We start from the raw sequence: 240,414 nt of genomic DNA on the forward strand, positions 1-240,414 counted from the left end.
CTGTTTTTCAGGGCAAGCCTTTTTCGACCCCTGACTCCCGCCTGTCCCCTTTTTGCTCCTGTTTGTCTCCCGCTACCACCCATTTTGATCCCGACCACGCTTGCTCTCCCATCCCGACTTACGACTAGTTGTCCGCGCCTGACACCGCCATCGCTTGCTACGGAAGATCCACTTCCGTATTCGGATCACAATCCGAGTACGAGAGCGCCTTGTTTCCCGCGCCCAGCGAACACCGGATCGTGGGCGCAACCCTTCCTCTCTCTTTCTCTAAAACTTGTGGTAAACGTCACGCAAGTGGGTCCTGTTTCTGTACTGGTCCTCAAAGGTTTACTACTAATTTAGGGAGCAGGCACCATCTTTTTTTTTATTTTGAGTACCCTTGATATCAACCAGAATAATAGTATACAATTTGCAGCTTTTCAACACCATATACTTGATTAAATTGACCTTAGAGAACAGTTTCACAATTATTAGGTGAAACAGGAATTCTAGCCACCACCTATTTGTTCAAGCCCCTGATATTGATTATAATAATCATTCAGAATTTGCAGTGTTTTATAGATCGTGATAAAGAAGATATACTGTAGGACCTCGCTACTTTGTGGTTCGACGTTCGCGGCTTCAGAGCTTCGCGGTCTGTAATGGTTAAAAAAAAAAAAAAATTCTGTTTAATTTATTTATTTATTTATTTATTTTTTGAAGGGGCGTCGCTACTTTGCAGATTTTCACTTTTTGCGGGAATCCCCTTCGGCCGACGACCCTAGCACGGCGCGCCGTTCTCGTTTTTCGGCGCGCGGTTTCGGTGCGGCTTCCGCTTCACCGCCTCCCTAACCCCACAGGTCCCCCCTACCCTTTTCCCCCGCGGCCGCCCGTCCGTCGGCCGGAGCCATCCAGGGCCTTGTAGCGCCATGTAGAGCCATCGCGGCCCGGGCGGGAGACGCCGGGCGCCGGTGTTGTGCCCAAATCTGACTCCTGTACAAAATCCTCCCCCCCTCGCGTGAACGCGCATTCTGCTGCGCTTCCGACAGGCCGGCCTCCGCGCCGAGCGCCCGACCCGCTCGGCTTGTCGCAGTGTCATGCGTATCGCGCCCGAAAGTATCCGCGCCGCGGGTTAGGGGCTCGCTCGCGAAAGCGACCGAACGGCACCCGCGGTGCGGCGCAAGTATAAACCCTGTTGTGAATTTGTCTCCGATCGTCCCAGGTGTATAAAATCGCCCAGCTGTACGACTCTTAGCGGTGGATCACTCGGCTCGTGCGTTGATGAAGAACGCAGCTAGCTGCGAGAACTAATGTGGTTTGCAGCTGCGATTGGCTGGCAACCAGTTCAGGGTGTCCCCTGCCCACTGCCCGGAGATGGCTGGGATGGGCCCCAGCCCCCCCGCGACCTTAATAAGGATAAGCGGTGCAGATAATGAGATGAGATGATATATTTTCTTTTTTTCTTTTTTTTTTTGAAGGGTCGTCGCTACTTCGCAGATTTTCACTTTTTGCGGGTGGTTTTGTTCCCCATTAACCGGGTCTAAAAAATAATAATTAAAAAAAATATATATATTTTTTTAAGGTGCGCTGCCGCTACTTCGCAGATTTTCACTTATAGCGGGTGGTTTTGGTCCCCATTAACCGCGATAACCGGGGTCTTACTGTAATGACGAGCAAAAGCAATAAAATATGTGAAGAAACTGTTTAATAATTATTTTGGGCCAGCAGGTACTCTAGCACCATCATTTTTTGATTTCAACCATAATAATGATTCACAATGTGCAGGGTTTTCGACACCTTAAAGGGACAGCGTGTATTATTTTTTGCCTCAGGTACAAAAAACTTTTATTCGGTAATAAAAAGAAATCATTGAATCTAATACGGGGCAAAAATACATTAACGATCATACCAATGTTATTTTTTATGTTAAAAAAAATCATCGGTTGAGAATTTTGTACGTCTTTTACATAGTGAAATCCCTTCCTAATAGTCCCTGCTATGTTTGTCCGTCATCTTGCTGCTACACTGTACTCTGTGGCACTGGTTTTCATTCGCATTAGACAATAAAGTGCCATCTAGTTGTCAAATATTACACACTGGGGCTTTATAATGTCTTTAACAGATCTCAGTAAAACTTTTGATAATTATTTTCGCAAGTGGAGACTCCAGCGTCACCTGCTGTCTATATGTGCACACACACACTATTATTTATAGTTGCACTGTTTTTTGGACAGATTTCCCTTTATTCAAGTTTTTTAGAGTAGGATGAAGAATGTACAATAAAAAGTTGGAAAAATATGCTTTGGTAAAAAAAAATAATGACATGAAGTTATAATAAAACATATTTTGTGTAATTAACATGGTATAACATACGATACACTTTACAGAATTCACACTGAATACCGAAGGTAATACGATACTATATTATGTTCACCAATGTATATAGATTCAATCTTAAAATATAAATGAATTTTGGATAAGCAACAGTGATTTTTGTACTCCATTTTTGAAATGCCAAAAAAACACAGTACAGATTTCCCACAAAACACACATTACTGTATATGCAAACAAAACATACAAATTACATTTGACATCAATACAATAAACATCGAAAGTCACATTCTGGTGCGTATACGATCAAAAGTCTATAAACATTCAATATACAACAAAATTCTGGTTAATACTATGTTTATATATTAAAGGGCTTGAGCAAATCTTTTTATTTCTTGCATTATTAATAATGTGTTTTTTAGCTTTAACTGCGAAAACAAAACAAAAAGTGAATGCAGAAAGGCCAAAACAAAAACAACTGCTTCGTGCAAACATATTTTTTTATATTTAAATATTAGGTTGTTTAATTTTTTATAATAAAAGAAAAATAAAAGGTCCTAAAAACTTCTTATTTACATGTAAAGAGAACGGACTGATTATAACTCCAACAGTAATGACTTGACAATCTTTTTTTCTGACAAACACCGTACACACAAATACATTTTACAGTTATGAGATTCTTCTTATAATTATTTAATTTTCTACAAATGGAACAAATTTATGTGACATGACTTTACTCCCTAGTCTTGAAAATAAATAAAAAAATCAGTAGACCCCCGGGTTAGGATATTAATGCTTTCCAAACATTATACTCACAAAAATGAAATGATGTTACTTGTGTGTGAATAAATAACATTTTAAATCTAAAAGCAGGATGACATTTCATTTAATTTTGGTTGGACATGACTTGAGCTGGTATTGCGGAGTTAGTGGGTGGATGCAGAGGGGGGGGGTCAGATTAAATTAGAAAAGGAAATGTAACACTGCATACACCTAACACTGCAAAGTTTGGGTACATAAATTAGCACCACGGCGGCTGGGTGGAAAGTGCGCAGATTCAGGGTTCAAGTCCAGCTACCGCAGCCTCCCCGTGTGGAGTTTGCATGTTCTCCCTGTTTTTGCTTGTGTGGGTTTCCTTCCTGTCAGGATAATTGGCCGCTGCAAATTGTCTCAAGGTGTGAATGAGCGAGTGAGTTGTCTGTCTCTGTGTGCCCTGTGATTGGCTGGAAACCAGTTCAAGGCCCACTGCCAGATGATGGCTGAAATGGGCTCCAGCACCCCCGCGACCCTACTGAGGATAAGCGGCGCAGATAATTGATGGGTACATAAAATAATATGTTGTATATTTTTCTCTATTTCCTTTTTCCTTTGTTTCTTTCTTTTCTTTTTTCTGGCTTTTTTCTAAATTTTTCCTTCTTTTTTTCTCTTCCTTTTGTTTCTTTTTTTCTCAGCTTTTCACGACTTTTTAATTTTGGTATTTTTTTTGTTTTGTTCTATTCCCCCCTTCTTTTAAGTCATTTTGTGCATAATTTTACATAATATTTGGTCATGTTGGGATGAAAGAAGCAAAAACAACCTGAAGAGCTGTTTAGGACCCAAAAAAGCCGGTTCTTTAAGTGAGCCGAAGAAGCCGGTTCTCGACATACTCTACTAACTTTACTCAACTTCGTTTGACTTCAAAATACCGCATTTAGGACACAACGTCAGGGGAACCCGTGTATTTTTACCTTTATGCACTGTAACTTTGACTTAAGTTGCTTCTTAATGAGTAATTTTGAGCCCTCATTTTTGTGCGCTGGCTCGATTTTCTTGTGCGCTGAGAATGTGCGAGCAGTGCGCAATTGCGCACGCGCGCAGCTTAGAGGGAACACTGCTTGTGATTAAGGGCTATACCAATAAACATGGCATGGCTGAAAAAACATTGTAAAGTGAAAACATCATAACCCAGGGACACCATAACCTGTATACTCAACATAACCATTCATGAAAATTGCTCCGTGTGAGTATTCGTCACAACGCCATTTTGATTTTTGACGCTTCCCGCGCAGCTAGCAACGGTGGCTTGGCGGGACGTAGCGTAGCTCCTCTTCCTGGACGACAAGGACCACTTCCTACCTGCGGCGTCCCCGTCGGCGTTAGGGTCATAAATCACAACTTGCGTGTCCATCCTGGACAACGTATACATGCTGCTGCTCTGCCGGGTCGGGTGCTGGCGGGTAGAATGCAGCTCCAAAACGTCGTAGCTCGACAACTTTATAAACGGGCACCAGCGGAACGCTCGCTTGAAACCGGCACGGAACCTGGAGAGAAGAATTAGCATCAGGAATGCAAAGAGATGCTAATGCCAATGGCGGCGGTGATTTATGCTAATGTATTCCACGGTCAATGACTCTGGTGAGGTTTCCAAGAGGCTTAAATTGTTTAGTGTGTCCCCTAAAAAGGTTTGCGCTAGTCTATTGATTTTTTATGCAAAGACTTGGCTGGCTTTTTCGCTGTCAGCAAACTTAAATGAAGACAAATTTGAGTAGGGAGGTTAGCTTAGCGCTACGGTTGTCAATCAATGTGGGGGTGGAAACGGGATCGGGTTAGGGTATTTATTTACGTATTTATTTGAAAAATGTGTAGTGTATTTACAGACACCTCAAAACCAAAAATAATTGCCAGAAATTTGCTGGTAGCGCACTTTATAAAATGGAAAAAGTGGTAAATAAAATTGGAAATGCATAATTACAATGAAATGCTACTTCATATGGTGACCATTTAGTTTTGGCGCCCTATAGTCCGGTGCGCCTTGTATATGAAAACATATTACACAAAAAACCATTTTTGAAAGTGTGCCCCCGAGTTAAAATGAGTTTGACACCCCTGGTTTAGACCATAACAATTATTAAGGGTTAAAAACACATGTATCTCAGAGTGCCGTTCAAGGACCTTGGAATTCCTCTCCCGAAAAAACAAGCTGGCATGCTGTGATACGTATGTAAATAACTTATGACACAAATGACAGTTTGTATAAAAGGCAAAGGATAAATTATTGGCTTTGGCGGCGGTCTTGGCTCAGCTGAGTGCCCTTCGACTTTCCGGGTCGATGCCTGCTGGCATTCCCTGCGTACATAACACACTCGGCCCTCCGCGCGTTCTATTACTTATTGAAATGCACGATTAAGGAATCTTCAAAACATGTCATGTGATATTTGAGTAAAGCAAGTATGTTAGGTCATGCAATTTAATACAGGAGACACCCGGTATACGGCAGCTAGCATAAAGTTTTCATGTTACAATGTCGAATGTTTTTTTGCCCCTCATTGTGACATTTTCACTACTATACAAGATCAACTTTCTCATGCCCAAAAACTTAAAAATGTGCAGTGTTTGTTACTTCTCTAAGATGCCTGTCTGCTATTGGTCAATGTCATTTCAAATGCTTGTCTGCAATTGGTTTGTGTCACAGCATCATGAAGATGCTGATAAGCTTTTGGCTGAACTCCCTCCCACAAAGTCCTCTTAGTTCAGTTCAGGATTTTGTGTCATAAAATATAGACTAGAATATATCAGTCATTGCCAGGTTGCTGCAGTTTCCTTTAATCCTCGAGGAACGATGACAAGCGAATGCAATTTGGTCTATCACCATAGCAACCACCAATGCGCGCTCATTCATCTTCTCCACAATAAACCTTGAGTAACGTTACGCGAGTGGGTTCTGCTTACTGTTTCCTGTCCTGGTCTTGACAATTCTGCGGTATATAAGGCACGCTGGATTAAAAGGCACAATTTCATATTTCTGGCCAATTAGGGTTTCTTTTTTTCATAGATCAGGAAAATACGGTAATTAATTTTGACGGCTGTACTAGTTGATAATGATCGACAGCTGTACTAGACATTTCCCCGATGATTTTCTTTTAAGAAATGGATGTGCATAAGTTGCCTTTTTTAGCCTGCAGCTTAAAATTTGGTGCGGCTGGTACTAAAACCAAGTTGAATTTCTAAATTTGCGTACATTTGAAACAGGTGCGCCCCGTCGTCCAGAATTTATGTTATACAGTGGAACCTCGGTTCTCGAGCATAATCCGTTCCAGAACCCTGTTCAAAAACCGATTTGTTCGATCACCGAAATCATTTTTCCCATTTAAAATAATGTAAATCGTTTTAATCCGTTCCAACACGCTGAATGTTTACCTTGAATGTTTAACGTAAACATAAAGCTAACCCAGGCTAATCGTACGTTCGCGTTATCGTAATCTTCCGTACGAAAGATTACGCTAACATGAACGCGTAAAAATAAGAAAATCAGGTCGTTTACAAGTCATTTAGCACCCGGGTCTCCACAACAAGTGGTGAGCGGTTCATTGGAAAGGGGGCTCCGTTCCAACACCCTGAATGTTGGGCTCCGTTCCAACACCCTGAATGTTTACTTTGAATGTTTAACGTAAACATAAAGCTAACCCAGGCTAATCGTACGTTCGCGCTATCGTAATCTTCCGTACGAAAGATTACGCTAACATGAACGTGTAAAAATTTAAAAAAAGATAAAGAAAAGAATTATGAATAGGATTTCTTACCTTTGTGGTGGTCAGCAGAAGGCGCAGGCAAGATCAGACACTCGCACACCTCCTTCATATTTTGCTATTATTTTTTTCTTAAATGCAATAGTTGTACGCACTACTTTTCTTTTTTCAACTGTAGCAACTTTGCTTATGACTTTCTTCAAATTCATAATTAGGGACTAAAACACTTCCTACACCTATATTAAAAGCGAAAACAAAACGAAGCACTTACGCACGCGATGACAGTCGGTCACGAAAAGAGCGATCTACACTCCGATTTTTTGACCGAACAGAGAAGCAAGAATTACTCTAAATTTTTGGTCGGACTCCGATTCGTTCGAACTGAGAGGCGTTCGAAAACCGAGGTTCCACTGTATGCTATTCTGTTTTTTTAACGTTTGTATTTGCGACACTGATGATTCCCAATAGATTCATGTCATATCCTATGGAGATCATTCGATATGAATTGGTTCTGACCTGCTGTTGAGGCAGCAGTAGATGATGGGATTGTACATGGTGGAGCTCATGGCCAGCCACAGCACGGTCAGATAAACTTGCTGTATGGATTTCCACTTCATGAGTCGCTTGTTGAGGCCCGTCGTGATGAAGTAAATGTGATACGGCAGCCAGCAGAGAGCGAAGGTCACCAGGACGATGATCATCATCTTCACCACCTGATGTTCGATCAGAAGGATTTATATAGGGTCGGAAAACTTCAATGCATTAATAAAAATGTTTTCCCTGTTTTATTTTAAAAAAGATATATCTAAATACACATGAAAATTAGAAGTTAAAGAAAAAAATCAATGTGGAGGAGCAAAACTGCCCTCTTAAAAAAAATAAAAATAATGATATATGGCAGCATGGCGGCGCAGTGGTTAGCGTATGTGCGGCACAGTTCATGTCATGGGAACCTCCTGCGTGGGTTCAAATCCAGCTCCAGACTTCCTGTGCGGGGTTTGTATGTTCTCTCCGTGCTTGCGTGGGTTTCCTCCGGGCACTCCGGTTTCCTCCCACATTCCAAAAACATGCATTTCACTTGAATTGGCCGGTCCAAATTGTCCCTAGGTGTGAATGGGCGAGTGAGTTGTCTGTCCCCGTGTGCCCGGCGATTGGCTGGCAACCAGTTCAGGGTGTCCCCTGCCCACTGCCTGGTGATGGCTGAGATGGGCTCCAGCCCCCCCGTGACCCTAATGAGGATAAGCGGTACGGCTAATGAGATGAGATGAGATGGCCGGTCCAAATTGTCCCTAGGTGTAAATGAGTGAGTTGTCTGTCCCCGTGTGCCCTGCGATTGGCTGACAACCAGTTCAGGGTGTCCCCTGCCCACTGCCGGATGATTGCTGGGATGGGCTCCAGTACCCCCGCGACCCTACTGAGGATAAGCGGTGCAGCTAATGAGATGAGAGATGAGATATAAACAATATATATATACACACAGGGTTGGGTAGGGTTACTTTAACTTGATTACTTTCAATTACTTTTGGATTACTCCAATACTAAATATGCTAATAAAAGACAAAAGAAACTAAATATTATTAAAATGACTAAATTTTGTGCAGGCATGGGGAGTAACGGAATACATGGAACGGCAAAAATTATGTTGGCAAGCTGTTTGGATTGATTTTCATTTTGTTTCTGTCGCATTTTTTGTCCGTTTTGCCGGAGATCAAAGAGATCAAAGCCAGGAGAGAAAGCTTACCATGTGTTGTGAGTCATCATTTGATTCATATTTAGTTTCTTTTGTCTTTCATTTGCATATTTGGTATTGGAGTCATCCAAAAGTAATTGAAAGTAATCCAGTTAAAGTAACCCTACCCAACCCTGTATATACATATATGTATAGACATACATACATACATCCGTACATACACACATATAAACATCCATACAAACATACAAGACCAGAGCTGCCTGAAAAAAGAAATATGGAAGATTAAATTTACAACATCATACAAATAAATGTTTTCCTTCATTTGCATCGGCTTCGCTACAGTTTAACTGTACGGGTCAGGTGTATTGACATTTCGTTCTGTGTGCATTGTTACAAAGAATGACAATACAAGAAAATTATTATTATTATTATTATTATTCAGAAAAATAGGTAAAATAAATACAAACTATGATTAAAAAACATGAAAAAACATATAAACATGGAAATAAAATGATAATACAAGAAAAGTGTCATGATTACCAATTGGGGGTATCTGATTGGTTCCCTGTGCCTTTTTAAACCCAGTCCTGTCACTCTTCGGTTGTCTGTCCGTCTGCGAACCTCTGTTAATATGAGGCAAGCCTTTTTGACCCTGACTCCCGCCTGTCCCGTTTTTGCTCCCGTTTTTCCACCTGTCCGTTCCTGACCTCCACGTCTGTCTCCGGCTTCGACCTGTTTTTTCAACCAGACTACGTCTGCTATCCTGTTCTGGCTTACGACCCGTTTCTGACCCCGACCATGTTTTTGCTCTCCTGTCCCGGCTATCGATCTGTTTATACGTCCACTTTCGTATTCGGATCACAATCTGATTGCGAAAGCGACTTGCTTCCCGCGTCCAGCGATCACCAGATGGTGGGCGCAGCCTTTCCTCTTTCTTTCAACAAAACTTGTGGTAAACGTTACGCAATTGGGTCCTGATTCCGTTCTGGTCGTGACAAAAAGTAAAAAAATATATATACTTTGATCAAAGATCAAATCTGACAAAATAAACATAATAATATAAAAGAAGCAAAAATAAAGATTGAAAAAAAAGTGGAAAACATGTATAAGATGATATAAATACTAATCTTTCCATTTGTATTATTATTCAGATAAGATATATTAATACACATAAAAAATACAGGTAAATACAAAAAACCTTCGTTGTTTAGAGGACCAAATTTGCCCAATACAAAATGGACAAATAAGTAAACATGGAAAAATGAAATTTTGACATTATTCCTATTTTGTTTTGAGTCATAAAAATCATTTTATTCTCACAAATACAAAATCCACAAAACCACAAAAATAAATCTGAAAAATTAAATCTTTATAATGATATCACGGTTCCCGGATCCCTGAGGCTTCGGTGCACCACATGTATCAGTGTGTCTTGGGCAAGTACAGCCTGTTGCCGCCCATCTCTCTCCATGCCGTTTTTTGGGTAGGGGTTATCACCCCCACATGAAACAAAACTGGTTTCCATGGTTACCAGGAGCAGAAGACGCCTCCTGATCTGACTCAAATACAGCACCTTCATCCTCTGGTCGCTGTTGTTTATCGGTTAAAAGCGACAAACCGGATCTTACTCTCTAATAAACATGAAATTTTGATATATGAAAAATAAAATATTTCCTTTTTTGATATTCAGAAAAATATATATAAATATAAATTGTAATTCTAGACCAGGGGTGTCAAACTCATTTTAACTCAGGGGCCACACGATGGAACAATTATTCTCTCGGGGGCCGCACTAGTCGATTAAGGAGAAAGAAAAAAAGAGAGAAAGAAATAAGAGAAAGAGAGGGAGAAAAAAGAGAGTGTTGGACAAGGAAAGAGAGAAAGGGATAAAGAGAGATAGGGAGAACATGAGAAACAAAAAACATAAAAAGAAATAGTGAGAGATGGGGAAATAAAGAGAGAGAAAGAAAGAAATCCAGAGAGAAATAGAAAGAGAGAAAGAGAGAAGGAAATAAATGAGGAGAGAAAGACAGAAGGGTAGAAAGAGAGAAGGATAGAGAGAGAAAGAGACAGCGAAAGAGTGAGAAAAGGAAAAAAAACGAAGAGAGAGCAAAAGAAGGTAAAAAAACACACAGAGAGAAAGAGACAAAGAGGAACAAAGAAAGAGAAAAAGCAACAGAGAGAGTGAGAGAGATAGAGTGAAGAGGGGAGGAGGAAAGAGAGAAAGAGAGGGGGGTGAGAGAAAGAGAGAGAAAGTACAGTGTCTTTGTGAGAGGCACCTGGCTTTGGCAACATCAAGTGCACATATTTCAACCTGCAGCTCGTTTTTCTCTTGCGCTTCCCTCCAAAGACCACAACTGCCACCTACCCCCCAAATGTGGGGGTGTTTAGCATCACTCCATGTTCACGTGTTAACAAGTTTTCCCTCCCCAGCGTTCAATCTCGCCTTTTGACACTCTGTCGTCAACAATTCTCCTCTCCGGGTCACAAATTTTGGTTGCCTGGCAACAAACTCTTGGTAAATAAGCTAGCTAACGGACAAAAAACAGATGCCGGTGAGTAGCCCCTGAAATGTAAACTCACTTGGATGATATTTTCATTTACTGCAAAAACTCTTAGCTACTGTCCTGTAAAATGTCTACTTGGATTTATGTTCGTTACCTGGAAAAACAATATTTACACAATTTACAAAATGTATGTTTTGATAAGTGAAAAAGGGAAAAACAGGGCGCAGAAATAGATTTTAGGAAAAAAAATTTGGTTGGATATATTGTATTAATCCATTCATCCTTTCTTACTTTCTAAAGCTAATCCTCAGTTGGGTCGCAGCGCTACTTAATTTATTTAAATGGAAAAGAAATCCTTTTTTTTTTTTTAAAAAGAGTTGAAAATACGGCAAAAACTATTTATTTTAAGTATTTTATTTTATTACATTTGTGAATTTTACTTATTTATATTTTAGAGGGAATTTTCAAACCAACAAGAATAACTGACCATGCATATCGAATAATTTTGCTCATTTTAAGATTTTTTTTATATCATTTTATATATTATTAGAAAAAGTGGGAATAATGCAGCACAAACATATAATTTAGCACTTTTTAAAATTATTTTGGTATATTATACATATTTTTATTATTGGGGTATTTTTATCTTAGTACAAATAAAACTCTTAGAAACAAAACATATAATAAATGTCTTCCTCATATCTTTCTTACTCCATCATTTATTTTATTTTCCCTAACTTATTTTAATTATTTTATTTTATTTTTTGTAGTAAATCTAAAATAAGAAATACTGGCTTGTTTTTAAGATGGAATATAATATTTACTTTTCCTCTTTTATTTTGATAAAAACATATTTTTTTATCTTAGTTAAACATTTGAATCACTTAAATATTATCTGCCACAATTCAAAACATTCCCTTTTTCGATACCATTTTTATCTCAGTTGCCAAGGCGCCCAATTGGCCCTGCCCGTGTGGCGCCAGCTGCGGCTCATTTCATTGACAGATTGGCTTTCCGTCTATTTAAGCTCAGGTCTCTCATTTTTCCTTTGTCAGTCGGTCAACAAACCTTTTCCCCGCAAGACGTTGGTTTTGACCCGGTCCTGTCTCCTGTTGGTATTTCCTGTAAGGTATTGTTCCCGTTTATTTTGTCCTGTTTAACATCGGTCTCCAGTTTCGTTCCCGTCTAGTTTGTCCTATTTAATTTCGATATCCTGTTTCATCATCTATGCTGTCTGTCCCGTCCTGTCCGGTATCGTCCCCATCCATCAGATATCTACTCGGGCAATTGGTATCGATCTCGTTGGCCTCTAGCTTCCTATCATTTCACGCCAGACTGCTGCCTACCGTGCATGACTCCCCATTTCCCGTAAAACAAAGCTTGTGTGAATAACGTCATGCGTTTGGGTCCTGATCATTTTTCTGATTCGTGACAATTTTTGGTTTACAAGAAAATACTACAATAAAATATAGCAAAATAAGAAAATGTTAAGGAGCTACATTTTATTTATTTTTGTTGTCAGAGTTATTTTATTTTAATAAAAATATTTATTAAAGTGATAAAAATGAGCTGTCATATTAAAAAAAAGCTATTTTAAAATGTACAAGAAAACTTAAATTTTAAATACAAGAAAATGACCTTAAAATGAAAAAAAAATATTGATTTAAAGATCTAAATGTAAAAGTGTTTTATTTCATCTCATCTCATCTCATCAACTGTACCGCTTATTCTTATTAGGGTCGCGGGGGGGCTGGAGCCCATCCCAGCCATCTCCGGGCAGTGGGCAGGGGACACCCTGAACTGCTTGCCAGCCAATCGCAGAGTGGTTTTTTAATTATTTGTTATTATCATTATATTAAATAGATAGATCATTTCAAACCTATACCTATTTTTTAATAAGTCCTTAATATGTTTGGCCCCGGCAACATCATTTGTTTTTTAAAATTTATAACAAACGGATAGCTCCATTTTCAACGTTTTCCCTTCCCGGACTCACCTGATTCAAATGATCCGGGTGGTAATCAGGCTTTAGCTGATGAGACGATCGCAGAACACTCATGACACACTTGAGTCTCTTTTTTTTCCCCCGCTTTCAGTTTTTATAAATATTAAAGATATTTTGAAAATCAGGATGTGAGCACTCATCTTAACAAGTTACATGAATAATCTGTGGAAGTTGGAAAATGCATGACACTTCAGTATTTTAGATCCTGATGGCAATCATATTTTCACTCCGTCTGAGAACCTCAGTTAACACTAGGCAAGCTTTTTTCGACCCTGACTCCCACCTGTCCCGTTTTTTGCTCCCGTCTGTCCCCCGGCTTCGACCCGTTTTTGATCCTGACCACGTTTACTCTCCCGTCCCGGCTTTTGACATCTTTCGTCCCCAACCACGTTTTCTCTCCTATTCTCGGTTACGACTCGCTTTCCGACCCCAACCACGTTTTTTGCACTCCTGTCCCGGCTACTGACCCATTTTTCTGTCCACGACACCACCATCGCTCGCCACGGAGGATCCTCTTCCGCGTTCGGAGTTGTAGAGCGACCTGCTTCACCAATCACCGAATTGTGGGCGCAACCCTTTCTCTTTCTTCCAGCAAGTGGGTCCTGTCTCCGTTCTGGTCCTGACACAAAGTAATAGAATATATCTTTTTTAAAGTCATGCTTGGAATGAATTCAATTTTCTGTATTTTTTAATTCTGCAATTTTTTAACAAAAGTAACTATTGAAATTAATTGAAAAATAAAATAATATATTTTCCAATGTATATGGTATGATCTATAATTATTTAAAAATGGGAAAACAAGATAATTTTTGTTTACAAATAACTGCTTCGTAGGAGCAATATTATCAACAATTTATTGGCAGATTTAAATTCAAATGTTTATTAAAATAAGTCAAAAAAATTATGCAATATTAATACATTATATTAAAAGGGTTTTCTTTTTTTTTACTAAAAATAACTCTTAGAATGTGTTGTTAAATAAGATGATTAAAAATGTTTGTTACACTGAGTGAAAATTAGCTGCAATACATATAATTTTCTTAACTTAAAATAAATATTGAAATCCATTTATTAAAAAGAGGATATTTAAAAGTAATGCTTAGTGATTTAAAGCAAACCTATCTGTAATTCATTAATATTTTCGTAAATAATTATAATGATTGTGTCAGGACCAGAACGGAGACAGGACCCACTTGCTTCTCTCAGGATTGGAAGAAAGGAAAGGGTTGCACCCGCGATCCGTTGGTCGCTGGGCGCGGGAAGCAGGTCGCTCTGAACGCAGAATTGGGACTTCCGTGGCGAGCGATGGCGGTGTCGAAAACGGAAAAACGGGTCAGTAGCCGGGACGGGAGAGCAAAAACGTGGTCGGGGTCGGAAACGAGTCGTAAGCCAGGAGAGGAGAGTAAACGTGGTCAGGATCAAAAACGGGTCGAAGTTGGGGAACAGACGGGAGCAAAAACAGGTGGGAGTCAGGGTCGAAAAAGGCTTTCCTCGTGTAAACTGAGGTTCGCAGATGGACTGACAGCAGGGGACACATCTGAGTGGATTTAAATAGGGACAGAGAGCCAATCAGAGTCCGAGGCAGTTGGCGCCAAAGGAGCAGGCACAGGTGATTCACCTCGGTAATCATAACAGATTGAAATATATCATAAAAAAGACAATATTAAAAATTAAAATGTGCGGTCCCTTCTCAAGGTTTCTTCATTTTCCTCATGTTGAGGTGTTTGAGTTTTTCCTTGCCCTCATGTAGGTTTTAGATCAGGGGATGGTGGAATAATAGTCTGTGGTTTGCAATAATTTGTGATATGTGCAGCCCAATGAGACTCCTTGTGATTAGGGGCCAAACAAATAAACATGACTTGACGGAGGTTTTTGAGTTTTCCCTTGCCCTCATGTAGGTTTTAGATCAGGGGATGGTTGAATAATAGTCTGTAGTTTGCAATAATTTGTGGTCTGTGCAGCCCATTGAGACTCCTTGTGATTAAGGGCCAAACAAATAAACATGACTTGACGGAGGTTTTTGAGTTTTCCCTTGCCCTCATGTAGGTTTTAGATCAGGGGATGGTGGAATAATAGTCTGTAGTTTGCAATAGTCTGTGGTCTGTGCAGCCATTTGAGACTCCTTGTGATTAAGGGCGTCACAAATAAACATGACTTGAGGTTTTTGAGTTTTTCCTTGCCCTCATGTAGGTTTTAGATCAGGGGATGGTGGAATAATAGTCTGTAGTTTGCAATAGTCTGTGCAGCTCTTTGAGACTCTTTGTGATTAAGGGTGTCACAAATAAACATGACTTGACTTATTTTCCAGATGACACCAAAACAGTATGTTGCAAAAAGCTATTTTATGAATCCGGTGAGATCTAATCTTCCTACCTGCGGCTATCGCATCCATAAAGCGTTCCCGACATGGAGTCCTTCGCTTGACATGATGATTACGGAAACAAAGGTCAGTCGGAGGGACGTAGCCAAGCAAAAATTCTTTCTCTCGCCAGGGTGGTCTATCAAAACAGAGTCACACTCGTCCGTCTCATCATCTTGACGATAGACAGAAGCTCCGACTCGAGTTCCCTATTTCGGATTCCTGCCCAGGGCGTCCATCTTTCAAATGTCAACACGGGGCGTGGCGCTAATTACTTTTTAAATCTCACAGCTCCGAGCTGACCTTTCCCCTTTGAGAGACGTCCTCAGATATATTTCTTTCATCATCAAGGCCGTGTTTATTTTGCGAGGAGAATCAATGAAGAAGAAACTTTAAGGGTCATTCGATGCTCCAGGAGATTGTGACCGTTTTCTTAAAATAAAACAGGGCAGCGTTTGCAAAGTGAAGCAATCACTTGAGAATAGCGAGCAGGGAAGAGGTAGCGAGGATGCTTTGGACCTGAGGTCAATTCCTGACTATAAATGGATGCAATTGCTACGAAATGGTAACAACACCACAGAATGTCACCGTTCGGCGGGCAGGGTTGGGTAGGGTTACTTGAACTGGATTACTTTCAATGACTTTTGGATTACTCCAATACCAAATATGCTAGTAAAAGACAAAATAAACTAAAAATGAATAAAATGACTCAATTTTGTGCAGGCTTGGGGAGTAACGGAATACACGGAACGGAAAAAATGATGTTGGCAAGCTGTTTGGATTTATTTTCATTTTGTTTCTGTCGCATTTTATGTTCGTTTTGCCGGAGATCAAAGTCAGGAGAGAAAGCTTACCACGTGTTGTGAGTCATCTGTCAGGTCCAGCATGGTTGCCGTTGGCACCGGCTGTAGCATATTTTCTAATTTGCGTGCGTGCTTCTTAAGGGCGGGTTTTGGGGATTGCCGGTTGCAGGTTCATTGCATTACTTTGCATTATTCTGTTCTGTTTGACTTGAGGAAACCTGTACTTGCCCGTTCTGAGTAAAAGCCTTTTTTGTGAGTATTCCTAGTCTGAGTTCCTGTTTGCCTGTAAGCCTGTTTTTGTTTTTGTCCCTGAGTGTTGGACGACTTTTATTTCCTTGATAAAAGTAACTGATCGTTAACGCGAATGAGTTCACCCTTCCTGCCTCCTGCCTCCGATCTGGTCCGGTCTCGTGACATTATCATTTTATTCATATTTAGTTTCTTTTGTCTTTTATTAGCATATTTGGTATTGGAGTAATCCAAAAGTAATTGAAAGTAATCCAGTTAAATAACCCTACCCAACCCTGTTGGCGGGTTTCAAAAATATAGATATAAAAAAGATTTAATTAAAGGATTTATCCACAGAAAATGGTATCCGATAGAGTACAGAACAACGTAGTTTACAAGGATCACCTTAATTCAAAGATTACTCTAACATTGGCTCGACGACACATCCCTACTGTCAAGAACCGTAACTGGAGGAGAACCCAAATGCGTGACGAAGCTTGTAATTTACCGGAAATGGGGCAGTCATCATACCTGTCGTGCTCCAGAGCTCCATGCCCTTACAAACTGTCATATTTTCCCTTACAAAATACAAAATAATCCTACACCATATTTTTATTATTTATGTAGTTTAACATGTGATATGAAATGATCTGCATTTATATAGCGCTTTTCAAGTCAATGACTTCCCAAAGCGCTTTACAGTGTTTTTCACATTTCCCAATAGCGGCCTTGTATTGCAGCCATGTAAGACGCTAACCTGCTTATTGGGGGTATTAGGGGTTCAGTGTCTTACCCAAGGACACTTCGACATGTAACACGGACAAGCCGGGATTCGAACTGGGATCCCTTGATCCCAAGACGAGCGCTCTACCTCCTGAGCTTCGACACCACGTACTCCCGCTCTGGAAGATCCACTTCCGCATTTGGAACACGTTTCGATTCTGTGAGCCGCTTGCCTCCCACGTCCAGCGAGCACCGGATCGCGGGCACCGCCTTTCCTCTTTATCTCAATAAACTTGTGAGAAACGTTACGCGATTGGGTCTACCCTTCGTGCTGAGTCAAATGAAAATGCAAAGGCTAGCTATGATGCTGATCTACTCTGACCCTGACTCCCGTCAGTCCCGCTTGTTGCACCCGTTTTTCCACCCGTCCATTCCTGATTTCCCCGTTTGTCTCTGGCTGCGACCTGTTTTTTTGACTCGACCACGTTTTGCTCTCCCTTCCCGGCTTACGACCTGTTTTCGGTCCTGACCGCGTTTTACTCTCCTGTCACGGTTATCGACCTGTTTTTTCCATCTTCGACACTACGATCTCCCGCTTCGGAAGATCCACTTCCGTATTCGGATCACAATCTGAGTGCAAGAGCGACTTGCTTCCCGCGTCCAGCGAGCACTGGATAGCGTAGCTGCCCTTCCTCTTTATCTCAATAAACTTGTGGTTAACGTTACGCATCTGGGTCCTGATTCCGTTCTGGTCGTGACCAGTGTTCCCTCTAATCTGCCCGCGTGCGCAATTGCGCACTGCTCGCACATTCTCAGTGCACAAGAAAATCTAGCCAGCGCACAAAAATCAGGGCTCAAAATGACTAAGAAGCGACTTAAGTCAAAGTTACTGTGCATGAAGGTTAAAATACACGGGTTCCCCCGACGTTGTGTCCTAAATGCGGTATTTTGAAGTCAAGTCGAAGCAGAACGAAGTTGAGTAAAGTTTAGTAGAGTTTGTCGAGAACTGGCTTCTTCGGCTCGGCTCACTAAAAGGAACCGGCTCTTTCGGGTCCTAAACGGCTCTTCAGGTTTTTTTTTTTGCTTCTTTAATCCCAACATGACCAAATATTATGTAAAACTGTGTACAAAAGGACTTAAAAGAAGGGGGAAATAGAACAAAAAAGAAAAAAAATACCAAAATGAAAAAGTAGTGAAAAACTGAGAAAAAAAGAAACAAAAGGAAGAGAAAAAAGAAAGAAAAATTTAGAAAAAAAAACTGAAAAAAAGAAAAGAAAGAAATGTAGGAAAAAAGCAAATAGAGAACAAAAACAAAAAAAGTAACAGCTCAGAAAAAATAAACACAATGAGACTTTTTTTAAAGGAATTTTAAAAAAAGTCGAAAAAAACACAGAAAAAGAAGAAAAAGTTTTTGTTGCATTCAAATAATTTCCAATTATATCAAGTGAATCTTGTTGCCAACATTGTACTTCCACTAAAAAAAATTGATTAAGCACAGTTCTGTATCTTGCAACCGACTCAATAAGCCCCCCAAAATGTTAATATCATGCGACAAAATATATCAGGAAATAAAAAGAAATGGATATCTTGTAAAAGAATTGTAAAAACAAATGATGTTTGTAGGCCGTACAACCTTTGCAATAGTACATGAGTCAATTCATTCAAAAGAGAAAAAATCATTTTGCATTGCTGGAAACTCAGCAAAATGTCACTTGATGTCAAGTTTTGGACATGTTTGATCATGAATTATTTTGCCACACTTGGGATTATGGTTGCTCACTGTTGTTTCAAGCGTTGCTCACCGACTTTGTGTGAACGCTCAGACCCGTAAGGAAAATGACAGGGAACATTGGTGGTGACAAACGCGAAAACACAAAATGTGAAAGAAAAACGTTGTAGTCTATTGAAACATGAACTGAACAAAACATGAAAGGCAAAGAAGACTTAACTAACTCTTATTCCTACTGGCCTCTCTTTTCCTACAACAGGCTTTGAAAATGGCTAAGTTCATTGTGAATTCCGTTTAATGGATGAGGGTTTCGGTTTGTTTCTGAGCATAATGAAGCAACATCAATCTCCAGACGGAGAAAGGCCGCGGAACGTTTGGGTCAATTACGCGCAAACTCCAGATTCTTTTTTTTTTCCGACTTCGAAAAACTCATTAGCGTTCCGCTTTCATTAGTTTGATTTAATAAAGCCACGCCAGGAGGTCGTAACGCGATTTCCGCTCGGCTGCTTCGGATTTCCGCGGAATGAAAAGTTGCGACCGCGTAGCGTTAAACGAAAATAAAATTGAAAAAAATCAATGTCGGTTTTGTCTCTATAAAGCAGGGGTGTCAAAATCATTTTAACTCGGGGGGGGCACAATAGAACAAACATTCTGTCGGGGGCCGGACTAGTAGATAAAAGAGAAAGAAAAAGACATTAAGAAATAAAAGAAAGAGGGAGGGAAAAGAAGAGAGTGCGGGACAAAGAAAGAAAAATAGAGAGAAGGAGAGAGCGTGAGACACAAAAGATAAAAAGTCGTGAGAGAGGGGGAAAGAAAGGGAGAAGAAGAAAGACAGAAGGAGAGAAAAGAGAAAAGAAAGCACGGAGGGTATGAAGAGAGAAAGAGAAAAGAGAGAAAAGGAAAAAAGGAAGTTAGAGCAAAAGAGGTTAAAAGACACAGAGAGAGAAAGAGACAAAGAGCAACAAAGGAAGATAAAAAGAGAGACTCAGAGAGTGAAAGAGACAGAGACAGAGAGTGGGAGAAAAGGTGGTGGAAAAGAGAGAGAGAGAGAGAGAAGGAGAGAGGGCGGGACGAAGAAAGAAAAAGAGAGAGGTAGAGAGTGTGAGAAACAAACGAGATAAAAAGTTGTGAGAGAGGGGGAAAATAAATTGAGAGGAAGAAGGAAATCCAAAGAGAAATAGAAAGACAGAAGGAGAGAAAAGAGAAAAGAAAGCGTGGAGGGTATGAAGAGAGAAAGAGAAAAGAGAGAAAAGGTAAAAAGGAAGTTAGAGCAAAAGAGGTTAAAAGACACAGTGAGAGAAAGAGACAAAGAGCAACAAACGAAGAGAAAAAGAGAGACAAAGTGAGTGAAAGAGACAGAGACAGAGAGTGGGAGAAAAGGTGGTGGAAAAGAGAGAGAGAGAGAGAGAGAGAGAGACAAAGAGAGAGAGAGAGAGAGAAGGAGAGAGGGCAGGACAAAGAAAGAAAAAGAGAGAGAAGGAGAGAACGTAAGAAACAGAAGATAAAAAGTCGTGAGAGAGGGGGAAAAGAAAGGGGGAGGAAGAAAGAAATCCAAAGAGAAATAGAAAGACAGAAAGAGAGAAAAGAGAAAAGAAAGCGCGGAGGGTATGAAGAGAGAAAGAGAAAAGAGAGAAAAGGAAAAAAGGAAGTTAGAGCAAAAGAGGTTAAAAGACACAGTGAGAGAAAGAGACAAAGAGCAACAAAGGAAGAGAAAAAGAGAGACACAGAGAGTAAAAAAGACAGAGACAGAGAGTGGGAGAAAAGGGGTGGAAGAGAGAGAGAGAAATAGATACAAGTACAGTGTCTTTGTTCGAGGCACCTGGCTTTGGCAACATCAAGTTGACATATTTCAACCTGCAGCTTGTTTTTCTCTTGCGCTTCTCTGAGTGTTGTCTCGCCGGACGGATTCAATCCCTTAGCAGGCCTGATCTGGCCCGCGGGCCGCCTGTTTGACACCTGTGCTTTAAAGCCTGAAATTGTTCCCGATAAATTGGACTTATCGTCTGTTCGGGACGAGTGAGAAAAAAAAAACGATTTTGTGATCATAACAAATGCACGCTCTGTGAAATGAGATTTCCCGGCCCGTACCCGATACACGTGATTGTAATTGAATGGAATTCCGAAAGTACATGATTGCATTTCTCAATGTTTTCTTTTTATTAATTTAAATTGTAGTAAAGTAAAAAAAAACTAGAAATTGTCACGATTACTGATTAGTAACACTTGTGCCTGCTCATTTGGCGCCAGCCGCTGCGGGCTACCTGATTGGTTCCCTGTCCTTTTTTAGGCCCGGTCCTTTCACTCTCCGCTTGTCAGTCCGTCAACAGGCGAGTGAAAGGACTGAGCTTAAGTCGAACGGGGAACCAGGAATCAGGAAGCCAAACGAGCAGGCCCAGGTGAAACTAATCAGTCATCATGACAGACTCGCAGCATCTCCCGTTAACAGCTTCCAGTTGCTTCACCTTTTCACAGCGGTCGTTTCCAGTTAGCTTTTTGAAGTAAACATCGTCTGGTGGTGCTTCTTAATGTTATATTCTTAGAAAACAGCCACAGTGTCTTTGCCAAATAGACAAACGCAGTTGTTTCGTATTTCACAGAAAAAAAATTCTAATTCCCACTTGTGTCGGAACCAGAACAGGAGGAGGACCCAGATGCGTAACGTTTTCACACAAGCTTTATTTTACGGGGCAGTCTTGCACGTTTACCCAAACGCCAGTGATTCGGCGATCGCTGGGCGGAAGAAGTAAGACAGAAGTCCGAACAGGAAGCCAGAGGCAGACGGGATCGATACCAGATACACGAGCAGATACCGGACAGACAGGATCGATACCAGATACTGTAGACTGGAGTCAGATATCAGACAGGACGAGATAGACGGGTTCGATACCGGATACTGGAGACTGGTGCAAGATATCGGACAGGATGAGACAGGCGGGATCGATACCGGATACTGGAGATTGTAGCAAGATATCAGACAGGACGAGACAGACGGGATCAATACTAGACACTGGAGACTGGAGTCAAATATAGGACAGGACGAGACAGACGGGATCGATACTGGAGACTGGCACCAGATATCGGACAGGACTAGACAGGCGGGATCGATACTGGATACTGGAGATTGTAGCAAGATATGAGATAGACGGGATCGATACCAGACACTGGAGACTGGAGTCAGATATCAGACAGGACGAGACAGACGGGATCGATACTGGAGACTGGCGCAAGATATCGGGCAGGACTAGACAGGTGGGATCGATACTGGATACTAGAGATTGTAGTAAGATATAAGATAGATGGGATCGATACCAGACACTGGAGACTGGAGTCAGATATCAAACAGGACGAGACAGACGGGATCGATACCCGATACTGGAGACTGGAGTCAGATATCAGACAGGACGAGACAGACGGGATCGATACTGGAGACTGGCGCAAGATATCTGACAGGATGAGACAGGCGGGATCGATACTGGATACTGGAGATTGTAGCAAGATATGAGATAGACGGGATCGATACCAGACACTGGAGACTGGAGTCGGATATCAAACAGGATGAAATAGACGGGATCGATACCCGATACCGGAGACTGGAGTCAGATATCAGACAGGACAAGACAGACGGGAACAATACCAGACACTAGAGACTGGAGTCAGATATCAAACAGGACGAGATAGACGGGACCGATACCGGACAGGATACACGAGCAGTATACCGGACAGAGTCAAAACACACGTCTTGCGGGTGCAGAGGTTCGTTGAACGGACTGACAAGGGGTGAGTGAGAACACTGAGTTTAAATAGGAGGGAAGCCAATCAGGCAACGAGCCGCAGCTGGCACCAAACGGGTGGGGCCAAGTGAGGGCAACCGTGACAACTTGTCCTGGAAGCAGCAACCCTCACAATCAACTTACCTTTTTTTATTTACAGTGGCCATGGATATTAAGATTCTCACAGAATGCCAAGGGCAAGGTGACCAAAGGTTGTTTTTTTTTTATTTTATTCTGCATTCCGATCACTAGAAGGCCAAATATTATTAATCTGGTGACAGGGGCCATAACTGGCCCCAGTGCCAGACTTTGAACATGCCTGGTCTAAGAGAATGGCTTCTAACCTTTGTCGTTGTTTATCTAATTCCTCAACGGAAATATCGATTTTGCGGTAAGGGGACGAGAAATTCCTATGAGATGTAATTAGCAGCCAGGGGCCACAATAACCTCAATTAGCATAACTGGCTTTCAAGTCTCTTGATTGACAACCCCCGATCATTAAAGCGACCGCTAATTGTCTTACACCTGCCATTTTCCAAATGAACTTTTTTTTTCTCTTTTTCTTCTTTTTAATTATCGTGTGGATGCATTGATTGAGTAATCTGGTTTCTTGTCTTAAAGCGGGAGTCCACGTTCCACTCTGGAATGAGCTTCGCTTTCACAAAAGTCATTTTGAAGTCTTTCTAAATTATATGTGTCAAACGGGCGGCCCACGGGCCGGATCAGGCCCGCTAAGGGATTGAATCCGGCTCGCGAGACAACACTCAGAGAAGCGCAAGAGAAAAACAAGCTGCAGGTTGAAATAGGTCAACTTGATGTTGCCAAAGGCAGGTGTCCTCACAAAGACACTGTACTTGTATTTATTTCTCTCTGTCTGTCTCTGTCTCTCTCTCTCTCTCTCTTTTCCACTCCTTTTCTCCCACTTTGTCTCTGTCTCTTTCACTCTCTGTGTCTCTTTTTCTCTTCCTTTGTTGCCCTTTGTCTCTTTTTCTCTCTGTGTCTTTTAACCTCTTTTGCTCTAACTTCCTTTTTTCCTTTTCTCTCTTTTCTCTTTCTCTCTTCATACCCTTCCCGCTTTCTTTTTTCTTTTCTCTCCTTCTGTCTTTCTATTTCTCTTTAGATTTCTTTCTTCCTCCCCCTTTCTTTTCCCCTCTCTCACGACTTTTTATCTTTTGTTTCTCACGCTCTCTCCTTCTCTCTCTTTTTCTTTCTTTGTCCCGCCCTCTCTCCTTCTCTCTCTCTCTCTCTCTCTCTCTCTCTCTCTCTCTCTCTCTCTCTTTTCCAACACCTTTTCTTCCACTCTCTGTCTCTGTCTCTTTCACTCTCTGTGTCTCTTTTTCTCTTCCTTTGTTGCCCTTTGTCTCTTTTTCTCTCTGTGTCTTTTAACCTCTTTTGCTCTAACTTCCTTTTCTCTCTTTTCTCTTTCTCTCTTCATACCCTTCACGCTTTCTTTACTCTTTTCTCTCCTTCTGTCTTTCTATTTATCTTTGGATTTCTTTCTTCCTCTCAATTTCTTTTCCCCCTCTCTCACGACTTTTTATCTTTTGTTTCTCACGCTCTCTCCTTCTCTCTCTTTTTCTTTCTTTGTCCCGCCCCTCTCCTTCTCTCTCTCTCTCTCTCTCTCTCTCTTTCTCTCTCTCTCTCTCTCTCTCTCTTTTCCAACACCTTTTCTTCCACTCTCTGTCTCTGTCTCTTTCACTCTCTGTGTCTCTTTTTCTCTTCCTTTGTTGCCCTTTGTCTCTTTTTCTCTCTGTGTCTTTTAACCTCTTTTGCTCTAACTTCCTTTTCTCTCTTTTCTCTTTCTCTCTTCATACCCTTCACGCTTTCTTTACTCTTTTCTCTCCTTCTGTCTTTCTATTTATCTTTGGATTTCTTTCTTCCTCTCAATTTCTTTTCCCCCTCTCTCACGACTTTTTATCTTTTGTTTCTCACGCTCTCTCCTTCTCTCTCTTTTTCTTTCTTTGTCCCGCCCCTCTCCTTCTCTCTCTCTCTCTCTCTCTCTCTCTCTCTCTCTCTTTCTCTCTCTCTCTCTCTCTCTCTCTTTTCCAACACCTTTTCTTCCACTCTCTGTCTCTGTCTCTTTCACTCTCTGTGTCTCTTTTTCTCTTCCTTTGTTGCCCTTTGTCTCTTTTTCTCTCTGTGTCTTTTAACCTCTTTTGCTCTAACTTCCTTTTCTCTCTTTTCTCTTTCTCTCTTCATACCCTTCACGCTTTCTTTTCTCTTTTCTCTCCTTCTGTCTTTCTATTTCTCTTTGGATTTCTTTCTTCCTCTCAATTTCTTTTCCCCCTCTCTCACGACTTTTTAACTTTTGTTTCTCACGCTCTCTCCCTCTCTCTCTTTTTCTTTCTTCGTCCCGCCCTCTCTCTTTTTCCCTCCCTCTTTCTCTTATTTCTTTATCTCTCCTTTTCTTTCTCTTTAATTTACTAGTCCGGCCCCCGACAGAATGTTTGTTGTATCGTCTGGCCCCCGAGTTAAAATGAGTTTGACACCCCTGTTCTAAATGTGAATTATTTAAATAGTTAGTTATTTGAATATAAATGAAGCATTTAATCCTCTCTTATGTATCTCTTGGTTATTTGTGCTTTTATTACACCAGCGTTGTCATGAACCAGAACAGGATCAGGACCCAAACGCGTGACCTTTCTCTCACAAGCCTTTCATTTTACGGGAAATGGGGAGTCATGCGCGTTAGGCAGCGGTCTGGCGTGAAATGATAGGAAGCCAGAGGCCGGCGAGATTGATACAAATTGCCTGAGTAGATATCGGACAGATGGGGTCGATAAGTATCTATCTATCTATCTATCTATCGATACCGGACAGGACGGGACAGACAGAATTGAAAATGAAACAGGGTATCAAAATAAACAGGACAAACAAGACGGGAACGAAAACTGGAGAGAATAATAAACAGGACAAAAATAGACGGGACCGAAACTGGAAACCGATATTAAACAGGACAAAAATAAACGGGAACTATCCCGGATAGGAAATGCCAACAGGAAACAGGACAGAGTCAAAATCCACGTCTTGCGGGGCAGAGGTTCGTTGACGGACAGACAATCAGAGAATGAGAACACTGAACTTAAATAGAAGGAAAGCCAATCTGTCAACGAGCCGCAGCGGGCGCCACACGGGCGGGGCCAATTGGGCGCCATGGCAACAGTGACAGGGTTCCTACAGCTTGAAGCAAAAACCATGGAATTTTGTAGCGCATTGTCATGATTACTGATTCGGGGCACCTGCGGCTGCCCGGTTGGCGCCAACAGCTACGAGACCTGATTGGCTGTTGGTCTCTTTTTAAACTCCCGTCTTCCAAAAGAACCCGTCAGACCGTCTGCGAACCTATGCTCACAGCTAGGCAAGCTTTTGTACTCTCCGACATTGTCCTGCCCTGTTTTCCTGCCTGATACCTGTTGCCGACCTTTTTCTGGACCAGTTTCTGTTTTGCACCCCCGTACAGACCATCGACCTGTTTTGCCCTGTTTCCTGCCTGATACGTTGCCGACCTTTTTCTGGACCCGTTTCTGCTTTTGCTCCTCAGTCCTGACCATCGACCTGTTTTTGCCCTGTTTCCTGCCTGATACCTTTTGCCGACCTCTGTTCTGGACCGTTTCTGTTTTGCTCCCCTGTCCCGAACTGTTTTCTCGCTGTCAACGACTACCCTCGCTCGACATGGAACTGCCACTTCTGCGTTCCTGCTATCTGCTACCCGTGACCGACGATCATCGGCTCGTGGATGCAACACTGCTCTCTTTCTTAATAAAAACTGACTTTTGTACACTCCGACATTATCCTGCCCTGTTTTCCTGCCTGATACCTGTTGCCGACCTTTTTCTGGACCCGTTTCTGTTTTGCTCCCCCGTACAGACCATCGACCTGTTTTTGCCCTGTTTCCTGCCTGATACCTGTTGCCGACCTCTTTTCTGGACCTGTTTCTGTTTTCCTCCCCCGTCCCGACCTGTTTTCTCGCTGTCTACGACTACCCTCGCTCGACACAGAAGTGCCACTTTTGCGTTCCTGCTATCTGCTACTCTTGACCGACGGTCATCGGATTGCTCTCTTTCTTAATAAAAACTGATTAAAACGAACGCTATTGGGTCCTGTCTCCGTTCCTGGCTTGTGACACGCGTAGCCCAGTGTAGCATTCAAAACGTTTTAAAGTGTTTACTGGTGCATAATAATGAGTTAGTCAATTAATTGACTTAGTAATTAATCAGATAACTACATTTGCCTCTGTCGCCGCCCTATTGTGGAGCACAACCTGGAAAACGATTTATCACTGTACCAATGTTGATTTTAGCTGTGAAAAGTGATGGGTCCCAGGGACTCGCATGCTCAAAAATCTATGGGTCCCAACAGAGATCTATGGCTCCCCAAAATTTAGTGCGCTCCATGTCGTATTTTCCCTTACAAAATACAAAAAAATCTTCTTTTTTTTTAAAACATTATTAATTATGTAGTTTAACATGTTATATTGTACATGTATTTCCTTATATCATATATATTGTTAATGAAGATTTTGTTGTGAGACACTGAGTTGCTCGACATGAACGACGTTTATTATGATAAAGGTTCAAAAATGAAGTCGCTTGGACGTTCACTGTAGAAGGGAAAAAATACATGCAAATAGAATTAAGTAAAATAATCTCCTCTCATCTCATCTCATCTCATTAGCTGCACCGCTTATCCTCAGTAGGGTCGCGGGGGTGCTGGAGCCCATCCCAGCAATCATCGGGCAGTGGGCAGAGGACACCCTGAACCGGTTGCCAGCCAATCGCAGGGCACACAGGGACAGACAACTCGCTCGCTCATTCACAAGCACGGGGAGAACATACAAACTCCGCACAGGAAGTCCGATAGCTGGATTTGAACCCACACAGGAGGTTCCCAAGACCTTAGAACTGTGCCGCACACGCTCTAACCACTGCGCCGCCGTGCTGCCCTAAGTAGAATAATACATTTTCTTATTCAAATTATTAATTCGTTTTCTGTAATATACTGATTAGGGATCACCACAAACCTGTCTTTTTTTCATTTTCTCCTTTCATACTTCCTTTTTTTCTTAACTTCTTTATACAACATCATCATTCGTAATATGATGCATCAAAACAAGTGAGCCGTTAGAGAGCCGGCTCTCTTGAATGAGTTGAGCCGAAAAAGCCGGTTCTCTAAAAAGAGACGGACTTTCACTACACAACTCGAACTGGAGATCGGCATGCGGACGAAAACTCGAACCGCGAGACCAAAACAACAATGGCGGATCTGCCTGACGAAAAGTTTGGAGTGCGGTAAATCTTTGTTAAAAAATGATAATGACAATTTTGTGTCAAAAAAGGTGATTTGAGACTAAAATAATGCGTCTAGGACGCAGGGACGCCGGCAAACCAGAACACTGCTGTACACGTATCCCATAATCCCCTGGTAAAAGAGATTTGGTTGGATTAATCACATCGACCGCAAATCATTCCAGGAACAAAACAGCAAAGATTTATATTATTATTTTCCACTGAAGAGAGTGCGACAGTTCAGCCGCAACGGTGAAGAAATAATACGAAAGATTTCAGCTCAGGTCACCGAGAAGTCAGGTGTGCATTAGCTAGTAGCTCACCTGCTATCGTTACGTGGCCCGAGGTCAGCTCTCTCACTGGTTTCAGTAAGTGAATGTGACTGCCAACCGCAGGGCAGAAGAAATAAATCCCTCGCCAGATTGAGATTCACAACAAAGTAGCTCGCATGCAGAAAAATGTGTGAGTACCCCTGATAGATACAGTGTTGATTTTACCTGTGAAAAGTGACTTGCATGCTCAAAAATCTATGGGTCCCAACCAATGTTCCCTGTCATTTTCCACGGGTCGGAGCGTTCACACAGAGTCGGTGAGCAGCGCTTGAAACAACAGTGAGCAACAGCAATCCCAAGTGTGGCAAGATAATTCATTATCAAACATGTCCAAAACTTGACATCAAGTTACATTTTGCTGAGTTTCCGGCAATGCAAAATGATTTTTCTCTTTTGAATGAATTGACTCGTGTACTATTGCAAAGGTTGTCTTTCACAAGATATCCATTTCTTTTTATTTTCTGAAATATTTTGTCGCATGATATTAACATTTTGGGGGGGTTATTGAGTCGGTTGCAAGAAACAGAACTGTACTTAATCACATTTTTAGTGGAAGTACAATGTTGGCAACAAGATTCACTTGATATCATTGGAAATCATTTGAATGCAACACAAACGTTTTCTTTTTTTTTCCGTGTTTTTTTTTCTTTTTTTTTTAATTGCTTTAAAAAAAATCTCATTGTGTTTATTTTTCCGAGCTGTTACTTTTTTCTTTTTGTTCTCGATTTACTTTTTTCCTACACTTCTTTCATTACTTTTTTTCTGGCTTTTTTCTAAATTTTTTCTTCTTTTTTCTCTTCCTTTTGTTTCTTTTTTCCTCAGCTTTTCACTACTTTTTCATTTTGGTATTTTTTTTCTTTTTTGTTGTATTCCCCCCTTCCTTTAAGTCATGTTGTGCATAATTTTACATATTATTTGGTCATGTTGGGATTAAAGAAGCAAAAACAACCCGAAGAGCCGTTTAGGACCCGAAAGAGCCGGTTCCTTTTAGTGAGCCGAGCTGAAGAAGCCGGTTCCCCCACAAACTCTACTAACTTTCCTCAACTTCGTTCTCCTTCGACTCGACTTCCAAATACCGCATTTAGAACACAACGTCAGGGAACCGGTGTATTTATACCTTCATGCACTGTAACTTTGACTTAAGTCGCTTCTTAATTAGTAATTTTGAGCCCTGATTTTTGTGCGCTGGCTAGATTTTCTTGTGCACAGAGAATGTGCGAGCAGTGCGCAATTGCGCACGCGCGCAGCTTAGAGGGAACACTGATTCCTGGTATGGACTCTTAAAAATACTTTTGTTGGTTTCATCTTTTATGCTGATAAAGTGCGAGAACCCCTGCTTGGGTATTGAAAACCTTTATTTTGTCAGTAGCTCGCATGCTGAAACGGTGTCAGGACCCCTGATCTTAGGTCTTTGTGACAGTATTTGCGTGTGTTATAAATAAACTCACCTTTCTTTTAGCCCGCAGTTGCCCATGGTAGTTGTCGGAGGAGTCCCCAGGGATCTCGCCACCCCACAGAGTGACCCCCACAATCGAGTAGGTGATGCCCATTACCACCAAAGGTAGGACGTACACCAGCACCGTCACAATGATGTGGTACCTTCAGGGACATTCAAGATAATGATGTATTACCGTAAATTCCGGATTATAAGCCGCCAGTTTTTTCCCAAACTTTCAACCCTGCGGCTTATTCAGTGATGCGGCCAATTTATGTCATTTTTCTAACGGCCGCCAGCGGCGCTCGAGTACAAAAGGTAAGATTTAGACCGGTGGAATATATGCGCCGAGGAAGACTGCAACTTCTTGGCTTGTGCATCAATTAAATGGGACAGCGTCTATATGACAAAGTTTCTTTCCAACACTGAGGAAGACGACTTTGATGGCTTCAGTTATAAGGAGGAAGATGAGGACGATTTACCGTGATTTTTACAAGTACAGTATGTTTTTTTAACAGACCCGTTTACTGTGTTGCGAGCGTGTTGCTAGCGTGTTGCTACCATTAACTGCCCTGTCACAGGCACCGTTTGGGATGAAAGTTAAATTATTACTATTAAAGCTTTGAAAACTCTCTCGGTGTACCGTCTTTCTTTGTAAATATCCATGTGTAATATGTATTTGCAACTGTATATTTTTGTAATGTATTTATTTCAGACACTTATTCTGATATGTTTTGCACGGGCGAACGAAAAAGAAGGGGCGGAACAAACGCGGGGTGACGGGAAGTGGGGTAAAGGTGAGACCTGTTTGTGGACGTGGCGGACGATAGTGGATATATATTTTTCCCACCATTACCTTTGGAAATATACACTTTTTCCCTTGGATTACTTTCAACGGGACCCTGACTCTGCAGGTCTGCATCAAACCTTAAGTACCGGCATCATTTTCCGTTCATTTTGCCGACTGTGATTTTGGACTGAAGGACATTTAGTTTCAATCGCGGGACTCAAAGTCAGGTTTGGGTGAATTTTGTGTTTGTGTTACATTTTTTAATGTGGGCGCATGCGGCTTATATACAGGTGCGGCTTGTGTAAGTACAAAATCGGTTTTCCTCTTAAAATGTGGTGGGTGCGGCTTATAATCAGGTGCGCTCTACAGTCCGGAATTTACGGTAGTTTGTTTTTGGTGTCATTTAAAACATGGACAAAGATTCTTTGGCAAAATGGCTTTGACATTTTTCTATTGCACAGATATTATTGTCAGTAGCTCACATACTGAAAATGTGTCAGCAACTCCTGATAGAGTCTCAAAAATGCTAATTTGCCGTCGCGGTTACCAATTGCCCTCACTTGGGCCCGCCAGTTTGGCGCCAGCTTCTGCTCGTTGCCTGATTGGCTTCCCTCCTATTTCAACTTAGTGCTCTCATTCACTCCTTGTCAGTCCGTCAACGAATCTCTGCACTTGCAAGACTTTTATTTTGACTGTCTGGTATCCAGCTCGTGTATCCAGTATCCGGTATCAATCCCGCCTGTCTGGTCCTGTCCAGTATCTTGCTCCAGTCTCCAGCATCCGGTATCGATGCCGTTGGTCTCGTCCTGTCCGGTATCTTGCTCCAGTATCCAGTATCTGGTATCTATTCTGTCCGTCCTGCCCTGTCCGGTATCTTGCTCGTGTATCCAGTATCGATCTCGTCTGTCCCGTCCTGTCCGGTATCTTGCTCCAGTATCCGGTATCGATCCCGTTTGTCCCGTCCTGTCCGGTATCTTGCTCCAGTATATGGTATCGATTCTGTCCGTCCTGCCCTGTCCGATATCTTGCTCGTGTATCCAGTATCCAGTATCGATCTCGTCTGTCCCGTCCTGTCCGGTATCTTGCTCCAGTCTCCAGTATCTGGTATTGATCCATTCTGTCTCGTCCTGTCCGGTTTTTCGCTCCAGTATCCGGTATCGATCCCGTCTGTCCCGTCCTGTCCGGTATCTTGCTCCAGTATCTGGTATCGATTCTGTCCGTCCTGCCCCGTCTGGTATCTTGCTCGTGTATCCAGTATCTGGTATCAATCCCGCCTGTCTTGTCCTGCCCGGTATCTTGCTCGAGTCTCCAGTATCCGGTATCGATCACTTCTGTCTCGTCCTGTCCGGTATCTTGCTCCAGTATTCGGTATCAATCCCATCTGTCTCGTCCTGTCCGGTATCTTGCTTCTGTATCCAGTTTCCAGTATCGATCCCGTTTGTCTTGTCTTGTCCGGTATCCTGCTCGTGTAACCAGTATCCGGTATTGATCCCGTCTGTCCCGTCCTCTCCGGTATCTTGCTCGTGTATCCGGTATCCAGTATCCATCCCATTTGCCCACCCTGTCTGGTACCTGCTCATGTGCCCTGTATCTGGTATCGATCCCGTCTGTCCTGTCCGGTTTCAATCTCTCCTGCCCAGCGATCGCCGAATCGCCGGCGTTTCCGTTCCCGCGCCCCGTTCCCGTAAAATAAAGCTTGTGTGAAAGCGTTACGCGTCTGGGTGCACCGTTTGTTCGGGTTCTGACAATTTTCTATGTCATTCGTGATATTCGGTCTTGAAAGTCCCAATTTTCTAAATGGCTAACATGCTGACAAGGTGATATAGTGCTTTAAAAATCTAGTTTTGTAAGTAGCTCTCCTGCTGAAAAAGCGTACACACTCTTGATATAGGGTCTCGAAACAGAAGTCTTACATAACAGGGTCATCTTCCATGCGGGGCCAGGCCACGTAGCAGAGAGTCCTTCGAGGCATAACTCGAATTGTTGAGAAGTAGCAGAGGGGAAAGGCCAGAACCACCGCCAGACTCCAGATGCAGGCGATGACCCCGGTAGTGGCTTTGGCTGAGAGGCGGGGCTTCAGAGGGTGGATGATGGCCATGTACCTGACAGTAAAAAAAACAGTCAAATCTTAATATTCCCAGTCAAACTGATTATTATCGACCATCCAGGATTGCAGAAATCGTAAAGGTTTCAGTATACCTCGGCAGGGTTGGGTAGGGTTACTTTAACTGGATTACTTTCAATTACTTTTGGATTACTCCAATACCAAATATGCTAATAAAAGTCAAAAGAAACTAAATATGAATAAAATGATGACTCACAACACATGGTAAGCTTTCTCTCCTGGCTTTGATCTCTTTGATCTCCGGCAAAACGAACATAAAATGCGACAGAAACAAAATGAAAATCAATCCAAACAGCTTGCCAACATCATTTTTGCCGTTCCATGTGTTCCGTTACTCCCCAAGCCTGCACAAAATTTCTTCCCCCATTCAGCATCCACCTGCTACTTCACTTGACCAGTCATGTCACACCAAATGTAAATACAATTTAATTTTCCTTTACATGTATACTTATTGGGCAGCACGGCGGCGCAGTGGTTAGCGCATGTGCGGCACAGTTCATGTCATGGGAACCTGCGTAGGTTCAAATCCAGCTCCAGACTTCCTGTGCGGAGTTTGTATGTTCTCCCCGTGCTTGCGTGGGTTTCCTCCGGGCACTCCGGTTCCTCCCACATTCCAAAAACATGCATTTCAGGTGAATTGGCCGGTTCAAATTGTCCCTAGGTGTGAATGAGCGAGCGAGTTCTCTGTCCCTGTGTGCCCTGCGACTGGCTCGCAACCAGTTCAGGGCGTCCCCTGCCCACTGCCCGGAGATGGCTGGGATGGGCTCCAGCCCCCCCGCGACCGTAATGAGGATAAGCGGTACGGCTAATGAGAGAGAGAGAGCTTGCCAACATCATTTTTGCCGTTCCATGTGTTCCGTTACTCCCCAAGCCTGCACAAAATGTCTTCCCCCATTCAGCCTCCACCTGCTACTTCACTTGACCAGTCATGTCACACCAAATATAAATACAATTTAATTTTTCCTTTACATGGATATTTGTAATATTATTCAAACAGATACAACTATATTACACGCAAGCAGTACTACCTATACACTATTTTGTTGTTTTTTAATGTTTTTTATATGTGATACTGGGGGTTTGAACTAATTAGCATAGGTTTTTATCCCCTGCTATACAGCAATTTCACTTTGCGATCCCCACCTCAGATTAATGTCCCATCCCGGGGGCCTACTGTAATTCTGCGATCCTGAGATAAGTTTTGAGGCGTTGGTTGATAGCTTTTCGGCATAAAAGATAATGGATTTCAAACAACTCTCTGGAATTCTATCCCAGCCTCATTTCACAATAGGCGATCGCACGAGCGGACATGGGATTCCTCGGCAAATACTCCCCGATGAGGTCATCTCAGATAGCATAGCTTGGCCGTGGCTCTTCACAACATTAACCGTTTTCGTCTGTCTGCTGGTTTTTCCCTCAGGTAAAAATACGGAAAAGTACGTGCTTGGCACCGGGACGTCACCAGATGGAGAGGATTTGATAGAGGCTTATTTTATTAGACGTGGCGGGAAAACAGGAATAGGGACGAGAGGGAGAAATAAATGTGTGAATATGAGAGCATTTCGATGACAAAACATTGGTCAGAGATTCAGGTTGTTTTTTTTCCATTTCTGTTTACCATTTTAAGAAAAGTAATCCTTGGCTGAATCGTTTTAAAGAGACAGTGTGTTAATTCACCATTAGAGTTCGTCGTACCTTAGAAAGGACCACACTGTCAGGTTCTGCACGGTTGCCATGGCGCCCAGCCGGCACCGCCCCTTGACACCGGCTGACTCGCATTATCTGATTACTCCTGTGGGTACTTAAACGTGCCCTTTTGAACTGCGCTTTGCCAGATCGTTGTTGAAAACTTGTTGATACCTGTTTATACTTGTTGTGCTTGTTGGACTTTGTTGCACTTTGGTGTGACATTCTGAGAGATTCCTGCAAGTTCTGATTAATTCTGGAAACGCATACCGTATTTTCCGCACTATAGGGCGCACCGGATTATAGGGCGCTACAATGGGAACGTCGACAAAACAGTCAAATGATTCAGTCCAACTGATTCCCCCCTTAACATTCCCAAAGCTCGCAAAGAAGCAAATACGTGTCGTAGACACGTGCGGATGCGGTGTCCGTACGATGTCACTCAAATGCATCATTTCAAATATCATTCGAAAGGTTAAAGTCTTGGGATTCAAGAAATGCCAACCATTCCTTAGTTTATATTTTCTTTTTTTCGCTCGCAACTTTACTGTGCATATGACAATAAACACTTGGAATTGAGTTGAATTCACTCAACTCATCACAGCAACATCAAGATCGTTCTGAAACAAGATACCGGGAAAATATAAAGCCGCATAGCTCACCTAAGTTCTCACGTTCAATAATGATACGCAGTCATGGTCTTAAGTAGTAAATCCAGGAGAGTAAATTATTTGCAAATACAGACTAATAAAACATGTTTCTTTATGGTGTACTTTAGCAAGCTTGCTAAGCTTGCTACGCCATTGCTAAACTCGGCCAATTGCAGGTTTTGTTTTGGCCATCTAGCCAATCCGAGGCTCCGAATAACTTCAGCCAATAGCGATCGACTTAACGGATGATTGACACATCTTTTTCGGCCAATTGCAGGGTTTGTTTTGGCCCTCTAGCCATTCCGAGGCTCTGAATAACTTCAGCCAATAGCGATCGATTCAACGGATGATTGATACATCTTTTTCGGCCAATTGCAGGGTTTGTTTTGGCGCTCTAGCCAATCCGAGGCTCCGAATAACTTCAGCCAATGAAACACCGGTATATAAATCCCAGCATACACCGCGGACTACTCCACGTTCGGGGTAAAATCGAGTTGGCGGCTGTTGCGTAAGTTGCAAGACCTTGCGAATTTAATATTGAGCCATATATAAGGCGCACTGTATTATAAGGCGCATGGTCAGCTTTTGAAAAAAAATAAGACTTTTAGGTGCGCCTTATAGTGCGGAAAATACGGTAGTTTGTAGTTTTGCCTGTGTTTGACCCGTTTTGTTTTTTGGTCTGGTCCGTTTGTGTTTTGGACAACTTTTCTTTCTCAATTAAAGTGTGAGGGACGCAAATGAGTACTTCCTGCTTCCCGACCCGTTTCGTGACACCACACTACGGAAAACGAAAGGATAACGTGTCACGGTGTCTATCTTTTTAAGCTCAGTGCGCTCTCTCTTACTTTGTCAGTCCGTCAACGAACTTCGGCCCTGGTTTTGACTCCGTCCTGTCCCTGTTGGTATTTCCTGTACGGTATTGTTCCCGTTTATTTTGTCCTGTTTGATATCGGTTTTGAGTTTAGTTTTCGTCTAATTTTGTCCTGTTTATTATTTGCTCCAGTTTTTGTTCTTGCTAGTTTGTCCTGTTTATTTTCGATGTCCTGTCCTGTCCGGTATCGACCACATCTGTCCGATATCCGATAAAGTCAGCAAAGGTAACTTGAATTACAGGCTCTAGAAGATGGGTGACACGAAATTCCATAGCAGGAGCAGATAAACAATAACAATCAAAGCTAGCAGTGAGCCATAGACTGCAGCCAAGTAGCTAACGTGAGTGGTTAGAGAAGGAAACAGTGGAAAAATCACAGGACTCAACGACCATCACTTGCAGAGGCTCAACTGTGTGCGGTAAGGGGCTGTGAAGTGGTAATAGCACACTTTTTTGTCTATGATTTGAATCAATAGTGGGTTTTTTTGATAAATGAAGTATTTCTACACCACTAGGGGTCGCTAATTCTCATAAATTTGGAAATCCATTCTTGTCATAAAATGCTAATATAAATATAGGACCAAATAAGAAGAAAAAGAACCACATGCAATGTTTTTTTTTCATTTAATCTCCCTTTTAGGTAGCATCTTTTTTGTTGGTTGCCGTGGCGACCCCCAAAAAAAACCCTCAAAGTAGAAGAAAGGACGAACTGATGAGCGATCAGGAACTGCGACCTTGCGCCATTTCAAAAGCGACGTCCAAAAATAATCCTAACCCGAGGTCACGTCCACGCTCCGATGTCCTTTCTCTCGACTTTATTGACGGAATCGGAAAGACGCGTGAACAAATGCGCAAGAGAAAAAAGCCCGCTGGGAAAAAAAAATCGTTCCAGGATTACGATTCCGGATTTTGTATCGGAACAGTCGTGTTGGGAATACAGAAGCCGGATTTTTATGGGAATCGTTCACACTTAAACAATAGATCAAACTAAATAACATTAGAAAATGCTGTTCAGTTTAAGTAGGCCAGAACAGCACTCCCCCTGACCAAAGTATCTTCCTGCACCCACAAATATGGGATTGGGGATAATGGTTCGCAGCCGCATGGGTGCAGTTTACTATTGCAGGGATTATACAGTAACCGGAAAAAATGGAGCTGCCGGACCCGACAACAGTGCGCTTAGCCGGTCCCTGCTCCCAGCAATATGCGATCGGGGATAATGGATCGCAGAATACTTTTCAACTCGCAATACACTGAGGCCGCAAGGTACAAAGTAGTAAAAGGTTACAATATTTTTGTACTACATTTGCTCTGGGTCCCAGAGTGTCCCTAGAAGTAATGCTAAAGGGAGAAACAAAACCCTGATAACTATGGAAACAAAGTTTGCAAATTTCAACAAGGATGAAGAAGGCACACAAATGGCTATCCTAGATAAAATGCCTTCTCCCTGCATCCAGCAGATACTCTATTTGACCAGCTCAATGTGGGATTCAGATCAGGATGTTGCCGATATTGGGATTACATGCGGAAATCCGAGTACGCTTTTATGTGTACTGCGAACAATCCGATTAAGGAAATTGGGTTAGTCATATTGAGTCTGGAATACTTTTTTTTAAGCTAAAACAATAATTAATTAAATATTGATGATATTCGGGTTTTATTTTCATGTACTGAAATCAGAAAATGTTTTTATTTGTACTATTAAGAACGTTGGGTAAGTCATTTCAATATTCAAATTAAATAATATAAAAAATAAGTTAAGATTAAGATCAAAATATTGCTAATATTGGGGTTGTGCAATATTGAGGAAATCCATATATACTGCTATTTAGATTTTAAATAATCTGATTAGGAAAATTGGGTTATAGTCATTTCATATTCAGTCATTCATGATAAAGCAATATTCATAGTAAAAAACAAAAAAAAATCAAAAGAATATTACTAACATTTGTAAACACATAGAATTCTGAATTCTTTTTTTGTATAATCTAAGAAAATTGGGTTAGTCACATCATATTCAAATTAATTTGTTCACACTAAATAAATTTTATTTTCTCAGGTGTTCAGATACTTATTTGCAGCTATGTCACACAAACAAATCGGTAAAAAAATTATGGATTGTGATTTCTGGATTTTTCTTTTTAGTTTATCTCTCTCACAGTGAACATGAAAATATCAGGCCCCTCCATGATTTCTAAGTGGGAGAAATAGCCCAAGAGCAGGGTGTTTAAATACTTATTTTCTTCTCTCTCTCTCTCTCTCTATATATATCTATCTATCTATCTATATATATATATATATATATATATATATATATATATATATACATATATATATATATATATGCACTATATGGGGAAGCTTTGATTTTAATGACACTGTGTTATTTTAAATTGTAATAATGAGGCAGCTTTTGGTATGAGATGTCAAGGACCAGAATGGAGACAGGACCCACTTGCGTGCGTTTCTCTTAGTTTTATTGGGAAGAAGGGAAAAGATAGTACACACGATCTATGTGTACTATCTGGTTGCGGGGAGCAGGTTGCTCAGACGCAAAAGTGGTATTTCCATGGCGAGCGATGACGGTGTCGAGAGCGGGAAAAAACATATCAGTAGCCGGGACGGAGGAGCAAAATCGTAGTCGAGATCAGAAAAGGGGTCGGAGCCGGGAAACAGACGGGAATCAGAACAGGAGAGAGTCAGGGTCGAAAATCTTGCCTAGCGTAAAATAAGGTTGGCAGACGGACTGACAACCGGTAATATAAAGGCGGGGGTTTAAAAAGTAACATGGAGCCAATCAGCGTCCGAGGCAGTTGGTGCCAAAGGAACGGGCACAGGTGCCTCACATCAGTAATGGTGAAGGATTTTATACATTTGACCATAAAGGATTTGATACGATCGAATACAAATTACATTTAATGCAAAAGATATTCACTGGCTGGGCTGTGGTGCCATGTCAGGGCACCCTAGTAGAAAATGTTGTTTACAGGAACAGCGGGAACGTAACGCTGATAAGATCAGACGCAGAAAGGCCCTGATGACGTAGAAACGCTCGGTGTTGTTTTGAGTATTCAAGACATCGCGACGCCCAGGGGGGGGGGGCTTCCTTGGCACGCCCATGGGAGGAGTCGGCAGGCCATTATGCGGGGAGAAGATGGTGAATAGGAGAAAGCTAAAGGACTTGAGAAAAAGGCTTCCCAACACCAGCATCGCTAATTCGTCCGTTTGCGATGGAGAACACTTAGTTAAATTTATAATGAAATTAAATCTGCAAAATTATTGCAAACCACAGACTATTATGACACCATCCCCTGATCTAAAAACGACATGAAGGCAAGGAAAAACTCAAAAACCTCAGGATGAGTCAAGTCAAGTCATGTTCATGTGTGACGCCCTTAACCGCAAGGAGTATCAAAGGGCTGCGCAGACTTCAGACTATTATGACACCATCTCCTGATCTAAAACCCACATGAGGGCAAGGAAAAACTCAAAAACCTCAGTCAAGTCAAGTCCTGTCTATTTGTTTGGCCCTTAATCACAAGGAGTCTCAAAGGGCTGTAGAGACCACAGATTATTGTAAACCACAGACTATTATGACACCATCCCCTGATCTAAAACCTACATGAGGGCAAGGAAAAACTCAAAAACCTCAACATGAGGAAAATGAAGAAACCTCGAGGTAATCCCCCTTCCAGGATGACCAGTAACAAGATTTTTTTTTTCTTTCCTGTTCATTTTTCTATCAAGAAACAAGTGCGCATAAATTGTTGGGTGAATGTAGGTTGTGTTTGGTTAATGGAGTCAGATAACTCATTCAAACAATTTGGTAAACGCTACATTTTGATATTAATTAATTGTGTGGAGTGTGGAGTATGTTGTAAAGCACTTTGGGAGGTTTTTGGTGTCTTAAAAAGCGCTATATAAATGCAGTCTATTTCCTATTCACTCTGCGTAATGACAATAAAGGCGTTCTATACTATCCTAATCTACTCTATCCATTAGCAGCCAAACACATATCAACAATCCTCGTCGACAATTTCTCCTTTAATTATCTTCTAAATGATGTTTTTAGAAGCAGGAGTAAAAGTTGAAAGCCGGCTCTGACATAAAATCCGACACCAACCGCGATGCCAATGTGCTAATTAGTCATCCGCTGTGCCGCCTAGCCCCGAATTAATCACGGAAACCGAGTGAGGAGCCCATCCCTTGTTTTCATGCAATCAGTCGGTGCCATCGAGAAATTAGCTATGCAAAAATGGGGAAAATAATCGTGACGGCTGGGAAAGTCACATTTGAATTGGAAATATTGGAAATAAGAGTCGTTTGCTTTCTTTGGTAGCATAACCATTTGCGATTTTGTCCTGTTTTCTTGTTGATATATCGTTTGCTCACCATTATTTCATATGAGTTCTGACGGGAGGTTGTTGATATCCGGAGACTCCCGGAGAGTTTCTCTCAGTTTTATAGATAGATAGATAGATAGATAGATGGATGGATGGATGGATGGATGGATGGATGGATGGATGGATGGATGGATGGATGGATGGATGGATGGATGGATAGATGGATAGATAGATAGATAGATAGATAGATAGATAGATAGAGAGAGAGAGAGAGAGAGAGAGAGAGAGAGAGAGAGAGAGAGAGAGAGAGAGAGAGAGAGAGAGAGAGAGAGAGAGAGATAGATAGATGTCTAGAGAGATAGATAGATAGATGTCTAGAGAGATAGATAGATAGATAGATCGATAGATGGATAGATACTTTATTCATCCCCATAGGGAAATTCACACTTCCAGCAGTATCATTTGTTGTTTATTAACAGATTAACAGGATGGCCTCAGGGTGCTGTGTTGTAGTTTAGCAACAGCGGAGTGGATGACGTCACACGCTAGGCCAAAAGTTCGACGTCCCTGCAGCAGATGGAAATCTTTGTGCCCAGGGTAACACCACCTCGTGTTCACGTAGATAGCGAGTCCACTTCTTCTCCGTTTCCCGCAGGCTTTTGTGTCTTTGTCCTAACAGCGCTGAAGCCGGGTAGCTCCACGTTAGCGTCCGGGATGCTAGACATGAGCCACGTTTCCGTAAAACACAGCAAACTGCACTCCCTGTACGCTTTGATGTTTTTCACCAGCACAGCCAGTTCGTCGGTCTTATTTGGTAGAGAGTTCACATTTCCCATGATTATGGATGGTACTGAAGACTTATAACGCCGCTAGCCGCTTAGCTAGCCCCGGCTCTCCATCCACGATAGGGCCCCCTCATCACACCGGCACGAGAATTCTTCAGGGCAAGGAGTTGATTCCTCGAATTAACACGTTTTTGTGCATGAAAACCCATAACGATAGGATAGAAAGTAATCAAAAGTGTAGTTGTCAAATGGGATGAAAAAAAAAAGATAGGGGCAGACACTTAAAACAATAAATCAAAAAAAGAGCGAAATAACACGGAGCTGCTGGAAAGGCTTCCGTGGCGCCTATGATGTCATGTTTTTTCGGGAAGAAGAGAAAGGATTGCACACACGGTGATCGCTGGTCGCGGGAGCAGGTCGCTCCAAACGAGCGATGGCGGTGTCAGGAGGTGAAAAAAACAGGTCAGTAGCCAGGACAGGAGAGCAAAAACGTGGCCAGGATCGGAAACGAGTCGAAAGCCAGGAGAGGAGAGTAGACGTGGTCAGGATCATAAAACGGGTCGAAGCCGGGGAACAGATGGGAGCAAAAACAGGTGGGAGTTAGGGTCGAAAAAGGCTTGCCTGGAGTAAACTGAGGTTCGCAGACGGACTGACAACAGGTGACAGAAAGGAGTGGGTTTGAATAAGGACAAGGAGCCAGTTGGCGCCAAAGGAGCGGGCACACGTGTATCACATCGGTAATCATGACAATTTGACCTGCCAGCTGGCACTGTATTGTATAATGCAACCGAAAACCAGTGCCAAGCGCAAAGTGTAGCAGCAAGATGCCAGACAAATATGGCGGCGACTTGTAGGTCCCTTGAATATACAGATGCTGCCCTACTTCCGAACAGATAGGTTCCGGACGATCGTTCGTAGGTTAAATTTGTTGGTAAGTTGCTTCATGCTATCCTTTGTATGTTTAAGGTTTATATAAGTATGTTTAAAGCTTGTATAAGTAACCTGTATTGTTAAAAAATAAACATTCCATTATGTAATATGCTCTATAAAGATAAATAAAGTTAAGTTTAACTTACTTTTGGAAGATGCGCGAAGTTAGGCGACTTCCCCCTCTGTGGTAAAAAGTGGCCGAAAAAAGCCTTCCAACCATTTTCTCAACCGCATCAAGCTTTCTTATTCCCTTTCATTTCAAAAGAAACGGCTCGCCTCCTCTTTTCACTGTACACCAACGATATTAAATGGATGTACGAGATATTAAACAATAAAAATGTCAGTATGGAATGTTTACACACGAACTAGGAATAGGAAGCCCGGATTTCTTCTTTGGGGTGGATGCTGGTTGAGCTCTCACAGCGCCACACGCCGGTAGTGGCGGAAAGAAGTACTACAGTACTGTCCTTTACTCGAAAAAAGGTGCACAAAATACAAACTCTAACTTACAGCAATGTCTGGATGTTTTTCGACATCTTAAAATTTTTTTTCGTATCTACCCTTCTTTGTAAGTAAAATGGTCGTAAGTAGGGGAGCGTCTTTGTATAAAAATTAACATTGGTACAATAGCTCATGTATCTCATCTCATTAGCTGCACCGCTTATCCTCAGAAGGGTCGCGGGGGTGCTGGAGCCCATCCCAGCAATCATCGGGCAGTGGGCAGGGGACACCCTGAACTGGTTGCCAGCCAATCGCAGGGCTAGCTCATGTATGTTTGCTCCTATTCAAACCAATGTTTTTTTTAACTGGATGCAGATTTTTTCTACCACTGGGAGGCACTCAATATTACACACTGTGCCTTTAAGTATCTGTATCAATCTGGGGGGCTATCAAATACTGCTTGGGCAACCCCACCCCGTCTGCTAACATTTGTGATAAAATTGGCAGGACCAGAACGGAAACAGGACCCAATTGCGTTACGTTTCTCCGAGCGTGGTCGGGATCAAAAGCGAGTCGTAAGAGTCGGGAGAGTAGACGTAGTCAGGGAACAAAAAGAGATCGTAATCCAGGACGGGAAAATTGACGTGGTCAGGGGCAAAACAGGTCGTAGCCAGAGACAGACGGGAGCAAAAACGGGACAGGTGGGAGTCAGGGTCGAAAAAGGCTTGACTAGTATTCACTGAGGTTCGCAGACGGACTGACAACAGGGGACTGACAGGACTGGGATCAAATAGTGACAGGGAGCCAATCAGAACCCGCGGTGGTTGGCGCCAAATAAGCAGGCACAGCTGAGTCACATCAGTGACAAAAATCTGAATTTCAAACATTCAGACCTCCGAAAAAGGGCAGCTTTGATGCTTCTTTCAAGCCCAGAATTCCTTCTTATGATTTCCATCAATGGAGAGATAAAGCAAGGAACGAAAATTCCTGCTGATTTCCCTTTTTCCCTGGGTTTTTTTTCTGGACAAGCTTTAGAGTTTGAAGAGTTAATTTGCTGCTGTGATCATCCCGATAGTTGGCTCATTTTCATTGCGGCAATGAAATTCCCGCGCTGTTGATTGTTTTCGCAGAGGATTGTGACTTGGATGCTAAAACTTACGAGATTGTGTACATTCGGGAAATTAGTGTCAATATTTGTACTTGTATCATTGCTAGTGACAGAATTGGATGCATTCAACTGGCCATTTTCAATCAGGATTAGGATGAATTTAAATAAATGTCCACTAATCTACAGCTGCTCTGAGGGATGTTGGCAAATAAAGGTATCAAATATATAATTACCGTATTTTCCGCACTACAAGGCGCACCGGGTTATAGGGTGCACCCCCCAAAAAATTTTTGGGGTCCTATATTTTCCATACATAAGGCGCACCGGATTATTAGGCGCTACAATGGGAACATCAACAAAACAGTCAGATGGTTCAGTCCAACTTATTACCCCCTTAACATTCCCAAAGCTTGCAAAGAAGCAAATACGTGTCTCAGACATGTACGGAAACAGTGTCTGTACGATGTCACCGATCACTCAAATGCATCGTTTAAATATCATTTCTTAGTTTCCATTTTATTTTTTGCTGGCAACTGTGTGGACAGCAAAATAAGAATTTTATTGTGCAGGGAAACGGGTTATTTACTGTGCATATGACAATAAACACTTTGAATTGAATTGAGTTTAAAAATAGACTCATCACAGAAACGTCAAGATCGTTCTAAAACAAGATACCGGGAAAATAGAAAGCCGCATAGCTCACCTAAGTTCTCTTGTAGCCATCACGTTCAATAATGATACGTAACCATGGTCTTCTTACAACCGTGAGTGTAGTCAATCCAGGAGAGTCAAATATTTACAAATACAGAATAGTAAAAAATGTTTTCTCTATGCCGTAGTGTTAGGGTTAGGCTCAGTAGCCTAGATGGTAAGGCGCCCGCTTTGAGACTGGGAGGTCGCTGGTTTGCGCCTCGGCCGAGTCATACCTAAGACTTATAACATTGGTAAAATGGCAGCGCCCTCTGTTGGCTGCGGCTGCATCGGCTCGCTACAACGGGTCAGGTGTATCGACATTTCGTTCTGTGTACATTGTTACAAAGAATGACAATACAAAGGAAATTAAATTAATTATTAGTGCAACCCAACGTGTGATTCACATTCATCTTTTTCGGCCAATTGCAGGCTTTGTTTCGCCCCTTTAGCCTATGCGAGCCTGTAAATGATAAAAAGGATCCGCCCCCTTTACCTCCAGATAACTTTAGCCAATAGTCAGTTATTCAAATGATGATTGACACATTGGTTAGGAAATAAAACGCCGGTATATAAATCCCAGCATACACCGCGGACGACTTCGCCTTCGGGGGAAAATCTAGTCGGCGGCTGCTTGCCTTAGTTGCAAGACTTTGCGACTTAATATTGATCCATATATAAGGCGCACTGTATTATAAGGCGCATGGTCAGCTTTTGAAAAAAATAAAGGCTTTTAGGTGCGCCATATAGTGCGGAAAATACGGTAGTTGTCATGATTGGCGCCACCCGCCATGGGTTCTGATTGGCTCCCTGTCACTATTTGAACTCAGTCCTGTCAATTCCCTGTTGTCAGTCCATCTGCGAACCTCAGTGAATACTAGGCAAGCCTTTTTCGACCCTGACTCCCACCGGTCCCGTTTTTGCTCCCGTTTGTCTCCAGCTACGACCTGTTTTGCTTCTGACCACGTCTGTTCTCCCGTCCCAGCTTACGATCTCTTTTTCCCCACAACTACGTCTACTCTCCCGTTCTGGCTTACGACTATTTCCGACCCCGACCACGCCTTGCTCTCCCAGTCCCGGCTACGACCCGTTTTTCTGTCCCTCACACCGCCATCGCTCGCGACGGAAGATCCACTTCCGTGTTTGGATCACAATCCGAGTACTAGAGCAACTTGCTTCCCGCGTCCAGCGAACACCGGATCGTGGGCACAGCCCTTTCTCTTTCCTTCAATAAAACTTGTGGTACGCTACGCAATTGGGTCCTGTTTCCGCTCCAATCCTGACAGTATTTGATTATTAATTTAATTGCATTACAGCAGTACAGGGATACTTATTTCTTGCAAGAGCATCATCGGACAAAAACAATGGCAATGAAAAGAAGATTGACTTGAGTCATGGCATTTACTATAGGATTAGATATTCTTATTTTGATTGAAATCATTTCATATTTTTTGCTGAAGGGACAGCGAAAAATACTCTTATTTTATGGTACGCCGACAACTTCTATCGTCTTCTTCTATGCCTAATATTAGCGTTGTCTTATTGGTGAGAACTAGCAAAAACATTTTCACTCTACACTCCAAAACGTCCAGTTAAAAAAAAAAGAATATGCTGTACCAATACTTAAGCCAAGTCCTGTTTAGTCTCAAAGGGCTGCACAGACCACAGATTATTCCAAATCACAGACTATTATGACACCATCCCCTGATCTAAAACCCACATGAGGGCAAGGAAAAACTCAAAAACCTCAGTCAAGACAAGTCCTGTCTATTTGTGACGCCCTTAATCATAAGGAGTCTCAAAGGGCTGCACAGACCACAGATTATTCCAAACCACAGACTATTATGACAGCATCCCCTGATCTAAAACTTACATGAGGGCCAGGAAAAACTCAAAAACCTCAACATGAGGAAAATGAAGAAACCTTGAGGTAATCCCCCTTCCAGGATGACCAGTAACAAGATTTTTTTTTTTTAAAGCAGTTTTCACACGATTACGAATTAAAATCTTGTCTTATGATATGCCCCAAAAAACATCGTCTTCTTCTACACTGATGTTTTTTCTCCCCAAAAACTAGCATCGTGTTTTTTCTAAGCCAAAATATCGGGTACCAATACAAGGTATCTGTATCGGTACTCGATACAGGGCTCACTAATAGCCATTTAGCAACCAGGAGCCCGAAATGATGAATTTATAGTAAATTATTCTGATGTTACGAAAAAAATATCACATAACCCTATTTACATTCTTTCAAATATATCATTTTTTTTTTTTTTGCTGAAGGGATTTTATTCAAAAGTATTTGATATATTTAAGCTAAGAATAGAATAGAATAGAATATACCTTTATTGTCATTGTTACAAAATGGGTTGAACATATTGTGACAACGAAATTGGACGTGGCACTCCAGTTTCACATTTACCAGTGAGGATAAAAGAAAACAAAGAAGATAAAGGAACGAAGAAGATAAGGTTATAATTTACACAATATTTACACAAGAAATGTGGTCAAGCGAGACTGCCCGTGAATATCTATTTTTTTGTGGTGGGTAGATCATTTTAGCTGAAAAGGTGTGAGCGCCCCTGTCGTAATCAGGATTGAGTAGGGTTACTTTAACTGGATTACTTTCAATTATTTTTGGATGACTCCAATACCAAATATGCTAATAAAAGACAAAAGAAACTAAATATGAATAAAATGATGACTCACAACACGTGGTAAGCTTTCTCTCCTGGCTTTGATCTCTTTGATCTCCGGCAAAACTAACATAAAATGCAGGGTTGGGTAGGGTTACTTTGACTGGATTACTTTCAATGACTTTTGGATTACTCCAATACCAAATATGCTAATGAAAAACAAAATAAACTAAATATGAATAAAATAATGACTCGCAACACGTGGTAAACTTTCTCTCCTGGCTTTGATCTCTTTGATCTCCGGCAAAACTAACATAAAATGCAGTGTTGGGTAGGGTTACTTTAACTGGATTACTTTCAATGACTTTTGGATTACTCCAATACCAAATATGCTAATAAAAGACAAAAGAAACTAAATATGAATAAAATGATGACTCACAACACTTGGTAAGCTTTATCTCCTGGCTTTGATCTCCGGCAAAACTACCATAAAATGCAGGGTTGGGTAGGGTTACTTTGACTGGATTACTTTCAATGACTTTTGGATTACTCCAATACCAAATATGCTAATGAAAAACAAAATAAACTAAATATGAATAAAGTAATGACTCGCAACACGTGGTAAACTTTCTCTCCTGGCTTTGATCTCTTTGATCTCCGGCAAAACTAACATAAAATGCAGTGTTGGGTAGGGTTACTTTAACTGGATTACTTTCAATGACTTTTGGATTACTCCAATACCAAATATGCTAATAAAAGACAAAAGAAACTAAATATGAATAAAATGATGACTCACAACACGTGGTAAGCTTTATCTCCTGGCTTTGATCTCCGGCAAAACTACCATAAAATGCAGGGTTGGGTAGGGTTACTTTAACTGGATTACTTTCAATTACTTTTGGAGTACTCCAATACCAAATATTCTAATAAAAGACACAGGAAACTAAATATGAATAAAATGATGACTCATAACACGTGGTAAGCTTTCTCTACTGGCTTTGATCTCTTCGATCTCCGGCAAAACGAACATCAAATGCGACAGAAACAAAACGAAAATCAATCCAAACAGCTTGCCAACATCATTTTTGCCGTTCCATGTATTCCGTTACTCCCCAAGCCTGCACAAAATGGAGTCATTTTATTCATATTTAGTTTCTTTTGTCTTTTATTAGCATATTTGGTATTGGAGTCATCCAAAAGTAATTGAAAGTAATCCAGTTAAAGGAACCCTACCCAACCCTGACCGTAATGCATACATTTCCAATCGTATCCACTGTATTCTGTGAGCTATACGGCGCACTTTCACATTTCTGGCCGAATTGTGTTTTTTATGCGCACCTTACATTCAGGAAATTACGGTAATTTGATCCCACCTGTCGACGGCGATAGCAGTCATGGAATAAATGCTGGCAAAGACGGACGTGACCGGGAAGAAGTTGTGGAATTTGCAATAAGCCTCCCCGAAGTACCATTCTCCGTGTGCGGCGTATACAAAGTTGATGAGCGTGTTGAAAGCCGCCATCGACGCGTCAGAAAAAGCCAAATTCAGCAAAAAGTAATTGGTCACCGTCCTCATGCGCTTATGCGCCAAAATGATCCAAATGACGATCAGGTTCCCGAAAACGGCCACCGCCAGGACGCAACTGTACGCCACGGACCACAAGGCGACGCGCCACGGCGGTTGCACGAATTGGTTGGTGTAGTTCGAAGTCAGGTTCGATGCCATGGTTTTGCCAAAAATCGGATAATGGATCTAGAAAAACGGGACGTGCGTCAAAGTGTGGGGATTTTACGCACCGCCGTGCGTAAAACGGCATCCGTTCCCGAGCGGCATCCTCCTCCAAACGTCCGTGCGCGTAAATGCGCGAGGGAGGAAAAACGCGGATGCAGCAGCGGATGCGCGCACTCGCTATTGGGCGTGCACTTGTGGGTGCACGCACGCGCAGAGTGGGGGCACGGAAAGCGGGGGGAGATGGATGGACACTTGTGGCCGCTGTTTGAAACTTCATGAATAACAAATACGATCTACGCCTGCTCGCTCGGTTTCAATTATTTTGGGTTCTGGACCACCTCATCTCGGTCGGGGGCGGGGCATTTATGAAGACCCTGCCTTACGACGGGTTTTTTTTCAGGGAGGGGGGTAGGATAGCAAAATGCATTCAATGTTCCCTGTCATTTTCCTTACGGGTCTGAGCGTTCACACAAAGTCGGTGAGCAACACTTGAAACAACAGTGAGCAACCGCAATCCCAAGTGTGGCAACTAAATCATTATCAAACATGTCCAAAACTGGACATCGAGTTATATTTTGCTGAGTTGCTGGCAATGCAAAAAAAAAATTCACTTTTGAATGAATTGACTCATGTATTATTGCAAAGGTTGCAAAGGAGCTGAGTAAACGAACGCACTTGGGTCCCGTCTCCGTTCCTGGTCCGTGAGAGAGATAAACGGGGGACTGCAGTAAATGAATTGGTTTGCTGGTTTTTCATTTTAAAATGAAATGTCCATTATTGCTTTTAAACGTTTTTTTTTTCACCAAAAGCTGGGGGACAAAATAGAAAAACATATAAACAATCCGGCAGCACGGCGGCACAGTGGTTAGCGCGTGTGCAGCACAGTTCTAAGGTCTTGGGAACCTCCTGTGTGGGTTCAAATCCAGCTACCTTCCTGTGCGGAGTTTGTATGTTCTCCGCATGCTTGTGTGGGATTCCTCCGGGCATGCATTGGCCGGTCATCTGTCCCTGTGTGCCCTGCGATTGGCTGGCAACCAGTTCAGGGTGTCCCCTGCCCACTGCCCGATGATTGCTGGGATGGGCTCCAGCACCCCCGTGACCCTACTGAGGATAAGAGGTGCAGCTAATGAGATATAAACAATCCTGATTAATTTGAATTATTTGTGATGATCTTGATTCAGGCGGCACGGCGGTAGGATGGTTACCCCGCAGCCTCACGATAAAGAGCTTTGAGTCCAGCAACTGCAGCTACCCTATGTGGAGTTTGCATGCTCTCCCCGTGCCTGCATGGGTTTCCTCCTGGAACTCTGGTTTCCTCCCACGTTCCGAAGACATCCATGTCAGGTTAATTGGCCGGTCCGAATTGTCCTTAGGTGAGAATGAGCGAATGAGTTGTCTGTCCCTGTGTGCCCTGCGATTGGCTGGCAACCAGTCCAGGGTGTCCCCTGCCCACTGCCCGATGATTGCTGGGATGGGCTCCAGCCCCCCCGCGACCCTACTGAGGATAAGCGGTGCAGCTAATGAGATCTAAACAATCCTGATCAATTTGAATTATTTGTAATGATCTCTATTCAGGCGGCACGACAGAGGGGGTGGTGAGCCTGCAGCCTCACAATACAGAGGTCCAGGGTTTGAGTCCAGCAACTGCAGCCACCCTATGTGGAGTTTGCATGCTCTCCCCCGTGCCTGCATGGGTTTCTTCTTGGTACTCTGGTTTTCCTCCCACGTTCCAAAGACATCCATGTCAGGTTAATTGGCCGGTCCGAATTGTCCCTAGGTGAGAATGAGCGAGTGAGTTGTCTGTGTCTGTGTGTCTGGCAACCAGTTCAGGGTGTCCCCTGTCCCCTGCCAGGAGATAGCTGTGATGGGCTCCAAGCACCCCCATGACCCTACTGAGGATTAGCGGCACAGATAATGGATAGAGGGATCTTGATTCAATCATAGCAGACAAAGACAAACATAAAAAATACCACAGCGTTCACATCTGTATTTTCGGTATAAAATCTCTTTCACAGGAAAGTGTGAAAATGCTTTTCCAGATGCCTGTAATAACTGGTGAGTCACAATCTTTCGTGTTGAAAGGAGAAAAAGTAGCAGAACTCTGTTAATGTTGGCAGTCCTTTTTTATTATACTGCACCGGAGGTCCGGGGGGGAATATAACAAAAAGGGAAAAAAAAGCCAGGCGGCATTGGCGTCATCACTTTGAGTCAACATCATCAACGGGAGCAGTTAAGAAGACTAAAATATAGCTTGATTATATTTAATTCTCTGGACGTCATTACCTGTCTTCAGCACTGAAAACCATCTGCTCTTCGAAGTGCATTAGGTTTTAAGATAAGAAGTCAGTTTCATTGGGAGTCTGTGATCTAGAACTGACTGGTCGTCATGTGGCGTCCCACAGGGTTCTATTTCGGGGCTCCTCGGGTTCATCTATTTATTGATTCATTTATTCATTTACAGGGTTGGGTAGGGTTACTTTAACTGGATTACTTTCAATTACTTTTGGATGACTCCAATACCAAATATGATGATAAAAGACAAAAGAAACTAAATATGAATAAAATGATGACTCACAACACGTGGTAAGCTTTCTCTCCTGGCTTTGATCTCTTTGATTTCCGGGAAAACTAACATCAAATGCGACAGGAACTAAATGAAAATAAATCCAGCTTGCCAACATCATTTTTGCCGTTCCATGTATTCCGTTACTCCCCAAGCCTGCACCAAATTTTGTAATTTTATTCATATTTAGTTTTTTTTTGTCTTTTATTAGCATATTTGGTATTGTAGTAATCCAAAAGTAATTGAAAGTAATCAAGTTAAAGTAACCCTACCAACCCTGTTCATTTATTTGCAATGGTTAAAAAATATATTTTGAAATGTATTGTGATAGCATTGATAAATAACATTTAAACTCATTCAGTGATTTATTAATTCATGTATTCATTCATTTATGCATGCATTCATGCATTCATTTGAAATGTTAAAAAAATAATTTACTGTAATAGCAAAGCTACACTTAAACTCATTGATGTATCCATTTATTCATTTACTCATCTATTCATTCATTCATTTGAAATGTTAAAAAAAATAATTTATTGTAATAGCAAAGCTTAACAACACTTAAACTCATTAATGTATCCATGTATTTATTTACTCATCTATTCATTCATTCATGTATTCATTCATTCATTTAAAATGTTAATTTTTTTTATTGTAATGGAAAGGCTAAACAACACTTAAACCCATTAATGTGTCAATTTATTCATTTACTCATTTATTCATTCATTCATTCATTCATTTATTAATTTGAAATGTAAAAAATATATTTATTGTAATGGCAAGGCTAAACAACACTTAAACTCATTAATGTGTCCATTCATTCATTAACTCATTCATTCATTCATTTATTAATTCGACATGTAAAAAATATATTTATTGTAATGGCAAGGCTAAACAACACTTAAACCCATTAATGTGTCCATTTATTCATTCATTCATTCATCCATCCATTCATTCATCCATTCATTCATTCATTTATTCATTCGAAATGTAAAAAATATATTTATTGTAATGGCAAGGCTAAACAACACTTAAACCCATTAATGTATCCATTTATTAATTTACTCATCTATTCATTCATTCATGTATTCATTCATTCAATTGGAATGTTATTTTTTTTATTGTAATGAAAAGTCTCAACAACACTTAAACCCATTAATGTGTCCATTTATTCATTCATTCATTCATTTATTAATTCGAAATGTAAAAAATATATTTATTGTAATGGCAAGGCTAAACAACACTTAAACCTATTAATGTGTCAATTTATTCATTCATTCATTCATCCATCCATCCATCCATTCATTCATTCATCCATTCATTCATTCATTTATTAATTCGAAATATAAAAAATATATTTATTGTAACGGCAAGGCTAAAGAACACTTAAACTCATTAATGTATCCATTCAAATAGTTCATTTTTGCAATAGCGCGGCTAAATAACATTTAAACTCATCCATGTATTCCTTTATTCAATTATTCATTCGTTCATTTCATTCATTTCCAATGTTTTTTGTCAAAGTTATATTCAAATATGGAGTTCAGGAGGAAATTTATTCGAATAGCAATATTTCTGTTCTGCCCGTCAACAACTCCAGTTTTTGCTCCCGACGCTTACGTCTTACTTTCGTGGAAAGAAACTCGATTTTCTCTTTCCACTTCAAGGAAATAAAAGAACTAAAGGTGAGGAATGATTTTGCGCACTACAGAGTCATCTCCGTGAGAGAGAGAGAAAAAAAAACAATATCACTTCATCCATCTCTTGCTACTCTTCACCCCCCCAAAAAAACAACCCTTGTTTGAAAAAAACAAAGCACTAGCAAGGGATTGAAAAGGATAAGATTGGACAGCAAATCAAAGTTCAGATGAAACATTAAAATTCATCCACTTATCCTCAGTAGGGTCGCGGGGGCGCTGGAGCCCATCCCAGCCATTTTGGACAGTGGGCAGGGGACACCAGCCCGTTAAAACATTGAAATTGGCACGGTTGCCATGGCGCCCAATTGGCCCCGCCCGTGTGGCGCCAGCTGCGGCTCATTAACAGATTGGCTTTCTGTCTTTTTAAGCTCACTGTGCTCACTCTTCCTTCGTCAGTCCATCAACGAATCTCTGCCCCACGTGGGTTCTGACTCGTCCCTGTTTTCCTGTTGGTATTTCCAGTCCAGTATTGTTCCCGTTTATTTCTGTCCTGTTTAATATCGATTTACAGTTTCGTTCCTGTCTATTTTTGACCTGTTTATTATTCTCTCCAGTTTTTGTTCCCGTCTTGTTTGTCCTGTTTATTTTTGACATCCTGTTTTGGTATCAATCCTGTCCGTCCCGTCCTGTCCAGTATCGACCCCATCTGTCCGATAACTGCTCCGGCAATTGGTATCGATCTCGTCGGTCTGGCTTCCTATCATTTCACGCTAGACTCCTGCCTAACCTGCATGACTCACCATTTTCCGTAAAATAAGAGCTTTTGTGAGAAACATCACGCATTTGGGTCCTGATCCTGTTTTTGACGCGACAAACAATCTTTTCTCCATGGCCATTAGTTTATTACCTTTGTAACATAGTGGGCTGCAGTTAACCATTTCCCATGCTGATAGACTATAGCATCTATTGAAGCTCAGTGCTCTCACTCTTCCTCGGTCAGTCCGTCAACGAACCTCTGCCCCGCAAGACGTGGGTTCTGACTCGGTCCTGTTTCCTGTTGGTATCCAGTCCGGTATTGTTACCGTTTATTTTGTCCTGTGTAATATCGGTTTCCAGCTTCGTTCCCGTATAGTTTGTCATGTTTAATTTCGATATCCTGTTTTTGTTCCTGTTTATTTTGTCCTCTTTAAATTCGGTTTCCAGTTGCGTTCTGTCTAGTTTATCCTGTTTCATTATCAATCCTGTCGGCCCCGTCCTGTCCGGTATCGACCCCATCTGTCTGATATCTGCTCGGGCAATTGGAATCGATCTCGTCGGTCTCTGGCTTCCTGTCTTTCCACGCCAGATCACTGCCTAAGGTACATGACTCACCATTTCCCGTAAAATAAAAGCTTCTGTGAGAAAGGTCACGCATTTGGGTCCTGATCCTGTTTTTGACGCGACAAACAATCTTTTCTCCATGGTCATTAGTTTATTACCTTTGTAACATAGTGGGCTGCAGTTAACCATTTCCCATGCTGATAGGCTATAGCGTCTATTGAAGCTCAGTGCTCTCACTCTTCCTCGTTCAGTCCGTCAACGAACCTCTGCCCCGCAAGACGTGGGTTCTGACTCGGGTTTCCTGTTGGTATTTCCAGTCCGGTATTGTTCCCGTTTATTTTTGTCCTGTTTAAAATTGGTTTCTAGTTTCATTCCCGTCTAGTTTGTCCTGTTTAATTTCGATATCCTGTTTTGATATCAATCCTGTCTATCCCGTTGTTTAATATCGGTTTCCAGTTTCGTTCCCGTCTAGTTTTCCCTGTTTAATTTCGCTATCCTGTTTCATTATCAATCCTGTCTGTCCCGTCCTGTCCAGTATCGACCCCATCCGTCCGATATCTGCTCGGGCAATTGGTATCAATCTCGTCGGCCTCTGGCTTCCTGTCATTCCACGCCAGACTTCTGCCTATCGTCCATGACTCCCCATTTCCGTAGAATAAAAGGCTTGTGTAAGAAACGTCACGCGTTTGGGTCCTGATCCTGTTCCGGTTCTTGACATTTAGTGTCTTATTCTCTGCCTTAAAGAAACACAGTCTTCTTTTATGCCAAAAACTAGCATCTTATATTTTTAAAAAGTTGATTTGACTGCGTCAAAAACTACTTTCTCCAAAACTAGAGACTTCTACTCTCTAAACTTGCGTTTTTTTTTTTTGTCTATGTCAAAAACCAGCTTTTCCGTCAAAAACTAGCGTTAGCTTCTTCGATATTGTTGGGAATTAATATCGAAACGTACCGTTTACCTACTCTTACCCAACAATTTATGCGCGCTCGTTTCATAATGGAAAAGATGAATTTATGCATTCATTCATGCATTCATTCTCTCATTCATTTGAAATGTTAAAACAAATAATTTACTGTAATAGCAAAGCTACACTTAAACTCAATGATGTATCCATTTATTCATTTACTCATCTATTCATTCATTCATGTATTCATTCATTCATTTAAAATGTTAAAAAATTAATTTACTGTAATAGCAAGGCTAAACAACACTGAAACCCATTAATGTATCCATTTATTCATTTACTCATCTATTCATTCATTCATGTATTCAGTCATTTGAAATGTTAATTTTTTTATTGTAATGGAAAGGCTCAACAACACTTAAACCCATTAATGTGTCAATTTATTCATTTACTCATTTATTCATTCATTCATTCATTTATTAATTTGAAATGTAAAAAATATATTTATTGTAATGGCAAGGCTAAACAACACTTAAACTCATTAATGTGTCCATTTATTCATTTACTCATTCATTCATTCATTCATTCATTTATTAATTCGAAATGTAAAAAATATATTTATTGTAATGGCAAAGCTTAACAACACTTAAACTCATAAATGTATCCATTAATTCATTTACTCATCTATTCATTCATTCATGTATTCATTCATTCATTTGAAATGTTAAAAAAATAATTTATTGTAATAGCAAGGCTAAACAACAATTAAACCCATTAATGTATCCATTTATTCATTTACTCATCTATTTTCATTCATTTATTCATTTATTCATTCATTCATTTGAAATGTTAAAAAATTATTTATTGTAACAGCCAGGTTAAACAACACGTAAACCCATTAATGTATCCATTTATTCATTTACTCATCTATTTTCATTCATTTATTCATTTTTTTCATTCATTCATTTGAAATGTTAATTTTTTTTATTGTAATGAAAGGGCTCAACAACACTTAAACCCATTAATGTATCCATTTATTAATTTACTCATTTATTCATTCATTCATTCATTTATGAATTCAAAATGTAAAAAATATATTTATTGTAATGGCAAGGCTAAACAAACCTTAAACCCAATAATGTATTTATTTACTCATCTATTCATTTATTCATTTTTTCATTCATTCATTTGAAATGTTAAAAAAATAATGTATTCTAATAGCAAGGCTAAACAACGCTTAAAACCATTAATGTATCCATTTAGTCATTTACTCATCTATTCATTCATTCATGTATTCAAAAAGAAATCTGATATTTTCACACAGATTTAATTTCATTATTAATTTAACTAAGTGTACTCCATCGAAAATGGCCGAATTAGTGTTGTTGGAGTCTCTGTGAAGCCTTTTTCTGAAGTCCTTTAGCTCTCTCCTTATTGGCCCACGTCTCCCCGCAAGATGGTGTGCCGGCTCCTCCCATGCGCGTGCCAAGGAAGCCCAACGTGGGCTCCACCGCCTCGCCGCGATGTCTTGTAAAAACTAGCTCCTTTTTCAAAATAAAGGTAGTGTCTTTTGCATGGAAAATTAGCTTCTTCTATGCTAGCTTCCGTGCCAAAAATACGGAATCGGGGCTAACAGCGATGTCTTGTTTTTTTTTGTCGTCTTTTAGTTTAGACATTTTCGTGGTTTTCTTCCTGCCAGGCCAGGGCACAGATTGGATGTCATGATTTTCATTTTCTTATCACCTAGGAAACTCAAAGCGCTAATTAGCAAACTTCCCCATCTGTTTCCCACTCTCAAGCATTGTTATTTTTGAGTTTGGCTAATGAGTTTATCAAGTTGTTTAACCTCGACGGCGTTTTAACAACGCTTTGTTTTTAATGTCGGACTTATTGAGTCAAGTTGTGTTTATTTGTTTTACCCTTTATCTCAAGAAGTCTCAGATAGCAGTACAGACTACAGATCACAGTCAACTTTCCTTTTTTATTGGTCAAGTAACACACACTGGGGCAGCACGGCGGTTGAGTGGTTAGCGCGTCTGCGGAACAGTTCTGAGGTCATTTTTCTGTGTGGAGTTTGCATGTTCTCCCCGTGCCTGCGTGGGTTTCCTCCCACATTTTAAAAACATGCATGTCAGGTTCATTGGACGGTCCAAATTGTCCCTAGGTGTGAATAAGCAAGTGAATGGTTGTCTGTCTCTGTGGCTGGCAACCAGTCACATTCTCCATAGAATATATGGCCGAATTAGCGTCACTCGAGTCTCCATTAAGCTTCCTCTCTCGATCGTCTGCTTCCTCTTCGGCCCACGTTTTTTCCGCATGCTGGTGTGCCGGCTCCTCCCATGGGCGTGCCAATGAAAGACCCCCACGTGGGGTCCACCCCCTCGCCTCGATGTCTGGAGAAACTCAAAACAACACCGAGCGTTTATCAAAACAATGCCTTACGTCCTTCGTCAGAGTCCTGTTATCAAAATTCCCCAGGCAAAACATTCCGAATTTGGAACAGCGTGACCTGAAGCCCACTCAGTGAAAATCTTCATTGCACTCGACAAATGTAACTTGTATTTAATTGTATAAAATCCTTTATAGTGAACAGAAAAAGTATTTGATCTGTGCAGCCACCACCATCTCCCTGGTCTTGGTGGTGTTCAGGTGCAGCTGAGGTGCAGGTGCAGGTAAAGCTGAGATGGGCTCCAGCACTCCCGCGACCCTACTGTGGATAAGCGGTGCATTATAATGGATGGATAGATAATACACACTGTCTCTTTAAATATATTTCAAAATGCGTTTTTATATTTATTGAATATACACCTTCTCTCTGATACATATACATACATATGTATCTCATGACCTCAGAAGTCATGCAGGTTAGGCAGCGGGATGCCGTGGAAAGACAGGAAGCCAGAGACCGACGAGATCGATTCCAATTGCCCGAGTTGATATCGGACAGATGGGGTCGATACTGGACAGACAGGAATGATAATGAAACAGGATATCGAAAATAAACAGGACAAACAAGACGGGAACAAAAACTGTAGAGAATAATAAACAGGACAAAAATAGACAGGAACGAAACTGGAAATCGTTATTAAACAGGACAACAATAAACGGGAACAATACCGGACTGGAAATACCAACAGGAAAACAGGACCGAGTCAGAACCCACGTCTAGCGGGGCAGAGGTTCGGTGACTGACTGACAAAGTAAGAGAGAGCGCACTGAGCTTAAAAAGACGGAAAACCAATCTGTTAATAAGCCGCAGCTGGCGCCACACGGGCAGGGCCAATTAGGCGCCATGGCAACCGTGACACTAAAGAGGAAAATCATGCTAGTTTTATGTCACAGAATAAGAATGTACTTATCGACTGAGAAAGAAAACCATTGTTTTTAGAGTATAAGATGCTAGTTTTTGGCACTTCTACTGAAAGAAAAAGCTGAGTTTTGACATAGAAGAAGACAATGCAAAGAATAGGACGCAGACAATGCTAGCTTTTACTGTAGAAAAGGAGCTAGTTTTCACTAAAGAAAACAGCATTAGCTTTGAGGGTAGAAGAAGCTAGTTTTTGGCGTACTCGATGATTACGCTACTTTTATGTCAGAGAAGAATAATGTTGTCAGGAGACCGGACCAGATCGGAGGCAGGAGGCAGGAAGGATGAACTAATTCGCGTTAACGATCAGTACTTTTATTTAGCAAAATAAAAGTTGTCCAACACTCAGGGACAAAACAAAACAAAAACAGGCTTACAGGCAAACAGGAACGAAGACTAGGGATACTCACAAAACAGGCTTTTACTCAAAACGTGCAAACACAGGTTTCCTCCGAATCAAACAAAACAGGACAGAGCAAAACAGAACAGAAAATGCAATGAACCAGCAACCGGTAAAACCCACAACCCGCCCTTAAAAAGCACACACGCAGATTAGATGATCTACTACAGCCGGTGCCCAGGGGGTGGGGCCAGCCGGTCGCCACGGCGACCATGCTGAACATGACAAATGTATAGACAACAAAGTTAGCTTTAAGAGGAGAAAATGCTAGCTTATGGCATTGAAAAAGACAGTGCTTGTTTTAGCTGAAGTAGAAAAAGCTAGTTGTTTTTTTTTTACAGAAGAACACGACGTGCTAATTTTTGGCCTAGACCATGCTAGCCTTCGCTGTAGAAAATAAGCTAGTTTTCAGAAGATAGCATTCGATTTTGGATTCAAAAATGCTAGATTTATGCATAGAACAAGTCAGTTAGTTTTAGCCGAAGAAGAAAAAGCTAGTTTTAGACATAGAAGAAGACTGCACTTCTTTAGGCCAAAGAACAATATGCCAATTTTCAACGCTAACTATGCTAACTTTCAATCTAGAAGAGAAGCTAATTTTCACCATAAAAACTGCGTTAGTTTTAACGATAGAAGGAGTTAGTTTTTGCCATAGAAGGCAAAGGAAGGCATAGAAGGATTCGAACACGGAAGTGGATCTTTCGTAGCGAGCGAAAGCGCTGTCGGGGACGGAAAAACTGGTCGGTAGCCGGGACCGGAAGAGCAAAGCGTGGTCGGAAACGTAGTCGGGATCAAAAATGGGTCAAAAGCCGGGATAGGAAAACAGACGTGGTCAGGATAAAAACAGGTCGTAGCTGGAGAGAAACGGGAGCAAAAACGGGACAGGCGGGAGTCAGGGTCGAAAAAGGCTTGCCTCTAGTTTTATTCCGAAGAGGAAGAATGTTCTTTTCGACACAGAATAAAACATTTTAGAATTGAAGATTCTAGTTTTTAGCATAGAAAAAGACACGTAGGAAAACATTTTTTACCTAGAAGAAGACAGGAGGGACAAGAACAAGATGTTAATTTTTGGCGCAGGCAATGCTGGCTTTCGGTGTAGTCATAAAGGTTGTTTTTACCGAAGAAAATGTCAATTTTTTTTGCGTAGAAGCTCCTTTTTGCCATAGAAGAAGATGACGCTTGTTCTATGTCGGAGAAGAAGAATGTACTTGAAAAGGACAACGATGTTAGTTTTTAGTGATGAAGAAGACAGATAAGAAAGAGCTATCTTTTAACATACCCGAAAAAATGGTGTGTATTTAGGGGCGAGAAGATGGAAGAAACTGAAAAGGAAAAAGGGGAAAAGATACAAGGAAAAAAGGAAAATGAAAAGAAAGGAAAATGAAAGCAGATAAAAGAAAGAAAATAAGGGAAAAAGAAAAAAAGAACAAAAAGAAGATAAAAAAATAAATAAATGGGAAAAAGGGAAAAATGGGTATAAAAACACAGGGGAAAAAAGGAAAAACTACAAAAGAGTAGAAAAGAATCAAAAAGGAAAACAAGAAACAAAAATTGTAAAACAAAAGAAAAAAGAACGAAAGCGAAGGAAAAAATGGAAAAGGAAAATAGGGAAAAGATAAAAGGAAAAAAGTGTCATGATTACTGATGTGATGCACCTGTGTCTGCTCCTTTGGTGCCAACTGCCTCGGACTCTGACTGGCTCCCTGTCCCTATTCAAACCCACTCCTTTCTGTCACCTGTTGTCAGTCCGTCTGCGAACCTCAGTGTACTCTAGGCAAGCTTTTTCGACCCTGACTCCCACCTGCTTTTGCTCCTGTTATTTCCCGGCTTCGACCCGTTTTTTGATCTTGGCCGCGTCTACTCTCCTCTCCTAGCTTTCTACTTGTTTCTGATCCCGACCACGTTCTTGCTCTCCTGCCTCGGCTACTGACCCGTTTTTTCCCGTTCCCGACACCGCCATTGCTCGCCACGTAAATCCCACTTCTGCGTTCAGAGCGACCTGTTTTCTAATAAAACACACAAGTGGGTCCTGTCTCTGTTCTGGTCCTGACAAAACGGACAAAAAAAAGTAAAGGGGAAAAACAAAGTAACAAAATGAAAAAAGAAAAGAGAGAAAAAGAAGAAAGAAGGAAATGAAAGCAAATAAAAGAAGGAAATTAAGGGAAAAAAAAACAAAAAAGAATACAAATAAATGGGATAGGTACAAGAAGACAGAAAAAAAGAAAAAACTATAAGAGAATAGAAAAGGGCCAAAAAGGAAAACAAGAAACAAAAATTGTAACAAAGAAAAAAGAACAAAAGCAAAGGAAAAAAAGGAAAAGGGAAAAGATATAAGGAAAAGGGGCCAAAATAAAAATAAAGGGAAAATGAAAAAGGAAAAGAGAAAAAGAAGAAGGAAAAGAAGGAAAACAAATAAAAGAAGGAAATTAATGGAAAAAGAAAAAAGAAACAAAAAAAGAATAAAAATAAATGGGATAAAGGGAAAAATAGGTACAAACAGACAGAAAAAAAGAAAAAAAACTATGAAAGAATAGAGAAGGATCAAAAAGAAAAACAACAACCAAAAAATGATAACAAAAACAAAAGAACAAAAGAAAAACAATGGAAAAAGAAAAAAATGAAAAAGTAAACGAAGAGAAAAACAAATAAAAAGATAGAGTGAAAAGGAAAAAAGCAAGTTTTGAAGGATAACATAATTTTGGCAAAGATTTTCGTTTTAAGCGTAGAAGAAGACAACGAAAAACTGATAAAATTGAGAAAACATCTGCTCACAACGATAACGCTTCGATTTCCCCTCGGCCTCGGCGACCGCCATTTGTTATCCAGTAATTATCGTTTCGCCATCGAAATGTCAGAACATCTCAGCGTGAAATGTCAGCTGCCGCGCGGTCATTGTCTCTTCTTCCCAGAATCCTCTGGGGCTTCTGTCAGCAAACGGGCGGGGGGCCGGCCATCCACCGCGGACGCAGCTGATTGGCCGACCCCGAAGCGACGGCTCTTAATTATTTCCCAATTAGTTAAGTTGGAGGTCATTAAGATGCGAAGATGATGTTCCTGTTAGCGTTTTGTTTTCCTTCTCTCGTCCTCTTCGTAATTGAAATGCTCGGCTCGAACCGAATATTCAATTAAAGTCATTATTTCGCATGCTAACCCTGCGCCCGCGCTCTATGCTAATCGACTAGCGCTTTACCGTATTGAGATTTTGTGCGGTGGAGGATTTGTAGAGATCATCAAATTCTCTCGGAATGGATTTAGCGCATTGCCACTTGGGCTAATAGCATCGTTTTGGTGGCTAGCTTCATAGCTGCTAGCACCACTTTGAAGTGTTTATGCTATTAAAGAAGACAACACTATTGTGATAGTGTATAACTTCGTAACGGCACACTAGTTTTTGTCGAAAAAGAGAATAGTACTTTTTGACATGGAAGAAAACAATGTAGTTTTTAGAGTAGAAGATGCTAGTTGCCACTAGCTACATTATTGAATAGCGTTGCTTTAGTGATAAGCTTCACTATAGCCGCTAGCACCACATTTTTTTGACATTGAAGAATATAACACTAGTTTTGGTCAAAGAAGAGGAAGGTACTTTTTGACATATAGGAAAACTACATCGATTTTAGAGCAGAAAGTGCTCTAAAGTTGCCTCTAGCTACATTAATGAATAGCATCGCTTCGGTGATTAGCTTCGCCATAGCCGATAGCACCACTTTAAAATTGTTTTTGCTATTGATGAAGATAAGACCAATTTGTTGAATCGTCTCATACGTGTTCAAAGAAGAAACAGGAATCAAATGACGTAAGAGGGAGTTATTTTTTATTGATACACAATTTCAACAAGTAAACTCCCTCTTACGTCATTTGATTCCTGCATCTTCTTTGAACACGTATGAGACGATTCGACAAATTGGTCTTATCTTCATCAAACTGGCGCCCAACGTGGTTTTAGTGCAGGGAGTTCTTTTTTATTGATACACAATTTCAACAAGAGACTCAGCGAATCTCAGATATGCGTGGGTTTTTATAGTTTTCAACACAGCACGTGTACCCGGTTTGGCCCCGTCCCTTTTCACGCTACACCCTTTCACGCGTACATGCCCAGAGTTCCGTCCTTATTTGGAAGTATTTTTAAGTTTATGCCAGTTTATGTCACCTTGCCCTTTGCCGTTATCTCTTGTCCTCCCTTAAGGAGGATTGTTTATACTAATTCGTCCGCCGAGACCTTCCCGAGATGTAAGCAACATTTCTCCCAACTGGTAAGCAAGTCTTTCTAAATTTACATTTACATGTATGCAAATCTATTCTACAAATGCAAGTTTATTTTCTACAACACTATCCAAAAGACAACGCTAGCTTTTAAAGTAGAAAATGCTAGTTTTTTTTTAATTGTAAGGATTGTTTCATTTACATATATTCTCGCTAACGCAGCTGCTAGCCAAATTTGTGAATATCATTGCTTTGGTGCCTAACTTTGTCATAGCACACTAGTTAGGATAGTATTTTTTTGATATAGAAGAAAACAATGTAGTTTTAGTTGGTCAAACTATGGGTCACAGTCCTCATGCAGCCCATCAGGCATTTTCATCCAGTCCACCAACAAGCAAATTCTAAAAAAAGTAGTTTTATTTTTTTATTTTTTTAAGTACTACCAATGAAAATGTGTAGATTTGGTAACATACTTGTCCCCAACATTTAAATAGTTTTTATTCTCATTAATTGCATTTTTTTCATGTATGCTTTATTCATCAAGCTTTTGAATTTAATGAAGAAAATAAGTTAGCCGTTGTACTTTAAAAAGGGACATCAATTATTACTTTGCTTTAATGCTAAGCGTTTGTTTTGCTGAGGTTCAGATTTGAGACTATTGCTATCTACAAAAATAAAAAATCTTTTTTTTTTCCTCCTCTGAGCCCTTTCAACGTTTTTAACCCCCACAGAAGATGTTTGTTTATAATGAATAACTGCGTTTTAGTGCAGTTTACTGTTTCGTGGACGGAACAGCAAAAATACAGCTGCCTCCACTCGCAATATGAGATAGTAGATTGCGGGCAAAACAGTGCAGTTTATTTCAGGCGGGCTATAATGGCCCGATTCAGCAACATGGACCCAAAAAAAAGCACTCTCCTTGTCCCCACTGAGCATTAGTGGACTAGGGGTAATGGATCTCAGCCAATACTGCGCTTGTCATAATCGGCGGGCCAAAGTGGAATGCCTCCCGACAGAAGTGCCTTCTGTTCATCCCTGCTTGCAACAATATGAATTTGGGGACAATGGATCGTAGCCGTACAAGTGCAGTTCATTGTAGGCAGAAGTAACGCTCTGCTGGTGCGCTCCACTGGTGCCCACTCGCCATCGTGGGTAATAGATTACAGCTGTCAGTTTACTTTTTGGTGGACAGAACAGCAAAGAACATCTGCCCCGACTCGCACCATGTGATCGGAGATAGTAGATTCCTGGCAAAACAGTGCAGTTTATTTCAGGCGGGCTATAATGGCCCCCTTCAGCAACACAGACTCAAAAAAGCTCTCTCCTTGTCCCCACTGAGCATGAGTGGACTAGGGATAATGGATCTCAGCCAATACTATGCTTTTCATTTTAGGCTGGTCAGAGTGGAATGCCTCCTGGCAGAAGTGCCCTCTGTTCGTCCCTGCTCGCAACAATATGAATTTGGGGACAATGGATCGTAGCCGTACAAGTGCAGTTCATTTTAGGCAGAAGTAACGCTCTGCTGGTGCGCTCCACTGGTGCCCACTCGCCATCGTGGGTAATAGATTACAGCTGTCAGTTTACTTTTTGGTGGACAGAACAGCAAAGAACATCTGCCCCGACTCGCACCATGTGATCGGAGATAGTAGATTCCTGGCAAAACAGTGCAGTTTATTTCAGGCGGGCTATAATGGCCCCCTTCAGCAACACAGACTCAAAAAAGCTCTCTCCTTGTCCCCACTGAGCATGAGTGGACTAGGGATAATGGATCTCAGCCAATACTATGCTTTTCATTTTAGGCTGGTCAGAGTGGAATGCCTCCTGGCAGAAGTGCCCTCTGTTCGTCCCTGCTCGCAACAATATGAATTTGGGGACAATGGATCGTAGCCGTACAAGTGCAGTTCATTTTAGGCAGAAGTAACGCTCTGCTGGTGCGCTCCACTGGTGCCCACTCGCCATCGTGGGTAATAGATTACAGCTGTCAGTTTACTTTTTGGTGGACAGAACAGCAAAGAACATCTGCCCCGACTCGCACCATGTGATCGGAGATAGTAGATTCCTGGCAAAACAGTGCAGTTTATTTCAGGCGGGCTATAATGGCCCCCTTCAGCAACACAGACTCAAAAAAGCACTCTCCTTGTCCCCACTGAGCATGAGTGGACTAGGGATAATGGATCTCTGCCAATACTGCGCTTTTCATTTTTGGTGGGCCAGAGTGGAATGCCTCCCGACAGAAGTTCCCTCTGTTGGTCCCTGATTGCAACAATATGAATTTGGGAATAATGGATCGTAGCTGTACAAGTGCAGTTCATTTTAGGCAGAAGTAACGCTCTGCTGGTGCGCTCCACTGGTGCCCACTCGCCATCGTGGGTAATAGATAACAGCTGTCAGTTTACTTTTTGATGGACAGAGCAGCAAAGAACATCTGCCCCGACTCGCAATCTGTGTCAGGACCAGAACGGAAACAGGACCCAATTGCGTAACGTTTACCACAAGTTATTGAAAGAAAGAGGAAGGGCTGCGCCCACGATCCGGTGTTCGTTGGACGCGGGAAGCAAGTCGCTCTCGGATTCGGACTGGGATCCTAACACGGAAGTGGATCTTCCATAGCGAGCGATGGCGGTGTCAGGGACGGAAAAACGGGTCGGTAGCCGGGACTGGGAGAGCAAGGCGTGGTCGGGGTCGGAAAGGGGTCGTAAGCCGGGATGGGAGAACAGACGTGGTTAGGAGCAACACAAGTCGTAGCCGGAGACAGACGGGAGCAAAAACGGGACAGGTAGGAGTCAAGGTCGAAAAAGGCTTGCCTAGTATACACTGAGGTTCGGTTGGTGAGTCACATCAGTAATCATGACAATGTGTGATGGGAGATAACGGATCGCGGCATATTTTTCAAACTGCGCTAGGGATTACAGAGACTCACTTCCTTTATAAAAATAAATGAAAGCTCGTTTTCAGCACCGGAACACCTTTCAGGAAATACCTTATTTGCCTCATAACTGTTCGCCGTTTGAAATATGAAAACCACTTTTTCCGACCGCAGTAGTTGTTAGAGTCCTCACACTAATGCGAGACTTATATTCGAGTCACGTCCTTCCAGTTGTCAAGAACTTAATTGTGAGTGCGAGAAAGTGCAAAGGATTTCCTGGTAGAGCAGAAACATCGGATTGATGGAGTGCATTAGGTTGGCCCAAGAAAGTTTTTTCCTTGATTTCCCAAAAGACAATTCTGGGGTGCACTGACTTTAAGGAAACAAATCTGTCTTATAAAAGCGACCCCTAGTGGTGGAAAAATATTTTGTTCATTTAAAGGTGGAGAGTGACGGATGGAAACTTAAGGCTGCAATGACTATAAGCCAGAAGATCAAATTCGGACTGGGATCGGAACACGGAAGTGGATCTTCCGTAGCGAGCAGGGAAAACTGGTCGGTAGCCGGGACTGGAGAGTAAAAACGTGGTCGGGGTCGGAAACGAGTCGTAAGCCAGAACGGGAGAGTAGACGTGGTCGGGATCTAAAACGGGTCGTAAGTCGGGACGGGAGAGCAGACGTGGTCGAGATCAAAACGTGTCGTAGACGGAGACAAACGGGAGCAAAAACAAACAGGCGGAAGTCAGGGTCGGAAAAAAAAGACTTTCCTTGAAAAGCAGAGGTTTGCAGACGGACTGACGAAAGGGGATTGACAGGATATGGTTTAAAAAGTGGGGAAGCGAATCTGTCAACAAGCTGCAGCCGGCGCCACACGGGCGGGGCCAATTGGGCGCCATGGCAACCGTGACATTTCTTTGACGGAGTCGAATAAACTATTCTTTTTACTTCTTTTTGGAGGTTTGTTCTGCCCTGAACAGACCTGATAAAAGTAGGATTAAAGCAGATAGGCGTAATAGAAAATAAAGCATAAGGGCTCTTTGAACTAAGTTGGGAATTGCTAACACATACTTAAAAGAAAAAATATTTCACTCTTGACTTTTTAAGAACAGCTTAAAGTACACACCCCACCTTTGTCAAGAACCGGAACAGGATCAGGACCCAAATGTGTGACGTTTCTCACACAAGCTTTTATTTTACGGAAAATGTGGAGTCATGCACGATACCAATTGCCCGAGCAGATATCGGACAGATGGGGTCGATACTGGACAGGATGGGACAGACAGGATTGATATTGAAACAGGATATCGAAATTAAACAGGACAAACTAGACGGGAACAAAAACTGGAGAGAATAATAAAGAGGACAAAAATAGACGGGAACGAAACTGGAAACCGATATTAAACAGGACAAAATAAACGGGACAGACAGGATTGATATCAAAACAGGATATCGAAAATAAACAGGACAAACTAGAAGGGAGCAAAACTGGAAACCGATATTATACAACGGGATAGACAGGATTGATATCAAAACAGGATATCAAAATTAAACAGGACAAACTAGACGGGAATGAATCTGGAAACCGATATTAAACAGGACAAAATAAACGGGAACAATACCAGACAGGAAATACCAACAGGTAACAGGGCCGAGTCAGAACCCACGGCAGAGGTTCGTTGACGGACTGACAAAAGAAAATGAAAGCACTGAGCTTAAATAGACTGAAAGCCAATCCGTCAACGAGCCGCAGCTGGTGCCACATGGGCGGGCCAATTGGGAGCCATGGCAACTGTGACAACCTTTAAATAAAACACCATTGATTGAAAGGCAAAAACACGCCTGGTCATGTGATTTAGGCATTTAAGACTTTTTTCTCATTGTTTTCTTCTTTAGCCACTCATGTTATTCACTTGGCTGTAGGCTATAGTTTGCTGCAAGCTGCTGTTTTTATTGGTGGCTGCTCCTGCTTCGTCCTTCAGTGTCAGTAGTTATCCATAGGTGTTCACGCAACCAATTGTCACTAAGCTCGGTGATTCAGGACTCTGACTTTTTTCTCAATGTTTCCTTCTTTAGCCACTCATGTTATCCACCTGGCTGCGGGCTATAGCTCACCGCAAGCCACTATTGTTATTGTTGGCTTCTCCTGCTTCGTCCGTTGGTGTCAATAGATTTCCATAGCTGTTAATGCAACCAAACGTCACTGAGCTCCTTGATTCAGGCATCTTTGACTTTTTTCTCATTGTTTCCTTCTTTAGCCTCTCATGTTATCCACCTGGCTGCAGGCTATGGCTCTCCGCAAGCCACTATTGTTATTGTTGGCTGCTCCTGCTTCGTTCTTCAGTGTCACTAGCTTTCCATAGTTGTTCATGCAACACGTCACTGAGCTCCGTGATTCAGGCATATTTGACTTTTTTCTCATTGTTTCCTTCTTTAGCCACTCATGTCATCCACCTGGCTGTAGGATATGGCTCGCCGCAAGCAACTATTGTTATTGTTGGCTGCTTTCCATAACTGTTTGTGCAACCCAACATCACTGAGTTCCGTGATTCAGACATCTTTGACTTTTTTTCCGCTGTTTCCTTCTTTAGCTATCCATCCACCTGGCTGCCGGCTATGGTTCAGCCTGCTATTGTTCTTTTTAGTTGCTCCTTCTTTGTTCTTCAGTGTCACACACTTTTCACAGCTGCTCATGCAATACGACATCGCTGAGTTTCATGATTCAGGTTTCTTGGACATTTTCTTCCACTGTTTCCTTCTCTAACTACTGAGCTTATCCACTTGGCTGCAAGATTTGGTTCGTCACAATTCACTTTTGTCATTGTTAGCTGCTCTTGCTTCGTTTTTGAGTTCTACACACTTTCCATAGCTGCTCATGCAACCCAACACCATTGAGGTCCACAATTCAGGTATCTTTGCCTTTTTTTCTCACTGTTTTAATCTCTAGCTTCTTATATTATCCAATTTGCTGCAGAATATGATTCAGCCTGCTACTGTTATTATTAGCTGCTCCTGTTTTGTTCTTCAGTGTCACTTGCTTTCAACAGCTGGTCACACAAGCGAGTTTGCTGAGTTCAGTGATTCAGGAATCTTTGACTTTTTACACTGTTTCCCTCTCCAGCCACTTGGCTACAAGCTATGGACAATATATTGGTGGTTGTGGAGAAAACTGTATTCAAATGATAGAAGGCGTGCAATATTTCAGTTGATTTGTGATGAATCCAAAATGTATGACATCCCACCATTATCTGGACCGATTATCCTCAGTAGGGTTGCGGGGGTGCTGGAGCCATCCTTGCCATCTTCGGGCAGTGGGCAGGGGACACCCTAAACTGGTTGCCAGCTAGTCGCAGGGCACACAGAGACAAACCTGTAAGAAACCAACACAGGCACGGGGGAGGACATGCAAACTCCGCCCAGGGAGGCCGGTAGCTGCACTCAAACCCTGGACCTCGCGCTAACCACTCATCCACCGTGCCACCCTTGTTTTAATTGCATTAGACAAAATAATTACCGCCATATTCTCATTTTCTAAGACTCTTATACACAGTATTTACATTTAGGTAATTCAACAAATTACCAATTTAAAAATGGATTATTATGATGTTTTGCTGGTGCCAAACGTAATCCAGCAGTAAGAAACATGAAGAACCAACAAAAAAGACTTTATTTACAAAAACATCCGCATCTGCACCAATCACAAATTTTCTTGATTATCCCCCTTTAAAGTCGTTTTCCACTCCTTGACAAAAGCGCATCTATGACGCCACTCTAGTAATTGCAAAAATCCGAGACCGACGGAGAAAAAACTCCAGCTGCTATAATTGAACGTGAAATGCGAAGGGGGTGGAAAATCGTTTATGAAAATATATCTTGGAACGGTTATTTTAAACATGTTCCGTTGCCATGACAATGAGCCAGGGCCGGGAAAAAAAACGGAATATAAAAGAAACCGTTGACATAAACCATCGATAATACTGTCTCTTTATTTTTCCATGTTCTCTGCCGGCCCCTGCTCGCAGCAATAGTCGACTGGGGATAATGGATTGTTGTTGCACGGGTGCTGTCCATTTTTGGCAGAAAAAAAACGAAAAAGATCCCACTATGATGGACAGAAGTTTGCTGTCTTGGCCCCCGATCCCAGCAATAGTCGACTGGGGATAATGAATCGTGACCGCATGGGTGCTGTCCATTTTTGGCAGAGAAAATGGAAAGAAAATACTAGCCACGCATGACACAAATTTGCTCTTTCAGCCCCCGCTCCCAACAATAGTCAAGTTGGGATAATAGATGAATCACTGCTGTTCTAGTGCAGTTTACTGTTTGGTGGACAGAACAGCAAAAAACAGCTGCCCTGACTCGCAATATGTGATCGGAGATAGTGGATTGCGGTCATAACAGTGCAGTTTATTTCAGGCAGGCTACAATGGCATGCTTCAGCAACACGGACCCAAAAAAAGCACTCAGCATTAGCAGACTGGATAATGGATCGCAGCCACAACGGTGCATTTAATTTCATTGCCCTCTGCTGGTCCCCACGGGGAGCCATATGAAATTGGGAGCAATCAATTGCAGTTCATTTTAGCAGATGTAAAGCTTTGCTGGTGCCCTCTATTAGTGCCCACTGGCCGCAATATGCCATTGGGAATAATGGATCACTGCTGTACTAGTGCAGTTTACCTTTTGGTGGATAGAACAGCAAAAAAACGCCGCCAGACCTGACAAAAATGCGGTCTCCTGGCCCTCATCCGTGAAACGTGAATGATGGGGGATAATGGATCGCTGCATATTTTTCAACCCGCGATACACTAAGTACAAAGTGCGAAATAGCAAGAGGATGACAGCATTTATTCATGAGACTCAATTCCTTTGTACAAAAAAGAAATGACAAAAAATGTTTTTTCATATTTCGCGTGCCAAAAAAAAAGCATAATTTATATTCTAAGCTAAAGACAAACCTCATACAACAACTCCATTGCGTATTGTAGTATCTGGAGAACCAATCTGTCTGTCCGTCCGTCCGTCCATCCATCTATCTCCCATTCCCCCTTTCTCTCTTTTTCTTTATCTATCTACCTACTGTATCTACATGTCCGTCTGTCTCTTTCTGAATTTCTTTTTTATTCTCTTTCTCTATCCATCTATCTATCTATCTATCTATCTATGTATTTATCTATCCATCTATCTGTCTCTCTGTCTGTCCTTCCGTCCATCCATCTCTCTCTTTCTGTCTTTCTTTACCTATCTACCTACTGTACCTATCTATCTATCTATCTATCTATATATATGTCCGTCCATCTGTCTGTCTCTCTCTTTCTTTACCTATCTACCTGCTCTCCCTACTGTACCTATCTATCTATCTGTCTGTCGGTCTGTCTCTCAGTCTGTCCATCCATCTCTCTCTTTCTGTATTTCTTTACCTATCTACCTACTGTACCTGTCTTTCTATCTCCTGTATATATCTGTCCGTCCGTCCATCCTTCTCTCTCTCTCTCTCTCTCTCTCTCTCTCTCTCTCTATCTCTCTCTCTCTATCCATCCATCCATCCATCTATCTATCTATCTTTAGCAAATCCGCTCAACAGAACAAATGCAGTAGGTAATTCACTGCAAAGGCAGTTGAAAGTAGTTTGCACGGAAGCGCCTATTAATCTTGTTTGCATTTAAGCAATTATCCAACCGACCTTTTTCTAAACGGCTTACGCAAAATCGAGCGTTCGCTATTATAGACCAAAATAACGACGTATCCCATAATAATCAAAATAATGCCGTGTCCCAGTAGTGCCTTTTTAAAATGATGTAGGTTTCTTAGTAACGATCATTAGAGTACAGAATTTTTGTGGACTGTGAAAAACAAGATAAAGATTATCTTATATACTGTACACTGGGTTTTGAGATTCTCCCGTCCAAAATACCTGGGCCCATTCATTTCCATGGGTAGTCATGGAAACGAGGGCTTTTCCAGAGTGTAGTCATAGTAAGCAGGGACTGTCCAGGGTGGCTTGAGGGGGCCCGACCCACATTACCATTAGCCAGCCCAAACATTAGCGCAAGCTAGCTGTAAACACTGTTGGTGATTAGTTGGGCTGGCACAGCCAGCCCAAGTATTTGCGCAAGCAAGTTATGCTAATGGTTTCTGGTTAATGAGTTATGCTAATGGGTACATACTAAAATGTTATGCTAACAGTTAAATGCAAATTTCTTCCTGTTATTTTTTTTTTATATTGGCTATATTATAACGACTTCATATTTACAAATTATCCTAATGGGTACATGTTGATGAGTTATGCTAACAGGTACATGCTAACAAGTGATGCTAACGGCTAAATGCTAACTTCTTTATGTGAAAAAATGTTGGTAATGCCAATATTTTAACGACTTCATAATTACAAATTATGCTAATTGCCTCATGTTGATGAGTTATGCTAATGGGTACATGCTAAAAAGTGATGCTAACAGCTAAAAGCTAACTTCTAAATGCTAAAAAAATTTGGTAATGGCAATATTTTAATGACTTCATATTTACAAACTATGCTTATGGGTACATGTTGATGAGTTATGCTAATGGATACATGCCCCCCACAGAACCAAGTAAAAAATGACAGAAACATCTCTCTGAGCTAAAAACTTTATGCCAACTCATAATGCTAACAACCGGGGTTATATATACATACCGGGATCATCTTCCAGATCAATCACAATTCTTGCAATTGCCGCGGGAATTGTCTAGTGTTTACTTAAAATCCCGCTGAATAAAACTTTAACTCGCTTCTTCTTTGAGGTTTTTTAGAGTACCATGACGAATTATACATCAAAAATTCCAGCTCGACTGGGAGTATCCAGCTATGTTCTTGGTTACCGATATCCGTCACCACAACGACAATTTCCCATTCATTTTTAACGAGACCATCTCAAATTAACTTTCCAGTACCGGGGGGGTGTGGGGGGGCGGAGTCCCCCCACAGAACCAAGTAAAAATTTACATATACAGCTTTCCCAGTTAATAACTTTATGTTTTATTACCGTATCATCTTCCAGATCAATCACAACTCTTACAATTGCCGCGGGAATTGTCTAGTTACTATTGGTTTTATTCCAAGCTGTTGGGCAATTTCACTCTGTGATCCGCTCTTAACGGATTAATAAGGTAACCTAGGGGTCTACTGTATTGTGTTTTAGGAAGAGTGAAAGATAATCAAGTCTAATCTCAGCTAGGTAACTATTGAATTCCTAACATGTTTGCGTTGTCCCTTAATCGCAAGCTCCACCGTTTCTTTCTAAAGTACTTGAAAAAGTTGTGACACAGCAGCTGAATGATTTCATATCCGAGAACAATCTTTTCGAATCGATGCAATCAGGATTCAGGGCTGACCACTCTACTGAGACAGCCCTGATTAAGGTAACCAATGATCTTCTACTGGCAATGGACTCTGGCGCTTCATCACTCTTGCTGCTGCTGGACCTTAGTGCTGCCTTTGACACTGTGGACCATAATATCTTACGAGAACGGTTGGAAAAATGGATTGGTCTCTTATGGTTCAGATCCTACCTCTCAGATAGGACGCACTGTGTTAAATATGGTGAAATGACATCTGAGCCCTTTAGTGTTAACAGTGGTGTTCCGCAGGGCTCAGTACTTGGCCCCCTTCTTTTCAGCATTTACATTTTTCCATGAGAAGAGATTATTCGCAAGTATAATATCAGTTTCCATTGCTACGCGAATGACACTTCTGATAGAGGAATCTGCCACACTAAACTGTGGAAATTTGAGATACAACATTGGATGTCACTCAACTTCTTGCGCCTTAACTCTGAAAATACCTTATTGGTCCATCTAAATGCCGCGACTTGTTCTCAAAAACTGCTCTGAACATTGACAATTTTAATATCACCCAGAGTGACTCAGTCAAAAATGTAGTTGGCATTTTTGACCCTGATCTGTCCTTTCAAACACACGTTAAGAATATTACTAGAACAGCTTTTTTTCCATCTTGGCAACATTGCTAAAATTTGTGCTATGCTGTCTCCGTTGGATGCTATAATTCATGCGTTTGCTACCTCCCGTCTCGATGACTGTAATGCGGTCACCCGAAGTCCAAAATCAAGAGCCTTCAGCCGGTACAAAATGCTGCAGCCAGGCTTTTAACTAAGACAAGAAAATTGATCACATGACTCAGATTTTAGCTAACCTACATTGGCTCCCTGTTAGCTTAAGATGTGATTTTAAGGTTCTGTTGGTACTATACAAAATCATGCATGGACTTGCTCCCTCATAGCTTTCAGATATAATTTCGCCCAAAGTTCCGGGCCGGAGCCTTCGCTCTGAAAACGCTAGTCTACTCGTGATCACAAGAGCCAAGAAGAAATCCGCAGGGTTGAGAGCTTTCTCCATTCAGACCCCTGTGCTGTGGAATGCTGAGATTCGATCTACAACCTCAGTGGAAATGTTTAAATATAAGTTTAAAACACTTCTATTCTATAGCATATGAATAACCTAGATTTTATTTTGACAATAACTGTGTATTTTTTGCCCTCATGTAGGATTTAGATGAGGGGATGGCCCTTTGAGACTCTTTGTGATTAAGGGCCTCACAAATAAACATGACTTGACTTGACTCCAGTACGGTTTCGAGAATAATAACTCCATCGATTGTTATATAATATGTAATAATAGTCTTATAGTCAATAACATGTTTGTTCGGGTATTCGTGTTTCTTTATGTAAGCCATGTAATTACTTTCTATTTGTAGACCTCATACGTGGTTGCCATGGTAATGTCAAAGTCCAGATATTTTTGAAGTTTCTAGTCGGGGTTATTTTTTGTCTTTTTCCTCCGCGTCTCTTGCTTCAGCCTCCACCTCGCCTCTCTTCGCTTCTTCCATTTTGTTTCGATCTGTTTCGTCCACTTCAAATTCACCTTCTACTTTTAGTCCTGCCACTCGAACGTCGTCCTTCTTCAGGTCCTCCTCATCGTCTTCTACCTCCTCCCCAGTCAGCCTCTCCAAGTCATTGATACGCTGCCACAAGGACTCATCCGATTTCTCGTATTTCCCGAGAATCTTCTTGAGTTTGGCCTGCATCAGGTCCAGGCTGCCGTACAACTTGTCCACTTTCTCCTCCAACTCCTTGACCTCCGGTTTGATGTTGGCCGGGTCCAGGTCGATCAGGCCGTCTTTGAGCAGGATCTGCCGGCCCTTGTCCTCCAGCATGCCCTTGGCATCCGGGTACTCCACCAGCGATTCCATGAGGTCATCTTTGGACAGGCAGAAGAGGTCGGAGTAGCCGATGCTTCGGATGTTAGCGGTCCTCCTGTTTCCTGCTTTGCTCCCTTTGATGTTGAGGATGCTGATCTCGCCGAAATAACTCCCGCTTCCCAGGACCACGAACTGGGTCACGCCGTCGTCGGCGACCACGGCCAGTTTTCCGTCTTTGATGATGTACATCTCTCGGCCGATGTCGCCTTTTTTACAGATGTAGTCCCCGGGGCTGAAGACCTGAGGCCGGAGCTTGAGGACCAGTTCGATCAGCAGGCCCGCCTCGCAGTCGGCGAAAATACGGACTTTTTTCAAGGTCTCCATGTGGACTTGGATGGCGATCTCGGCTTTCAGTTTATCTGGGAGGTATCTCAGGACCTCGCGCTCGTCCTGCGCGCGACCGTTGTTCCACAGGTAGTCGAACCATTTGATGACGCGCAGTTCCAGCTCCTTGCTTACCTTCCTGACCTATATTTCAAAAAAATTTATCAGTTATGTGACAATCGAATGTTGTTAAAGTAGAGCAGGGGTGGAGAACCCGTTCCTCAAGAGCTGCATGCCCTGCATGTTTTTGGAGTTTCTCTGCTCATTACAGGTGAGTCCAATCACCTGGGTCATCAGCTATGTTAGACTGTGTTCTGGTGTGTTCGGGTTTGTTAGAAGTTTCGACGCTTGCATCTCAGGTCGGGCTGAATTTTTTAGGCCGATCTTACCTCTACTCTTTATACATAGTAACACCAAACTGATTACAATGCTTTACGTTATCGGATTGCCGTCAATATTCCCTTTTCCAATCAAACTATTGCCTGCCTGTTGAAGGATTTTATACATTTGACTATAAAGGATTTTATACGCTTGAATACAAGTTACATTTATTGAGTTTAATGCAAGATTTTCACAGAGTGGGCTTTAGTTCAATAACAGGACCGGCTGTTCGAAATGCATAATATTTTGTCTAGGGAATTTTGATAACAGGACTCTGACGGACGACGGCAGGCGTTGTTTTGAGAACAAGGTGCTGTGTGTGTGTGAGAACAATGGGCGCAAAAAAAATCCTTGGCAAGCCCATGGGAGGAGCCGAGACGCCATCTTGCGGGGAGACGTGGGCCAAGAAGAAAAAGCTAAAGGACTTCAGGAGAGGGCTTCCCAGAAACTCCAACGACGCTAATTCGGTCGTTTTCGATGGAGTACACTTAGACCAAGAGGAAGGCTGCGATTGCAGTAGATAGATGGTGTTATGAGTGCACTGCAGGAAAGAGGTCTAAATATAATGGAAGCTAGAGCTCTTGTTGGTGATAGAAAGGAGTGAAGATGTGTTGAGAAAGGATAGTGGGATTGTGGACGCGTTTTTAAGGATGGGCTGGGCACCCGTATGATGCGGCAGGGGTAAACCAGTGAAAGCTCTCGGGCCCTGCTTTTGAACAAAAGGGTGTGTTGTGTCACCCTGACCCGAGTGACATGGCCGCTTTCTGGTGTCCCGTTTCATCTGGAGGGACGAAAGCATGACCAACTTAGGTGCCGAGGTGCCTAAGTTGTTTGGGTGTTTGGGCAATTGGGTTGGCCATGATCCAAAAATTTTTGTGTGTGTTTTTTTTGCTATTTTTTTCCCTTTTATTTTCTTTGTTATTGTATGTGTTTGTCTTGCTGTCGGTCACCCCTCTTGAGGGATATGACCAAAGTAGATAGATAGATGTCTAGATAGATAGATGTCTAGATAGATGTCTAGATAGATAGATAGATGTCTAGATAGATGTCTAGATGTCTAGATAGATGTCTAGATAGATGTCTAGATAGATGTCTAGGTAGATAGATGTCTAGATGTCTAGATAGATGTCTAGATAGATGTCTAGATAGATGTCTAGATAGATAGATGTCTAGATGTCTAGATAGATGTCTAGATAGATGTCTAGATAGATGTCTAGATAGATAGATGTCTAGATAGATAGATAGATGTCTAGATAGATGTCTAGATAGATGTCTAGATAGATAGATGTCTAGATAGATAGATAGATGTCTAGATAGATAGATGTCTAGATAGATGTCTAGATAGTGTCTAGATAGATGTCTAGATAGATAGATGTCTAGATAGATAGATAGATGTCTAGATAGATAGATGTCTAGATAGATGTCTAGATAGATGTCTAGATGTCTAGATAGATAGATGTCTAGATAGATAGATGTCTAGATTGATGTCTAGATAGATGTCTAAATAGATAGATAGATGTCTAGATTGATGTCTAGATAGATGTCTAGATAGATAGATAGATGTCTAGATAGATAGATGTCTAGATAGATAGATAGATTTCTAGATAGATAGATAGATGTCTAGATAGATAGATGTCTAGATAGATAGATGTCTAGATAGATAGATGTCTAGATAGATAGATAGATAGATGTCTAGATAGATAGATGTCTAGATAGATGTCTAGATAGATAGATAGATAGATAGATAGATAGATAGATAGATAGATAGATAGATAGATAGATAGATAGATAGATAGATAGATAGATAGATAGATAGATAGATAGATAGATAGATAGATAGATAGATAGATAGATAGATAGATAGATAGATTTCCAACACTGTAAACCTACCCAGTCCATCCTGCTACAAATGTTCTTACCTGCATATATTGCTTGATGTTGTCGATCCGAGCCTGAAATTGCGCCTGGGCTGCGTTCATGTTGGAGATCATTGTTGCGATGTTGCCCACAATCGTGGCGAAAATAAGAACACCGACTAAAAAGTCCACCACGTGAAAGATAAACTCAGAATCCAGAGCCGGCGGTGGTGTTTCTCCAATCGTGGTCAGGGTTAACGTAGACCAGTAGAGGCTAAAGGCGTATTTGCGCATGGGCTGGCCGAAAGCCGGCTCCTCCGGATCGTCGAGCGCCGGGTAAACCCACTCGTCCGAGCCAAAACCGATCGACTTTGAGAAGGAGAAGTAGAAGCAAGCGTTCCAGTGGATAATGATAAGAATGTACATGATTAAGTTGGCAATACGGAAGATGTTGGGGTAGTTGGTTTTGGTTTCCGTCTTGGTGAAGAACTCCAGCATGCGGCCGATCCTGAGGAGTTTATTGACTCGGATCTCGGGGTAGTCCAGACCCAGAAAGAGGTACAGGAAGTCCGTCGGCAGCATGGAGACCACGTCCAGCCGAAACTGGAAGCTTTGGACGTAGCGATCGCGAAGTAGCTTCTCGTCTTTGACCATCAGACCTTGTTCGAGGTAACCTGCAAAATCAGAATATACACATATACATGAATAAATAAATCTATACAGTAATCCCTCGGTTTTCGCGGTTAATGGGAACCAAGACCAACTGCGAAAACTGAAAATCAGCGAAGTAGCGGCGCCCCTGAGTACAGTACAGTCTATACAGTATACCCTCCCTGTATACATTACACCATATAGAATACGGGTAGATCAAAGCGGCGCCATGCCTTTCCAGCAGCTCCCCTGTTATCTCTCACTTTTTGTGATTTTTTTTGTTTTATTGTCTGCTTCTATCTTCGGTGTTTTTCTTCCCGTTTTGACAACTACACTATGGATTACTTCTATCCTATGGACATGGGTTTTAGCGCACAAAAATGCGTTTATTCAAGGAATCAACTCCTTGCCCTGAAAAATTCTTGTGCCGGCGTGATGAAGGGGCCTATCGTGGAGGAAGAACTGGAGCTAGCTAAGCGGCTAGCGGTGTTATAAGTCTTCGGTACCATCCGCAATCATGGTAAATGCGAACTCACTACCAAATGAGATCAACGAGTGCTGGTGGAAAACATTGAAGCGCACAGGGAGCGCAGTTGCTGTGTTTTGCGGAAACGTGGCTCACGTTTAGCATTCTGAAAGCTAACGTGTAGCCACCCGGAACTACCCGGAGAAATCCGGCTTCAGCGTCGCTATACAGAGACACGAAAGCCTACGGGAATCAGAGAGGAGACGGACTCGCTAACACGAGGTGGTGTATCCCTGGACACAAAAGAAAAGATTTCCATCTGCCGCAGGGATGTCGAACTTTTGGACTGGCGTGTGACGTCATCCACTCCGCTACAAGCACCCCTAGGGCATCATGTTCATCTGTTAATAAACAACGGGGTAGACTGCTGGAAGTGTGAATTTCCCTACGGGGATGAATTAAGTATCTATCTATCTATCTATCTATCTATCTATCTATCTATCTATCTCTATCTAGAGAGAGAGTGAAATTCATGTTATAACAAAAAAAAAACCTGTAAAATATGTATGTACACGGAATAGGACTGCGGCGAAACCACTACGAAGCATTCAGTATGATTGTATTAACCGCTGTTCGCAGTTCATTTCGCTTGTTAACACTACCGGTTACATATTGAAAATAAAAACAGTGAAAATGTGATATTTGATGAGTGTTTGTGAAGCCTTTTGGGAAACAACAGTTAAAAAAACGGTCCGTGTTCATTTTAATGAAAGTGTAAGAGCTACCTTCTGACAATAACAACATACTTTAGCTAGCGGCATCGAACGGCTTTTACAACAAATACACGAAACCACACACATTAGACGTGTTTAGGTAGTACAAACAACCGCTCGCTTTTGGTATAAAAAAGTCAAACTTGAGATATATACCGTATTTTCCGCACTATAAGGCGCACATAAAATCTGATTTTTTTTTTAAAAAGCTGACTATGCGCCTTATAATCCGGTGCGCCTTATATGTGGATCAATATTGAATTACAAGGTCTCGCAACTTACGGTAAGCAGCCACCGACTCCATTTTTCGCGTAGAAGAAGAAGTGCGCTGTGCATACTGGGAAATATTAAACAACGATTCTCTTTTATTTGTGCGTTTGTATAAAGACCCTGTAATGGCTCCTATTAAGAGACACGCTTACAACGCAGAGTTTAAACTCAAGGCGATCTGTCACGCAGTAGAACCCGGGAATAGAGCAGCAGCGAGAGAGTTCAACATTAATGAATCGAACACGAGAGTGGCTCGAGCCAGCAGAATTAAGAGTCCCCCTAGGAACTCGCTAACTGAACAATGGTTCCATGGGTGAATTATGTAAAACCCACTACAACGTTTTACATTTATTATGTTATTGCTTTACTGTTATTGTTTTGCACTTGTTGTTTTTGCACATTACGAGTGTCACTATATTGCGATTGCACTAACATTTAATTTACCATAACAGTATCCGACGTTTTTTTGCGTGTTGACTAAATGGAGGAAAAGTAAAATGTTATGCCTTGCTGCTGTTCAAAGATGTTAAAGATGTGTCACCTCAGAGAAAATAATAAAACGGCTGTTTATTCATTTTGGGAGTATATGGAGTTGTGGAAAGCTTGTTTGTTATCTATTAATAAAGTTTGACTGACCTATCTGACTGTTTTGTTGACATTCCCTTTAGCGCGGCACCAACTAACGGTTGCATAACGTAACTACATCCTCTACTGTAGCCAAGTCAAGTCACATTTATTTATGACGCCCTTAATCACAAAAATGTCTCAAAGGACTGCACAGGATTACAATTACAAAATTGCACAATTACCTGATCTTAAACCAGCATGCACTTATAGCGCCTTATAATGGGGTGCGCCTTATGTATGGAAAAAGTTTAAAAATATATCATTCATTGAAGGTGCGCCTTATAACACCATGCGCCTTATAGTGCAGAAAATACGGTACTTACGTCGCGTCGCCGAGTTCCCTTCTTGATAAACTTAGCGCCACATAAGAAGGGGGTGAGGTGGGAGGAGTTGAAGGGGGGCGGGTGAGCGAAGCGGCAATGACTAAGCATTGTGTCAGGGCCTCCCCGTCCCCTTCACAATAAGAGTGTCCACACCGTGTCCTCAGTTGACATAAGCTCGCGCTCAATGGCGTCAAGTCAATAAATGCTTTTATTTAGAAGGTAAGGTATATTTTTTAGACCCGCAAAGCTCTGAACCCGCAAAAGTGGAACCGCGAACTAACGAAGTTCCACTGTATATATAATCAAATATTTAATTCCAGCTACCGCAGCCTCCCCGTGTGGAGTTTGCATGTTCTCCCTGTGCCTGTGTGGGATTCTTCCAGGCATTCCGGTTTCATCCCACATTCCGAAAATGAGTGTCAGGTTGATTGGCCGGTGCAGTGAAACGAGTGTATTTTATGCCTCCATGTGCCCTGCAAATGGCAACCAGTTTAGGGTGTCCCCTGCCCACTGCCCGAAAATGGCTGAGATGGAATCCAGCTGCATTAGTGAGGATAAGCGGCATGGATATATATTGTAACTACTACTCATGTGTGATTGACGTGTATAGGGTTTTTGTGTGACGTGACAAGCTGGTTAAGTTGAGTTGCGGGTGGATGCAGAAAGGGAGGTGGGGGGAAAGAGACTGCAAATTAAAAATGACAATCAATTTGAAGACTCCCACTTTCAACTCAAGGATTATCCTTCCTTTGTTTCTTGAATTCCCTCCTTAATTTTTATAATAGTCCTAACCGTTGACTGGGTATGGTGATACAACTTAGCAAGGATGGTGATCTGTTTGCCCACTTCATATTACTCAAAGAATTGCAAGCTTCACATCCATGGTTATGTTTTTTGTCATGATTGCTGATTCTGGGCACCTGTGGCTGCTCCATCGGTGCCAACTGCCACGGGACGTGATTGGCTGTTGGACTCTTTTTAAACTCCCGTCATTCGAAAAGAACTTGTCAGACCGTCTGCGAACCTATGCTCTCAGCGAGGCAAGCTTTTGTACTCTCCGACACTTTACTGCCCCGTTTCCTGCCACCAATAGCAACCAGGCATCTTAGAGACATAACTCATCACAGGCACTAACACCCTAAAATTTGAATTATGTAAGTTTTAGGGCAGCCGAAATAATTTGTTGTTGATGCTGTATAGTGGGAGAAAGGCCTCAAGTCGGGTCCGAAAACTGTCACAGTTGCCATGGCGCCCAATTGGCCCCGCCCGTGGGCGCCAGCTGAAGCTTGTTGACGGATTGGCTCCCTGTCAGTATTTAAACTCTGTCCTGACACTCCCCTTTTGTCGGTCCGTCTGCGAATCTCCGTTTTTACACGGCAAGCCCTTTTTCGCCTGTCCTGTGTTTTTGCTCTTGTTTTTCTCCCGCTACGATCTGTTTTGATCTCGACCACGTCTGCTCTCCCGTCCCGAATGACAACCTGTTTTGATCTCGACCATGTCTGTTCTCCTGCCCCGAATAACGATCCATTTTTGATTTCTCCTCTCCTGGTTTTCGTCTTTTTTTATTAAGTTTGTTTTGTTTTTTACCCGTTCTGGTCCTGACGAGCATATCAGTCAGATAGATGAGGTCAGAGCCGTAGTCCAGGAAAACCCAATAAATCAGGTAGTTGTGCTGCAACTCCTCAAAGCACGCCCTGTTTACACAACAACAGAAAATAGATTTAGAATTGTCTTTATTGTCAATGTAGATTACAAGATTAGGTGTGGCATCCAGACTGGGCAGAGAACAGCTGATGATTTTCTGGGCTGAGATGATGACTCTCTGTAAGGTTATCCTGTCTTAGACCCAACATACCACACATTGAAGTGTGTGTGTGTGTGATACTTTTAAAATAATAAATATTCAAAAAACTCATTTATGAACACACATGAAACTAAATTTGCACCCTTTGTGGAACAACATCACTGGGAGGATTAAAATAGGGTCCCCGAAGAGTTTCATAACACAAATATTGCAAGCTAAAGTATTTCTAAGGACTATTCAATGTCACGGTGGCCATGGCGCCCTATTGGCCCCGCCCGTGTGGCGCCAGCTGCGGCTCGTTGACAGATTGGCTTCCCTTCTATTTAAGCTCAGAGCTCTCGCTCTCCATTTATCAGTCCATCAACGAACCTCTACCCCGCAAGACGTGGGTTTTGACTCTACCTGCATTTCCTGTCCGGTATCGTTCCGGTCTATTTTTATCCTGTTTATTAATCACTCCAGTTTTCGTTCCCGTCTAGTTTGTCCTGTTTAATTTCGATATCCTGTTTCGATATTAATCCTGTCTGTCCCGATCTATCCGGTATCGACCCCATCTGTCCAATATCCGTTCTGGCAATTGGTTTCAATCTTGTCGGCCTCTGGCTTCCTGTCATTCCACGCCAGACTGCTGCCTAACGTGCATGACTCCCCATTTCCCGTAAAATAAAAGGCTTGTGTGAGAAACGTCATGCATTTGGGTTCTCAACCAGTTCCGGTTCATTAGAATTCAATTTCTTACCATCAATTAGCACAAAAAAGTTTATTTAAAATAGTACAAAACTGTAAACCTGAAATGTGAAACACTGAAAACCAAAAATAAAGCACATGAAAAATAAAGAATGAAAATGATTAAACAGTGATTTTGAAGTTACTATTAAAATATACAATATAAAATCATTAATAACTGCCAGGCGTATAATAAAAAGCTCGTTTTAGGTGTTCATTAAATTCAAACAACAAAAAAAGCATTTATGGGGGTAATAAAATCTTGTCATACAACAAAGTGATAAAGAAAGAAGTAAAACTGTTGAGAGGTTTGAAAATCAAACCACACAAGCAAGTTAATTATACTCTGAGTAAAAAGAGGTGGTCAAATTTAAAATGAAAAGTTTATTGCTTGCACAATCTCGCTCTCTTTCTATTTTTAAGGACATTTTTTTTCGATATACTCGCTTTTAGTGGACAGGAGAGTGACAAGAAAACAGGAGGAGAATTGAATGTCAGAACCAGAACGGAAACAGGACAATTGCGTGACGTTTACCACAAGTTTTATTGAAAGAAAGAGGAAGGATCCGGTGTTTGCTGGACGCAGGAAGCAAGTTGCTCTCAGATTCGGACTGGGATCCAAACACTGAAGTGGATCGTCCGTAGCGAGCGATGGCGGTGTCAGGGACGGAAAAACTGGTCGGTAGCCGGGACTGGGAGAGCTAGGCGTGGTCGGGGTCGGAAACGAGTCGTAAGCCAGATCGGGAGAGTAGACATAGTCGGGGACAAAAAGAGGTCGTAAGCCGGGACGGGAGAACAGATGCGGTCAGGAGCAAAACGGGTCGTAGCCGGAGACAGACGGGAGCAAAAACGGTACAGGTGGGAGTCAGGGTTGAAAATGGCTTGCCTAGTAAACACTGAGGTTCGCAGACGGACTGACAACACGGGACAGGCAGGACTGGGTTCAAATAGTGACAGGAAGCCAATCAGAACCCGTGGCGGTTGGCAGGCACAGCTGAGTCACATCAATAATTATGACAATGAATTGATTATGATAGTACGGTAGTCGGCGCAGTCTTTTGCAACAAACGGGTCACACTCACTCATTCGCCTAGGTAAAATAAGAATAATAGAATATCAAACTCTTGCCTGTTTATGAATTAAAACTGCCGATCTATATATGTTATCTATGAAGTATTTGCATGTTAACATTAGCCTAAGTTTGGCTAGCAGCTAACAAAAATATGGAAGAGGAAGGACACATGAACATTTGAGTCATTGTCTTTGTGATCAAAGTTTTTAGGAGCTCCTATTTTAGCGGTGTTCTCCATGTTTTCTTCCTTCTAGGACACCAACTCCGCCCCCAGTGGAAGCCAGCTTCCAACAGCTCGCCTCACCTTAGATATGAAGTATTTGCATGTTAACATTAGCCTAAGTTTGGCTAGTGGCTTACAAAAAAATAGAAGAGGAAGGAACACATGAACATTTGAGTAATTGTCTTTGTGGTAAATGTTTTTAGAGCTCCTATTTTAGCAGTGTTCTCCATGTTTTCTTCCTTCTAGGACACCAACTCCGCCCCCAGTGGAAGCCAGCTTCCAACAGCTCGCCTCACCTTAGATATGAAGTATTTGCATGTTAACATTAGCCTAAGTTTGGCTAGCAGCTAACAAAAATATGGAAGAGGAAGGACACATGAACATTTGAGTCATTGTCTTTGTGGTAGAGCTCATATTTTAGCGGTGTTCTCCATGTTTTCTTCCTTCTAGGACACCAACTCCGCCCCCGGTGGAAGCCAGCTTCAAACGACTCGCCTCACCTTAGATCTGAAATCATTCTTTCAAGTTTCTTTTGGGGTTTTATTATTCTTTCGACTAAAACCAAATGTGGTTTTGGTCATTTTCTGCAAGAAAAACTCCAGTAGCGCTATTTTAGCGTTTCCTAGTGCTAATCATGCTCCCAAAAATACTAGGAAAGCTCACCTGGCAATAATCATGGTCCAGTTGTACATCACCGGCAATGTCACGATGAACAGCCAGTTGTAATAGAGATTTCCAGCAGGGTTAATGACAAATAACTCTTTGGGCCTGTCGGAAAAAAAGAACAGAACGTCTAAATAATTCAAATCCCATTTAATCCCCATTCGATTCCCATTATACGACGTCTGATGCACATACTTATCGACGTCCTTCTTCGTTTCCTTTTCACCGGTTCCTTTTTCTTGATTGTCCTTTCTGCGCATAGAAAACACGTTTACACAGCAATCCGTTTTCTTTATTTCGAAATGTAATGACTTCCCCACCCAACTCCTTTCAGAACTAGGTAAAAACCTCAGATTGGCTCTTTCCGACTCCTCCAGAACAGTCCTTACCCGTCGTTGTTGTTACTGTTGTTCCTGTTGAGTCGACGGTCGAGCGGTTGAAGCGCAATCCTGCAGAAAATGATGTTTGTGAAAGGTCACTAAGAGCCCTTATAGGAATAAAAAAAGCCTACTTAACCCTCATAACTCACATTTTGAGATTCGGGTCTGATGCACCCGGTGGTTCCGACTCCTGAGTTATGTTGAAGTAGCCGAAGTAGTCATGGCAGCCCTTCTATAGAGGCGCAGTCATATAATACATCAAAAGAGAATTTGCGAGGGTGGATAAATATGAAATTCATGAAGCCTTCCGGCAGTTCTATTCAGTTAGGGGCCTAGGACCAACCAGTGAACTGAATTGTCAGGACCAGAACGGAGACCGGACCCACTTGGGTGCGTTTCTCTTATTGGGAAGAAGGGAAAGGATAGTACACAAGATCCGTAGCAGGTTGCTCGGACGCGGAAGCAGTATTTTGGTGGCGAGCGATGACGGGGAAAAAACAGATCAGTAGCCGGGACGGGGGAGCAAAATCGTAGTCGAGATCAGAAAAGGGTCGTAGCCGGGAAACAGACGGGAATCAGAACAGGAGAGAATCAGGGTCGAAAAGCTTGCCTAGCATCAGCTGAGGTTCGCAGACGGACTGACAACCGGTGACAGGAAGACGGGGGTATAAAAAGACAGGTAGCCAATCAGCGTCCGAGGCAGTTGGCGCGAAAGGAGGTGGTTCAGGTGCCTTGCATCAGACTGGGAGGTTCGGGTTCGCGCCCCGGCCGAGTCATTCCTAAGACTTAAAAAGTGGTCGGCGGCGCCCTCTATTGGCTGCGGCTGCATCGGCTCGCTACAACGGGTCAGGTGCAATCGACATTTCGTTCTGTGTACATTGTTACACAGAATGACAATACAAGGAAATTATTATTATTATTATTATTATTATCATGACATGAATTGCATTCAAAGAGATACGGAGTGCATTTTAGTTTACTGGATTTCTGAAATTTCTACAGTTTTTGACACTGAGCGCAACAGATGTAGGTCCAGTATACATTCATGACATGAATACGTTTGAAGGTGGAATTGTTGTGCTGTGGGGGATAGATCTTAGGTAAAAACTCGAAATTTGTACTGACCATGAAAATGATCATGACAATGTACACTACTGTACCTGTCACGACCAGAACAGAATCAGGACCCAAATGTGTAGCGTTTACCACAAGTTTTATTGAAAGAAAGAGGACGAGCTGCGCCCACGGTGCTAGCCTGACGCGGGAAGCAAGTCGCTCTCGCAATCGGATTATGATCCGAATACGGAAATGGATCTTCCGTAGCGGGTGATGACGGCGACAGGGACGGAAAAACAGGTCGATAGCAAGAACGGAGAGCAAAAACGTGGTCGGGGTCAGAAACGGGTCATAAGCCGGGACGGGAGAGCAGACGTGGTCGGGATCAAAAAACAGGTCGTAGCCGGAGACAAACGGGGATATCAGGAACAGACAGGTGGAAAAACGGGTGCAAAAACGGGACAGGCGGGAGTCAGGGTCAAAAAGGCTTGCCTTGTATCAACAGAGGTTCGCAGACGGACTGACAACAGGAGAGTGACAGGGCAGGGTTTAAATAGGGACAGGGAGCCAATCAGCGACAAATGAGCGTGCGCAGGTGATTCCAATCGGTAATCATGACAGTACCTTCCAAAATTTTGGGTCGCTTAGAAATGTCCATTTTTTGACGAAAGCAATGTTTTTTTACCCCCCAAAAATCTTTTTTTTTCTAATTTTCTCAATGTCTCATCTATATTTTTAATTTACAGTATGCTGCAACTCATTCCAATAATAAAAAAGGGTGACTTTTTTATATAAAACACTTTTGAATGTAGCTATTTAGCAAGCTATCTATCTAGTCGACTTTTTACATTCTTTTCCATGCTGTCTAGCTAACATTTGATCTTTTTTGCTTATTATCAAGCTAAATTTTGGCCCCCTTTCTAGCTAGCTATCAAATCTTTTTTTAGCTTGCTATCTGGCGATCTAGTTATCTTTTGACTCTTTTATCTATCGATCTAGCTCCCTTTTAGTTTTTTACCTGTTTACCTTTCTGTCAAGAACCAGAACAGGAGGAGAACCCAAATGCGTGACGTTTCTCACAAAAGCTTTTATTTTACGGGAAATGGGGCAGTCATGCATGTTAACCCAAATGCCAGTGATTCGGCGATCTTTGGGAGGCAGACGTAAGGCAGCAGCCTGGAATGACAGGAAGCCAGAAGCCGACGAGATTGATACCAATTGCACGAGCAGATATCGGACAGCTCGTGTCGATACCGGACAGGAAGGGACAGAGAGGATAGATAATGAAACAGGATATTGAAAATAAACAGGACAAACTAGAGGGGAACGAAAACTGGAGAGAATAATTAACAAGACAAAAATAGAAGGGAACGAAACTGGAAACCGATATTAAACACGACGGGAACAATACCGGACAGGAAATGCCAACAGGAAACAGGAACGAGTCAAAACCCACGACTTGAGGGGCAGAGGTTCGTTGACAGACTTACAAAGGAAAAATGAGAGCACTGAGCTCAAATAGAAGGAAATCCAATCCGTCAATGAGCCGCAGCTGGCGCCACACGGGCGGGGCCAATTGGGCGCCATGGCAACTGTGACAATTTTAACACATCAAAAGCTCTGATTTACAGTCAATGGATAATTCTTTTCACATTTTCTTAGTTTAAGTTTTTTTCCTTGTGCTATTTTAATGTAATTCATAAGAGAACTCTGGTTACACCTTTTATTCGAATGGTTTCTATAAATAGGTCAAACATTGTAAAAACGTGAGAAGTACATACCGTAAATTCCGGACTATAGAGCGCACCTGATTATAAGCCGCACCCACCACATTTTAAGAGGATAACCGCATTTGTACTTACACAAGCCGCACCTGCATACAAGCCGCATGCACCCACATTGAAACATGTAACACAATCACGAAATTAACCCAAACCCAACTTTGGGTCCCGCAATTGTAACTGAATATGAAGTACACAGTCCAAAAACAACAGCTGACAAATTGAATGTAAAATGATACCGGTACTTGAGATATGACGCAGACCTGCAGAGTCCGGGTCTCGTTGAAAATAATCCAAGGAAAAAAAAAGGATATTTCCAAAGATAAGGGTGGGAAAAATAAAAAATAATAAAAATAAATTTACTCCACTTCCCATCAGCCCCCGTTGTATTCGCCCCTTCTTTTTGAATCGCCCGCGGAAAACATATCAGAATAAGTCTCTAAAATAAATACATTACAAAAATATACAGTTGCAAATACATATTATACATGGTTACACATATTTACAAAGAAAGACGGTACACCGAGAGAGTTTTCAAAGCTTTAATAATAATATTATAACTTTCATCCCAAACCGTGTCTGTGAAGGGTAGCAAAATGCTACTAGCAACACGCTCGCAACACAAAGAAACGGGTCTGTTAATAAAAAATACGGTACTTGTAAAAATCATGGTAAACCGTGCTCATGTTCCCCCTTATAACTGACGACATTAAAGTCATCTTCCCCAGGATGGGAAAGAGACTTTGTCATATAGATGTCGTCCTACGCTCCTTTATTCCAAAACACGCTTGCAGCACACTCGCATATATTCCACCGGTCTAAATCTTACCTTCCGTACTCGAGCGCCACTGCCGGTTGTTAGAAAAAATACATAAATTGGCCGCATCACTGGATAAGCCGCAGGGTTGAACATTTGGGAAAAAAGTAGCGGCTTATAGTCCGGAATTTACGGTACTTGGAATACTGCGACCAGGCCAAAGGTTTCTTTGATTTCTTTTCTTAATATGAGAATTGTAATGAATCAAAACAAAAGCTCCACTTTCCTATCGACTTTAAATGCAACGACCGAAAAGAGCAAAAATATATTTTAACATTCAGTGCTTTTCCTACCTTAGCCTCCAGCTAACAAATCCCTTTCCTCCCCTGCAAAAAAGTGCAGCTGAACGCCATCCTCAGCGTATAATCGGACAGAAATACCAACGTGCCAAACTGACACCTAAAAAGCATCTGGGACTAAATTAATAGTGTCACACAGATTTACCGAGCCTAGAAAGGGATTAGGAGGGATTAGAAGCGTCTGAGAAGGGAGAGCCAAGTCCAGCGTGTAGCCCCCCCACGCAGAGATTGATACTTTCTCGAAGTGGACAAGCTGAGGACTAAAAGGTATTACCTGATAAAGTGTATACTTTTCGGCAGTTTTTGGGGTGGGTGGTCGAGAGGTGCAATATCAGAAGATTCAGGCTCACCACCCGCATACTAGCACACTCTGTCAGCACTCCAGGACATATCCAGTTCTGATCCGATTAGACGTTGCTTGAGGAGGTTTCACATTAAGGGAGACCTTCTTCTTTAAGCAAGGAACTCAGATGGAATTGGATTTGAACCTTTGACAGTGATGAGCATAGCAGTCTGTTTTTTTTTTTTGTCACGAACATGAGTGGTGAATAAGTTCTCATCTCATCTCATTAGCTGCACCGCTTATCCTCAGTAGGGTCGCAGGGGTGCTGGAGCCCGTCCCAGCAATCATCGGGTAGTGGGCAGGGGACACCCTGAACTGGTTGCCGGCCAATCGCAGGGCACACAGGGACAGTCAACTCACTCGCTCATTCACACCTAGGGACAATTTAGACCGGCCAATCCACCTGAAATGCATGTCTTTGGAAAGTGGGAGGGAAACCCACGCAAGCACGGGGAGAACATACAAACTCCACACAGGAAGTCCGGTAGCTGGATTTGAACCCACACAGAAGGTTCCCAAGACCTTAGAACTGTGCCGCACACGCGCTAACCACTGCGCCGCCGTGCTGCCCCGGTGAATAAATTATCTCATCTCATCAGCTTATCCTCAGTAGGGTCGCGGGGGTGCTGGAGCCCATCCCAGCAATCATCGGGCAGTGGGCAGGGGACACCCTGGACTGGTTGCCAGCCAATCGCAGGGCACACGGGGACAGACAACTCACTCGCTCAGTCACACCTAGGGACAATTTGGACCGGCCAATTCACCTGAAATGCATGTCTTTGGAATGTGGGAGGAAACCAGATTGCCCGGAGGAAACCCACGCAAGCACGGGGAGTCCGGTAGCTGGATTTGAACCCACACAGAAGGTTCCCAAGACCTTAGAACTGTGCCGCACACGCGCTAACCACTGCACCGCCGTGCTGCCCCGGTGAATAAATTATTTTAACAATTTTTTGACCAGTTGAATTGAAGAGTTTATTCTTTTTGGAGCACCACGTATGTTTTTAGATCCTTATGTCAGGAAAACGGATGAAAAACCTTCTTTAGTTATTCTGAAGGGTGGCTACACTATAATGACAGTATATGTTTGAAAATTACCACCTGATAAAAAGAAATGAAAGAAAATGTGCACGCTAACTGTGGAAGCAGTGAAGCCTTCATTTTTCTAGGCTTGTGAAAACTCGGAAATCTACAAATTTGTCACGGTTGCCATGGCGCCCAATTGGCCCTGCCCGTGTGGGGCCAGCTGCGGCTCGTTGACAGATTCCCTTCTATTTAAGCTCAGTGCTCTCACTCACCTTTTGTCAGTCCATCAACGACCGCAAGTCGTGGGTTCTGACTCCGTTTGTATATCCTGTACGGTATCGATTCCGTCTGTTTCGTCCTGTTTTGATTTTGGTCTCCAGTCTCCAGTGTCTGGTATCGTACCTGTCTTTCTCGTCCTGTCCTGATATCTGTCTCCAGTCACCTATATCTGTTATCAATCCTTTCAATCCCGTTCTGTCTGTTATTGACATCAGCTGTCCGGTATCGGCTCTTGTAACTGGGATCAATCTCGTTGGTCTCTTGCTTTCTGTTGTTCCACGCCAGACTTCTGTCTTTCTTCTTTCGCCCAGCGATCACCGAATCACTGGCGTTTTGTGTTAACTATCATGACTTCCCCATTTCCCATAACTAAAAGCTTGTGTGAGAAACGTCACGCATTTGGGTTCTCCTCCTTCCGGTTCTTGACACAAATTAACACTTTGTTGAGACACTCCAGATCCATTTTGTCTCTCTGAGCTTTAAAACCAATCCAAGATCTCCTCCATTTCAGGGTATTATCCAAAATGTGTCCTTTTATTCCTCCATGCATGGCTCATTGCCAAAATATTATGTTGCCTGATGACTCCCCTCCTATTTAAACTCAGTGCTCTCATTCACTCGTTGTCGGTCCGTCAATGAACCTCTGCACTTGCAAGACGTGTATTTTGACTCTGTACGGTATCCTGCTTGTGTAAACCAGTATCCTGTATCGACCCCGTCTTTCCCGTCCTGTCCGATATCTTACTCCAGTTTCCAGTATCCGATATCGATACTGTCTGTCCCATCCTGCCCGGTATCTTGCTCCAGTATCCGGTATTGATCCCGTCTGTCCCGTCCTGTCCAGTATTTTGCTCTAGTATCCGGTATCGATTCCGTCTGTCCTGTCTGGTTCCGATCACATCTGCCACTGGCTTCCTGTTTTCCTGCGCCTGACTTCCCTGTTTCACTTCTTCTGCCCAGTGATCGCTGAATCAATGGCGTTTGTGTTCACGTGCATGACTTCCCCTTTTCTGTAAAATAAAGTTTGTGTGAAAATGTTATGCGTCTGGGTCCTCCATCTGTTCAGGTTCTGACAGTTCCTGCTTGTGTAATCAGTATCCAGTATCCGCCCCGTCTGTCCCGTCCTGTCCGGTATCTTGCTCCAGTATCCGGTATTGATCCCGTCTGTCCAGTCCTGTCCGGTATTTTGCTCCAGTATCCGGTATCGATCCCATCTGTCCTGTCTGGTTCCAATCACGTCTGACTCTGTACGGTATCCTGCTTGTGTAAACCAGTATCCTGTATCGACCCCGTCTTTCCCGTCCTGTCCGATATCTTACTCCAGTTTCCAGTATCCGATATCGATACTGTCTGTCCCATCCTGCCCGGTATCTTGCTCCAGTATCCGGTATTGATCCCGTCTGTCCCGTCCTGTCCAGTATTTTGCTCTAGTATCCGGTATCGATTCCGTCTGTCCTGTCTGGTTCCGATCACATCTGCCACTGGCTTCCTGTTTTCCTGCGCCTGACTTCCCTGTTTCACTTCTTCTGCCCAGTGATCGCCGAATGACTGGCGTTTGTGTTCACGCGCATGACTTCCCCTTTTCCGTATAATGAAGCTTGTGTGAAAATGTTATGAGTCTGGGTCCTCCATCTGTTCGGGTTCTGACAGTTCCTGCTTGTGTAACCAGTATCCAGTATCGGCCCCGTCTGTCCCGTCCTGTCCGGTATCTTGCTCCAGTATCCAGTATCTGGTATCGATTCCGTCTTTCCCGTCCTGTCCAGTATCTTGCTCCAGTATCCGGTATTGATCCCGTCTGTCCCGTCCTGTCCAGTATTTTGCTCCAGTATCCGGTATCGATTCCGTCTGTCCTGTCTGGTTCTGATCACGTCTGCCTCTGGCTTCCTGTTTTCCTGCGCCTTACCCTGTCTCACTTCTTCCGCCCAGCGATCGTCGAATCACTGGCGTTTGTGTTCACGCGCATGACTTCCCCTTTTCCGTAAAATGAAGCTTGTGTGAAAATGTTATGAGTCTGGGTCCTCCATCTGTTCGGGTTCTGACAGTTCCTGCTTGTGTAACCAGTATCCAGTATCGGCCCCGTCTGTCCCGTCCTGTCCGGTATCTTGCTCCAGTATCTGGTATCGATTCCGTCTTTCCCGTCCTGTCCAGTATCTTGCTCCAGTATCCGGTATTGATCCCATCTGTCCCGTCCTGTCCAGTATTTTGCTCCAGTATCCGGTATCGATTCCGTCTGTCCTGTCTGGTTCTGATCACGTCTGCCTCTGGCTTCCTGTTTTCCTGCGCCTTACCCTGTCTCACTTCTTCCGCCCAGCGATCGTCGAATCACTGGCGTTTGTGTTCACGCGCATGACTTCCCCTTTTCCGTAAAATGAAGCTTGTGTGAAAATGTTATGAGTCTGGGTCCTCCATCTGTTCGGGTTCTGACAGTTCCTGCTTGTGTAACCAGTATCCAGTATCGGCCCCGTCTGTCCCGTCCTGTCCGGTATCTTGCTCCAGTATCTGGTATCGATTCCGTCTTTCCCGTCCTGTCCAGTATCTTGCTCCAGTATCCGGTATTGATCCCATCTGTCCCGTCCTGTCCAGTATTTTGCTCCAGTATCTGGTATCGATTCCGTCTGTCCTGTCTGGTTCTGATCACGTCTGCCTCTGGCTTCCTGTTTTCCCGCACCTTTCCCTGTCTCACTTCTTCCGCCCAACGATCGCTGAATCAATGGCGTTTGTGTTCACGTACATGACTTCCCCTTTTCCGTAAAATGAAGCTTGTGTGAAAACGTTACGCGTCTGGGTCCTCTGTTCGGGTTCTGACAAGGAGATGATTATCTCCAACAAAGTTTAATTATATGCTCCAAATTAATAACAATTACCATGCATCATGTGATCTTTTGACCAAAAACGCTATAGAGACTGCACTTTCTGGTATCTGACCTTTATTTAAAAGCACCAAACAAGAAAAACCTGGACTTTTCAAGACAGGTAAGATTTTTTTTCTTTGTTTTACGATTCCTTGACGTCATCACCAGCCCGAAAAAGCACGTTCTTTCAATTCTCTTCCAGGCGGGTGGCCATCACACCACCGCTGGTGCATCTTCTTCTTTTCGGGCGGCATCAGGTGGCGCATCTACAGGTAGGGCATCCACCGCGAGGGCATCAACCCCCGCCGGCTCAGCGCGAACGACTTTGGCCATTTCCGCCGCCTCTTCGGCTTCCTCTGCTTCTTCCATCTCTTCTGAGTTCTGCACGGCAACCGGAGAGGCGGCTCTGGATGCGGGTTTGGCCTCCTGAAAATTTTACAACAGGCGTCAAGTTTTTGCAGCTACTTTTTCCGGACTTACACAGTGTTCTCGTTTGCCCGCGTCCCTGCGTCCTAGACGCATTATCTTTGCTGGGGACGCATAGTGTCAAATCAACGTGTGTCCCCGGGACCAGTGTTCCCTCTAAGCTGCGCGCGTGCGCAATTGCGCACTGCTCTCAGCTTCTCAGCGCACAAGAAAATCTAGCCAGCGCACAAAAATGAGGGCTCAAAATGACTAATTAAGAAGCGGCTTAAGTCAAAGTTACAGTGCATGAAGGACAAAATACAGGGGTTTCCCTGACGTTGTGTCCTAAATGCGGTATTTTGAAGTCGAGTCAAAGGAGAACGAAGTTGAGTAAAGTTAGTAAAGTTTGTCAGGGAACCGGCTTCTTCGGCTCGGCTCACTAAAAGGAACCGGCTCCTTCGGGTCCTAAACGGCTCTTCGGGTTGTTTTTGCTTCTTCCATCCCAACATGACCAAATATTATGTAAAATTATGCACAAAATGACTTAAAGGAAGGGGGGAATAGAACAAAAAAGAAAAAAATACCAAAATGAAAAAGTTGTGAAAAGCTGAGAAAAAAGAAACAAAAGGAAGAGAAAAAAGAAGGAAAAATTTAGAAAAAAGACAGAAATAAAGAAAAGAAAGAAACGTAGGAAAAAAGCAAATAGAGAACAAAAAGAAAAAAGTAACAGCTCAGAAAAAATAAACACAATGAGACTTTTTTTAAAGGAATGAAAAAAAAAGAAGAAAAAGTTTGTGTTTCATTCAAATAATTTCCAATGATATCAAGTGAATCTTGTTGCCAACATTGTACTTCCACTAAAAAATGTGATTAAGTACAGTTCTGTATCTTACAACCGACTAAATAAGCCCCCAAAAATGTTAGTATTATGCGACAAAAGATACCAGGGAAAAAAAAGAAATGGAAATCTTGTGAAAGAATTGTTGTAAAAACAAGTGATGTTTGTAGGCCGTACAACCTTTGCAATAGTACATGAGTCAATTCATTCAAAAGAGAAAAATAATTTTGCATTGCTGGAAACTCAGCAAAATGTTTTGGACATGTTTGATAATTAATCATCTTGCCACACTTGGGATTATGGTTGCTCACTGTCATTTCAAGCGCTGCTCACCGACTTTGTGTGAATGCTCAGACCCGTAAGGAAAATTAGAGGGAACATTGCCCGGGACGCAACTTTTTTAACACGAAATTGTCATTATCATTTTTCAACAAAGATTTACCACACTCCAAACTTTTCGTCAGGCAGATCCGCCATTGTTGTTTTGGTCTCGCGGTTCGAGTTTTCGTCTGCACGCCGATCTCGAGTTCGAGTTGTGTAGTGAAAGTCCGTCTCTTTTTAGAGAATCGGCTTTTTCGGCTCAACTCATTAAAGAGCCGACTCTCCAACAGCTCACTTGCTTTGATGCAATATATTACGAATGATGATGTTGTATAAAGAAGTTAAGAAAAAAAGGAAGTATAAAAGGAGAAAATGAATAAAAGCAGGTTTGTGGTGATCCCTTTTAATCAGTATATTACCAACAATAATTTAATGCAGAAAATGAATTCATAATTTGAATAAGAAAATGTATTATTCTACTTAATTATAATTGCATGTATTTTTTCCTTCTACAGTGAACGTCCAAGCGACTTCATTTTTGAACTCTTTTATAATAAACCTCATTCATGTCGAGCAACTTTGTATCTCACAACAAAATGTTAATCAACAATATATATGATATAAGGAAACACATGTGCAATATAACATGTTAAACTACATAAATAAACATGTTTGAAAAAATATATTTTTTTTTTTGTATTTTGTAAGGGAAAATACGACAGTTTGTAAGGGCATGGAGCGCACTAAATTTTGGGGAGCCATTAATCTCTGTTGGGATCCATAGATTTTTGAGCATGCGAGTCCCCGGGACCCATCACTTTTCACAGGTAAAATCAACACTGCTTACAAGATTCACCTGAAATACGAATATGGCCAGAATTTTTGCAGAATACGGTGGATAATTTTAGAAATGCAAACAAATTATAGGTATGCGTGCCCTGCGGGTGGCTGGCTACCAGTTCAGGGTGTCCCCTGCCCACTGGCTGAGGGCAGCTGAGATGGGCTCCAGCACCCCCGTGACCCTACTGAGGATAAGCGGTGCGGATAATGGATGGATGGATATAGGTATGTGCACCCATACAATGTTTTACAGAAGGGATCTCCAACATTTTCCAACCTGAGAGCTACTTTTTGTTACTAATGAGTGCAAAGGGCACCTTTTTAATATGAATTTCTAGAATAGCAACTTAGCTAGATGGCTTGCTAAATAGCTTAGAATTAGCAAGACAGTTAGCTCGAAAAGTGTCCCGGTTGCCATGGCGCCCAATTGTGCCCCGCCCAAGTGGTGCCAGCTGCAGCTCGTTGACAGAGTAGCTTCCCTCTTATTTAAGCTCTGTGCTCTCACTATCCCTTTGTCAGTCCGTCAACGAACCTCTGCACCCGCAAGACGTTGGTTTAGACTCTGTCCGGTTTCCTGCTTGTGTTTCCTGTCCGATATTGTTCCCATTTATTTTGTCCTGTTTAATTTCAATATCCAGTTTTGATATCAATCCTGTCTGTCCTGTCCTGTCCGGTATCGACCCCATCTGTCCGATATCTGCTCGTGCAATTGGTATCAATCTTGTCGGCTTCTGGCTTCCTGTCATTCCAGACTGCTGCCTTACGTCTTCCTCCCAAAGATCGCTGAATCAATGGCGTTTGGGTTAACGTGCATGACTGCCCCATTACCCGTAAAATAGAAGCTTGTGTGAGAAACGTCACGCATTTGGGTTCTCCTCCTGTTCCGGTAAACAGTAAACGGGTAAAAAACTAAAAGGGAGCTAGATCAATAGATAAAAGAGTCAAAAGATGACTAGATCACTAGATAGCGAGCTAAAAAAAAAGATTAGATAGCTGGCTAGAAAGGAGGCCAAAATTTAGCTTGATAATAAGCAAAAAAGATAAAATGTTAGCTAGACAGCATGGAAAAGAATGTAAAAAGCTAGATAGATAGCTTGCTAAATAGCTAGAAATGCAGGAAGATAGCTAGCTACAAAGCTAGCCAGATAGTTGACAATTTTTGTACATTTTTTGCTCATTCGCTTTATAAAACCCAAAAATTAGTTTGTTGTGTTTCCTATGAAATAAATAAATCAAAATATTAATAAATATATCTTTTTAATAGGTGAATAGATTCTCATTGTATTCTTTTATTTAATTGGTAGATACGAGAGTGGTATGCGAATAACGATGACGTCACGTATACCGGGATTCTTCCATTTACGCATGCGCCGACACGACAGCGCTAAGTGACGTTAATTAACTTAGCAGAACTTGCTTTTTGAGGGATTGTGAAGGATTAACATTCTCTTAAATGAATAAATAGTACGAATTTGAGAGTATGCAAATTGAGAACTCGTCACTTAACGTCTCCTTCCGCGCATGCGCCAAGACGATAAAGTCAATGGTGGCTCGTTTAACAACGCGGGAGCGAGTTAAAAAAAATTCACAGTGAGTATCGTTAATTACCTAAACTGCTTTTCTTTTTAAAAATTTGATGGAATTAACTTCCTCACAAATTAAGATCAAAATATATACAGTATACAAGTGAAGGAATAAAGGCTTGTAGAAGGTAATTTGACTTTTTAAGTAGCCGCCATATTGGATTACAAGCAGTGCTATTAATAACCAACCGGGTGACTTTAGGGATATTCGGAATAAATATGGTGAACTTTGGGGCTGTTTGTGTGATAAAAATTTGCCAACTGTGTTCACAAAATAATGAGATAAAACAACCCTTTTCTATCAAAACAGTGAGAACATTGTCTTTCACACATTTCTCAATGCACTTAGAAGAAAGGGTCGGTCTGTAATATTTCCCCACTAGATGTCACTGTACGGTGTTGTACAACCTCCAAGAGGGCCCAAGGAAGAAAACTACAGAGACTCAAAGTGACCAAACTGCACTTTATTTTCTTCTCATTATTTTGCCCAGCCTGAAAAAAAGAGAAAACAAAAGAAGAAAAAAGGGGAAAATAATAGAAAGGGAAAAGGGAATCAAGAGAGAAACCAAAAGACCAAAGAAACAAAAAAGGAGAAAGGGGGGAGGAAAGGAAAAAAAATGCATAAATAAGGGAAAAAAGTGACTAAACGGTACTATTTTTTTTCTCATTTCGCACGTTTTTAACTTTTTTTTCAGCTCCCTTAAGATGCGACTCAAATTATCTAAAATATATGGACATTTCTCAACCTAGAACTATTGGAAGACCTGCACATTTATATTATAGTTCCTGTATGTTTTTTTACCACTAGGAGGTGTTAATCATACTCATTGTCCTTTTAAACTTTTATATTATGGCGGGGGCCTCAAACTATCATCTCGCGGGCTGCGATTGGCCCGCAGGCTGCAAGTTTTAGAACTAGAAATTATGGTGTATTGGTTTTCACTGTACCCAACTTCTCCTTGCACTTCATTTTTTTGTAATTCATTGAATAATGAAAAAATCCTATTATATTTTTAGCCCACTTTTAGCTACACTTTTAGAAATCTGTTCTTAATGGTGCCTGAAAAATACTAGCTTCTCAGTATGGCCCTTGACCTGTAACCTAATTTTGCATTTGGCCCTTCAAGCAGTTTTACTATGAGACCCTAGGTTTAAACGAATTGCTAAATTGCAAGCTAGCACATCACCTCCTCCTCTTCTTCCTCCTCTGACGGACCTCCAACCGGCAGAGCAACAGCAATAGAAGGAGCGGTAGTGGCTACCGAAGCTGCTACAGCTTCCACCTGCTTCAAAAAAAAAGACATATTTTTTTAAGAAACTTGGATTTTGGAAAAAGGCTTAGGTAATTGTCGAAAAAACTCACCTCGGGTGCTGCTGCAGCCGGCTCAGCCTGTACAAAAATTTGGATTGAGGGTTAGAGTTGCAGTAGAAAAGGATATATTTTCTTTTTATCTGTACAGTGTTTCTCATAGAATTTAGTGAAACCCTGGTGACTGGACAGTCTAGGGGGGTCCGGGGTCATACCCCAACAGAAGAAAGTTTTGTAGATTTCCAATTCACACCATGGCTTTGGATTAACTTCACATTTATATATACCGTATTTAAAGAATGTATTATTTTATTAATAACGCAGGTTCATGGCGGGACTAGTTTCAGCCCTACTTACGATGTAAGTTGAATTTGTTCGTATGTTGCTTCAGTGCTATTATTTGTATCTTTGAGGCTTATATAAGTTTGTTTAAGGCTTGTATAAGTAACCTGTATTGTTTTGTACTAAAAAGATAAACATCTCAGAAAATAATATGCTCTATAAAGATAAATTAAGTTGAGTTTAACTTACTTTTGGAAGATGGGCTTCAAGAGGTCCTCCTCTGTGGTAAAAAGTGGCCGGAAAAAAAGCGTTGCGGCCATTTTCTCAACCGCATCAAGCTTTCTTATTCCACTTTCATTTCAAAAGAAACTGCTCGCCTCTTCTTTACACCAACCATATTGAATAGTGCAGTCAAATTTTAGATTTCTTCATCAGAAAACCTCATTGGTGATTCTGTTTTAGTTAGCATAGATACATAACTAAAAATCATAACTAAGAAGCTAGTTATTTTTGAATTACTGTTCCTTTTCTGAACATTAATCGCTTGCAAGTACGCCTCACAAATAATAAAAAAACAAAAATGGTTTAAAAATAAACCATACCTTAATCGCACTTGGGATGTCGTCAAATTATTATCACACAAATAAGGAGATAATGCTAGTGTTTGGCTAGAAAGTAAAGACTTGTTTATGTTGCAAAACTACTGATACTAATTCTCCTTTTTTTTTTCTCCATTGTCAATAATATTGAAAGCAAACCGGTTACAATTACATGTCAAGATAGCTTAGTGTTTTGAGTTGCGTAGTCTTTAACAAATATTAATATCTGGTTAACATTCCATTTCCGTACTATAAATCACTCCCAATTGCCGTCTCACAAAAAGGAAAGTATATCATACTTAAATCGCATTGGATTATAGGTCGCATTTTTCTCATATGTAGAAGAAGACAATACTATTTTTCGGCAAGTAATAAGAAGCTAGCTTTTAGTTTATTTCTACAGAAACTGATTTTAGATATTTTTTGGTTACATTGTCAATTTTATCTTTCTTTCGAGAGTAAACACAACTGCAAACCATTGCCAATAACATGTCAAGATAGCTTAGCGGTTAGCATTACCTAGAAGCTCTGTCTTTTACATTATTTAATATCTGGTTACCTTTTCATCTCGGGACCATAAGTCCATCTTGATTTGAGCAGCACAAATTTAAAAAAAAAACTGAATGTGGTAGAAAATGAAGCATACCTAAATCGCCCTGGAGTATTAGTCGCATCTATATCACATGCAAAAGAAGACGATGCTATTTTTATGTAAATAGGCTAGTTTTTAGTGAAGATCTACTGCTACGAATTTTAGAATTTACTGTTTAATGTTCAATAATATGACTTGAAAGTACACAAAATTGCAAACAGTTGACAATTACATAGTGATTAGAATTACATAGCTCTGCCTTTCTCATTATTTATTATCTGGTTACCATTCAATTTCTGTACTATAAGGCACTCCCTGCAACTAACTATTATTTCCCTAATTATTGAATCAGTCGATTATATTTTGATTAATAGATGAATCGGATTTCCTAAAACCATTTTTAATTTTTGGACAGATAGGAAAAATAGTGCATGAAACATAATATTATTTAATACTAAACAATAAAAGAAAAATCCAAGTGTTTGTCAATTTACTTGACAAAAAAGAAAAATACATATGTATATATGCTGTACACATGCAAATATTTAACATACGGTACTCTTATCATACAAAATAAATATTATAAGTATATTTCATCTTATGTGTACCACCATTTTTCTATACACAAAAAAATATATATTTTAAGTATAACGTCAACCCTCTTTTCAAAATGTTGTCAACAAATTATTTTTTTTGTTTAAATCTTTGAATATGATAAACAATATGAAAATTAAATGATGTGCTTGAGAATCTGCCCCATTGTGTAGAGTAAAACATGTCATTATTATAATTTTTTAGTTTACTTTATTTATTTTGTTTACTTATTCTCTGATGCAATGTTCAATAAAAAATTAGAAAAACAAATTAGATTTTTATTTAAAAAAAGTCTTGACGCCTTCTGCATCACTAAAGTGGTACTACAACTCCCAGTGTCACTATGGAAACGTGTACCCTCATATTTGTATTGATTTAATGTACTTAGTGGCATATAAATCACGTTATAAAGCAGGCCGATGATCTGATTAGTTGCCAACGCTTTTAATAATCAATATTAATCACTGTCATTGATTCATTGTTGCAGCCCTACTCCCTATTAGCGTCACACAAATTAAAATAAAGCAGATTTTGGTAGAAAATATTGCCTACTTAAATCGCTCTGGAGTATAAGTCGCATTTATACCATACCACGAAGAACTACATGTCAAGATAGCTTCACAATGAGCATTGTATTTTTTATTTTTTTTCTCGTACCTGAGAACTGAGTGAATTCAAATTTGTTTGGATCACTCTATGTATAAATTTACGTCTTACTTGAGCAGCTTCCACAACCGCCCCTGCTCCTCCACTCTGATCCGCCGGAAGGAAAGGGTTTGCCACCATCCCCTGCAAAAGCGAAATCCCTTTTAACGATATATTTCAAATTGGAATGATCGGGAGGCTTTCGAACCTGCTGCTGGTACAGCCTGTACATTTCCATCCACCTCAGGGCCTCGTTGGCATGCGCCGCGATCTGCACGACAAAAAGCAAATGTCTCCAGACTCTCAAGCGAAACAGACAATTACCGACCCCCGTCTCAGACATCCATCTCCCGAGATCATCCACTTGCCTCTTTGTCCTTAACCTGCAAGGTTGGGAGATAATGAATGCTTTTAGGCTTATAAATGGATAGAGAAGACGTTTACAGGCAGGCGATAACCTTTTTAAAACTGGGTTTTGTAATGTCATATCATGTGAAAAGCAAATTTGCTAATGTTTGGGTTTTTAAAAACCTGAGTTAGGTAAGCTCTTGCGATAGTCTGTGTTGGCGTCCTTTTCTATAACTGGGACACTTTTTCCAGGAACCTTTCAGTTCTTAATTTCAGAAAAAAGAGTCTTTCATACATAACTATTTACCCATTCACAGGGCCGTACAGGAGCTAGAAATCCTCGAAAAAGCTTAATTTTAATGTTGTTTTTTCAAGAATTGAAATTACTTGAATTTTGTTCTCGTAAATGCCTTAAATTATTGCCACGTTTTTCAATAAGCCTGGTTATACAGTGGAACCTTGGTTCTCGACCATAATCCGTTCCAGAACCCTGTTCGAAAACCGATGTGTTCGATCACCAAAATAATTTTTCCCATTAAAAATAATGTAAATCGTTTTAATCCGTTCCAACACCCTGAATATTTACTTTGAATGTTTAACGTAAACATAAAGCTAACCCAGGCTAATCGTACGTCCGCGTTTTCGTAATCTTCCGTACGAAAGATTACGCTAACATGAACGTGTAAAAATAAAAAAATCAGGTCGTTTACAAGTCATTTAACACCCGGGTCTCCACAACAAGTGGTGAGCGGTTCATTGGAAAGGGGGCTCCGTTCCAACAACCTGAATGTTTAACATAAACTTAAATCTAACCCAGGCTAATCGTACGTTCGCGTTATCGTAATCTTATGAATAGGATTTCTTACCTTTGTGGTGGTCAGCAGAAGGCGCTCGCACACCTCCTTCATATTTGGCTATTATTTATTTCTTAAATGCAATAGTTGTACGCACTACTTTTCTTTTTTCACCTGTAGCAACTTTGCTGCTTGCACTGACTTTCTTCTGAGGCATAATTAGGGGATAAAACACCCGTAAGCCCCTCAGCATCGCACCCTAGCGTACGCACTCACGCATTACCGGCGTTGGAACTCCGATTTTTTGACCGAACAGCGAAGCAAGAATTTTTCAAAATTTTTGGTTGTACACTGATTTGTTCGAACTGAGAGGCGTTCGAAAACCGAGGTTCCACTGTATGTCTCCCACACTGCTTCCTCGTGGCTTCATTTCTTCTTCCCTCGTGATTACCGGCAGCTGGTATTAGTTTGTATGGCATTGTCCTATGAAGCGTCATCGCCCCCTACGGGTTGCGCACAAGACGGCTGGTGCATGCTACACCTAAACAGGGCGCTATGAAATGTGTATTAGTGCAAGGATTACGTATCGTTTGACATAAATGGCGCCCACAGTGCTTCCTAGTGGACTCTTTTTGCCATTGCATTTCTACCCTTGTGATCAACGGCAGCTGATTAAGTTTGTACGGCATTGTCCTATGATCACCATCACCCCCTAAGGGTCGCTACACCTGAACATGGCACTATGATATGTGTGATAGTGTAAGGTTTACGTAGCAATTATGAACATGCATAAAAATGGAGGCAGCGTTTCCCAGTGGTAAATTGTAATGGGAAGAACTTCCTGCATCTGAAAATGTAATCTACAGATTACTCATTTTTAATCCAACACTAATATTGGGAGGGATTTGCCTCAAAAATATTTACACACGTGAATATATTCGCAATTTACTCGTTATCTCAAACTCATGTCTTGATGAATGCACACGCAAGATTAAAAATCACAAATGAAATCACAGATATGTTTTAACTGGAAATATATCTTCATGTCCCCCTTCGTTGAACCGAGTTATTATTTTGCCATGTACTGTACGTGGACACATTTTGTTTCTTTACACAAAAGGAATCTTATATTTTATGTCCCGGAAAACATTAATTTCTTGTAATTTTCATGCATTTTTACGTATACGTCACTATACGAGCACTTCTGAAACATAAGAATTTTTGTAACAAAAATCTTGCTCGCTATAAGAACAAAAATCCAGTTCGCGAGCAGTCCCAGAGGCTACCACTAATGACTGCTCACCAGTGTTCCCTCTAAGCTGCGCGCGTGCGCAATTGCGCACTGCTCGCACATTCTCACACGCACAAGAAAATCTAGCCATCGCACAAAAATGAGGGCTCAAAATTACTTAAGAAGCGACTTAAGTCAAAGTTACAGTGCATGAAGGTCAAAATACACGGGTTCCCCTGACGTTGTGTCCTAAATGCGGTATTTCAAAGTCGAGTCGAAGGAGAACGAAGTTGAGTAAAGTTAGTAGAGTATGTCGAGAACCGGCTTCTTCGGGTCCTAAACGGCTCTTCAGGTTGTTTTTGCTTCTTTAATCCCAACATAAACAAATATTAAGTGAAATTATGCACAAATTGACTTAAAGGAAGGGGGGGATAGAACAAAAAGGAAAAAAAAAAAAATGAAAAAGTAGTGAAAAGCTGAGAAAAAAAGAAACAAAAGGAAGAGGAAAAAAAAGAAGGAAAAATTTAGAAAAAAGCCAGAAAAAAAAGAAATAGAGACATTTTGAAAAGAGGGTTGACGGTATACTTAAGATATATATTTTTTTGTGTATAGAAAAATGGTGGTACACATAAAATGAAATATACTTATAATATTTATTTTGTATGACAAGAGTATGTTAAATATTTGCATGTGTACAGCATATATACATATGTATTTTTCTTTTTTGTCAAGTAAATTGACAAACACTTGGATTTTTCTTTTATTGTTTAGTATTAAAGAATATTATGTTTCATGCACTATTTTTCCTATCTGTCCAAAAATTAAATAGAGAACACAAAAAAAAAAGTAACAGCTCAGAAAAAATAAACACAATGAGATCTTTTTTACAACCTTTGCAATAGTACATGAGTAAATTCATTCAAAAGAGAAAAATAATTTTGCATTGCCAAAAACTCAGCAAAATGTAACTTGATGTCAAGTTTTGGAGATGTTTGATAATGAATTATCTTGCCACACTTGGGATTGCCGTTGCTCACTGTTGTTTCTAGCGTTGCTCACCGACTTTGTGTGAACGCTCAGACCCGTAAGGAAAATTACAGGGAACTTTGCCGCTCGCCACTCGTTACTCCATCAGCCTATCCTGTTCTACTGGCAAAAAAAGTGCTGTACACATTTTTTGTGTGTACGTTCATTTAAAAGTTCCAGTAACTTTAATTTTAAGTGTATAGTAAGTGCTTAGTAAGTATCATCAACAGTTTCTGCTTCTCATACCTGTCAACATTAGCTGATTGCTCTCTTCATTAACTATTACAATCACCATTCTGTATAATAAACTTTACAGACACAACCTGGCACCTGTCACTGGTACAAAAACGTCAGCGTTTTGGTACCAGTGACAGAGACAGCACGGATTGGAGACACAAATGGGCAAGACAAGATTGGTCTTTTTCGATTTTCTTTCCCCGTATAAAAACGTATACGATGTGAAATGATCATAAAACATAAAATACAGGGAACATTCATAACTTGACAGGTATCTCCTTGACTCCTGCTTACAAGTCCCCCTCCCTTCAAAGCATGTGCACCGATTTGTTACGGCGCTCATAATACACACGCATTTTATTTCGTTAATATCTTTTTCTATGTTTAATTACTAAGGTGTTTTAAGTGATCAGGAAGTTGTATTTTATGGCTATTTAGAGTTCACTTAGATGCTCTTGGGAAGAAGGGAGCAGACCAATTTGTTTTTAATTATTTCCTATCGGGATAATGTGCCCGTTGCACGAGCATTTCAAGTAACGAGTATGATCCTGGAACGAATTAAGCTCATTTGAAGAATTACCGCTGTATTTACATATGATATATATAAATGACATATTTAAGTAATTTTTCTTGGATATTGAGATTTTTTTCTCAACTAAAATAAGAATGTATCCTTAAAAATGAACAATATTTACATATTGTATTGTATTTATTTTTAAAAATGTTATTTTGTGTAGTTTAGGAAAAAAATGCCCCATCAGCAGAACGTTTTGCCTATTTTATGTGTAACTGTACTTGTTTTTAAGGAAATAAAGAAGATTTACATGTGAAATGGTATAAAAAAACGGTTGTACTCATTGTAGGAATTTGATTTTAAACAAAATTTAAAAAAAAATCTTAAAATGAGTAAGATGAGTGTCTGAAATAAAGTCTGCCCGGGTGGCCGACAACTTTTTCAAGGGAATTTTTTTTTTGGTTTTTTTTCCAAATCAAACATTTGCTTTAGTCTGATTTCGAAATCTTCGTTCGGATTGGAAATTTCGGTTCGTTAGGCAATTTGCATACTCGGCAGCCAATCAGGACCCTGCATCGAATAAGCTTGTGCTTCCAGACTTTTCCGAGCCTTATAAGGTCGCGCATTTGCATATCATTTTCCAAAGTAGACGCACAGAGAACACAAGAAAAATGGAGAAGTGGTTAGGAATCAAGCCAAAACCTCAGCCCCAGAAGAAAGATTCAAAAGAAGCTGACAAAATTTGTGACGCTACAAAACGTAAATGTACATTAAAAGCATCGTGGAAAGAGGAGTTCACATGGCTTGTAGCAAACATTGCATGAATGAAGATGAGTAAATACAGGTACATACTGAAGGCGGATGGAAAACAGCGATGTCATATACATGCAATGATGAATGTTTTAAGTAGATTTATAATAAACCTAATATTAAAGAGTTGTTCTGTTATATATTCTGATGATCAATCCTTAATACCTTGCAAAAATGTTTTTTTTTTTTTTTTACGATGAGTTGTCTTAGTGTGTTTTAAGTTGTGAAAAATGGGGCAGGCAACTCTTCAGAGTTGTCTGCCCTGGTGTCCGCTAACTTTTTCTCATGAGTTTCAGACACTGGTAAGATTCTAACGAAAAATAATATTTGCATTTGGAAAATTTCTTATTTTGAGCAGATTTCTTTCTTATTTTAATATATTTTGTCTTGTGTTGTTAAAAATAAGTAAGTAAATCATCCTTTAAAAAAGGAGAAAATAATATTGTCATACGTGATATTTTTTTTGCACATTTTTTTTGCAACATCCACTGCAGCCTGGTCCCGTCTCAACTCCATTATCGCCCGATTGTAAACGTCTTCTTCGAAATAATAATCACCTTTGAAATTCGACTTACAGGTGCAGACGAGCAAGCCACGAGTAGGCACAGCATGGCGACGGCTCGCTCCATTTGTTCTGCGAATAAGAACAATAATCCTGTTGTTTTAGTCGAAGTCACCTTTTAAATCTCACCTTGTACCCGATGTGCAGAATGGGAAGACGATGCGTCCCTGGAGGGGTGGAAAGTACCCGATTCCTCGCACGGAGCGTTTATATACCGTACCTGCACGTGTCGTGATAACCAATGGAATCCCGTCAAGAAGAATGTCTTTGAAGATGTCAATATGCTTCAAATGTGAGTATGAAAAAACACAGGAATGGGGAGATTGGGGGGGTGGATTTTCTTATCCTCTGTATATTTTTGACAATATAATCACAGATGCACAAAACGAAATCATTTAGGGAAAATATTTTGCTGGATTTTGTGTAACATGATGTTGTCAGAGAGCCAGTCTTGACTTGAGGGTATGAAGCCCGTGCCTTTTGAAATTGAGAAGGTGTCGGTCGGGGACGAAACGGCTTTACGAGCTCTTCGAAGTGAACGACGGGAGTCGGCTCTTGGTCGATGTGGAGCCGGCTCCCTTTGAGACGCTATTTCTCCCTTGTGATTGGTCCCCAATCAATTCTGATGAGTTAAAAGTTCAATGTAGAGTGGAGAAATAAATGGCGTTGTAATTTAGTAGAATATCCATCCATCCATAATCTGCACCGCTTATCCTCAGTAGGGTCTCGGGGGTGCTGGAGCTCATCCCAGCCGTCCTCCGGCAGGGGACACCCTGAACTGTTTGCCAGCCAGTCGCAGGGCACACAGGGACAGACAACTCGCTCGCTCATTCACACCTAGGGTCAATTTGGACCGGCCAATTCACCAATATGCATATTTTTGGAATGTGGGAGGAAACCAGAGTGCCTGGAGGAAAGCCATGCAAGCACGGGGAGAACATGCAAACTCCACACAGGGCGTTCGATCTAATGACCTCAGAACTGCGGAAAAGAGAAAATAACATACATACAAGTATAAAAATATTGCTGAAAGTAGTAACTCATACGGAAAGTAATGAAAAGCACTAAAAAGAGTATGAAAAAGTACCTTGCGGTTTTAAAACATACATAAATGTAAAAAAACAAAAATTGTATTTTAGTACTAAAACGTGTTTTATAAGATACATTCAAGTATAAAAACATTACTGAAAGTATTAAGGATTAGTGAAAAGCAGTAAAAAAATAAGATGAATAAGATTTCTTTTTTTTTCCTTTTCGCTTTTTCCTTTTTTTTTTTTTTTGTCTTTGTTACTTTTTTCATATCTTTTTATGTGGTTTTCTTGCTTTTTTTTTCTTCTTTCATTTCAAGTTTTTTTCTTATTTTATTCTCTTCTGTCTCTCTGTTTCTCTTCTTTTTCTATTTTCTTTATTATTTTTAATTTGTTTTTTTTCCTTGCTCTTAACCTTTTGGGTTATTTTTTTTAATTTTTCTCCTTTTTCTTTTTCCTAGCTTTTTACTTCTTTTTTTCTCTTTACTTTTATATATGAAATATTTCAAATAATCGTCTAAAGGTACGAAACAAGATCTATTTTATTTTTCTTCTCTTGTTGCTTTTTTATAGCTCTTTAGTTGTTCCAGCTTTTTTCATTTTCTCTTTTTTTCTCTTTTATAATTTTTTTTAATTCTTTGGTTCCTTGTTTTATTCCTTGCTTTTTTTCTTCTAATTTCTTGTTTTTTTCCTTCTTTTTCTATCTTATTCCTGTTTTCCTCTTATTTTTTTCCTACTTTGTTTCTTTTTTTCCAAGCTTTTTATTTTTTTTAACCCTCCTTTTCATCTTTTCTCTTTTCCACTTTTCCTTTTTTTGTATTTTTTTCCTCTAACTTTTTACTTACATTTTTTTTTCCTTTTTCTTTTCTTTCTTCATTTTGTTTGTTCTTTTTCCCCTTTCTGTCGTTTTCTTTCTAAATTGTTATCTTTTTTATGCCATTTCATGCATCATGTTATATAATAATTAGTAATATATGTACTAAAGCAACAAAAACAATCTCAAGCGCTCTTTGGGAGCCAAAAGAGCCGGCCCTACCCCGTGAGCCCCGGCCGAAAGAGTCATTTCAGGAAAAAGAGCCGGAATTCCCATCACTGATGCGGAAAGATCCTGTCTTGACTTGCATCGGGGGCCGGGCCCCGGCGTTGAAATGGCCCTATGGCCTTTTTCGGGATCTCGCATTCCACGCCGTCAACGCGTGTCCTTATAATGAACGGTAGCGATGGCTGCCCAAGCCGCCTCACCTCCAAAGTATTCTGTTCTTCGGTCGCTGATTGTGCTTGTGGTGAGGAAACATGGCTTCTGTTTGAAGGACTGTGAAACTTTGGAACTGGAACACAATTACTTTTCTCGGTAACGAGTACTGTTACGCGTTTTCTAAATATATTCTAAACTATTTAATAAATCCCGATATTATTATTTTTTTCTAATTATTATTTATTTATTTATTATTTTTTTGGGTGTGTTTGTGACTTATAGGCTCCAAAATGGCTGAATTTATTTTCATGAAAATGTACACAGTTGTACCTCAGACCTCCGCGAGTGTCTTTAGCCAAGTTTGGTGTCAAGTCCCCCCCAATAAATACCAACAAAATCGATTAAAAAATCCGGTTTTGTGTGGTCAGCCTTTCATGGATCGATTCTCATTCAACTCCATGAATTAATTACTTGAAAATAATTACCAATACTTGTCCATCAAGCCCATAAACTGGAATTTATTTATCTGAATTTCTAACATAACTTATGTTATTACTATGTTGTTACTCTGTTGTTACACTTTTTTTAAAATGGTGTTAAATAGACCCAGTCAATCAATGAAAAAAATCTTTGTACTAGAAAATCACAATGACGCAGTGAGCTATTTTCAGAACAGGCCCGCGGGCACCACGTTAGTGCCCGTGCATTAGCGGTTTCCTGGCGCTGTCTCAACACATCACTGCCCCGACAACCTCACCCAAGTACAATGCCCAGCAAAGACGAGCCCGACAGCGCTGGGCCATTAAGCTTGTATAAAATAAGAAAAATACAAAAAATATTTTTCTAAATACTATAAAAATAATAGCTCCACTTACAAAGGAAGAAGGGGCTTAGCTCGAGTGAGAAAATAAAACCAGTCACCAATTTCACGGAGCGAATCAAGCGGGCTCATCCGGGAGGCGAAAATAAAAATCTCACCTTTAGCTTCTCTCTGCTCAGAATTTCTGAGGAAAGAAGGGGGAGTTGGGGGGTGCTGTTGCTTTAAGGCAAGGGTGTCAAACTCATTTTAACTTGGGGGGCCACACGATAGAACAAACATTCTGTTGGGGGCCGGACTAGGAGATTAAAGAGAAAGAAAAAGAGAGATAAAGAAATAAGAGAAAGAGGGAGGGAAAAGGAGAGAGGGCGGGACAAAAAAAGAAAAAGAGAGAGAGAGGGAGAGAGCGTGAGAAACAAAAGATAAAAAGTCGTGAGAGAGGGGGAAAAGAAAGGGAGAGGAAGAAAGAAATCCAAAGAGAAATAGAAAGACAGAAGGAGAGAAAAGAGAACAGAAAGTGCGAAGGGTAGGAAGAGAGAAAGAGAAAAGAGAGAAAAGGAAAAAAGTAAGTTAGAGCAAAAGAAGTTAAAAAGACACAGAGAAAGAGACAAAGGAAGATAAAAAGAGACACAGAGAGTGAAAGAGACAGAGTGGGAGAAAAGGGGTGGAAGAGAGGGAGAGAGAGATAAACAAAAGATAAAAAGCTGTGAGAGAGGGGGAAAAGAAAGGGAGAGGAAGAAAGAAATCCAAAGAGAAATAGAAAGACAGAAGGAGAGAAGAGAACAGAAAGCGCGAAGGGTAGGAAGAGAGAAAGAGAAAAGAGAGAAAAGGAAAAAATGAAGTAAGAGCAAAAGTTAAGTTAAAAAGACACAGAGAGCGAAAGAGACAGAGAGTGGGAGAAAAGTGGTGGATGAGAGAGAAAGAGAGAGAGAAATAAATACAAGTACAGTGTCTTTGTGAGAGGCACCAGGCTTTGGCAACAAGTTGACATATTTCAACCTGCAGCTCGTTTTTCTCTGGCGCTTCTCTGAGGGTTGTCTCGCGGGCCGGATTCAATCCCTTAGCGGGCCTGATCTGGTCCGCGGGCCGCCTGTTTGACTCTTGTGCTTTAAGGGGAAGGAAATCCGAAAAAACACCAAATGAGACAATATATCAGATGATTGACGGTCTCATTTTAGAACACAAAGTTACTATTGACTGCCAGAGCGTGAGAGCAATCTGGTGAGATCGACGAAGATTGATGACATGCTGTTTTTTTTTTGTTTTTTTTTGTTTTGTTTTTTTTTTTTCAATTCCAGGTGTCTCATTTTTAAGAAACATTTTTATAAAGCTACTTTCTTTTGTTTTTTGATGCATTCTAACACTTTTTATGAAAGCAACATTTTTTTTTTTATTTATGTTTTTTTTTTAAAGATTTTTATTTCATAAAAACAAAACAGTAATCCCTCGTTTTTCACTGAGTTTGGTTCCAAAAACGTCTCGCAAGAGTCAAAACCCACAAAGAAGAAAACCTTTTTTTGTTCATTCGATTATTTATTGTCCAAGAACATAACCAATTTACTGGCTCTTGTTTAAACCCCCAGTGTGTAATGTTTGACCTCTGGATGGCGCTGTATTGTCTAATGCGAATGAAAACCAGTGCCATGGAGCTCAGCGAAGCAGCAAGATGCCTGACAAACGGTAGGGATTCCACTATGTGTAAGAAATACATTTCTTGACCTATGATTTTTTTTTTATGAAAAGTTAATTGGTATCATAGGTATTTTTGCCTAGTATTTACCTCAATGTTTTTTTTTTTTTGGTTTTGTTTTTACAGAATATTTTTTTTTATACCACTAGAATAAAAATAAAAGAACAGTACTGTCAAATTTTGATTCAAAAACAAGTCTTGCCGTTTTATTGCAAAACTATGGATTAATTAAGGGCACGATCCGCTTCACTTTACATGAGACTTTGCCGCCATCAAGTGGACGTTATGGAGAACTGCATTTACCTTGTGGTTCAGTCCTACAGAAACCAAATATTTTTCTATTATCAAACATTTTTGAAAAAGCATCAGGGAGCTAAAGACCAGCATGAGGCTCCAGAGCAAGTTTAGCGGGTGGATAAGACCATCGAAAGCATCTTCCTTTGTTTATCCAATCAGATTGCAGAACATATTGCTCTATAAAAATTGACAGTAGCTGAACCGAGGTAGGTAAACCAGGATGCAGGAAGGGATTAGTGTAAAATAAATAGATAATATAATCAGAAGGAACTATAACAAAGGCATCCATTTTTTAAAACCAAGAAATGCATCTTTTAATGGCTAAACATATCAGTGGGGTGTGGAATCTGTAAACCTCGGCCTACAAAATGAAAAATACTGAGTAAAACAAGTTGTATCCGACATGATGATTGTAAGGGCCTAAAGACCCAAATTATTCCAAAAAAGAAACATTTCTTACTCCTGTTGGCAGAAAATGTAGCAAGTTTTTATTTTATTTTTATTTTTTTCATTCATAAAATTAAAAAAATCTTTCACAAAAACTATATTTCTGCTGTCATGTGAAAAAATACACATCTTCTTTTAATTGTGTTTGTTTTAATTTAGGGAATATTAACAATTTATGACATGATATATAAAAAAGAAGGAATTTATATATTTTTTCTAAAAGGAGATAGTTCTTTTTTACACGAGAGAAACGAATTGGTGAATAGTTTTAGATTTTGATTAGGAAATAAATGCTTAAAATTTGCATAATGATCCACCAAAAATGAGTGTTTCTTATTTTAGATATACTGTAATTGATCTAATCTCACAAAATTCAATCAAGTTTGAAGATTAAGCACATTTTTCTGTATCAAAATAAATATGAACTGCACTGTTTGGCCGCAATCCATTATCCCTGGTGGACTGTTGCTGCAAGCCTTTAGGTTACAGTGCCCATTAACTGCAATAAACTGTAGTCCTACAGTTGTTGTGTTTCTTAAATGATTTAGCCTGTCAAAATCTTTTTTCATTTGTTTCAGTGTATGTGTCTTTACAGGGTTTAAGCGGGTGCTTAAAATCCTTAAACATGCTTCAATTTCAATGTGTTTTCAAGGATTAGAAAGTTTGGGTAAAGTGCTTTTAAATGCTTGAAATTGTTGCCGTGTTTCTTAAAAAGTCTGCCTGAAAATGACGCTGACACTGTTCTTTAGTGGCTTCACTTCGCCATTGCATTTCTTCGTGGACATCGATAGCTGGCATTAGTTTGTATGGCATTGTCCTATGGAGTGTCCCCATCCCCTTTGGTACACGCCAAAGAGCAGGAGTACATGCTACACCTAAACAGTGCACTATGAAATGTGTATTTAGTGCAAGGATTACGTATCAATTATCAATATTATTATATTATGGGCCGTGCGAAAAATATAGGTAGCATTCCCCAGTAGTTGATTGTAATCAGAAGACCTTCCTGCAACTGAAAATGTAAGCTACATTTTTACCCAACACCTACATGGAGAGGGATGTGTCTCAAAAATATTTACACACATATTGTTCAAATTTACAAATGTATTTGCGATTTACTCAATATCCAAAAATCATTGACAGTATGTCATGAGAATTGCACACGCAATATTAAAAATCACCTATGTAAATCGCAGACATATTTGTGAGTCCGCAAAATAAATGATTCACAACGGACTGCTTCTCTTAATGCAGAGGCGTCAAACTCATTTTAGCTGGGAGCCACGAGCTAGAAAACAAAATTCGACAGAGAGAGAGGGAAAGGGAGAGGGAAAAAGAGAGAGAGAGAAATGAGGGAAAGAGAGAAATGAGGGAAAGAGAGAGAGAGAGAGAGAGAGAAATGAGGGAGAGAGAAGGTGCAACAAGAGAAATGAGGGAAAGAGAGAGAAATGAGGGAAAGAGAGAGAGAGCGCAACAAGAGAAATGAGGGAAAGAGCAATGAGAGAAAAGAGATAGAGAGAGAAAACATTTAAGTAAAGAGAAAGGGAGAAAAAAGAAGGATGAGAAAGAATCAGAGAGCAAATGTGAGAGAGTAAAAAGGAAGCTAGAGAAGGGGAGAAAAAGAAGAGGGGAGGAGAAAGAGATACATGGAGAAAGTAAGAGAGAGAAAAAGAAATAAACAAAAAGAAAGAAGGCAAGTGGGACAATGGAAGAGAGATAAAGAGAGAAAAATAATTAGAAAAAGTGAGTGTGAGAAAGTGAAGAAAAAGCAAGAGGGTGAGAGAGAGCAAAATAAATACAGTAGCTAAATAAAGAGATGAGAGTGAAAAAAAGAAGAGGAATAAAACTACAGTTGCTTTGCGAGTGGCACCTGGCTTTGGCGACATCGAGTGGACAAATTTAACCCTGCAGCTCATTTTTTTTTCTCGCGCTTCTATCTGTGTTGCCCGGCGGGCCGGATGAAACCCCTTGGCGGGCCTGATCCGGCCCTCAGACCGCGTGTTAAACACTGTATTTTCACAGTACCGGGGAAGTTGGAAAACTGTCTTTAGAAGTCTTTAAAAAAGTTAGAATTTGGCCATAAAGATGTTATAGGAACCCTGTTTTTAATTGTATAGATTTCGCCTATCACAGGGTCTTTATGGAACGTAATCCCGGCAATCAAAGAGGGCCCCATGTACATAAAGAAGCCGTGATCCCGGTTTGAACCCCACCACCATTCTACTGTCATTATTAAACAAGCGAGAACAGCAAGCGTCATTGAAGCGAATCGACGGAGTGGAGATTTGCTCCCTCCGGAATCGATGTCCGCTTTCGAGGGACGTCCCCGCGCCTCACTCCCGAGTCGATTTCGATACCATTCGGTCCGACCGGCTAAATTGACCTTTCTGTCTTCGTCAGCTCCCAACCACGGGCTGGAAATCCGGTTAGTACAACCTTTTCATTGCATCGAACGCAGTTGGGATTTAACGGCAAACTACGCCAATATCAAAGTCAAATTACAAAATAACAGCGTGATTCGGATGGATTTTATTACTACCACAATTGGATTCTGTGTCTGTGAGTCAGTAAGTGTCTTTAGAATACAGTGGTACCTCTACCTACAAATGTTTCAGGTTACAAAGAATATCGCCTCTAATTACAAAGTCAAAAAATACAGTACATGTTGCCATTTCCCACAACCTAAACAAACCAGTGTTCCGCTTTGCCCGCATCCCTGCGTCCTAGACGCATCATTTTTGCTGGGGGCGCATTGTGTCAAATCAATGGGACGCAACGTTTTTGACACCAAATTGTCATTGTTACCCGATTACCTTTTTTTTTTTTTTAACAAAGATTTACCGCACTCCAAACTTTTCGTCAGGCAGATCCGCAATTGTTGTTTTGGTCTCGCACCGATCTCGGCAAACGAGATCTCGTTGCTTCGAGATGACGTCATTGTTTTGGTGGTTGTCGAGTGAAAGAGAAGTATGCCTCCGTAAAAACAGTTTGTATTAGGTGTGTTAAGTGGTAACAATGGCAATAATTCCGGCACGAAAAACCAGCGGAGAAATTCTTCAGAAGACCGCGAAGGCAAGGAAAACACGTGTTTTGAAGCGAACGATTCGACGTAATCATGACAGTTTAGTTGAGGATTAATTTTGCAATAATATATTCAGTTTACTTATATACGCATACATAATATTTTTCTTCAATCATTTTTAAAGATATTCTCAATACAGATCATTAGCGGAGTCTATAGAAAAAATATAAAAACATTAAATTAATTACTTGAAAAGATGATCATTCTTGTTGTTTTTCTCTGCACTTTTGTAACTGGATGTTTTTTTTAGTTCTCTTAAAATAGATCTTTGACATCAGGAGCACTCAACACCTAAAAAGTTTGACGTTTTTCACATGATTGATCACAAAATAAACAAATTGACATAACAAAACATGAAAGATAACTTCTGACATGATTTTCATTGGGTGACAGGAGCTCCAGCACCTCCTACTTTCCATTTGTGCACATCAGACACCTTTTCAGGAAAACCCTTTATCACAACAAGCATCTAAGTCTGCCGCCTAAAGCGCATTTCCCCGAAATTTTTTCCGACATGCTCTGTCTTGAGCCGGCGCTTGACAAATGGCGTCTCTTCTCACTTTAATTTATGGGCTGGATTGTTCTCCCGTCACTCGACGCTGTCAAACTTATAAGAAGATAAATGTAGTACACAATGTACTGAGTCAATAGAAATCCAACGCATTTGGGTCTCGATTGGGAGAGACCCAAATGCAGTATCGATGCAGGAAAAAACATAATAATACTGTTGGGAGATCATTTAAATGTTATCTTTCTTACTTCATTATACTTTCAATGTTTCTTTGTAATACTTAGAGTGCCATGAAAACGTATTTGTAGCTTTCCTGAATGTTTTGCATATTTATCACTCACAAGGGTTTGATATCATCAAACCAGTTTTAATATCACACAGTGACAACTCAAGGAAATGCAAATTGAAGTTTTAAAATGTTAATTTCATTGATTAAGGCACAAAAAAACATCTAGGCCAGGGGTGTCAAACTCATTTTAACTCGGGGGCCACACAATAGAACAAACATTCTGTCGGGGGCCGGACTAGTAGATTAAAGAGAAAGAAAAAGAGAGTGTAGAAATAAGAGAAAGAGGGAGGGAAAAGGAGAGAGGGCGGGACAAAGAAAGAGAGAGGGAGAGAGCGTGAGAAACAAAAGAGAAGTCGAGAGAGGGGAAAAGAAAGGGAGTGGAAGAAAGAAATCCAAAGAGAAATAAAAAGACAGAAGGAGAGAAAAGAGAAAAGAAAGCGCGAAGGGTATGAAGAGAGCTAGAGTAAAGAGAGAAAAGGAAAAAAGGAAGTTAGAGCAAAAGAAGTTAAAAAGACACAGAGAGAGAAACAAAGAGCAACAAAGGAAGAGAAAAAGAGAGACACAGAGAGTAAAAGAGACAGAGCGTGGGAGAAAAGGGGTGGAAAAGAGGGAGAGAGGGATAGAGAAAGAACTAAAAGTACAGTGTTTTTGTTCGAGGCACCTTTCTTTGGCAACATCAAGTTGACATATTTCAACCTGCAGCTTGTTTCTCTCTTGCGCTTCTCTGAGTGTTGTCTCGCGGGCCGGATTCAATCCCTTAGCGGGCCTAAACTGGCCCGCGGGCTGCCTGTTTGACACCTGTGATCTAGGCCTATCTGGCCCTATGTGAAAAAGTAATTGCCCCCCCGCCTTATTAAATCACAGAGTAATTAAAAGAAAGAAAGCTGAGTTGATTGACACCGCCTGTCTTGAATTGAAAAAAACACTCAAATTGAATGTGTTGGACAAAGTCAAGTAGGCTACAAAATCCCCCAAAACACATTGACATGCCAAGATCCAAGAAATTCCCAAATACATTTTTTTTAAATGTGATTGAAATCTGTCATCCCGGAAAGGGTCACAAAGCCATTTCCAAGGCTCTAGAGCTCCAGCGAACCACTATCAGAGCCATTATCCACAAATGGAGAAAACTGGGAACCGTGGCAAACTTCCCAGGAGTCGTCAACCAATTACGATTACTACAAGTGTGCGACGACGGCTCTTCCAGGGCGTTAAAATAAAAAAAAAAACCTCGAAAATGGTCCAAGGAACTGCAGGCCTTGTTGGCCTCAGTTAATGTCAGTGTTCGTGATTCCCCTTTAAGAGAGACACTGGCCAAAAATGGCATCAGTGGGAGAGTTCCCAGCCGAAAACCACTAATGTTTTCTCACATTTACTAAAAAGCATTTTGATTATCCCCAAGACTTTTGAAAAAGACATTATATGGACTGATGATTAATAAAATGGAACCTTTTGGAAGGTGTGCAGCCCGTTAGATGTGGCGTAAAAATGGCACAGCATTTGACAAAAAGAACATGAGGCCAACTGTAAAGCCTGGTAGTGGCAATGCGATGGTCTTCCCTGTGTGCAAACATCTAATAAATAAGACACAATACAAATAACAAATAACAGCAAGGTAAAAAGAAAAAAAGATAAAGTATGTCTTTAGGGAATATAAAATTGTATAAGGTTTAGAATTTTTAAATTTGCAAAGTACAGCCGGAATCTAAATAAGCAGTTTTGCATTGATTTGGCCTGACAGCCTGATGAAAAGAGGCTGTCCTTGAGCCTGCTTGTTCTAGCTCTGAGACTCTGCCGTCTTTTCCATGACAGCAGTTTTAAGAGGAATTTTCAATTCTAAGCATACGTATCAAAATATTATTTTTTTTTACGATCTTCAATAATTAGTGTTATAACAAAAATTATGCAATTTGAAATAATTTTTTAACAGTATTCTCTTACTTTGTGATTTATTTTGATTATTTTAGTAAAAAAATATACAAATGCAGACAATTTTACTCATTCTAAACATTTTTAATCCCTGATTTAACTATTGATTTCCATAATAATTTTTAGCACAATCAATTGCAAATAAATCGCAATTAATTTTGTTCATTCCAAGCATTTTTTTAGACTCATTTGCAATTTGTTTTAAATATTTACACTCTAATTTTATGGTTGATTTCATTTAATACATTTCAAAATGATCTGCCATTAAAACCTGGGAAGCTGAATATTTTACACTTTACTCCATTCTTCTAACTGCAGGGTGGGTATATTAAACAATAAAAAGTCTATTTTATATTCCATCCCATTTCCCAAAGGATCTTCAAGGCAAAGTGATCATTTTTTTAATGCCGTCACTTTATTATAACGTTTGTCTTCACATACGCATGAACTATTATAATGCATTCTTCAGGACGGATAGCAGGTTGAATCAAACATTTCATAAAAGGATTTTGAAATTTGTTAAATAATAAAATATTTTTGAGATACTTACAATGAGCAATATAATTTGCAATTTTTATACCAACATTTATTAATGAAATAAATTGTAAAAAAAATTAAAGACAATGCTTTTGAATAAGCAAATGTATCTGAAATTTTGCCCAATTTTATATAAAATATGTTGTACCAGACAATTTTGCTCGTTTTATTGATTACTATTATGGAAAATAATCTTGCTCTTTTAAGGAAGAGAGTTGTCTTATAATACGATTTATTTTTAAATGTTTTTTTTGCCCGAGTCTTTAAATAAGCAAAGCAGTTGCTTTATTTAAACAATTTTCTTTCCGTCCCACCTGTCCCGTTTTTGCTCTCGTCTGTCTCCGGCTACGTCTCGTTTTGATCCTGACCACGTCTGCCTTCCCGTCCCGACTTACGACCCGTTTTTGATTCCGACCACGTCTGCTCTCCCGTCCCGGCTTACGGCCCGTTTCTGACTCCGACCAGGTTTTTTTTCTGCTGTCCCGGCTATCGACCTGTTCTTCCGTCCTTGACACCGCCATCGCTCGCTACGGAAGATCCACTTCCGTGTTCGGATCACAATCCGAGTACGAGAGCGATTGTTTGCGATGAGATTAGATAGGGCACTCCAAGATAAACATGTAATAAAGACTTGAAACGGGAAAATCTTAATTTATATTCTCAAGTCCTAAATTCAAAGCACAAGTATAAACAAGTCTTTCCCAATTTCAACCAAGTATTTGGTTGTGTCTTGGTGGGTCAGGCTAGGGTTGAAAAAGATATGTTAAAAATAAAGTTTCCATTTCCACGTGTCCTGAATAATGTGCTTACCTCCGGAGGCTCCTCACTTTCGGACTGGCGTCTTTGGCGATGATGACACCTTGCGCGAGTGTTAAATCATTAAAAGTCAAAGAAAAACGAATAAAAAGAAGTCAGGGATTGTTCTCGCGGGGACAGATGACGGGATCCATGAGAAATGTCTTCCTGGTCTTAAAACTTTTACGATAGAGATAAGTTCAAAAAGAAACTCTGTGAGCTTCTGTCGCTTGGATTTTACGTTGAAAGCCTGAGGTTGCCTTTAAAATGATTAGATAGGTGTGATGTCATTTCCCGAAGCTTCATATCGACACTATTATGGCTCGGTCTATGCTTCTGAGGGAAATTTTCATTGAGCTCCACAAAAGGTCTTGAATTAAATTCAATGAGAGATGAATAGGGGCGGCACAGTGGTTAGCGCGTGTGCGGCACAGTTCTGAGGTCATGGGTTCAAATCCAGCTACCAACCTTCCTGTGAGGAGTTTGCATGTTCTCCCCGTGCTTGCGTGGGTTTCCTCCGGGCACTCCGGTTTCCTCCCGCATTCCAAAGACATGCATGTCAGATTATCTGGACGGTCAAAAATTGTCCCTAGGTGTGAATGAGCGTGCGAATTGTCTGTCCCTGTGTGCCCTGCGACTGGCTGGCTACCAGTTATGGGTGTCCACTGCCCGGAGATGGCTGGGATGGGCTCCGGCACCCCCGCGACCCTACTGAGGATAAGCGGTGCAGATAATGGATGGATGGAGAGATGAATAATCTAGTGCAGAGGTCTCCATACAACTTCGCCTAGAAATAGATTATCATTTTTCAGATATGACGGACTTTTACTGCAAATGTAAAGCAAGGTATTTATACTTTATTGTTTTTCTTTCGAAAAGACCTTCATGAGTTTTAGATATGTCACCTTACTCTTATTTCTTGGCGCATCTGTAGAGTATCCAATGTTTGGTCAGAATTCCATTTCGCAATGTCAAACATGATGAAACAATCGCAAAACATGTGAAGTGAATGCTGTGTTTCAAGTCAATCACATAGATATGTTATCTGACTGAAACTGGTCGAATGTTGAGTTTAGGGAGGGGGATGTTATCTTACATTTGCGCATCAAAGGGTGCTGTGACAACTCCACCACAGGGGGTCCACCCCTCCCAGGAGACCAGAACCCAGAGCTGTTAGAATATTTGATTTACCATCCATATTCTAATGCTATAAAAGAAGCAATGTTTTCTTTCGGCTGTCTTATAATGCTAAGAATTGGCAAAATCATCTGCAGATTATTACTAAAAATATTTGAAATTGTAATGATGAGCAAAATTATTTTCTATTTGCATTTTTCAAAACTAAATATTGAAACAAATCATAAAAAGAAGGCTCAGAATGAGCAGAATCACTTTCAATGAATTGGCATGTTGTACACTAAAAATAATACACTAAATTCATGAACATAGTGTTCTCTACTACTGCCACTTTGAATATACACATGTTTGTGTTTTTTACCTTTTTATCCTTTTACACATTTTTAACTTTTGATTTGTCCTGCTTTGCACTGTGGGGGGAAGCCCTTCAATTATATTTTTTGTATAATGACAATAAAGGCCACTTATTCATTCGTTTAAAAAAATAAAATATATTTTTTAATTTATCTGCAATTCTTTCTACCAAAAATGTAGATTAAAAGATTTTTCGATCATTTGGTATCTTGTACCAGACATTTTTGTTTTGTAGTTTAGGTATTATTTTTCTTGATTTATTATTACGATGGCAGATCATTTTGGTCGATCTAAAAAGGAGTTTTCTCACGATAATATTTATGTTGAAAATTATTTTGAGTCAAATAAGAAAAAGAGTTTTGAAATAAACTGAATTCCTCCCCTGTGGGATAATTATGTGTATTCAGCAGCAACTCTGCTATAACCTGAGCTGGGTTGTAATTACGCCTGAGAAGTAGTGCCTGACTTTGGAGCGTCAACAACTCAAAAAATCTCAAGGATTACCTCAAAAGTAGGGTTGGGCGGTCCTGAGAATGTTTATCGATCCAAATGTTGGGTAGTATCCATCAATACCGATCCGATCCCGATACTTTTTGCTTGGAAATGTCACGATCATTAAAAGATTGAACCGTTGCCCCCATGAGTTACCGTATTTTCCGCACTATAGGGCGCACCGGGTTATAGGGCGCACCCCCAAAAAATAGTTTTTGGTCCTATATCTTCCATAGATAAGGCGCACCGGATTATAAGGCGCTACAATGGGAACGTCGACAAAACAGTCAGATAGTTCAGTCAAACTGATTACCCCCTTAACATTCCCAAAGCTTGCAAAGAAGCAAATACGTGTCCTAGACATGTGCGGATGCGGTGTCCGTACGATGTCACTCAAATGCATCGTTTCAAATATCATTCGGAAGGTTAAAGTCTTGGGATTCAAGAAATGCCAACCATTCCTTAGTTTCTATTTTCTTTTTCGCTCGCAACTTTACTGTGGATATGACAATAAACACTTGGAATTGAGTTTAATTCACTCAACTCATCACAGCAACATCAAGATCGTTCTAAAACAAGATACCGGGAAAATATAAAGCCGCATAGCTCACCTAAGTTCTCACGTTCAATAATGATACGCAATCATGGTCTTCTTACAACCGTGAGTGTAGTAAATCCAGGAGAGTAAAATGTTTACAAATACAGACTAATGAAACATGTTTCTTTATGGCGTACTTTAGCAAGCTTGCTATTCAGTCATCTTTTTCCGCCAATTGCAGGGTTTGTTTTGGCCCTCTAGCCAATCCGAGGCTCCGAATAACTTCAGCCCATAGCGATCGATTTGTCTGATGACTGACACATCTTTTTCGGCCAATTGAAATGAAATGAAATGATCTGCATTTATATAGCGCTTTTCAAGTCAATGACTTCCCAAAGCGCTTTACATTGTGCTTCACATTTCCCAATAGCGGCCGTGGTCTGTGCAGCCATGTAAGGCGCTAACCTGCTTATTGGGGGTAATTGGGGGTTCAATGTCTTACCCAAGGACACTTCGACATGTAACACGGACAAGCCGGGATTCGAACTGGGATCCCTTAATCCTAAGACGATCGCTCTACCTCCTTTGCTACAGCCGCCCCCAATTGCAGGGTTTGTTTCGGCCCTCTAGCCTATCCGAGGCTCCGAATAACTTTAGCCAATAGCGATCGATTCAAATGATGATTGACACATTGGTTAGCCAATGAAACGCCGGTATATAAATCCCAGCATACACCGCGGACTTCTCCACGTTCGGGGGAAAATCGAGTCGGCGGCTGTTGCGTAAGTTGCGAGACTTTGCGATTTAATATTGAGCCATATATAAGGCGCACTGTATTATAAGGCGCATGGTCAGCTTTTGAAAAAAATTAAGACTTTTAGGTGCGCCTTATAGTGCGGAAAATACGGTAGTTTGAATTTCTCAAAACACAACACAAATGGTTGGGAGATACAGAGAATTTTGGTATTGATCCAAAGTAGGGTAGTATCAATCAATACCGATTCTATACTTTTTGCTTGGAAATGTTGAGATAGTTTTAAATTTCTCAAAACACAGCACAAATGTTTCTATTTTCATTAAATAACTACATTGAAAATTGTTAAAGTGATTAAGGGCTATACAAATAAACATGACTTGACTAGACTTAAAAGTAGAAAAGAAACATTTCTGTTTAAACTTTTTGGGGAAAAAAATCCAGGTTGCAAATCGTGAAAGCAGAATTGTAACAAAATTACACATACTGTATAACAACTTAAGTACCTCCGATTGCACAATATTTTCAGTAATGTAAATAAAGTATCAATTCTCTCTGTCTCATTGGCTCTGTTACCAAAGTGACAACAGATTTACAGGTTTTAGTTCAGGAACAGTATCATGTTTACATTTTTTATTGCAGCTTGTTGCTCCATTTTTTTCATGTGTTCATGTCAATTTGTGGTGTTGCCACAGTAGCAGACCATTTTACCACACTAATTTAACCAGGCATGGTCTTTTTCAGGAGTTGAAAAAAACTCCACATTGTGCATCCGAGTTAAAGTCGGGCCTAAAAAAACCAGCCTGACCCGGGCCCACGGTATTGAGGCCCAAATCAGTACGAGCCCAACCAATTAACTCGATTTGAGAAATTGAGCTTATCCTAACCTTTATTAAAAATGCTATACATTTTGGGGGTGCTTGGTTTGAATTTGCGTGTCCTGATTACGCCTATGGGTTCACTGTAGATTGAAAGATAACACCATGAGGATTGCACCATTCAACTACTCCCCCTACCACCCCCCAGGGAACGTAGGAGTGCATCGGCGACACAAAACCACGTCTATCATCCGATCAAAAATACATGTTGATTAACCAATAAACCAATTAACCCAAATAGCGAGTGAAAGGACAAAAAAACAGCAAGCAAAAACACCAGCGTGTTTGCTCTATTATATAACGCAGTTCTAGTTAGCCAAACACTACATCAATCCAATAGCAAACTATGAATGATTGGAGAAGAGAAACGCAGTGTCTTGCGATTACGCAATCGCACTACGTCACATATCAATTCGATTTCGGTTCATCATGCAGCCCACTTAATGACAAATTATTCTAACAAACAATTGATTAAAGAGAATAGTTTATTCTTTTCAAAACTCGTCTGGCCTTTTTGGAGCACCACATACGTTTTTAGATCATTATGTCAGGAAAACGGATAAAGACCTTGTTTAGTTATTCTGAAGGGTGGCTACAGACACTTTAGGTGAATTCTTTTTACAGTTTTGATCATTCAATATACTTTGATCAAGACACACAGACATACACACTTGGATTTATGGACTTTTCTTTGACTAATCATCTACTGAAGAAGCTTCACAAGAACACAAAACACTAATAAGAAAATAAAACAAAGACAACTAGAAGTTGAGAACTTAAAACTGGAACCATTTGGATAGACAGGGGCTCTATTACGTAATTCGATTTTTGAGTTCCCCATTTTACGTCACACTAATACCTAGCAACACCGAGATCTTCTGCGAAGTTCTGCGTTGATGAAAATGAAGGCCCAGTCCTTAGGTCCTTGGCTGTAGAGCGATGAGGAATCTTGGTAGGCTTGAGACCTGGTTGGGAGGAGAACCACTGGATGCAGAGTGTTGGAAGGATAGGTTGACTGCTGGTGGCTAGAGGCTTTTCTGAGGTTGCTGGCCTTGTCCCACCAGGGTGTCCGCTAGCTTGATCAAGCCTGGCTTCTGACTTGGCCAGGACCGGCCAGGGACTTGGTCCAGTTCCTCCAGTGAGGACATGCCATCCTTCCTTCTGGCCGGGAGAAATCAGACTGCCCCCTGTGAGGTGAGACGTGTACCAGCTCTGGGTTCCGATCTCCTGGTAGGGGCGTACCCCTGTGGTAGAGTTGTCACGGCAACCCTTGATCCGCAAATGCAAGCTAACGCCCCCCTTCCCCAACCTCACACTCCACCAGTATCAGTCAGAGAGCATATCTATGTGAACGGTATTCACTTCACATGTTTTGACATTGTTTGATCATTTTCGGACATTGCGAAACGGAGTTCTGACCAAACGTTGGATGCTCTACAGTGTTTACCAGAAAAGAAACTTGTGTTTGTGTGTCTTAAAGCCCAAAAGGAGCACAACAACATCCCGATCGGCGATAGATTGTGTTTTTTGCCGGCGGTAATGATGAAAAAAAAAAAAAATCCCACTATGCTACCTCTTATTTTTATTTTTTTTCTTCTTCATGAATCAAAAGCTTTTATCAGGTTGGGATGACATGAATGTGAATCAGCTGTTTTTTTCAGTTCATTATTTTCGGAAATGTCATCAGTGAACAACAAGATGGCGGCGCCCTGATGGCTGCGGCCGCATCGACTTGCAACGGTTTTTTTACGCGTCGGCCATAAGATCCAGTCTTCGACTCAGTTTTGATGGCGCACAAAGTCGGCTCGAACTGCAGATTAAGTTACGATCGCAGTTTTTTTGCTGGATATGCGATCATCCAGACATCAAGCGCTTGATGTGTATTAGCCACGGACTGCTATGTCGACAAGACCCAGCAGCCTACAAGGCAGCGAAGCAGAGTGGCAAGACGGCGGCGTTACCGCCGAACGAGGACATCAAGCGCTCGGTGCTACGACCACTCGACATCAAGCGCTCGGTGCTACGACCACTCGGGAGTGTTTATTAGCCACGGACTGCTATGTCAACAAGACCTACAAGACCAGCGGCCTACAAAGCAGCGAAGCAGAGTGGCAAGACAGCGGCGCGACGAAGAAGCGGGCCGGGCTAACAGCTAGGCTAAAGGCTAACCCCTCGACAAAGCGGGCCGGGCTAACAGCTAGGCTAAAGGCTAACCCCTCTAACATTCGCTCTCTGGACAATAAACTGGACCATTTAACAACTGGAAGAGGCATCGAACCGCGAGATGACGAACTGCTGCGCTAAAATTCTGACGAAGACATGGTTAATCTTATCTATCCCGGCTGACGTTCAAAGAAACTGTGCGGGTCAGATGTATCGACATTTCGTTCTGTATACACGTGTACACGAATGACAATAAAGTAAATCTGAATCTGAATCTGAATCTGAATCTTTTGTGGGCATGGAAATTGTTCTTTTATTTCTCCTTGGCTTTAAAAGTCAAAGCAACTCAAAACCTGCAAGATCACTGTGACATTTGTGCGTTGTTTATTCAGAGAAATTGACTTTGGAATTGTTCATCTGAGAAGTGTTGATTCTTTGGAGCGCTTTCTTACAAATTGATTATGAAACAAACTATAGTGATCGATTATTGACTCACTTTTTTATTTGCCTTAAAACAAAAAACAAGGTTAAGTAAAATTTTAACTCATACTAATTTCAAGAAGTATTTTACCTATTTTAGTTGAAAAAAAAACAACTATAACTATAGTATTTTAAAGGACATTGAATAAATTCTAATAATGATACAATCATGACAATAGCAACAAAATATAAAAATGGTAATATTGTATTAATAATGGTCAAGTACCTTTCTACATACTAATTCTAAGGAGTATTTTCCTTATTTTAGCTGGGAAAAAATTAAAAATAAAGAACAAATGTAAAATATACTATGTTAAACGCAATTAGATATAAAATGCGGCAATAATAAAACACAAAAAGGTAATATTGAAATATTGTGTGTTAAATATTTTTTTCCATTATAAACATTTTTGTCAAGGTTGCCATGGCGCCGAATTGGCCCCGCCCGTGTAGCGCCAGCTGCAGCTTGTTGACAGATTGGTTCCCAGTATTTCAGTATTTTAACTCTGTCCTGTCAGTCTCCTTTTGTCTGTCCGTCTGGGAATCTCTGGTTTTACTCAGCAAGCCCTTTTTTCGCCTGTCCCATTTTTTGCTCCTATTTCTCTCCTGCTACGATCTGTTTTGATCTCGACCACGTCTGCTCTCCCATCCCGAATTGCGACATGTTTTTTGATCTCGACCACGTCTGTTCTCCCGTCACCAATAACGATCCGTTTTTGATCTCGACCACGTCTACTCTCCTCTCCTGGCTTTCCACTTGTTTCGGTTCCCAACACCGCCATCGCTCGCCACGGAAGTCCCACTTCCGCGTTCAGAGCGACCTGCTCCTCGCGACCAGCGATCACCGGATCGTGTGTGCAATCCTTTCCCTTCTTCCCAATAAAACTTGTGAGAAACGATACGCGAATGGGTCCGGTCTCCGTTCTGGTCCCGACACATTTTATTAGTTATTTTCCTCATTTTAGTTTAAAAAAGATAAAAATGTATAACAAATATGAAAATATTCTATTTTAACGGCAATAATAACGATAAAATAAGTAATACTTATCGAATTGAAACTGTAATATTATAATCCTAATAAATGTCTGTCAAAGATTTGTTTGTTTTATGGCATATTTTCCTCATTTTAAAATGTAGAAAAAAAATTAAAATATAGTATTTTAAAGGCAATTAAATAGGAAAAAAAGATTTTAAAAAATCCTGATGATAGTAATACAATTAAAAAGTTAATATTACTATAGTATTTATCCATTAAATTATTTTGAAGGCTTTCTCACACCAGTTATAAAACTAACCAATGAAACTGATCCTGGCTTGTTTGTTATCACAAGAAGTCTCAAAGGGCTCTACAGACCACACTCAACAAGTGATTTTTTTTTTTAAATCAAACAATAAAAAGTAATGAAAATAATAAGAAGTTGAATATAAAAATATGAATAATAGAATGAATTATTTCTTTATTCAAATTAAGGGTTAAAAAACAAATGAACCCAAGTTGTGGATGGGACTTAATTGGGTTATTTTTACCCCAACATTAACTTTTCAGATTGTTGCTGACGCACACAACAAAAACAGGATACAAGATCACATGTCGTTTGTTCTATTTAGCTTTTATTGACAAACACAACCTCTATGTTAACGAAAGTAACAATTTCCCGATATAAAATCACGTCAAGGATCTATTCAGCGGTAATTACAGTCATTACGGTGCAACACATCCTCCACTAAAAACAAGTTTCGACTGTTACAGAGCTATAAAAAAATGTAAAGCTTGTTTTTTTGTTCTAAAAAAGCAGCAACAAAACTGATGGGAGTCATAAACATCCAAACTGATCAAAACATTCCTAGTTCAAATTATACCGCACTAAACACGCCACCAGAGGGTGCTAGAACTGCACAGCTTGGCTGCTTCTAATTACTGCAGAAGATTATAATATTGTGGTACTTTTTTAATCGACTGCCGACATCAAAGGACTATGACACTTTAGTAGGAGGTAGAGCGCTCGTCTTGGGATCAAGAGAATGCAGGTTCGATTCCCGGCTCCTCCGTGTTATGTCAAAGTGTCCTTGGGCAAGACACTGAATCCCTAATTCCCCCAATAAGCAGGTAGGCGCCTTGTATGGCTGACTCCCTATTGGTGTGTGAGTGTGTGTGTGAATGGGTAAGTGTGAAGCACATTGTAAAGCGCTTTGGGAGGTCTTCATTGACATGAAAAGCGCTATATAAACGAAGACCATTTAACATTTAAAAATTGGGTCAAGACAAACCTAGCGAATATTTTGCTGTGCATGAATTTGCATTCATTTTTACTCCCTTTATTCCAATACTGAAATGGTGATATACCTTTAAATTTATTTTTTTTCTTTAGAAATTCTAAAAGATTTGCCTCTAAATGTGTGTCCGTATACAGAAGCTTGGTGTGAAAAGCTACTGAAAGTCGTCTCAGAAGAGAAGGTTGACGTCGATGTCATCTGTAAGGACATAAAATGTTTGCGATTAATTGCTTGAATTTGTTCAAAGAAGAAACGCAAAGTAGATCATAGACAATCCGAACACAAAATTATGATTTACCCAATCACTCCAAGTCTACTTCAACAAAAAAATACAGTTTTGACGTCTTTATCCGTCAATGGCAAAAAGCGTTTTAAAAAAATATCAACATTTGTTATGGCAGCCCGGCTGCGCAGTGGTTAGCGCGTGTGAGGCACAGTTCTAAGGTCTTGGGAACCTCCTGTGTGGGTTCAAATCCAGCTACCGGACTTCCTGTGCGGAGTTTGTATGTTTTCCCCGTGCTTGCGTGGGTTTCCTTCGGGCAGTCCGGTTTCCTCCCACATTCCAAAGACATGCATTTCAGGTGGATTGCCGGTCCAAATTGTCCCTAGGTGTGAACGAGCGAGCGAGTTGTCTGTCCCTGTGTGCCCTGCGATTGGCTGGCAACCATTTCAGGGTGTCCCCTGCCCACTTCCCGATGATTGCTGGGATGAGCTCCAGCACCCCCGCGTCCCTACCGAGGATAAGCGGTGAAATTGATTGCGGTCTTACGGTTCTGGATCCCGAAACAGGAAGTCCACTCGGTGAGAGACACTTGCTTGTCCTTGTCGGCATCGCACTCTTGGAAAAAACGGGAGGTGCAGTGCTCCATGGGGACCAGGGGGACCCGAAGAGGGGCCAGTTCCGAGTGGGACAGGAGTCTGCCCCGGGACGATAAAATTAAAAATATAATCGGAAAGAAATAGAATTCTTTTTGCAATCTTTTAAAATCCTTAATAACCTACATTGGTACAAAACGAATTTAGTCTACTAAATAAATATTACATAAATAATTATGGTAATACCAATAAAAAACTAAAAAAAAAAAAAAAACAATAAAAATATTAAATTAAAAAATGTATCGATATATTGTTTAAAACAACTAAAAAATGTTTTAAAATAAAGTAGAAATAAAACTATTAATCAAGTTTCATTAATAAGATGTTAAAAATGAATCTAAAATTAGGAAATTCAAAAATAAATGTAATTATTAAGAATAAAATAAAACTATAAATATATTACGATAATCTGAATAGGATTCTATGCAATAGACATGTTATTCCAACGATGCTACACTCAAAATTAGTCATGAATATAGCAGTGTTATGTTTTTGAAAAAAAACATGGGTAAAATGGTCTGCTACTGTGGCAACGCCACAAATTGATATGAACACACGAAAAAAGGGAGCAACAAGCTGCATACATAATGGACTGTAAACATATTTTTTATGTATCGTTTTCCATTTCCTAAACTTTGGAGGTGTAAGGGAAATTATAGTTTGATTATAGTTTGTATGTGCCTTTGTATTCTTTTATCCTCAAAAGTGCCTTAACAACGCCAAACATTATATCCAGGTACTGTTTGTATTCTTGCAACAAATGTATCCTCTTGGGGCCCGCTAACTATGAATCAAGATGGCCTTCGCTTTGGTGCTGGGAAGTGCGGGGGAAGAGCTTTCCTCCCTACATTCCTTTCTTTTGACAGTGACGCATTTTACCTTTTGTGTCACAACGTTTCACCCTTCTTACTGCTCATTTATTATGTTCACACGCCATCTAGCGACAGGCATTATTCACTTCATTTATTTTTTCATGTATTTTCTGTCCAAACCACAGGTATCAAACTCACGGCCCGCGGGCCACATCCGGCCCGGCGTACAATTATATCCGGCCCGCGAAGTCCTTTTATATACATTTACTATAATGCCCCGGGTCCATGAAACCCTGAACACTTTCAAATTATACTCGAATACCAAAAACCACAATGGCCGAGAAAATTATGTTAACTGACATTGGCGGTAAACCCTTGTGTCTTATTTGTGGAGATTTTGTGGCCGTAATTAAGGAATTTTATGTAAAACAGCACTACAAGACAAAACTTCAGAGTAAGCTGAAAAAACTTGAATCCAGAGAAAATATACAGAAAGTTGAAGAGTTAAAGGAGAATATGAAGATGTTTTTCACTAAAGCAAATTCCCAAAGTGAAAAGCACAAATGTTATTTATATTTTCCGTTTTTTCATATTTTTTATAGTTTTGACAGGAGGTATTTTTATGGAGAGCAACGATTTTTAATTCATTTAATGTTTAAGTTTGTTTATTCTGGAATAATATTCCCGACTGTTTTAAATTCATATTTATTTATCTATTTAAAAAAAAAAGTAAAGTGTATTCAATAACTATCCTGTTCGGCCCGTGGCCAAAGGTGTGGTTTGAGTTCTGGTCCTCTTTATTATTGAGTTTGACACCCATGGTCTAAACCAATCAGATTATTTTCTTGCATACATGTGACCTCCCTTAAGCCAATCAGATGTGTTGTTCTATGCCTGTGCTTTCCGATAAATGAGTCTTTAGCCATAGGAGGAGCGGGACTCCTTCCTGAGGGGATCTTGGAAGCAGATCTTGGAAGGGATATCAAAAACCTTCATCTCCAACTCAGAGTGTGTTCTTTTCTTCCTAATACAATCTCAAGTTTTAACCTTGACAGGACGGTGCTACGATTTTTTAAATTTAAAGTTTTCAACTGGACCAAAACGTGTTCAAAACATTTTTAAAATAAACATCTGTTTAAAATTGCCTCTAATTCATGCAGTGTTTGTTTTTTGTTTTTTATCAATTGTCTTTTTATTTGTTGACTTGTTCTTAAATTATTCATTACATCCACTACACAGCATCTCCAAACGGAAGAGCAGCTTCAGCGACAGACTGCTGTCACAGTCTTGTTCCATGGACAGACAGAGGAGATAATTTCTTCCTCATGCAATGAGGCTCTTTAACTCCACCCGGGGGAGTAAAAGCCCACATTAAACCCCACCCCCACATTTGCCTATTACCCTATTTTTATTACAGTTTGTATTTTCCGTAGCACTATTTAAATACTCTATAGCAAAGTTATATTGAGTATTTTTGTATTCTATATTTTTATTCTATTATTTTATTTTTCAACACAAGGATACCGCTGGAAGTGTGAATTTCCCTTCGGGGACGAATAAAGTATCTATCTAAATTTGATTTCAAAGGCATTTAAAAAAGTCTTAAGTCTTGAATTCAACTTGCCTTAAGCTGTGAACGGGATCTGGCTCACTCCACCCCGTGATCTGGGTTTAATTCCTGTTGCATTCAAAGTTATGCAATTGTATAGAATGATCAGTAATATCTTCTGACTGATCAATCTATGAGAAATTATAGTACTTTTGTTTTGTGCAACTCTAGCCTTTAGAGTAGTTTTAACTCTGTGCGCCTTATAGTCCGGTGCGCCTTCTGTATGAAAAATATGTCACAAAATACTATTGCAGCTAATAGTGCGGAAAATACGAAGTTAGGTTTTTCCCCGGTTGGAGTTTTCAGTAAAACTGACCTGTCAGTTGGATGCTGGTCTAGTTGAGCAAACTGCCAGTGCACCGGGTAAATGTACATGTTGTAGTTCTTCTCAAAATCAAGAGCCAGAAGGTCAGACGAGTGATTCCCGGCGTGAAGACGTCTCTCGCTCTCAAAGATTTTCTTGACCTGGCAACGACAAAAAATTTGGAGGGTGATGGATATGAAATCTCGAACTTTTTGCGAAATTAGAACGCACTCGGAAACGCTGCTTGGCCGTGAGGTAGCCGTGCGATACGGAATCGTGCTCGTAGAGCTGCAGAAGCACGTTTTTCAGCCAATCCCTCATTCGGAGTGGGAACTGCACCAGCTCGCTGTCCACACACGGAGGGAGCACTAGATAAGACAAGGACGAGGGTTATTTATGGCCCGATACTTCCAAATTTTCTCTGTCATTCAAATTTATTATAAATAATGAATAAATGAATAAGATTAGGGCAGCACGGCGGCGCAGTGGTTAGCGCGTGTGCGGCACAGTTCTGAGGTCATGAGTTTGAACTTCCTGTGTGGAGTTTGCATGTTCTCCCCGTGCTTGGGTGGGTTTTCTCCGGGCACTCTGGTTTCCTCCCACATTCCAAAAACATGCATTTTAGGTTAATTGGCTGGTTCAAATTGTCCCTAAGTGTGAATGAACGAACAAATTGTCTGTTCCTGTGTGCCCTGTGACTGGCAACCAGTTCAGGGTGTCCCCTGCCCACTGCCCAGAGATAGCTGGGATGGGCTCCAGCACCCCTGCGACCCTACTGAGGATAAGCGGTGCAGATAATGGATGGATGGATGAATGAGATTATGGCAAGGCTCAGACTAACCATGTGAGGAAATGAAATGATCTGCATTTATATAGAGCTTTCAAGTCAATGACTTCCCAAAGCGCTTTACTGTGTGCTTCACATTTCCCAACAGCGGCCTTGCAGCCATGTAAGGCGCTAACCTGCTTATTGGGGGTATTGGGGGTTCAGTGTCTTACCCAAGGACACTTCGACATGTAACACGGAGGAGCCGGGACTCGAACTGGGATCCCTTGATCCCAAGACGAGCGCTCTACCTCCTGAGCTACAGCGCTTGTGGCTGATTCTGAGGAAACATTGAGAAGGTTGGTAACGGAGTTTGGAAGAATATGTGATAGGCGTAAGTTATGTGTCAATGTTGGGAAGGGTAAGGTGATGAAAGGGACCTGAGGGAAGCTCATCCTCACTTAAAGCAGGGTTTGTACAGGTGCTTGAAATCCTTAAAAATGCTTGAATTTTAATTTTGTTTTTCAAGGATATACTATATAAGTGCTTGGATTTGAGGTGGATTGTCAAGTCAAGTTTATTTGTATAACCCTTAATCACTAGGACTCTTCAATGGCTGCACAGACCACAGATTATTGCAAACTGTAGGCTATTATTACTCAATCCCCTGATCTAAAACCTTCATGAAGGCAAGGAAAACCTCAAAAACCTCAACATGAGGAAAATGAAGGATTTTCAACATGAAATATAGGTTGTTCATAAGCTATGGAATATAAGTGTGTTTTAAGCCTAGATTTAAACTGAGAGGAAAGGATAACAAGGAAGTTATATGCCATCCCAATGACATGATAGGCATCCGTGAGGAGGTTATAATGTGAAAGGACTTCTTTTCGTCTTTTTTTTTTCTTCTTTTGGTTCTCTCTTCCCAAGCTTTTTGTAAATGCTTGAATTTGTTGCCATGTTTCTCAACACGATAATTATAGCGCCCATAGTGATCGGTTTTTGGGTATCAGTCTTGAGGAGCAGGATTTTATCGGATACAGATGGGAAAAAAATTGTTTGGGGAACCCTCATTTTTTTTACGTGGTCTCACATTTGCAAGGACCGGTGTAGTCTAAATGAAGTCTGTGTCCACGTTTGGTGCCTTCCAGGTTGCATTTGGTGGCAAAGAGTTGACACGAAGTGTCATACGTCTTGTTGTCTGTCCCACAAACCTGCAAAAAAAGGAAACGATCATATGGAAAGGTTGTCTTGTTTGGCAGATAATCCCTATAAATAAATAAAAAATATATTTTGAAGAGAAGGGGTACAAAAATATGATCAAGTGTTTAAATCTTGCTCCATTCTTAAAACAATTTGATTATTTAGTATTTTTCTTACAAAATAATTCTTCGAATCAAATTATTTATTTTAGGAATTGCTTGAATTATTGTTATGATTATGTGTAATTTCAGCATTATTTTAATTGTCCTAGTTAAAATTATATAAAATATTTTGATTCCTTTTGAGAATCATTTGAATTTGTATTGTAAAATTAATAGTTGTTGCCTTTTTCTTATTTGTAATAGATTTTTATTTGTATATTTAATGTATCATATTTTCCAAAAATATTTCAATTAGCATTGTAATAATGATATTTATTTTGAATTGTTTTTATTTTTTTTTCCAGTAGTGATTTTCACATTTTAGTTGTTTTTGAAAAAGGTTTATTCGTATTTTAATGATTATAATATTGGTAATATGCAATTTTTTTCTTAATTCGCGCCATTAGATTAATATTAACACTTAGTTGATTTTTTCCCCTAAAACATTTTAATTGGTATTGTAATATTTTATATTATTACTCTTATAATTCAATTTAATTTCTGAATTTTTATTAAAAAAATATAAGATAATTACTGTTATAATAATTATATATACCCGCGACCCTACTGAGAAGTGGTGCAGATAATCGATGAGCAATAATATATGATTTCATAATTATTCATTCATATTTTTACAAAAGAAATCCTGTATATAGAAATATATATATATATATATATATATATTTTTTTTTTTAATGCATTTATTTATTTTTCATTCAACATTTTTTATTTGTTTTTTTTTTTTAAATATTTGTAAAATGTTAATGAAATAATTGTTGTTAATGTCTTTATCACACAACAAAGAGATTATTATATCATATTTCCCTAACATAAGAGAAATACTTAAAATATACCAATTTTAAAAAAATACTATTTTTATGTAATTATAACAAAAATATAGTAGTATAAATTACGTTACTTCACATTATAAATTACTAAATTCCTGAGAAACAATAATTAAAATGCAGAAAATCATTATCAATAATAGAAATTTCATTGTTTGTATTCATTATTGACAATACTTTTTCATTTAATTTCTTGACAAAAGCTCATTTTAGTCATAATTTTAGAAAAATATGTTATTAATATTTTAATAATCACATGTTTGTATGATAATTGAATAACATTTTCTATGAAGATCATTTTGCTCATGTTAGTTATTGTTCATTTTAGATAAAAATATTTTAAATTGTTTAATAATTCATTTTTATTTAATTAAAACAATTCTTCGTAAAGCAATTTTAGTTATTATTTTTTACTGCAAATAAAATATGTGGAAATGATAAATAATAAAATAATAAAAAATATTTAACATTTACAGAAAAACATAAAAACATAATTCCAGAAAAACAAGTATTTTCCAATCAAATTATTATATACTTACATGATCCAATTCATTCAAGCTGGCAGGACATTGAGAAGGTTCTTGGCACACGCAATTTGGTTTATTCTCACTATCAAGTTTGCACATTTTTCCTCGCTTGCAGCGGAAGGTATCGCAGGGATCTAAAACCAGGAAAAATACAGATTCAGAGTTTGTACAGGTGCTTGAAAACCTTAAAAATGCTTGAATTTTAATGTTGTGATTTCAAGGTCAGGAAAATACTTTTGGGTGAATTGCTTGAAAATGCTTGAAATTGTTGCCAATACCATGGTTTTTGGCAGTCTGACTCTATAGACTGCTCTTGTGTATTGTCATTATGGAGTTGTTATGTGAAGCGTCACCGCTTCCTACTGGTCACACCCGAGAGCACAGCTCTATTTAAAAAAAAATGGCTTTATTTGTCTCGGCTCACTGAGAAGAGCTGGCTCCTTCGACTGCCAAATGGTTCCTCAGATTTATTGTTTTTTAATGATATTTATTCAATAATAATAAAACATTATGCACTGGTTTTGCAGGAGATCCCTGCAGGCGATCCGTGCAAAACACAAGCTTATAAATAAAACTATTCACAAATGTCCCCAAAAAAGTGTAAAACACAAAACTATTTTAGCTTTATACACACTGAACAGATTAAAAGTCGACCAACTCCAAATAATCCCTAAAAATACAAAACAATCGTAACTATTTACTATTCTATTTTAACCAATTTATACACAGATCCCCTGAAGTACAGAAAAAAAATATACATTAGAATAAGTAAATCAAAAAACAAGAGATCAGCAGTCTCTAAGATTTCAAAAGATTGAATGCACTCTGCTTCGGAGAAATCAATATCATTTACATAAGTCGAATTTTGGCTCATTTTCTGCTTTCATACATACAGTACTTTCTTTCTTTCTTTTTCTTCCGCAAACACTCCGCATTGCTCAGTAACAATGTTCCGTTATAGGTAATGTAGTTCTTATGTTATCAAGCCACTAACAACACACAGGAAAGGGATTGGATAATCACTTTATATTGTTTTACTGTTGACTTTGGTTGTGAACAAAATATTTGAAGTGCAGTTATCTAATTCTACTTGACCAGTTTTTTAGATTTTGAGAGTTTGATTTATTTATTTTACACTGCATTGTTAAATGCATAGCATATGCCTACCTGAGAAGTTGTCTGACTAGAGAGTTTGATTTATTCTATAGAGTGAAACTCACTTTATATAGTGTTACAGTTGACTTTTGTTGTAAAGAAAATACAGTAGGCTATGTCTACTTGACCAGTTGTCTCAGGTTGTGAGTTTGATTAAATTTGTTAAACTCACTATTTATTGTTTACTGCTGATTGTAATTGCATTGAATTGTTTACTGTTTATTTTTGTTGCGCTTCAAGTGTAGGACAAATCTGTTCCTGGTGAGGTACTATAAATATGACAAGGTTCTATAACACAACGACCAGTCTGTTCTTCTCTATCCAACTGACTCAAAGTTTCAAATTCTTTGACCTACATCAGCCTACTTTTAAAGTAACAGAAATAAATAATTTCTCCGGTAACTAGTTACTTTGACTATAGAGTAATTTAGTACAGTGGGCTATGTCTACTTGACCAACTTAATTATCAACCAACACCTATAAAGCCTTTTTCCATGTTTGTAAACAGGTGTGACACATTGAAGCTGCTTGTGCATTGTTCAAGCAGAATGGCAGAATTCATGTCAGTTTATAGCAGCTCGTTGACACAAAAAGATCATAGATCATGTACGGGAACAGTTCAACATCGCACTTATGTGCTAGCTAGCAGTAGCGACTTTATTTTAGTCATCAAAGTCAACAACAACAAAAAACAAAACGTTTTTTGTTTGCTGCAGGATTTCTTCCTTTGAAGCTACTAGAAATTAAAAATTAGGCTTGAAAGTGCTTGAATTTGGAAACCATGTCACACCCAATGTTCTGACTCATGTACGATTGCCTACAAACGTCGTTTGTTCTTACAATTCTTTCACAAGATATCCATTTCTTTTTATTTCCTGATATATTTTGTCGCATAATATTAACATTTTTGGGGGCTTATTTAGTCGGTTGCACGATACACAACTGTATTTAATCACATTTTTGAGTGGAAGTACAATGTTGGCAACAAGATTCACTTGATAGAATTGGAAATGATTTGAATGCAACACAAACTTTTTCTTCTTTTTTCTGTGTTTTTTTTTCGACTTTTTTTTAAAAATTCCTTTTAAAAAAATCTCATTGTGTTTATTTTTTCCGAGCTGTTACTTTTTTCTTTTTGTTCTCTATTTACTTTTTTCCCACATTTCTTTCTTTTCTTTTTTTCTGGCTTTTTTCTAAATTTTTCCTTATTTTTTTCTCTTCCTTTTGTTTCCTTTTTTTCAGCTTTTCACTACTTTTTCATTTTGGTATTTTTTTCTTTTTCGTTCTATTCCCCCCCTTCCTTTAAGTCATTTTGTGCATAATTTTACTTAATATTTGGTCATGTTGGGATTAAAGAAACAAAAACAACCTGAAGAGCCGTTTAGGACCCGAAAGAGGTTCCTTTTAGTGAGCCGAGCCGAAGAAGCCGGTTCTCGACATACTCTACTAACTTTACTCAACTTCGTTCGACTTCAAAATACCGCATTTAGGACACAACGTCAGGGGAACCCGTGTATTTTTGACTTCATGCACTGTAACTTTGACTTAAGTCGCTTCTTAATAAGTAATTTTGAGCCTTCATTTTTGTGCGCTGGTGAGATTTTCTTGTGCGCCGAGAATGCGCAAGCAGTGCGCAATTGCGCACGCGCACAGCTTAGAGGGAACACTGGTCACACCCCGCAGATTCTAAATGCACCGAGAGCTGCAAGCACAACACGGCATCCTCCACCACATTCCATCTGGCTGGCCCGATGATTCCATTCAACCTAATTCTCTCCTTGAGCTTTGTTTGCCTTGGAAGAATAGCTTTGCTCAGGCTGATTATTTCTTTTCTTTTTTTTCTCAGCAGATTGGCAGACAGTTTGGATAGCGACTCAATGTGTAGAATGCTGATGGATTAGACACCAACCAGGAGGCGCTTCAGGGGGAGGAGAGGACCTGGCGCTCGGGTACAGATCCACCTTGGCTCTTATTTGCACTGGGTTCACTCCTACGAGAGGGCCCTGGATAAAGGAAATAGAATCCATATTTATCAGAATAGCACTTTTCAGACGAATTCCAACTCAAAGTTCCGCATAAAGACATTGGATGTACGATAAGAAATTAAAACGCACCCTCCCAAAACCTTTCCCCCACCCAACAACCCAAAAGGGAACATGCACAGACATACACAGCGGTTCAAACGAAATAAATAATAAATTAATATATGAATAAGAAGGCTCAGACTAACCATGTGAGGAAAGGGATCTGAAGGAAGCTCATCCACACTGAAAACAGGGTTCGGACAGGTGCTTGAAATCCTTGAAAATGCTTGAATTTTAATTTTCTCCATAGAGTAAGTGCTTGAATTTTGGGTTGAGTGCTTGTAAATGCTTGAAATTGTTGTCATGTTTCTCAACAAGTCTGCTTGGAATTGATGCCAACACTGCTCACTGGTGGCTTCACTTTGCCATTGCATTTCTTTTTCTCTTGTAACTAACGGCAGCTGGCATTAGTTTGTGTGGCCTTGTCCTATGAAGTGTCATCGTCCCCTACGGGGTTGCGCACAATAGAACAGGCGCATGCAACACCTAAACGGGGAACTATGAAATACAGACGCTCACCTATTTACGACCATTTGACTTGCGAAAAACGGTAGATACGAACATTTTTTCCGGGGTGTTGAAAAATATCCGGACATTGCTGTAAGTTTTTGTAGTTTTTTTGTATTTTGGGAGTTTTTTGTAGTTTTTTTGTAGATTTTGTAATATATGCAACTTTTTCCGAGTACAGGACATCACTGTAGTGCCTCGTTCCACTGTTACTGTGAGAGATCACCCACCATCCATCCCGAAGAAGAAATTCGGCTTCCACCACTGTCTATACTAAGAACTTTGACATTTTTATTGTTTAATATCTCGTGCATCCATTCGATATGGTTGGTGTAAAGTGTAAAAAAGAGGCAAGCCATTTCTTTTAAAACGAAAGTGGAATAAGAAAGCTTGATGCGGTTGAGAAAATGGTTGGATCGCTTTTTTTCGGCCACTTTTTACCACGAAGGAGGAAGTCGCCTTACTCTTGAAGCGCATCTTCCAAAAGTAAGTTAAACTTAACTTTATCTTTATAGAGCGTATTATTTTATTAAATGTTTATTTTCTTAGTACAAAACAATACAGGTTACGCCTTAAACATACTTATATTAACCTTAAACATATGAATTATAGCACTGAAGCAACTTGCGAACAAATTTAACTTACAAATGATCGTCCGGAATCTCGTTCGTAAGTAGGGCAGCGTCTGTATGTATTCGTGCAAGAATGACGAATCGATTATCAATATTTATGATGGGACATGCAAAAAATTGTAATGGAAAGAACTTCCTGCAACTGAAAATGTAAGCTGCATATCAGTCATTTTTACCCAATATGGGGAGAGATTTGTCCAAAAAGTAAATATATTCGTGATTTAGTCAAGATCTAAAATACATATGTCTAGATAAAAGCACACAAATGATTAAAAATCGATATATAAATCGAAAATATATTTGTGGCTTTGCAAAATGCATGATTCACACGGGATCGATTTTTTTTTTTTAAAGGTACTTGAGAAATTGGAAAGTCCTTAAAAAAGCTTGAATTTGTCCACGAATGTACAAAACCTAGCAATGATCAATACCACTGTTTCACTAGCACATTATTTATATATCTAAATCCCAATATTGTTTCTAATATCCAACTGTGAATAGCCACTAAAGGGGAACGAAGACAGATACTTAAAATAAACTTGATAAATAAGCATCAATATTGATAGCTAGCAATACTCATTTTCACCTGATCCTTGTCCGAATGTGTTAAAACCTTAATTGTGATGTTTTATTTCAGGAGGGGTGCATGTAATAACTCTGTCCTCCTCTTGAGGGCGGCAGCACACATTGATTACCATAATGTAGAACAGGAGGAGCATTTATTTTCTTATTTGGGGTTACATTGGATTCAAAAAATGGAAGAGTGTCTGGGCCTAAAAGAAAAAAAAAAGAATTGGATTTTTATTTTTTTAGATTTTTAGATTTTTTTCGATTTTAGATTGTATTGAATCATTTTGTCTTTTTAATCATTGACAACAACCTAGTGAACATTTTTCACAAGATTAGGCATAGCACTCCAGGGTCAACGCGTAAAAAGGAAACAAGATAAAAGGATAAATAGGCAAAAAATATTTAGACCGTACTGCTCGGACATTGGGGTAAGTTGTCATAATTGTGCATCAAATAGTTCATTATAACAAAAGTGCAATGAAAAATCACCTTTAGCAGCAACAGAATCTCCCAAAGTTTTATACACACACATATATATATTTGCCCTTTTTCTTAATTTTTGACATTTTAGCTGTGTAAATCTGCGAAAATTGAGGGTTTAATATAGTATAATGACATCTATCTATCTAGACATCTATCTATCTAGACATCTATCTACCTATCTAGACATCTATCTATCTTTCTAGACACCTATATCTCTCTATCTAGACATCTATATCTATCTAGACATCCATCTTTGTAGACATCTATCTATCTAGACATTTATACATCTATGCATTTATACATCTATCAATCTAGACATTTATACATCTATCTATCTAGACATATATCTATCTAGTATTCTATCCAGACATCTATCTAGACATCTATCTCTCTATCTAGACATCTATCTCTCTATCTAGACATCTATCTCTCTAGGCATTTACCTATCTAGGCATCTATTCAACTATCTCGGCATCTATCTAGACATCCATCTATCTAACTAGACATCTATCTAGACATCTATCTATCTATCTATCTACCCTGGTCGAGAGGGGTGAATGACAGCAAGACAAACACAAAAATGAAGAAAATAAAAGGGGAAAAGTAGCTAAAAACACACGCAAAAATATTTGGGGGACCATGGCCAACCCAAATGTCCAAACACCCTAACAAGTTAAGCCCCTCGGCACCCAAGTTGGTCATGCTTTCGTCCCTCCAGATGAAATGGTACACAAGAAAGCGGCCATGTCACTCGGGTCAGGGTGACACAACACACTCTCGTGTTCAACAGCAGGGCCTGACAGCTTTCACTGGTTTACCCCTGCCGCAGCATACAGGTGCCCTGCCCATCCCTTAGAACGCGTCCAAACATCCCACTTTGCTTTTACAACACCTCTCCACTCATTCCTATCACCAACAAATATCTGTTGGTGATAATGAAATAAGAATAAAAAATACATATAGCAAAATAATCATGAGAATGAAATATTTTGTTCCCATATTTTGTTCTAACTTTGGATGTAATAATTTTGCCTGGTTTATTTGTTCTCAGTTTAAAAAAATATTTTTGTATTAGAATTGTAATAACTATTCTTATTTTTCAATATTTTTCCAGTAGATGTTGCCCTTTCAAAGTATTATTTTTATTCTAGAAAAAATATTTAATTGGTATTGTAATGATTGAATATTACACATACTTTAGTTATTTTTTTTCTATTAAAAGAAATGTGTTCAGGGTATTGACCTTTTTTAAATATATATATATATATATATATATATATATATATATATAAGGGTTTGGGTTATGGTTACATACAATTTCACAATTACTGTATTTTCCGCACTATAAGGCGCACCTAAAAGCCTTTATTTTTTTCAAAAGCTGACCATGCGCCTTATAATACAGTGCGCCTTATATATGGATCAATATTAAGTCGCAAAGTCTTGCAACTAAGGCAAGCAGCCGCCGACTAGATTTTCCCTCGAAGGCGAAGTCCACGGTGTATGCTGGGATTTATATACCGGCGTTTCATTTCCTAACCAATGTGTCAATCATCATTTGAATCAGTCACTATTGGCTAAAGTTATTCGGAGGTAAAGGGGGCGGATCCTTTTTATCATATACAGGCTCGCATAGGCTAAAGGGGCGAAACAAAGCCTGCAATTGGCCGAAAAAGATGAATGTGAATCACACGTTGGGTTGCACTACGGCATAGAGAAAACATTTTTGACTATTCTGTATTTGTAAATATTTGACTCTCGTGGATTTACTACACTCACGGTTGTAAGAAAACCATGGTTACGTATCATTATTGAACGTGATGGCTGCAAGAGAACTTAGGTATGCTATGCGGCTTTCTATTTTCCCGGTATCTTGTTTTAGAACGATCTTGATGTTTCTGTGATGAGTCTATTTTTAAACTCAATTCAATTCAAAGTGTTTATTGTCATATGCACAGTAAAGAACCCCATTTCCCTGCACAATAAAATTCTTACTTTGCTGCCCACACAGTTGCCAGCAAAAAATAAAATGGAAACTAGGTAATGATATTTAGAACGATGCATTTGAGTGATTGGTGACATCGTACAGACACTGTTTCCGTACATGTCTGAGACACGTATTTGCTTCTTTGCAAGCTTTGGGAATGTTAAGGGGGGAATAAGTTTGACTGAACTATCTGACTGTTTTGTCGACGTTCCCATTCTAGCGCCTTATAATCCGGTGCGCCTTATGTATGGAAAATATAGGACCAAAAACTATTTTTGGGGGTGCGCCCTATAACCCGGTGCGCCTTATAGTCGTGAAAATACAGTATATGTTAGTTCAAGGTTAGCGTTTAAACAGAATAAAGACCAGTGGTGAATATTAAGGAATAGAGTTAATGGCTAGTGTTAGATTTACATAAAACTCCAATATAGTATTAGAGTTTAGGACGGTTGCGGATTCAGGTTAAGGGTTAGTGTTTGAATTAAATAAACTTCCACATTTATATGTCAATATAGGGTTAGGGGATTAGGGTTAAGGTTTAATGAGGGAGCTACATAAATTTCCACAATTATACGTCAGTCCAGGGTTGGCATCTGGGTCTAAGATTAGAGTTAAGGGTTAGTGTTAGATTTACATGAAATTTCACAATTAGTCGTTAATCTTGTGTAAGGGGGGATTAAGGATTACAGTTAGTATTGCATAACATTTCTTCATAAATAAATGCCAATCTAGGGTTAAAGATTAGGGTTAAGGGATTTTGTTAGATTTAAATAAAATTCCACAATTATACATTAGATCAATCTAGAGTTTAGGGGGTTAGGATTAGGGTCAAGGGTTAGTGTTAGAGCTACATAGAATTCCACTTTTCTTTTTCATTCTAGTGTTAATGTTAGAGGGTTAGGATTAGAATTAAGGGTTATTGTTACAGATCCATAAAATCCAACAATAATATGTCAATCTATGGGGTAGGCAAGCGGATTACCGATACTTTAATTAATAGCGTACAAATGTACGATGTTAAATTAAAACGTTTAAAATAAAAATGTTAGTCATTGACACAAAAATGAACATTGGTTTCAGTGACCAAGGTTTTCGGACTGCGCCCTTTTGAACCCGGCCAGGAAATATTTTCCAAACCAAAATGATAATGTTCCATACCCATTGTCCCGCTCTCCTCCTCTTGGCCTTGTTGTTGTTGTGTCCTCCTCCCAACTCCTGAGGCTCCTCTTGGCTCCGTCCTTGTTCCTCTTGTTTTTCCTCCCTTTGTGGTGAGTGTTTTCTTGTTCTCTGGTTCTTCTTAGGTCTCCTTGCGGGTCTGTCCTCAACAGGACTTTCGATCTGGTCAGCTGGCACAACTTCTGAGGATTTTGCCTCCCCGTCTTGGATCTGTTCATGTTGTGCCGCATCTTCATGTTCTTCCTTTCGAAGATCCGATGGTGAAACGTGTTCTTCTGTTTGCACGTCCGCACTATCGCCAATATAGTCCAGGATCTTGGACTCTGTGCTGCCTTCAGGTTCCTCTGTGAAAGGAAGCTTTTCTTCTTCCTCTTCATCTCCTTTGGCCAACTTGTCAGTCTGGTTTTTCACTCGTTCTTCTTGGATCTGGTCTGTCAATCCAAACTCTTCGTCTACACTTTCATTGACTTCTTGGTCCATCTTGAGGAGTTGGTCTTCACTCAGCATGACAGGCTTGATTTCGGTTTCGGTCGTCTCAAATATTTCTTGCTCGATAGCGCCGTTATCTTCCGAGCTAGCTTCACTTTCTTCTTGCTCATAGTTGCTGGCTTCGACCGGCACTAAAGTTGGGACGACTGGTGCCTTTTTGGACTCAACGTTTACTAAGTCCTTTTTTTGAGAGGGGAAAAACAACAACATTTGCAGTTTTTAATCATGTTTTGATCTATATTAATTTGCTCTTGAACAACACTGACTTTACCTAAACGTTCCGTCTGTCTCTAACCCACTATATCTCTGTCCATCTCTTTGTCTCTCTCTACCTCTTCATCTGTATCTATCTCTTTCTTCATCTCTAATTATCTCTTTAACTATCTACCTCTTGATCTATTTCCATCTTTTAATCTATAATGATTTTTCTTGATTTCTCTCAATCTCTTGTGCTATCTCTCGATCTATTTCTATCGCAGTCTATTTCTCTAACAATCTCCATAATATTTCCATCTCTTGAAGTATCTCTCTAGCCCTACTTATCTCTAGTGATCTATTTATTCATTTTTCTCTATCGATTTCTCTTTATCTATCTATCTATCTCTTAATCCCTCTACTTTTCTATCTCTATTTATTTGCATACTTATCTCAATCTATTAACCTACATTTATATCCCTACCTATCTATCTCTATTTCTAACTATCTTCTAACTTTATTGATATTTCTTGATTTCTATCTTGACTTTTCTCTCTTGTTCTATCTATATCGTGATCTAATTATCGGTTTCTTTTTATCTCACTCTATTTAGCACGCTTTAACCATCTCTTGAGCTGTTTATTGATCTAGATGTTGTATCCTAACTAAAATCTCTCTCGATCACTGTCTCCTGATCTATCTCTATCGCTCTCTCTTGATCTATCTATCTCTTGATCTATCCATCTTTCTGTCTCAATATCTCTATATTGTATCTCTATCCGGCTCTATTAATCTTTCTATGTTCATCTTAATCTGTATATCTGCATCTCTTTCTATTTATCTACCTGTCCCTCTATATCTAAATATCTATTGATCGAACTATTTGGATTTGTCAATCTATATCTCTTGATTTCTATTTTAAACTACAAAAGTATATTGTTCTATTTATTTCTCAGTCTGTCTATCTCTATCTCTTTCTGTCTCAATCTATTTCTGTATCTCTTGAACTTTCTATCTCTGGAACTCGCAATCTACCTCTCTCTTCATCTATCCTTTCTATCTATCTTTCTATATCCATTTTTCTATATCTCTATCTTTATTTCTCTGTCTGTCTTTATATGTATCTCTAGGTCTCTATGTCTCTCTATCTTTCAATCCATATTTATTTCTTGAAATTCAAAATGTTTAAATTGATTTATTTTAACAGATATTCCAACAGCCACCATTAAACTGTCCGGTACAGTAGAACGATTAATAGCTAGCTGGTTGTTAATTTTTGTATCAGGTTGTTTTAAAATTACCTTTAAGAAAGTGCCTTTTGTTTTTGCAAGATTGTAATTTTATTTCTTGTTTTTTATTGAAAAGGTAAAAAAAAATGTATATTCCCAATTTAAATATATATAAAATCTAAACAGAACATCTTTCTGATTGGCTTTACCTTTTCTTTGGCCTTGTATATCGGTTTATGTTTTCCATGGCGGTTATTTTCCACCTGTATGGAATCAAAAATGGAAATTAGTGTGAGAGAATGCCCCTAAAAATCTAGATTTGTTTTACTCACAGATGAGGGGAACACTGTAGCCAGTAGGCAGACAAAAACTATGCAGCTCCTCATGCCTGGAAATAAAACAATGGACCAAAAAATACACCCAAAAAAAAGGATTTTAAAGAAAAACTCAATGATGCAATTCAAAAGTGGCGCAAATATTTTGACTTGTGTCTCAACTTCACCTCAAACAAATTTTAAAGCTTAAGTCAACACAAAGCGACTACTAGACTGGAAAAAAAGCAGACGAAATCTACAGCGACATTGTGTTGTTGCTGCAAAGCGGAAGCAAAGCAGACTTTGGCAAATCTGTTCCTGGGAAATCTAGTACTTTTCTCTGGTCTGGGTAAACCAGGGGTGGGCTAACTACGGGCCTATTATAAATTAATATAACATGATAATAATATAGTTATCATATCATAGCACTACCAGTCTCCCAACTGCATCCTACCCTTTAAAATAAAATAGAAAATACCATTATAGGTATTTAAATTGGAAAACATATACATTGAATGAATAATGTATTCTTTACATCAATTAATATAATCTTGGATGTCAATTGTATCCACGTTGTTATTTATATATATATAATTTCTAAAACTATATACATAACGATATTAAAATTAACCAGTCTTGGCAAAATGATGATCAACCATGCCCCGAAACATTGAAAAAATGGAAATAATCATTGGGAAAAAAACAAAAAAATAATAGAAAAGTCCATCATTTAATGTAACTAATTTGTAAAAATATCAAATCGTGTCAGTTGAGGAGAAACTATTCAAATTGCCTGGATGATGTATTTTTTCAAACAATTATTTTAACGACACATTTCAAATTATTATGACCACATTAATATTTTTGATTCATTTAAAACCTATGTTAAAATGAATTGGTTTTAATTTTGAGTTTGATTTTGGCAAAATGGGTTTAATGGTGTGTGTGTGTGTATATATAAATATATATATATATATATATATATATATAATATAATATATATATATATATATTACCAGTGTCTGAAACTCATGAGAAAAAGTGAGCGGACACCAGGACAGACAACTCTGAAAAGTTGCCTGCCCCATTTTTCACAACTTGAAACACAATAAGACGACTAATCGCAAAAAAAAGGATTTTTGCAAAGTATTAAGGATTGATAATTAGAATATATAACAGAACAACACTTGGAAACAAAATAAGTTTATTATAAATCTACTTATAACATTCATTGCTTGTATATGACCGCTGTTTGTATGTACCTGTACTTACTTATCTTCATTCATGCAATGTTGTGTCATCTGTTACAAGCCACATGAACTCCTTTTCCCACGATGCTTTTAATGTAAGTTTACGTTTTGTAGCGTCATCAATTTTGTTAGCTTCTTTTGAATCTTTCTTCTGGGGCTGAGGTTTTGGCTTGATTCCTAACCACTTCTCCATTTTTTGTGTTCTCTGTGCGTCTACTTTGGAAAATAATAGGCAAATACACGACCTTATAACGCTCGGAAAAGTCCGGATGCACAAAGTTATTCGACGCAGTCTTCTGATTGGCTGCCGATTATGCAATTTGCCAAACAAACCGAAATTCCAAAATTTCCAAACCGAACGAACATTTCAAAATCGGAATAAAGCAAATGTTTGATTTGAAGAAAAAAAAAAAAACTTTAGGCGTTTTTTGGGGGGGGTTGTTTCTTTTCAGACGTTATTTCAGACACTGATATTACTGCATACATATAGACATAAATAATGAAAAACATATTTTACGGACTATAATGGGCCCTGGATTGTTCAGTGCAAATTTGAGATTTTTAAGTGTGCCTTACAGTAAAAACGCTAACATAATTATAGAATAAAAATTGCCAAAAATACTTTTTTATTTGTTCTAAAACGTACAAGTAAAAAAAACATTTCAGAGTAAAACAAAATATAATACAAAAAAAAGTTCCTCGAGAGATTCTAGAAGCAATGCGGGGCCCTACTTGACCCACGGGCCACACTTTGCTGACACCGGATCTGGATCACCGCTGTAATTGAGTTTTCTCTGTTTTTTTTTTTTCTTTCTTTAATTTTGTGTTGGTTTTTTTTGCATAATTTGACAGAACATGAGCCTGGTAATAAACACACTTTTCGTCAAGTCGCAATTACAGTCAGTCGTCTGTCTTTCCCGTTGATTTATGACCCGCCTCAAAACGCCGTCAATAATACACCGGAGGGGTACTCCACGATATAACTAGCGCACACTTGACTCCGCATCAAGACACTTTATACATCAACACGCATATTTGTACGACTCGTCTAGACGTCTGATTTATATAACGACGGCGTTTTGACGATGCCTCGAAATCGTCAAAAGTCAACGTGTCGGACTGCAAAACTGCATTCGAGAATAATCAAAGCGAGAATGAAATATTGACGTTATTACCTGAGGTGAGTGGCCGGGTGAAGAATAGGAATCTTGCACAAGGCATGTGGCACCGCTCGCTCTAAAAGGATGGCCTTTTGTATTCTAGATGGGGATTAGACTCTACAAACATGACACGCATTTGTGGGCACACACACACACCAGTACTTTAACAACAAAAGGGTTTGGGTTAGAAAAAACTAATAGTAATAACATTGTAATAACATGGTACCGTATTTTCCGCACTATAAGGCGCACCGGGTAACAGGGCGCACCCCCAAAAAATAGTTTTTGGTCCTATATTTTCCATACATAAGGCGCACCGGATTATAAGGCGCTACAATGGGAACGGCGACAAAACAGTCCGTTTTTTGTTTTTTTTCCCGCAAGGAAAAAGTTTATTTGTCATTCTCCTTTGGTACAACAGGATTTCGGCACTTTTAAGTTCAGTACGACCGAATTTATTACCCCCTTAACATTCCGAAAGCTTGCAAAGAAGCAAATACGTGTCTCAGACATGTACGGAAACAGTGTCTGTACCATGTCACCAATCACTCAAATGCATCATTCCAAATCTCCTTCGGAAAGTTAAAGTCTTGAGATTCAAGAAATGCCAACCATTTCTTAGTTTCTATTTTAATTTTCGCTGGTAACTGTGTGGACAGCAAAGTAAGAATTTTATTGTGCAGGGAAACATGGTTCTTTACTGTGCATATGACAATAAACACTTTGAATTGAATTGAGTTTCAAAATAGACTCATCACAGAAACATCAAGATCGTTCTAAAACAAGATACCGGGAAAATATAAATCCGCATAGCTCACCTAAGTTCTCTTGCAGCCATCACGTTCAATAATGATACGTAACCGTGGTCTTCTTACAACCGTGAGTGGAGTCAATCCAGGAGAGTCAAATATTTACAAATACAGAATAGTAAAAAATGTTTTCTCTATGCCGTAGTGCAACCCAACATGTGATTCACATTCATCTTTTTCGGCCAATTGCAGGCTTTGTTTCGCCCCTTTAGCCTATGCGAGCCTGTAAATGATAAAAAGGATCCGCCCCCTTTACCTCCGAATAACTTTAGCCAATAGTGACTGATTCAAATGATGATTGACACATTGGTTAGGAAATGAAACGCCGGTATATAAATCCCAGCATACACCGCGGACGACTTCGCCTTCGGGGGAAAATCTAGTCGGCGGCTGCTTGCCTTAGTTGCAAGACTTTGCGGCTTAATATTGATCCATATATAAGGCGTACTGTATTATTAGGCGCATGGTCAGCTTTTGAAAAAAATAAAGGCTTTTAGGTGCGCCTTATAATGCGGAAAATACGGTAATAACACAATAAGTTATGAATTCAGAAATGCTCATCAAACGGGTAGCTTTTGTGCTATTTAGTAAATGTTTGGAAGCAATGTTCCCTCTAAGCTTCCACACTGATCAGTCTGTGAGTATCTCTTGGAATAATGGTGAGCAACATCGATCCCAAGTGCATGAATGAATGGTCTGCATTCATATAGCGCTTTTCAAGTCAATGAAGACCTCCCAAAGTGCTTTACAATGTGCTTCACACTTTTCCCTTTTACACACTAACAGATAGCAGTGTCGGCCATGCAAGGCAACTACCTGCTATCAGGGGAATTAGGGATTCAGCATCTTGCCCTAGGACACTTCGACATATAACACAGAGGAGCCGGGAATCGAACCTGTGACCTCTAGACCCCAAGACGAGCGCTTTACCTCCATGTCCCAAAACCTGAACTCACAATCAAGTTACATTCTGCTTGGTTTTCCGGCAACACTAGTCTTTTTCATGAATTGGCTAATGTAATATTGGAAAGGTCGCACGGCCCACTCACATCAGTTGTTTTTCCAACTATTACCCGTGTTTGAAATAACATCTGCCCGGACGCCCAGGGCGTGTATCTTTTACGTCAGGCGTACAACTTACAAAACGTCTCCGCCCGGGTGGCCGACAACTTTTTCAAGGAAAAAAAAAGTTTGCTTTATTCCGATTTCCAAATCTTCGTTCGGTTTGGAAATGTCGGAATTTCGGTTCGTTTGTCAATTTCCATACTCGGCAGCCAGTCTGAAGCCTGCATCGAATAACTGCTTCCGGACTTTCCCGAGCGTTATAAGGTCGTGCATTTGCATATCGTTTTCCAAAGTAGACGCACAGAGAACACACGAAAAATGGATAAGTGGTTAGGAATGAAGCCAAAACCTCAGCCCCAGAAGAAAGATTCAAAAGAAGCTAAAAAAAATTGATGACGCTACAACACGTAAATGTACATTAAGAGCATCGTGGAAAGAGGAGTTCACGTGGCTTGTAGCAGACGACGCAACGCAAAACGCTATATAACATTATAAACACAAGAACGAGCAAAGAGACCCCCAAAAGCGTATCGTTTTTCCTTTATTTTTTTACCCTTTTTGTTTAATTCTTTTGTTTCCTTTTTCCTGTGTTTTATATGTTTCAATCTCCTACCATGTACATCTTTTTCTTTTCTAGTCTTTTCATGTTATTCCTTACTTTTCTCCTTTTTTCCTAGCCTTTTATTTCTTTTTACTTATTTTTTCCCTTTCTTCTTCTATTTTCCTGATTTGTATTCCTTTTACCTGTATCTTTTTCTTCTCTTTTTTTCTTGTGTTTTATCATTTGTTTCATTTTTTCAACATTGTCCACTTTTGTTTTTTTTCTGCTTTAATTTTCCCACCTTTTGCAATATTTGTGCATAATTGTACATAATATTTGGTCATGTTGGGATTAAAGAAGCAAAAAACAACCTGAAGAGCCGTTTACGACCCGAAAGAGCCGGTTTCCCTTAGTGAGCCGAGCCGAAGAAGCCTGTTCTCGACAAACTCTACTAACTTTACTCAACTTCGTTCTACTTCGACTCGACTTCAAAATATCGCATTTAGGACACAACGTCAGGGGAACCCGTGTATTTTTACCTTCATGCACTGTAACTTTGACTTGAGTCGCTTCTTAATTAGTAATTTTGAGCCCTGATTTTTGTGCGCTGGCTCGATTTTCTTGTGCGCTAAAATGTGCGAGCAGTGAGCAATTGCGCACGCGCGCAGCTTAGAGGGAACACTGATCAGGGCACTTTTATTGTTCTTTCCATAAGTGTGACTATTTTTTTTGTCTTCCATGTTTCGGTTTGTTAGAAACAGTCAATGTTCCAATGTCTTTCATTTTTTGTTGAGGTAGAGCTAGTTTGCGTTCCAACATATGCTGCATCTTCTCCCTTTCATGTTGTGGTCATTTACATTACGGGTGTCAAACAGGCGGCCCGCGGGCCAAATCAGGCCCGCTAAGGGATTGAATCCGGCCCGCGAGACAACACTCAGAAAAGCGCAAGAGAGAAACGAGCTGCAGGTTGAAATATGTCAACTTGATGTTGCCAAAGCCAGGTGCCTCGAACAAAGACACTGTACTTCTATTTCTTTTTCTCTATCTCTCTCTCTCTCTCTTTCTTCCACCCCTTTTCTCCCACTCTGTCTCTTTCACTCTCTGTGTCTCTGTTATTCTCTTCCTCTGTTGCTCTTTGTCTCTTTCTCTGTGTTTTTTAACCTTTTGGGTCTTTTTTCCTTTTCTCTCTTTTCTCTTTCTCTCTTCATACCCTTCGCACTTTTTCTCTTTTCTCCCCTTCTGTCTTTCTATTTCTCTTTGGATTTATTTCTTCTTCTCCCTTTCTTTTCTCCCTCTCTCACGACTTTTTATCTTTTGTTTCTCACGCTCTATCCATCTCTCTCTTTTTCTTTCTTTGTCCCGCCCTCTCTCCTTTTCCCTCATTCTTTCTCTTATTTCTTTATATCTCTTTTTCTTTCTCGTTAATCTACTAGTCCGGCCCCCGACAGAATGTTTGTTCTATCGTGTGGCCCCCGAGTGAAAATGAGTTTGACACCCCTGATTTACATCTACTTAGAATTCCAACATATTGTAACAGATGTGTAGTCACGCTTGTGTTAAATAGATAGATAGATAGATAGATAGATAATTCATCCCTGTAGAGAAATTCACGCTAAAGTAGCTTTGAAGATCCTAGTAAACTTCATTGTTCTCTTTCCGTATATTTTCTGATGCAGGTTCATTTTCTGTCAGGAATTATTTCAAAAATTGAATTTTCTTTTGACATTTACGAGATCCATTTCTCCCTGGCCACGCCGGATCCTGACAGCATAATCCGACCAAGGAGTGAAAGCTGCAAGTGCCATTGCAATGTGGCGCAAATGAGGTTGGTTCAAATCCCGCTTTTTTGGGGGCCTTCCAATGTGGAGTTTCCATGCACGCCTCTGGATTTTCTCAGCCTGCTCTCATGTTCCGAAAACATGCTAGTTCCTTTTGGCTAGTTTTCTTGTTTGGGTGTGCTGACACAAGGTCTGCTTTTGGTTGCTAAAGGAGAACACAAACTCCTTGGGAAACAGGTTTAGGAAGGACTTTTTAATGGACGCTAATTAGAAAATAAATTCACCAAAGTGGAAGAAGTCTTCTTTAATTTTTAGATCATTTGCTCATTGTGAGCGTTATTTTTCCTATTTTATATTATTTCGATTTAGTTAGGTAATTTAGCCTATGTTTTTATTTTATTTCTTTTTTTTAACCTTGTTTTTCTATTATATTTGCAACTTGATTTCTGGGATGAAACTAACAATATACTTTATATATATTATGTCAGGGGGGCGAATAACTGCTCATTTCAAGCATTTTTTGAATTTTAAATTATGTAAAAATAATCAACTTTCGTCAGATCAAAAATGTTTTTAATCAAAATATTGTGTTTTCAAACTTTTTTTAAGAATCGTTTTGTAAAAATATTTTTGTATCACTGATTTTTAATATTTTCATCATTTTCTGATATATATTTTAAAAAGATTTATCAAAGTAAAATAAAGTAGAATTACTCTTTAATTTTATGATGTATTTAAATATTCATGATTAAATTGTATGTGATTTTAATATGTTTTCAACATGAAGCAAAAACAGAAAAGCAAACACATTTCAAATAGTTGTATTTATTTCCTGATTATTTTTTAAACTTAGTATAAATTGGTACACTTATTTGACAGCATCAAAATAGTTTAAAGAAAAATCATTTTTATAAGGATTATAGTAAATACCGGTACTCATTTTAATTCTTTTTTTTTAATGTTGTGACATTTTTTATTTTAACAAAAATATGCATATTTTCGTTTTATGATTCATCTCAATATGTATTGAATATTGTATTATAATATTTGTCGGGGTTTTTTCAAAATAGTAAAAAAAAAATAATAACATTGATTTATAAATGACCTGATATACATGTATTTACAATAGTATAAATTCTATTCCTGCAGAACCTTATCTATTAGTATATCTGTAATGTTTATTTACAGAATGTTACCTGTTATCTGTTGTTGTGATTTTCAATTCTCTTTGACATTTTCATTGAACAATAATATCCCAGACCGACTGGGTAAATAGATTGGTCTCTCAGTATCTGTCAACTTATGGTTCAGATTCTAGGCTCCTCCGTGTTATATGTCAAAGTGTCCTTGGGTAAGACACTGAACCCCTAATACCCCCAATAAGCAGGTTAGCGCCTTACATGGCTGCACGGCCGCTATTAGGAAATGTGAAGCACACTGTAAAGCGCTTTGGGAAGTCTTGACTTGAAAAGCGCTATATAAATGCAGATCATTTTATTTCATTTCATTTTTTAATCCTACCTCTCAGATAGCACGCATTGTGTTTAATATGGTGAAATTAGATCTGAGCCCTTTATATATATTATATGTGGTGTTCTGCAGGGTTCCGTACTTGGGCCCCGTTGTTTTCAGCATTTACATACTTCCAATGAGTGATATTATTCGCAAGTATCAGTGTCCATCTGGACTTAAAACACACTTCTATTCTATAGTTTATAAATGTATATATTTCACGTTGACAATATCTGTGTATTATTTGTGATTGCAACATCCATTGCAGCCTGATCATCCTGGAAGGGGGATTACCTCATGTGCGGTCCCTTCTCAAGGTTTCTACATTTTCCTCATGTTGGGGCATTTGAGTTTTTCCTTGCCCTCATTCAGGTTTTAGATCAGGGGATGGTGTCGTAATAGTCTGTGGTTTGCAATAATCTGTGGTCTGTGCAGCCCTTTGAGACTCTTTGTGATTTAGGGCTATTCAAATAAACATGACTTGATTAAGGTTTTTGAGTTTTCCCTTGCCCTCATCCAGGTTTTAGATCAGGGGATGGTGTCATGATAGTTTGCAATAATCTGTGGTCTGTGCAGCCTGTTGAGACTCCTTGTGATAAAAGGCGTCAAAAATAAACATGACTTGACTTTAAAAGTTATACTCGGATAGATAATTTTTTTCAATTTTTTGATTTTCCGTCTGCAATCATTTTATAGATCAAATCAAAATGTATTTTTAATGCACTTTTCAGGCAATTATTTAACACTCACACTGAATGTTTGATACAGCAGGTATCATAAGAAAATAAATCGAACAAAAACAAAATATATATTAATTAAATGAAAAAAATAAATAGAATTATCGCAAGGCACAGAGGTACCATGTGGGGATTAACGCTGTAAATTCATGCATTCTTTCTTTTTAAATCCGAGGTAACAGGTGATTTAGAAAAGTCAACTCCGTGTCAGACGCTCACTCGCATCTTGCCTAAACCCTTTGCCGCGACCGCCACGGTCGACTCATCGCCCCGATCCCTTACACCGATCGCGCGGACGTAAAAAACACGAGAAACCGCATGTCTGCGTGCCACAACAGGCATCAATCAAGCGGGATTCGCAACGCCTTTTTTTTTCTAAAGCAGGACACGAGTGGCGGCTGCGGTTAGCAAAGCGCTCCAGACTCCGACGAACATCCCCAGCCTAATTACATGTTTCTTGGCTCCAGCCAAAGAGCCTCAACAAGACATTCTTTAGTTATATTTACAGAAGGACCATATATGGCAGGCAGGAAGTGTTATGAAGTCTCAGGCAGGAAATATGAACATTTTAGTATCCTGCTCTAACATGAGTTACGTAACCTAAGAAATATCCTTAAAGTGACAGTGTGTAATAATTCCCTAAGAGAATGAACTTGAAATGTAGCTAAAGCATCCAAAGAAGACACACTATGGAAGATCGAGGATAACGCTTGGCCAAATTTAAAAGCGTATTTTGATTTTAGGGCGGCATTATTGTGGGGGCGGCAGTGGCTCAGGAGGTAGAGCGCTCGTCTTGGGATCAAGAGATCGCAGTTCGAATCCTGTTACATGTCTAAGGGGCCTTGGGTAAGACACTGAACCCCTAATGCCCCCAATAAGCAGGTAAGCGCCTTAGACGGCTGCACGGCCGCTATTGGGAAATTTGAAGCACACTGTAAAGCGCTTTGGGAAGTCTTGACTTGAAAAGCGCTATATGAATGCAGATCAGGAGGTAGAGCGCTCGTCTTGGGATCAAGAGATTGCAGGTTCGATTCCCGGCTCCTCCGTCATATATGTCGAAGTGTCCTTGGGCAAGACACTGAATCCCTAATGCCCCCAATAAGTAGGTCGGTGCCTTGCTTGGTTGCATGGCCGCTATTGGTGTGTGTGTGAATGGGTAAGTGTGAAGCATGTTGTACAGCGCTTTGGGAGGTCATTGACTTGAAAAGTGCTATAAAAATGCAGACCATTTACCATTTTTACGCGTGTGAGCAACGATGAATTTAAGCCAAAGACGGGACATTAAAGCTGGTGATAATCCCACCTAGTAAAAGAACAAAACATAGAGTGAGCTGGATACAACAGGAGAGTGCATAAAGAACTGGATTTGGTCCAAGCTGGTGTAAGTGAATGTCAATGTACTTAATTTATACACAGGGTTGGGTAGGGTTACTTTAACTTGATTAGTTTCAATTACTTTTGGATTACTCCAATGCCAAATATGCTAAGAAAAGACAAAAGAAACTAAATATGAATAAAATGATGACTCACAACACATGGTAAGCTTTCTCTCCTGGCTTTGATCTCCAGCAAAACAAACATCAAATGCGACAGAAACAAAATGAAAATAAATCCAAACAGCTTGCCAACATCATTTTTGCCGTTCCATGTATTCCGTTACTCCCCAAGTCTGCACAAAATGTAGTCATTTTATTCATATTTAGTTTCTTTTGCCTTTTATTAGCATATTTGGTATTGGAGTAATCCAAAAGTAATTGAAAGTAATCAAGTTAAAGTAACCCTACCCAACCCTGTTTATACAGCCCTTTACAACAATCCTTTTGGTATACTAAAGTGTTTTACAGTGATAAGAGAGAAACAATAAGTAAAAAACACAAAATGTAAATAAATGAAAATAATAAAAATACATACAACAGTGTCAAATAAGATCAAATAAAAGATCGGTCTACTGAGTATTGAAAGCCATCCAGAAGAAGCGCGTTTTTAGTCTGGATTCAAAAAGGCCGAGGTCAAAAATAAGACTCAACTCTACTGGGAGTTGATTCCAGTGCTAACTTTAGCGGCTAGCTGGTGAAGCAAGTGAGAAGCAGAACCCGCCAGGTCCCTGAATCATGGAACCAAGCAAAGACTACTCTGCATCCAGATGGCTAACATGAGTGGCTAGAGAAGGAAACTGTGTAAGATGTCTGAATCATTGAACTCAATGCTGTACACTTGCATGGCGAGTTGTGGAGCGAGTGACAATGTAGGACAAAGCAAGAACAGCGAGGCTAGAGAATGAAGCTCTGGAAACATGTAGGAGATGCCTGAATGACAGAATGTAGCAATATTTGCTTGCATGAGCTGCTCTGGAAGGCCAGCGATACTAAAGGATGAAGCAGGAGGGACTAACATTAGCAGCAAGCCATAGCCTGCAGCCAAGTGGCTAACGTGAGTGGCTAAAGAAAAAAAGCTGAAGATGCCTGTGACATTTCCTCACATGACCTGGCATGATTCTGAATGGCAGCAGAAGCAACTAACTAAAGCGGCTGGAATTGAGTCACAGTCTGCAATTAAGAGGCTAACGTGAGTGGCTAGAGAAGGAAACCATGGGAAAAAATATCCTCCCCGCCCCCCAAAAGGTGAAAAAAGGAACACTAAATCCTCCCACAAATTATCTTGGATGTATGTTATTTTATCCCAAAAGCTTACATCCATTTAATATGAGGAAGATGATACCGATCCTTTCGGGCCAAAACAAATAGACTCAAGAGGCAGCTTCGTTCCCAAAGCCGTCACAATATTAAATTCAAATTTCCACTGAACTAAACTGCACCTATTTGTCCAATCATGTAATCTGTATGTGCACTGTAAATAGCCATTTACATTTAAATAACTGATATTATCATTAATTGTTGCTATCTCAGTCGCTGACTACTGGTTTGTTCATATTCATATATATATATATATATATATATATATATATACCAGTGTTCTCGTTTGCCCGCGTCCCTGCGTCCTGGACGCATCATTTTTGCTGGGGACGCATCGTGTCAAATCAACGTGGGTCCCCAGGACGCAACTTTCTTGACACAAAATTGTCATTATTACCCAGTTATTTTTTTTTAACAAAGATTTACCACACTCCAAACTTTTCGTCAGGCAGATTTGCCATCGTTGTTTTGGTCTCGCGGTTCGAGTTTTCACCGATCTCAGCAAACGAGATCTCGTTTCAAGATGACGTCATTGTTGTGGTGCTTGTCGTCGAGTGAAAGAGAAGTATGCCTCCGAAAAAACAGTTAGTATTTGGCGCAAATCAACACAAAATTGGTAATTTCTTCAGTGTCAGTAATAAGTCGAAACATAATGCAGAGAGTGATAACAACGGCATTAATTCCAGCACGAAAAAACGGCGGAGAAATTCTTCAGAAGATTGCGGAGGCAAGGAAAACACGATTTGACGAAAGAAAACAAACAAGAAAACTCCTAGCAAGAAATGGACTTTTCTGCCAAAATGGACTCAATTATATTCCTGGTTACGCTATGAGGAGGATGATAATGGATTTGACCTTGAGAAGGTTTTACAACTGTGGCGGGACAGCAAACCAAACTGAAAAATCTGAAGTGATAACTGCTTTGTATTACCAATTAACTGTGATGATTAAAACTGAATGAAAATATAGATTAATATAATTATTTCAGCAATATTATTTTGTATAATGTACAATATTGTTGTGAACTGAAAAATCTTGAAGTGATAACTGATTTGTATTACCAATCAACCATTAAGATTAAAACTGAAAGAATAAAGAGATTTATATTATATATTTGTCGCCGATTTACAATTTTAACCTCGATAACGCTCAATTTTGGGGACCCATAGATCTCTGTTGGGACCCATAGATTTTTGAGCATACGAGTCCCCGGGACCCATCACTTTTCACAGCTAAAATGAACACTGAATATACACACACACACACACAGTGTGGTACTTATCAATGTTTTCAATTCACAGTCGGTGTGCGTCAAGGCTGCATTCTCTCTCCAACTTTATTCAACATCTTCCTGGACAGGATCATGTTTTAAGCTCTCGAGCAACATGAAAGTTCAGTCAGTTTTGGGGAACATAACATCACTAACCTCTGTTTTGCTGACAATATTGCCGAATTAACAGGAGACGAACAAAAACTCTGGTCGATCGCCTGGACAAAGCATCAACCTAGAATGGGATGGAAATCACAGAAAAAAACAAAAGAATGACCAACAATCCCCAAGGTATCACCACAAACATCACCATCAACCACAGTTGGCTTGAACCTGTCACCAAATGTAAATATCTTGGAGCTGCCAAATGAGAAAAGGGGTCAGAGCCAGAAATCATGGCCATGATAGCTCACACCATAGCCACATTTGCCGGACTTAAACCGATCTGGAGGGACAAGAACATAGCAGTGAAATCAAAGAGCTGGTTACTTCTTCCCCTACGCTTGTAAGACATGGACTATCACAGCAAAACTGGAAAAGAAAATCCTGGCCATGGAGATGCAATGCTACAGGAAACTTTTAGGCATCAGCTACTTAGCCCATGTGACCAACGAAACTGTGCGCCACACCATCAGAGGGCACATTGGACCCTACGGAGAAACTTCAGTGGTAAGATCACGTCACACGATCATCAGGGGTGACCAGGGTAAATCTCCAGGGCATAGTCCAAAGGGGCAGAAGAAGACCTGGGCCCAAAACATTAAGGAATGGACTGGGGCCAACATTGCCGCATCCCAAGAACAGACCAGGGACCGTCACAGTGTTCATTTTACCTGTGAAAAGTGATGGGTCCCCGGGACTCGCATGCTCAAAAATCCCAACAGAAATCTATGGGTCCCCAAAATTTTGTTTTTTCGCGGTTGGAATTGTAAATCTGCGACAGATACATAATATAAATCTATATATTCATTCAGTTTTAATCATCGCAGTTTATTGGTAATACAAATTCGTTATCACTTTAAGATTTTTCAGTTCACAACAATGTTGTACATCATACAAAATATTATTGCTGAAATAATTATATTAATCTATATTTTCATTCAGTTTTGATCATCACAGTTAATTGGTAATACAAAGCAGTTATCACTTCAAATTTTTCAGTTCATATATTCTTCGTGGTTTGCTGTTCTGCCATAGTTGTAATGCCTTCTCAAGGTCCAATCCATTATCATCCTCCTCATAGCGTCACCAGGAATATAATTGAGTCCATTCTGGCAGAAAAGTCCTTTTCTTGCTAGGAGTATACTTTTGTTTATTATCTTTCGTCGAATCGTTCGCTTCAACACACGTGTTTTCCTTGCCTTCGCGGTCTTCTGAAGAATTTCTCCGCTGTTTTTTCGTGCCGGAATTATTGCTGTTCTTATCACTTTCTGTGTTATGTTTCAACTTGTTACCGACACTGACGAAATGACCTATTTTTTGTTGATTTGCACCTAATACCAACTGTTTTTTTGGAGGCATACTTCTCTTTCACTCGACAACAGCCACAACAATGATGTCGTCTCGAAGCAACGAGATCTCGTTTGCCGAGATCTGCGCGAGACCAAAACAACAATGGCGGATCTGCCTGACGAAAAGTTTGGAGTGCGGTAAATCTTCGTTAAAAAAAAAAAAAAGTAATCGGGTAATAATGACAATTTGGTGTCAAAAAAGTTGCGTCCCGGAGACGCATGTTGATTTGAGACCATGCGTCCCCGGCAAAAATGATGCGTCTAGGACGCAGGGACGCCGGCAAACCAGAACACTGCCGTCAACAGTAGAGAAAGCTGTCCAGAGTTGCATCCTCATTGGTGCCCCATGCGGTTAAGGGATCCGTGACACGTAATTGCACTACTTTTAAATTACTTATTAAATTAAAAGTCACTATAAATTACTGTATATGTGTTTAGATGCACTATATCGGGCTTTGACAATTCTATGATGAAATATTTTTTTGCTGCATCAAATTAGGCGAGTAGAGTGGTTCGTTCACTTCATTCAGTGCCATTGACGGTTATAAATGTGAAGGGTGCCTTTCGACAGAGCTGGTGGAAAATCACTCATAAAACATTAACATTTTAATGCATTTGCAAACAGGAAAATATAGAAGCATGTGAATAAGAACAAAAAAACCTACAGTCAACATGCTATATTCATAGAAAGTTAAAAAAGACCTCATGTTCATAGCCACACAGCAGTTTTTGGTGCAAGTGGTAAAAATGTAAATGAAGCGGAAATAAGCTTAATTCCGTCTATGCCGCACTTCCGGAGTGGCTAGAGTTTTTTTCCCTCTCCACAAAGAAACAAACCCTATGGTTTATGCATCTGTATTTCACATATGAGACATAAGTGTGGGGGCGGAGTCTGACCCCCAAGTTTAGGGGTGAGGGAGAGACACAGTCTCTGATACTCAATTATATAATACAGTGGAACCTCGGTTCTCGACCATAATCCGTTTCAGAACCCTGTTCGAAAACCGATTTGTTCGCTCACCGAAATCATTTTTCCCATTAGAAATAATGTAAATCGTTTTATTTCGTTCCAACATCCTGAATGTTTACCTTGAATGTTTGACGTAAACATAAAGCTAACCCAGGCTAATCGTACGTTCGCGTTATCGTAATCTTCCGTACGAAAGATTACGCTAACATGAACATGTAAAAATAAAAAAATCAGGTCGTTTACAAGTCATTGAGCACCCGGGTCTCCACAACAAGTGGTGAGCGGTTCATTGGAAAGGGGGTTCTGTTCCAACACCCTGAAAGTTGGGCTCCGTTCCAACACCCTGAATGTTTAACGTAAACATGAAGCTAACCCAGGCTACTCGTGCGTTAGCTTAATCTTCCGTACGAAAGATTACGCTAACATGAACGTGTAAAAATAAAAATAAAAAGGATAAAGAAAAGAATTATGAATAGGATTTCTTACCTTTGTGGTGGTCAGCAGAAGGTGCAGGTGGACGGTGGTGCTATTATTTCTTTCTTAAATGCAATAGTTGTACGCACTACTTTTCTTTTTTCACCTGTAGCAACTTTGGTGCTTGCACTGACTTTCTTCGGAGGCATAATTAGGGGCTAAAACACTTGGTACACCTATATTAAAAGAGAAAGCAAAAGGAAGCACGTCCGCATGCGATAACAGTTGGTCAGGAAAAGAGCCATCTACACCCGTACGCCGCTCAGCATCGCACCCTAGCGTACGCACTCACGCTTTACTGGCGTTCGAACTCCGATTTTTTGACCGAACAGCGAAGCAAGAATTTCTCGAAATTTTTGGTCGGACTCCGATTTGTTCGAACTGAGAGGCGTTCGAAAACCGAGGTTTCACTGTATATGCCTTTTTTAAGCACTAGTTCTGATCAAATCTTTTAAAAACATAACACTCAATTGGGCAAGTTGGAATTTCAATGAGTGGATCACATCCGATTTTTGTAGCAAAATACTTTGTGTGTTGTTGTTTTTCTTTATAAATTAAATGTACACAATACAGTAGACCCACGGGCAATGTTCCCTGTAATTTTCCCCGGGTCTGAGCGTTCACACAAAGTCGGTGAGGAATGCTTGAAACAACAGTGAGCAACCATAATCCCAAGTGTGGCAACTAAGTCATTATCAAACATGTCCAAAACTTGACATCAAGTTACATTTTGCTGAGTTTCCGGCAATGCTCAATTATTTTTCTCTTTTGAATGAATTGACTAATGTATTATTGCAAAGGTTTTACGGCCTACAAACGTCATTTGTTTTTACAACAATTCTTTCACAAGATTTTCAGTTTTTTTTTTCCTGGTATCTTTTGTCGCATAATACTAACATTTTTGGGGGCTTATTTAGTCGGTTGTATGATACAAAACTGTATTTAATCACATTTTTATTGGAAGTACAATGTTGGCAACAAGATTGACTCGGTATAATTGGAAATTATTTGAATGCAACACAAACTTTTTCTTCTTTTTCCCTGTTTTTTTCTTCTTCTTTTTTAATTCCTTAAAAAAATCTCATTGTGTTTATTTTTTCCTAGCTGTTACTTTTTTCTTTTTGTTCTCTATTTACTTTTTTTCCTTTGTTTCTTTCTTTTCTTTTTTAGTTTTTTTTCTGAATTTTTCCTTCTTTTTTCTCTTCCTTTTGTTTCTTTTTTTCTCAGCTTTTCACTACTTTTTCATTTTGGTGTTTTTTTCTTTTTTGTTCTATTCCCCCTTCCTTTAAGTCATTTTGTGCATAATTTTACAAAATATTTGGTCATGTAGGGATGAAAGAAGCAAAGACAACCTGAAGAGCCGTTTAGGACCCGAAAGAGCCGGTTCCTTTTAGTGAGCCGAGCCGAAGAAGCCGGTTCCCTGACAAACTCTACTAACTTTACTCAACTTCGTTCTACTTCGACTCGACTTCAAAATACCGCACTTAGAACACAACGTCAGGGGAACCCTTGTATTTTTACCTTCATGCACTGTAACTTTGACTTAATTCGCTTCTTAATGAGCAATTTCAAGCCCTGATTTTTGTGAGCTGGCTAGATTTTCTTGTGCGCGGAAAAGCTCTGGGTAGTGCGCAATTGCGCACACACGCAGCTTAGAGGGAACATTACCCCCGGGTTACAGCATCACTACCTTACGATGGTTTAGCTCCTCTTTATGACATTTTGCCCACTATATGACATCAACAACAAAAAATATTTCAAGCTCTGCCGTATTTGTGCTTATGATGAGTTATGTTTCTAAGATAACTGTGTGCTAATGGTTTGCGTCGCGGCGTCATAAAGATACCGATATATTATTGGCAGAACTCCTTCCTTCTATGCCATTCTCTCTTAGTTGGGAATCTCTTGGAACAAAATTTACCTTGTTCACCTTTAATGACTTGACTTGACTTGACTACTACTAGGTTCCAAGACTTGCAGTGATGCTAAAGGGAAAAGCAAAAACGTGAAAGCTTGCGATCATCAAGGTATTGAACAAGAAAAAATATGTAAAACCTGTCGTTTTCAAATGTTTTCTTATTTTCTAATAAGTATTCTAATGTGGGGTGATATGTTTTTGGTGGGGGGTTTTCGGTGTGTTTGCACGTGTGTGCTTGAAATCCTTGAAAATGCTTGAATTTTAATGCTGTGTTGCCAAGGTTTGAAAAAGTGGATTTTGGGTGAAGAGCTTGTAGTGCTTGAAATTGTTGCCATCACTCCCTGCAATATGACTCTATTGACCATGCACAAAATGACGGAAATAAAACAAGTCTGCCTAAAAATGTGAAAAAAAAACGTGCATAAATCGCTAATATATCTGTGGATTTGCAAAATACATGATTCACTCCGGATTTCTCCTTTTAACGGTACTGGAGGAATCGGAAAATTGGCTTTGAAAGTCCCTTGCAAAGGGTGTACAAACACTGTTAATAAGCCTGTGGTTTGCGGGCCATGCAAGAGTTCAAACGGGTGCTTGAAATTCTTGAAAATGCTTGAATTTAATACATGTGTTTTCAAGGATTGAAAAGTGCTTGCATTTTGGGTGAAGTGCTTGTAAATGCTTGGAATTGTTGCCATGCTTCTCAACAAGTCTGCTTAATGACGTTGACAATTCAATCTCGTGGCTTTGCTTTGCCATTGCATTTCTTCTTCTCTCGTTGATGAACGGTAGCTGTCATTAGTTTGTATGGCATTGTCCTAGGAAGCATCATCGCCTCCTATGTGTCGCACCCAAGAGGACAGGTCCATGTGACGCCTAAACAGGACACTATGAAATGTTTATTAGTCCAAGAATTACTCATCAACTATGGGCATTTATTATGGACCATGCAAAACAGCGTTTCCCAGGGGTAAATTGTAATAGGAAGAACTTCCTGCAACTGAAAATGTAAGCTACATTTTTACCCAACACCTACGATATGAGGAGAGATTTGTCTCAAAAACAAATAAGTTTGCAATCTACTCAAGATCTAAAAATCATACGTCTTGATAAATGCATCCGCAATATTAAAAATTGCCGGTTCGAGAGAGTTCTCCATTTGGGCCCTGGTGCTGTAGAATGCTCTTCCCCCTGAGATTTGATCTGCAACCTCAATGGCTATACAAATAAACATGACTTGACATTTGTGTATCAAGACCAGCACACAGGGTAGACCCAATCGTGTAACATTTTCTCACAATTTTATTGAAAGAAAGAGGAAGGGCTGCGTTCGTGATCCGATGCTCACTGGACGTGGGAAGCAAGTCGCCCTTGTACTCTGATTGTGATCCGAACATGGAAGTGGATCTTCCGTAGCGAGCGATAGCGGTGTCGGAGACGGAAAAACTGGTCGGTGCCCGGGACTGGGAGAGCAAGGCGTGGTCGGGGTCGGAAACGAGCCGTAAGCCGGGACAGAAGAGCAGACGTGATCAGGGTTAAAACAGATTGTAGCCGGAGACAAACGGGAGAAAAAATGGGACAGGTGGGAGTCAGGGTTGAAAAGAGGCTGTTCAGAGATTTTCAGACGGACTGACAACAGGGGAATGACAGGACTGGGTTCAAATAGTGACAGGTAGCCAATCAGAACCCGGTTGGCGCCAATTGAGTGGGCACAGCTGAGTCACATCAGTAATCATGACACTATTAATAGATTGCTCACCGAAAAATACGATGACTAATAATGTAAAATTAAAAGCTTGACAAATTAAACTAAAGGGACAGTGTGTGTTATTCAGTAACCCTTATTGGTAGAAAAACTTCATTCATTAAAAAAAAAAAAATATTGGTTCAAAAGATAATCACAAATACATGAACTATCATGCAAACCTGCATTTCTTCTTTTTAAATGCTTGGAAGTCAAAAAAAATGATTTTTTTTTTTACATAAAATAAGGTCAGGATCAAAACAGGTCGAGGTCGTAGCCGGAGACAGACGGGAGCAAAAACGGGACAGGTGGGAGTCAGGTTCGAAAAACACTGAGGTTCGCAGACGGACTGACCACAGGAGACAGACAAGACTGGAATCAAATAGTGACAGGGAGCCAATCAGAACCCGAATCAGTGGGCACAGGTGATTTAAATTTGCAATCATGACATTGTGAATGGCGGATATATTTGTGGTTCTGGATTTTTTGATTGAATGTGACTTGAGAAATTGCTTTGAAAGTGCTGGAATTTGGCCATGAAAATCAGCATACGAACCCTGCTAAGGACCCTGTGGCCCGCCTGTCGTAGTTTGCACAACGTCTGCAAAGTGATTATTGCCGTAAACCCCCAGACTCGTAAAAACACTCATGCTGACATAACTTTCGTGGGTAAGTCTGTGTTTTTGAAGTGCACGGATCTAAATATCGTCTCTTGGAAAAGCATGTGTGGGCGTCTTGCGGCGGTCGGCATGTGTAATCATGGCCGCCCCGCCAAAATGTGTTTTCGGCTCACAAATACTTTGGCGTGTCCGCCAGGAGAAATCCGGAAGGAAGTGATGTCACCGGAGCGTCGGCAAGTTGGCATATATATGCGCTCGCTCTCGGGGTTTCCTGCAGAATTTGGCCAGCAAAGTCCCTCGAAGCCTCACCAGAAGAAACCGAAACGAAAAAGAAGAAGAGCTCAACTGCCAAGATTTGATTGCTTCTATACAGGTAAAACTATATTACATTGTTTGCATGCTCTCTTTTTTTAGTTGGTGCAAAAAAAAATGATCGCCCAACTGAAAGAATGAATTGCATATAATATGAAGTCTGTCTTGCTGTGAGTAAATAGGTACTGCTTAATAAGGGGGATCACAATCATTAACAAGGGGAGCAATTGGCCTAAGATGACAGGTATTATAATATTATTATAGTTATCTTGCAAAAAATAGCACATGTATAAGGAATAACCATTATCATCTATTTTAAATTTTTACTAAAATTAGATTAGGAAAATGTTATATATATATATATATATATATATATACACCGGAGCCATATACCCTAGTGCACTGGTGTCAAACAGGCGGCCCATGGGCAAAATAAGGCCCGCTAAGGGATTGAATCCGGCCCGCGAGACAACACTCAGAGAAGCGCAAGAGAAAAACAAGCTGCAGGTTGAAATATGTCAACTTGATGTTGCCAAAGCTAGGTGCCTCTCACAAAGACACTGTACTTGTATTTATTTCTCTCTTTCTTTCTTTTCCACCCCTTTTCTCCCACTCTCTCTGTCTCTTTCTCTCTCTGTGTCTCTTTTTCTCTTCCTTTGTTGCTCTTTGTCTCTTTTTCTCTGTGTCTTTTAACCTCTTTTGCTCTAACTTCCTTTTTTCCTTCTCTCTCTTTTCTCTTTCTCTCTTCATACTCTTCGCGCTTTCTTTTCTTTTTTCTCTCCTTCTATCTTTCTATATCTCTTTGGATTTCTTTCTTCCTCTCCCTTTTTTTCCCCCCTCTCTCACAACTTTATCTTTTGTTTCTCCCTCTCTCTCTTTTTCTTTCTCTTTTTCCCTCCCTCTTTCTCTTATTTCTTTATCTCTTTTTCTTTCTCTTAAATCTACTAGTCCGGCCCCCGGCAGAATGTTTGTTCTATCGTGTGGCCCCCAAATTAAAATGAGTTTGACACCACTGCCCTAGTGGGACTAGAGTCAAGAACACATTCACATTTTTTTGGGACTTATACGGGGTAATGTGTTCTAAGTGATATATTTTTTAAAATTTTAAGTTAGTTTTATTTTGGGGAGGGGGCTGAAAATATTTATTTGTATTGAGGTAATTCAATATTATGTTCTATCTATTCAACTTCAAAGTATTCTTTGTCATGAACCAGAACAGGATCAGGACCCAAACGCATGACGTTTCTCACACAAGGCTTTTATTTTACGGGAAATGGGGAGTCATGCATGTTAGGCAGCGGTCTGGCGTGGAATGATAGAAAGCCAGAGCCCGACGAGATTTATACCGGACAGGATGGGACAGACAGGATTGATAATGAAACAGGATATCGAAATAAAACAGGACAAACTAAACGGGAACGAAAACTGGAGAGAATGATAAACAGGACAAAAATAGCCGGGAACGAAACTGGAAACTGATATTGAACAGGACAAATATATACGGGAACAATACTGGACAGGAAATGCCAACAGGAAACAGGCCCGAGTCAAAACCCATGTCTGGCGGGGCAGAGGTTCGTTGACGGACTGACAAACGAAGAGTGAGAGCACTGAGCTTAAATAGACGGAAAGCCAATCTGTCAATGAGCCGCAGCTGGCGCCACACGGGCGGGGCCGATGGGGCACCATGGCAACCGTGACATTCTTATTATTTCACAGTTCAAGTTAAGGATATACAAAAACTTTAAATAAAAAATACCAAGTCAAGTCAAGTCAAATTTATTTATATAGCCCTTAATCACAAAAATGTCTCAAAGGACTGCACAGGATTACAGTTACAAAATTACACAATTACCTGATCTTAAACCAGCATCAGAATCAGAATATATATTTTGGTTTTTCAGCATGTATTTGCCTGAAACCATTTACTTGTAACTTAATATTAATATCATCTCCTTGAAGAAAATAATACCTACAACGAACAAAAAGTATCTTTAATCTGCCATCTAAAATAGTTTTTATATTTCACAGTTAAAAAAGAAGTTAAAAATACAAAAACTTTTAATTAATTTAAATTAAAAAAATAATCTTGTACATTTTTCTTTTCAGCTTTTTCTGCCTGAAAACATTGTTAGCTTAAAATTAATTGAAGATAATCCATAAATCAAGCCATGAAACTATTTGCAATCTGCCATTTACACCATTTTTTCATTAGGGTATTATTAGAAGTATTATGATTATAATACAGGGAGAGGAGTCCTGTCAGGGACCAGAACAGGATCAGGACCCAAACGCGTGACATTCTCACACAAGCCTTTTATTTTATGGGAAATGGGGAGTCATGCTCGTTAGACAGCGGTCTGGCGTGGAAAGGCAGGAAGCCAGAGACTGACGAGATCGATTCCAATTGCCCGAGTTGATATCGGACAGATGGGGTCGATACCGGACAGGATGGGACAGACAGACAGGATAGACAATGAAACATGATATTGAAATAAACAGGACAAACAAGACGGGAACGAAAACTGGGAAAAAAATAATAAACAGGACAAAAATAGCAGGGAACGAAACTTGAAACCAATATTTAACAGGACAAAAATAAACGGGATCAATACCGGACTGGAAAAAAACAACCGGAAAACAGGACAGAGTCAGAACCTACGTCTGGCGGGGCAGAGGTTCGTTGACGGACTGACAAAGGAAAAATGAGAGCACTGACGGAAAGCCAATCTGTTGATGAACCGCAGCTGGCGCCACACGGGCGAGGTCAATTGGGCGTCATGGCAACCGTGACATAGTCCCAAAGATTCAGTCCAATTATTTAAAATAACTCAAAAACATGTATTTTTTTATCTTAAGCTAGCATCAAGAACAATAACAAAAATCCTTTCAATTTCATTTTCTGTAAGTGATTATATTTGAGACTCATAGTAATGTGAATTTTTCTTTAATTTCAGAATGAAGTTCATCGTGTTTACCGTTTGCCTCATTGGGGCAGTATTTGCCAAACCCGTAAGTACATTATTCAGGAAAAACAAAGTCGCTACTCGATGTATAAATATGATTCATAGATATTACTATATTCCTTTTCCTGGCAGATTTCATTGAACGGTCCCACTGAGTCGAGTGAATCAAGTGAATCGGTAAGAGCGTTTCCTTTTCATAAGTTTTATTACGTCTGCAATAAAGTCGGTATGAAAGAGTGTCATTAAACGTCTCGCCACTTTCATTTCTTTCAGTCTCAAACTGGAGTTTCCTACGACCCACAAACCCATCAGGTAATTCACAAAAAAAAACTTTATTTTTCCACACTGTAAAATGAAAACATTGTAAGGCGGGGTCGCCTAATCCTGGGGTCTACTGTATATATAATATAACAATTGCACTAGTAATCATCAAACTGTTTTTTTCCATAGTCTCAAACTGGAAGCTCATACGATCAGCAGTCTTATCAGCAATACCTGGACCAGTACTACCAGCAGGTAACGTAATCAGTTATTTACGATTCCCTGCTATCGGAAGTACTAAAAAGCATCACTTCTTTTTGTTTCTCTTAGGCTGGAGGTTCCTATGATCCACAATTGTATCAATACTACATGCAGCATTATCAAAAGGTAAATAACTACCGTAAATTCCGGACTATAGAGCGCACCTGATCATAAGCTGCACCCACCACATTTCGGGAGGAAAACCGATTTTGTACATACACAAGCCGCACCTGTTTATTAGCCGCATGCGCCCACATTGAAAAAACGCGAAATTAACCCATACCTTATACAGTCCATAATACACAGCCGGCAAAACGAACGGAAAATGATACCGGTACTTAAGATTTAATGCATACCTGCAGAGTCCAGGTGCCCGTTGAAAGTAATCCAAGGAAAAAGTGTATATTTCTAAAGGTAAGGGTGGGAAAAATATATATCCACTATTGTCGGCCGCGTCCACAAACACGTCTCACCTTTACTCCACTTCCCGTCAGCCCGCGTTTGCCCCGCCCCTTCTTTCTCATTTGCTTGTACAAAACATATCAGAATAAGTTTCTAAAATAAATACATTACAAAAATATACAGTTGCAAATACATATTATACATGGTTACACATATTTACAAAGAAAGACGGTACACCGAGAGAGTTTTCAAAGCTTTAATAATATTATAACTTCCATCCCAAACCGTGCCTGTGAAGGGTAGCAAAACGCTACGAGCAACACGCTCGCAACACAGTAAACAGCTCTGTTAAAAAAACATACCGCACTTGTAGTAAGCACGGTAAACTGTCCTCATCTTCCTTCTTATAACTGACGTCATCAAAGTCGCCTTCCTTCAATATGGGAAAGAGACTTTGTCATGTAGACGTCGTCCACGCTCCCTTATTCAATAACACGCTAACATCACGCTCTCCAAGTAAAGTTTACATGCGGTAGCTCTGTTTCCTTCTTTATCAGACTGCTCGATTGCGTTTAGCTTGAAAGTTGCGTCATGTGCCTTTCTTTTTGCAATCTGCATGATGAGGATATGTCTACGCTAATTTAATTTGTGCACAAGCTAAGAAGTTGCAGTCTAAATCTCACCTTTTGTACTCGAGCGCCGCTGGCAGCCGTTAGAAAAATTACATAAATTGGCCGCATCACTGAATGAGCCGCAGGGTTGATAGTTTGGGAAAAAAGTAGCAGCTTATAGTCCGTAATTTACGGTAAATCACTACATGTAGTCATAAAAGTACTGAGAGTAATGCATTCATAAAGAAATGTAATAAGAAAATAGCTTAGTTATTTTGACTCTGACTCTTAGCTTAGACTATGGTTAAAGCTTAATTCTGACTTAAGTGACTGAGGCTGCAATGATGACAGAAGCCAGGAGATAGCGGCAGAGAGTAACAAAGTGCCAAATTCGGTACAGCTTCTTCAATGATAGCCTCACTTGGACAAGATGTGCACGCAGAGAGATGCGAGTGCATATTTAATTAATTTACTAGTCATTCTTATGATACCTAAGCTGGCAAAAAGTGTGGGCACTCCTCTGTTTTAGAGCCAGATTGACAAACTGTTATGGTAAGAGCTAATCACTCAGCCTTCCACTTAAGCGTGCTTTTTATTTACTCAATCATACGCGCTTAATTGATGAACTGATAGCAGATAGTTGCCTTGCATGGCTGACACTGCTATCTGTTAGTTAGTGTGTAAACGGGAAAAGTGTGAAGCACATTGTAAAGCGCTTTGGGAGGTCTTCGTTGACTTGAAAAGCGCCACATAAATGCAGACCATAATACTTCAATATTGACACCTGTCTTTGTTTAAGAGTTGAATTGGCATTCAATATTAAAGAGTTAAAGGATTCTAAAGGTCTTAACTCCAGAATCTAAAGAGCTTTAACTCTGACATAAGGCTTCAAACCCGCCGGATCTTGAGAAAATAAAGCACCTTTATATCTTCAACCAACTAGTTAAAGGAGTTTTAAGTGTTTTAACTCAATAATAATTTGAAGCTTTAAGGCTGACTGTTAGTCAACTTTCCAGATTTAACTATCAGTTGAAGCTTCACTTTGTTAAAAAGCTTTAAACCTGCCTTAGTTTAGAAATAATGGAGCTTTTAAGCTTAACATTGAGTTGAAGATTTACTCTGATTTCTCAACCTTAAACTTAAATATCAAATTGAACACTCAAATGAGTTTTTAAGGTTTTAAGTCAAGAAAGAAATGGGTGTTAAATCTGTAACCATGATTTAACGATGAGTTAATGCTTAACTCAGACTCAAAGCTTTCAGTGTGCAATAGCAGGAGTTGAAGCGACTTTTAGTCCTAAACTAGAGTTAAAAGGAGTTTTAAAAGTCTTAACTTAAGGATTCAAGGAGATTTAAAGCTTTAGCTCTGACTTAAAGCTTTAAACCTACTTGGGGTCAAGAGTTAAAGCGGCCTTAAATATAAAATTAATCACTTCAATATGTTTTTAAGGTTCTAAGTCAAGAACTAAATGGGTGTTAAATCTTTAACTATGATTTAACCATGAGTTAATGCTTAACTCAGACCAAAAGCTTTTTGTCTGCCATAGCACGAGTTGAAGTGACTTTTAGTCCTAAACTAAAGAGTTAAAATAAGTTTTAAAATCCCTAACTCAAAAATGTAGAGATTTTACAGCTTTAACTCTGACTTATAGCTTTAAACTTACTGGAGGTCAGGAGTTAAAGCAGCCTTAAATATAAAATGAATCACTTCAATACGTTTTTAAGGTTCTAAGTCAAGAAATAAAGGGGTGCTAAATGTTTAACTATGACTTAACTATGAGTTCATGCGTAACTCAGAACAAAAGCATTTTGTCTGCCATAGCACGAGTTGAAGAGACATTTAGTCTTAAACTAAAGAGTTAAAAGAAGTTTTACAGCTTTAACAATGAGTGAAAGCTTAACCTTGACAAAAAACTTTGAACCTGCCTGAGCTCAAGAGTTAGAGTAGCTTTATTAGGCTAAAAAGTTAAAGGAGTTAAAGTTTTGAGTCAAGAATTAAAGGAATGTTAAAGCTTTAACTTCGTGACAGAATCTGGTTTAAAGCTTGAACATTGAGTTAAATATTATCACAGATTGAATGCTTTCAAACTGCCTTAGCTCAATAGTTAATTCCGTTTTGAATGTTTAACTAAAAAGTGAAAATAGTTAACTCAAAAATTCTTAACTCAAAAATTGAAGGAGCTTTAAAACGTTAGCTGTTGGATTTCAGTTTAAAGCTTTAACTGTGAGTTAAAGCTCACCTCTGACTGAAAGCTTAATACCTCCCTCAGTTTGATTTAAGGCAGCTCCAAATATTAAACTCAAGTTAAAGACGTTTTAAAGGCATTAACTCAGGAATCAAAGTAGCTTTAACTTTGCGTTAAATCTCCATCCACATTCATCCATCCATATATTTTCCTTGACAGAGGCTCTGAGTGAATGCTTTAAATCCAGACATCCCTAGATATTATTTTATGTACGTACTCAATCTCCCTGGCGGCATATTGGTCTACTAATTAGTGTCTTTGCCTCCCAGTCATAAAATTTGGTTTTCAAATCATGGCTTCCATGCATATTCTTTGGGTTCTTTGGGCTTTACAAGTATGCAAAAATGTTCATAGAATGCTCTGCATCAGCAGTGCTGAATTCTGGTCCTCGAGGGCTGCATTCCTGCGTGTTTTTAGGAGTTTCTTTGCTCTAAAACTGGTCATTGTTTTTTGTTACATGCGTTGAAAAATGCAGTTCTCAAGGACCCACATTGCCTACCACTGTTTTAAATTGTGGATAAGTTTACGGTTGTTTTAAATCTGCAATTCAAGGTTTTAACGTAACTCTGGCCCAAAGTCTGTTGGATAAAGTCCACTTTAAAGAAACGCAAAAGGATGTTAAGCATTTAACACTATTCTGATTGTGCGAAGCCATGGAAACATAAAAAAATCATCCAAATAAGGACAAATGCGAGTTTTTTTATTGCAGCGGTTGGTTTACTCATTTAATTTTATCTTTCACTAAATCCGTGAACCACCATCTACAACGTTCATTTTTGTCACCCTGCACATTTTTCTTTTTAATCCTTCTTACTTTACACTGAAAGGAAAAGCCCTCCAATCTCTTTGTACTACTGTATAATGACAATTAGGGCAATTTATTTTAAATTTTAGTTAATTCCAGTCATGTTTATTTCTATAGCCCTTAATCACAAAGAGTCTCAAAGGGCTGCACAGACTACAGATTATTGCAAACCACAGACTATTATGACCCCATCCCCTGATCTAAAACCTACATGAGGGCAAATAATACACGATATTGTCAACATGAAATATAGGTTATTCATATGCTATAGAATAGAAGTGAGTTTTAAGCTTAGATTTAAACAGTTCCACTGAGGTTGCAGATCGAATCTCGGGGGTAAGAGCATTCCATAGCACCGGGGCCCATATGGAGTAGGCTCTCGAACCTGCAGATCTCTTCTTGGCTCTTTGGATCACTAGTTGACCAGCGTTTTCAGAGCGAAGGCTCCAGACTGTAACTTTAGGGGGAAATTAAATCTGAAAGATATGAGGGAGCAAGTCCATGCATGATTTTGTATACTACCAACAAAACCTTCAAATCACATCTTAAGCTAACAGGGAGCTAATGCAGGTTAGCTAAAATCGGGGTAATGTGATCAAACGTTACCCATGCATATATAAGCATTGGAGTACCAGTAATCCGATTGCTAGTTTCCCTCATATGAGATATTTTGTTGCTGCAAATCACTGTGGGATGTGCAGTACAGAGAATGCTACAGTAAGTCTATGCTTGTAAACAGAGCCAGCAATAAAGCACACTTTTGGAGCAAACGAGCACAGTACTTGTTGAATTTGGTGAGCGACACAATTGAAATCGTCCTTTCCTCCAGTGTCAAACGTCAAATGCCGAAACAAAATCTATTTATGTAATGACACCCTTGTGATAGGAACACCGTATATACAGGGTTATTCGTTTTGTCCCCAAGCTCATAAACAATTTATTCCGATCGCTCCGAAAATCCGACTTCTGATACCAGCCGGACATGTCCTAAATATGCTTAAAAATGGCTTCATTTTGACCTTTTTTTTTATTTTCCTCAGGGTTGGGATCCAAATCCTGCAGGTCTTGACAATCAGATAGCAGCTCAGCCAGAACAGCCCAACGTAGACATCAGCGACACCACCAGCGAGGAAGACGACACGGTTGACGTCAGCGAAAGCACCAACAGTGAAAGCAATGAGTCCAGCGACAAAGTCCAGGATGCGGATGACCATCAGAGCACCGACAGCTCAAAAAAAGAAAGCTCAGAGAGCAGTAACATCAGCGAGGCATCTGATAGCGACAGCGACGAGTCCAACGAGACCACCGCAAGCGACGGTAACGGTCCCACCGACGACGCCATCAAAACCTTGTTTGTGAGTCAAGTCGCTTACAAAATCCAGAGCAAGGGCGAAGAATCTGATCAGACCGTCAAGGTCCAGGACGGAATCAGCAGCGAAAGCAGTGAATCCGAAGACGCTTCTGATCAGGAAAGCGACAAAACGGACGTCAGTGACGAAAGCTCCGAGTCCGTCGAGGCCACGAATAGTCCCAGTCTTGAAACAGTTACCCTCAGTGAAGTCAGCTATGCCCTCAAGAGCTCACAAGGAATCGATGCTATTGACAGCTCCAGCGAAGAAACCCTTCAGACCAGTAACAACTCCAATGAAAGCAGCGAGAGCAGTGAAAGCAGCGAGAGCAGTGAAAGCAGCGAGAGCAGCGAAAGCAGTTCGGCGAGCAACAGCACCAGCAGCGAAAGCACTGAAACAAGCGACTCCAGTCAAGAGAGCAGCGAGAGCAGCGAGAGCAGCGAGAGCAGTTCGGCTAGCAACAGCACCAGCAGCGAAAGCACCGAAACAAGCGACTCCAGTCAAGAGAGCAGCGAGAGTGCAGAGTCCACAAGTGCACCCTTGGTTACCGAAGTCAGCTATGACTTCAAGAGCTTGCAGGGAACGGACGTCATCCACAGCAGCAGTGAAGAAACGGTCCAGGCTGCCGGTTCTGAGTCCAGCGAGAGCAGCGAGTCCAGCGAGAGCACCAGCAGTGGTTTGAGTCAACCTGAAGACAAGGATGACACTGTCAAAGCACCTTTGGTCGACAAGGTTCTTTACAAAACCGGAAGCAATGCCGGAGAACCCGATACGACCGCAAAGGGTAGCGACGAGACCAGCAGTGAAGAAAGCGTCGAGACCACCAGTCCTGCCAACAAGGAGTCCAACGAGAGTTCCAGTGAAGAAACAACCATCAGCCCAGACATTGAAACAATCAAGATCAGTCAAACCAACTACCTCAAGGCTTTGCCGGTAAGTGCGATCGCCGATAAAGACACCGTCCAGACCAGCAGCGAAACCAGCAGTCTCGAAAGCAACGAATCCGCTAACAGTACCGACTCCACGAGTTCCGAAAGCGACGAGTCCAGTCACAGTTCCGACTCCAAGAGTCTCGAAAGCAGCGAGTCCAGTGACACCAGCGAGGATGACGACTCCAAGAGTATCGAAGTTATCCAGGAGTCCAAAGTAAGCAATGAAACCAGTAAGGACAGCGACAGTCACGAGACCAAAGAGGCTAATCAACCAAAAAGCGCCGCTTGTAAAAACGGAGACAAGAGCTGCGAAAGCGACGAGTATTTCTTCCAGGACGTCGGGGACGATGCCCGGTACTCTGTGGACCATTTCATGGTTCCAGACGAAGACGACGTGGAGTTTCGTCTGAGGAGGAGATGACCTCCATAAACGAGTTCAATCAAATCAAATGGACCATAAGCTATATTTTTCCTACTTCTGAATGTGTACTGAAATGGTGTAGTCCTACCTTCACTTGGCTATAAAAACATACTGCGTTTTTGTGTATGTTTGGGGAAAATAAATCTTTAATTTGTATTTGCTGTGTTGTATGGCTTCACTCTTGTCTGCATCATTAACACATCAAATTTTTTCTTGTGGCTTAATAAGCATTAAAAAAAATTCGTAGATCCGGCTTACCCGAAGCTAACGTAGCTGATAAGTTTATAGTTCAGGAGACACACATAATATGAAGAGAAGGCATCAATGGATTTTGAACTTGACAAGAGAAGAGGAGAGGACCTGATCCTCCTAAAACATCTACATCTGTAAATTGCTCATCGCGTTGCTCACCAGTGCACAAGGCAATATAATAACTAGACACGCATAATATGAAGAGAAGGCATCAATGGATTTTAAACTTGACAAGAGAACAGGAGAGGACCCGATCCACCTAAAACGTCTACATCTGTAAACTACTCATTGCGTTGGTCACCAGTGCACAAAGCTATATAGAAAGTAGACACTCCTGATATGAAGAGAAGGCATCAATGGATTTTAAACTTGAAAAAGAGAACAGGAGAGGATCGATCCTCCTAAAACGTCAACATCTGTAAATTACTCATTGCGTTGGTCACCAGTGCACAAGGCAATATAGTAAGTAGACACTCATTATATGAAGTGAAGGCATCAATGGATTTTAAATTTAAAAAGAGGAGAGGACCCGATCCTCCTAAAACGTATACATCTGTAAACTACTCATTGCGTTGGTCACCAGTGCACAAAGCTATATAGAAAGTAGACACTCCTGATATGAAGAGAAGGCATCAATGGATTTTAAACTTGAAAAAGAGAACAGGAGAGGATCGATCCTCCTAAAACGTCAACATCTGTAAATTACTCATTGCGTTGGTCACCAGTGCACAAGGCAATATAGTAAGTAGACACTCATTATATGAAGTGAAGGCATCAATGGATTTTAAATTTAAAAAGAGGAGAGGACCCGATCCTCCTAAAACGTATACATCTGTAAACTACTCATTGCGTTGGTCACCAGTGCACAAAGCTATATAGAAAGTAGACACTCCTAATATGAAGAGAAGGCATCAATGGATTTTAAACTTGAAAAGAGAACAAGAGAGGAACCAATCCTCCTAAAACGTCAACATCTGTAAATTACTCATCGCGTTGGTCACCAGTGCACTAGGCAATATAATAAGTAGACACTCATAATATGAAGAGATTTATGAGGTACTGGTATCAATTCACAATTGTGTATTCTTCCATTTTCCCTTGTAATCCAATATGGCAGCCGCTTTATAAATCACGTGACTTTTTTGAAGCATTTATATAAGCAGAGGCTAATGTTTCTTGGCATGCTAACTTCATCCACTTTTCCGTATATCCAATCTTCGAACCCTCGTTCAGATTTATGAAGTACTGGTAACAATTCATAATTGTGTATTCTTCCATTTACCCTTGCAATCCAATATGGCCGCCGCTTTAAAAGTCACGTGACTTTTTGAAGCATTTCTATAAGCAGAGGCTAATGTTTCATGGTATCCTAACTCAGATGTTTTTAAGGTATTTTATAAAAAACAAAGACTGTTTATCAATTGTGTTTACGACAATTAATTTTACTATGATTAACTACAATTAATTGTAATTAACTGCAATCCATGACCACGACAGCCGTAAACTTTTCAAAGATGTTTTTAAGGTATTTTGTAAAAAACAAAGACTGTTTATCAATTGTGTTTACTACAATTAATTGTAATTAACTGCAATCCATGACCACTACAGCCGTAAATTCTTCAAAGATGTTTTTAAGGTATTTTATGAAAAACTAAGACTGTTTATCAATTTTGTTTACGACAATTCATTTTACTATGATTAACTACAATTAATTGTAATTAACTGCAATCCATGACCACTACAGCCGTAAACTTTTCAAAGATGTTTTTAAGGTATATTATAAAAAACAAAAAAAAGACGGTTTATCAATTGCGTTTACTACAATTAATTATACTATGATTAACTACAATTAGTTGTAGTTAACTGCAATCCATGACCACTACAGCCGTAAATTCTTCAAAGATGTTTTTAAGGTATTTTATGAAAAACTAAGACTGTTTATCAATTTTGTTTACGACAATTCATTTTACTATGATTAACTACAATTAATTGTAATTAACTGCAATCCATGACCACGACAGCTGTAAACTTTTCAAAGATGTTTTTAAGGTATATTATAAAAAACAAAGACGGTTTATAAATTGTGTTTACTACAATTAATTGTACTATGATTTAATACAAATAATTGTAATTAACTGCAATCCATTACCGCTACAGCCATAAACTTCAAAGATGTTTGGTGTGTTTTTTTAATAAAATACCTTAAAAGAAATAAAACGCTGTACGATTTTTGTCAGTACATGACCATTTTTGAAGTTGTGATTCAGTCTTCAAAATGTAGCATGATTGCCTCTAGTGGCTATGCGGCACAATTGCATGTTGCATCATTTGGTGTTGCTATGTGCAATCTGCCATCAAAAATGGGAAAAAAAATATATATTTCCTACATTCAATAAACCGGCTAAATGGCCTATTAGTCTTGATCGGTCTGACAGGTATTAATTGTGAAGATTCTGCGAATCTCACATGGCCGGTTAGCTCAGTTGGTTAGAGCGTGGTGCTAATAACGCCAAGGTCGCGGGTTCGATCCCCGTACGGGCCAGTATCTTTTTTTCTGAGTTAGAATAAAACTTTGTTGGGAAATAAATTATTTACGTGAATAAACAAGGTTGGGTAGTGTTACTTTAACTGGATTACTTTCTATGACTTTTGGATGACTCCAATACCAAATATGCTCATAAAAGACAAAAGAAACTAAATATGAATCAAATGATGACTCACAACACGTGGTAAGCTTTCTCTCCTGGCTTTGATCTCTTTGATCTCCGGCAAAACGAACATAAAATGCGACGGAAACAAAATGAAAATAAATCCAAACAGCTTGCCAACATCATTTTTGCCGTTCCATGTATTCCGTTACTCCCCAAGCCTGCACACAGTTTAGTCATTTTATTCATATTTACTTTCTTTTGTCTTTTTTTAGCATATTTGGTATTGGAGTCATCCAAAAGTCATTGGAAGTAATCAAGTTAAAGGAACCCTACCCATCCCTGTTTTAGAGTAGTGATTTTGTGAGACTGTCAACTCTTGCATACTTTTATCTTCTATCAGTAGGTGGTAGAATATATATTTTCTTATTATACACTAATTATTTGCTGAAAACGTAGTACAGTATATTTAATAACTTGTTAAGTCTAAAGTTGATTAAGATTGCGCGGCAAAAAATAAGTAAATCAAGGTGATAGTCTTTGCAGATTTTAGTGAATATTTTCTTACTTTTGTAAAAAATGAAAAACGTTTACTGTCAATTATGGAAACATGATAACTCCTAATGCCAGTTTCATTTTTTTAAGCTTAAATGATTGTTTCTTATCTTAGCAGGAAAGTATCCCGTAGTTCAGTATTTTTGCTGATCAGTCAAGAATCTGTAACATCCATATCAGTAGGTGGCAGGAGATGCATTTTTCTCTTTTTATATACTAATAATCTGCTCAAGAGGTAGTACAGTATATATTTTAACTTAATTTGCTTAATGAAACAATTTAAGAATGCACTGCAGATAAAGTAGAAATTCTGCTCATAATTTTTCTGATCGTTTTACTCAAAACAATACCTGACATTAAAAAAACACAAAGGAATGTATGGGAATATTAAATGGTATTCAATAATATTTAAAGAAAACAAAAGGAATTTATATATACAGTAAGTATACATTTCATTATATAACAAGGAGTTATATGGCTCTATTTTTTTAATTCTTTACCAGATTTTATTTAGTTTGGAGGAATTGAATATTCTCATTGGAAATATAACATTTCCAAAAAATAACTTGTTTGAGTCATTTTCTCAGATTTTTTTTTTTATTATTTAGATAGATAGATAGATAGATAGATAGATACTTTGTTCATCCCCGAAGGGAAATTCACATTTGGGGACATTGTTTAATATTTGGCACCCCCTAGTGGTAACAAAATCATTAAAACATCTCATTAGCTACACCGCTTATCCTCAGTAGGGTCGCGGGGGTGCTGGAGCCCATCCCAGCAATCATCGGGCAGTGGGCAGGGGACACCCTGAACTGGTTGCCAGCCAATCGCAGGGCACACGGGGACAGACAACTCACTCGCTCATTCATACCTAGGGACAATTTGGACCGGCCAATTCACCTGAAATGCATGTTTTTGGAATGTGGGAGGAAACCGGAGTGCCCGGGGGAAACCCACGCAAGCACAGGGAGAACATACAAACTCCGCACAGGAAGTCATGAGCTGGATTTGAACCCACGCAGGAGGTTCCCAAGACATGTACTGTGCCGCACATGCGCTAACCACTGCGCTGCCGTGCTGCCCTCATTAAAACATATTTATATTAATACATAAAAATGCATGAACAATCATAGAAACGTGTCTAGTAGGTTGAGAAATTTGTATTTGTTATACATAACACGAGCCTCCCCTAAAGGGAGTTGACATTTTATTCAACCATCTTGCTGCTACGGGTACCCAGAAAACCTTTAAGAGTTGTTAGGTTGAAGGTCTTTATCACGAGACTCACATTGATGATCTGACTCCAAATGATTGAACATAAATCTACCATTAAAACTGATATTAACCTTAGCGTCACCAAAAAATGATGGGTGCTCGTTATGTAAGAGGGAAACCCAGGAAATCAACCAATCAGCCCAATAACCTGAGATTTTATTCCTAACAGCAAAAAAAACTCATACGGATTTGGGGGCTCAGGTTTCTCTTAATACAATCTGTGCTTCCCTGTGGCCCTCAGGGAGTCACTTTTCCAGAGGAGCCCCGAAGTGTTATCTATACAATATTCAAGTCAAGACAGCAGAAAACAATTTTATTGGTTACATGACATCTGCAATTTGTTTCTTAAGATTCTTCTTGGCTCTTCTCAGGCAGTCTCAGATGACGCCCTTTCTTGCGTACGGGACCGGCTGGGGTGCAGTTCCATAAACACCACATCATTTGGATTCCCAGGAGCGGGAATTCTTCGCTCAGCCTTGGGCCCCCACCTCGTGAGTTCTTGTATTCTCCATCTGGCTGCTAAGCCTCAAACCCAACTTTAAAACAACTGATTTGGAAAACAGCTTTGAATTATTAAAAACAGTTAGCATAGCACTACATGTCTGCAACAAAATAATCAAATCCTTCACTGTACAGACAAAAGAATGAGAAGTAAAATGGTGCTGTTTGGTCACTTTGAAGCCCCGTAGTTTGTACTTTAGCATTCGTTTTGGAAACTTTGATTTTATTGAACGGCAGGGGCGGCAGTAGCTCAGGGGGTAGAGCGCTCGTCTTGGGATCAAGGGATCCCAGTTCGAATCCCGGCTCCTCCGTGTTACATGTCGAAGTGTCCTTGGGTAAGACACTGAACCCCTAATACCCCCAATAAGCAGGTTAGCGCCTTACATGGCTGCACGGCCGCTATTGGGAAATGTGAAGCACACTGTAAAGCGCTTTGGGAAGTCTTTACTTAAAAAGCGCTATAGAAATGCAGATCATTTCATTTCATTTCATTGAACACATTGAGAAAATGTGCAAAAGGTGTCTTAACACAGTAAAAACAAAAAATATGGAGTGAAACATTTAGAAAGTAGTACTGAAAATGTATTTATTTGAAAATACATCAAACAATTTCAATGAGTCGATACAGAGGAGCAAATTTCGGACTGGTAAGCCACCATGAGGCACATTTTGCTCATTTTCACATCTACAGGTGAAAAGTTGGACTGGATACCAGCCAATCGTAGAAGTCCCTCAAATAATACCAACAGAGAACTACGATGCGTTCGTTATCGCGGGAAAATGGGACTTCAGATGTTCTTTCAGAGACGGGATGGTCGAAATGTCTTTGCGGCAGACGTGGCAACGTAGCGGCAGCTTTAATAGCTCGCCGGTACCTTCTCTCACCGTCACCTTCCCTTCCGTTTCGAGCATTTGGATGACATCTGCACATAAATCGCATTTTTCCGGTTATCGGTGAAAAAATCAAGATAAAAGCGTTTGCATGATAAATGCTACTTCGGCTACTTTCCAGAGAGTAAGCATGAAAGTGAAGTTTATTCGATTTTTAACCGGTACAGTAGACCTCCAGGATACAACGACCCTCTGAAATGCTGGTCTACTATTGGTCGATGTCATGTAAAATGCTGGTCTTCTATTGGTTTGCATCACAGCATCATAAGAATGCTAATATGCTATTGGCTGTTGTTTATTTTGTTCCGAATCCTTTGTGCATCATAAAAACTGTTCAGTGATGCAAAATTATTTTTTAAACGGCATTTATTTGCTATGGGTGCCAAGGCTGGCTTAGCAGTGATGCTAAAGGGAGAAGCAACAACATGATAACCATTAAAACGAAGCTTGCAGGTATCAAAAATATCAAGACGGCACACGCATCGCCCCTCGCTAAATACATAGCCACAACCAATCGACGATCGGGACTACTAAAAAAAAGGAAGTGTTTAAAGCAAGGGAATCTAATTTAATCAAAAGATCAAGATGGCGGCTGCGCATGGATACATGCTCGCGGCTAGCTCTCCAGCTAATCTTCTATTTATTGCCGTTCTCTTGTCTTTTTTGCTTTCACTTTTGGACACATGTGTGGCCAAAAACACTTACAGTAGGGACGAACTTATTCGGTTGGGTGGGCGTCTAAATTTCGATTTTTCGGGCACTTTTTATACCGCCCATGATATACCGAGCGAACTTCAAAGAGACCCGGCATCCTTGTGGACAACTATTCCTCTTAATAAACGTCGCCGACGGCGCCGTAAAGAAAGGACAAAGAAGCGTGGTTGCCGTGCAGGTAGATGTGTGAAACGTGTGAAGTCCAAGCAGCAAGATGGACGCGAGGATGTAACTAATTCTACCATTTATTCCTCGCCGGACAACCGACGCTTTAAACTCAGCGCTCACGAGCGGCCACAACGCCGGGAGCTTTTGAAGATCTCGACAAAGACTACAAAGAGTTCAGCTAAGTCAAATGATTCGGCAAAGCTGAAATTTGGTCTGTTAAATATTAGATCGCTTGCTCCAAAAGCTTTACTTGTTGATAACATTATTCGTGATTATAAACTTAACTGTATGGGTCTTTGTGAAACGTGGTTACGCCCGGATGAGCACTTAGCTCTAAATTATGCCTCTCCCCCAGACTACGAGAGTAGTCATATAGCACGCACGCTGAAAAGAGGTGGTGGTGTTGCGCTAATCTCTGAAAAATCGCTCAAATTTAATACACGTACCTCTAATAATTACAAAACGTTTGAGGCTCTTGTGATGCGGTCCCCTCAATTGTCAATTGATGTAATAACTATCTATCGTGCACCTGGGCCATACACAACTTTCTTAGACGAATTTGCTGAACTTTTGTCTGAACTAGTAACCTATGCAGACAAAATTATAATTATGGGAGACTTTAACATTCATATGAACTCCCCACACAGTTCACTTACTATTGCGTTTAGTTCTCTAATTGATGCATTTGGTTTTACTCAACTGGTTGACTTGCCAACCCATAAAAATGGGAACACGCTAGATTTGATTCTGACTCGAGGAGTTTTAACCTCAAACATTATGGTTCTACCGTGTACTACTGTTATCTCTGATCATTATTTAGTGACATTTGAGGTGCTAACTAAATGTAGACTTAATATAGCTGAGGGATTTAGCGGACGCAATATAAGCACTGGCACAGTTTCTGAGCTCTTTGAACTCCTTCCTGGAGCAGTTGCGTCCTTTCCTAAATACAATGGCTCGATTGACTCACTCATGAATGAGTTCAATACCACCCTGACTAGTGTGCTGGATTCAATAGCGCCCATAAAACTAAAATCACGTCCTAAAAGACGCACACCTTGGTTTACTGATGAAACTAGAGCCCTTAAAAAAGAATGCAGGAAATGGGAGAGAAAATGGCGCGCTACCAAGCTTGAGGTTTTCCATCAAACCTGGTGTGACAGCTTGTTAAAGTATAAAGTGGCCCTTGCCTCTGCAAAATCGGCCTACCTTTCGAAGGTGATTGCGTCTCAAAAGAACAACCCCAAAGCCCTTTTTGACACTGTAGCATCGCTTACAAGGCAACAGGCTATCGCAGACAGTTCGACACACTCTGCTCAGGACTTAATGGTCTTCTTCACTAAGAAGATTCAATGCATACAGGAAGAAATTGCAAAAGATATTGTTAGTACCACACGTATTAAAGGACTGAAATTTACAGATGCACGACAGGGTGGCTGCCCTGGGAAAATGGCCGGTTTTAGTGAACTGTCACTTGATGATCTCAAACAAGTGGTGAATGCGGCCAAACCGACAACTTGCCAGTTCGACCCTCTCCCAGGTTCACTTATTAAAAGTCTTTTTAGTGTCCTTGGGCCTTCAGTTCTAAATATTATAAATACATCACTCTCCTCAGGTGTAGTTCCAGCAGCTTTTAAGTCCGCCGTTATTAAACCCACACTGAAACGACCCAACCTTGATCCAGAAATATTAAGTAATTACAGACCTGTGTCAAACCTACCTTTCCTCTCTAAAGTACTCGAAAGAGTAGTGGCACAGCAGCTGAATGCTTTCATATCGGAGAATAACCTTTTTGAATCCATGCAATCTGGATTCAGGGCTAACCACTCTACTGAGACAGCTCTGATCAAGGTAACAAATGATCTCCTAATGTCAATGGATTCTGGCGCTTCATCACTTTTGCTGCTACTGGATCTTAGTGCTGCTTTTGACACAGTGCGCCACAATATCCTACTAGAACGGTTGGAAAAATGGATTGGTCTCTCAGGAGCCGTCCTCTCGTGGTTCAAATCTTACCTCTCAGATAGGACGCACTGTGTTAAATATGGTGAAACGACATCTGAGCCCTTTAATGTTACCTGCGGTGTTCCGCAGGGTTCAGTGCTCGGCCCCCTACTTTTCAACATTTACATGCTTCCATTAGGTGATATTATTCGCAAGTACAATATCAGCTTCCACTGCTACGCAGACGACACTCAACTATATCTTCCGTTGGAGGAATCTTCCACACTAAACTGTGGAAATTTGGAGGCCTGTCTCACTGAGATAAAAGAGTGGATGTCACTCAATTTCTTGCGTCTTAACTCTGAAAAGACCGAAATGTTAGTCATTGGTCCTTCTAAATGCCGGGACTTATTCGCAAAAACTGCTGTGAACATTGACAAATGTCACATCACACAGAGTGACTCAGTTAAAAATTTAGGTGTCATATTTGACCCTGATCTATCCTTTGAGATGCATGTAAAGCAAATTACTAGAACTGCCTTCTTCCATCTTCGCAACATTGCTAAAATCCGTTCAATACTGTCTCAGTCTGATGCGGAAACAATAATTCATGCATTTGTTACCTCCCGTCTCGATTACTGCAATGCACTACTCTCCGGTCTCCCGAAGTCCAGAATCAAGTCTCTTCAGCTAGTACAAAATGCCGCAGCGAGGCTTTTAACTAGGACAAAAAAGTACGATCACATAACACCGATTTTGGCTAACCTGCATTGGCTCCCAGTTAGCCAAAGATGTGACTTCAAAGTTCTCTTAGTATTGTACAAAATCATACATGGACTTGCTCCCTCTTATCTTTCAGATCTGATTTGCCCCTATGTCCCGGTCCGAAGCCTACGATCTGAGAGTGCTGGTCTTCTGGTGATCCCGAGAGCAAAGAAGTCTTCTGCTGGTTCGAGAGCGTTCTCCATCCGGGCACCGGTGCTGTGGAATGCTCTTCCCCCTGAGATTCGATCTGCAACCTCAGTGGAAATGTTTAAATCTAAACTTAAAACTCACTTCTACTCCATTGCATACGAATAACCTACTCCTCTTGTCGGTTGAAAATAGTTTGTGTAATATAGTGTAACAATCTGTGAAGCCCTTTGAGACTCTTCGTGATTTAGGGCTATACAAATAAAATTGACTTGACTTGACTTGACTTGAATTTAGTCACAATGGTCTAAATGTAAATAGTCTGCATTTATAAAGCGCTTTTCAAGTCAATGAAGACCTCCCAAAACACTTTACAATGTGCTTCACACTTTTCCCTTTTACACACTCACACATCGATGGCAGCGTCAGCCATGCAAGGCAACTACCCGCTATCGGGGGCATTAGGGGTTCAGTGTCTTGCCCAAGGACATTTCGACATATAACACAGAGGAGCCGGGAATCGAACCTGCGACCTCTTGATCCCAAGACGAGTGTCTACCTCCCGAGCTACTCCGCCAATCCTCAAAAATTTTGAAATCTCAATGTTAATTTCAATCCACCATCTTCTCATTTGCATCCACCAGCTACTCCAATGTACCAGCTAAAAACACGTCACACCAAAGGTCAATCAAATTTCATTTTTTCTTTAAACATATTCTGAGGTCTTTAATTATATGCACATAGTCAGGTAGTTGCACACGATGTGAATGTTAATAATTAAGCAAATGTGTGAGAAATAGCTGATTAATCCTACACGTGAATATTACACATACGTAGTACCTACTATAAATTATTTTGTTGTTTAAGGTTTCTATCTAGGGTAATTGGGGTTTTGGGAGGCAATAGCTAGACATTCCTAAAGGTTTTGATCCCCCCGCTATTCGACAATTTCACTTTAAGTATCTCCCCACAGAACGGATTCGTGTCATATTCCGGGGGTCTACTGCATTTCGGACACAATATAAAATGAATGTTCGTTTTCCCATCTCACCTTTAGACTCGATAAAATAGTCGGTCGTAAATGAGTTCCAGTGCTTCTTGTTTTTTAGACAAGGAGAATCAAAGTCTTGGCTGATAACGTGGAGGTGCACATGACTGGTGACGACAGGAAGGAATTAATAAAGTCGGACTGGGGTGTCAAAGTCGTTTTCACATAAAGGCTGTCCTCAAAGAGACTGATGTTCATCCAGATGTAAACGGTTCTTACATTGTTCTTCCTACATCCCTTCAATCATTCCATTTTATTACTTACACGGAAGGAAAGAAGGAGGTATGAAATAGAAGGAGGAAGGAAAGAAGGAGGGTATGAAATGAAAGGAAGGAAAAATGAAATGAAAGGAAGGAATGAAATGTAAGGACTGAAAGACAAGGAAGGAAAGAATGAAAGAAGGAAGGAGGGTATGAAATGGAAGAAACTAAATGGAAGGAAAGAAGGAAGGAAGCAATGAAATGGAAGGAAGCAGTGAAATGGAAAGAAGGAGGGAAGGGAGGAATTAAATGGAACGAAGAAATTAAATGGAAGGAAGGAACAAATGAAATAAAATGAAGGGATGAAATGGAAGGTATGAAATGAAAGGGTGGAATAAAATGGAAGGTATGAAATGGAAAGAAGGAAGTAATAAAATGGAAGGTATGAAATGGAAGGAAGGAATAAAATGGAAGGTATGAAACGGGAGGAAGGGAGGAAGGAATGAATAAAAAGGAAGGAAGGAAGGAAGGGATAAAATGGAAGGTATGAAATGGAAGGAAGGAAGGAATAAAATGGAAGATATAAAAAGGAAGGAAGGAATAAAATGGAAGGTATGAAATGGAAGGAAGGTAGGAGTAAAATGGAAGGTATGAAATGGAAGGAAGGAAAGTATGAAATGGAAGGAAAGTATGAAATGGAAGGAAGGAATAAAATGGAAGTTATGAAATGGAAGGAAGGAAGGAATGAAATGGAAGGTATGAAATGGAAGGAAGGAAGGAATGAAATGGAAGGTATGAAATGGAAGGAAGGAATAAAATGGAAGGTATGAAATGGAAGGAAGGAATAAAATGGAAAGTATGAAATGGAAGGAAGGAATAAAATGGAAGGTATGAAATGGAAGGAAGGAAGGAATAAAATGGAAGGTATGAAATGGAAGGAAGGAAGGAATAAAATGGAAGGTATGAAATGGAAGGAAGGAAGGAATGAAATGGAAGGTATGAAATGGAAGGAAGGAATAAAATGGAAGGTATGAAATGGAAGGAAGGAATAAAATGGAAGGTATGAAATGGAAGGAAGGAATAAAATGGAAGGTATGAAATGGAAGGAAGGAAGGAATAAAATGGAAGGTATGAAATGGAAGGAAGGAAGGAATAAAATGGAAGGTATGAAATGGAAGGAAGGAAGGAATAAAATGGAAGGTATGAAATGGAAGGAAGGAAGGAATGAAATGGAAGGTATGAAATGGAAGGAAGGAATAAAATGGAATGTATGAAATGGAAGGAAGGAATAAAATGGAAGGTATGAAATGGAAGGAAGGAATAAAATGGAAGGTATGAAATGGAAGGAAGGAAGGAATAAAATGGAAGGTATGAAATGGAAGGAAGGAAGGAATAAAATGGAAGGTATGAAATGGAAGGAAGGAAGGAATAAAATGGAAGGTATGAAATGGAAGGAAGGAAGGAATAAAATGGAAGGTATGAAATGGAAGAAAGGAAAAAAAGGAAGGTATGAAATGAAAGGAAGGTAGGAATAAAATGGAAGGTATGAAATGGAAGGAAGGAATAAAATGGAAGGTATAAATTGGAAGGAAGGAATAAAATGGAAGGTATGAAATGGAAGGATGGTAGGAATAAATGGAAGGTATGAAATGGAAGGAAGGAATAAAATGGAAGGTATGAAATGGAAGGAAGGAATAAAATGGAAGGTATGAAATGGAAGGAAGGAAGGCAGGAAAGAAGGAAGACTGTAACAACTGTCAGGATTAACTCAATGGGTTGAGTTACATCGTGAAACTACAATCACAAAGCGTTTTTTTGAGGTTGTACAAAAACACTTTTACCTCATACTGGGTATAGCATGATACCCGCTCCGAAATTCCAATCGATTGGCATGCGGGCACTGCTTTATCATTCTCTCGGCCACTTGCTGCATGTGCTTGAGCAGACTACAATGCTCTCCACTCAACGCCTTCAAACTAGCAATGGATTCCCACGGCAGAACCAACCAATGGTAACGTGCCTTCGGGTATTTGTCCTTGATCACCACCACTTTGTCATCCTTATACACCTGCCAGAAGAAATGAAGACGCATAAGAATGACCATAAAAACATCAAAGTGTCGTCATGATGTTTTTAGGGACCTGCGTTTTGGGGTCTTGCATGGAAGCCTTCAGGCCTTGGCTCCAGTGGCCCATATTTTCCTGCCACAAGACAATATCGTAGATTATTTGTGTAACGTACTCCAATCTTAAAATGCTTCTGCACAACCAAAGTTTTGATACATGCTTTTAACTCATTTTGTTTGTATTATAATTCCCTGCTCTCCGGATTCCCCAAAAAGAATATTACAAGCCTGCAAATTATGCAAAACTTAGCGGCAAGGGGGCAGGGTTGTGGAATCACAATACAACAGTTTTAAAATTGTTGTTTAAAGATCAAAAGCTTGTATATCCTCTTGTTTAGATAATTGTAATTCCCTGCTCTCCGGATTCCCCTAAAAGAATATTACAAGCCTGCAAATAATGCAAAACTCAGCAGCAAGGGGCCGGGCTTGTGGAATCACAATACAACAGTTTTAAAATAGTTAAAGATCAAAACTTGTATATCCTCTTGTTTACATAATTGTAATTCCCTGCTCTCCGGATTCCCCAAAGTTAATTTTGCCTGCCTGCGGCTGACTTTGATTATTTTTTACCTGCAATCTTTTACTGTAGTACCTTTTACTACCCAGTTCACACGTTTATGTTTCTGTTCTATTGTGGAATAAAAGTAGAAACAGGACTGACAGGACTTTGGCTGGGTCAGAGCGACTCCAACTATTTGCTCAACTGATAAGAATTTGGACTCCAACTATTTGCTTAACTGATAAGAATTTGGCTGGGTCAGGGAAACTCGAATCGAGCGCCCCGCTAGAGAAAAACAACACGTCATCGCTGACCGAACGCAGTATAAATGCCACTGTCGTCCGCACAACTTTGGAACACGACTGAATGTTTAGATAAAATAAACAACGTGTCCCCTCTCATTTCGACTCTCTCTGCTCTCTTGTGTATGTTTTGGGGCGGGGCCGATATACGTCCTGCTCCGAAAGTTCTCTAGTTATTTATTCTAAATTTCATTTTTTTTTCCTCATCTGGGTGGCCTCCACCCTGGTAAGGGGTGGTTGGCTGGCTGATGGGAACCCCCCCTTAGGTCTCTTTCCTCACATGGTTAGGCTGTGCAGTGCCATCATAGTATTTATGTTTTTCCGATGTGTGTGTCTGTGTAGTTCGCGTTCTGGATCAGGGATTTCCTTTTCTTAGTGTACAATGAAAAATTGTAAACACCTTAGTACAAATTGCTGCTAAAACTATTTTTATTTCCTGCACTGTTCATTTTTGGTTTAAGTGTAAGGTTGAAGGATTTAGCGGACGCAATATTTGCACTAGCATAGTTTCCGAGCTCTCTGATCTTCTTTCAGGACTAGTTGCGTCGTTTCTTTTATATAAAGGCTCTATTGACTCACTCATGAATGAGTTTAATGCTACCCTGGCTAGTGTCCTGGATTCAGTGGCACCCTAACGGCTTAAATCACGGCCTAAAAGACGCAGGCCTTGGTTTACTGATGAAACTGGTTCGCTTAAACAAGACTCCAGAAAATCTGAAAGAAAATGGCGAGCTACAAAGCTTTGTGGTTTGCAATAATCTGTGGTCTGTGCAGCCCTTTGAGACTCTTTGTGATTAAGGGCGTCATAAATAAACATGACTTGACTTGACTTAACTTAACTAGACCTTTGAGTTGCAATTGTTACGGAAATGAAGCTAAAAAAAATACTTTTGTTTGATGTGAGTGTTTCCCATAGTCCTTACATTGATCTTCCTCGGTTCTTCAGTTCCGAGAGGCGGTCGTTCTGGTTTTTTAGAGGCCTTTGCAACGGGGGCCTCCGGGCATCTCTCCTTCCCATTTGAAGACACATCGAGCGGTCTCTTGGAACGACTAAAATCTCCTTTAAAGATCACGTTGTATGGGTACAAGCCATTGACCATGTGGAGTATCTGGCCAGGCTTCATTATAACCTCCTTTCCTTGACCCACCACCACGGAGTCGATAGAAGTAGGGTTTGCACCTAGCTGTGTTGGGGGCGATGGGAAGAAATTCAAAAACATGGTCCGAATAACCAATCAATGGCATTGCATTATTTTCTGGTGTACATTCAATTAAGGCCGGTTTATGGGCACCACCAGGCTGTACTTGCCCAAGACACACCACAGGGAATGGTGCCTCTACAACAATAGTGGTTAAGGATTCAAACACCCACCCACCCCTACAACCACTACCTCCATCCAGCCATCCATTATCTGCACCGCTTATCCTCAGTAGGGTCGCGGGGGTGCTGGAGCACATGGGACACCTGAACTGGTTGCCAGCCACTCTTAGGGTACACGGAGACGGACAACTCACTCGCTGATTCACACCTAGGGACAATTTGGACCGGCCAATTAGCCTGAAACGCATGTTTTTTTGGAATGTGGGAGGAAACCGGAGTGCCTGGAGGAAACCCACGCAAGCACGGGGAGAACATGCAAACTCCACACAGGAAGGTTTGATCTCATGACCTCAGAACTGTGCCGCACATGCGCTAACCACTGCTCTGACGTGCTGCCCACAACCACTACCTATCTATCCTAACGTCAGGATTTTCTTATAGTTGTCTTTTAAAGCCCCAGTGTGTAATATTTGACCACTATATGGCACTGTTGTCTTTTGGAACAAGAGGTAAGATCAGCCCTAACAAAATTCAGCCCGACCCAACCCGAGTCGTGAGTGTATAAACCCAAACCGGCCCAAACCCGACAAATTAAATTGATTTGATAAACAGGCCCAAAACAAGCCCGTAGCTTGAATTTACCTCCAAAGTAAACACAAAGCTGAAGAAATGGCACCAAAAAAAAAAAAACATATTCTGCATATTACAAGCTCGAAATCATGAAATATTTAGCCAAAAACAGAAAGAATGTTTGTAAATCTATTGGCAAGAAGCAGAAATGACCTCTGACAAGAGGGAGGTGGAAGGAGGAAGTGGCGCGTCTTTAACGCTAACACCAAGGAGGAACATTTCTTTGGATTTAGTGATTTGAAGTTAAACTGATAGTTTGGTAAGCATTTTCGAAATAATTATTTGATCCCCACAAACGGAAGAAAAAAAAACGGCGAGAGAAGAGCCCGGACGGCCCAGCTTAATGATCAACATTTTAATAATTGACATTCCAAGCCCAATATCTTACCTCTAATTTGGAAATAAACAGTTCAATTGAGCACAGCGTAGCAGAAAGATGCCAGACAAACATGGTGGCGACTTCGGGGTAGCTATTCCACCATGTAAAAGAAATACACATTTTTCGACCGATGATTTCTTTTTAATAAAACTTAACATTGGAGAGATAGTTCAGATATTTTTGCCCAGTTTTTCCTTGCTCTCATGTAGGTTTTAGATCAGGGGATGGTGTAATAACAGTCTGTGGTTTGCAATAATCTGTGGTCTGTCCAGTCCTTAGAGACTCTTTGTGATTAAGGGCGTCACAAATAAACATGACTTGACAATATTTTTTACACTGAATGAAAGCTTTTTGTACCACTAGGAGGCACTAAATATTACACACTGTCCCTTTAAGGGTTTTTTGTACACGTTTATCCTGGAGTGCCACGTCTATTCTCGTTGCAAACAATGTACACGACGTGTAATCAGTATCTATGAAGACGATTCTATTTCTTTAGTTTTAGTGAAATTTGTCTTACCTGTTTCACTTTGATAAAAGCTTTGCTGCAGTCTGCTTTCAATTCAACTGGTTGAAAAGGGGGAGTTTGAGAATGGAATTAATAAATAGAGTGCATTATTTTTTAATCTGATTTGAAAATAAAAATCACAGATATAATTCCACTAAATGCAAAAGATCAGGTTACACAATTTGCATGCATGCAAATCCATTTTTTTGCAGTGAAGAATTAGAAAAATGCATTAATATGAAATCATTTCAAGCGTTTAATTCTAAAAGGGGCGTCGCTTTCTTTTACTGCACGCTCACGGAGCAAATCGCTAGCATTTACCTTGTTCCCTGGAACATTTCTTATCTTTAATCGTAGTTTCTGGCCCCCGACCCAAAACAACCGGCTGGAGGTGAGGTAATAAGATCGGTTCGTGCGTGTGTTCTTGACTAACGAGCCTACAAATTGACATTTTAACATCGCAAGTGGGATAAAACGTCATAGAATTCACAAGTCAGGGTAGTAAACACGCAATCGCTTGCTATGCTAACTCCTAGGAGCGCATATTGATGACGTCACTGTATTGCATGTTTGTCCCATGCCGGAGAAAATTCTAGAATTGGAAGACTCTCCTTTGACTTTTTGTCGTCTTCGACGTTCTGCTTTCTAAAAGGTAGGAATTTAATGTAACATGTGTTTGAATTATTTTAGGGGTGTAAATTCTATTATTGTGTCAAATTTTGAGAAAATAAATCCCGTGGTGTTGTTAAGCTATCCTGTTAGCCATGCTACTAAGCTAGCGAGGGCCGACATTTTTGGGAATGCGAAGTCATTATTACATATCTTATATCATCTTTATATTTTATCAACTTTAAATGTTAGTTGAGAAGTGGCTTTAAGTTATTTTCCAGCAGATGTTCGACGTTATTTGCGTTCTTCCGTTTTCACCCCGAATCATTCCACACGTGACAATGTCAATACAGTACTTATAATTTTCTTTGCTTGTATTTTCATCACATTTTTGTGTAATAATTATTTTTTGTGGTCTGATTGTAATTGAAAAAAATAGATTCATCCCCTTATACTTATCCATTTATATTCTAAACAATTCGTTTTCATAAAAAATAGAATGGTCTTGGTTGTCATTGAATAAAAAGCGTAATGTATATTTTTACAATAAAACCACTCGTGGCACTATTGGGTTATTATAATTTGTCAAGTCGTGTTTATTTGTTTGGCCCTTAATCACAAAGAGTCTCAAAGGGCTGTGCAGACCACATATTATTGCAAACCACAGACTATTATGACACCATCCCCTGATCTAAAACCTACATGAGGCCAAGGAAAAACTCAAAAACATGAGGAAAATGAAGTCATGTTTATTTGTATAGCACTTAATCACAAGACGTCTTAAAAATCTAGTTACAGTCTTAATTTTTGCAGTACAAACTAGATTTAACTGGAATAATTTATTCTAGCCACCTAAAAGGCTATTTTAAAAAGAGCGCCATTTATAAAGGTAGATTGTAAAAATTGCTTTGCCAGGTCAAATATTAGATGTGCCTGTAGGGGTGTAATCATGTTATAGAGAATGTAGCTAGGTTAACATCAGCAAATTCACTCTGCCACTTCCAGATGTTTTCATTTCACGTTATTAAGTTTGAATGTTGGATTTGAATTGAATAAAACACTTAAAGTTAATCATCTAAAAAAACATAAAACATTTTTAATCAAAAATACGATTCTTAGTGCGCTCATTGCCAATGTTAACGTGTTTGTGTACTGCTTTCAAAACTACTATCTTTAAGGAGTTAATAAAACTTTTTAAGGGAGTATTTTACAAAAGGAGCTAACTGTTTAAACTAATTGAATACATTGTCATTTGAGTGCAACAGCAAGACAATGTGGCATATTAAAAAATAAAATACAACAGAATATTAAGATAGTTAAGCAATATTTTTACGTGGTTGTTGACTGGCCTAAGGTGTAAGTGCACCAGAAAATAATGCAAAGACATTAGCAGCAACATTGTGCAATAATAGATCAAATAAATATGAATATATACGTCTCAATAGTTGGTTGTTTTCCCGCCGTTGCAATGGCTCTGGGGAATTGTTAAAACAGTCTTTAATGTCTTGATTACAACCAAACACAAATTTCAACAACTAAATATAGACTAAATTGACACCCATTATAACCAAATTATCCACTACATAAACTATGATATATTTGGCGATTTAGAAAGAACAGCTACAATATTTTAACAACATTGGACGGGTTATAACAATAGCGACTATATTTGGTCTACATTGGACATGGGTTTCTTATCTGCTACCCCTTCTCAAGGTCTCTTAATTTTACTCATGCTGAGTTTTTTTTGTTGTTTTTCCATGTCCTTGGGAAAGTTTCAGATCAGGGTTGGTTGTAATTGCTGTTTGTGCAGCCATTCGATACATTTTGTGATTAAGGGCCATACAAATAAAAGTGACTTGACTATTATGTGTTTCCATTTCCCCAAGGTTATCATCTCAAGACAAACATGGTTAAGGAAACAGGTTTCTATGACACGTTAGGAGTCAGTCCTAATGCTACTCCTGATGAACTAAAAAGGGCTTATCGCAAACTTGCCTTGAAGTATCACCCTGACAAGAATCCGACAGAAGGGGAGAAGGTAAATGAAATCAAATGTGTTCTGACAACTTCGTATTCTAAACAATGCATTCTTGTTTTTACTTTTGTAGTTCAAACAAATCTCCCAAGCATACGAGGTGTTATCAGATGCCAAGAAAAGGGAGATTTATGACCGCGGAGGGGAAAAAGCCATCAAAGAAGGAGGACCTGGTGGTGGCGGAGGTGGAGGAGGAAGTTTTGCATCACCGATGGACATCTTTGACATGTTCTTTGGGGGAGGGAGGCGGATGCAGAGAGAGAGAAAAGGTCTAAATTCATATTGTTTGATTCTCTCACTCAGCTGTTAGAAATGCATTATAATACCAGCTGCATGATAATACTTATTTCCTTCCCGCTGCAGGCAAGAACGTAGTGCGCCAGATTTCAGTAACACTTGAGGATCTTTACAATGGAGCTACGAGGAAACTTTCTGTACAAAAGAACACAATTTGTGAGCGATGTGAAGGTATGTGCAAAGGCAGGCATTCTAGTATTACTTTTTCTTTCCTTTTTTTGCGTGTCTGTTATACGAAGGTGGACGGTGCCACCTTCAGTCTGCTGCTTATTTTGTTTTTTGTTTTCAATCTACAATCATTCCAACGTTGTTGTTTTTTTCCTCTGGCTTCTGGCAAAGCACTCCTCTCTAAACTATCAGCGACTTGCGAAAATTTCGAGGTTTTTGTTAGTTAATATTTTTTTTAAATAATTGTACGGTAGACCACTTTATTTGACATTCTATTTACAAGTGGGGATTCTAAAGTGAATATGCTGTCTGGTGGGGTAGATAAGCCTTTGGTAATTAGCTAATGCGCTTCAAATCCCTCACACCCCAAATAATAATACGTAATATACATTTGTATGATTGAATAACTTTGAAATGACTACATGTAACGATAAAATGACATTTCTTTTACCTTTTGGTGTGACGTGACATAAGCTGGTATAGTTGAGTTTGTGGGTGGTAGCAGAGGGGAAAATGCGTCGCTTGTGAAGGGGCAAATTAAAATGAAAAACTGATTATAAGACATCCACTTGCGAGCATTGTCATGGCCAAAGAAGACCTTGTCGCTTTAAAGGCCTTATTTTTAATTTTTCTACTTGTTGATTGTTTATGGACACATTTCTTAGCGGGGGCAATGATTTTTGTACCGTCCTTGTTTTTTTTAACCACCAGCTTTGTTTCCATAGTTATGTTTTTGCTTTCTCTTTTGCATCACTGCAAGTCTTGAGACTCATAGCTAAGAACATTTAGAGTATGTTAACAAGATTCTGAACAAAGAGAAAGGGAGCCTTGTGGAGCAGGAGTTGTACCAAATGATGGAGAAAAAGCTGTAGAGGGACTTAAAAAAAACGTAAATTTTTACATTGTAACGTAAAAACATTCAGTGATTTGGGGATTCTGTATCCGGGGGTATACTGTAAAAGAAAACGTTCGGCCTCTGTGAACTACAGCTATCACACAAACCTCGGTGTTACATAAACCGTATTAGTCATCTCAAACCATTGGCATCTCTGTGCTGCTTATTTAACTGCTACTGTAGTAAAAGAAAAGCTCATTTTTGCTGCTTAGCAGAATAGCTCCTTTGTACTTGCAAAAGGTAATGTTTTTGGGGTCATCATATGAACAATGGTAGAAAGTAACGCAAAAATCCAATTTTTTTCCCCCTAAACTTTGTAATTGTAAGGAAATCATTCCCCCCTCCAAATTGGTCCTTTTTCTCATATATTAGACGCTGGACTATAGGGCGCATGGAATTAAAACTACAGTAAGAACTACCGTATTTATTTGTGTGTAACTGTTGCGTAATTCGTGTGTATTTGTGTGTATATATATATTATATTATTGCAATTGGTTGACCAAAATTGCAAAGCGTTGGGTGCTACAGGAATCAAACCCATGTTGCAGCAGTGAGAGCGCCGTAATCTAATTACTTTACTTCTACTTTTATTCAGGGTGCCAAAAATGAATGTTGAAGAATGGAGAAAACAGAAAGTTGTCCTGAAAGATATACTGTATTTTCCGCACTATAAGGCGCACCGTGTTATAAGGCGCACCTTCAATGAATGATACATTTTAAAACTTTTGCCATACATAAGACGCACCCCATTATAAGGCGCTATAAGTCGAGACATTTTTGTGATTAAGGGCTATTTACGGTAAATAAATGTGACTTGACTACAGTAGAGGATGTAGTTACGTTATGCAACCTCTAGATGGTGCCGCGCTAAAGGGAATGTCAACAAAACAGTCAAAAAGGTCAGTCAAACTTTATTGATAACAAACAAGCTTTCCACAACTCCATTCACTCCCAAAATAAATAAACAGCCGTTTTATTATTTTCTGAGGTAAAGCATTTTCGTGACACATCTTTAACATCTTTGAACAACATCAAGGCATATCATTTTACTTTTCCTCCATTTAGTCAACACGCAAAAAAAAACGTCTGATACTGTTATTTTAAATGAAACGTTAGTGCAATCGCAATAAAGTGACACTCGTAATGTGCAAAAACAACAAGTGCAAAACAATAACAATAAAGCAATAACATAATAACTGTAAAATGTAAAACGTAAACACACAAAAGAAAAACAAAGATTACTCTATAAGCTCCTCATCGACGAATCCCTCGAATTATTCTTCTGCAATGTTCGAATTGACCATCTCAGTGAATGGACCATCCAACACGTCCGGCTCCGTTTCATCAAGGTCGTCATTAATCGAGTCAGTGTCGCTGTTGTTGTCTGGCTGTTCGGGGACAATTCCCGTCTTCTTGAAAGCTCGGACCACAGTTGAGACTGATATATCAGCCCAAGCATTTACGATCCACTGACAGATGGTGGCGTATGTCGCCCGGCGCTCTCTCCCCGTCTTGGTGAACGTCTGTTCGCCTTCTTACCAGCTCAGTAGCCTAGATGGTAAGGCGCCCGCTTTGAGACTGGGAGGTCGGTGGTTCGCGCCCCGGCCGAGTCATTCCTAAGACTTAAAAAGTGGTCGGCGGCGCCCTCTGTTGGCTGCGGCTGCATCGGCTCGCTACAACGGGTCAGGTGCAATCGACATTTCGTTCTGTGTACATTGTTACACAGAATGACAATACAAGGAAATTATTATTATTATTATTATTATTTCATCCACTGCTCCCACTCAGTACGCAGTCTGGCTTTGAATGCCCTGTTGACACCAACATCTAGCGGCTGGAGTTCTTTTGTCAATCCACCCGGAATGACGGCAAGCACTGAATTAGTGTGCTTCACTTGGTCTTTTACACTATCGGTGATATGTGAGCGCATGGAGTCGTTGATCAATAGGGACGGAGCTGTGTGAAAAAAGCCACCCGGTCTCTTCGCATAAATTTCTCTCAACCATTCAATCATCTTTTCTTCATCCATCCATCCCTTCGAGTTAGCCTTGATGACTATGCCGGCTGGAAAATTTTCTTTTGGCAAAGTTTTCCTCTTGAAAATCACCATGGGTGGAAGTTTCTGGCCATCAGCGTGGCAGGCGAGAACTACAGTGAAGGAGGATTTCTCATTCCCTGTGGTGCGTACATTCACTGTACGTACTCCCGTTTTATCCACTGTGCGGTTCACAGGAATATCAAAGGTGAGTGGAACTTTGTCCATATATATGATATGCTCTGGCCGGATCTTTTCTTCAGCAATCTTGTTTAAGCAGTATGTGCGGAAAGTGGCCAGCTTTTCCTCGAAGTCAGCTGGCAGTTGCTGTGAAACAGTAGTTCGAGTACGGATGGATAGATTGCATCTTTTCATAACACGAAAGCACCAAGTAGGACCACCCCTGAATTCTTTAATATTAAGTTCCCGTGCCAGCGCTGTTGCCTTCATACGTATAGTTATCGTACTGACACTTCAGCTTGCCGCTCTTTGTTGAACAACCCACTGTTCAAGTGTCTCCTCTAACTCTGGCCATCTTGCTTTATTGCCACGGAAACTTTGTTGAGTTTTCCTTACTTGGCAGAGCTTATCTTCATCCTTTCTCCACTTCCGTACCATCGATTCATTTATGTTTAACTCTCTCGCTGCTGCTCTATTGCCGTGTTGTGCTGCGTGACTGATCGCCTTGAGTTTAAACTCAGCGTTGTACGCGTGTCTCTTAACAGGAGCCATTTCTTTATACAAATGCACGTATGAAAGAGAATCGTTGTTTAATATTTCCCAGTATGCACAGCGCACTTCTTCTACGCGAAAAATGGAGTCGGCGGCTGTTTCTCGTAGTTGCGAGACCTTGCAATTCAATATTGATCCATATATAAGGCGCACCGGGTTATAAGGCGCACAGTCAGCTTTTAAAAAAAAAATCGGATTTTATGTGCGCCTTATAGTGTGGAAAATACGGTAAATGAAAGTAAATAAGCCACAACGTGGTAAACAAATCTTTGGTTTGTCTGATGATGAATATGAATTTGTGTTTATTCATATCTTTCAGGACACTTTCTCTTTTTCTTATCCGCCAACATTTGTTTCTGGCACGATGAGTAAAAATAGTGTGTCAATGAGATAAAATATAATGCCTTTTCATATTTCAGTAGTCAAGTGTTGTCACTCTCGCTGCTGCGACACTGGTTTGATTCCTGTTGCAATCAATGTTTGGCAATTTTGGTCAGCAATGTTTTTCGATTGATCAATCATTTCACAACGATGGTATTGTACCGTAAAACCTTGTGTAGCATTGCACAAGTATAAATACTGTATGCAGCCCCAATCTTTTCCACCATATTTTGAGGCATGTATATAAGACGCAATATCAGATTTTTGGCCAATTTGCGTTGTTTTTTGTTTTTAGATTGACCATATTGCCTGGAAAGTACAGTATTTGTTTTATTTAAACTACCCAACAAGATGGATTTTGTTGTTCAATCATTGACAACTTGTCCACTATTTTTTGTCAGGTCGCGGCAGTCGTAAAGGTGCAGCACAGATGTGCATGACATGTCACGGGACAGGAATGCAGGTCCGTGTCCACCAACACTTGCTGGGGATGGTCCAGCAGGTGTCCACAGTGTGTCACAGCTGCTGGGGCCAAGGACAGCGAATCAGCCAGAAAGACCGCTGCAAAGCCTGTGCGGGGCGGAAAATCCTGCGACAGAAGAAGATTCTGGAGGTCCACATTGACAAGGGTGAGAATGGAAGGAAGAATATATTTAAATGTAGCTCTTAAATGGATGGGTAAGATATGTATTTTTGGGATTATTACACAGGAATGAGAGATGGTCAGAAGATAATGTTCCATGGGGAGGGAGATCAGGAGCCAGGTCTTGAACCAGGTGACATCATCATTGTCCTGGACCTGCAGGAACATACACATTTTACAAGGTAGTAATTTCACTCCTAAGAGAAAGTTACCATAAATATAGTTTATTGATGATACAGAATTAGAGGCAAGGTCAGGACTAAAAAATCCAGCCCGACCTGGCCGATGGGTATCAAATCCCAACCAAGCCCGACAAATTAACTGGATTTTAGGGAACAAGCTCAAAGCAAACCCACATTTTTATGTTTTATTTGTGAGGATTCGAAGGGGTAATTTTGGCCGACTTAAATAATATTGTTTAACTAGAATAAAATATTCAAAATCAATGGCTGATAAAAAAAATGCTATGTATTTTACTTTTTGAATGCCCTTTCTAGTAGCTTCTCCCGGTAGCTGTTAAAGTTGGCCACTTGAACCAGCTTTTATCAACTCCAGCTAATGACCCTTTTCAACTGCTTTTGTTTTTGCCAAATCGCTGTCTCTTGTTGCTGGTGGGGATTAACACCAGATTTCATGTCCCCCCTTTGGTTGAAATGTATCCTCGCTCATGCAAGAAAATATCTAAATAGGCTTCGGAAATTGCCATGTGGTATCCTTTGTTTTTTTGTAGCGCGTCTCTTTCAAATGCACAAACTTTACCTCCCTTTTAAACTTTGATGACCTCTTGTGGTGAAAGATTAGACACTGTCTAAATGAAAGTTGCCATTGTATTTTCTAAGTTTTTTTATTTCTTCTTTGTGATCGTTTATTTTCAGGAAAGGTAACGACCTCACCATGTCAATGGAGTTGCAACTGGTAGAAGCCTTGTGTGGTTTCCAAAAGCCTGTCCAGACACTTGACAACCGAACTCTCCTGGTCACCTCCCATCCAGGTCGGTGTCCAGGAAATATCCGCAGAAAAAAAAAAAAGTTGTGTGTTTTAAAAACCTGTCTGTTCTCACAGGCGAACTCGTCAAACCCGGCGACACAAAGTGCGTCTGCAACGAGGGGATGCCGATGCATCGTAGGCCATTTGAGAAAGGGAAACTCATCATTCACTTTTCGGTAAGACATTTTAACTTGTTGATAGTGGGCAATATGGTACAAAATCTGTACCTTTCTTAACTAAATATTTATGGCATTACTGACTTTTCCCATTGCGTCTAAACAAAAGACAAAGATAAACATGTATTAAGGTATTTAGAGTTTTTAATTAGAATTCTGCAAACCTGCAAGTTTGGGTCAAAAATGCATGGGGTTTAATAATAACCTCCAAATTAAATTAAAGTTCTACTCACTTCAATTGAGCACACACTCACTTCAATCTACCAAGAGGGTTCCTTTTTATGCTTTAACCCTACCTGCGAGGCTGTCACAATTAGGAATTTCTGGAGACGATCAATTGTCACAAATAATCACGATTGACGAAAAAAATCCCCTCTGCATTATATGCTACTCTGATGATATCAGCGTGATATTACATAAACTGTACACCTTAATAAAGAAAAGCAATGCAATGGTCAAGAAATCCCTATTATCTTAACGTTTCGTTCCTTTTGTTCAAACATATGCAACAGCGCGGGATTTAAGCCTGTTATGTTAAAATCTTTTGAGGAACAATGCACAGGTGAGGTAACGGGTCGCAAAAGTTTGACTCAACTTTTCAGGAATGAAGTGCATGATTGAACAAAGCAAAATTGAGTAGCCCAGGTGGGAGAAAAAACACTTTAATTTCAACACACACACTTACAATGAATACAGCAACAGAGCAGATAAATATCTCTTCGCTTCTCTTCAAGTTTTAAGATTTGAACACGTTTAAATTAAATGAAGCTAACAGCAGCAGACAAATGTCTATTTTTTTGGAAGTTCTTAGCCTTTGAAAATAAGGACTGGTGAACAGTAAAAGGGGGTATGTAATTAAGTAAATTTAGAAACTGTTGAATAAAAATAATTGCACAGGTTAAGCTCTTTTCACGTGACATCAACTTGAATATGAACTTGTAAACTTAAAATTGTTTTGCCTGGCGGGAACAGCAGAATTTCGGTAGCAATTTACCATGTAATAGTATCTGTTAGCGTGCGCCATTTTACACTGACTAGATTGTATGTCTCTATGTATATCCAATTTATGAGCTGCAACCCCCGGATTGTTTGCCATTCTTCCTTAGCTCGGCAAATTGTACCAGGTTACTGGACTCAAATGCTGCTTGATATCAGTTGTGTTAGCTCTTTTCACTGGCACCTTCTTCAAACAAAGTTTGCAGACCACTTCTTTGGTATTTTAGGGCTTCAGCTCCCGATCCGTATAAACCTAAATGTTGTCTTGGGTTGTTTGCTTCCGTGTGTGCGTTGCTACGCGTTGACGTAATCTCCCTGACATTTTAGTCAAGGGTGGTCACAAAGGGGATGGAAAGAAAAAAAGATTGTAATCGTGACTGTGAAAAATATTCAGGAAAATCCAAAATGTTTACGAATAGATGAATATGTCATATTCCCTACAGCCCTACCTACCCTGTGTATAATGCGCACTAGTGCGTCACGCGCACCCCTAATCTAAAATCGTTATTATATTTTGTCTTGCTTTTTTTTTCAGCTCAAGCAAAGTATTGTAAATGACAGGAGTTGTTAAATATGTACAGCCATGATGAGAATTATTTCTTGATGACGTAAACTATGAACACAATACCAACATAAAATTTACAATGTATTTATTTAATGTCCTTCAAAGTTTGATTTATCATCAGAAACACCAGAGAGATTTTTGCCTTGTCGAGCTTTTGTGCGTTTATTTCTTTTAGGACAACTTTGTTTTTGTTTTTTATTCTCTAAGACTTGTCTTTGGTTTTGTCACAGAAAATATTGTGATAATGAGATCAAATCGAATGGCTTTTCATGTCACGTATATAACCAATAGTCCAGTGGTTAGGATTCGGCACTCTCACCTCAGGGTTCAAATTCAGCTAGAGTATTCAGCTGTAACAAAACAAAAACTGTAGATCTACAAATACTAATACATAATTGCAGTTGAATGGATGGTAATTGAAACGGGAGGGCTTCTCTCAGAGTAAGAAAGCAATTTGGAAAGCAGCTGGCCAGCTGCGTGGTAGCATCGGTTGTCTTCGATTTGAGCACAGTTTCCACGATGATTAAAATAAGAGTCCCAAAAGTAGCGGTTTTGCACAAGTTGTTGGTCCGGGTCATATCATGGTTAATGGATGTGGTGTTGCTGAAATACAGGCGTCGCTTGTGAAGGTTGTTGGCTTAGCCATAGCAGTAGGCTGGACCTTCAGCCTCGCTGTTGCTTTCTCTCCCGACGCTGCCTCAGTCGATTCCCAAATCTGATAAAGATCTATTGAACACCCTGTGGTGTTTAGCCTTTTCTCCACGCTCTTCTGGCTTTTCTCTGAGTCCGATTCAATCGATGAATTTCTTTTCAATGTAACGAGACACTAAAAGCTAGCAGATGCTTGTTTTGAATTGAAGACATGGACTGCTCATACCATCCCTGGCTGTTTGGCTGGCAGCATACACCAACCTATCACAGTTGAGCATCCAAACATACATGCACCAGTGTTCATTTTACCTGTGAAAAGTGATGGGTCCCGGGGACTTGCATGCTCAGAAATCTATGGATCCCGACAGAGATCTATGGGTCCCCAAATTTTAGTGTGCTCCATGCCCTTACAAACTGTCGTATTTTCCCTTACAAAATACAAAAAAAATCTTCTTTTTTTTCAAACATGTTTATTTATGTAGTTTAATATGTTATATTGTGCATGTGTTTCCTTACATCATATATATTGTTAATGAACATTTTGTTGTGAGACACTGAGTTGCTCGACATGAATGAAGTTTATTATAAAAAAGTTCAAAAATGAAGTCGCTTGGACGTTCACTGTAAAAGGAAAAAATACATGCAAATAGAATTAAGTGGAATAATATATTTTCTTATTCAAATTATGAATTCATTTTCCGCATTAAATTATTGTTGGTAATATTCTGATTAAAAGGGATCACCACAAACCTGTCTTTTTTCATTTTCTCCTTTTATACTTCCTTTTTTTCTTAACTTCTTTATACAACATAATCATTCATAATATAATGCATCAAAGCAAGTGAGCCGTTTGATAGCCGGCTCTTTAATGAGTTGAGCCGAAAAAGCCGGTTGTCTAAAAAGAGACGGACTTTCACTACACAACTCTAACTGGAGATCGGCGTGCAGACGAAAACTCGAACCGCGAGACCAAAACAACGATGGCGGATCTGCCTGACGCAAAGTTTGGAGCGGTAAATCTTTGTTTAAAAATGATAACGACAATTTCGTGTCAAAAAAGTTGCGTCCCGGGGACGCACGTTGATTTGACACGATGCGTCCCCAGCAAAAATAATGCGTCTAGGACGCGGGCAAACGAGAACACTGATGCACACACAATTTGCCCTGTGCAGCACCTACTCTCTGCTCCCTCTGACCACAAAAAACCCAGTAGGTTGATATCAGTGGCAATAAAGACAACTCAATGAAAAAAAGAACCAAACCATCGATAAACAAAGCGCAAAGTAGGGTGAAACCTTGTGTATAATGCACACCCAAACTTTGTGTGTTGTGCTCAAATAAATACGGTACGTGCATTAACGGAAACATAACGCGACCTCAGTTGGAATGTGTCCTGCGCTCCTCTAGGTGGTGTTTCCCAAATCAAACTTCCTCCCAGATCACAAACTGAAGAAGCTGGAGAGCTACCTCCCGATGAAGGTGGACGGGCAACAACCGGAGAGCATGGACGACGACCTGTACATCTATGCAGACCTTGAGGACTGTGACCTTGAGAGCAGGAAACGGCAGCGGCATCATCAGCATTATTACATGGACGAAGACGACTACGCCAGCACCGGAGGTGTTCAGTGCCAAACGTCTTAAAAAAAACTCGCATTCCAAAATCTCTCACCTCCTGAAAATTAAGCGCCTTTTTGAAATGACGTCTCATGCACTTTTCTGTTGTGTAATTTCCCTTACGGTCGAGCTGAACCACAAAAACTGTGTTCTTCGTGACGGAGGTCTGAAGGTTGTTGTTACTGCTGCTGTGTTGACAATGACAAAAGGTGAGTGCAAAAGCCAATCTTTTTAATGCAGAGGCAGCAGTTCATGTTATTGCCAATACATTGTTAATGGTGTTACCCAATCACGCTCTTGCGTGTGTTTCCCAATTGAGTGTGCATGCTGTTTGACCCTTTCAAAAGGGCTATTTTGTAGAGTTTTTTTTAATTATTGTTATTAAAAAAATGTGATCGACAACGCTAAACAGTTGTTTGAACTAATTTATCAGCTATTTTAATAATCGTTTCCATAATAACTGACATCTTTTTCGATGCAAAGGACATTTTAAATCCTTACGGTGAATCTTTACTCTGAAGATTAGCATGTGATTAACTTGCGAAACAGAAGAGGTTGAAGGCCTGCAGGTTATCCTTTATTGTCTGACGTCATGTAACTGATTGTTGTTGAATTGTAAATGACTTGTCGGTAGGTGGAGCTGCTGCTGTGCACCTCTTACCTCAATAAATGATGGTCTTAAAGCAGGGGTGTCAAAGTCATTTAAGCTCGGGGGCCACACGATAGAACAAACATTCTCTCGGGGCCGGTTTAGGAGATTAGAGAGAAATAAAAGAAAGAGGGAAAGAAATAAGAGAAAGATAGGGAGAGAAAGGTAGGGTGGGACAAAAAAGAGAGAGCGAGTGTGAGAAACAGATAAAAACAGAAATAGTGAGAGAGGGGGAAAGAATGAAATCCAAAGAGAAATGGAGAGAAAAAGAGGAGAGGAAGGGGAAAGCAAGAGAGAGAGAAAGAGAGTAAAGGGAAAAAAAACAATTTGTTCCATTACAGGCACTATTCTCCACAGTAAGGTTGCCCTGGCTCTGTCTAGACATTTGTGTCTCGAACGTGGTGGAAAAAATGAAGAGAGCAAAAGAAGGTAAAAAGACATAGAAAGAGACAAAAAGGAACAAAAAAAGAGACAGAGAGTGAAAGAGATGGAGCGAGTGAGAGAAAAAGAGGCAGAAAGAGAGATTAGAGAGAGAAGTACAAGTGCAGGGTTTGTGAGAGGCACCTGGCTTTGGCAACATCAAGTGGACCTATTTCAACCTACAGCTCTCTTTCTCTTGCGCTTCTCTGAGCGTTGTCTCACGGGCCGGATCCAATCCTCTAGCGGGCTTGATCCGGCCTGCGGGCCGCCTGTTTGACACCTGTGTCTTAAAGCGACGGTGTGTCATGATTCACCGCTCCAGGTCGTATAGCAGAAAAACGGAGCGGAAGTGGCCACATTCGAGGATACCACTTTACTCCAATATTATTTTGATGAGCAAGGATGAATTTTAGTAAGCGAAACAGGACAAGATAACTGTAGTGGCTGGCTAATGAAACTACGTAAAAGATTGAATTCAGGACCCATGGATCACGGACCTCCAACTGTGGAAAGGAAGTTTTATTTACACGGAGCTCGGCAACCATCACGTGCAATGCTCAACTATGGAAGCCAAGTGACATTGAAGGACTGAGCAAGAGCATGTAAAAATAGTGGCAAGCCAAATTCTGCAACAAGGTGGTTTGAAAAGGAAACAATGGAAAAGTGGAATGCGCCTGAATGATGAGACTTTGCGACCATCACATACAGGGATTGGCTAATAAAGGTAAGTGGCTGTTAAGTGCTAATACAATGACACATTTCTAAACCCATGAGTCTAAAAAAAGATACAATAGTAGATGTAATTTTGTTGAGTATTTGAATCAATAGTTAAATTTACATGAAGTATTTTTAGACCAATAGGGGTCGCCGTATAACACATCGGGGCTTGGAATGCATTTACCGTAAATTCCGGACTATAGAGCGCACCTGATTATAAGCCGCACCCACTACATTTTAAGAGGAAAACCGATTTTGTACATATACAAGCCACATCTGTATACAAGCCGCATGCGCCCAAGTTTAAACATGTAAAACAAACACAAAATTAACCCAAACCCGACTTCAAGTCCCGCGATTGAAACTAAATGTCCTTCATTAAAGTCCACAGTCCAAAAATCACAGCCGGCGAAATGAACGGAAAATGATACCGGTACTTAAGGTTTGATGCAGACCTGCAGAGTCCGGGTCCCGCTGAAAGTATTCCAAGGAAAAAAGTGTATATTTCAAAAGGTAAGGGTGGGAAAAATATATCAGATAAACATATTTACTCACGCAACTCTTTTTTCTTTAACCAACTTTTTACTCCCTCTTCTTTCCTTGTCTGTCCCTCACCTTTAGCGGTCCCCACTTAAATTCGGCACCCCGCGTTTGTTCCACCCCTCCTTTTTCGTTCACCCATGCAAAACATATCAGAATAAGTGTCTAAAATAAATACAAATAAATACATTACAAAAATATACAGTTGCAAATACATATTATACATGGGTTACACATATTTACAAAGAAAGACGGTACACTAAGAGTACACTGAGAGAGTTTTCAAAGCTTTAATAATAATAATATAGCTTTGACAGGGCAGTTAATGGTAGCAACACTCGAGCGCCGCTGGCGGCCGTTAGAAAAATGACATAAATTGGCCGCATCACTGAATTAAGCCGCAGGGTTGAAAGTTAGGGAAAAAAGTACCGGTTTATAGTCCTGAATTTACGGTAATTCATCTTGATAATGCATGTAGAACCACTATGTCGCAGTAAATAGACTTTTCCAATCTGTAGTTTTGGTTTGTTTTCTTGGATTATTGTAAATTTGTTGCAGTATATGAATAGCCGCTAGAGAGCACTAATACCGAAAGGAGATAAGTGAAGGGAAGTATTTCAGACAGCAGCAATAAATATAAAATGGAGGATACAATTTTCTGATAACGCCACGTTTATTGCACTGTTCAGTCCACTGGAACTTCACTGAGACTTAACTGTCATGCAAGACTGAGATCATTCGCACTGAGGTAGCATGCTGAAACGAGACTTAAAAATATACAAAACATTTTAGAAAGTGTTCAAAACAAAAATTGCAGATACAAGACCGACATCCAACCAAAGGTTTTACAAAAACACAATTTCACCATCATGCGTTTTATCGTAACGTTCTGTATAAAGTTGAGATCGTTTAGAACAATGGTTTTCAAAGTGGGGTCCACGGGCTTTCAGGGGGTGAAAAACATTTTTCCAGGGGGTCCGTGATGCAATGTCTGAGAGTAACATAAAAATATTCTAAAGAAAAAACAATAAAAATGTTCTCTCGCTATGTCTCACATCCTATACTTTTTTGAGCCAGATGAGTGATTCAGGCAGCACCACGCCCCAGCCCTACAGTGCCGGTTGCTCAGTGGAGAGATAAGAGAAGATGCATGGCACAAGAGGGGGGAATTGGGCTTGACTTTGATTGTGGTTTGGGCTGCATGTATCGTTTTGAAGTGTCAACTCGAACTTGATTAAAAAGGTTAAGTAGGCCCGAGCTCGGGAGGTAGAGTGCTCGTCTTGGGATCAAGGGATCCCAGTTCGAATCCCGGCTCACCCGTGTTACATGTCGAAGTGTCCTTGGGTAAGACACTGAACCCCTAACACCCCCAATAAGCAGGTTAGCGCCTTACATGGCTGCACGGCCGCTATTGGGAAATATGGAGCACATTGTAAAGCACTTTGGGAAGTCATTGAACCTTTGGGTGCGAGTTGTTGGAACTTTTTCCCAAACTTGCCAAATAAGCTGTGGAATACTATGTTCCCTTTGTTACTTCATACAGGTGTGAGGCGGGGTTAACTTTGGGAACCACCGATTTAGAAGTAGGTTACCATTTATTTGGGACCATTAATTGTAAAGAGGACCATTTTGGGTAGTTAATTCACTTGATTAAAAAAGGTCATACAAAAGGTTAGTCCATTTCCAATGTTTTGGCAGAGGAAACTTGATTTAACTCCACTTAGTTTTAATGACTAAATGACATTTTATGTATTGCTTAGTGAATAAAATGACTACATTTTGTGCAGGCTTGGGGAGTAACGGAATACATGGAACGGCAAAAATGATGTTGGCAAGCTGTTTGGATTTATTTTCATTTTGTTTCTGTCGCATTTTATGTTCGTTTTGCCGGAGATCAAAGCAGGAGAGAAAGATTACCACGTGTTGTGAGTCATCATTTGATTCATATTTAGTTTCTTTTGTCTTTTATTAGCATATTTGGGATTGGAGTCATCCAAAAGTAATTGAAAGTAATCAAGTTAAAGTAACCCTACTCAACCCTGATCGTAAGTTATGATCACCTGAATATCATAAATTCAATGAGGTTGTTTCTGGAGACTATTTACATCACATCACAAAATTGCTACAATATGCAGTGATGTTTTAAACTACAATTTTGACTGAAAAATGTCTCAAGTTTATTTACAACTACGACTTGGTAATTCACAAGGACAGATTCATGATGGTATTGTTAAAGGGACAGTGTGTAAAAATTCACCACTCGAGCTCGTCGCAGCTTAGAATGACACTCAAGTCCGCGTGCATTGGAAGATGACACCACGGAAGCGTCCAAAATACCACGAGTCAAAATTTCGAAGCATACTTCCATTTATACGGGCGGAGCATGGAAGCTCATCTCATGCCCAGTGGGCAATAACAAACGACCAAACTTTATTTACACAAAGCAGCTAACAATAGTGGCTAGCCGTGAGCCATCACCTGCGGCCAAGTGGCTAGAGAAGGAAACGTTGGAAAAATGTCATTCAACGCCATTCGCTTGCATGTCGCGACATATACACACTGGGGCTTTAATATCTTCCAGGTGTAGCGTTTCATTTTACTCTAATCATACGTGTTCCTCTTCTCCTTCCACCAGTTCCCATCTAAGGCTTCCACAATCTCAGGAGGCCGTCCTCGCTGTACGTAGCAATCAGATTATCGTGCGGGTGGTGAGCGATGCCAATCACGTCTTTTTCGTGAACCTGCAGAAGACATCATCGTGATATAATCTGAGATTCATCAAAAGGTAAGGTTGTTTTTGCAAAGAAATTTTCTACCGTTAGGGTTTTCTCCAGTCTTCCTGATACGTAGCTGAAGCAGTAGAGCACCATGTCCTCTCCCACACCGTAAATCCACTCTCCTCGCGGGGAGACCGTGCAACATACAAATTTTACGCCTGATTTTTGGTCTGCGCTGAATGCCTTGACAATCTGAGAAGCGGGGGAAGGCAGATATTTTGAGTTAACACACTTCTTGTACGGTAATTGACTTATTTGAACTGCATTTTTTTTTTATAGCGCTTTTCAAGTCAATGACATCCCAAAGCGCTTGACAATGTGCTCCACATTTCCCAATAGCGGCTTTGCAGCCATGTAAGGCGCTAACCTGCTTATTGGGGGCATTAGGGGTTCAGTGTCTTACCCAAAGACACTTCGACATGTAACACGGACAAGCCGGGATTCGAACTGGGATCCCTTGATCTTAAGACGAGCGCTCTACCTCCTGAGCTACTGCCGCCCCATAGTGAAGTGAAATGTCTTTATTGCATACCTTATTAATGATTGCAATTCCCCTCATTAAAGGGACAGTGTGTTATACAGTCTTTAGTGCCTCTTAGCGGTAAAAAAAACAAAACTTTTCATCCATCCATTATCTGCACCGCTTATCCTCAGTAGGGTCGCGGGGGTACTGGAGCCCATCCCAGCCATCTCCGGGCAGTGGGCTGGGGACACCCTGAACCGGTTGCCAGCCAGTCTCAGTGCACACAGGGACAGACATTTCGCTCGCTCATTCACACCGAGGGACAATTTGGACCGGCCAATTCACCTGACATGCATGTTTTTGGAATGTGGGAGGAAACCCATGCGAGCACGGGGAGAACATGCAAACTCCGCACAGGAAGGTTGGTAGATGGATTTGAACCCATGACCTCAGAATTGTGCCGCACACGCGCTAACCACCGCGCCGCCGTGCTGCCCATAACTTACTTTCAGTAAATTCAAAAAAATGATATATTAATATTATTAAAGCTTTGAAAACTCTCTCGGTGTACCGTCTTTCTTTGTAAATATGTGTAACCCATGTATAATATGTATTTGCAACTGTATATTTTTGTAATGTATTTATTTTAGACACTTATTCTGATATGTTTTGCACGGGTGAACGAAAAATGAGGGGCGGAACAAACGCCGTGTGCCGAGTTTAAGTGGGGACCGCTAAAGGTGAGGGACAGACAAGGAAAGAAGAGTGGGTAAAAAGTTGGTTAAAGAAAAAGGAGATGCGTGAGTAAATGTGTTCATCTGATATATTTTTCCCACCCATACCTTTGGAAATATACACTTTTTTCCTTGGATTACTTTCAACGGGACCCGGACTCTGCAGCTCTGCATCAAACCTGAAGTACCGGTATCATTTTTCGTTCATTTTGCCGGCTGTGATTTTTGAACTGTGGACTTTAATGAAGGACATTTAGTTTCAATCGCGGGACTTGAAGTCGGGTTTGGGTTAATTTTGTGTTACATGCTTAAATGTGGGCGCATGCGGCTTATATACAGGTGCGGCTTGTGTATGTACAAAATCGGTTTTCCTCTTAAAATGTGGTGGGTGCGGCTTATAATCAGGTGCGCTCTATAGTCCGGAATTTACGGTAAGAGTTAATTCCTTACAAACCCCGATTGAACGGAAAACATGGCAACACTCACCTGACTCTGCGTGTTCATGACGACGATAGAGCTGGAGTGGTTGCAGACCACAAAAAGTTGCGGATTTTGGGGTAGAGCCATCACGCTGTTCACAGGGACGTTCGAAGCCCGGGAAAGACATTTAAACGTGTGGATGCATTCGCAAGTTTTGCTGTTCCAGATCTGAAACACACAAAGATGAACCTTATACAGGAGGAGTCGGGAACTTTTATGACCCAAAGAGCCTGAATAGATAGATATTTTTTGAGAGCATTACCATCAATGTTCCCTCTAAGCTAAGCATTCTCAGCGCACAAGAAAATCTAGCCAGCGCACAAAAATCAGGGCTCGAAATTGCTAATTAAGAAGCAAATTAAGTCAAAGTTACAGTGCATGAAGGTAAAAATACAAGGGTTCCCCTGACGCTGTTTTCTAAATGCGGTATTTTGAAGTCAATATCTAAGTCGAACGAAGTTGAGTAAAGTCGGTGGAGTTTTTCGAGAACCGGCTTCTTCGCCTCTGCTCTTTCGGGTTCCAAACGGCTCTTCGGGTTATTTTTGCTTCTTTAATCCCTACACGACCGAATATTATGTAAAATTGTGCAAAAAATGACTTAAAGGAAGGGGGGAATAGAACAAAAAAGAAAAAAAAATGAAAATGAAAAAGTAGTGAAAAGCTGAGAAAAAAAAGAAACAAAAGGAAGAGAAAAAAGAAGGAACAATTCAGAAAAAGCCACAAAAAAAGAAAAGAAAGAAACAAAGTACATACCTGCCAACTACTACGGTTCTGCCGTAATGAGTACGGTTTTCTTGAACCCACTACGGTGTTTCGGTTTCATTACAAAAACTACGGTTTTCCCCTTAAAAAAAAAAAAAAAAAAATCGTAAATAAAGAACGAAAAACATTCCACCGCGAGATCGCGAAGTACCATTTCAAACAAAGGCTATCGGCACTGCCAGTCGTCTGCGCATGCGGGAGGTTTATTTTTAGCTCAATTGGAGCACTGCCATTGTTTAATCGGCAGCGAGAAGGAACCGAGATGTAGGTCACGGTGCTTTGAATAGATCATGGAATCTACCGGAGAAAAAGTGCAGAAAATTGTGAAACCGAAACGAAAATTACAGTGCTTTCGTGAAGAATATTTCAAAGCTTTCCCTGGAGTAATTATCAGATCGAGAAAAGGTGAAAATTACGCGAACTGCACACTGTGTAGACAAGACTTTTCTGTGGGTCATGGAGGAATTAGCGACGTTAAAGACCACGTTGGAACGAAAAAACACAAATCAAATGCCAATGACAGTAATTCCAGCGGCAAAATCTCCACTTTTTTTGTCGCCCCAACCGATTCTTTGGACGTCATAAATGCCGAAGTGTTATTTACTGAAGCGATCATTGAACATGGTGTTCCAATCGCTATGGCCGACCACATGGGACCGCTTTTCAGGAGAATGTTTCCCGATTCTAAGATCGCTAAAAAATATGGTTGTGGGAGAACGAAAACTTCGAACATCGTTCAGTGCCTTGGTGAAGAATCATCACAAAGCATCGTCGATGTCATCAAATCTTCGCCTTTTAGCATGTCTACTGATGGAAGTACAGACTACGACGATGTAAAACTTTATCCAATTTGTGTACGATTCTTCGATAACCAAACAGGAAAAGTTCTGTCAGTGCTTCTTTCGTTGAGAGAATGCAACACGGCATCGACGGGCGAGAACATTTTTAAGATTATCGAAAAAGAAATGAACTCGAACAACATTCCCTGGGATAATTTAGTGTGTTTTGCTGCCGACAACGCCGCTGTTATGCTTGGATCCAAGAAAGGAGTCGCGTCCTTCATCACAGAAAAATCTCCATCGGCATACATCGCAGGTAATTGACTATGCAATTTATTCAAAATTATTATTATTTCATATCGATGTGCCTATTACGAAAACGCTGCAAGCTGATTAATTTATGGTATCAAATATATCACTTGAAAATACAATTTTCCATAGATTCTTTTACAGTACTGATTTCAATTATAATATTGAGATATTTTAATTCAAGTAAAATTTGTCATTTAATTATTTTTATGTGCCCATAGTAATCACCTTGAGATGTGTGTTTGTATAGATGTAATTAATTAGTTATGTTTTACAAAGTAGTTTCAGGAAATGTCATGTTATTTCTTATACTCCTAATTTTTAAATATCAAAACTTCAGATAATGTTTTTAATAAAATATTACTAAAATTACATGATTTAAAGCAAATTACAATCCATCAGCCATAGGTATATGAGGACTTGCATTAACCATTACCACCAACATTACATCTCTTGACATTATGACTACAGTATTAATTTTTACTACACCATGACAACCTTGTTTTTATGCATTTAGATTATGTTCCAGAATTGGGGATATTATCTATTTATCCATGAACATTTACAATTTTTGCAATTAATTTGCAGGTTGTTCCTGCCATCTCATCCACTTGGCTGTTCAGAGAGGGGCGAAGCAATTGCCAGTGAAGCTAGATGATCTGCTTGTGGACGTGTTCTACTACTTGGAGAAGAGCAGCAAACGCAAGCAGGCACTCCGACAGTTCCAAGAAGAGGAAGGTCTACCCAAGGCCAAGATCCTGAAGCATGTGTCAACGAGATGGCTGTCCCTGGAGCATTGCTTGGACCGACTCCTTCAGCAGTGGACGGCTCTCATCAAGTTCTTTGAGGCAGAGGTGGGTCATGAGAAGAAGTCCAGCATGCCATCCAGCAGAGGAAGAAAGAGGCCCTACACTCCTGATGTGAAGAAGTCGGAGGAGAAGAAAAGGAAGCTGGACACGGCCGCTCCTCAGGCAACAGATGAGAAAGCAGACTCCTCCAAGACCTTCGACTTGGCCAGGTACATGTTCAAGGAGAAGGAAGTGGCGGACAAGTCTAAGAAGGTGAAGGAGAAGAAGAAAGAAGATGACACCAAGACCAGCAGCAGCAAAGCCAGCCTTATCCTCACCAAGATGAGTGACAAGAACACTTTGTTGTATGCCCATTTCTTGATGGCAGTCTTGCCAATCTTCAACGAGACCAACACCTTCCTCCAAAAAGATGAACCCTGCGTGCATCTCTTGCACCATGTGCTCTCGACTCAGTTCAGCAAGCTCATCATGTGCTTAATGAAGCCAAAGGTCATCATCGCTGCCAGTGACATCACAAAGGTGAACTTTAAGGACCGGGCCAACCAGAAGGACGACGAGGATCTCTTCATGGGAACCAACTGCAGGGACTATGTGGCTGAACATGCAAAGGAATGTGACCTCACCACTTTCTTTTCCAGTGTCAGGGCATTCTACAGCAGCACATGCAGCTACATGATCAGCGCATTTCCCTTTGGGGATGAAGTTCTGGTGAATGCCCGGATGCTGGATATCAGCTACAGGCAGGACTGCAAGTTCAGCCAGGTGAGATTCTTTGCTGAGAGGTACCCTCACCTCCTGACCAAGGATGACAAGAGGAGTCTGGAAGAGGAGTTCCTCGTATACCAGTGCGATCCACTCACCCCTGCCATCACAGAAGCTGAGCGAGTGGACACAGCGTGGAACGAGCTCTCAAAACTCAAGGACCCAGCCACTGGCAAGGCCAAGTTTGGAGCCCTCTTCAAAGTGGCCAAGTCTGTGTTGGTGATTTATCACAGCAACGCAGACTGTGAACGCATCTTCAGTCATGTCAACAAGAACAAGACGGAGTTCCGGGCAAGTCTATCGACCAAAGTGCTTGGCAGCCTGATGACTAGGAAAATGATGATGACATCATCTGGATACAAGTGCCACAGTGTGACCCATTCGAAAGACCAGTTGAAAAAATCAAAACGATGCACAATGGAAAACAAATAATGCTTAGGCTGTAGCTTGTATAACATGGAGAACATTTGGATATCATTAATTTTGCTAAAGTGAATCAACCCATGCATGTTTATGGCTTTTCAGTCTCTTATTATCTGCTTTTCAGCGGAGAAAAATCTTTTGGCCTCGCATGTTCAATTGACTCTGGTGTGCCTTGCTTCACTTTGAGAAGTGACTGATTCAATGGAGCAGTGACACTTAGAAATGTGCCAGTGAAATTGTTTGCATGATATATATAGATTTAGCCTTTAGTTTGTTTATTGCTTAAATATGTGCTGAAGTCAGTTAAGTGAAATTGGGAATTTCTAAGATGAGAAGTGACTGCCTCAATGGACATACACTTGTATGCAGTGCAGTGACACTTGGAAATGTGCCAGTGAAATGTTTTCTTAGTTAGATAATTAGTTTAATTATTGTTTGCCAAATTTTGTTTTATCTTCAACTGCTTCCAATAGTTAAATTGCATGTAAAATTTAAGTATTAGTCAGTGTTGGGCCTGGTTGTTATTTTATTTATATAAAAACTGATCAAAATCAATTATATAATTATTCACTCACAAATATATTGGAATATCTCAAATAACAAGTTTCCAAACTAACCTGAAAACCAACCCAAGAACCAACACTGAATAATATTACTTCAATGATAAAAAATTAAATGTTTTGTTTCTTATTGTATCAAATATTGAAAAGAAAAGAAAACTATGAGGGTTTTCTATGACTTTGTTATATTAAATACATTGTTGAGCTTTAAAGAACTTTCTTTTGATTATTTCCATCAGTACAGTTTAGGTAAATTGACTGTAAACATGAGGTTGTGATTGTGAAAAAAATGTAAAATTTGTTACTTCTTAGCTGCATTTTAAGCCCTGAAAATGCTAAAAATCCTTTGACTTCAGGGGGGCTTCACCCCCCTGAACCCCCCACCGGACATCGTCCTGGACCTGACCAGGGCCTGCGGCCCCTGGACCCTAGCTACTAGGCTTTTTCACTTTCAAAAGTTGGCAGGTATGAAAGTACAAAAAGTAAATAGAGAACAAAAAGAAAAAAGTAACAGCTCGGAAAAAATAAACACAATGAGATTGGTTTTAAAGGAATTTTAAAAAGAAAAAACAGGGAAAAAGAAGAAAAAGTTTGTGTTGCATTCAAATAATTTCCAATGATATCAAGTGAATCTTGTTGCCAACATTGTACTTCCACTAAAAATGTGATTAAGTACAGTTCTGTATTTTACAAATGACTAAGCCCCCCAAAAATGTTAATATTATGCGACCAAATATATCAGGAAATAAAAAGAAATGGATATCTTGTGAAAGAATTGTAATAACAAACGACGTTTGTAGGCCGTACAACCTTTGCAATAGTACATGAGTCAATTCGTTCAAAAGTGAAAAAAAATTTTGCATTGCCGGAAACTCAGCAAAATGTAACGTGATGTCAAGTTTTGGACATGTTTGATAATGACTCAGCCACACTTGGGATTGCCGTTGCTCACTGTTGTTTCAAGCGTTGCTCACCGACTTTGTGTGAACGCTCAGACCCGTAAGGAAAATTACAGGGAACATTGATTACTGTATAGTTCAAGACAAATTCTAATTTTCCAGCGCATATTATTTCACTGTGTGACTGTAAGAGAAATGATGGTTCAAATGTGGCTTTTATACTCTTATACCCAATATATACTTTTATACTCTTACTTTTATACTTATATCTTTACACGTTTATATTTCAATCGTGGTCAATAAGTGTGTGGTTTTATGATTTCGCAATACACCTTCAAGAACAGGAGAATAAGTTCGCAGGCACCAGGGCACAGGTGTCAAGCAGGCGGCCCGCGGGCCAGATCAGGCCCGCTAAGGGATTGAATCCGGCCCGCGAGACAACACTCAGAGAAGCGCAAGAGAAAAACAAGCTACAGGTTGAAATATGTCAACTTGATGTTGCCAAAGCCAGGTGCCTCTCACAAAGACACTGTACTTGTATTTATTTCTCTCTCTCTCTCTCTCTCTCTCTCTCTCTCTCTCTCTCTCTCTCTCTCTCTCTCTCTCTCTTTTCCACCCCTTTTCTCCCACTCTTTCTATGTCTTTTTCACTCTCTGTGTCTCTCTTTTTCTCTTCTTTGGTTGCTATTTGTCTCTTTCTCTCTCTGTCTTTTAACCTCTTTTGCTCTCACTTCCTTTTTTCCTTTTCTCTCTTTTCTCTTTCTCTTTTCCTACCCTTTGTGCTTTCTTATCTCTTTTCTCTCCTTCTGTCTTTCTATTTCTCTTTGGATTTCTTTCTTCCTCTCCCTTTCTTTTCCCCCTCTCTCTCAACTTTGTATCGCTCTCCCTCTCTCTTTTTCTTTCTTTGTCCCGCCCTCTCTCCTTTACCCTCCCTCTTTCTCTTATTTCTTTATCTCTCTTTTTCTTTCTCTTTAATCTACTATTCCGGCCCCCGACAGAATGTTTGTTCTTTCGTGTGGCCCCCGAGTTAAAATGAGTTTCACACCCCTGCACTAAGGGATGTGCCTCTGATTAAAAAGCTACGACTTAAAGGCCACGAGGAGGCCTGTTAGCTAGTTAATTAAAATGGCCTTGACTCCCACATTCCAAGCCGCTCGAAAGCTTGCATTTTTTCTCACAGAGACGCATTGTGTTTACAAAGTTTCACTATACCTATTGCTCATTTATTATACTCGCACGCCATCTAACATTATACATTGCATTTAAACATGTGATTTCTCTCTAAACCAATCAGATTCATTTCCCGTGTTTATATAAACCAATAAGTGTAGTTTCCGAAGAAATAAACCTCCTGAAAAAGGAGGAGCGTGATATCTTCCTGATCCGATCCTGGAAGCACGCACCTCCGATGGAAGGGGATATCAAAAACCTAAATCTCCGTCTCATAGTGTGTTCTTTTCTTCTTTCTACTACAATCTCAAGTTTTAACCTTGACATTTGAATGAATTAATAAGATTCATGAAATAATGGTTTCAAAACATGGTGCAAGCAGAGTTCTTTTGTAAAAATGTCAACAAATACTGCAAACGGGAATACTGGCGTACAGTGGCGGTTCTACACTAAATAACTCCCTGTTCGAGACCACCTCAGCATGATTTACAAGATGGAAGCTGTCAACTAATTATTTTATTTATAGTGATACAGTGAATCCTTTTCATGCATTTTTTTTAAATTTACAATTATTATCAATTTTTTTATCCTATTTTTGTTTTGGTATTTCAGAGGCTTGTATGTTTGGGGAAGTTGCTTTTTTATGAATATTGAGTATATTGTAAAATTTGAGAATATTGAATATCACAAGTTTTTCCCTATACATTTTCTTTGCGATGAAGAGAAAAACAAAACCATGTACAATTGCCTCTTATGTTAAAGGATTTTGTGTACCTATTTGATGAGAGGCAAAGTTAGATGTTGGTAGATAAACCAAAACCGCTTTGTGGCACACGTTTATTATTATTATTAACTTATTTTATTCTTTTTAAGTTCTAGAATAGAATAGAATATACCTTTATTGTCATTGTTACAACATGGGTTGAATATATTGTGACAACGAAATTGGACGTGGCACTCCAGTTCCACGTTTTCCAGTGGGGATAAAGAAAACAAAGAAGATAAAGGAACAAAGAAGATGTTTGTACTGTCCTTGTTGCAGGCTTTGTTTTCCTCCGGAGGGGGGTGTATGAGGGGGTGAGGGACAGACAGAGATGGCCGGATCTAACTAGATGTTTGATCTTACTGTACACACGGTCCAGTGTTTTTTTCCCTAATTGCTCAGGCCACGAATTGAATGAATTTGGGAAGTACAGTCCTTAAACATGCCTGATTAAAGTCGCCGGCCATGATAAAAGCTCCGTCGGGGTGTGCAAGCTGCTGTTTATTGATAGCGGCGGGCAGGAGATTTAGCGCTATGCTAATGTTAGTATCCTGTGGAAGGTAAACAGCAACCACAATGACCACAGTTAGCTCTCTCTGTAGATAGAAGGGTCTACACCAGACCTGGGCACTCCGGTCCTGGAGGGCCATACGTCCTGCCAGATTTTGAAGTTTGCTCTTCTTTAACTCAGGTGATACAAATTATAACCTCGTTAGCAAGCTAGCAAGTGCTCGTTAACGATACTGGTGATTGGAATCACCTGTATTGGATCAGAGAAACCTCAAAAATCATGCAGAACATACGGCCCTCCAGGACCGGAGTTCCCAGGTCTGGTCTACACGATACTGCCAGAAACTCTAGTGCCGCCCCCCCATTTTTTACAGATGCACTGTGTACATAGCTCCTCCCACTCCTACCGCTCCCCCAATCCAATTGCTCTGTGTGCTTGGCTGGTGTTTTGGAATGTCCCAGTTTGTTCTATGGGTTTTCATCATAAAGGGTCTCAACAGTGAACGAATCGATTAATGAGCTTAGCAACTTAGAACCAAAACGGGGTCTGTTGGTGTGACCCCCTTGACTGTAAACTGTATTTGGTACTGTGCCCTTCATATACTGTACCGAACCAATCACACTACTAGTATCCTGACCACTGTTATACAGTATCATTAGAAAATGATTATTGCTATACATTCTTCAGCCCTCTCAAATTTCCCAAAAAGGTTCTTTTATAACTGGAAATTGTTTCAAATACTTGCAGCTCACGAAGACCCCATTTCCCATTCACTGTACCTTGACGGTCCCGTCGGACGAGGCGCTGATCACGTGGTATCCGTCCGGGGTGAAGGACGCATCGTTCACAAACGAAAGGTGGCCGTTTAATTCCTTCGACGTTTGTCCCGAACGCAGCTCGTGGATCCTGAGGAGCACAAATACGAGTCAGGGTTCTTGAATTTTGGATTTCCTAAAGTCCGGTAGGAGAGTACTTATGTACCTTGAGACTTTGGCTCGTGTGTTCAGTATTTTTTTTTTCAGTGATCAAACGAGTAACATTTCCAGGGTTGGGTAGTGTTAATTTAACTGGATTACTTTCAATTACTTTTGGATTACTCCAATACCAAATATGCTAATAAAAGACAAAATAAACTAAATATAAATACAATTATGACTCACAACACGTGGTAATCTTTCTCTCCTGGCTTTGATCTCCGGCAAAACTAACATAAAATGCAGGATTGGGTAGGGTTACTTTAACTGGATTACTTTCAATGCCTTTTGGATTACTCCAATACCAAATATCCTAATAAAAGACAAAAGAAACTAAATATGAATAAAATGATGACTCACAACACGTGGTAAGCTATCTCTCCTGGCTTTGATCTCCGGCAAAACTAACATAAAATGCAGGGTTGGGTAGGGTTACCTTAACTGGATTACTTTCAATTACTTTTGGATTACTCCAATACCAAATATCCTAATAAAAGACAAACGAAACTATGAATAAAATGATGACTCACAACACGTGGTAAGCTATCTCTCCTGGCTTTGATCTCTTTGATTTCCGGCAAAACTAACATAAAATGCAGGGTTGGCTAGGGTTACTTTAACTTGATGACTTTCAATTACTTTTGGAGTACTCCAATACCAAATATGCTGATAAAAGACAAAAGAAACTTAATATGAATAAAATGATGACTCACAACACGTGGTAAGCTTTCTCTCCTGGCTTTGATCTCTGGCAAAACTAACATAAAATGCGACAGAAACAAAATTAAAATAAATCCAAACAGCTTGCCAACGTCATTTTTGCCATTCCATGTATTCCGTTACCATCTAAGCCTGCACAAAATTTAGTCATTTTATTCATATTTACTTTCTTTTGTCTTTTATTAGCATATTTGGTATTGGAGTAATCCAAAAGTAATTGAAAGTAATCCAGTTAAAGTAACCCTACCCAATCCTGAACATTTCTTTCATATGAAAGTTTTTTTTTCCTTTTTTTATACTAATTATATTCTCATGAGGCTTTCCTGGTAAATACATCAACTCATTCAGTTACTTATGAAGTATAAATACGTTTTCAGAAGCATTGTCCCTGAGTGCTTTTTTTTTCTTTCAAAAAACTTCAAAAAGCTTAGGTGCTGCTAATCAGTAAGTATCAAGCCTCTAGGAATAATTTCAGTGTGATAAATCACCACTAGATGGAATGAATGGCTTTGATCAGATCTTTGTCCACACATGCGAGGAGTCCCCACTTCCTCGCATTGCTTCCCCTATTCAGCGATTGAGAGTGTGCAAGCAACCCATTATCAAGAACGTTTCAGTGCCCAATCTTCATGCATTAGTTCAGTGTTTAGCAATAAAATGTCATTTTTCAAGCAAAATGCCCTTGTGTTTAGGGAAAGTTTGGATATTGGAGGTATCAAAAATGTAGCAAAAAGTGAAAGTTCTGCTTGAAATGCATCCATTCACCACAAACTGTTTTTCTCAAACGTTTTCTTGGAAATAAGTATTTTCAAGAAACTAAGCAATGTTCAATTGTTGTCTGCTAAAAATGGTACAAGTTAGAAACGTTGTTTTTTCTTAATGAAAGATGAGGTTTCAAGTGTTCATTTTGCCTGTGAGTCAAAATGGCTGGCACCCACACTTCCCATTTGAGAGAAACGTCTGGCATTGAATAGTTAAATAACCTTTGTTTAGGCTGTGTAAGATTGGACTACAAAAAAAGTAAAGTATCAAATAAAGTAAAAATCACCTTACCAATCCATATAAATAGCTGGAAGAGTAAGGACATGCAATAGTGAAGTGGGGCCAAATTAAGAGCAGGTGGCTGCTATCCAGCCACTCCCCCCATGTTGGTGCTGCCTTGGGCTAAAATGGGGTCATGATGTGCCGAATCTTGACAAAGATCTTGTACATAACTTTCCTGATTTTAAATATATATTTTTTTACCTATCCAAGAAAACAACTTAAAATTATAGTAAAACAGTGTGTATTGTTTGATCCATAGTTTTCATGCAACTATTAAGTGCCACAAAGCACAAGGAAGAATACAAACTATGGAGACTCGAAGCGAAGTTTTTGGATATCATGTCAATTCCCCTCTAGGTGAGGCTCATGTTAGGTAAAATAAATGCAAATTTCTTGATTTTTGAGAATTTAAAGGCGCAGTGTGTAATATTTAGTACAAAAAACGTACTTTCAGTCAAAACCAAACATTGATTTCAATATTACGCAAAAATACATGAACTATTATACCAATGATACTTTTTATATGAAATCATATGTCGAGAAATGAGTATTTATTTTACGTAGTGGAATCCATACTTAAGGTGCCGCCATGTTTGCCCATTCGCTGCTTGCTGTGGCGCTGTTTGTATTGAGCAACAGTTCCATCTAGTGGTTAAATATTGCATAATGGGGCTTTTAAAAATGCACCTCAGGGAAGGGGTGTCAAAGTCATTTTAACTCTGGGGGCCACACGATAGAACAAACATTCTGTCGGGGGCCGGACTAGTAGATTAAAGAGAAAGAAAAAGAAAGATAAAGGAATAAGAGAAAGAGGGAGGGAAAGGGAGAGAGGGTGGGACAAAGAAAGAAAAAGAGAGAGCGTGAGAAACAACAGATCAAAAGTCGTGAGAGAGGGGGAAAAGACAGGGAGAGGAAGAAAGAAATCCAAAGAGAAATAGAAAGACAGAAGGAGAGGAAAGAGAAAAGAAAGTGCGAAGGGTATGAAGAGAGGAGAGAAGGAAAAAAGGAAGTTAGAGCAAAAGAGGTTAAAAGAGAAAGAGACAAAAAGCAACAAAGGAAGAGAAAAAGAGACAAAGAGGGTGAAAGAGACAGATAGAGAAATAAATAGAAGTGTGTTGTTCGAGGCACCTTACTTTGGCCACATCAAGTTGATATATTTCAACCTGCAGCTTGTTTTTCTCTTGCGCTTCTCTGAGTGTTGTCTCGCGGGCCGGATTCAATCCCTTAGCGGGCCTTATTTGGCCCGCGGGCCGCCTGTTTGACACCTGTGTCTTAGGGGGAAGTTCACGTATTTTTCTTTATTGTTTGCAATAGTATTTTAAGAATTGCACACTGGGTCTTTAAAAAAAGCACCTCTATATGGTAGTTTCCTTATTATTTGTATCAATATTGTTATTTATCACTAGGGGGCGCTGAGTATGACACACTGTCCCATTAAGAAAAGACAAGTTACCTACCTGATTGTGTGGTCAAAAGAGGCGCTTAGGATTTGGTTGGCGTCCTTGGAGAAACTGAGACAGGTAACGCCTTTGCAGTGTGCGTGCTCGAACCGCCGCAGGCACAGGCCACTCTGGATTTTCCACACCTCAAATAGAAAGTGTTACGGGAACTAAGTCCGAGTAGTTTATGGCTTTTTTGCAACAATATTTGCTTAAAAATCAGGCGAACTTGACTGATTTTATACGAGTCTTGGTCCTTGCGAAATGAGTTTTAAACGATCCCCTTCCAACTCACTCGAGCTGAGTCAACGAAGTCTTCTTTCATTACCATTCGGGATGTTAGACTGCCTAACAGGGTTGGGTAGGGTTACTTTAACTTGATTACTTTCAAATACTTTTGGATTACTCCAATACCAAATATGCTAATAAAACACCAAAGAAACTAAATATGAATCAAATGATGACTCACAACACGTGGTAAGCTTTCTCTCCTGGCTTTGATCTCCGGCAAAACGAACATCAAATGCGACAGAAACAAAATGAAAATAAATCCAAACAGCTTGCCGACATCATTTTTGCCATTCCATGTATTCCGTTACTCCCCAAGCCTGCACAAAATTTAGTCATTTTATTCATATTTACTTTCTTTTGTCTTTTATTAGCATATTTGGTATTGGAGTAATCCAAAAGTCATTGAAAGTAATCCAGTTAAAGTAACCCTACCTAACCCTATATGTGAATGTTTTTTTCTACTTGTACCGTAAATTATTATAGTCTTTCGCAGATGCTTTTTTTTTTGTAGCTGCTCAATTTACCTGTTTTAAAACGAATTATTGTAACCTTACAGGTGATATCCATAACTTTAAAATATCCTTCTTTCTGACACCATCACCTAGCTGAATTTATCATGGCTGCCTCGGTCAGGCTGCTTGTATGGTCCGTGCATGCACGTGTCTATCTTAGACCCGCTTTTGGGGGTTTTAGGTTAGCATTTGGACCCTATTGGAAACTGTACTTTTCTTACTTTCACCAATGTCATCCTAGAATAAAGGAAATTGTGAGCATGCGCATGAAATCACTCTCCTCCCCCCTGATCCGCACCCCGCCTCCTTTCCATCAGCAGAATACACTACGTGGCCGGAACACAGAGAGTAAAAACATAAAAACAGATGGGCACGGTGGAAGAAAATATATAAAGGCTCTTTGAACTCAGTTGGCCATTGCTAACACATACATAATAGAGAAAATATTCCATTTAATTTTTTTAAGGACACCTCAAACTACGTACCCCACCTTTGAAGTGATAGTGTGTGAAAATTAACCACTAGAGGTCATTGTAGCTTAAGCATTTCACACTACAGAAACATGTTTTTTTTTCTCAGCAATTTGTGAGCATTCATGTCTTTCTGAAGTCTCATTCCTATCTTGTCATATAAAGAGATCATGAAATCCTGTTTAATTCCAATTAATTGTTCTGATAAATTCATTTTTTTCTACATACAGTGGAACCTCGGTTCTCGACCATAATCCGTTCCAGAACCCTGTTCGAAAACCGATTTGTTCGATCACCGGAATCATTTTTTCCCATTAAAAATAATGCAAATCGTTTTAATCCGTTCCAACACCCTGAATGTTTACCTTGAATGTTTAACGTAGACATAAAGCTGACCCAGGCTAATCGTACGTCCGCGTTATCGTAATCTTCCGTACGAAAGATTACGCTAACATGAACGTGTAATGATAAAAAAAAAGGATAAAGAAAAGAATTATGAATAGGCTTTGTTACCTTTGTGGTGGTCAGCAGATGGCGCAGGCAAGATCAGACACTCGCACACCTCCTTCATATTTGGCTATTATTTCTTTCTTAAATGCAATAGTTGTACGCACTACTTTTCTTTTTTCACCTGTAACTTTCTTCGGAGGCATAATAAGGAGCTAAAACACCCTAGCGTACGCACTCAAGCATTACCGGCGTTCGAACTCCGATTTTTTGCCTGAACAGCGAAGCAAGAATTTCTCAAAATTTTTGGTCGGACTCCGATTTGTTCGAACTGAGAGGCGTTCGAAAACCGAGGTTCCACTGTATATATATTTTGTGTATGTGTATATCTTGGGTGCCTATGTTTGTAAGTCATTAAAAACAATTGACTAAGAGAATGTATTTTTTGCAGGAACATCAGTGATATGAGATTCCATTGAACTAAAGAAGAAGAAAGTAACCTGGAAGTAGGAGAAATTTAAAGCTGTGAGTAGTGTGTTTTTTGCTATTTGAAATTGGAGCCGCTTCGATTGGCCGAGAGTCGGCTGCATTCCGTCGGCACAAACGTCCTTTTGCATCAATGCCAATTTTACCTTACTTTGAAACAAAATATATACAGTAATCTGATTAATAGTCGAACCTTTATTTTTCCATTCTGCGCACCAGTAGCGAGTAGATCAGAATCCTGAGTGAAGCACATGCACAACACCGAATCGTCCATCATCATGAAGCTGTCTTGGGCCTGGTACTTTAAATCCTGGCTCAAAGACACACACAAAAAATAAAATGCTTTTGTCAGGACCAGGACGGAATCAGGACCCAATTGCGTAACGTTTACCACAATCGTTATTGAAAGAAAGAGGGGCTGCGACCCTGATCTCGCACTCAGATTGTGATCCAAGTACGGCACGGGCGATGGCGGTGTCAGGGACGGAAAACAGGTCGGTAGCCGGGACAGGGAGAGCAAATACGTGGTCATGTCGGAAACGAGTCGTAAGCCAGGACGGGAGAGTAGACTTAGTCGGGATCAAAAACGGGTCGTAAGTCGGGACAAGAGAGCAGAGAAAGAGGGGCTGTGACCAAGATCTCGCACTCAGATTGTGATCCGAGTACGTAAGTGGATCTTCCGACATGAGCGATGGCGGTGTCAGGGACGGAAAACAGGTCGGTAGCCGGGACAGCGAGAGCAAAAACGTGGTTGGGGTCGGAAACGAGACGTAAGCTAGGACGGGAGAGTAGACTTAGTCGGGATCAAAAACGGGTCGTAGGTCGGGATGGGAGAGCAGACGTGGTCGGGATCAAAACAGGTCGTAGCGGGAGACAAACAGGAGCAAAAACGGGACAGGCGGGAGTCATGGTCGAAAAAAGGCTTGCCTTGTATACACGGAGGTTTGCAGATGGACTGACAACAGGAGAGTGACACGACTGTGTTTAAATAGGGACAGGGAGCCAATCAGAACCCGCGTCCAAATGAGCGAGCACAGGTAATCATGACAAATACTAAATATGCTAATCAAATACAAAAACAATATAAATAAACGACTCATTTTTGTGTAACATAAACGAACAATGTATCCTTGAAAAAGATTTGGCAGAGACCAAGGCTAGGTACTTTTTACTTCAAAGCGACACCCAAGCTCGCTGTACAGAGAATAGCAACAACAATAAAACAAGCAAGAAATAAATACCAAATAAAAACAAGGTAGAAGTAAAAAGTAGGGGCGGTATGTGAAGCAGATAATTATGAATAGGGAAGTCTAAAGAGTCCGGATTTAAAGGTGGACAGGGTGGCGGAATTCCAGAAGTCAGGTGGTTATGAGTTACAGAGCTGGGGGGCAGAACGGCTGAAAGCTCTGCTCCTCATGGAGCTGAGACGGGGAGCGGGTACAGTGAGATGGAGGGAGGAAGATGACCTGTGATGGCAGTGTGAAGGAGGTCGGAGAGGTAGGGAGGGACAAGGTTATGGATGGCCTTAGTGACTTTTACCTTGCTTATTTTGCCCGTGTGGAAGTTCCACACCTCAATGAAGCCGTCCACCGAGCCCGAGATCAGATACTTGCCGTCGGGAGAGAAACGAGCGCATTCCACTTGGGATCGGCGTCCAAACTGTGCATTCGTACCAAGATTATTTTTTTTAAACAGAAAAAAAGAGTAGAAATTGTTCAACTGACACTCCAGAACAGCACAAGTACCATATTTTCATGACTATAAGGCGCACCTAAAAGCCTTTATTTTTTTCAAAAGATGACCATGCGCCTTATAATACAGTGCGGCTTATATAGGGATCAATATTAAGTCGCAAAGTCTTGCAACTAAGGCAAGCAGCCGCCTACTAGATTTTCCCCCGAAGGCGAAATCGTCCGCGGTGTATGCTGGGATTTATATACCGGCGTTTCATTTCCTAACCAATGTGTCAATCATCATTTGAATCAGTCACTATTGGCTAAAGTTATTCGGAGGTAAAGGGGGCGGATGCTTTTTATCATTAACAGGCTCGCATAGGCTAAAGGGGCGAAACAAAGCCTGCAATTGGCCGAAAAAGATGAATGTGAATCACACGTTGGGTTGCACTACGGCATAGAGAAAACGTTTTTTTTTTACTAGTCTGTATTTGTAAATATTTTACACAGTTGGCTTAACTACACTCACGGTTGTAAGAGGACCATGGTTACGTACCATTATTGAACGTGATGGCTGCAAGAGAACTTAGGTGAGCTATGCGGCTTTATATTTTCCCTGGATCTTCTTTTAGAACGATCTTGATGTTTCTGTGATGAGTCTATTTTTAAACTCAATTCAATTCAAAGTGTTGTCATATGCACAGTGGGAGGTCGGTGGTTCGCGCCCCGGCCGAGTCATTCCTAAGACTTAAAAAGTGGTCGGCGGCGCCCTCTGTTGGCTGCGGCTGCATCGGCTCGCTACAACGGGTCAGGTGCAATCGACATTTCGTTCTGTGTACATTGTTACACAGAATGACAATACAAGGAAATTATTATTATTATTATTATTATTAGTAAAGAACCCCGTTTCCCTGCACAATAAAATTCTTATTTTGCTGTCCACACAGTTGCCAGTGAAAAATAAAATAGAAACTAAGAAATGTTTGGCATTTCTTAAATCCCATTACTTTAACCTTCCGAATGATATTTGGAACGATGCATTTGAGTGATTGGTGACATGGTACAGACACTGTTTCCGTATATGTCTGAGACACGTATTTGCTTCTTTGCAAGCTTTGGGAATGTTAAGGGGGGAATAAGTTTGACTGAACTATCTGACTGTTTTGTCTACGTTCCCATTGTAGCGCCCTATAATCCGGTGCGCCTTATGTATGGAAAATATAGGACCAAAAACTATTTTTGGGGGGTGCGCCCTATAACCCGGTGCGCCTTGTAGTGCGGAAAATACGGTACTCAACTTTGAGCCTGAGGTTTAAGGAAATGTCGTTTACCTTAATGTGACGATAAAGTTGGGTCGGGAAAGTCTCTTTGTCTTCATGTACGTCTCTTTGATTTGGGCTCTCGATGGTCAATTCCGGCGATAAACTCTCCGGAGTGTTCAGTCTCATCGACTAAAAACACATCGATCAATCGATGAATGAGATTGTGAAGCTGGAACTAGTTTCAGATTTTATTGACTCACACCAACTTCTTCAAGGAGTCCCATTAGACGGGACGGAGGCACAACGCTGACCTGCCTCACCATTTCCTCGGCCACAGCCCTGCGCCGCTTCTCTTTGCTGCTGCCTTTCGGGTAAGCCTGAAAACAAATATCTTGTCAAGAACTGGAACAGGATCAGGACCCAAACGCGTGACGTTTCACACTAGCCTTTCATTTTACGGGAAATGGGGAGTCATGCACGTCAGGCAGCAGTCTGGCGTGGAATGATAGGAAGCCAGAGGCCGACGAGATCGATTCCAATTGCCCGAGTAGACATCGGACAGATGGGGTCGATATCGGACAGGACGGGACAGACAGGATTGATAATGAAACAGGACAAACTAGACGGGAACGAAAACTGGGAAGATGATAAACAGGACAAAAATAGATGGGAACGAAACTGGAAACCGATATTAAAAAGGACAAAAATAAACGGGAACAATACCGGACAGGAAACAGGATCGAGTCAAAACCCACGTCTTGCGGGGCAGAGGTTCGTTGACGGACTGACAAAGGGAGAGTGAGAGCACTGAGCTTAAATAGACGGAAAACCAATCTGTCAACGAGCCGCAGCTGGCGCCACACGGGCGGGGCCAATTGGGCGCCATGGCAACCGTGACATATCTGGTGTTACCGAAATGCAATGGCGGACTGTGCATATCACACACATGCCTTCAGTGATGTCCAGCCGAGTCCGGCTTAAACAAAAATCCATTGTATTACCGTCATTTATGGCATCACGGTTCGAGAAAGCCTACACAAAAGAACATGTGTGCACAACTGGGAGTCGCCTTAACCCTTTATTGACCAAGTATCATATAAGTCGCTTGGATATTTTTTGTTATTTTGTCCATGAAAGAGTCAGAAAACATTTCATAAATGATTACCATTGGCCCCTTTTTAGGCAATATCTACTATAAAGATGTGTTAAGACAATATAATAACAGTTTAAAACTAAATATAAAACAAAAAAACCGACTCGGATTTTTTTTAGGATTATAACGACGTGAACTGATGATGTGTCATGAACCGGAACAGGATCAGGACCCAAACGCGTGACGTTACTCACACAAGCCGTTTATTTTACGGGAAATGGGGAGTCATGCACGTTAGGAAGCAGTCTGGCGTGGAATGATAGGAAGCCAGAGGCCGACGAGATTGATTGCAATTGCCCGAGCAGATATCTGACAGATGGGGTCGATACCGGACAGGACAGGATAGACAGGATTGATAATGAAACAGGATATCGAAAATAAAAAGAACAAACTAGACGGGAACAAAAACTGGGGAGATAATAAACAGGACAAAAATAGATGGGAGCGAAACTGGAAACCGATATTAAACAGGACAAAGATAAACGGGACCAATACCGGAGAGGGAAACAGGATCAAGTCAAAACCCACGTCTTGCGGGGCAGAGGTTCGTTGACGGACTGACAAAGGAAGAGTGAGAGCACTGAGCTTAGGCGCCGCACTGGCGGGGCCAATTGGGCGCCATGGCAACCGTGAGATATCTGACGTTTCTCACACAAGCCTTTTATTTTACGGGAAATGGGGAGTCATGCACGTTAGGCAGGAGTCTAGCGTGAAATGATAGGAAGCCAGACGCCGACGAGATCGATACCAATTGCCTGAGCAGATATCGGACAGAGGGGGTCGATAACGGACAGGACGGGACAGAAAGGATTGATATAAAAACAGGATATCGAAAATAAACAGGACAAACTAGACGGGAACAAAACTGGAAACCGATATTAAACAACAGGACAGACAGGATTAATATAGCTTGGATGAGCTGCATAGCGCTGCCTTTGCTTAACTTAATTAAGTGTCCAATCACAAGAGGCGTACATGTCAAATCTTCTTCAAGTTTAGAAGTGGTTGGCACCATCATTTTAATGCATTCCCACCCTCCCTGTTACATTCAACATAAGGCCTTCTAGCTGGCCTTACTGTTGCCATTGCGGGATCTGATTGGCTATTGCAATTATCTAATAGCTACATGTGCCATCCTTTTAGAGTGCTCAGCCGCCAGCACTGTTGATTCTTAAGGCCTTGGGCAGATTTCATACAGGCTTACGACATAGGCGTGCTGAATTCTGATTGGACATAAACTCTGACCTAAAACTACTGGAAGGAGTGTAACGAAATGGATAAACTATTTCATAAAAAGTACAAAATATGCAGGATAAATATTACCATGTATACACTTTGAAAAAATATGTTTAAAATGAAACTGACTTTTGTTACAACTATGATAATGACGTCTTGTTATTGTTAGACCAGCAAATAAGGCCTTGCGGGCCCTGGCGGCCCACCACTGCCGGAATTTCGCTCAAATTTACCTCCCGTGGGTCGAAATAGGAGAGCGTGAGAAGGCGTTCCAGGTGGTTGTAGCGCTCGGGTTGGGTTTGCTTCAACATGATCATCGGGTCGGTTTGCTTGAGGAGGGATCGGGCGGCACCCATTTGGCGCATTTCAATAAGCTCCATCACCACCTGGAGGAATGTACGAAATAGCAAAAGCATTTTACTCGAGTAAAACGTATTTATTTGTTATGATTATTTTTTTGTGTGTGTATGTGTGCATGTGAAGAAAAAAAGTATTTGAACACCCTGCTATTTTGCTATTTCTCCCACTTAGAAATCATGGAGGGGTCTGAAATTTTCATCATAGGTGCATGTCCACTGTGAGAGAGATAAACTAAAAAGAAAAATCCAGAAATCACATGGCGTGATTGTTTAACGATTTATTTGTGCGATATAGCTGGAAATAAGTGATTGTACACCTGTGTAGTCCGACCCTGAAACTCATGTTAGTCCGCCCATTAGAGGTCCATGTCAGGTTCTGCACGGTTGCCATGGCGCCCAGCTGGCACCGCCCCTTGACACCGGCTGACTTGCTTTTACCGATTACTTCAGTGGGTACTTAAACGTGCCATTTTGAACTGCACTTTGCCAGATCGTTGTTGAAAACTTGTTCATGCAAGGTTATAATTGTTGTATTTTGTTGCACTTCGGTGTAACATTCTGAGAGATTCCTGCAAGTTCTGTTCAATTCTGGAAATGCCTAGTTTGTAGTTTTGCCTGTGTTTGACCCGACCCGTTTTGTTTTTTGGTCTGGTCCGTTTGTTTTGGACAACTTTTCTTTCTCAATTAAAGTGTGAGGACGTTTACGCAAATAAGTTCCTACTTCCTGCTTCCCGATCCGTTTCATGACAGTCCACCTGCATTCCATGTATCACCTGAATCACATGCGCCCATTTGAGGTCATTAGCTGCATAAAGACACCTGTCCACCCCATACAATCAAGAAGACTTTAACTTGTAACATGGCAGAGACCAAAGAGCTGTCCAAAGACACCACGGACAAAATTATACACCTCCACAAGACTGGAAAGGGCTACGGAGCAATTGCCAAGCAGTTCGGTGAAAAAAGGTCCACTGTTGGAGCAATCATTAGAAAATGGAAGAAGCTAAACATGACGGTCAATCTCAATCGGAGTAGAGCACCATGCAAGATATCACCTCGTGGGGTCTCAGTGATTCTAAGAAAGGTAAGGAATCAGGCCGGAACTACACAACAGGAATTGGTCAATGACCTGAAAAAAGCAGGGACCATCGTTTCCAAGGTTACTGTAGGTAATTCACAAAGACGTCATGATTTGAAATCATGTATGGCACGAAAGGTTCCCCTGCTTAAACCAGCACATGTCAAGGCCGTCTTAAGTTTGCATATGACCATTTGAATGATACAGAGGAGTCATGGGAGAAGGTTTTGTGGTCAGACGAGACCAAAATAGAACTTTTTGGTCATAATTCCACCAAGCGTGTTTGGAGGAAGAAAAATGAAGAGTACAATCCGAAGAACACCATCCTTACTGTGAAGCATGGGGGTGGTAGCATCCTGCTTTGGGGGTGTTTTTCTGCACATGGGACAGGACGAGTGCACTGCATTAAAGAGAGGATGACTGGGGCTTTTTTAGCCTCTTTTTAGTTTATCTCTCTCACAGTGGACTATACATAATTATTTTCTTCACTGATATATATAGATATATGTATATATATTGCACAAAAACATACTATTTTCTCGCATTATGTTTTAGAATTTGGGAATCCTTTAAGTCTTTTTTGATAGTTTTTGCCTGACCTTCTTACTTTAATAAGCTGAAATTATGGCTTTTAATTTTGGTGTGCCACCCCAAGATTTTAAGTGGCCCCATCTGGCCACCTCTATGAAAAGTTTCTTGAGGCGCCACTGGCTCTATTAAAGGTTTTTCCAGTGGCTTCACCCCCAGTTGTTTATCCAATCAGAAGGAGCGGGTGGGTATCGAGGGCAGGAGGAAGGCTGGGGAGAGGAGGGGAAGAGGAGTAGAAGAGAGCAAGAGAAAGCCTCGACTGCATTTTGTGGCTTGATAATAGAAATAAAAAATCGAATTAAAAAAAAGGCTGATACCGATACCCGTCAAATTCCCAAATATCGGTGCTGATAATCGGCCCGCCCTATAATTGGTCAACCCCTATTGCGCATCCCTGCAAAATTTAGAACATTGAAGTTACCTGTTCGTAAAGGTCGATGAGCGTGTTGTCGGGCAGTTTGAGCGACTCGATGGCGAGCAGCACCGAGTCCCAATGTCCTTTCTGGATATCGGCCACAAAACTGTCGATACTTTCCACCGTGTTGAGCGACACGGTGGTTTCTTCTTGTAACGTGCTCAAGGTTTTGTACAGGTTGTTTTCTTTCAGGTATTGCATAATTAGCCGGATCACACTGCAAAAAAAGAGAAGAAGAAATGACTGAGTAAGCCGTTGTTGGTCTCAAAACAGTGCTAGGTGTTTTTTGTGGATCCTGTTTTCTGGACTATAAGATGCACCTGATTATAAAGCGCACCCTTAAAATGTTCCTCCGTGAGGTAATTATTTGCTGGAAGTGTGAATTTCACTATGGGGTTGAATAAAGTATCTATCTATCTATCTATCTACTGTATCTATCTATCTATCTACTGCATCTATCTATATATCTACTGCATCTATCTATCTATCTATCTATCTATCTATCTATCTATCTACTGCATCTATCTATCTATCTACTGCATCCATCTATCTATCTACTGCATCTATCTATCTATCTATCTATCTACTGCATCTATCTATCTATCTACTGTGTCCCTTTCCTCTTTCTCTCAATAAACTTGTGGTTAACGTTACGCATCTGGGTCCTGCTGATTTCCCCGTTTGTTTTTTGACTCCGACCACGTTTGCTCTCCCGACCTGTTTTTGATCCCGACCACGTTTTTGCGCTCCTGTCCCGGCTATCGACCTGTTTTTTCCGTCTTCGGCACCACCATCTCCTGCTCCGGAAGATCCACTTCCGCATTCAGAACACGATCCGATTCTGTGAGCGGCTTGCTTCCCGTGCCCAGCGAGCACTGCATCGCGGGCGCAGCCTTTGCTCTTTCCCTCAATAAACTTCTACTCTAAAGCATATGAATAACCTACTTTTTGTGGACAATATCTCTGTATTATTTGTAATTGCAACATCCTTTGCCTGGTAATCCTAAAAGGGGGATACTTCTCAAGGTTTCTTCATTTTCCTCATGTTGAGGTTTTTGAGTTTTTCCTTGCCCTCATGTTGTTTCCAGATCAGGTGATGGTGTAATAATAGTCTGAAATAATAGTCTTTGCAATAACCTGTGCAGCCCTTTGAGACTCTTTGTGATTAAGGGCTATTCAAATAAAAATGACTTGACTTGACTTAAACTTGTGGTTAACATTACGCATCTGGGTCCTGCTCCTGTTCTGGTCCTGACAATGTAGATCACATGTTGCCATCTTCAGTGATCTCTTCTTTTAAGTCACCCATGCTCATTATTTTCCGTTTACGCCTTGTGAGAAAATCCGCCGGCGCGCTTTTCCCCAAACACAATGTAAACACGAACCATCAAAGGCGTTAACAAGCACATGCACATAAAACCAACATGCTGTATTTAAAAATAGATGCAACGATGGGGCTCCGATGAATCTGCAGCTCGAACTGAAGAATAAAGGATGCCCGCGAATCATGCAATTTTTAAGAGATCCGTCAAATGTAATTAAGAAACGGCGCTTACTCGGAGGGCTCCATCTCCACTGCCATGCTGACGTCTCCTGGAAAATGCGGCGACGGACTGATGGAATGTGTGGAGACTGTGTGCTTACCACGTGCTTACCACGTGGTGTGCCCTCCTCTCACGTGTTGACAACAGTCCCGAACCGTGTGACTATTCCAGCCCCCCACTCAAACGGTCTGCCGACCCCCCCTCCCTTACCCGACTCCCAGAAACATCACGTTGCCGTGATGCTGCGGCATCAATCTGCATCCTCCAGCATCAGCACCGCGTGGGGGCACTCCACGTGGATAGCAGCGTGCAGGAGGGGAGACCAATGTATATCTTTGGAGGAGAAACGTGATGCTTGAAACATCCCAAATCGTTTTTTTTTAACTAAACTATCTTCGAATTTAGTACTGTGAGATTCGTTATGGTCGGCAGACCCCCATAAACGTAGACACAAAACAAGATTTTAGAAAAGGATTTACCGTATTTTCCGCACTATAGGGCGCACCTAAAAGCCTTTATTTTTTTTAAAAGCTGACCATGCGCCTTATAATACAGTGCGCCTTATTTATGGATCAATATTAGGTCGCAAAGTCTTGCAACTAAGGCAAGCAGCCGCCGACTAGATTTTCCCCCGAAGGCGAAGTCGTCCGCGGTGTATGCTGGGATTTATATATCGGCGTATCATTTCCTAACCAATGTGTCAATCATCATTTGAATCAGTCACTATTGCCTAAAGTTATTCGGAGTTAAAGGGGGCGGATCCTTTTTATCATTTATAGGCTCGCATAGGCTAAAGGGGCAAAACAAAGTCTGCAATTGGCCGAAAAAGATGAATGTGAATCACACGTTGGGTTGCACTACGGCATAGAAAAAACATTTTTTACTAGTCTGTATTTGTAAATATTTTACACGGTTGGATTTACTGCACTCACGGTTGTAAGAGGACCATGGTTGCGTATCATTATTGAACGTGATGGCTGCAAAATAACTTTGGTGAGCTATACGGCTTTATATTTTCCTGGTATCCTGTTTTAGAACGATCTTGATGTTTCTGTGATGAGTCTATTTTTAAACTGAATTCAATTCAAAGTGTTTATTGTCATAAGCACAGTAAAGAACCCTGTTTCCCTGCACAATCAAATTCTTACTTTGCTGTCCACACAGTTGCCAGCGAAAATTAAAATGGAAACTAAGAAATGTTTGGCATTTCTTGAATCCCAAGACGTTAACCTTCCGAATGATATTTGGAATGATGCATTTGAGTGATTGGTGACATGGTACAGACACTGTTTCCGTACATGTCTGAGACACGTATTTGCTTCTTTGCAAGCTTTGGGAATGTTAAGGGGGGAATAAGTTTGACTGAACTATCTGACTGTTTTGTCCACGTTCCCATTGTAGCGCCTTATAATCCAGTGCACCTTATGTATGGAAAATATAGGACCAAAAACTATTTTTGGGGGGTGCGCCCTATAACCCGGTGCGCCCTATAGTGCGGAAACTACGGTACCTTATTTTCTGCACTATAAGGCGCATAGGATTATAAGGCGCACCCACTTAATCACAAAAGGTCTGAAATGACTGCATAGGCCACAATTACACCATCCCCTGATCTAGAACCTACATGCGGGCAAGGAAAAACTCTGTCATGAACCGGAGCAGGATCAGAACCCAAATGCGTGACGTTTCTCACACGAGCCTTTTATTTTACGGGAAATGGGGAGTCGTGCACTTTAGACAGCAGTCTGGCGTGGAATGATAGGAAGCCAGAGGCCGACGAGATCGATACCATTGCCCAAGCAGATGTCAGAATAATGGGGTCGATACCAGACAGGACGGGACAGACAGGATTGATATCAAACCAGGATATCAAAAATAAACAGGACAAAGTAGACGGAAACGAAACTGGAAACCGTTATTAAACGGGACAAAATAAACGGGAACAATACCGCTGGTTCGAGAGCGTTCTCCATCCGGGCACCGGTGTTGTGGAATGCTCTTCCCCCTGAGATCCGATCTGCAACCTCAGTGGAAATGTTTAAATCAAAGCTTAAAACTCACTTCTACTCTATAGCATACGAATAACCTAAACTTCTTATATGTAATAACTTGTGAAGCCCTTAGAGACTATTTGTGATTAAGGGCTTTACAAATAAAAATGACTTGACTTGACTTGAAATACCAACAGGAAACCGGACCGAGTCAAAACCCACGTCTTGCGGGCCAGAGGTTCGTTGACAGTCTGACAAAGGAAGAGTGAGAGCACTGAGCTTAAATAGACGGAAAACCAATCTGTCAATGAGCCGCAGCTGGCGCCACACGGGCGGGGTCAATTGGGCGCCGTGGCAACCGTAACAACCTCAACAAGAGGAAAATAAGAAACTCAGTCATTTTATTCATATTGAGTTTCTTTTGTCTTTTATTAGCATATTTGGTATTGGAGTAATCCAAAAGTAATTGAAAGTAATCTAGTTAAAATAACCCTACCCAACCCTGCCCACTTGTTTGTTACTTTGGTCCTGATATTGATAATAAATACTGTCCTTGTTTTGAGCACCCCTGCTTGCAGTTCCTGTCTCCTCCACATGGGTTCATGATTACTACCATCAGATCATAACACTTTTTTGTCCCTAATTCTTTTCTTTCTTTTTCTCCAATTTCCTTTATTGCTTTATTTTCCCCTACATTTTCTTTCTAGTCCAGTTCGTTTTTTTCCTCCTTTTCTTATTTCTTCTTCTCTTTTTTAATTCCTTTAAAAATATATATATGTTCGCCTTCTTTTTGTCTTTAAGAAAGG

The 240,414-nt window shown here is 40.3% G+C and overlaps 9 protein-coding genes and 1 non-coding gene across 18 annotated transcripts; 4 read left to right on the top strand and 6 right to left on the bottom strand.

Annotated features, from left to right (window-relative positions):
* Positions 1-2,238: 2,238 nt before the first annotated feature.
* On the bottom strand, positions 2,239-48,612 carry tacr3a (tachykinin receptor 3a). The gene is made up of 5 exons (XM_088341410.1): positions 48,113-48,612; positions 32,388-32,576; positions 29,698-29,848; positions 7,332-7,528; positions 2,239-4,610 (listed from the first exon to the last, which is right to left on the bottom strand). The coding sequence occupies exons 1-5, from the start codon at positions 48,463-48,465 to the stop codon at positions 4,292-4,294; spliced, it is 1,209 nt and encodes a 402-aa protein (XP_088197536.1). The 5' UTR covers positions 48,466-48,612; the 3' UTR covers positions 2,239-4,291.
* A 25,683-nt stretch (positions 48,613-74,295) lies between these two features.
* On the bottom strand, positions 74,296-89,620 carry cnga1a (cyclic nucleotide gated channel subunit alpha 1a). Its single transcript, XM_088341413.1, has 8 exons — positions 89,471-89,620; positions 85,673-85,755; positions 85,533-85,592; positions 85,339-85,395; positions 85,144-85,248; positions 82,243-82,349; positions 77,609-78,219; positions 74,296-75,452 (listed from the first exon to the last, which is right to left on the bottom strand). Coding segments are annotated over exons 2-8 (1,851 nt in total). The 5' UTR covers positions 85,675-85,755; positions 89,471-89,620; the 3' UTR covers positions 74,296-74,543.
* A 4,425-nt stretch (positions 89,621-94,045) lies between these two features.
* On the bottom strand, positions 94,046-107,939 carry enam (enamelin). 6 transcript variants are annotated; one of them, XM_088341427.1, is made up of 8 exons: positions 107,727-107,939; positions 107,520-107,578; positions 102,353-102,367; positions 102,193-102,255; positions 102,057-102,128; positions 99,327-99,353; positions 99,151-99,249; positions 94,046-94,402 (listed from the first exon to the last, which is right to left on the bottom strand). In XM_088341427.1, the coding sequence occupies exons 2-8, from the start codon at positions 107,571-107,573 to the stop codon at positions 94,190-94,192; spliced, it is 543 nt and encodes a 180-aa protein (XP_088197553.1). In that variant the 5' UTR covers positions 107,574-107,578; positions 107,727-107,939; the 3' UTR covers positions 94,046-94,189. The 6 variants fall into 6 exon arrangements, with proteins under 6 accessions (XP_088197553.1, XP_088197549.1, XP_088197552.1 ...); XM_088341423.1 differs by having other exon boundaries at positions 107,502-107,578; XM_088341426.1 differs by having other exon boundaries at positions 107,643-107,939.
* Positions 97,908-177,891, top strand: LOC148360555 (uncharacterized). Its single transcript, XM_088341414.1, has 10 exons — positions 97,908-97,970; positions 107,654-107,798; positions 112,130-112,226; positions 167,366-167,542; positions 170,439-170,493; positions 170,580-170,624; positions 170,721-170,759; positions 170,898-170,963; positions 171,039-171,095; positions 176,074-177,891. The coding sequence occupies exons 5-10, from the start codon at positions 170,440-170,442 to the stop codon at positions 177,733-177,735; spliced, it is 1,923 nt and encodes a 640-aa protein (XP_088197540.1). The 5' UTR covers positions 97,908-97,970; positions 107,654-107,798; positions 112,130-112,226; positions 167,366-167,542; position 170,439; the 3' UTR covers positions 177,736-177,891.
* On the bottom strand, positions 128,511-149,616 carry LOC148360556 (uncharacterized). Its single transcript, XM_088341416.1, has 11 exons — positions 149,543-149,616; positions 147,136-147,191; positions 147,013-147,066; positions 144,873-145,559; positions 139,361-139,454; positions 136,309-136,430; positions 134,654-134,774; positions 133,026-133,162; positions 132,807-132,955; positions 129,963-130,111; positions 128,511-129,391 (listed from the first exon to the last, which is right to left on the bottom strand). The coding sequence occupies exons 1-11, from the start codon at positions 149,586-149,588 to the stop codon at positions 129,363-129,365; spliced, it is 1,644 nt and encodes a 547-aa protein (XP_088197542.1). The 5' UTR covers positions 149,589-149,616; the 3' UTR covers positions 128,511-129,362.
* A 2,564-nt stretch (positions 177,892-180,455) lies between the features above and the next one.
* On the top strand, positions 180,456-180,529 carry trnai-aau (transfer RNA isoleucine (anticodon AAU)). The gene has a single exon. It is a non-coding gene; the product is annotated as a tRNA-Ile (tRNA).
* A 2,078-nt stretch (positions 180,530-182,607) lies between these two features.
* aptx (aprataxin) lies at positions 182,608-195,537 on the bottom strand. 2 transcript variants are annotated; one of them, XM_088341420.1, is made up of 7 exons: positions 194,932-195,073; positions 194,623-194,669; positions 192,696-192,956; positions 190,988-191,047; positions 190,688-190,914; positions 188,650-188,753; positions 182,608-183,892 (listed from the first exon to the last, which is right to left on the bottom strand). In XM_088341420.1, the coding sequence occupies exons 1-7, from the start codon at positions 195,059-195,061 to the stop codon at positions 183,723-183,725; spliced, it is 999 nt and encodes a 332-aa protein (XP_088197546.1). In that variant the 5' UTR covers positions 195,062-195,073; the 3' UTR covers positions 182,608-183,722. The 2 variants fall into 2 exon arrangements, with proteins under 2 accessions (XP_088197546.1, XP_088197547.1); XM_088341421.1 differs by lacking the exon at positions 194,623-194,669 and having other exon boundaries at positions 194,932-195,537.
* dnaja1 (DnaJ heat shock protein family (Hsp40) member A1) lies at positions 194,873-208,086 on the top strand. Of its 3 annotated transcripts, none has more exons than XM_088341418.1 (9): positions 194,873-195,001; positions 197,109-197,260; positions 197,331-197,526; positions 197,621-197,725; positions 202,167-202,394; positions 202,476-202,590; positions 203,284-203,399; positions 203,471-203,571; positions 207,191-208,086. In XM_088341418.1, exons 2-9 carry the CDS (start codon positions 197,129-197,131, stop codon positions 207,425-207,427), a joined length of 1,230 nt encoding a protein of 409 aa, XP_088197544.1. In that variant the 5' UTR covers positions 194,873-195,001; positions 197,109-197,128; the 3' UTR covers positions 207,428-208,086. The 3 variants fall into 3 exon arrangements, with proteins under 3 accessions (XP_088197544.1, XP_088197545.1, XP_088197543.1); XM_088341419.1 differs by having other exon boundaries at positions 194,891-195,006; XM_088341417.1 differs by having other exon boundaries at positions 194,915-195,262.
* A 2,953-nt stretch (positions 208,087-211,039) lies between these two features.
* LOC148360560 (WD40 repeat-containing protein SMU1-like) lies at positions 211,040-237,760 on the bottom strand. The gene is made up of 12 exons (XM_088342985.1): positions 237,630-237,760; positions 236,080-236,290; positions 233,867-234,019; positions 231,505-231,621; positions 231,314-231,433; positions 229,849-229,968; positions 228,503-228,619; positions 226,122-226,249; positions 222,706-222,832; positions 214,187-214,348; positions 212,543-212,695; positions 211,040-212,467 (listed from the first exon to the last, which is right to left on the bottom strand). The coding sequence occupies exons 1-12, from the start codon at positions 237,653-237,655 to the stop codon at positions 212,369-212,371; spliced, it is 1,533 nt and encodes a 510-aa protein (XP_088199111.1). The 5' UTR covers positions 237,656-237,760; the 3' UTR covers positions 211,040-212,368.
* On the top strand, positions 214,966-218,799 carry LOC148360561 (uncharacterized). The gene is made up of 2 exons (XM_088341429.1): positions 214,966-216,037; positions 216,619-218,799. The coding sequence occupies exons 1-2, from the start codon at positions 215,233-215,235 to the stop codon at positions 218,031-218,033; spliced, it is 2,220 nt and encodes a 739-aa protein (XP_088197555.1). The 5' UTR covers positions 214,966-215,232; the 3' UTR covers positions 218,034-218,799.
* Positions 237,761-240,414: the final 2,654 nt, after the last annotated feature.

The sequence above is a fragment of the Urocampus carinirostris genome, chromosome 8 (assembly GCF_059441175.1).
Source record: "Urocampus carinirostris isolate Australia breed hairy pipefish chromosome 8, RoL_Ucar_1.0, whole genome shotgun sequence".
Classification (NCBI taxonomy): Eukaryota; Metazoa; Chordata; class Actinopteri; order Syngnathiformes; family Syngnathidae; genus Urocampus; species Urocampus carinirostris.

Excerpts from the sequence above, each read along its gene's own strand:
- LOC148360556 (XM_088341416.1), bottom strand. The coding sequence starts at position 149,588 with ATGCCTTGTGCAAGATTCCTATTCTTCACCCGGCCACTCACCTCAG. Across the intron at positions 145,560-147,012 it reads TATACAAGGCCAAAGAAAAG|GACTTAGTAAACGTTGAGTC; the intron begins GTAAAGCCAATC and ends TCTCAAAAAAAG. Across the intron at positions 129,392-129,962 it reads CTGTTTCGGGATCCAGAACC|ATGACATCGACGTCAACCTT; the intron begins GTAAGACCGCAA and ends ATGTCCTTACAG.
- aptx (XM_088341420.1), bottom strand. The coding sequence starts at position 195,061 with ATGTCAATTTGTAGGCTCGTTAGTCAAGAACACACGCACGAACCGATC. Across the intron at positions 190,915-190,987 it reads TGCAAGACCCCAAAACGCAG|GTGTATAAGGATGACAAAGT; the intron begins GTCCCTAAAAAC and ends TTCTTCTGGCAG. Across the intron at positions 183,893-188,649 it reads CTATTTTATCGAGTCTAAAG|ATGTCATCCAAATGCTCGAA; the intron begins GTGAGATGGGAA and ends ATTTATGTGCAG.
- LOC148360560 (XM_088342985.1), bottom strand. The coding sequence starts at position 237,655 with ATGGCAGTGGAGATGGAGCCCTCCGA. Across the intron at positions 226,250-228,502 it reads CGCAGAATGGAAAAATAAAG|GTGTGGAAAATCCAGAGTGG; the intron begins GTTCGACTATTA and ends TTTCTATTTGAG. Across the intron at positions 212,468-212,542 it reads GACTGGAGAAAACCCTAACG|GTTCACGAAAAAGACGTGAT; the intron begins GTAGAAAATTTC and ends TGTCTTCTGCAG.
- enam (XM_088341423.1), bottom strand. The coding sequence starts at position 107,573 with ATGGAGCGAGCCGTCGCCATGCTGTGCCTACTCGTGGCTTGCTCGTCT. Across the intron at positions 102,129-102,192 it reads ACAGGCTGTACCAGCAGCAG|GGGATGGTGGCAAACCCTTT; the intron begins GTTCGAAAGCCT and ends TCGCTTTTGCAG. Across the intron at positions 94,403-99,150 it reads AGGAGGAAGAAGAGGAGGAG|GAGGCCAAACCCGCATCCAG; the intron begins GTGATGTGCTAG and ends TAAAATTTTCAG.
- dnaja1 (XM_088341418.1), top strand. The coding sequence starts at position 197,129 with ATGGTTAAGGAAACAGGTTTCTATGACACGTTAGGAGTCAGTCCTAAT. Across the intron at positions 197,261-197,330 it reads ATCCGACAGAAGGGGAGAAG|TTCAAACAAATCTCCCAAGC; the intron begins GTAAATGAAATC and ends TTACTTTTGTAG. Across the intron at positions 203,572-207,190 it reads AACTCATCATTCACTTTTCG|GTGGTGTTTCCCAAATCAAA; the intron begins GTAAGACATTTT and ends GCGCTCCTCTAG.
- LOC148360555 (XM_088341414.1), top strand. The coding sequence starts at position 170,440 with ATGAAGTTCATCGTGTTTACCGTTTGCCTCATTGGGGCAGTATTTGCC. Across the intron at positions 170,494-170,579 it reads GGGCAGTATTTGCCAAACCC|ATTTCATTGAACGGTCCCAC; the intron begins GTAAGTACATTA and ends TTTTCCTGGCAG. Across the intron at positions 171,096-176,073 it reads ACATGCAGCATTATCAAAAG|GGTTGGGATCCAAATCCTGC; the intron begins GTAAATAACTAC and ends TATTTTCCTCAG.
- LOC148360561 (XM_088341429.1), top strand. The coding sequence starts at position 215,233 with ATGGAATCTACCGGAGAAAAAGTGCAGAAAATTGTGAAACCGAAACGA. Across the intron at positions 216,038-216,618 it reads TCCATCGGCATACATCGCAG|GTTGTTCCTGCCATCTCATC; the intron begins GTAATTGACTAT and ends ATTAATTTGCAG.
- tacr3a (XM_088341410.1), bottom strand. The coding sequence starts at position 48,465 with ATGGCATCGAACCTGACTTCGAACTACACCAACCAATTCGTGCAACCG. Across the intron at positions 32,577-48,112 it reads ACTGCTATCGCCGTCGACAG|GTACATGGCCATCATCCACC; the intron begins GTGGGATCAAAT and ends TTTTACTGTCAG. Across the intron at positions 7,529-29,697 it reads AACTGCGGGCTAAAAGAAAG|GTGGTGAAGATGATGATCAT; the intron begins GTGAGTTTATTT and ends ATCGAACATCAG.
- cnga1a (XM_088341413.1), bottom strand. Across the intron at positions 85,249-85,338 it reads ACGAAGAAGGACGTCGATAA|GCCCAAAGAGTTATTTGTCA; the intron begins GTATGTGCATCA and ends TTTTTCCGACAG. Across the intron at positions 82,350-85,143 it reads TGGACCATGATTATTGCCAG|GGCGTGCTTTGAGGAGTTGC; the intron begins GTGAGCTTTCCT and ends TTGTGTAAACAG.